This window comes from Delphinapterus leucas, chromosome 14 (genome assembly GCF_059928025.1).
Source record: "Delphinapterus leucas isolate spDelLeu-1000000601 "Yukka" chromosome 14, BTC_Dleu_Yukka2, whole genome shotgun sequence".
Taxonomy (NCBI): Eukaryota; Metazoa; Chordata; class Mammalia; order Artiodactyla; family Monodontidae; genus Delphinapterus; species Delphinapterus leucas.
Genome location: NC_143142.1, coordinates 26752457 through 27031224, shown reverse-complemented (window position 1 = coordinate 27031224; position 278768 = coordinate 26752457). Strand labels below are relative to the sequence as shown.

Here is a 278768-nt window from a genome sequence, read left to right as displayed (position 1 = left end):
GGGCCGGAAGAGGGAAGACGACTGACGGTCCCAGGGAGGATGCCTGCAGCTGAGGGCTCTCACCAAGCACTTGGGTCAGGATCAGTGACTGAGAGAGGCCCGAGCGCCCTTCTGAAACGCAAAGCCCACAGCAGAGGCTGGGTACCCCAAGCCAACCCTTCCCTCTGACCCCCAGGATGAAAGGCAGGGTGATGGCGGTCTGTGGGGGTGATGGGCAGCACAGCACCCACTAGAGAACAAACAAGCACCCTTCACCGGAGACTGGACACTGGTCTGACATAGAGAACCCTGACCAGTGCATTGTGGCCGGCTGGGCACCCGGCTCACGACCCATGTATGACAAGTTCTTAGCCAGGCCAACTTACCTGTGGGGGCAGCGGAGAGAGAACCCACCTCTGGGGGCTGTTCCCCAGGGCAGGCGACCGTCTGCAGGGTCTAGCCCACAGGCCCCCAGGCTCTCAAATGCAGCCGGCCGGGAGCCTGACGTTGACCTTTATTCTGTCCCGTTCATCAGCGTGCACGGCCCCGCATCAGACAGCAGCAGGGCTCTCCCTCTCCAGTGGGTGGTGATCTTGGGAGGGGCCACGCTCCGCTGAGTCCTCTCACCTGCAAACGCCAGGTGCCAGCGTTGGTTCAGGGGAAGCATCTCCTCACTTTAGCTTTGAACAAAACCAGAAAAGAGATTTCTCCACCCATGGTTTTCCCCCAGTCTGGATGGTGAAAGTGTGCAGTGGGGAGAGGGAGGCCTGAGAACCACAGTGGTCCCAAAGGGGTGGCCGGCGCCCACAGGGAAGACTAGTTCAACAGGGCAAACCACTGCCCATCACTCCTGCAGGCCTCCCAGGACAAGGGGGTGCTGGGTGCATTGGTGGCCCCCAAGCAGGGGAGCCCAGTGGCACAGCTGGGTCACCCAGAGGGAGATGTGCAGTGGGGAGTAAATGGTGTCCATCAGTGGTGGTGTCCAGGGCTGCCCTCAGGAGTGCATTCCTGAAGCTCTGTCCACGGAGCCTGCTGGCCACTCAGGCAGTGCTGCAAGTCTTCATGCCCGGGCACCAGGTGCCCCATGAGGCTCTGGAGGGCCCTGGCTCCAGAGCTCACCCTTCAGCAGCCTTGGTCACCACCTCCCTTCCTAGACCTGCCTCAAGGGAACAGTTCCTGTCGTCCAATTGCTAAGCTCTAGGTCACTTCCGCCTCCAGGACCAACACATCTGGGAAAAAAGTACAGCGCAGGGCAGGCATCAGGAAATGCCTGGCTGTGTCCTTGGAGATGTGGTGCCTCCTGGCAGCGATCGACACAAATACACTGGGTCAGGCACAGAAGGGGGACAAAACCTCGGCCACTTGCATTTCCCGTCCGTCTCGTGTCCAAGTCAGCAGCCTTGACTTTGACAGGGTGTCAGCTCTTCCTGCCTGGACTCAGGAAGGGAGGGATCAAAGGGTTCCTCTGGCCCCATCCCTGTTGTTGAGCTAATAGGTCCCTCACCACCTGGCCTGGGAAAAACGCTTCACAGGCAGGTTTCAAGATGACTCATGACCACTGTCATTGTGGCCCCGTCCAGGTCACTCCGTGGGGACACTCACAGCAAATAAAGTCAATAAACAGGGGAAAACGCAGGCCTGAGCCAGGGCCAGCCAGGGAAATGCTACAAGAGCAGAACTACCTGTTTTTGTCTTTCCGATAAGAGTCAGGGCTTCTCCCCTTCCTAGCCCCCAGCAGACAGTGTGCTGTCCTGCACGACCAAGACCGTTATACCAGCTTCCGTGGAAAAACACACAGGACAGGCACCGGCCTGAAAACAGGCCAGGGGTGCGGGCCCAAGTCCTAGAAAAGGGACAACCGCCAAGTGAGGAATTTAACAAGGCCGGATGCACACCTGGGGCCACAAGGTGGCAGTGGGGGAGGGGCGCTCTGGCCGGGCTGGGAGGGGCGGGGAGAGGACGCAGGGAGGCGTGGCCGGGAGGGGGCTGGGAGGAGGGGCTCGGAGCGTACCTCAGGGACCCCCCGCCCCGCCCAGGACCCGGCTGCAGGGAGACCCCGAGTCCCCGAGTCAGCCCGGACTCGCTCTCCCCGAGACACCCCGCGCGATGTGACTGGACGCAAAGAAATGGACACTCAGGCAGCTTCCAAAAGAGGCGAAACCGTTTATCAAGGCGGCGCCGGCGCGGTATCTACAGTTATCTACAAATATCTACAAGTATCTACACCGCCTGCAGACGGGTTCTCGGGTCGTCTACACTGCAACTGCCAGCCGGGCCGGGGGACGTCGCGGTCTCGCGGAGAACAATAAATATCACTTCCTTCCGGCGCGAACCGCGCACTTTGGCACTGGCTGTGCGAACCCGGGGCCCTCGGGGCCGAGGAGGGACCCGCGGTGGCCCTGGGGCCAGGGAACCAGGTCCTTGGACAGCTCTGGGGCTGGCGGACGGAGGCCCCACGGCTTGGAGGCCCGGGAAGGGGGCCTGCGGTGGCCCCGGGCTGGGTGGACCGGACTCCCAGGCGAACGCCCACATTATCTGGGGCAGTAGTCGTAAGAGCCGGGCGGCGCGGCCCCGGCCGATGAGTACATGCTGGCGGCAGCCGCCGCCGCCGCGGCGGCGGCGGCGGCGGCTGCGGGGCTCACGGCGGGGTGGTGGTGCGGATGCGCGTGCGGGTGCGCGTGCGCGTGGAACCCGTGGCCGCGCAGGCCCGGCAGCGGGTAGGGCGCTGGCCGGCTTTTGGCCCCGAGGTAGTGGTCGTAGGCGGTGGCCGGGTACTTGTAGGGGTGGTGGTGCAGCGGCTCCGACGCGCCGGGCGCCTCCAGGCGCAGCTCGGGGTGCGGGGGGCTGGGCCGGCCTCCGGGCGCGCCGGGCAGCGGGACGCCGGACCCGGGCAGCGCGGGGCTCAGCACCCGCGCCAGCAGCTGCGGCGGGTGCGCCGGGTCCCCGAGCACGGCCGGGCCGCCCGCGTCGCGCTCGAATTCTCGCCGGGCCTCGGCCGCGTCTGCGGGGAGGGCCGAGGGCTGAGTCGCGGAGAGGCCCGCGAGAACGCGCCTGCCCCCGCTCCGCGCCCCTGCCCAGCCCCGGGCCCTCCCCGGGGGCCCGCGCCCTCCACTGGGACGGCGGGCGGGGCGGGCAGGCGCAGCCGTCGGGCCGGGCGGGCGAGTGCGCGCTTGCCCGCCGCCGCGGCCGTTGTGCAACCGGCGCGCGAAGGCCGCGAGCGCCCCTGCGGCGCGGGCGAGGCCGGGCGCTGCCGTCTGCCCAGATCCCACGACCCCGGCCCTACCTTTCTCCGCGCCGTTGGGCTGTGTGGGGGAGGCCACGGGGTTCCGCGAGCGCGCAAAGGCGCTCATGAGCGGCAGTGCGCCGGGCCGATGGTTCCGGGGCCTGCGGGAGGGAGGTGGGCGGCGTGTCAGAGGGCGCCCGGCCAGGCGCCCGCGCGCTCGCCGTCTCCTCGGGGGACACTCACCAGTCCTCGGGGTCGCAGTCTCGGAAACCTTTGGCGAAAGGGTTACTGGCGATCTTGAGCTGGGTAATCTGCAGGGAAGCGGGCACTGAACACCCGGCTCCAGCCCCTGTTCTTGGGGCCACCGGACCTCGGTGGAGCGGAGGGGAGCGTTAGGAGAGCCCTCCCCCACTCAGGAAGGGCCGCTCTACTCTCCGCTGACCAGAAATGCCTGGCTCACAACTGCTCCCTCCCCCGCAGGGGTTGTGCCTCTCTCCTGGTGCAGGGGTGCTGGGGAGACCCCTTTCTCGCTAAGTAACCTGTCCTTTCCGTCCCAAGTGATTAGGATAGAGACCCTGCTCCCCCGGCTGGGATGGGAATGTAGTCACTTCCACCCCCCCACCCCGCTGTGGTCCAGAGTGGAGGGGCACCCTAGGAATCTGGGTAAACCGCGCATCAGGCCCCTGATGGGGAGTTTCCGGAATGGTTTGGAAAACAAACTTTCAGGCCACAGTGACAGTTCCCCCTTGAGAGGTCAACCTGATAGGAGGCTGGTCCGCCTGCAGCAGAGGGGAGGGGGCGGCCTGAGGCTCTGGGGGTGGGGCTCCATCGAGTGGGGTTTCCAGGAATGGAACCTTCTGTCCCCCAGGCAGCAACTGAAAATTGCACCCCTGCCCAGAAGTGTTGACCGAGCCACCCAGGGCCTCACCCGGTGGTTCTGGTAGGCAGTGACCGCAGTGAAGCGTGTCTCCTCAAACACAAAGGTTTTGAAGTTCTCCTCGGCGTATTTCTCGCTGTCTTTGCGCGGGTCCACGTAGACCACGTGGAAGCGTGGCTGGTATCTGTGCATGGAGTTGAGAATAATCTGGAAGAAAGGTGGTGAGGGCCGAGCTAGGAAACCAGCCAAGGTCCGGACGGGCAGTGAGCTTCCAGACAACTCGGCAGAACCCTGAGCTCCCAAAAGGAGGCTGGGCCGTGGGGCATCACCGCCTGGATTCCAAAGGCTGCTGCCCTCACCCCCCACCCCACACGGCCCCATCCTTTCCAGTTAAAAAGCCTCCAGCAAAACACAAGGAGTGGGGAGAGGGAAGCAGTGTGACCCACCAGTCCCCGAGCCCCTGACCGGAGGGCTAGCTCTCCTCGGCCTGTCCCTCATCCACACCCAAGCTGCCCAAGCTCTGCCTCTGGCTCCAGTCAGCAGGGACTCCCGAGGGCCTAATGGGGGACAGGGCGGTAGCCTGGGGGGGTCACTCACATGGCCATTGTCGTCCAGCAGGTTGTTAGTCAGCTTCAGCTTGTCGAAGGAGACGATTTGCTTCATCCACTGTGCCCCCTTGGCCGGTGAGTCGGGGTGGTAGTGTACACGGCCGGGTGTGGCGGGGTCTGCCTTCCCGGCCACCAGCCAGGATGAGCTGTGGAAGGCGTACCTGGGACGCCGGGGCAGGGGCCACAGCATGCTGGGGTGAGGGCCTTGCCGAGGGAACCCCGAAGGTGCCTCTGATGAGGTTCCCACAGGTGAACGGGGAGCTTTTCCAGGGGCAATGTGAGGAAAGAGAAACTCCCCATCCTGATACACAAGCGGCAGGAAGCGACCAGAGGGAGGAAGCCGGGCCCTGGCGCCACATTTCGCCGCATGCGGGTCGCTGCTCTGGGCCTCCTGTGTCGCCGGCGCGGCGGGAGCCCAGATTGGGCCACGCCGGCGGCCTAGGGCGCAGGGCGGACCAGGTTCTCTTTATTAATTGCTGTTAATTGTCCGGGCGGCCAGGCCCGCCCTGCATAATCTCTCCTGGCCACCCCACCTTTCCTGCCAGCTCTGGGGCCCAGCGTTCCCGGGGGGTGGGGGAAGGGACGGGTGCCGGCGCTCACCTCTCGGGAGAGGGGGACACGGAAAAGGCAGGGGCTGTGTGCAAGGAGCCAGACGGTGGGGGCCCAGCCTGCATGACCCCCTGGGGGCCACTCCCCAGAACTGCTGGGGGTGGGGCGTGTGGGTCTGGGGTCTGGCAGGAGTGGGGAGGGGCACCGGTCATTACTGTCCTGGGCCACCCACCCTCACCAGCCTGGCCAGGCAGGGACCCACCGCCCTCCAGGCCCGGCTGGGTGCTCACCGGTAGCGCTTGTCGTCCACGGGCACAAAGTCCATGAGAAGCATGTAGTCGGCCATGGGGTCCATGCCGAAGAGCTTCACTTGGAAGGTGGGGAACATGCGCCTGGGGGCGGTGGGACCTCAGTCACCTCAGGTGGGGGAGGGCAGGGCGACCCGCCTCCACCAGCCCAGGACATGGCCTCCCCGCCCGGCCGACCGCTGTGCTGGGTGGGGAGGCCCCTCATCGCATCTCCCCTCACTCATCTGCTTGACTAACCCGACCAAGCCCCTGCCCAGCCGAGGGCGAGTGGACGGCAGGACAGCCCCCTGCCCCCTTTTTAGAAACACAACAATGGCGAACTCAGTGCTCGAGCCAAGCCTCCACTCTTGAACATAGGCCTTTGGCTTCTTCCGCCAACTCTGCCCGTGTAGACCCAGCCTAGCAACTGCCGATCCAGCCGTCCCATCCCGAGCTAGCCTCAGCCGGCAGTAGCACCGGCCCCCGGGATCCTCGGCCCTCGGGCAGGCCTCCCCTGCTCGATCTAATCAACCGCCCTAAGCTCCCGGCTCAAACAAAGTGAAAGCGAGGCAGCCCGTGTGATTCTGAGGAGTCCCAGTCGCCCTTTTGGCTGGATCTGCGGCTGCTCCCCAGTCCCTCCAGTAAGGCCGAGCCTTGGAGTCCACAGTCCCGACTCTGAGGCCCTGCCTCCCACCCAGTGCTGGAGTCTCCCCACCTTCCTCGGGGACACACGCAAGTTCCCAAGACGCAGCTACTCAGGGCTGACTTCGCTTGTGTCCTTGGGGTCCCCTAACTATCCCCTCCCCGGGCTCCGACTCGGTGACTGACCCGGGCTCTGGAAAGGACATTCTGCGGCTCCTACCCTGGCCACTGGCCATGGGCCAGCCTTGCCCTGAGTGTGGGCCGCTGGGCCCTGGAGGACAGCATGAGGCCCCCACCTGCTGGTCCTGCAGCTTCCCCTCACAGGCAACTCCTTGCGGGCGGTGGGCAGAAAACAGATGCCAGCCCTCCTGGACAAGCCTGCCACGCCTGCCCTCGCCTCTGCAGGCCGAAGAGGGCTGCAGAATGCTGGCTTCTGGGGGGAGCCTGGCCCCGCCGAGGCCCTTGCTGGGCTGGACTGGGCCGGAGGCTGGGGCACAGTCCTCATGGGGTGGCGGGGGGAGGCCAAGTGCCCAGGCCAGCGGGAGAGCCTGGAGAAGACCCCTGATCTGGAGCTGGGCACAGGCCCCAGGCTCCCAGGGCGGACGCCGCGGCACGGAAAGAGAAACCACGAGCAGGCTCTGCAAACAGGCCCTGAGCTCCCGTTGGCTGTGTGGACCCAGAGCTGGTGTCTCCTGTGTACACTAGACACAGACCGGCACCCGCCTTTGTCTGCCGGTCAAATTGGTTGCATCGCAAAACTTGTTCCCCTTCTCTCTGGGCCCTTAAAACAAACACAGGCCAATTGAAGGCGGCGGCCCCAGCAGCAGAGCCAGGCCCCACCATCGCCCGAGACGTAGGCCTGAGAAGACTGGATAGCAATCTCCCCTGAAACACAGCACAGTTTTGAAGGGTCTTAACTCTCTCCTACAACGTTCCAGACCATTGCCCCATGGCCGGGCTGCGCCTCTATTTAGCCCGGATGGACTGAACTAGGGAACCAAAGAAGGCAGTTTCCTCTGAAAAGTTGGGATCCACTGGGATCTGCCAGTTGGTGAGGCCCCTGGGAGGGCCCGGCGAGCTGAGCCGGCCCCTGCTTCAGGCGCCGGCGTCCTGGGGCTGAGGGTGCACCCGGGCGGCCGCGCTCCTCCGCCGGCCCCTCCGCCCGCGCGCCAGGCGGCTGTCGCCGGAGCCGGGACCCGGGAGCGAAGGAGCCGGCCGCGCCCCCACCCCGCTTGCCGGCCCCGCTCGCGTGCGTCGGACCGAGGCGCGCGGCTAGGGAGGGGCGCCCTGACCTGCCGGCCTTGGTGACGATCATCTCGGTGCCCAGCTGGTTGAACTCGTCCCACAGTGCCTTCATCTCCAGCTGCACGCTCACGCTGGCCACCTTCGCGTTCTTCTTCACCGGCGCCTTGGCGGCGGCCGCGCAGCTGGCCCCGGGGCCCTCAGGCTCGGCAGCGGCGCTGGTGGCGGCCCCGGCGGCCGACGCGAACGGGTAGGCGTGCGGCGGGCCCGGGGCGCCGGGGGCGGCGGCGGCGCACGGCTCGTAGCGCGGCGGCGGGGGCTCGCGCGGGCCGTACGGGTCGGCGCCCGGCGACGCGGCGCCCGGGAAGCCCCCCGCCGCCCCCAGGCCGCTCAGGCTGCTGGCCGTGAAGGCTGCAACGTCGCAAAAGTGCGAGAGCTGCGTGAGCCACGGGCTGGACACCGCGGAGATCATGACCCGCGGGCCGCACCGCCCCGCCGAGGTGAGCGCTGCCCCGCGCCCCGGGCCGAGTGGCGGGCGCGCGCTGCGCTGCGCCCCGGGCCGCGCCGCCCCACGCCGCCGCCCGCGGAGCCGCCCCGCCCCGCCCCGCCCCGCGCCGCGCCCCCGCCCCCGCCGAGACAATGGCCTCCCCCAGCCCCCTCCCCGCCCCCGGCTCCTCCCGGCCCCCCGACCGCCCGGACCGGCTCCCCCGAGCGAGCACCCGCTGGCCGCCCCTCGCTCTGCCGCCCTCCCGCGTTGCACTTCTCTCTCCGGTCTCTTTGCAATTTGTTATTTCCTTACCTTTGTCTTCCTCGTTCAAGTCTCCCCTCCGCATCCTCTTTCCTCCTTCCACTATCTCTCTCGAGTCTCCTTATTTCTGCTTTATTTTCTGCCTCTTCCTCTTTTTCCTGCTAGCCCCTCAGCGCTTTGTCTTTCTTTTCAGTCTGCCTGTCCCCCTCCTTTCTGCGTGCGTCTCTCTGTTATTCATGGCTTTTAACTCTTTTTTTTTTTTTGAATAAAAACTGAACTCTTTCTCTTTTTCTTTTTTTATGACTCAACTTTCTTTCGTAAAATTTCCTCCACTTTCTTCTCTTTCGTTCTTGCCCTCTTCATTTCCTTTTCATCTTTCTTCTTTTGGGTTTTCTGCTTTCTCTCCTTTTCTCAATTTCTTTTTCTCTCGCTGCCCCCCGCCTTTTCCGTGTCCCCTGACAATCTCACGCTCCTCTCCTTTCCTCCCGCCTCTCTGAGCTCACGGCCCCTCTGCCACCGCCTTTCTCTGGTCCTTCTTTCCTGTCCTCCCAGCCTCCCCTCGCCCTCTTCTGCTCCTGTGTCTAGCTGCGTGCGGGTCTCTGCAGCGGGGTCCCCAGGCTGGAGGGTCCCCAGGCTGGACGGAGGCACAGAATTTGGGCAGGATGCCCCCCTTTCTCTCCACCATAGAGTCCAAGCTAGAAGCCTGGAACTCACCCCGCCAGAGCTCCCTCCACCCGCTCTTTGCCCGGATCCTGCCAACCCATTTTGCTTGGGCCCCACGGCAGCAGGGGCAGGGGATCTGGCGGGCGGGTCCATGTAGACGTAGCAGGAGGCTCACCTTCCATGTCCCTGGTGACGGTGCTGAAGTGCATCCCGGCCGGGGATCCCAGCAGCCTGCGAAGCTTCGCCGGGTCGGAGAACCCCGGTCCCAGGCGAGCGGTGTGCTCTGCGGCCTCTGCTGCAACCAGAGAGGCAATGCTGAACGCGCTGGCCCGGGGAGACAGCGGGCTCCGTGCGTCCATAGGCGCCCGGCGGCCTGACCGGCGCCGCCTCCGACTGCGTGCACCCGGCCCCACCGAGGCCGGCCCAGCCCTCGGGCCCCGGGGGCGGGGGCCTGCGGTGCCACTCACAGCCGCCGGCCCTGGGCCCAGGGGATTATGGTGTCACGGCCCCCCACTCTGGGCCGGTGGCAGCCGAGGGGCCCTGATGGGTTGAGAGCCCTGGGGGTGTGGGCCCTCCTGCTTTTCAAGGTCCAGGCCCCTTGCCTCTGCTCCCAGGGGCCTCCATGACCAGCACCCCTTGGACATCCCGCTGCTCCCCGAGGCCTGGGTTCCCTCTGTACAGCGAAGCCATCAGCTTCCCCAGCCCCCGAGGGGAGGTGGGGACGCTGGGAGCGCCCAGCCCCAGCCCGAAGCAGTGGGGCACCGGCCCTGCCCCTGTCCTCCCGCCTCCTCTTCCCCGGCTGCCCCTGCACCTGGGTGAGGAGAGGGCAGTCCGGGCTCCGGCACTGGCCACAGGCGGACAGCCCCAGGGCCACGGCGTCGTCCTTTCCTCGGTGCTCAGGGACAGGACCCAGCCCAGCAAGCGGCCCCCAGCCCTCTTCGGTCGGCTCACTGTCGTGGCTGGGGACCCTGAGCAGAGGGACGCCGCCCAGGCCAAGCAGCCCGGGAGCCCGAGCGTCACGCGCACCCGCGCGCACCACCCGCCTCTGGCCAGGACGCTTATACATCCGGAGGGTGGGCAGTGCCCGCTCCTCCGACCTCCCCGCGCACCGGCCGGGTGCAGGGAGGGCCGGGGGCGGGGCCTGGACTGGCCGAGGGAGCCGAGGACACGTCGGAGGAATTCAGGCCGCAGGCCGGGTCGTATGCTGCCCCTCGCTCACCACCCACCCCACAGCCAGCCTGCCCGCCTGGGAAGGCCCTACTGCCCAGTTGGGCCTTCAGGCCCAGGCATCCCAGACGCTAAGACCTGACTTGGCCTGTGCTTCTGCGCACCTACTGCCTCTGAGGCCTCTCTGCCCAGTTCAGGGCATCCATGGACTTCCAGTCCAGAGTCTCCCCAGCAGGGCGCCAGGCCTCCCTGCTGCCAGGATCCTCTCTGGCCCTGCACTGAGGCTCTGGCAGTCAGGCCTCCATTTCCAAGGCCTCTGTTGCTTTGCCTGCGCTTGCCTGGATGGGGGTGGGAAGCAGCAGCCTCTCTCAGGGCTCTTACAGTCCCAGGGCCTCAGATCCCAGGCTGGAGGGGATGCTGGCTCTGAGGCAGGAAGGCCCAGAAACTGGGGACCTGGGAGTGGGCTCCAGTGGGAAACGCCTGGCTCCCGGGCCTGAGGTCCAGGAAAGATACATGGCTGGAGTCAAGTCGGTGAGCATGTGGGCCCTGCTGTGTGACTGGGGTGGGTGCGTGTGACCTCAAGCACAGTGAGCCCCGCCCCACCCCCTAGGCTGGGGCTGCGGCTTTGTGGACCATGCCAGAAAAGGGAAACTGTTGCCAGGGTGTGCCCCCCACCCAGAGTGGCCACGTGGGGCTGTGACAGTGACAGTGATCTGTGGGGCCCAAGAGCAGGTCCAGGGAGTGGTGTGATGCGCCAGGCCTCCAGGACCCCAGGTGGAGATGCTCCTGGTGGAGGGAGAGCCCGGCTGGCAGGGGAGTTGGTGGGGGCAGGTCGTGGTGGTACTGCAGGAGGGGAGCCCGTGCTGAGGGTCTGCACCTAGAGAGGCGTGCAGAGCGGTCACCATGGGTACCTCTTGCTGGTGGTCTGCATCCAACCTGCAGGTGGGTGCGTGGGGTGTGTGTGGTTGTATGCCATCTGGGATGTGTGTTGTCCTGGCATGTGGGGGTGCCCGTGGTTGTGTCCTGTGCACCTGGGGAGCCTTCCTTGTATACCTGGGCGAACACCTGAAGACAGTGGGCAGGTGCCCAGTCTGAGGCAGACACCAATGTTGAGAAAGGAGAAATGAAAGTGAAAAACTCTGGGGCTTCTGGAGTCGCAGGGTCAGCCTCCTGGGACCCTGTCCTGAGGTCCCTGGCCCTCGGAGTCTGAGGTGGTAGACAGGAGATGGGGTCCTCCCAGCCCCTCATTAACCCCTTCATGCCTGAGCTGGGATCTGGGAGGCCACGCTAGGTGGGGAAAAGCGTGGGAGCAGAAAGGACGCTGTGGCATGGGCCAATGGGCCAATTCTGGTCGAGAGAGTGCTGGAGGAGGTCAGGGCCGCCCCGTACCGCTCCGCCTGGGACTGGCAACCCTGCTTCCCAGGCTGCAGCTACTCACCCGAGCAATTGCAGACCCCGAACCCCTCTGTCAACGCCCGGTCCCTGCTGGAATCCAACTGCAGGGGCCCAAAGAGGCCTGAACGCTGCGGAGTCACCGCCTCCCGCGCCTCCGGGGTGAGCTCCTCGGACCCTCCTCCGTCCCTCCCGGGGCGATCCGCCGCTCTCCTCACCGCCCGCCACCGCCCCACCCACAGTGCCCCCACCGCCCAGACAGAGCTCGCGCCCTCTGGTCCCGCCGACGCCCCGCACACCGTGTCCGCGCGCGCCGCTGCCTGCGGGAAGTCCTCATCCCTCACCTGGAGCGGCTGCGGTTCCATTCTGCCTCGCTCCCCCTGCCGGCTGCACCTCCGGGAGCGTGAGGTAGGAGGCCTGGCTGGGCGCCGGCCCGACCGGGCTGGAAGGGCTGGGCGCTGCCAGGGGTCGTGCGCTGCTCGGGCTCTGCCTCCTTAGGGCGCGGCGTGCCCCTCCACCTGGGACGTGGGCTGAAGACAAGACCCGCATTTCGCTGCGCCACTTGGCAGCGAAGGGGGAACTAGGATGAGGCCACTTTACAGGCCCTAAAACCGAGGCTCTGCTTTGACCGGCCTCCGCGAGGTATGGGGACCAGAAGTCTAGCTGAGGACAGGAGGCGGCAGGGGCGGGATGGAGCCGAGGCAGCCGCCCATCCTGGGTGCAGAACGGGCTGCAGCCTTTGCTTCTCTCTGCGGGCCCTGCGCTGGGTCCCACGAGGGCACTGGGATGCATCCCAGCGCTTCCCCTGGCACCTTGCGTTTGGAGGCTTACTCATCCCCCGCCCCAGCATCTTCAGAGTTTTGCCCGAAGCAAGTGCTGTTTCAGAGGTTTTCTCCCCAGCGCGCAGAAAGAGGCCCCTGGAGAGTCTGGCTGCACTGCTGCACCCAGCTCCGCCTCCCCGGAGCGCACGTGGCTTCCTCAGGGCAGCCCTCAAGACTGGAGCCCTCACAGCTTTGGGGGGGACCCCACTCCTCACTCTCCCGCCACCATAAAGGCACTTCGACAGCGCCATGCCCAGCACTCAGAATTCACTCTGGGCCTCTCTGTTCCCACCCTTGGAAGGACCTTCGCGCCCTTGTGCATCTCTAGTGGGCGCCAAGCCCACCGATTGTTGTGCTCAGGTGCTCCGCGAGACAAGGTGGGGCACCACCCGCTCCCCCAGCCTGGGTCTCCCGCTATCTGGGGCACAGGCGCACACAGATGAATCTGAGCGGTCGGCTGGAGGGTGTGAGTGCGCGGAGCACTGGGGACCCTGTCCCCCAGGAACTAGAGCACCGAGCGGGGCAGAGCCATCTCCTCCACCCGGGGTTCAGAAAGAGAGGGGCTGGGCTTTTCTTGACCCGGTTCATTCGTTTCAGGATTGATTCACCGGGAACTGCCTCCAGGGCCTGCCTAGACGGGCCTCGGTGCTCTCGCAGGCAGGCCCCGCACCGGGAGCGGCCTGCGCCCTGCCTTTCTGCCGCCAGCAGCCGCTCCTCCCCGGCCCCGCGGCCCGGGTGGCTGGGCCTCCGGGGGCCAGGCCTCGGCGGGAGGCGGGAGGGGGTGAACTTCGGTGGAGCCGGGAGAGGCGGGTGCGCAGGGCAGCTCCATTCTCCCTTCGCAGCTCCATTCCTCCTCTCCGCTCCCCGCCCATAGTGGGCGCCTCGCGCAGGACCTCGGCCCCTGGGTGCGTCTCATCTGCCTCCATCCAACAAAAGCGCTTGGCCCGCAATGCCGACAAATGGGGCTTTCTGGGTGGCCCGCTTGGGCGTGAATGGGCAGCGACCCTGAGCCCCCGAGGTGGGCGGGTGGGGCCGTTGTGGGGTGGACTCCCTCTCCTGGCCCCTGGCTGGGGAGCCAAAGAGGACTCATGGGCTCCACCCATGAGGCAGGGAGGAACGGGCGCTGTCCGCGCCGGTGGCTCTTGCGCGCCAAGCTCGTGGCCCCACTGGCTCCAGCGCGGTCTGCGCGATCTACCGTGGGTTTGCAGACCCTTGGGTGGTGCGGGGGCTGGGGGGGCGGTGCTGGGCTGGGACCAGGGCCTGTGGGAGCTGGTAGTGAGGCTGCATCCATCCCGGGCAGGGGTGGTTTCCCTGCCCCTACCCCGCTGGCCTGGTCTCTTGTGACACCGCCTGCAGGTTGAAGGAGGTGACTCCCTCTCCCCAGCCTGGGGGCTCCATACACCTGGACTAGCAGTGGCTCTGTTGGCCCCCTAACTGCTCCCAGGCCCTTCCCTCGGGGTGCCCCCAACTGAAGCACAAGTCCCTGCGAGCCCACCCAGGCCTCTTCCTTGGTGGTGGGCTCTTACCCCAAACTCTGGTGGGGGACCCTGTGCTGGGCCCTGAGCCCCAGGTGCATGTAGGGTTCATGTGTGGGGGACTGAGGACTGTGAGGAGGTGCCAGGCAGAACCCATGGAGTTCTTGGCAAAGGCTGGGGACCAGAAACAGCCTGGCATGTGCTCTTTGGTGGCTTGGAGAGGACTCTGGGTGGGTGAGCTGAGCCATGCCCAGGGAAGGGTCTGGTGCCCTCGCCCCTTCTGTGGCATCACCTGGGACTCTTCCAAGTCCCCAGTGCCACCTGCCTCCTGATCGAAGGGCCTGGACCCCGGGGGGCCAATGACTGCAGATTGAACAAAGGGCAACTGAGGGGGCGGACACGGACGCTGGAGGGTGTCACCTGAGGGGTGACAGAGAAAGCAGCACAGAGGCACACACTTCTGTGACACCAGCCCCTCAGAGCCAGGAGGGATGGGCCAGGGTCAGCACAGCCATGCACAGCTGGGTGCAGCCGCCCATCCGCCCTGGGCCTGGCTGTACTCCCCTCACTGAGGGTGCTGTCTTCTGGGCCCAGTGCCCAGGAGGACAGATGGGCGGAGACAGCGAGGGGATGGCCGGACCGGATGGGGCTGTCGGTCGGGCCTGGGTGATAGCACCCCCTGCCCCCCACAGGGCACCAGGGCCCCCTGCAGGCTGGAAGTTCCCACAGCTCTAGAACAAACAAACAGACGGCCCAACACACAGCCTGGCCCTGGGCCCCTCTCCAATTTCTCAGCCTGTTGATTTAGCTGCCCACTTGGTGGGAGGACCCAGCCACATGGGGAGCTGGCTGTCCATCTGTCTGTCCATCTACTGGCCACACTGGCCCCTCCACCCCAGGTGCTGTCAGGCAGAGGTGGGGCTCAGAGACCCAGGTGACCTAGATTTAGGCCGCCCACAGCTTCTGCTTTGTGGTCAGGACAGGGGGAGCCACACTCTCCAGGGAAAGGGATAGGCCCTCAAAGCCCCTGGGTGTGTTGGCTGAGGGTGAGAGGCCAGAAGCTGGACACCTGCAGACACTCTTCTCAGGTTCCTCTGGCTGGCAGGGGACACTGACTGGGTACAAACACAACTGTGAGCAAGGACACGAGTGTACATGCATGCACACACCACACACATACGTGAACGTACCCACAGACGTGTGTGCGCACACTCTTGTGTAGCACACCGTACACACGTGCACACGCACACACCACACGGGCAGAGTGCACATCCAGGCACATGCAGAACACATACACACGGGCTGAGTGCACATCCAGGCACGTGCAGAACACATACACACGGGCTGAGTGCACATCCAGGCACGTGCAGAACACATACACACGGGCTGAGTGCACATCCAGGCACGTGCAGAACACATACACAGATACGCACGCGCGTGCATGTGCACCCCCTACAGTGACCCCTGGAACAAGTCATCAATGTCGAGGACTCTCACCTCAGTAACTCAGGTGGTCCTCAGCCTTACTTGGCTTGGACAAGGTCCATGTGGAGCCTCAGGCACTGCACAATGAAGATCAAAATGTTTCAGTCTGCTCTTGTGGGATTATTTCCTGAAAGTGACACCCTCAAATGATGCCCCTGGAGGAAGGTCCAATGGCCAGGACGATGCCCTGGACGTTGGGGACAGGAAGAGTCTGCCATAACAGTTCACTCAGCGGGGACCCTTCTGGGAGGGTCAGTCTCCATGCTCAGGCCCCAGCCCTGAGTCGGGCTTGGTGGGTAAGATGAGCAAGGAAGCTCTGGGAAGACACGGGGGCAGGGCCAGAGGCATGAGCAATGACCACCAAGCTGGGGACTCCTGCACCTTTGTTAACGGGGCCTCGCCAGGGCAAGCTCCCCACAATCAAAGGATGTATCGTGTCTCCTCTTCAAGATACAGCAGTTGTAATAACTGAATATATCAGACTTGGAATTTCCATTAAATGCTTGATTCAGTTAGCAATTTAAATTCAAGTTGTCAGGCTTCCCTGGTGGCGCAGTGGTTGAGAATCCGCCTGCCAATGCAGGGGACACGGGTTCGAGCCCTGATCTGGGAAGATCCCACATGCCACGGAGCAACTAGGCCCGTGAGCCACAACTACTGAGCCTGCATGTCTGGAGCTTGTGCTCCGCAACAAGAGAGGCTGCGACAGTGAGAGACCCGCGCACCGCGATGAAGAGTGGCCCCCACTGGCCGCAAATAGAGAAAGCCCTCGCACAGAAACGAAGACCCAACACAGCCAAAAATAAATAAATAAATAAAAGATGCCTCTCTTTAGATATCTATTAAAAAAAAAAATTCAAGTTGTCCACGTTTTCGTTGTGACAGCCCAGCTTTCTCTTTGGAGAAGCTCCGGGTGGAAGTTGGTCTGAGGCAGTGGAGGGTTGGCTCTGTGCCCGAGCCCCTCTCCGTCCCCTCTGCTCCCTGGCGGAGCCCCCAGGGCCGCTGGGTCACCCCATTAGCCCAGAACCACCGAACTGGTGTCCAGAGCTTCTGCCCACTGCCCTCGGCAGGCCCACGTCCAGGACCCTGTGGGCAGATAGGAGGCCGAGGCCTGGGGAGACCAGGGGAGGCAGCAAGGTCCCTCCCCAGCTGCTCTGTCTGGACTCCCCTTCTAGGGGAGGAGCTGCTGGGAAGAAGGCGGGGACGACGTTTTGGAGGAGATGGGCCCTTCAGAGCAGGCAGAGCCAGGGCGGATGGTGTGGCCCAGACATCACAAGCTGAGCTAGGCGTAAGCCTCACCCTGCAGTGCTCTGTGTCCTCCCCAAGCCTCAATGTTTCTGTCTGAGAAATGGGGAGAGAGCTGGAAGCCCCACAGTGTGGATTAAGTGAACTCCCGTCAGCTCCTGAACGTGGCTCCTCAGCCAATGGCACAGTTGTCCCAGGCTCCTTGGGCCGCCCCCAGCCCAGCTGGTCCCCCAGGACTGTGGGTAGGGCAGCTGTTGTCTCTGTGCTCCTGTGGGGCCTTGGGACCTGGCGGGGATTCACGGAGGGGGGATGCTGGCCGTGCCCCCAGGAAGTCCAGTTGGGCCCGCTCTGCCTGGTTTCCCCGCCCAGCCCAGGTGTCCACATTGGCCTCTGTTTCCCATGTCCTCGAGCACAGCCCCGCCCCGCCCCAGCCAGACAAATCCCTTCCCTCCTCCTCGGCTCTGCTGAACCAGGTTGGAATTTCTCAAAAGCAAACAAACAGGCACGCTCAGGGTTGCGGTTTTAGGAGCTGAGATTCCTCCTGTCTGTCTGAGGCAGCGTCAGGCCCAGCCGGCTGCCCATGTCAGGCTGGACAGGGCCCTCGCCTGAGCCCCCGGGGCCCAGGCTCAGAGGCTGTCGTCCTGAAGCACGGGGCTGGCCTGGGTCCCTCTCGAGATCTTGTGAGGACTGCCGGAGGCTGCAGCACAGGCTGAGCGGAAAGGACCCCGGGCCTGGCAGGCAGGTTGCGGACAGGGATCGCTGTGGGGACAGCGGTGGCGCCAGGGCCACCAGGCAGGGCTGGTGGAGCCCAATGGGTGAGGACTGGAGGGCTCGGGGCTCAGAGCATCTATGCACCGGGGCGATCCCAGGCACAGAGGCAGGCAGCGAAGCCGTGTGGGAATGTGGGGGTGGGGAGGGGGGCAGGAGGGCACCTCAAGGGGCCTACGGGCTGGGAGGCAGGGCTGGGGCGAGGGGAGGGGCGGGAGGGGGCTCTCGCCAGGTGGTCTTAATCTCCTCAGTGAAATAGGAGTCCCGGCCGGCGGGGGAGGTGGGAGCCTGAGGAGCAGGAGACAGCTGCGGGGAGGGGGCGGCCTGGCGGCCCTGAGGCCCCTGCCCGCGGGCCCACTCCCCCAGTCCCTGGCCTGGACTTGCTTGGAGCTGGTTCTGACACCGAAGCCCCCCCACCCGACCCCTTCTGCCCACGTGGCCAAGAGGGTCCTGCTTGCATCCATGTAGGGGTGGACTGGCCCTTCCTGCTGTCTTCCCTGGCAGGGCAGGGGCTGGGTCAATCTCGCCTCTGCTGAAGCCCCCTCTTGGGTTCCCTGCACCCACTAAGCTGTCGGGGCCCCAAGGTGGTGCCAGTGGTGGGCAACCTGGGGACCAGGGCAGAGGGGAGGGACCTCCCAGATGGGGAAACTGAGGCCAAGAGGGGTGGGTGAAACTGGCCTTGGCCCCATGCTATGGGGCAGGAGGGAGGCCCTGTTCTGTTAAGTGGGGACTTGGCATCAGCTGTGCTGGGCAGACAGACAGACGGATGTGAGCTTTCACTGGTGCCCCAAAACCAACCCAGCCCCTCCCACCAGGGTGTTTGCCAGAACCCAACGCACTGGCCGCCTCATGCTGGGCGGCGTGTAGGTGGGCGCTGGGCTGTCTCAGGCCTGACTGAGAACAGCCAGGCCCTGGGGCCAATGGGAGCCCCCGAGGTGCCCAGTGGAGAAACCGAGGCAGCCCCGACAAAGCCAGCATGGCGCAGGGGCCCCGGACTTCTTTGGCCAGCCCCTCTGTAGAGCGCCTGCCTGCCCAGGTCCTGGACACGTGTCCCCTCCTTCCTGGCGCTGTGCCCTGGCTCTGCCCCCACCGACCAACACGCTGTCTTAGGACTGCCCGCCTCGTGCCTGCTGGGCCCTGCGCTCTGCTTTGCTGCTCCGCCTGGTCCTTCAGCCTGGGGGGTGGGGGGGTGGCATTTGATGGTCATGTCACTGTTCCCATCCAGGCCGGGCATGGGGGGCAGTGAGACCAGACACGGAGGTGACGCACAAGTGGGGCTAAGCCAGCCCTTGTGTGCTGGACCTGGGCTGGGACCCAGGAGTCACCCTGTGCCGGTGGGGAAGGTGGGCCTGGCTGCTGAGCCTTCCTCTCCCCAGAACCCTGCAACTCAGCACCCAGAGTCCCCTCAAGTGGCCTCGGACGTGGCTTCTCCTGGGTGCCTCGACCCTCTCTGCGTGCTCAGGACAGGACGCTATTAGTCACGCTCACCTTGGAGGGAATTTTTGCAGATTCTTTCCTAACATCTGCTAAGACCAGCCAGCGCCTTACTTCGGGGGAGACAGGAGGCAGTGATGCCCTGCAGACATGTGCAGGCTGCCTGGGCAGAGGGAGCAGCCAGGTATAAGGGAGGAATGCTCCGGAAGGAGACTGCTGCTCCCAGATGGAGAAGTGTCTGGATGGCAGGGCTGCCTTGGAGGAAGACTGAGGGGATGGGGTCTGGAGGGCATTTTCCTGACTCTGGCTTTTGGCTTCTAGCATTGCTTCCCAGACGAGGCCCTCCAGATAAAGCATGAGCCTGTTCTTCGCGAGACGCCTGCCCTGGAAGCCGGGCCCCACGCCGTGTGGCTCTGAGACTTGTGGCCTTTCGAGCCTGCTTTCCTCATCCACAAGTCCAGCGGGAGCCCAGGGCCGGGCAGTGAGGAGTGACCGTGTTATACATCGCAGATAAGGGCAGAGGTCCGAGGCTGCACTGGGGAAAGAAACGTCCCAGCTCGACTGCTGGAGCCTTGGGGGTTGCTGTGAGAAGAGATGGCTGACTGGGGCACCGAGCACCATGCCACTGTGTCGTCTGTGTGAATGTACTTCACCAGGCAGGGGTGGTCACTCTGTAGCTGAGGATGCTGCCCTGGGGTCCGGACACTGCCCTCTTGGTACGGCATGTCACTTCCTCCATTCTACACGCGCTGTCTCTTTTAATGTGGCCCCAAGTGTCCCTGGATCTGATCTTGAGGCTGGACATCTCCAAATAGGTGCCTAGAACCTTCCAGACCTCCTGGCAGCCCCACCCCCACCCCACCAATCGGTGTACGGCCTGAGCCCAGCCCCAGAGCAGCTCCCGGCAGCCAGTGTGGACATCCAGCATCAAGTATCTTGGATTTCTGACAAAGGGACCCCCCCATCTGGTGGCAGCTGACACCTGAGCCTACCCCACCCAGTGGCAAGGGCAGGGGTGAGTGACCTGGCTGGAGACAGCTGCCATGGGAACAGTCAGAAAATCCCAGTGTCACTTGCCCTGGTGCCAGAGGGAGACTGAGGCACAGGGCAGGGCAAGGCCTCGGGCACCTATGAGGGGCCCTGCCTGGCCAGGAATCCTACCACAGCCCAGCCTGACCCCGCCCTTGGTGGCCTCCACACCTCTGCTGTCCACCGCCCGCCCAGGCAGAAATAGCCATTTCCTCCGGCTCACGCCCCAGGGAGCAACACGGAGCTGGCAAAACAAACAGGCCGTTCCTCCCGTGGCCATGGCTGGTGATGGATGGCCAGAGGGGCAGGCCTTGCTGACGGACGACCGCCCATCATGTGTGGGCCAGGGGTGGGGGCCAGTGAGGCCTGCGACACAGCCACAGACGCACACTCATGAGCTGCGGTGCTGGCCTCACCCCACCCTGAGACCCTCCCAGGCCAGTCACTCCCCCCGCCTCAGTCTCCCCACCGACGCGGGCCCCCACTGTGGGCGGGGCACGAGCCAACGTATCTGAGGGTGGAGTCCTCCCTGGCCCCTCCAAGGTGCCCACCTGTCTCCCAGAGGGCTAGAACTCCCACCTCAGTCATCTGCACTCAGGGCCTGGCCGGACTGGGCACCTCCGAAGGCTCTATCAGCCCCTGGGCGTGCCAGGGGGCAGGTGTGGGGCCTGGTGCCGGCTCGGGAAGCCCACTCAGGGCAGGTGTGGCAGGCACACCGGAGTGTGGGGGAGGCGGGCAGTGGGCCCCGGGTCTCAGGGGGTGTAACAGGGCAGGGACCCAGGCACTGCCCCGGAGGGCCCGAGGTCTTCTACCCCAGTGGTCCGGGCTCCAGCCTCTACTGGCACCGTCTCTGTCTGCATCCGGGCAGGGATTGTCACCTCGTTGTACAGATGGGCAAACCAAGGCTCGTGGGAGTTCCAGCAGGAGGGAACACAGGCCGGGGCTGGGGTGGGCCCTGCTGGGCACTCCCGCCACACCCATCTGATGGCGACTCCTGCCAGGCAGGGCCGGGTGTGCCGACGGACTCACAGAGGCCGCGCTGACGTGCCTCCAGCCTGGGCAGCCCAGAGACCTTCTGGCACTGACTGCCGGCCACCTGCAGGGCCCGAGGGACACCCAGCTACCAGCCCAAAGCCTGCAGCAGCACGGGCCACCCAGCTGGTGGCCGGCTAGAGAGGAAGGGGCAGCTGGGGCCAGGCCTCTGACCCCCTGGCTGCCCAGCCCTACCGGGAGCACGTCTGGCCAAGAGGAAGCTTCTGAGACCCCCACTTCCTGAACCACAGAGCGGGCTGGGCTGGGGCCGCCCATTTCCCTCCAGAGCCCCCAGCCCTGCCCTCGATTCCTTCAACCCGGCCCCAAAGCCCCACAACCCCCAGCTGCGTGTTTCCTGGGGCGGAGGGTGGAGGGGAGTGGCCGGCAACTTGCCCTGATCTGGGGTCAGCAGGGCCAGGAAACCCCTTCAAGTAGGGTGTGAGGGGCCTGGGCGGAGAGGGAGGGCTGGGCCAAGGAGGGGCCTCCCCTGGAGATGAGGCTGCCCACGGAGCAGGGTTGTGACCTCTGCCATAGGACCCTTCAGATCCAGGCAAGCCCGCTGGTTCAAGGCCAGCCCTGTGGTGCCAGACGGGCCCACCTCTGCCATGGCCGGGGAGATGCTCTAAAGCATCTGTCAGCTTACAGGGCTGGGCCGGGGACTGCTGAGGTCACAGTCCACCGTGGAGGTGGGCTGTGGGGGCAGCAGGTAATGCCAGAGCTGGGGTGTCTGATGGGGGGTGTCTGTGGGCAGGGTGCCGCAGTCCCAGGTAGAGGCTCTCAGGCCCTCGGGTCTGGGGAGTCTGGCTCGTCCCTGCTGGCCCGGGTGAAGCTGGGATGGCCCTGCCCCTCCACGCTGCTGGGGGCAGGAAGTCTGGGTCTGGCCTGGGCTGGCAGAATTGGGGGCAGGACCAAGGCCCACAAGGGGCAGGAAGTAGCCCTGGGCTCCAGCAGGGATGGGGTGGCCTCCTAGGGGCCATTTCCTCCCTGGGAACATCCTGCCGGGCAGCAGGAGGGAAGAGGACTCAGTCCGGGGCGGCAGGAAGGACCTGGGGCTAGGCGTCCCCTCAGGCAGGGCCCTGGGAAGTCCCAGGAGGGAATGACCTCATGGACATCAGAGCCTCTGGAACTAAAAGGCCAGCTGGGCCTCTCCCACCCCTGACCTGGAGCTCCTGCCCGCCCCCCCCTGAGGCTGGACTCCCCGAGTTTCCAGCACCGCCAGCCTTACTCTCCCACAGCCGGGAGCTCCCACTGGAAACATGGCAGAGCCTGTGGCCCCAGCCTGTTCCCGGCTATGGACAGTGGGCTCGCAGGCAGCAACCTGCTCCTCAGAGCTCAGCCCGAGCCACCAGGCTGGGCCCAGGCAGGCAGCCCAGCCCAGCTGCCCTGCTCTGGGCCCCAGGAGGGGGTCAGCAGCCCGGTGACCACCTCCCCCCGACCCATGGCCTAAATATAACCTGAGCAGGCGCCTGGCCGGGAATAGAGACCTCTGTCAGTCCCCAGCAGGTGCTGGTGGGAGGAAGGTCAGCATGATTGGCAGGGATGCCGGCTGGGCGGGCAGCCAGACGTGGGTCATGTGAATGTCCGGTGGCGAGGCCTGGGGGCGGGGGGAGCAGCATGTCCTCACAGGACAGCTGGGTGCCCGTCCCGTCCTGCTCAGAGCCGACCTCTACCCTTTCCCCCACCCCACGTCTGAGGTGCTGCCAGGTCCCTGGGAAGGTTGGGCCCACCCAGCACCGCCTGGCCCTGCCCTGCCCTGCCCTGCACCTCTCTGCCTTGGGCACCTTCTGGCCTCCACAGCCTCTGCCTTGGGCTTGCGGCCCCACATGGTGACAGACCATCCATCCAGCCATGTGGGGTTAAGAGTGGATGCTCAGAGCACTGTCTGGCCCTGTCCAAAGTCTCTATGTCCCTTGCTCCTGCAGGATCCCCTGTGCCCTCCACCCTCAGGCCCCATCCTGCCCTGTGTTTGTTCTTCGGCCACCCGCCCAAAACCTTTCTTCTCCAGGCTGTTCTGAGCTTGATTCTGGAGTCCTCTCCAGACCTCACCTCCCGCCCCAGCCTCAAGCTTCTCCAGACTGACAGGTGAGGTCCGGCCCCACACCGCTGCGGTCAGGGCTCCCAGGGAGGAAGGTGGGGCTCAGCCAGGGACCTAGTCCATGGCCAGAGCCCAAGCCCAGAGTCCATGGTGCTCCCCTCAACCTCTCAGCTGCCTTCCCCAGCCCCTCAGGCTGAGTCCTAGGCCCCAGGCCCTGCCCTGGCCTGTGTCCTGAGCCCAGTGCCACATTCCTCCCTGCTGGGCGAGTCCTGGACACCCACCAGCCCACCCTTGGAGGTGGCTCTGCCCAGCTGGCCCCTCAACCATTCCCTTAAAGCACAAGCCTTGCCTCCCACTCCCTTCTGTAGGGAGGAGACTGTCAAATCAAGAATCTGGAGTATACTGGCTCACACCAAACAGTCTGGGGGAGAAGGATTCTTCCTCGTTCTCTGCTGGGGTCAGCCCAGTTGCTGGAATCCAAACCCACAGTTTCTCCCTCACTTGACTGAAGTCCCGTGCAAGGCCCTTGGGGCAGGAGTGGCAGGCATTGGCGGGAGGCCTGTCCGGAGCCTCTGCAGGGTCCAATGGTCTGGCCTGACCCACGGAGGAGGTGGGCGTGGAGGGGCAGGAGCTGGGTGAGAGGGGTGGAGGCTGATGAGATGGAGACACCCAGCTGCCCCTGGACCCCTTGGAATAAGCGGGCATTTGTGACACGGCCAGCACTGCACTCGTCATGGGACACGTCACGGTCCCAGAGGTCAGAATCCTGAACCTCGGGTTCTAGAAGGAAGTTTTGGGTCTGGGGACCCTCCATCTGAAAAGGACCTTGGGAAACTGGCGGTACCTGCCAGCCTGCCCTTCCCCTCTGCAGCCCCCGGCTGCGGTCTTCTGGCCCTGTTTGCACACCCCTAGTGACAAGAAGCTCACTCCTGGGGAGCCCACTGCGGCCAGGGCAGTGGGCTTTGCAGCTCTCAAGAGCCCGCCCCTGGAGAGACGAGTGGGGCCAGCGCAGGGGAGGCTGCCTGGGCAGCAGGAAGGGTGGGGAGGCAGGAGGGGCCGACTCAGGGGCATGGCACTCTGCATCTCCTAGGTGAACCCTCCACCCTGACCCTCAGTGCCCCAGGAGGGTGGGACCCGGCTCCATGGCCAGACCTGTGCTGGACGCTGGACGTGCTAGAGGCTGCAGCCTGAGCCTGCTTGTTTGTTCTCCATCTCGTTTTTCTGGTTTGGAGCCTGGGAGCCCAAGCAGGGCTAGGGGCCTGGGAATGTGGGTGGGGGAGGAGGGCGCCCTGGTAGGGTTGTGGCCAAGGGAAGGGATTGGGCCTGGGTGCGAGGCCATCCCTGTGCCCTGCCTCGCTGCCACCTCCTATCCATACCTGCCCTCACCTGCAGACAGGTGGGGGAACTCTACCCTGAGCCACTGGGGTCACCCCATGGGCATCCCGGAGGAGGCCTGGTCCTGTGCCCATCCGCCTCCACCCACTGGCCTGGCTGCAGGCCAGAGAGGGGACCCGGGGCCCAGCCTCCACGGGGCTTCTGTGGGCACAGGGTCAGGAGTGCAGGCAAGTTCCAGAAAACAGGGGGGTTTGGTTCTTGGCTCCCTCGGGAACAGTGGGCAATGGCTCGAGGCCCCAGAATGTGGAGCTCCCACTGGGGGCACCTCCCACCCACACGGCATCAGTCTCCCTTTGATTTAAAACTGGGTTCCTCTGCTTCCCCCGTGGGGGCCCTGGACCTCTCCACACCTCTGGAGGGGACTGATAGGGTCCCCCTCCTTCCTCCCGCCTCCCGGCCCCCCATGGCCTGCCTCTTGTCCCCACTCTAACCCTAAATGCCCAGAACACCCTGTCCTCTCCCAAATCCTGCCCGCCTGCTTCTCTCCCAGATACACGTGGAAACTGAGGCCCAAGGAATAGAAGGCAGTGCTGAGATGAAGCAGTGATGGGGGCGGGGGTTGGAGCTCTCCTGGGCTGCTGGTGGCAGCAGCCACAGGTGCTGGCTGTGACCACTGGGAGCCAGTGGCTTCCGGGCAGCCAGGATTCCTGGGAGGGGCTGCTCTACAGGCTTCAGTCCCGGTGGGCACAGCTCCCCAGCCCCACAGCCTGGCAGGGCTGTTAGGCAGGGGTCTGCCTGCAGACACTGGGGCCTGGTGAGCAGCTGGCTGCCCTTCCTCCAGGCAGCCCACCCTGATCTCCCTCCGAGCATTCAGGACACCCAGGGCTCATCACCCACTGACACCCACATCTCCATTTCAGAGCTGGGGAAACCAAGGCACGGTGACAGTGTGTCTGTTCTCACAGCAGGAATCCAGGCCTGGCAATGAGGGTGTCTTGTCCAGTGAGGTAAGGGAGCAGGGCCAGACCTGGGAATACCTGAGGGGGCTGGTGGGCTCCCAGGGGGCACCAGGCACAGAAATTCCTCTGTCAGGGGAGAGGAATTAGCAGCTGGGGATGGAGTTGGGTGTGTGTGTGACATTCTGGGGCTCAAGGTTCAGGCCCCTCTGGGTTTTTGAGGGTGCACAGGAGTTCGCCAGGGCAGAAGGGCCGTGGTCAGGTGGGGAGCCGGGGCTCAGGGTGAGCAGACAGCACCCAGGCCCTGGAGGCAGGGTGCTGGGATTCACAGTCAGGTCTGTCCTCCCACAGCTGCCCACAGTGCCGTCCCTCCTACAGGCCGAGACAAGAGGGCCTCAGGGGCCGTGGGGGAAGAAGTCCACGCAGCGGGGCTGGCTGTAGGCTCTCCATGTGGCCCTGGAAGGCCTGTCCCCTCTCTGGGCCTCGGTTTTCCCATCTGTGAAATGGTCGAAGGAGCCCAAGGAGGCTCTTGACCCTGATGGGCTCGCTGGCTTGGGGAGAGAGGTGTGGCCAAGCCCCATCTGCTGGGACCAGTCCAGGGACTCAGCACAGGTACTTTGAGGGCTAGGGGCCCGGCTGACTGGGGTCATGAGGATAACCCAGGAAGAATCCCCAGAACATCTGCCCCCACTCCCCACATTCCCAGCTGGGCCTGGGCTGGTCCAGCGTCTGGAACACTCCTTACAGAAGGGGCCCTATCCCTGTCCGCCCTAACAAGGCCCAAGCCTCCCTGCCCTGCACTGTCCGTCCACCCACCTGAGCCCTCCACCCATGATGCTTCAGCCCTTGAAGCCCTGGGAAACTCTCCCAAAGGAAGATGGCTCCACTGAGTCCAGGTAGGGCCTAGAGCCTGGGCCTTGCCCTGACCAGCTCTGCTGGGCCTGAGCCGAGCCTCAGGCCACTCTGTCATCCAGGCACTGGGGAGTTCCTTCTGGTGTTGAAGTTAAGAAACCCGGGCATGTTGCTTTTTCATCAAACCCGTTCCAGCCCATGGATCCCCACTCTCACACCTGCAACCCAGGCAGACATCACCAATCCATCCCAGATCTCCTGCTCCACGGACCAGGAAGCTTCGGGTTTCCCACCTGAGCTCCAGGTGGCTTCTGCCTGTGGGTCAGAGCAGCGCATGGACTTGCCCACCCTGATGGTGGCAGAGTGGGGCAGTTCGGTGGCATCCCTGGCTCCCGGGTCAGGGAAGGCCAGCCCTAGAGGGCTCAGGGCTTCTGATGGGCCTCTCAGAGTGCTGGAGGCCAGAGAGAGGGACCAGCAGAGTGGGGGTCAACACCAGGCCCCCCACCTCAGTCCTGAAGCTGGCCCTGGCTCTGGCCCCTTAAGGGGGCTCCTGCCTCATCGCCCCTCCTGCCACCAGAAATTGTGGCCCAGGGAGGGGCAGGATTGGTTTGTGGTCGGGGTGTCCTTTTCTCTGTGGCTGGCCCTCCCCCAATGAGGACCGGGCGGGCGCCTCAGCGCAGCTTGGGCTCCAGAAACATTTGCTTTAAGTCTTAAAATATCAGGTTCCTGGATCACGGGGCTTCCCAGGGGGCAGCCAGGCAGGCGGGAGGGATTCAGGAATAAGAGGATTCCCCCCAGCCTCACCCCAGCAGCCTCTGTGCCAGGCCCTCGGCCTCAGCTGAAGCCAACCGAGTGTCTGGGGGACAGCCAGCTGGGGGAACCCTCAGTGTGCCCACAGCAAACCCCACCTCTTTGGAGCCCGTCTACCTCCTCAGAACATTTAGGTGGGGGAGGGACGGGTCCTGGCAGCCTCAGGGTCCCCCTAGAGGGACAAGCTTGCTCCAGTAGGACCCGTGGAATCTTTTAGCCAAGGACGGTTCAGCTGGGAAACCAACGCCCAGGGAGCGAGCCTCTCCCTCTCAGCCGTGGAGTTGTGTGTCCACCCTGGCGTCCAGCCCTGGGGCAGGGGCAGGGCCACTAGGAAGGAGCCTTGAAAAGATGACAACACCAGGTTGGTGCTGGGCCCAGCATTCAAGTGGCTCCCAGGGACAGGGACACTTGCATGGGGTCCTGAAGGGTGAGTAGGAGTTTTAGGCTGGCCCTGGTCCTGGTAGTTAGGCTCCCTGGACAGAAGGACCAGACTGGAGTGTTCAGGCTGGGGCCAGGCTTGGGGAGTAGGATGGAAGGCCCTGGGGGTGGGCCCTGAGGGGCATGGAACACAGGCTCCAGCAGGTGGTCAGCCCAGGCTCCAGGTGAGGTGGAGGTGAGGTGCTCGGGTGATTCAGGCTTCGGGACCTGCTGCTTGGGGGACAGGGGAGCCCTCCTGGACGACTAGTACAGCATGAAGGTGGCTCCCTCCTACTTCTGCTGTCCCGGGGACCACCGCCTAGAAGAAGGCACAGGCCCCCCAGCCTGCCCACTCCCTCCCAGGCAGACCACCGGCCTTGGCCCGGGGGACCAGCCTCGGCGCAGAGCGGGAATTGGAGCCAGGCAGCAACAGCTGGCCCTGCTCGAGCATCCCCAGGGGCCGCCGCCTTCGTTCCCAGGCCCCCATCCCAGCCTGTTCCCAGGCTGCACCCCACCCCCCAAAACACACTGCTCGGGCTGTGGTCGGACGAGGCTGTGAGGGGACCACCGGCTGGGAAATCCTGCCTACCCCCAACTATGAGGGCACAGACGTGTCCTTGTGCCAGAAGGTGCGGGGGTGGGGGGGGAGAATTGGATGCCCCCGCAGGCCCCTCCTGGCCCGCCCCATCCTCTGCTCTTGTCCTTGGGCTCAGCGTCCCTGTGGGCAGACACACCCTCCAGATGAGTGGAAGGCCCCAGGGGGACGCACCAGGCAGAGGGGGCCATGTGAAAGGTGAGGCCCCCAGAGGCTCTCGGAGCAGCTGCACACAGGTCTGCGTGGGTGTAGACAGACACCATTTTGGTGGATGCAGTGGTACGCATGTCTCTGCTTGCCTCCCTGGGAGCTGGTCTTGGGGACCCCATGTTTCTGTCCTTACCCCCCAGCCATGTGCACGGCCTGGCCGCCAATTGCCATCTGAGACTGAGGCTGTGAACGGCCATAAGCCCTCAGCGCCCCCTCTCCGTCCCCACCCCCAGAGGACTCTGGCCACGGCCACACATCGGGGCTTTCGCCTCCCAGAAGGGCCACCTCTGAGCGTCTGGCCACCAGGCTGCCCGTCTGTTTGCAGGGCCTCCCGCACCCAGGCTGGGCCAAGCCTCCCATTTTATGGGGGGAAACCGAGGCTGTGGCAGAACCATGAGGGTGGAGGAGGAGTCCCATGGACATCAGCCATGGCTGCCAAGTGATGTGGAGAGATGGGGGAGAGGTGGGGGAGGGATCAGGGGTGGGGGGGACCAGGGCCGGACCCCCGAGATCCTCGCTGTCCATGCTGTCCGGTTTCATGGCCAGGGTCAGGGGAGGCAGGGCCAGAGCAGCTCCTCCCTCCCCCCAGCCCCAGGAACCGTGCCCCCAAGAGGCAGGGAGTTACAGCCCAGAGAGGATTAGGAGGTCGTTGGCGCCCCTGAAACCCAAGCCAGCAGCCAGCTCTGGGAATGGTCCTCTGACCCCTCTGCAGCCTCCAGGATCGCAGAGAAAATCCTCGAGGCCGAGTTAATACCAAGACCAATTTTTATTTCAACAAAGTTAATTCTCAACAATGTGATACTGAGGGAGAGGGATTTTCCTGCCTGGAGGGAGGGGGCAGGAGTCTTGATGCAGCGCCACCCTTCTCCCTCCCCACAGCTGTCCCCACCCAGGGCCGCCTGGAAGATGCAGCTCCTGGGGACAGAGCAGTTTAGGCTGCGCCTCTGGGATGGCCCCCAGCTCTGCTCCTGGGCCTGCAATGCCCTCCTCCACCCCACCCCCACCCCCACCCCACCCCCGGCCCTGAGATGGGTGGGGGCACCTCCAAGCGCCCCCTTCCCCTATCTCCTCACTGAGGGCAGGGTCCAACCCCTGTCTGTAACCTGGGCAGGGGGGCTCAGGAAGGCTCACTGGGAATGCAGGAGCCCGTGTCCCTGGGGTCGCACTGACCAAGTGGACCCCAAGCACATGTCCGGCTGCTTCCAAGGGCCTGGGCTGCGACGGCCCAGGGTGCCCCTATGGTTGTGGGGGGAGGAGCAGGCGCCCCTCACCTCTGCGCCCCCTCCAGAAGCCCAGAGAGGGGCGGAAGGGAGGGGCTGGGCCGAGGGGCTCGGCTCGACCTCACTGCCCCCCAGCCGAGCACGGGGCTGGACCCGGAAGCTGCCCTCCAGGGATAATCGATGGTCTGGGGGCCTCAGCGGCTGCGGGAGGGTCGGGAGACCTGTCAGAAATCCCTCCTGATGATGACCACATGCGCTGCCCGTCAGGCCAGGCGGCCAGGCCCCACCCCGGCTGCCCTGCCCCCTCCACAGGCCTCTCCACCTCCATCACCTTCACGCCAGGTGCCCACTGCTCCCCATTCCGTGGAGGGGAGAGACCTGATCAGGACGTGGCCTCTACACTGACCCGGCCAGTGTCCAGTACCCGCGGGCCCGGGGCAGAGGGTCGCCCTGGTGGGACACTCACTGGAGGACAGGGGTGTTCCCAGCAGAGGGACCAATGTCTGCAAAGGTTAGAGGTACGTCAGGGCTGCCAACGCTGGCCCCGGGTTTCACTCGGAGGATACTGCCCGAGGGCAGGGGTGGGGCCCCCGGGGCACCCTACGACAGGCCAAAGTCAAACCAGATGGGCTGGGGGCCCCGTGGGGCCGGCGGGCCATTCGTCACCGTTATCTGCCCCGCCGCCAAAATCACAAACACATTTTTAAGTGAAGGACTGGCTGCCACCGGCCTGTGGGCCCTGATGCCGCCCAGCTGTGGACACACTGGGTGGGGGTTGACGTTAAGGGAGGGTATGGAGAGGGGGCAGGGGGGCCAGCAAGCGGCCTGCCACCCCCGACATGCCCCCAAGGCTGCCCTGGAGGCTGAACCAACGCCAAACCCCCCAACCCCGGTCCATCTGCAGCCTCCCCTGCTCGGAGCACTCTGGAGCTGGGGTGCAGAGCCCAGGGAGCACCCCCAGCTATGCCCTGGTCACCCTTCCACCTGCCTTCTTCCCCAAGCCTTGGCATCATAGATTCACCCTCTGACCCACACACTGTGCGCCAGGGCTGCTTGGGGGACAGAGGGACACCGGGTGGAGAGGCGCCTTCTGCATGGGGATGGTGGCTCAATGGTCATTCCATGGGGTGAGGCTGGGGGCAAGACCAGAGCCAAAGACAGAAATAGGGATGAGTGATCAAGAGAGACAGAGACGGGAGTGTGAGCCTGTCACCAGAGACCCAGTCCGAGTGTCACCACAGGGCCAGCTGAGGCTCAGAGGCATGGCCCAGTCTCACTCTCGCTGTGGCCTGACTATTGCGCTCAGGTCTGTCCGCTGGCGCCTGCAGGTGAGGGTGGGGCTGGGCTGTGTCTGGCCATCTCTCTGGGAGCCGAACGCAGGTCCTGCCCGGCACCCTGGACCCCCGGGCAGGCCCACGGGGGTGGGGGGCGCCGGGAGAAATGGCCTGTGACGGGGGTGGGCGTCCCGGGCGGGAAAGCAAACAGTGTCAGCGGCTAATGAGCGGGAACCGGCCTGGGGCTGAGGGCCTGGGGAGGGGCAACGCCATCGCTCATCCTGACAGGCCGGCGGGTAGGGGGTGGGGGGCCGGGGACCAGAGGGGGGGCAAGCATGAGAGCCGACAGAGGGGCCCCTGGAGACCCGACCCCCTTCAGAGACAGACAGACGGACAGAGGGAAGGCAGCGGCCCCCATCCCCCGCTGTGGCCCAAGGGGACCTGACTGTTCCATCGTCTCTCCCATCTTCGGACCTGGCTGCCCCCCCAACGCGCAGACTGTGCTGGACAAAGGGCCCTGGGAGGGGGCTGCGCCTGGGACCCCCACATTGCATGCTGGGAAGCAGGAATCTGGGCCCTTCTCCTCACTCGGCCTCGGTTTCCCCATCTTTACAAGGAGGAAGAGGGCAGGGATGCTCTGGGCCCCCCGTCCTCAATTTCCACGCCTCCCCGCTCCCTGTAGGCAGCCCCAGCTGCCCTCAGGGTCCCCACCCTTCCAGACAATCCTCTCCGAACCTCGATGCCTCCAACAGGCCTAGTAGCAGTGGGTGGGCTGAGTCCACACAGAGGGAAGCAGCCCCTCCTGTCCCGCCTGGTTCATAGGTGGGAGGCGGAGGTGGGGCAGGTTAGAAGCCCCGACCCCAGCCCGCACCCAGGCAGAGCCCACCCAGCCTCTCAGCTGCCATCTGTCCCCTGACTTTGCAGGGCTTCTGAGCCGGCCAGACCTTGGGAGCACTCCTGAGTCCCTCCTGGTGGCCCCCACAATGGCCCGGCCAGCCTAGCAGCCCGTAAGTGCCTGCCTGTGGGGTGTTCGGGCCCCTGTCCCTCCTCAGCCAGGAGGGAGGGGCAGCCATAAATTCACACCGCCAGCCGCCCGCGGGATAAATGTGTCATCGGCTGCACGATTTACGAGCACACCCCTGGCCCGCGAGGCAGGGAAAACAAGCCTGTGTACACACGGCACGGCAGGCAGGGAGGGGCGGCGGCCGAGGGCACACAGGGGCACGGCCGGCCAGTGGGATGCGCGCCCGCGGGAGGTGTGAGGACGCGGACCCGCTCACCCAGGGAGGCAGCACCATCCAACTCCCATCCACACACGCACACTCACGCGTGAGGAGGTGGCCTGGCTGCTCAGAGACACGGCTTGCCACCCAGAGCACGCGAGGTTCTGTGCAGGGTCTCCCTCACCCCCAGACAGCCCACAAGGAGGGTCTTGGTGGAGGGGACCCGGGCCGCTGCACAGGAAGGACACAGGGCGAGCGAATTGGGAGGAGGCGGATCCGGAACAGGTATGGGGTGGTGACGCCTCACTTGTGCCTGGGGCCCACCTGCTCTGACTGTCTCGGAGGCCCAGGGGCGCCGCCTGTCCAGCCACTGAACACCCCAGACGCGGGCGCTAATGGAGTGAGGCTATAACTCAGGAGGACCCTTCATAGTCCTGCCGCCACACCTGAGGCCACCGTGCCCACTGCCCACCTTGTTTACCAGGACCCTGTGGGGTGGTGCCAGGCTCCGGTCTCCACTGGCATCAACCTCAGTTACCTGCCAGGACCAATCCAGGTACAGTATCCCAAGCCTGAGATGCAGGTGGGTCTGGGAGCCTCAGGGAGCACTTGGAGAGGACCTGGAGGGCCCAGGGCAGGTTGGGAGACTCAGGAAGGATTTAGGGAGGATTCAGTGGACTCACGACGGCATTGCTGAAGAGGTCTAGGGAACTTCACGGAGTCAAGGCTGCAGGTCAGCCTTAGCCGTTGATGCCCTTTCACTTGTCCATGGATGATCTGGGGACACAGTCATGCTCCAGTCACTCCTGCTGGCCTCGCCACAAGAGGCTCAGGAGTGTGGGCCCCAGGGATTCTGGTGGCAGTGGATCCTCAGCCCAGTGAGAAGGGTCTGACAGATGACCCAGAGGCCGCTGTGGCAGAGCCATGTCACCCCAAATAAGGAGAGGTGGCACTGACCCCCCCCCCCGCCAGAGGTTCCCACACCAGAGACCCACAGAGAAGAGACCTGCAGAGCAGAGGCCCCAGATGAGGGGTCTGCAGCAGAAAGACCCATAAAATAGGGACCTCCCCACCAGGGACTCACAAAGAAGTGTCTGCCCAGGTGAGGCATTTAGTGCCAGGAGACCCAGGGCTGCACAAACAGGTCTGCCCCACTTTTCTCATAAAGCCTCCTGAACTGCGCCTCTGTGCGATGCCCCTGGATGGCGGCATCCCCGGGCCCCTGCCTGCTCTAGGTCTGTCGCTGGTACACCTTTGGTGGGCACAGGGCAGGGGTGGGCGTGCCGGGACAGGCAGCTGCCAGGGGCCCTGCCCCTCCCAACCCTGCCCAGACAGAAGCCCTTTCCTCAGTACCGGCAGACGGGCTGGAATCCTTCAGGAGCGTCTTTAAGTAAACAAAGCACAGAGAAAAGCAAACTCCCCAACACAAACCACATCAAAATAGATTTCTACGTAGAAGCGAGGCCGCCCACAGGGAGCCCTTCAGAGGGAGGCCAAGGGCGTACAATTCCCAGGGTGATGCCCACACTGCCGGGACCCCCAGCTCCAGGCTGCAGCCTCCCTTTCAGGGGTGGGCATGCCAGGCCCATCCACACACCTGGGCAGAAATGGCTGCCATGGGAACCCTCTACTTCCCCTGGGGTCCGTATCCCCGCACCACGGGGGTCCATCAGGTAAAGCTTGAAGGATCCCCTTCCAGCTCCTCCCACCTCTGAGGGTTCCTGTGGGGATGGTCCCAGGGTCCTGTGTGATTGGCAGAGAGAGAAGCACCTGGGCTGGGGGGTGGGGGGCTCTGCTGGGTGGAGGTCTGGGGACCAAGGGACCTACACCCCAGCCCTCCCCCGTGCAGCCGGCAGCCTCCAGACAGGGGTGCACACGGGTGCACGGGTGGGAGAACAATTGGGAATGAATGAAGGATTGGACGGCGTCCCCCCTCCCCCAGCATGCTGGGGGGAGGGGGCCCTCGCACCCCCTCCCTCCCATGGGCTGAGCCCAGCGCACCTCCTGCCCCTGCATTCTCTGGATCCTCCCCTGTGAGGCGGCTCCTGGACATCTCCAGGAGGCCCTCCCATTCCCCACCTCCACACACCGGGTCAGTGCTTTTGACGTCCCAGGGCTCAGGGGGTTTGTTCTGAGGGTCAAGGGACCGTCCACATGACGAGGCCCTGGCCAGCCCCCAGGATACTCAGTGCCTTTCTCAGGCACAGAATTCCCAGCGCTCCGAAGATCTTTTGAGACGAGAAAGCCCCTGTCCTCGCCCCTACCACTCTTTGAGACAAGCCAGGAAAGGTGTCATGGTGGACGTTTGTGGGTTTCCCCATGTACAGGTGGCCTTATCTCTGCCACAGGGGTCCAGCGGGTTGTCTGCAGGACAGACGCCCAGGGCAGGGATTGCTGAGGCTGGTCCGGCTGGGATCGGGGTCTGGGCCCACCCTGCAGGTCCTGGGAGCATCCTGTGGGCTCTCTCAAGCCTCGCCTGACCCCAGGGAGTGCTCACACCTGTGGCGGGGGCCCACCTGGCCCATCTCTCAGCACCCTTTGTCCAGCTGGCCCTCAGCAGCTGGGGGTGGTGGTGACAGGAAAGCAGGATGGAAGAAGGGACAGATAGCATTTCCCCTGGGGCAGAGGGGAGGCCCTGGAGGCTTCACTGGGGAGGACCGCTGACCCCAGTTCCTGCAGGGCCAGCCCAGGGTCTCCTGATAGGACAGGACGTCTCCCTGCAGACGTTTCCTGTCTGCAGACAGAGAGAAGAGGGAGGATAGACTGCGCATCCAGTGTAGACAGCACTGGGTGTAGGCAGCTCTGGGTTTGTGACTGGGCTGCAGAAAGAGAGAGCTGGAGCAGGGAGATCCCCTAAGGACTGTTAAAGGAGTGGGGGGATACAGCTAGGGCCAGGCCCAGTCACCAGGGCCAGTGACCCCAAAGACCCCCCTCAACCTGGGAGGGAGGGCTTCCCGAGAGCCCCTTGCTGATTTATGGTCCTCCAGGGGGAGGGGAGTTATGGCTGCAAAGTCCTTGCTCCCTCCTCCTCTTCCTCCTTGTTGGGGGTTGGCAGGCTGGGTGGGGTGGCTCTCAGCTGGTTTCCAGATGGGCCTGGTGGAGGGGGTTCTGGGGGTGGAAGGTAAGGGGACCTGGAGGTGTCCTTGGGCGTCTGTAGCTGCCTTTGTCTCTGAGGTTGTCTCTGTCTCTAGGCCTGTCTCTGTCTGCCTCGGGCTCTGTCTCTGTCGCTCGAAGCCCCCCTTCTCCATGGCAGCACCGGTGGGTGGGGGTGGGAGCTGGTGATTTATCACCCGCTGCCTGTCCTCCATCGGAAACGCTGGGGGTGGGCGCAGACTCTGCGCTGAGCTATGGGCCCCCAGGGCCCCGCCACCCACGCCAGTGTTGTTGCTCCGTCTGGGCGGCGCGCCCACCCCCCATCATGGCCAGGGCTTGGCCCCCAGCCCTTCCCAGGGCCTCGTCCGCGTGGGCCCCTCGAGTCCAAGCCCAGCGAGCGGCCGGCCCCTCCGCAGGCAGGAGGCGCCCACTGGGGACCCGCACTTCGCCGCCAGGTTGGTCAGGAGGTGGCGGATCCCATGTCCCACTCCCTGGGCATCCGGGAGCCAGCCAGCCTCTCACGGTCCCCTCCACGCGGTCTCGCAGCCCCCGTCCGCCCGGTGCACACAGCAGGGACTCAATAAGTGTTTACGGAGCCAAAAAGCGGTGGAGGGCGGAGGGCTTACCTGGGCTGACCATCCCCCCAACTCCCCTCCGGCGGAAGAGGTCCCTTATCTTCCCTGCGACCGGCTGTCAGCGCGCGGCGGGGGCGGGGGTGGGGGCGTCCCCTCGTTCTCCCTCCCCGCCCCGCCCCCACGGCCGCGATCTGCGGACCCCGGGGCCCGCCCCCTCCAGCCTGGGCAGGTCCTGCTCTGAGCACCGCTCCCCGGCGAGCCTGGTGTCTCTGCGCCCTGCGCCCCTCCGCCCCGGGAGCCCTGCACAGGCTCTCCTGCAGGTCGCGAGCGCCCTCTGCTGCCGGGCTGGGGTCGCGCGCCCGGGGAGGACGAGACACAGGCATCAGCCCATTTCAGGGATGAAAACACCGAGGCTCCCCGCGCAGGTCAGGGTTTTGTCTAACTGCGCCGCCGTCTGGCCCTGCCGGGGCTCACTCTATGCAACCCCTCGGTCGTCGCTCACTAGCCAGGATGTGGTCTGAGCCCCGGGGCAGTCTTAGGGTCCTGCACCACCTGTCTGGGCAGGGCAGGGCCAGGACACGCCCTGCTGAGGACATGTTGAGTGGAGGCCTTGAATAGTTAGGACATAGAGCAGGAAAGTCATGCCTGCCTTGGGAAGGGCTTGGCCTTGATCTAAGGCTGGGGGTCCTGGGAGCCACACCACTGGCCACCCCCCTACCCCCCGGGAAGCTGGGGGGCCAGTCTGTGGTCAGAGGATCCTGGGGCTGCAGGGCAGGGGGCCCTGAATCAGCCAGCCTGGGGGCTGCAGGTATGAGGGGTTGGCAGAGCTTTGAGTGGACCCTGACCTGTTCCCATCTGGAAGGAGTCTGAGGCCCCAGAGGGGACCAGCCTATCAGTGGGGAAGGGACCCTGGGGCAGGTGTGTCATCCATGAGATGGAGGACAGTGCTGGAGGGAGGGGCACCATAGGCCCTGGAGCTGGGGGAGGGGTGTCCACTCCTCATTCAGGGTCCCTGAGCTGGGACTGTTCCAATTCCCCACACTCTGGAGGCTGAGGCCCCAGGGTTCGTGTGTGGAGGGTCAGCTTAGGGTCAGGATTGGGACTGGGGGCTCCAAGTAGGCTGGGCCAGGTCAGCCAGCGAGGCCAGGCCGGCATCCCCCTGTGGTCAGTACCTTGGCCGGAGCCCATCAAAATCATGGAGAACTGGCAAAAGGGAGGGGCAAGCCTGGAGAAACCATGTGGTTCCACTGCCCCGTTGTCCGAGTGGGAAGTTCTTCCTTAAGTCTGACCACACTGTGTTACCAGCCTTTTCCCTCTTTCAAAGAAGCTCCAGTCTTCTGCATCTCCTGGCCCTCGGGGCCCTCATGCCCACCCACTCAGCAGGACACTGGCCGTGGAGCTGGGCTCCTGCTCACCACTTCTCACAGCTCGTGCTGGGACCTTGTCCCATGGCCCAGGGGGGCCTCCTTCTCTTAGCTTGGGGTCACCTAGGACCCCAAGGCCACTTTCTCTGGGCCCTGCATTTGCCCCCTAAAGTCCTCAGTGAGGAGGAGAGTGGGTCCCAGGGGCCTGGTTTCAGCTCTGCTCCCAGTGCAGCCATGGAGAAAGCTCTGGGGCCCAGCAGGGAGACCCGCTTCTGGGATCTGGTTTCCTCCTCTAGAAAGTAGGGGTGACACCCGCTTCCTGCACCACATTGGGGCTGAATTTAGGGGGTGGCCTGTGGACCTTGCTCTGACAATGACTGTTACCTCTGACCCACACCAGGGGCTCTGGGACACTCCCTGGGGGAGGTAGGGTGGCAGTTTATTTGTACAAAAGGGGCCGCTGTCCCAGATGTGGTGATAAGGCTGGATGGACGGCCAGACAGTCAACTGCAGCCCACAATGGGCCGGATGCCATGCACCTGCCCACAAAGGAGGGGGTGGCTCCTGCCTCACGTCCCACCGGCAGCCCTGAGATAGCATCAGCCTGACCGGAGGGCCATCTGTCTTGTCCCACAAAGGCCAGGACAAAGGCCGTGTCAGTGGCAGCCTCCCCGACCCGGTCAGAGGAGCCGGGGGCCTTCCTGTGCCAGGCAGCTGGGGCTCAGGCCCGAGGCTCCTTCTCAGGGTCCTGTTTGGGGTGAACAGCAAGCAGCCTTCATTGTTCACAGGGCCAAACAGGTGGGGGCCACACCTAGGGCGGGAGCAGGACCCCAATAGTGGGAAATGCATCAGCCCCTCTTTGGGTCCGCCAGGCCCTCATTAGCAGCCTGAGCCTCACTGGGACACCCACAGAGGATTTCCAGGCCCTGGTGGCTCAGCCTGGATCCAGGGCTGGGACGGGGAGACAGGGACTGAGAAACAGTCAGAGGTGCTTTCCTGCAGGAGGCGGCGGCTAGGTGGAGGACACAATTCAGAGACCTGCAACCCCAGGTGCCTCCTCACCCCTGCAGGGAACTTTACGTGGACCCCAGCTCACAACGCTCGCTCCCTCCTCACCTGCCCTCCAGAACTTCTCTCTCAGATGCCCGGGAAGCATCTGCTGGGCCACCCGACCGCCCTCACCATCCCCAGTGCACCCCTGATACCCTGAAAGCTGCCTGTGTGGCGCAGTCACTGCCTTCAGGGAAACCTCACACCCTGGACTGTCCTCAGAGCCCCCTGGAAGACCCTCACTGCCTCCCGGAAACCGCCACTCTGAGCATCTGCTCTTTCTGGCAACTACACTTCCTGTGGGGTCCTCACCGTCCCCACACTGTCCTGTCCAGTGTCCTCACTGCTCCACAGCGTCCTCACTGTCCCCTCTGTCCTCACTCCCGCCAGTGCGGGCACTGTACTTCCAGCTCTTCTGTGCCTTCTCACTAGAACTTCTGGGAGAGTCGGTGGCAGGTGAGTTCACTCCTAGACCTTGCGCGCACCCCAGAAGGTGATTTTGAGTGTATGAACATGCGATGTGTCCCCTTGAATCATCCCCGGAGCTCTTTCTGGGTTTGAGGGGGGGATTCCGAGTCGCACGGTGCAGAGATAGGTCGGATGGAGAGCAGGGTTTATTCGCACTGGAGATGGCGTGGGGGGCTCGACTGGTCTGGGCAGCGGCTCGCCCCGGGCCCGCTTCGGCATCCAGGTCCAGGGGGTGCGAGCGTGTCGCCAGCGGTGCGCGCGCAGCAGTGGGGCCCCTGCGCGCGGCCGCGGTGGGGGGAGCGTCTGGGAGATCGTGTGGGCGGAGGATGCGGCCGGAGCGGGGGGCCGTCCGTGGGCCGGCCGCACGGCTCAGCGCCAGTCGCTCGGCTCGGGGGTCGCGGGCTCCTCCGCCAGCGGGGTAGTCAGCGGCCACCGGCGCGCGGCGCGGGCGCGCAGCCTCCGCAGGCGGCACAGCAGCAGCGCCAGCAGCAGCGCGTGCAGCAGCCCAAGGCAGAGTAGCAGGAGCTGCGCCGCTAGCGCCCCGCGGCAGAGCGCGCCAGGCGGGCAGGCGGCGCGCAGCTCCTCCTCCGCCAGGTAGGACAGCAGGCGGCCCCGTAGCGCGGGGGGCGCGGCGCAGCGCAGGTCGCGGTAGGGCTCGCGCTCCAGCCGGCCTGCCAGCCAGGCGCGCAGCGGCACCAGGTGGCAGTCGCAGCGCCAGGGGTTGGCGCCCAGGTGCACGACACGCAGCACCGGCAGCGCGTCCAGCAGCCCTGGTGGCAACGCCGTCAGGTTGTTGCCCGTCAGCACCAGTTCTGTCGTATCCGGCGGGAAGGCGGCCGGCAGCGAAGCCCACGTCAGCCCGCGGCGCCCGCAGTCCACGCGCGTCCCCGCGCAGCGACACGGGGCTGGGCAGCCAGCGGCCGGGCGGCCCGGCGGCGCGAGCAGCAGAAGCATTAGGCTCAGCGCCCCGCGCGGCCCTGGAAGGGAAGCGCCGCGGTGAGCCCGGCCCTTGGGGCTCCTGGGCGGGGTCCCGGGGCACCCGCGTGCCCCCCATCACCCGCGAGCCTCTCCACCCCGACAGCCCGGCACACTGGCTGGAAGTGCCCTCTAAGTCTGACCCAAACCTCTCCCGACTACAGCCCAGAGGACAGAGCACCTCCGCACCGGACTCTACTCAGGGAGCGGCCTGGCCCGGGCAGACCCCAGACTCACCGGAGCCCATGGCGAGAGGACAGCGGTCCAGCTAGCTCTGGAGCGCCAGGCAGCAGCCGCAGAACCGGGCGATAAAGCCGCCCCGCCCCTGCCAGTCCCCGGCGCACCCGCCGAACCGACCACAGCCCCGTCGCAAATAACCAGTAGGCCAAGCCGGCAGCGCAGATAGAGCACTATCGCCAGGCTGCCGGCCGACCCGGCTTCCGCCCCACTCGCTCCCAGGGGCGCACGGAGCACTCGGACACCCTCTTCGACGTTCACCAACATTGTTCTCCTGTCACCAGGACAGGACGCAGCATTCACAACTGAACAAACTGGAGAATGGGGCTTGGGGGCAGGGACCATGCGGGTGGAGGGATGGGGGACCAAGGGCTCAGGAACCCGGGGCAACAGTGCTGCTGCGGGGAACAGGCCTCCAGCGACCAACAGGGAAGGGTGGTCCAGGGATGGGGGTTGCCAGTTTGCCCACCACCCACTGCTCCTGGAGCCGGGCCATGGCCATGCGGGAGGGGCGTAGGCATTTACAAGCATCCCAGCCCCATTATTCCTCCCCAGCAGCCAACTGGCCTCCTAAGGTCTGGAAGGATCCTAATTGCTTCGGCTGTCCAACCTGCCCGCTGAGCTACCTGGTGAGTGGGTGAGGAGGTAAGAAGGACCTGGCCCACCTCAGCACAAAGTGAGGGCTCCCAAGTTCACTCTGCAGCACTGGGCAGGGAATAGGCCCAGGATCCTGCGGACCTGCTCCCCTATTCTGCCTTGGTTTACCCGCCCATCTGAGTAGGGCCTGGAATCTAAGTGCTGTGACCTTCTGGGTTGGGGGGAGATCTCAGAAGTCACCACCCAACTTAGCTCCTGCTCCCCCAAGGCCAGAGAGGGCTGGTTGTGGGGGCCATTGTCCAGGCCCCTTGGAAGCAGACACAAATGACGGGAGGGGCTGATGCTGAGAATAAATTAGGGCTGGCTGGGGGCTGCGACCCCGCGTCTCTGGGTCAGTTCAGGAACAGTAGGGAAAAGTCCAGGTCTGGGCCACTCTGGAATTGGGGCTGTGTCCAGGCCTGTTAGCGATCCAGATGAATCCGGTGTCGAGTCCAGGCCAGTCGGGGTCCAGGGGTGGGAAGGGCCAGCCTGGAAACTGGCAGTATATCCATGGAGAAGTGGGGCTGGGGCGGGGTCACTGGTCCTGCATTTGCTGCTTCATTTTCTGCAGCATCTCCTGCATGCGCCTTAGCTGGGGGCGGGGCAGGAACAACGGTGGGTGGGGTGAGAAGTGCGATGGGCCGGGCCTGGCCCTGTCCCCGCCCCCAGCCCCTGCTCCTCTCCTGCTGCCTACCAACCTCCTCATCCTTCATCCTGATGAGCTTCTCTGTCTCAGCATCGGGGGTTGGCAGTGGCAGGATGGGGATGGGGCTCTCCATGCGGCTGTCCTGTGTCAGTTTGCTGCAGGGTGGACACCGGGGATAAGCTGCTGGGGGCTGGGCTGACCCTCGATACGCTGTGGCTCCCACACCTCTGGGTGGGGGTCAGGGCAGGTCCGAGGGCGGGTGGGTCACGCACCTGGTCATCTGCTGGATGCAGTGCGCTCGGTAGTTCTCGTAGTGCACGTCGCACGTCACGTCCTTGAGGTCATGCATGTGTGTGCGGATGAGCATGTTGCGAAGCTTCACGAAGTCGCAGTGTGCCTGGTTCTCCACTGTGGGCAGGGGCGGGCGGTGGGTGAGGTGCCGGCCCAGGGGAGCCTTCCCACCCAAATGCTGTGCCCCAGGCCTCGACTCACCCTCCACGATCCCCCAGGGGTACAGACGCCCCCGGACCCGCTGCCCCTTGGCCTCCACCACCGTGTTGCTGCCGATAACAGCGAAGGGTGCGCTCTCCTGGGGGGGGCAGGTGCAAGGGCTCACTCCCAGTTAGCATGGGTGTGGGGTCAGTGGTGGGAGAGGGGCATGGGCACTAAGCGCCTGGCCCGCCCCTCCACAATGACCATCAACAACCTCTCCCCAAAGAGACCCTGTTGTCCCCACCTCTGGCCTCTCTGTTGCCAGCTGAAGCCAGAACTGGTGCAGCTTACACCTTAGGGCTTTTGCTGGGCCGTGCCCATCAGAGGTACCCCCCCCTCCTGATATCCCCATCACCAACAGCCACTCCATCTAGTGCCTCCCCATTCCTTTCCCAGGGCAGAGCCCATGCCTCCCGTTAGTGATACCCCTGCTGACTTCGGGGTGAAAGGTCCACCCTGCTCCTGGCTCGGTGGCCACCTGTCCCCAGCTTGGGCCTGCCATCACCACTCTAACCCCCGGGGCACTCAAAGCCACACCCCCTCCCCCCGGAGCTCAGAATTCTGGGAGGCAGGACATGCACAGGCCTGGGGCCATTGGACTAGGCCCTTCTGTGGGTGAAGCATGGCGAGGGGGCTGAGAGAAGGGCCAGGGTGGGGGCCTGGCCAGTGGCTGTGCCTTTAGATCCTGGCAAGCATTCCATGACCTATTAACTACATGGGGACCCAACTACACAAGCCAGCGGGGGACCTGGGCCGCCCTAGCCCCAGCCCCAGGTGAAGACTCTACGGCCTGGACGAAACACTCCTGCCCCCCAGGTCAGACCTGGGCCCGGGCCCTCCTCCCGACCTGGTGTAAAGTGGCCTCTGGGTCCCTTACCCCCAGTGCGCTGCAGCCTCACCTTCAGTTCCCGGTCCTGCTGCTTAAAGTCCTCGTCCTCGTCCGAGTCACACTCAGGAAACTGGTAAACGTGGATCCCAAACTTGTCTATCTCCTCCCGGATCTGCGGCAGGCAAGGGCCATCAGGTGAGGGGCTGGTGCCCTTGGCCCCACCAGAGTCCCGGCTGCGCCCCGCGGCCGCACAGGCTCACCCGCTCCTTCAGCTTCCGGATCTCACCGGGGATGAGACAGTCGGCTTTGGCAATGAGGGGCACGATGTTCACCTTCTCGTGCAGGGCTTTCATGAAGCCCACGTCCACTGGCCGCAGCCTGTGGAGAGCAGCCAGGGCGAGGGGCTCATGGGGTGGGGGTGGTGGGAGGGGGCGCCGCAGGGATGGGCAGGACCCGCACCCCTGGCCCGGGGTAGCCACCTACCCGTGCCCAAAAGGGGAAATGAAGTACAAGCAGCAGTGCACACGGTTGTCCTGGATGTTCTTGCGGTTGAGGCCGCTCTCGTCCCGGAAATACTGCTCAAACTGCTGGTCCACGTAGTCGGTGATGGGCTTCCAGCTGGGGGCAGGGGGCACATGAGGCCAGGCTGGTGGCTGGTGGCCAGGGGCCAGGGCAGACCGGGCAGGCCTTCCTCACCACTCAGAGTTGTTGACGGCGTCCCCGAAGCCTGGTGTGTCCACAATGGTGAGCTTCAGCTTGACCCCCTTCTCCTCAATGTCCACCGTGTGCTTCAGGATCTCGACCGTCTGGCTGATGCGCTCTGTGGCAAGGCGGGTGGGGGGACAGACCCTCACAGACCCTCTGTGACCCTCACTCCCACCCCGGGCAGCCCAGACCCTTGTTCTCATCCCTGGCTATGTGGCCCGGCGGTGATCTGGACCCTGAACGGGAGACCCATGCTTCGGGGACAGAGGAGCAGGGCTGGACCTGGAAGGAGCCCTTGGAGAGGTCACCCAGCAGGGGATGGTGGCAGCGCCAGGGCCGCGTGGGGCCCACTCACCCTCAGCACTGAGCAGCTTCCGTTCCTTGTACAAGTCAGTCAGGAAGAGGCTGTGGACCAGTGTGGACTTCCCCAGGCCCGACTCCCCTGCCCACAGGTGCAGTGAGGAAGTCGGGTCAGGTCCCAGGCCCCAGACAGAGCCTGGCTGCCAGTGCCCCACCCCACGCCCTGGAGGCCGGCCCACTCACCCGCCACCATGAGCGTGAAGTCGAAGCCCTTCTTCACAGACTTGCGGTGCACCTGATTGGGCAGTGTGGCGAAGCCCACGTACTGCTTGTCGATGTCCTGGCGGGGGCGGGCGGGTCAGGGGCATGCTGGGGTTCCTGGGGCAGCCCGGTGCCTTGGCCCCTACCCAGCTCAGGCCAGGGGGCAGCAGGGCAGGGTCCCCAGGGAGGGGGCATCTCAATGGCAGAAGTGGGTGAGGGCCTGTGGGCAAAGGCCCTGGAGGTGGAAGGCAGGTGGGGGTGGAGGGTGGAGGCGCCCGCGAGGGCTTCGCAGGGACCGAGATGGAGTCTGTGTGCGTGTGGAGGGGGGTGGCAGGCACAGCGGGCAAGGCGGTGTCCCCCCTTAGGTGGTGGGCAGAGGGCACCAGGACCCAGACCCCTCACACACGCCCAAGGCCCTCAGAGGCTGGAGAAGCCCCCACCTCAATACTCACCCCTCCCGAGTGTAAGGGGTGGGAGGCCCCGTCTGGCCCCGATCCAGCCGCGGGGGTGGCTGGCTGCTGCGACGGCGGAGCAGGGGCTATTTATAGACAGCGGCGCCCAGCCTCCCGCGGCCTCCGGCGCCCACCCCAGGACCCCGGCCCTGCGGCTCCCGTCGCATCCCCAGTCCGTGCGCTGGGGGCGGGCGCACAGCTGACCCACCTTCCGCTCCCCTCTCCACACACACCTTGAGCCGCCTCTGGGCCTGGGTCCGCGGCGACAGCAGCTGCTCCACCAGGCGGTCCTGGGGTGCCGCCAGCGAGTCCATCGCAGCGACCCCGGGACCTTGCCCGCTGCGCTGGGGCCCAGAGTGCGTCAGGCCCACCCGGCGTAGCTGTGCGCCAGGGGCTCGCGCGCTGTGCGGCCCCGAGGCCCTGTTCTCGCCCCCGGGTTACGGGTTACGGGTTACGGACGCGGGAAGCGAAGCCCGGAGGGGCGGCGCTCACGCGATGCCGGGACCCCGAGGCCACCAAGCCGCTCGCCGGCCCCAGGCGGGCCTGCCCCTGGCACAGGCGGGCCCTCGCGCCGGAGAGGAGCGCGCGGTCTCCGGGAGACAGTCGCCTGGAAATTGGGCCGCGCGGGCGGAGCCACGGAGCTGAGGAGGGCAGGGCCCAGCTCGGCGGGCTGGCGGGCGGCTGCGCGCGGAGCGGCGCGGCTCAGGCCGTCAGTCCAGCGACTGCACAGCCGGGTGGGCGGGGGACCGGGTCCACGGCCGGGTCTGCGCTGCCGCGTCCCGCCTGCCAGAGGGCGCCCGAGTACGCCCCCATCCACGCGTGCGCCCGCGGGAGCCCGCCCGGTCCCCCTACTCTCCCGCGGCGGTGTCACAGAGGCGCCCCCAGCTACCCACCGACGCACGGCCCGCCCCTCGCGTGTGTGCGCGTGTGTCTGGAGAATTCTTACCGCCGTGGCCGCCGAGAGAAGTTGGGAACCTGCGAGGGCAGAGCCCACCTCCCCGCCCAGGCCCGCGGAGGCTTACGTTGGGGGAAGGGAGCGATCAGAGCACTAGATGCCCAACCCCTACCCCCACCTCTGCAAACTTGGAAGCTGTGGCCAGTGCGTAGCTCCACAAACCCGCCGGCCAGCCCTGCGCTGCCACCTCTACCCCCAGACAGCCGCTGCCAGCAGAGGTAGGGGGTGCTGGAGTGAACCCTTCCCCCTAAGGGGGACACTCCCTCTGAGCTTCCACCCTGCTCTCACTTACAGGACTGGGCAACACAGGGCCTGTAGGGCTCCAGCCAGCTCAGCCCTCACACCTGTGAGGCCACTCCAGGGACCACAGGGGTCTCCTGAGCCCCCAAACCCTTCCTCACTGACCCTACCCGCAGGACCCACCAGAATCTGAACAAGCCAGCACCAGCCCGGTGGCAAGGGAGGCCTGCAAAGGAGCTGGGGATCCAAAGAGACGTGTCCCTGGACTGTGCGTCAGTGGGAACGGGAGGCCCCACAGTTCTCCCCCACCTAGGCCCTCCCTTCTTGGCTCCCCGCTTAAGGGGCCTCTGTCCCCCTGTCTAGGCTCATGCTGCTGCTGTGTGGCCTGGAGGCCGCTGGCACCTGGGGAGGAGGGGTGGGCCCGCTGCTGGGAACAGGGGAGCCTTTCATCCGAGAGGGGCGGGGAGCCACAGGCCCCAGCTCCCCAGCCCTGGCTCTGAGAAAGCCTCTGCGCTGGCCCCAGCCCTCCACCACGCGGACCTGCGAGGGGCCTTGGGGCTGAGTCCCACCCAGCCTCCACCCCCGGCTCCAATTTAGACATGGCCCCTCGGCCCACTTCCTGCCCAGACAGGCTGACATCTCAGGCCCAGGGCATCTCCAGGAGGACAGACAGAGCTGGCACCCCACAGCCTGGTGCCTGATGGGCTCGTTGTCCCCAGAAGGCCTCAGTTTCCCCATCGGTAAGGCACAGCCTCAGCGGAGGTCCGGGTCAGGGGGAAAAGACCAGCTCCCTGCCTGCCTGCCCCATCCCCTGACTTCGTCCAGATGGGGCCTGGGGATTCCCTGGGGGATCCCCAAGGAAGGGGCCCTTCTACTCCCTTTCTCTGGCCCCCGAGGCACAACAAATACTCCTCAGGACTTCCCGAGCCACAGACACTGCTGCGCCCACCTCCTCCCCACCTCCTCCTGGTGCCTGACACTCTCGAGGCATTTCCATTCTTAGAACCACCCCAGCTGCCAGAGCCAGTGAAGGCCCCACCACTGCTAGAGATGGGGTGGGAGTTGGAGGAGGGGGCACAGAGGACCACCAGAGCCCTCCCCAGTGTCTGAGATGGGTGCGCACAGAGGGGGCCCACAGAGCTCCCCTGCCCCCTTTCGCAGAGTGCAGACAGGCTGAGTCTCAGTAACAACAACCATGGAACAGCAAAGTTACTGCAGGCTTCCGGCTCCCCCAGACCCACGGGGAGCCTTCCCCAAACACCGGGCTCCCTGGCCCTGCTCCCAGGGAACCCCACACCCCACCCGCATAATGCTCTCTCCCTCTAGTCCTGGGAGCAGGGGACAGGTAAGGCTGGTCCTAGCTGAGCTCCAGGAGGGGTAGACAGGCCTGAAGGGGCTCGAGCCTCAGCAGGGGGGTCCCTGAGTGCCCACAGGCCCAGGAGAAGGGGGGCTGGTCTCCCAGGCCTTCCCTCTTTCTCTCCCTTGAACAATAGCTTGGTGGCAGTGTGTCCCTGCATCTCCTTCATTGTTTGACCCGCCATGATGGGGAGGCAGCTCTTGTCCCGGGCTCCCCAGGGAGCCCCTTGCTGGCAGGATGAGGTGGTCGTGGCCCCTCCCCGTGAGCCTCACCCATCCCAGGGTGGGGCGTATCCCTGCTAGGGGCCTGGCACTGGGCAGGAGTGACTCTCAGCCCCCACCCCACCTGCTGGGCCACTCCTGGCCCGCCTGCCGCACCTAGGCCAAGACTTCGGGTTCCACCCAGCATCCACCCAGGGTGTGAGCCCCCATCCCAGACGAGGGTTGCCAAGGCCACCCTGATGCCAGAGTTGGGCTCTTCTTTTCTGCCCTAAACATGGCTGAGCTCAAGCCAGAGAGGCCCCCAGCAGGGCTGCCCCAGAACCCCCAGCTCCCCCCGGTTACCCACCCCCCCAACGCCCTCTTGGGGTCTCCTAGCTGTTTAAACCTGGCCTCAGCTAGGTTCACAGCGAGTGCCCAGGCCAGCCTCCTGTCCGACCCTCTATTCCTGGAGGCTGGGGTCTAGGCCGGCCCTTTGAGAAATCAGTTTGTACCCTCTAGATCTGAAGACTGGTGCTGGGCACCGGGATGACTCAGACCAGGCCCTGGAGACTCCCAGTCTGGGGAAGAGGCCTGGCCACAGATCAGCCCACTCACATTGGTGTGTGCAGAGAGGAGGCATAAGATGCAGAGAAGTTGGGTGGGGTGGCCAGAGGTTCCCCTGTGGGGCTGCTCAGGGACTGGCCCTGGCTGGTGGACTCAAACCCCTCCCCCAGCCCGTGGCCTTTCAGGACCATGGCCTCACACAGGACCCCCAGCACACGGCCACGGGCCAGGTCAGCAAAGAGAGGCTGGTGCTGGACCAGTGGGAGAGGGGCACCCGGCCCATCCCCCATCCGGGGAGGAGCGCACGCCATGCCTCGAGGGTCAGGAGCCAGGCCCGGAGGCACTGCGGCCGCTCCTCCCCTCTGCAGCCCCGGGTTGGCGGCACTGCCCAGGCTGACAATCGGTTATCGGTTATCGCGACAGAGCAGGATGACGGCCGGCGGGGGCGGGGTCGCGTTGGGGCGCCGCGCGTTGGTGGCACAATGGGTGACAGCGGGCCAGGTGAGCGACGGCGCACACGTACCTGCTTGTCCTCTGCGGGGTCGGGTGGGGTCGGGGGTCGGGTCGGGGTCCGGGCCCGGGCCGGCGGGCGGGGGAAAGACCGAGACACACGGTGAGAGGCGTGCGGGCGGCGGGGACAAAGGAGTGCGCGCGCGCGCGCGGGCGGGCGCTGGGCTCACCTGGGGTCGCCAGCTTGCTCTTGTACCGCAGGCCTGTGCTCATGGTGGCCGCCGGGGGGACGTGCGCGCGGGCGGGGCGGCGACGAGCGGAGGCCGAGGCCGGGCTGCGGGGTGACCGGCCCCTCCGCGCCGCCGCCCGCCCCGCCCGCGCTCCCGCCAGCCAATCGGCGCCCGCCGCGCCCACGCGCGACCCGGCGCGGCCAGCGGGGGCGGGGACCCAGGCGCCCCTACAGACCCCGCGCCTGCTGCCTGGGGCGACGCCCTCGCCTCCAGCCGCCCGGACACCGCGAGACCCGCTCTGCGCCCACCCCCGCGGCCGCGCCCCCTGCCCACCTCCCCTCCCCGCTGCCGGGCCCCTGCCCACGTACCCCGCCCTCCACCCCGTCCCTGCCTACAACCCGGCCCCCTGCCCAGACCCGGGCTGACTCCTATGCCTTCGTGGGACCCCAGTCCAGGCCTGACCTCTGGCCATCCTTGGTGTGGCCCACCTGTAAAGCCTGCCCCTGGGGTCTCCCGCCTCATGCCACTTCCCGGCCCCCCGCCCCCGGCATGCTCTGCCCACTGAGGTCAGTGGATGCCCCTCCTCACCTCATCAGGATGGACGCCGGAGGCTTTTGCCTGGGGAGTCCTGCTCCTGGCCGTGGCAGGAAAGGTGATGGTCACTGTGCGGAAAGCTTGATGCGTGGCGGGGGACCAGCCCCAGCTCCTCTCCTGCAGCTGCTCGGTGCTGTGCGCGCAGCTCTGCAAGCCCACACACCTGGGCCGTTAGCCGGCCCCCTTTCCAGGATTACTGGTGGGGAATGAGCCGCCATCCTGGACAGGATGGGCCCAACCTGAGGCCTGCGCCCCCCATGCCCACCTCGGCACCCTCTGCTCTGCAGACCCAGAGGCAGACTGCTAGCACCCTGAGAAGGGTTGCAGGGGGCCCCCCAGGGCACTGTGAAGGTGGGGCAGGTCAGGGCCTGCACCCCACTTACAGATGGGAAGCTGAGGACTCACCAGCATGAGTGCCTCTTGTCTCTTCGGTCACTGCCACACTCCCAGGTGCCCTTGGCCTGGACCTCCCCGGAGTGCCCCCAGGAGGCACGTCTGGAGCTTTCAGTCCCGCAGAAAGTGACAGTTGGGCCAGTGGTCACCAGCTTCCCAGGTGAGGGAGGGTCCTGTGTGGGAGAAGGCCTGCTGCCCCCTCCACAGGCAGGAAGCCCCGTCCCTCCCTGCCCTCCTGCACCCCTTCCTCCCTCTGCTGGCCTGTGGGCTCCTCCACCTCTGAGCACCAGCACCAGGCAGAGTTGTTTCACCTCTAAGTGAAAAAGCCACGAGAGCAGCACCATCACTCTGCGAAATCCTGGGGCCAGGTTGAGCCTGTTTCCCTTTACCAGACTGTCGCCTGCTCCAGCACTGCGATGTGTGGGGACGGTCCACCGCCCCCACCCCTCACCCAGGCCTTGGGGCCAGATGTGTTTGGAATTCAGAATTTTTGTACATCTCATACATTACATGATACCTCATTGGACCCTGGGGCTGCACCCCGTAATCAGGCACATTAAGATTTTTGTACTGAGGGACTTCCCTGGTGGTCCAGTGGTTAAGACTCTGCACTTCCACTCCGTGCTGGTTTGATCCCCGGTTGGGGAACTAAGGTCCTGCATGCCGCTCTGCGTGGCCAAACGATATTAAAAAAAATTTTTTTTAAAGATTTTTGTACTGAAACACAACTGTTCACACGAACTTGAATAAATAAAGATCAGAGTAAATGTATATCAGTTCAAGGCTGGCTTTGCCACCAAGTTTTGAAAACCTTTGTTTCAGATCTTTAGGGAATTTGGAATTGTGGATAAGGGAATGGGGCCGGAGGGGACACTCTGAGTGCCAGGCAGGACTTCTGAGCCTTCATCAGCCCTGAGGGGCTCGGTGAGAACCCCGTCTCAGGGGACCTGGAGCTTTGCAAAATGGGTCAATCGGGCAGTGAAACGTGACAGTTCGACATTTAGCACAGACTGAGCCAGGCGAGCTTGTGCCTGTGGGGACATAGGAGGAGAGACAGGAGCCTGTCCCCAACAGGGCAGATGTGCCCCTGCAAAGTGCCCAACAGCACTGCCCTCCTTGGGTCGGGAAGGGCTCCAGGCAGCCCCCTGTCAGGGGGTTTGAACACGGCCTTGAGGGCACTGGACTGCAGGTCAAGGGCCTAGCTTGGCTAAATCACGGATTTTAAAACAATCCTGGAGATGGGACCAGAAAGGGTGAGGGGCACCACATAAACAGGGTCTTTTTCATTAAAGTAAGTATCCAAAGGAGTGTGTGCATAAGCGCAGTTGGGCTAGAGCCCAGCATCTCAGGCCTGGAGAACCAGCATGGAGCTGATGGAAAGAGGACGGGGAGCCGCTCCCGGAAGCAGACGTCAAGGGCAGGCCTGGGTCAGGCCTCCTGTGAAATCCCTGGGGGTGACTGTGGGCTGCTGGCCAGGAAAGGGGAGGGGCCCGCTTTGAGCCTTGGGGCTGTGGTCGCCTACCACTGTGAGTCCAGGGGACAGCCTGGATCCCACCACAGACACTGGGGCTGCCCCATCTAGTTGGAGACCTCAGGTGACAGCATCCATGGCTGGACAGGCAAAGTAAGAGCCTGGGCACTGGCCAGCGGATTCAGAGGACGCGTCTCCAGCTCTGCCAGGTGGGACGGCAAAGGGCCTTTTCTGGTTTCTTGAGCCTGGATGCTGCCAACTGACGGCCAAGTGAAACACTTACACATCCCCTGCCCATCAAAGGGCAAACCCTGGGGACGTGTGACTTTGGGAAGGAGCGTGGTAGGCGTGGCCCAGCCATTGCACTTCCCACTTCAGGGCTGTGGTTGGAGGAAAACCCAGCCTCCCTGGTGGGGTCTGAGCCTGCTCCCCCCACAGGAGCAGAAATGCTGGCTGTGGTACAGAGACAAGTAAGGAAGATGTTCCTGGGTGGGAAAAATGCTACTTTTTAATTCATAAGAAAAAGAAGTTAATGAGTGAAAAAATAAGCTACACCCAGAAAAATCTCTTCAACCAACGTGGGCTACAAATAGCTTGACGCTTTTCAGAAAAAAAACTCTTTTTAGTTAGGAAATTCTCAAGAGGCTACATTTAGCCAGCGCCGTATCTCTCTTTCCGTCAGCACAGGCTTGTGGGCATCTGTGGTCACACAGGACAGACAGGAGCTTGTGCCTCCATGTGAACCACGGAGACGGTTCACCGTGAAGTGAACACCATGGAGGTAAGCAGTTTGTCCAGGTGACACACGGGTGTCAGGTGGAGCAGGGGCCACTGGTGACAAAGCTCCAGAACAGTCCATCTGAGACCAAGGACGAGGGCAAAAGCTGAGCTGGACGCAGCTTTGTCATCGACACCCCCTCACGGGGGGCTGGAGGGAAGGGCCTGCGGGTCACGCCAGCCCGAGGAGGTCAAACCACCTCTTTGAAGAAAGGGCCATGACGGAAAGAGGAGAAACACACTGCCCTTCAGGGGGACAAAGAAGGACCTTAGTCAACTCAAAAGGGAGTTAATCCACTGACAGAAAACTTCCTGATTTGCAGTGACAACCTCGCCCCCATCACTACATCCAGACCTGCTCGGAGCCTCAGACCCCACGTGGCTGGGACTGCAGTCCTCGTGGTGACGGTGTGGGGCTTGAGTCAGACCTGCCCTTCCTGGGACGTGAGGCTCCCAAAACCAGGAGCCTGGAGACAGCCCTCCTGCTCCAACAGCCCTTGGAGAAGCCCCAGCAACGGGGAGGCCCACTCCCCCAGACAAGGCTCAAGGCTGTGATTCCCACAGCCCACCCCAACTGGCCCCAAGTTGGTCCCCTGGGTTGTTCCTGGGAATCTGTGGCCGGGTTTGGGACCAGTGTGCAGAGCAGGCCCAGGTCAAACTCAGTGTCAGTCCAAGAGGAGGACCTGCCGCTCTGGTCGATGGGAGGTGCTCTGCTCAGGGCCCCGCCCATGGTGAGCACCCACCATGATCTGCCCCCCACCCCCACCTGCTTGGCCAATTTCCACATCCAGCCCCGCCTGCCATGCTATCCTGGACACTGCCGTGCGGCGTCCACCTGCTTCTGGCTCAGGGACTGTCCCCTCTGAGGCCCCCGCTCCTCAGTGTGTGATGCTGGGGCCATGGGGGAGCCCAGGCCGGGGTCCTGGGGTCCTCCTCTTTCAGGGTAGCTCCTGGTGTGCAGGAAGGTGAGTCACCTTTCCCACCCCCAACTCCACAGGGGCGAGGGGGCAGGCACAGGGCGCTCTTCCGGCCTCCCACCTACACGGCCCTCTCTAGGCAGCCCTGCCACGTGCTGGGAGTGGGCATTGGTGGGCTGGTGCACAGACCAGGAAGCGGGGTTCAGAGCGCAGTGAGAGCAAACAGCTGAATGGGGACCTCAGAGCACAGACCTCGGCCCACAGAGGGATGTGACCTGTCCTGTCAAGCAGCCCCATTCACCCCTTCTGCCTTCCGACCCTGCCTTTGACCACTCACGGGCGCTGCTCCCTCACCCCAACCTCCCTAGTTCTGTTGCCCTGGCTCAGCCACCCGGGCACCTGGGCTCCCCTGCTTGCACCTTCTACCCCGCATTGGTGGGTGCGCCCCATGGCTCTGAGCCTCCGGTGCCCTCTGCCCAGACAGCCCTGCCCAGGGAGCCCTGGCGGCGGCTGCCTAGAACATGGGGTTGGGGGGAGACACGTGTATGTAGGGAGGGGCTGAGGAGAATGCTTTCCTTCATCTCTCGTTAGATCGGTGTAACGGGGTCACGACGAGTGAGTTCTCACCTCTGGTGGACGACAGGCCCATCCATCAAAGGGACATACAGTCCAGAGCAGCTGCCCAGCCAGGAGGGCATTGCCAGCCCTGCCACAGCGGCCCGTGTGCTGCAGGGGACAGAGCAGGGTTCCAAGGGGGCAGAGCCTTGGTCCACACCACGTTCCCCATTCACTGGGCAGCTGGACAGAGGGACAAAGGACGCCTGTGCTCGGCGGCAGTGGGCCAGCCGAGGGACCCAGAGCAGCAGTGGGCATCCCCTCCCCGGCAAGGGTCAGGGGGACTCCATCCACTGACGATGAGACATGGTCCCTAGGAGAGGATGCTCAGTTCCGTGTGACTCAGCAAGTTGGCGCTGCCTGACCGTGTGCCCCTGGCCCTCTGAAGGGATGCACGTGGGAGTGGCCGGGGGATGGCTAGGGCCTCCCCCACTGTATGCTGGACCTCTGACTGTCCTCGGTGCAGTTCTGGGCTTTCAAGAGTGGCAGAGGTGGAGATGGGAAATGGCGCTAACACGGAGATGCTCCCAGAGGTGCTCATGCATTTAAAAATCCCATGGGAGCACACACTTGCAAAAGGCAGTGCACAGTGACCCAGATCCCGAGGCAGCCAGCCAGGCGGCGCCCTACCCCGTGACCGCCTTTCTACCAGGGAAGGCCAAGTGTTGGGGTTCCAAAGGCTGGCTCCAGCTCCCCACGGCATCCCAGCCCCGTGTCTGCTGTCTGTCATGTGATCGTCAGGTCAGAGACAGGTCAGAAAATCCCTCGGGAGTCAACAGGATGGACTCAGCTGTGGGGGGGGCTCCAGCTCCCTCTGCCCAGGCACAGCAACCGCCCCAAGCACACGGGCAGCAGGCCCCGGCCACTCCAGGGAAGGGCAAGGATCCAGAGTTTCGGCTCATTCCCCTCCCCACCCCTTGTTCTGGCTGCAGGCCGCCAGGGGCTCCTCTGCAGAACTCTGCCCACCCGAGGCACACACTGCTGAGACCGTGGGGCTGCTCCAAGGCTGAGGGGAACCACAGCTGGGGTCCCCTCTATGTGGGGGAGCAGCAACAGGAGCCCCTGAGCCTCAAATCACCAGTGGCTCGGAATGGAGCGGGAGGCACCCACTCGGCTGCCAAGCCTGAACGCTTCCAGCCAGGATCCCATCAGGGCTGGGCGAGCACGTTCTGATCAAAGAAGCATCACCAGGGTGCATTTGGGAGCTGGACCTGGGGCCACCCAAAGGGACCATGAGGGAGAAAGGAGTCACGGGGCCTCACTCCCCTCCCTCAAGCTCTTGCCAAAGGCTCATCTTTGCAGCCATGACTCTTCACAAGTGCCCTTGGGTGCCAGCACCTTCTGGCGAGGGGAGTCCTGCCCCAGGCTGTCACCCCCCAGCTCTCAGGTGGGCCTGGTCTCCTAGGCAGGAGGTACCAGTGATGGCTGATCCTATCCTTCCAACAGGCGGAGGGCACCGGGTGGGCAGGACTGTGCCACTCGCCTGCCCCGCGGCTGCTGCCCTGCCCGGCTGCATCACACAGCAGCACAGGTAGGAGGGAGTGGGGGTTCCTCCCTCCTTCCCTGGGTTTCACACTGGGGGGCCAATAGGCCACAGGCCCCCATGAGATGCTGACCCAGGCCTGGAGAGAGGAGAGGCTGGGCATGAGGGCTGGAGCAGGGTAGGGGGGCCCCAGAAAAGCAGAGAAGGGTGAGGAGGGCATCGTGGGGCATTGCTGGGCTGGTCCCCCACTTGCATGCCACTGGGAGTGGGCCCAGCACACCGGGTTTGGGCCTGGCTGCCAAGACAGCCCTGAAGGCTCTGCCAGACCTCCTGCCCAGGGCCTGGGTCCATAGTTCCCACAAATGACCCGAGTCTAAGCAGGGGTCCAACCAGAGCCCCTCCGAGCCTTCGGATGCTGTGGCCCAGCTGTCCTGAGGTCTGGAGTGGGCCTGCGTCAGTTTCCCAGGGCCCAGCGGGACTGTTTTGGCTGCACCTAGTCCTCGAGGTTATTTTGAGAATGAAAAAGAGAGACCATCAACAACAAAAAGACAACTTAATTCAAAAAGGGCAAAGAACTTGAACTGATGTTTCTCCCAAGAGGAGCTGGCTGAGGATTCCTGAGACCCACCTCATCCCAGCCTCGCCACACCTGGTCCGCACGCCCAGCCCCACCATGGGCCGCCCTACACCCTGGACCTTGGGCCATCTTCAGAGAACCTTCTGGGTGCCATGATACCCTAACTGTCCCTGCTTCGACCACCCTGCCCACCTTTTTTTTTATGGCTCATGCTTTGGGGGTCAAATCTAAGAATTTGTTGCTTAGCCCTAAATCCTAAAGATTTTCTCTTTTTTTCCCTAAAATTTTAGCTTTACATTTTAAATTTAAGTCCATGATTTTATTTTGAGTTAATTTTTATATAAAGTGCAAAATTTAGGTTGAAGTTTTTGTTTGTGAACGTCCACTTGCTCCCACAACATTTGTTGCCTCCTTCCTTGATTGAATTGCTTTTGAACTTTTGTCAAAAATCACCTGGGCACGTGTAGCTATTTCTGGATACTCTACTCTGTTTCACTGGCTTAAGTGTCTATCTCTCTGCTACTACCATACAGTTTTAATAACTTTGGCTATAGAATATATATAAATACATAGAATGTAAAGAAATCAGGTAGACTGTTTCTTCTCACTTCAGCAAGGTTGCCAAATACAAGGTCAGCATACAAAAATCAATTGTGTTCCTATATACTAGAAATGGACACATGGAAACCAAAATTAGGGAATTCCCTGGCGGTCAGTGGTTAGGACTCCCTGCTCTCACTGCTGAGGACCCGGGTTCAATCCCTGGTTGGGGAACTAAGATCCCGCAAGCCTCATGGCGCAGCCAAAAAAAAAAAGAAAGAAACCAAAATTAAAAATAAAATTTTCCCATTTACAATCTTTCAAAAAAATGAGACAGGTGTAAATCTAACAAAACATGTATAGGATCTATATGCTGAGAACAGCAAAATGCAGACGAAAGAAATCAAAGAATATCTAAAGAAAAGGAGAGACGTACCATGTTCATGGATAGGAAGGCTCAACATTGTAAAGATGTTAGTTCTCCCCAAATTGATATATAGTTATTCCTATCAAATTCCTATATGTAAAAATATCAAAATCCCTGCATGATTTTTTGTAGATATGGACAAGGATGTTCTAAAATTTGTACGGAAAAGCAAAGGAACTAGAATAGCTAACATTGTTATTTTAACCCATTTAACAGATTGGTCACTCATTTCACTTTTTTGGTTTATTTTAAATTATTTTGTTGAAGTAAAATTTACATGCAATGAAATGCACAGATCTTAGTGCTCAGTTCATTGAATTTTGACAAATGTATAGACCTATATAACTGAAACCTCAATCAAGAACCATTGTCATTACCCCGTATAGTTTCCCATGCCCCTTCCCAGTCAATCCCACCACCACTATCAGCCCCTCAAGCCCCAAGCAACCACACATCTGCTTTCTGTCACCACAGATTAATTTTGCCTGTGTAGAACTTCAAATAAAGGGAATTATACAATATGTATTTTTAAAATCTGACTTTAACTCAGCATAATTATTTTGAGATTAATCCATGTTAATAAGTGTATCAATAGTTCATTATTTTTTTTACTGCTGAGTAATATTCTATTGTATAGATATACCACAATTTTTTATCCATTCACCACTGATGGACATTTGAGTTATTTCCAGTTTCTGGCTATTACAAATACAGCTGCTATGAGCATGCACGTACAAATCTTTGTTTGGACATATATTTCCTTTTCTCTTGGGTACATAATTAGGAGTAGAATGGCTGAATCATAGAGCTGAATTTTTTTTTTGAATGTTTAACTTTATAAGACGCTGTCAAACTGTTTCCAAAGGGGTTGTACCATTTTATTCCCACCAGCAGAGTATGAGAGTTCCAGTTGCTCTGCATCCTTGCCAACACTTATCAGTCTCTTATTTTAGCTATTCTAATCAGCACATAGTGGTCTCTCTCTGCACTTTTCATTTGTATCTCCCTGATGACTAATGATGCTGAGTGTCTCTTTGGTGCTTATTGGCCATTTGTATGTCTTCTTTTATAGAATGTTTATTCAAATCTTTTGCCCATGTTTAAATTGGATTGTTTTTTATAATTGATTTGCAGGAGTTCTTTATATATTCTGGGTATAAGTCCAATGCCAGGTATGTTCACTGCAAATATTTTCTCCCAGACAGTGGCTTGGTTTTCTTTCTTTCTTAAATTTTTTGGCCACACTGCACGGCCTGTGGGATCTTAGTTCCCCGACCAGGGATCAAACCCATGCCCCCTGCATTAGAAGCTTGGAGTCTTAACCACTGGACTGCCAGGGAAGTCCCAGTTTTCATTTTATTAATGATGTCTTTTAAGAAACAGATGTTTATAATTTTGATAAATTCCAATTTATGGATTTTTCATTTTCTATCTCAAGCTTCTTTTGGCCTCTCCAAGAAATCTTTGCCTACTTACTCCAAGGTCATGAGTATATTCTTTTCTGTTTTTCTATAAGCTTTATAGTTTCAGTGTTATATTTAGGACTGTGATCCATCGTGAATTAATTTTTGTGTATGGTGTTAGGTAGAGGTCATAATGCACCCCCACCCAAGTTTATCCAACAGTTCTAGCACCATTTGTTGAAAAAATTTAACTTTCTCCATTGAATTGCCATGACACCTTTGATGAAAATCAAGATTTTGGCTATCTTGTGGATCTCTTTTCTGGACCCTGTTCTGAAATGGTTATCTGTTGCTGCAAAACAATTCAAAACATAGTGACTTAAAACATCAATTTAGTCATTTTTTAATCTACCGTGGTTTCTATGGGTCAGAAATTCAGGAGGGCTCAGCTGGGTAGTTCGTGTGATTTCAGGCAGGGTCTAGAGCTGGAGCAGCTGTCTGGACGCCTCCCTTTCCATGAAGTCTTGGAGCTTCTTCCCATCTCTGCAGGGGGCTGGCCTGGCATCCCGCACGGTGGGGCCTCAAGTCCCCAGCCTTGGAAGTTGTGCAGCATCACTTGTGCTGTGACCCACTGTCAATGATATAGATAAGTTCCCTTACGTTCAAGGGGGCATCAAGGCTCCAGGAGAACGTGTGGGCTGGAAGACATGTCATGACTGTCTGGAAAATACAGTCTGTAAAATCTCATCTTTTTTGGCCAATGCTTTTTCTCTCTGTTCAGAGCCTGGATAATCAATATTGACCTGTCTCTGGGCCAGCGGTTGGGAGTGACCTGGATTGGGGGTGGGGAGACTCCCCCATCGAGGTGAGTTACCTTGAGGCCTGCAGGACGAGGGAGGGACAGAGGGGGGAGTGGCCATCCGAGGTGTGTGGTCAGACGTGGGGGTGGGGACCTGTGACCCCCATGTGCCTCTGAGACATCGTGCTGGGCGCCAGAGTCTGTATCCCATGGGGACGGGGACGGGTCCGGGGGCTGAGGACTGCTAAGGACTGGGTGGGTGACGGGGCTCAGGGACAGAGGAGGAGAGCCCGTGGCCACACTGCTCTGACTCAGAAAGAAAGCCCCACACAGGCGTGTTTGGGTTGGCCAGGGTTCCCGTGGAGGACGTCAGAGCTGAGAACAGCATCTCAGGCTCTGGGAACCGCTGAGTGAGGGGGTGCATTCCGTGCTGGCGGCCACGCCCCCGCCTGGCTGCCCAGGACAGGCCCAGTGCTGTCGGGCGGCTGGGGAGGGGGTACCGGCTGTGTTTGGGGGCTCTCTCCAAGGCGTTGACACCCCCATCCCCCGCCTCCTGGGCCCAGAGAATCTGAGACTGTCTCAGTGTTCTTCCTGCATTCACGGCCCCCTCCCCTTCCCAACTCACGGATCCAAGGAGACCCTTCAGACTCACTGTTGATGGGGGTCAAGTTGCATGACCCTCCCCAAAGACACCATGCTGCGTGCAGCAAACTCCTGGCATCTTGGGTCCAGTCCAGGATGGGGGAGATGGTCTGGGGACCACCGGCCCCACCTCTTCCAGCGGCCTCCTGGGCTCTGCCATCTTCCCCTCCCACTGCAGAGTCTTTGCTTGGCCAAGGGTCCCTCTCAGTTTTTGTTTTCATCTGCTTCAGTGCAGGCAGTGAGGCGACCTCGCCCTGGCTCGGGAGCCTGTGAAGGGGGCTGCAGACCAAGCTCAGCTCGGGGCTGCCCAGGGCCGGCTGTGTCCTCGTCCTGCTTACGGCAGCAGCAAGTGATACTCTCGGGGGCCCGCTCCGCTCCTGCCCGGCTTTCCCGTCTCACTTGTGGCGTCACCACCACCCACCAGTGCCTCAAATCTGAATCTCAAATCACACTGCTTCTCCCCTCCCCCTCCCTCCACATCCAGCGTGGATTCTGCTCCTGAAATGCATTCATGAAGCCTCACTTGGCTCTGTCAGCCCTGAAGCAGTGAGCTGGGGCTGCTGTAACAAGCACCACTGCCCCAGGGTTTAGACAGCAGGGATCTACTTCCCTGCAGTCTGGAGGCTGGAAGCCTGAGGCTGAGGAGGTGTTGTCGGGGACTGGCTCCTCCCAAGGCCTCTCTCCTTGGCGAGTACACACCGTAGTCTCCGTGTCCTCGTGTGTGTGTGCCGGTGTCCTGATCTCCTTTCTTATAAGGACACCAGTCCTGTTGGGTGACAGCCCCACCCAAGTGACCTCATTTTACCTTAATCACCTCTTGAAAGGCCCACCTTGGGAATTCCCTGGCGGTCCAGTGGTTAGGACTTTGCGTTCTCACTGCCGAAGGCCCGGGTTTAATCCCTGATCAGGGAACTAAGGTCCAACAAGCTGAGCGGCACGGCTGAAAAAAATTAAAAACTAAAAAAATAAAGGCCTATCTCCAAGTACAGTCACATTCCGAGGCACTGGGGTTAGGGCTTCAGCATATGAATTTGGGGGACACAGTTCGGCCCGTGATAGCACCCAGCGCCACCCTCGTCTGCATCACCACAGCGCAGGCCTTGGGTCTGGCCCACACTCACCCCTGCCCGCAGTGGGGGCCCTTTAGAACCATGGTTCAGGCCTTAGGCTCCACCCTTGCCGTGCACACAGCCCTGCAGGAGGAGCTGAGCCCCAGCTCCCACACCTGCCTCAGGTCCTCCTTCACCCCAGACTCAGCCAACAGGCCTCCTCGCCTCCCCTTAAACATACCAAGCTCGCCCCAGTCCCCTCGTCGTATGCCTATGTTTTTTTTAAATAATAACTTTATTGAGACAATTCATTACCTCACAATTCACCATCTAGTGTGCACCATTAAAAGGTTTCCAGGACGTTCCCAGGGCTGAGCAACAATCACCACAAGCACATTTAGAAGGCGTCCTATTGAGGCATAACTTGCCAGAAAACCCCCCCTTATAAAGGGTGCAATTCAGTGGATTTCAGTACATTCCAAAGCTGTGCATCAATCACTATTCTCCATCGCCCAAAAGAAACCCGTTAGCAGTTACTCCCCACCCCTCCCCCAGCCCCCGGGAATCCCTAATCTACTTTCTAGGTCTACGGATCTGCCCACCCTGGACATTTCCTATAAATGGAATCACATGATATGTGGCCCTTTGTGTCTGGCTTATTTCACTGAGCATCCACTCTCAAGGATCGTCCACGGGGCAGCCTGTGTCAGAACTTCATTCCATTGTGTGGATGGACCACACTTTGTGGTCCACCCGTCTGCTGATGGACACTTGGGTTGTCTCTACTCTTTGTCTATTATGAACAGGCTGGTACGAGCAGTCGGGATATGTCTTCGTGTGGACACACATTTTTGCCCCTCTGGGGTAAATGTCCAGCTGAGTGGAGTTACTGGACCCTAAGGTCACTCTGTTTCCCTGATCACCTGGATTTACTGTCCATCTCCTCCATCTAGGAGGAAGGAGGCATGAGGGCAGGGACTGTGTCCATTGTGTGTGGAATGAGGATTGGGCTGGCCCCAGGGAGAGGAGGGTGCCTGGGTGCACCTGGGCACACCTGGCACACCCCCTCAGCTCCCAGGGCCTCAGGCTGCTCCCTGCACGGGCTTTTGGCTCCTCCCCCCACTCCCCACTCCTTCACCTCTGAGTCTTGCCAGGAGCACCGTGAACACATGTGGTCTGTACATACGATGGAATATTGTGGGGCCTTAGGAGGAGGGACACTGTGACACAGGCTACAACGGGGATGAACCCTGAGGACATGATGCTCAGTGAAATAGCCAGACACAGAAGGACAAATACTGTGTGATTCCACTTACATGAGGTCCCTGGAGTCATCAGATTCACAGAGATAGAAAGTAGATGGTGGGTGCAGGGGCTGGGGGAGGGGGTAGTCAGTGTTTAATAGGTATAGAGTATCAGTGTGGGAAGATGGAAAGTTCTGGAGATGATGGTGGTGATGGTTGCACGACAATGTGAATGTACTTAATGCTCCTGAATGGTACACTTAAAAATGGTTAAGATGGTAAACTTTGTGTTATGTGTATTTTGCTGCAATTCTTAAATAATAAAAAATAGTTCAATGGGTATAAAGTTTCAGTTTTGCAGGATGATTAAGTTCTAGGACATGCTGTACGATGTCCCCATAGTTAACAAAACTGTAAAACATTTGTTAAGAGGGCAGATCTCATGATGTGTTGTTATAATAATAATAAAAAAAAACCCAGACAAACAGTTGCAGACCTGTGGGCGGAAAAGGCGGCCCAACAGAAAACGTGTTTATGCATGCACATCTGTGCTGGCACACGCATAAGGTGCCCCAGAGGGACACCGAGAAGCTGCCCATCAGTGGGCAACGGGAAGGGGTTCTCGACGTGGGAACTTTCATGTTCTGGAAGCTTGAATCCTGGGACTCAGTTAGGGTTAGGGTTAGGTTAGATCGCCTTTGGAGGCCAAACTGAGGAAGAGAGAGGGAGCCCAGGGACGAAGCCGCCCCACCCAGCTGAGGGGCGTTTGCTGGGCAGGGAGGAGCCAGTGGCCCTGCCCCAAACCGGCTCCTTGTGCAGACACAGCAGCCCTGCCCTGAGCCCCACTCTCGGTGAGAACCTGAAGGTCCCGTTCTGCAGCAAGCTGACTAATGGTGACGGGTGTCTGCAAACCCGGTCAGCTTGGGCTTTCTTCCCTCCTCTTCCTTCCTCGCACAGCCTCGCACAGAGGTCCAGCCGTGTGGTCGCCCCAGTGGCCAGACCAGAGTCTGGAATTCAGAGCAGGAGGCAGGCAGGAAGCACTTGGCCTTCCCACGGCAATGCTCAGGCCCAGAGCACAAACTCCCGGCCAAAAACCACGTCTGGGGCTCTGCTGGGCAGGAGTCTTACAGTGAAGGATCGTCCACGGCGGAAAGAGCGAAATGGAACAAACAGAAAAAGCCAGGGTTTGCAGAAAGGCAACTAAAGTTTGCTGCGTGTAAAGTCAGAGATATTAGCACAGACACAGCGTCCTAAAAAGAAAAACAGCCAATTTTGTTCAGAATTACATCCCAGCAGCCTAGGAAGCCAGGCATTCACCTAATTAGACAGCAATAATAAGGTATATTACTGGCTTCTATTTTTATTTTCACAGTTTGTCAAATTTCCTAAGAAGTTAACCTCAAAGCTGATTTGAGAATCAGAAGAAAATTCAATATTCAAATTAAGAAGTCATCTCACAGAATCTAGCAGATGAACAGACTTCCATTAGCAAAACGAGAGAGACAAATTTTCCTAGAACAAATTCCCAAACAAATAGAAATTTCTCATGCTTTCTCACCAAAATGCCAGCTGCCCCCAGTGCTTCCAAAAGACAGTTCCCTCTGGAGAATGAGAAAGTTCTCTGGGGAGAGAGGCACCAGCATTGAGTAGGCAGCCCCAGTGTGGAGAGGAATACGGCCCCGCCAGACACGCAAACACCCACTACACTCTCACAGTGATCACAGCGCAGGGTGCGCCCCAAGCAGACGGGCGGAAGGGACAGGATGGCACATCCCTGCGTGTCCACACGGCTGCTTGCGTGTCCACTCGGCCACTGAGCACTGGGATGTGGTGGTCCTGATGGAGAACAGCACACCCAGTCTTGTGAGCCAAAAAGGCAACCAATGCATTAATCATGTGTTTATACTGCCTGCACATTGAAGTCACATTTGGATATATTAAGTTAAACATATTAAAATTAGTCTCACCTGTTTCTCTTTATTTTTTTAACATGGCTCCTAGAAAATTTTAAATTATGCACGTGGCTTGCATTGATATAAAAGATTCAGGAACAGACCCAAGTTCAATTGGAGATTCAATATATAACATGGAGATTCAATATATAACAAAGTTGGGGGAAAGATGGGCTTCCTAAAAATAAATGACACTGGGACAGCTAGGAAGTCATTTAGAAACAGGTAAAATTAGATGCACACCTCACACTTTTACGGAAGGAAACTGCAATGGACCATATCAAAATTAACAAACGAAACCACACAGGAGCTAAACACTGAAATGTGGGTGAATTCCTTTGCAGGCGGGGTATGGGGACTCAAAACTCTACATACAATAAAAGAAAAGACACAAATTCGTGACATAAAATCGCATCCTGCCCATGCAAAAAGGGAGCATAAGAAATGAAAATGACGAGTGGGGAGGGCACATCTGGGAGTTATGTGCCAATATCCCAAACATATAAAGACTCTTAACAATCAAGGTGGGGAAACAGGAGAATGGGCAAAATACAGACCATGCCTAACACACAACGTAAAAATGGGCCAGAGGCCCAGGTTCACTCACACCCAGGAAGTGCCAAGCGGACACGCAGAGGTGGACAGCTCACGGCCAGAGGCTGCGGGGACAGGCAGGCCTCACACGCCTACAGGCCGGGGCTGCACACGGTGGGGGTGGAGGGGTCAGGAGGGATCTAACGAGATTGCATATCCCTTTCCGCTGGGATCTGCAACCCCACCTCTGGGAATGTGTCCTGAGGACACACCTCCGGCAATGGGGAGACGCGTGGACAGACATCCTCGTTACCGGGCATTGCAAGCATGGAACAATCTGGAACTGCAGAGCAGTAGCCCAGACGGAGGAGTGCCTCGAAGGCTCGGTTCTGGGGGATAAGATGTGCCAGCAAACCCTGGCTCCAGAAAAGAGAGGGGGAGGGGTCAGGGACAGAGCTTCCCTTCCCCGATGTAGCACGTGACACGCAAACCTGGAGAAGGGCAGGCTGAAGAGATGGCCGAGGGCAGGGCAGTGGCTGGAAACAGCACAAAGTCCCAGGTGCCAGAGCCGCTCATGTGGGGTTGCGGGGAGCTGCCCTGAAGAGGTCAAGGGCCCCACTGTAACTTGTTGAAAGAAACCAGGGTGGTTTTTTGGGGGTGGAAAGACCAGACCAGTGTCCTGGGGGAACAGTGTAGCGGGGTCAGCAGCCGTCCAGATCCCCAGGGAGATGCCTCACACCCAGTAGGCTGCAGACGGCCGGGGTCCTTGGGCTGTTAGGGAAGAAAGGGCGAGGGGCCAATGACAGAAGGAGGGCAGGAAGGAGGGCAAGATGCAGAGTGAGGACATGGAGGTGAAGCAACTCCCTGGGTTGCGCCATTCGAGCCCATCCTGCTGTGGTTTCCACACTCGCTGGCTGTGGCCACAAACTGAAAAGCAAACTGCAGCCTCAAGGGCGCTGTAGCTGTGATGCCCCACTCCTCCAACTCCCTTCGGACGACTGGTGGGGTGTCTGTCCACCGGCCCTTGCACAGGGCCCCTCTGGTGCACACCGTCCACCCAGCTGCAGGCAGGCAGGGTCTCCCTGTACAGGGCATGTTGGGAGCGCCAGCCTGGAGAGGCGGCTGGTGGCGAGGTGTGCAGACTGGGATGCAGAGAAGCACCTCCCAGCCCCCTCAGCAGGTCCCTGCCCCCGAAGGCCCCACTCCTCAGATGTGTGGAAAACTTGCTGTGCTGTAATGCATTTCTTTGGCAACTGTGACCCAAGAGGGAGCCAGGCCTACACTAAGAGCAGAAGATAACCGGGCTCTGGGATGGGGACCGGCAGTCAGCTGCCCAAGCAGCCCCTGTGCAAGGCGAGGACCCCCATGCCATGCCATCCCTCGGGTGCCCTGGTACCCTTCACCCAGCTCCTCCCAATGGTTACATCTTGCAGAACTGTGGTGACATCTCAACCCGGATGCTGACGTTGGCTCCATCGGGACAGAAGGCCGTACATCAACATAGGATCCCTGCTGTGGCCTTTTATAGCCACGTCCACTTCCCTCCAGTCCCCACACCCTCCCTACCTCCTGGCAACCACTAATCTGTTCTTCATTTTTATAATCTTTTTCATTTCAACAGTATATAAACGGAAATGGAATCGTATGCAGGCACACCTCGCTTTATTGCACTTGACAGATACGGCTTTTTTTTTTTTTTTGACAAATTGAAGGTTTGTGGCAACTCCGTGTAGAGCAAGCCTATTGGTGCTATTTTCCCAACAGTATTTGCTCACTTCTTGTCTTTGTGTCACATTTCGGTAATTCTCGCAATATTTCAAACTTTTTCATTATTATTATATTTGTGTGGTGATCTGTGGTCAGTGGAACTTTGAGGTTACTACTATGACTGCTGAAGGCTCGGATGATGGTTAGCACTTTTTAGCAATAAAGTATTTCTATCTTTATTTTAAAATATTTATTTATTTGGCTGCACTGGGTCTTAGTTGCGGTACACAGGATCTTTTAGTTGAGGCATGTGGGATCTAGTTCCCTGACAAGGGATCGAACCCAGTCTTCCTGCATTGGGAGCGTGGAGTCTTAACCACTGGACCACGAGGAAAGTCCCGCAATAAAGTATTTTTAAATTAAGGCATGTATGTTATCTTTTTGACATAATGTTATTGCACACTTAACAGTCTACAGTCCAGGGTAAACATAACTTTTATCTGCACTGGGAAACCAAAAATATGTGTGACTCACTTTATTGCAATATTCTCTTTATTTCAGTGGTCTGGAACCAAACCCTCAGTATCTCTGAGGTCTGCCTGTAGCATTCGACCTTTTAGGATTGGTGTTTTTCACTCAGCATAATTTTCTGGCGACTCATCCAGGTGGTTGTGTGTATCAATAACTCATTTCTTGTTTCTTCCATCAGTGTTGTACAGTTTTCTGTGTCCAAATTCTGTATCTGTTTTGTTAGACTTGCAACATTTTGTGAAGAATTTTTTAAAATTAATTAATTTATTTATTTATTTATTTTTGGCTGTGTTGGGTCTTTGCTGCTGCACGCAGGCTTTCTCTAGTTGCGGAGAGCAGGGGCTATTCTTTGTTTTGTGGTGTGCGGGTTTCTCATTGTGGTGGCTTCTCTTGTTGCAGAGCACGGGCTCTAGGTTCGTGGGCTTCAGCAGTTGTGGTGCATGGGCTCAGTAGTTGTGACTCGTGGGCTCTAGAGTGCACGCTCAGTAGTTGGGGCACACAGGCTTAGTTGCTCTGCGGTATGTGGGGTCTTCCCAGACCAGGGCTCAAACCCGTGTCCCCTGCATTGGCAGGTGGATTCTTAACCACTGCACCACCAGGGAAGTCCCTGTGAAAAATTTCAAATGATATGTATTTATTGTTAACGTACAGAAATACAATTAACTTTTGGAAAGTTTATATTATGTCCTGTGACCTTGCCAAACTCAAGTATTAGTTTTAGGAGGATTTTTATTTGTTTGTTTGTTTGTTTTTAGATTCCTTGGTATTTTCTATCTACAGTCAGGTCATCTGCAAGCAGGAGCAGTTTTATATCTTCCTTTCCTATCTGGATGCCTTTTATTTCCTTTTCTTGCCTCATTGCTCTGGCTGTTACTTCCAGCACTGTGCTGAATGAGTGGTGAGAGCAGACCCCCTTGTCTTATTCTTGACCTTGGAGGAAGAGCACTTAGTCTTTCACCATTAAGCATAATGCTAGCTGTAGGTATTGTGTAGATGCTCCTTATCAAGTTGAGGAGGTTTCTCCTTTATTTCTGTTTTTAGAATTTTTATCATTAATGAGTGTGGTATTTTGCCGAATGCTTTCTCTGCATCAGTTGCTATGATCATGTGATTCTTATTCTTTAGCCCATCAATAGGGTGGATTACTGTGATTGCTCAGTAAACATTGAACCAGCCTGGCATCCCAGGAATAAATCAGCCTTGGTTATGGTGTTTATAATTATCTTTATGCATCAATGAATTTTATTTGCTAATATTTTGTTAAGGATTAGTGTGCCTATATTTATGAGGGATAGTGTTCTGTGATTTTTTTTTTGTATTGCCTTTTTCTGGTTTTGAGAGCAGAGTAATTCAAACAGTATAAAACAAACTGGGCAGTGTTTCCTCCTCTTCTATTTTCTAGGAGAGATTGTATAGAAATGGTGTTAATTCTTCTTTAACAATTTTTTAGAATTCCTCATTGAAACTATATGGGCCTAGAGATTTCTTTTTGGGGAGTTTTAAAATTATGAATTAAATTTCCTTAATAGAGTTATTCAAATAATCTGTTTCATATTGGGCAAGCTGTGGTAGTTTGTGGTTTGTTTGTTTGTTTTAAGCGATTGGTTCATTTTACCTAAGTAGTCAAATTTATGTGCATACAGTTGTAATATTCCCTTATTATCCTTCTGATGTCTGCAGCATCCTAGAAATGTCCCGTTTCATTCCTGATATTGGCAATTTGTGTTATCCTTGTCAGTGCTGCTAGAGTTTTGTCAATTTTATTGATCTTTTCAAAGGATCAACTCTTTCTTCATTGATTTTCTCTATTATTTTTGTTTTCAGTTTCATTGATTTTGGCTCTTATTTTTATTAGTTTCATCCTTCTGCTTGTGTTGGGTTTACTTTGTTTTTCTTTTCCTAGCATACTGGGGTTTGAGCTTAGATTATGGATTTAAGACCTTCCCTCTTTTCTAACACATATATTTAGTGCTATAAATTTCTTTCAGCACTGTTTTATCTGTTTACAAGTTTTGACCTGCGGTATTTTATTTTCACTCAGTTCAATGTACTTTTTAAAATTTCCCTTGAGATCCTTTTTCTTTCCCCCCATAGATTATGTATAAGTGTGTTACTTGGTTTCCAAGTGTTTGGAGGTTTTCCTATTCTCTCTCTTATTGATATCTAGTTTGTATCCACTGTGGTTGGAGAATCTACTCTGCATGACTTCAAACTTTAGGAAATTGTTGAGGTTTGTCTTATGGCCCAGGATGTGGTCTATCTTGGTGTATGTTCCAAGGGCACTTGGAAAGAATGTGTATTCTGCTATTGTTGGGATAAAATGTTCACTAAATGTCAGTCAACTCCTGTTGGTTGATGGTGTTGCTGTTTCTTTTATTTCCTTGCTGATTTTTGGTCTAGTTCTTCTATCAATTGTTGACAGAAGAGTGTTGAAGTCTCTAATTGCAATTGTAGATTTGTCTATTTTTCCTTTTAGTTGTATCAGTTTTTCTTTTACATATTTTGTAGCTTTGTTGTTTGATGCATACACATTTAGGATTGCTATGTCTTCTTGGTGGATTGACCCTTTATTATTACATATTGTTAGTGTCTTTTCCTGGTAATTTTCTCTGCCTTGAAGTCTACTTCACCTGATGTAGCCCCGTATGCTTTCCTTTGATTAATATTTGTATAAAATAGATTGACATGAATTTCTTGTAGATAGCATAGAGCTGAGGCATGTTTTTAAATCCATCTGCCAATCTCTGTCTTTTCGTTCAGTTTCATTCAACAGTCTCGTTGTACCAAGAACTAACTTTGTGGTTCTTAGTATGATGAATGATTTTCTATTGAAGCCTGGGAATTATCATGTTATGAGACTCTGGATCTTAAAATTTTTCTGCTTTAGTTGTTTTATTTTAAAACAGCTTTCCTGAGGTATAACTGATATACAAGAAACTGCACACATTTAAAGTGTACAGTTTGATGAACAATCAAGGTAATAAACATATCCATCACCTCCAAAAGTGTCCTGCTCTTTGCCCAGTTTTGTCTTCTGACACTGCTCTGGAAGCTTGTGATGTCCAGGTTCCTCACACAGGCTCCACCGACACCCACAGCGAATCCTTTCCTCTACTCTGGGCAGGGCCCTGAGTCCCCATGGGGGTGGCCCCTGATTGCTGGGTGGCACAAGTCCTGGCTCCCACCTGGCCTCCTCTGACACCTCTCCCCACAGGGAGGGGTTGGGTGCCTATTACAGCTTCTTGGTGGGCTTGGGGGTTGTGCTGTGGCCTGTGCCATCGGCACATGCCTGAGAGGCCTCGGTGTGTTAGACACTGGACAATAGAAAACTACTTCTAGATCTGAGCTGAGTGTCCGCCAGGCCTGGGGCATGGTCCACCCAAGGGGCTCAGACCTGGGCTGGAACCAGAGGTTCCTTCTGGCTGCACTGCCCCCTGCCCCGCACCCCCAGGGCCTTAGGGCCGAGTGACCTCTAGAGCAGGTCCTGGGGGTGGAGGTATGTACTTCCCAGAAACCCTCCTCCAGGCTTCATTGACACACAGGGGACTCCAGCCCGTCTTAGAGACAAGCTGTCCAGTTGGCAGGACTCCAGATCACCCAGAACTCTCTCAGAACACCTGAGAGGGAGTTACACCTGAGAGGGTCTTGCTGGACATTCAGTCCAGTTGGGGCCCAGGGAGGGGCCACCCAACCCTCAGAGGCTGGCTGGGCTCAGGACCCCGACTGGCGCCAGACACCTGGGTGTCCTGTGACACCTTCTGGAGTCGAAGAAGGGCCCCCCTCAGCACCCTGCCTCCAGCCCACAGAGTGTGATGCAGGCTGAGGAAGCCCACCTCATCCGGGGACTCCTCTCCTTCACCCCCCAGCAGCCTCTGGGATGGTGCCGTAGCCAGAAGGCGGCAGGTCCAAGCATGGCCCAAGGTGGCTCAGATGACACCCCCCCCACCCCGCTGGTCGAGGTAAGTGCGCCTTTCAGGTTAAGAAAATACTCACATTCCTGTCCAAAGACAGACATAACTATCTACAAAACTATTGTGTCTGGGTTTAAATACGCTATCAATCGCTGATATTTGTAACTCAGTTAAAGGGATAAATCAAAGACCTGGAGATTTTCTTGTTCCCCAAAGACAGCCTAAGTGAGTAACTAGTGTGATGCTTCAACTGGGTTCTCTGTTCTGATAAAGTGCGTTATTACAATAAACGAATCTGGGCCAGTTGGTCTCGTCGACAGGCCTTCTGCTTGTGACCTACGTTCACCTCAGGGCTCCTGCTCCTCGTGAAGGTCAGGAATTGGACCTTGTGGAAGAGGTGTCAGAAGGACGTTTCTGGGAACCGTGACAGCCGTTCCAGGCGGGGCCGATGGCACCATGACCGCGTGTGGGTCCCAGGAGCGGGTGGGCCAGAGCAGGGCATGCGTGAGCCTGCTCCTGCCCACTGCTGTGGGCTCCACCCGTGACTGCTTTTATCTCCTTGGGGGTCCCACAACGGCCCAGGTCCTGCACAGCCAGTGGACACCTGCTGTTTAGCCCGAGACCCTGACCAACAGTCACCAGGTGTAGAGCAAATTCTTCAAAATCCAGCAAAGCTGAGCCAACTGTATCTGGGTCAAAGGAAAGGAGGCCTGGCCATCTAAGAAAGAGCCACATCGAACGGTCATGATGATTGTTCATTGTGACATGCTTCACGTGTGAAGCAATCCCTGGTCTCAGGGTTTACTGTGGAGCCGTCGCTGGGAATGTGAGCTTGGGTTCTAGAAGGAGGTGACACAGCCGCTGTCCCAGCAAATGGCCCAACGTCACAGGCGTCACAATCGTTTCAGAGCCATTTTGATTTGACACATGCATGACCAGTGGTGCAGGTCTGGATAAGCTGTGGTCCCAGAATAGAATGTCCTCCTTCCAGAGGTGACCAGGAGAACGGCCGGGAGAGGAACTGCTGAGGCCCTGCTGCCTACAGGCTGTGGGGAACTGAGAATCGAAACAGAAACATAAGGTCCCCGACTAGCAAACACGAACCTGCCCGACCAAGCACAGTGGGCACCCTGTGTAATGCCAGATGCTCTAAAATAAGCTGTTGCGATGGTCTCAATGTCCGTGTCCCCCAGATTCATGGGTGGAAATCCTACCCCCAAGGTGATGGTGTTGAGGGGTCTTTGAGGTGACCGGATCATCAGGGTGGGGCCCGCATGCCGGATTAGTGCTCTCATAAAGGGGACCCAAGAGCTCCCTCATCCTGTGTGAGGACACAGCGAGGAGGCACCAGCCATGGACCAGAAAGCGGTCCCCAACAGACACAAATTTCTGTCTGCTGTAGTCTGGGTGGCCTGTGGTATTCCGTTATGGCAGCTGGAATGGACAGATGGCCCTGGACAGACTGCCTGACGATGGCACCACATGAGCTGTGTGTTCTAGAGATGGTCACTCACTCTTCTAGCAAGCTCTGTACCCCCGCCACCAAGATGTCCCATAACTAACTCTAGCCCCAAACCCTGGAAGTCCCTCCCCCACCCCCAGAGCCGCCCTTCAGATCCCGAGGTGTGCAGGCTCCTCCTGCCTTGCTGACCAGAGATGGCCCCTGGTGGTCTCTGTCTGAGGGACATTGACGCTGGTGAGAGACAGAAGAAAAAACTGAGGAAACAGAGGAAACGTGGAGCAGCATACACAAAATGCAGCTCTGAGGAGCCATAACGAAAATACCAATCAGTTTGACTTCATAAATACTTAGACTTCTCTAAGACAAAAGACACCAAAATGAAAGTTACGAGAGAACTGGCGGGCCGGGAGAAAATGTTTGGAACACACATAACAGGCAAAGCGTTGGGAGCAGAGTCCATACAGAATCTTTCCTTTTCAGCAGGGCCTTCTGAAGAGACCACAGCCCCGACTGACACCTCGATGGCAGCTTTGTGAGAGACACTGAGCAGAGGCCCCAGTGAAGCTGCACCCGACCTGACCCGCAGACACTGTGCTGTTTAAGCCACTAAGTTTGTAGCGCTTTGTTACACAGCAGTAAATAACTAATACAACTTCCTTAGTGGGATCTCAGTTCCCCAACCAGGGGTTGAACGAGGGGCATGGCAGTGAAAGCCCAGAATCCTAACCACTAGGCCACCAGGGAATTCCCCACCTTCCTAACTTGATGACTCCTGACGTACCTCACTTTTGTTTTGCTTGTTCCCAACTAGAACCTGCAGTTAACTCACAAGGGGCCAGGAGGCCTCTACCTGCCCGCCTGGAACATGCCAGACGGCCTGGCCCCTTCTACTGTCCACTTTACTTTCACAGGTCGGGAGCAGGAGAAAGAAGTGACTATAGGGGGGCCAGTCTCTGTGGTTCTGTCCACGCCTCAGTTTGAAACCTAAACAAACAAGAACAGACATCCACTGAGTGACTTGGAGCTGCAGGGAAGGAGGCAGGGGGCAGGACGGGGCTGACTGTAGACTCCAGACACGCCAGCAACTTCAGGATGTTCCCACGATACTGGCTGCATTTGTTAAAAATACCTTCAATTCCAAAAATTACAAAGAGTGCAACCAATCCTGTTCATTCAAGCCAAGAAAAACACACCGAGTCAAACACACTGCGTGCCTGAGGGGGGTCTACCAAGAGGAGGAGCCTGCAGGTGCCCTGCAGGCCACGCGCCGCCCCTGCACCCACACAGCAAGCCCGGCTCCCCCCAACTTGGCTGCCTCCAGGGGCTTCTGGGAAGCCCCATGCCCTCTGCCCCCTCAACTCCAGTCCAAACAGGCTCTTTTATGCCGGCAGAGTCCTCACGGGGCACCAGGAACACCCTGGGCAGGGCCGGGTCCCTTGACCCCATACCCAGGGAAGAAACCAAATCGCTGGTCTCCCTTGGTGCTCCCCTGGGGTAGGGGGCCCGGTGGCTGCAGAATCCCGGGCAAAGGAAAGGGAATGTCCCAGGTGAGAAGGACACGGTGGACTGAGTGTGACTGTCACCTACAGCCTCTGGCCTGACCCTACAGACAGGAGATCCCGAGGCTGTCCAGGTGGCTGTGAGGCCCCAGGTGGTGCCTGGACCTGAATCAGGCCGCCATCCTCCGAGCGCCCGTGGTGCCCTCCCTCCACTGCCCACGGCCTCTGCTCCCGACCTGGCCGGTCTGTGTGCTCGGCGCTCCTCATCTCCTGCTCCCCCGCAGCAAGCCCAGGGGACAACAGCTCGAAGGAACACGTCCTGCAGGAAAGGGGCAGGGTCTCTGGAAGGAGAAACTTCCTCCTGGGCTGTCCTCGTGCCAGCCCACCCCCACGTTCAGGTCGGATCTCCTGGTGGTTTGCAGTGAAGGGTGCGCCTGCCAGTGACCGGAGGTGACTGTGCCCGAGAGCCTGGGTGAGGCTGCAGGGCTGCCGGCTGAGCGGGGTCAAGGAGCAGCCTGCCTGCCTGCGCCTGCTCTGTGCCTGGAACCACGGCAGCCGAGCCTGCGCTGTGACCCAGCCTCTCTGGGCTCACATTTACTTTTATTTTTTAAAATGTTTTAATAGACTTTATTTTTAGAACAGTTGAGGGTCACAGTACAATGGAGCAGGAAACACAGAGATTTCCCACGTCCCCGACCCCTCAACACACAGCTTCCCCCACTAGTGACATTTATTGTAGAGCAGGACATTGAGACAATTGACGCACCTACGCTGACATGTCTTCATCACCCAGTCCATGTCTGCATCAGGGGTCATGCTAGTACATGCTACAGGTTTGAACAAATATTTGATGATGTGTATCCACCATCATAGTGTCATACAGAGTAGTTTCCCTGCCCTAAAACCTTCCTGTGCTCTGCCTGTTCATCCCTCCCTCCCCCAGCCCCTGGCAACCACTGATCTTTTTACCGTCTCCATAGTTTTGCCTCTTCCAGAATGTCGTGCACTTGGAATCATACAGTCTGCAGCCTCCTCAGGTTGGCTCCTTTCTCTTGGCAATTTGCATTTAAGGTTCCGCTATGTCTTTTTATAGTTTGATAGCTCATTTCTTTTTAGTGCTGAATAATATTCCATTGTCTGAATGTACATGGTTTATTTATCCATTCACCTCCTGAAGGATGTCTTGGGTGCTTCCAAGTTTTGGCAATTATGTATAAAGCTGCTGTACACACCCCTGTGCAGGTGTTTGTGTGGACATAGTTTTCAACTCCTTTGAGTAAATAAATACCAAGAAGCGGGACTGTGGATCGTAGGGTAAGAGTGTGTCCAGTTGTGTCAGGCCCTGCCAGACTGTCCTCCTATGTGGCTGGGATATTGTCCATTCCCACCAGCCACGAATGAGAGCTCCTGTTGCTCCACACACATTTGCTTTTTAAAGCAACACTTATTATTTAAAAAAATATTTTTTAAATTTTATATTGAAGTATAGTTGATTCACAATGTTGTGTTAGTTTCATCACTTATTATTTTTTTAGTATAAAATGTCTTTGTAGAAAATTTGAAAACCTAAAGGAAAACATAAAGAATAAAATGAAAATCCCTAGTGATTCCCTGACCCTTCACCTGTTCATCAGATAAACGAGCATCTCCCTGGAGGGGTGTGTTCCAGGGCCACCCAGCAACCTGCCCGACCTGTCTTCACGTGGGGGAGGCTGCTGACTGACCAAACACCAAGCAGGTGCTCCCTACAAGCCGCTCTGCACGTTTAGGCAATAGGCCGTCCCACTACTGGCTGGTGCTGACAGATCCCAGCCCCATAGCCACACGCATCCTGCCAACCTGACTATAAATGCTGGCACAGCAATCTCCGGGATTCCGCCAGTCCCCTTCTGAGAGCAGTCTGGTGTTCCCAAGATGTGACCCCGTAGATGATCCAACAGTGAAACCCCGCTTCACAACTGGTCGCCAGCTCAGGCTGTCACTCCCGGCCACTGGACGAACAGCTGGGGCATTTGGGGTATGATTTTATGTTTGTATTCATCTTGATAATCTAAAGGGTTTCTAAATCTTATTATTCTATTTCATTTGTAAAAGGACAAGATTGTAATATCTGGCATTTTTGTTCAAAGAGAACAAAATAATTTAGAAGTAAGTGAGTTAAGTGGGAAAACACCTTCGAATGTGCACTTCCACTCAGCCACTTTTTTCATGGAAAGTCTTCATATAAATAGAGATATTTATCTATATGTGAGAAAATATTATCTGCAGATATGTGTATCTAACATCATCTATATCTATGAATGAGATAATATTGAATGGAACCCCATATACTCATCAGCTAATCGTTAAATTATTAACATTTTGTCATGTCTGCTTCATCTCTTTTTTTCCCTTTGCTAAAGTATTTTCCAGCATGGCCCAGACACATTTTACCCTTAAATATTCTGGGACACATTAAAAGGTGAAAATTTTTAAATATGATCACAATACCCTCCTCATATCTGACAATGTAAAAAACAGTGAAACACAATTCCTTTCAATCATCCAACATCAGCTCACACCGGCTTCTCCTCAAGGGTTCCCAGGACGCCCCTCTGCCTTGAGGTATAAGTATTTTGAAATCTGGACTCCATCTCGCTCTGAGACCAGGCCCCATCTCCTAACCCCTGAGCAGAGTGAAGGCCACAGAGTCAGACACCACCCCCGTGTGGCTCCTTCTGTCCCGGGAGAAGGGAAGGTGTGGGGAGAACTTTGCCCCACCAGGCACAAATATACTCCAGCAAACCTACCCATAACCAAAAAGACATTTATTTTACTTTGGAAGAGGAGTTTAAAAAAGAAACACAAATTATTTCAACCAAAGTGATTTTTTTTTTTTTTGCGGTACGCGGGCCTCTCACTGTTGTGGTCTCTCCCGTTGCGGAGCACAGGCTCCAGATGTGCAGGTCCAGCGGCCATGGCTCACGGGCCCAGCCGCTCTGCGGCATGTGGGATCCTCCCGGACCGGGACACGAACCCGTGTCCCCTGCATCGGCAGGCGGACTCTCAACCACTGTGCCACCAGGGAAGCCCCCAAAGTGATTTTTATGTTACCAATATCTTATCTATAAGGAAAATGGTCCATATCTACTCCTTAGAACCCTCACGCTCTGCAAGACACATTTCAAATGGGGCTCCCTGTAGAACAGGGTTCCCTCATGATTCCTCCAGTCAGCCAGATCTCTCTCTCTTTGGTTTGGATTTTCATTTTTTTTAAATGGCATGTAATTCATACATCATAAGATTCAAACATAAGATTCCTAAGTGTACAATTTATGGTTGTTAGCATATTTTAAAAGTTGTGCAACACCATGGGACTTCCCTGGTGGCACAGTGGATAAGAATCCGCCTGCCAGTGCAGGGGACACGGGTTCGATCCCTGGTCCGGGAAGATCCCACATGCCGTGGAGCAACTAAGCCCATGCGCCACAACTACTGAGCCCGCGCTCTAGAGCCCGTGAGCCGCAACTACTGAAGCCTGCGTGTCTAGAGCCCATGCTCCGCAACAAGAGAAGCCACCGCAATAAGAAGCCCGCACACCACAAGGAAAAGTAGCCCCTGCTCGCCGCAACTAGAGAAAGCCTGCATGCAGCAACGAAGACCCAATGCAGCCAAAAGTAAAAAAAAAAAAAAAAGTTATGCAACACCATAAACTATCTAATTCCAGAATTTTTTCATCACCTCTCAAAAAGCTCTGTAACCAGCTGTCACTCCCCATTCTCTCCTCCCCCAGCCCCTGGCAACTGCTAATCCACTTCCTGTCTCTGTAGCTTTGCCTACTCTGGACTTTTTGATGTAAACGGAAACACAATATGTGGCCTTTTGTGTCTGGTTTCTTCCAGTTCAGCATCATGTTCTCAAGCTTTATCCATGTTGCCACATGAATCAGGACTTCGTTCCTTTTTATGACTGAATAATATTTCATTGTGTGCCTATACAACACTTTGTTTATCCATATTTCTGTTGATGGACGTTTAGGTGGTTTCCATGTTTTTGGCTTTTGGGAATAGTGTTATGAACATTTGTGTACAAGTGTTTGTGTGGACACATGTTTTCAGTTCTCTTGGGTGTATGCCTAAGAGTGGAATGCTGGGTTTTAAGGTAACTCTGCATTTAACTTTTTGAGTAACTGTCAGATTGTTTTCCAGAGCAGCCGTGCTGCTTTACATTCTCACTAGCAATGTGTGAGGGTTCCAATTTCTCAACATTCTTGCCAATATTTATTATTGTGTATCTTTTTGATTAAAACCGTCCTAGTGGGTGTGAAACATCTCATGGTGGCTTTGATTTGCATTTTCCTGACAGCTAATGACGTTGAGCATCTTTTCATGTGTTTATTGACCATTTTTATATCTTCATTGGAGAAATGTCTATTCAAGTCCTCTGCCTGTGTTTGAAATGGGTTATCTGTCTTCTTATTGCGGAGTTGTAGAAGTTCTTTATATATTATGAATACAAATCCCTCAGGCCTGCATGATGAGATTTGGTTTCATCCTCTGAGCTGATGATCAGCTTTGCTCGTGGGCCTGTGGGCTCCCCGGCCGCACTCCAGCCTGAGAGCTACACGGGTGGGGAGCGGGCCCTCAGCAGCTGGGGTCTGGCTCCCGGCCGGCCCGGCTGGCAGGGTTGGGCGAGCCTCAGGTGTGTTTGGGGAGGTGGGCCAGGGAATGGGGGAAGGCCCTTCTGAGGTGCCCCTAACCAGCACCCAGAGCGGGGGTGGGGCAGTGTCCTCGGACACACTCGGGGGCACAGAGCAGCACTTGACCTGAGAGGGTCTGACGATCTGCTGCTCCAAAGACCCAGTGCCAAGTGGGACGTGGAGCAGCCCAGCCCCCCCGAGGACACGGGTCTGAGGTGAGGCACGCTGAAGATCCCAGACCCCTTGTGAGAAGGCGCCTACGCCTTCTCACTGAGCCCTCACGTGGTCGTCCCTGTGTGTGTCTGGGCCCTAATCTCCGCGTCTTATAAAGAACCTGCCATATCGGAACAGGGCCCACCCTGAGGACCTCATTCAACTCCAGTGCAGTCACACGCTGAGGTCCTGGGAGTCAGGACAGATGAATTTTCGGAGGACACAACACAGCCCATAACAACGTGACCTTCATCTCGTCCGCGCACAGCACCCGACACACAACACGCACAAACTCACGCGTGTAACAGAAACGGTGTGCGGTAACGATCACGCTGTGACCCCAGGAATCACCAACTTCCAAGGAGAAACTCCGCGCATCCCGCGCGCATATCACCACTAGAGGGCGGTGTGCGCTCGTGAACGGGGGCCAGGACCCTCCGCGTTCACTGAAGGGCCCAGGCCACCTTCATTTTTCTTTTTTTTTTTCAATTGAAGTATAGTTGATTTACAATGTGGTGTCAATCTCTGATGTACAGCAAAGTGACTCAGTTATACACATATAGACATTATTTTTTTTAAATATTCTTTTCCATTATGGTTTCTCACAGGATATTGAATATAGTTCCCTGTGTTACGCAGTAGGACCCTGTTGTTTATCCATCCTATATATAGTAGTTTGCATCTGCTAATCCCAAACTCCCAGTCCTTCTCTCCCCGCCCCTTGGCAACCACAAGCCTGTTCTCTATGTCTGTGAGTCTGTTTCTGTTCCATAGATAAGTTCATTTGTGTCGTATTTCAGATTCCACATATGGGTGATACCATATGGTATTTGTCTCTTTCTGACTTACTTCACTTAGTACGATCATCTCTAGGTCCATCCATGTTGCTGTGGATGGCATTATTTCATTATTTTTTTATGGCTAGCATTCCATTTTATATATGTACCACATCTTTATCCATTCATCCGTCGATGGACATTTAGGTTGTTTCCATGTCCTGGCTATTGTTAATAGTGCCACTATGAACATTAGGGTGCATGTATTTTTTTCAATTCAGAGGCGACCTTCTGAGTGTCCCTGTCCCTCTCCCTCTCCATGCCCTGTGACCTCACTGAAGGCACCTGCTGACCCAGCATCTCTGGAGCGGACCCGGGCACCTCCTGTCCTCAGCAAGGGGAGAGGTTCCTGCCATGCACATTCCCTGTGGGATGGTCCCCGTGTCCTGGAGGTGGATCACAGGTACTGACACAGCACAGATTCCAGAAAGACTCAGGGAAGAGTGATTCCAAGCAGCGGTGTCATCACTAGTAGCCCCGGCAGTCAGTCAGGAAGGGACCTCTGCCCCTTCTCTTGACCCTCCTGCCCCAGCCTGCAGCCACGCCTCCCCCTGACCCAGGACTCCCAATGCCGCCTCTCGTTCAGTGACCCTTAACTTTGTGCTGTGCAGTGCAATCAAGGTGGCCACTGCGGGTGGTGACCTGGGGGTCTGGGGAAGCTGTATGTAAGCCCAGTTTTCTCCAAGAGGCCGCCGTCTACCTGTGCTCTCAGGGGAGCAGGCTCCCATCACAGCATCTGGCTGGTTTCACAAACTGTTGCAAGGTCTGGGATTCAGGGCCCCCACGCACCCCCATCAGACTGGCCTCCGCCTCGAGAACTGGTGGGTCCACTGGCTGCAGGCGGGGTGCCAGTCCCCGTGAGCACACGGGGCCACCACACGTGCCGGGAGCCTGAGGGAAACTAAAGGGAAACTCTTGGCTATAATGACTCCGGATTTCAGCCAAGCCTACTCCAAGGGTAAAAACATAAATAAATAAAATGCTAACTTTCACAAAGGCAAGAGGCTTTCAGATTTCTAAAACACCCCTCTTTGCACCCATGCTCACGGCAGCATCATTCACACCAGCCAAAATGTGGAGGCAACCCGGGTGTCCACAGACAGAGGAACAGAGAAACACAGTGGGATCCACACAAAGGAATATTATCCAGCCTTGGAAAGGAAGGACATCCTGACACATGCCACTTGGATTGACCCTGAGGACAGTGCGCTAAGTGCCATGAGCACATCACAAGAGGAGGAGTCCTGCGTGATTCCACGTGTGTGAGAGGTCCCTGGAGGAGTCAGGTTCCCAGAGACACAAGTGGGACAGTGGGGGCCGGCACTGGGGAGGGAGACAGGGAGTCAGTGTCCAATGGGGACAGAGTGTCAGTTCGGGAGAATGAGAAAGTTCTGGAGGTGGATGGTGGGGATGGTCGCATAACGATGTGAATGTACTTAATGCCACTGAACCGTGCACTTTAAAATGGCTAAAACACTTAATTTTATGTTATGTATATTCTACCATAATAAAAAATGACAATGTCAGAAAGTCCCCCTCTTCGGGAGGTGCTCCATCAGAAAGGACCCTGAGGCCCTCGGCATGCTCCCCACCTGGTCCAGCTCTTCGCCCCTTTTCCTTCCCACCATCTGAACAGCACCCCACCTGCGAGGTGCCCACACATTTCAGCTCCAAGTGCGATGCTCTTGGACCCTCACCCTGGCTCAGCCTTCAAGGGCAGTGCCCCACCTGCTGTGCGGTCGTCAGGACCTCGGGCCGCAGGTCCATATGGTAAACGCTGTCCTGTGATCAGACCTGGCACAGCCTGCGCGCCGCAGGCCAGGCCCCCCAAACCCGCCACCAACCCCACCACTGGCACTGGCACTGGCACCGAGTGCGCGGAGGGGCTTTCACTCGAGGTGGATGCCGGCCTGGCCGCCAGGCTGGGGGATGCCTAGGGATCAGTACAGCTGAGCGTCCTGCCGACGCCCCGGGCGGGTTTCGGGGCTTCTCACACGAGAGGGTGGTAACAGGGCCGCACACTGTCACCCACAGAGCCCGGGCAACCGCAGGCAGGCAGCCCAGCACTGGGAACAAGCACAGGAGAGGAGAACAGCATTTAACTTGACAGAGATCTCAGTGATAAAAAGGCAAGTGGAACAATGGGGGGAAAGCCAGGACCAGGGGCGCAAGAATAATCCAACAGGGCTCTCAACCCAGCGCTTTCCTGAAGGGAAAAGAAACGCTAGGAAAACAAACTCTATTTCGTGGTGGCAACAATGAAACAATCTCGATTCTCCTGGGCTCCGTATTATTGGCCTCCAGAGGCTCTGTGTTTCTCAAGATTAGCCTTCCCTTGAGAAATGAGAAGAAAAGAAGAAATAGCAAATATTAGTTCCCCTCTCATGAGGTCACTCCTTGGAGCCGTCTTCTCCAGGGCCAGCTCTGCACAGTCCAGCGTGTGATCCTGGAGGCCAGACCCTCTCAAGTCAAGTGGGGGAAAGGCTGACAAAATACTCTTGAATTCCAGTGAAGCAAAACAGGAACGGTCCCCAGCCGTGCTTCCTCCCCAGCATCATTGCAGGAGCTCCTTGGGCTCAAAGAACGGAACCTGGGCACCCGCCCCCCACGTCGTGGGGCAGCAGGTGGGCCAGCAGGGCCAGCACTGATTTTCAGTCCTGATTAGTCATTGTGTGCAAGAGAGATATTTTCAGCTGAAATAATAGACAAGAGTTTCCCTAGAGAAAATATACACGCTCATTTTTTGGAACCACTTAACACAACCCTGTACCAAGTAAAGGTACATTTGGAACAACATGACACATTTCTCTACTTGGAAGAATGGCTGGTACAAATTGATGTCATCACAATGAAGATGAATGTGCCTGTTTTATGAGGCTCCCAGGCCACAGGTGAACGGCGAGCCATTGTTATCCAACTGGTTAATATTATTTTTACATAAATCAAGGTAACGCCTAACGACTGCCGAGCCTCTAAATCAACCCGCCTTTTCCTATTTGGAACATAAAGTTGGGCTGCAGCCAAGGGCTTCGGGAAACAGAGGGCTGCGAGCGGCATCTCAATGAGGATCATACTGTTCATGGCCGGATGTGGGCTCTCGGCTCTCAGCCACTTGCCCAAGTTACTAGCCAGCCTGGGAGAGCTTTGCGTGGACACTGCCAGTGACGCAGTGCTGCTGGGGTTAATGCCTACTTGGGCAGTGACGCTAGGAGAAAGGGGGTGGGAGGGGGCGCCGTGTCAAAGTGCCGCAGCCTCGGGCTGAAACAACAGTCATGTCTGAGATCAAGGTGTTGGTGGGAATAGTTCCTCCTGAGGCCTCTCTCCTGGGTGTGTAGATGCTGTCTTCTCGCTGTGTCCTCACGTGGTTGTCCCTCTGTGTGTCTGCGTCCATCATGTAAGAACACCAGTCATATTGGATTAGGACCCACCCCAGTGGCCTCGTTTTAACTTTAAAGGCCCATCTCCAAATGCAGTCCCATTCTGAGACACTGGAGGTTAGGACTTCAACACATGAATTTGGCAGCAGGGGGTGGGGTAACACAATTCAGCCCATAACCGGGGGCACAGGAAAACACTGGCATCTTTTTGCTGTTGTAAAAGAAGATGGAAAGGAATGGACAGTTCCCGACTCCCTGCTGTTCTTTCCACTCTGGCTCAGAAAGAGCAGCAGAGCAGGGAAGAGAAAGGAGGGTGACAGCAACAAGAAATTGAGTGAATTTTTTTTTTATTTTTTGCTACTCTATATTATTTTCCCTTATAAAAGAGGAATAGAATAAAATAGATAACTAATAAGGACGTACTGTATAGCACAGGGAACTCTACTCAATACTCTGTAATGACCTATATGGGAAAAGAATCTAAAAAGGAGTGGATAAAAATAAATAAATAAATAAAAAGGAGTGGATATATGTATAACTGATTCACTTTGCTGTACAGCTGGAACTAACACAACATTGTAAACCAACTATATCCCAATAAAAATTAAAAAGGGGGGGAATAGATATGATGAACATAATTGTAAAAGATACAGAAAAGCAGCAATAACAATTATCCTTATTTCTTTTAGATCTAGGGCTTTTTTGAGGTACAATTGACACACAACATTATATTAGTTTCAGGGTTGCAACATAATGATTGGATGGTTGTAAGTATTGTGGAATGATCACAGCAAGTCTAGTTAACATCTGTCATCATACGCTCTTATGGAATTTTTTTCCTTGTAAGGAGACCTTTTTTTTTTTTTTTTTTTTTTTTGCGGTACGTGGGCCTCTCACTGTTGTGGCCTCTCCCGTTGCAGAGCACAGGCTCTGGACGCGCAGGCTCAGCGGCCATGGCTCTCGGGCCCAGCCGCTCCGCGGCATGTGGGATCTTCCCAGACCGGGGCACGAACCCATGTCCCCTGCATCGGCAGGCAGACTCTCAACCACTGGGCCACCAGGGAAGCCCCAAGGAGACCTTTTAAGATCTACTCTCTTAGCAACTTTCAAATATGCAGCACGGTGTTATTAACTATAGCTGCCATGCAGTACACTCCATCCCCAGGACTTATTTATTTTATAACTAGCAGTTCGTACCTTTTCTCCCTCACCTGTTTCATATACCCGTCAGCAACCACCAATCTGTTCTCTGTATCTATGAGCTTGTTTTGTTTTTTTAGATTCCACGTATAAGTGGAATCATACGGCATTTGTCTTTCTATGTCTGACTTATTTCGCTTTAAATAATGCCATCAAGATCCATCCATATTGTCACAAGCGGCAAGATTTCACTTTTTCTTATGGCTGAATAATATTCATGTATATATATGAATATCATATGTGGAGCTTCCCTGGTGGCGCAGTGGTTAAGAATCCGCCTGCCAATGTAGGGGACACGGGTTTGATCCCTGGTCTGAGAAGATACCACGTGCTGCGGAGCAGCTAAGCCAGTGTGCCACAACTACTGAGCCTGCACGCTACAGCCCGCGAGTCACAACTACTGAAGCCTGCGCACCTACAGCCCGTGCTCCACAACAAGAGAAGCCACTGCAACAAGAAGAGTAGTCCCCGCTCGCCCCAACTAGAGGAAGCCTGCGCACAGCAACAAAGACCCAATGCTGCCAAAAATAAAAAACAAACAAATAAATAAATAATATATATATCATATGTATACTACATCTTCTTTACCCATTTATCCACTGATGGACACTTACATTGTTTTTACACTTTGGCTATTGTAAATAATGCTGCAACGAACATGGGGGTGCATGTATTTTTTTGAATTAGTGTTTTTGTTTTCTTTGGATAAATGTCCAGAAGTGGACTTGCTGGACCATATGGTAGTTCTATTTTTAGATTTTTGAGCAACCTCCATACTGTTCTCCATAGTGCCTGCAGCAGTTTACATTCCACCAACAGTGCACAGAGATTCCCTTTTCTCCACATCCTCACCAACACTTGTTATATGTGTTCTTTTTAAGGACAGCCATTCTGACAGGTGTGAGGTGATATCTCATTGTGGTTTTGATTTGCATTTCCCTGATGATTAGTGATGTTGAGCAACTTATCATGGGCATGTTGGCCACCTGTATGTCTTAGAACGAGGTTACGAACATTTATTTTCCTGGGAAATTATCCATTTTAATGAGATGTTCAAATGTATTAGCATATAGTCATGGGTCGCTGGCTTCCCTGGTGACGCAGTGGTTGAGAGTCCGCCTGCCGATGCAGGGGACACGGGTTCGTGCCCCGGTCTGGGAAGATCCCACATGCCGCGGAGCGGCTGGGCCTGTAAGCCATGGCCGCTGAGCCTGCGCATCCGGAGCCTGTGCTCCGCAACGGGAGAGGCCACAACAGTGAGAGGCCTGCGTACCGCAAAAATAAAAAAAGAAAACTCATGGGTCACACTCTCTTATTATTTAAAAATGTCTGCTGTATCACACCTGCCATCACCCCCTACTTTTCAACCTGGCAGTGAAGATCCTAGGCCATGTCAAAGGTCCGCTACAGGGTGTGAGAGTTAGAAAGGGACAGATAGGGGTAGACTCGTGTGGCAGGTGATGGCTGGTTGATTGTCAAAGGGAGTGAAAAATTTCCCAAGATCAATGTTCAAAATTCAATTGCATTCATACTGACCAGCACAAATTATTAGAAAATGTAGTTTTATAGAATCACAGACATAGAGAACAGACTGAAGGTTGCCAAGGGGGAGGGAGCTGGGGGAGGATGGAGTGGGAGGTTGGGGTTAGCAGATGTGAGCTTTTATAGACAGAATGGATAAAGAACAAGGTCCTACTGTACAGCACAGGGAACTATATTCAGTATCCTGTGATAAACCATAAAGGAAAATAACATTTAAAAAAAGAATGTGTGTGTATATGTATGTATAACAGAATCACTTTGCTGTGCACCAGTAATTCACACAACACTGTAAATCAACTATCTGCGATTAATTAATTAATTTAAAAGTAAAATTACTTAAAAAAAGAAAATGTAGCTTAAAAAAAATCCTTTACCATAGCAACCCATTTTAAAGGTACTTAAGGATAAATCTTAAAAACACTACCTAAGGCCTTTACAAATAAAATAATAAAATTTTACTGAAAACATAAACAGCCTAATAACATTAAAAAATAGCAAGACTCAATATTACAATCATGTTTGTTCTGCACAAATTTCTCTCTAAGTTCAAAGCAACTGCCATCAAAACCTCGATAGGATTTTCAGTGGGACTTCATAGGCTGATCCCAAAATGTGCAGTGAGAGAGCAAGCTGCCAAGAAGCGCCCAGCCTGTTCTAAAGAGCAAGGTGGGAGGTCCCCACCGGATGTAACGATGGACCCAGAAGCTGAAATCACTGGGAGCCACCCCAGCACAGGATGGACAAGTGGTCCAATGGTGAATGGAGTCTAGGGTCAGTGCCGAGGACGCCTAGAACGTGGCGGAGGGCCACCGGGCACTGTCGTCCGCAGGGGGAGAAGGGACTTTGGTTGACGTTCTGAGACAGTGGGCTACCCACGTGGGGAAAAACAGAACTGAATCTCCACCTCACAACTTACCCCAAAACACCTAATGCAAAACCTGACCCCCTGCAGAAGAAAACCCGGACGGCTATCTTTATAACTTTGGGCAGAAAAAAATACAACTTCTTAACTAAAACACCGAAAGTGCAAAGCAAGTTGATAAAGAAGTCTACACTCAACTTTAAAAGGTCTATATATTAAAAGACACCAAAAAGCAGTGAAGAGACAGGCCACAGCCTGAGAAAATATCTGCAGGGGACAGAGCCAACAAAGCACAGGACCCAGGCCAGCCAAAGAACCCTTGCAGACAAATAAGAAAAAGACCACAGTCCAACAGAAAAAAGGGGAAATGTGAACTGGCAATTCACAGGCTGGAAACGGAATGGCCAGTAAATACAGGAAAAGGCAGCTCTCACGCCTCCCGCTGGGAGGTGACCTGGAGCAGCCCTGGCTGGGCTGGGCAAGTCGTGTTTTAATGCAGACGTACCCTGTACCCTCGGGAACCTGTTGCCTGCCCCAGAGGGCTGAGTTGCTTCCCTAGACAGGCAGACAACTGGAATCTTCTGTCGGCCCGTCCGTAGGGAAAAGAGTGAACAGACGTGGCAGCCCAGCCCAGGGCTGGCATTCCTGTTGTCAACAGACAAAATTCAAATGAGTACAATTTAAAGATCTAATTAGTTTTATTCAATGATTCATGAATCATGCAGCACCCCACCTAGCAGACAGGAGCTCTGAGAGGCTGCACACAAGGCAAGACTTTTATAGGCAGAAGGCAGCAAGACAAGGAAGTTATACTTGGTCAGGAGCAGGTTGGCTGTTTCCGGGTCACTTTGCTTTAGGGGAGGGCGGGGGTCTCTCAGCCAGATGACCTCACCAGTGCTCATCAGGGGATCCCTGAGTGGCTGGCTTAAGATCCCATTTCTGGGAGAGCCAAGGGTGTGATGAAGTCAGATCTCAGTCTGGTGGTGTGGGCTGTGTTGTCTTGTTTTCAACCCTGTTGTGCTCTGAGAGGACCAGGCCCCCAGCAAGTGCCCCAGGAGCTGAGCGTCCAGCAGCCCCACCCTGAACATGAGGGGCTAACTCACTGTGGGGAAGGGGGTGCTGCAGAGGGAGAAGCAGGTGCAGACGTAGGTGCAGGCGCAGGTAGAGACAGACACATGGTCTACACCCAGGGGTACGTACCACGGAGGGGTATGAGCCCAGGAACCAGCAGCACAAACACACACAGGACAGTGACACAAAATTCAGGTCACACCTGATCACTCTGGGGGGGCTCTGGGATGCTGCCTGTGTTTGTAGTATTTTACTTCTTAAGCTGGATGGGGGACACACTATGTTTCTGAGATAAGCTTTTTATCTTCTGTTTTTCTTCTTTTTGCTCTGATCTACTTCATATAAATAATGACTAGAAAACCACAGTATGAGTGTGGGCCCCTGGAGCCCCAGGCTGACACGCAGCCCCGGGCAGGGCCTGTGAGGGGCAGGAGGTGGCCGGGGAGGGGCAATGGTGGGAGCTCATTTTTGAAGAGAGCATCGCTCTGTTGATTTTATCTTTTAAAAGCTGCCCAAGTTCATGCAGGATGAAGCAGGCTCCGAAGGCTGGCTACACAACCTGCACTCCTGAGCTGGACACTTAGACATGGTTCAGATGACACACTCACACCATGTACATTTCCCACAATTAAAAGAAAAGAAAAGAGGGGCTTCCCTGGTGGCACAGTGGTTGAGAGTCTGCCTGCTGATGCAGGGGACACGGGTTCGTGCCCCGGTCTGGGAAGATCCCACATGCAGCGGAGCGGCAGGGCCCGTGAGCCATGGCCGCTGAGCCTGCGCATCTGGAGCCTGTGCTCCGCAACAGGAGAGGCCACAACAGTGAGAGGCCTGCGTACCACAAAAAAAAAGAGAGAAGAAAAAAAGGCAGAGACCCCGAGTTTACAGCCCAGCTGGTTTGTCCTCTGCCTCCTGCCCTGTTTTCGTGTCTTCCCCGAATGTCAATTCACTGACCCGCCGCACACTGAGGTCTCCGAGGAGGCAGCGTGGCAGCTAGCCACCACGTGGAGACACGGGGACATGAGACACGGATGCTGTGAGTGCCGGGTGACAGGGGCAGCAGATGGCCAGCGAGAGGGACATACCACTCAGGACCTGGCACCACACAGACCGTGACCCTGGCCCTCCTGGGAGCTAGACCTGACCCCGACCCAACATCTTCCGAGAAAAGGAGCCAAAACACCAGCAAAATCGTCAAAGCCAGTGTTAGAAAAGCTAATTTTAGGGAAGAGAACTTAAGTGGAAACTTTGGTCTCTTCCCGCCCCAGCCATTGAAGGCCCTAGAAGCAGCTGAGGCTTAGAAGGACAGTTCTGGCCCCCAGGAGCTCCCCCTGCACACTGACCCCGGGAGCAGCCAGCACAGGGCTGACACACCACCCCATGCTGTCTCCGTGCTGTCCCGTGGTGCAGAGTGGCCACCTACCCAGCCCTTGCACACGCATCGCCTTGGATGTGGTGCATCCTGAGCTCCTGAGACTTAGCCGCCATCGGCGTGTGTCACAGATAAATCCTGCCCATCCTTTAGGTGTGACTTCCGCAGAAGGACCCTCCCCCATCTGGATGCGCCCCCCCCTTCCGTCAATATTGACATGATGTGTCATCCCCCACCCAAGGCGCTCTCATCACCTGGCCCATTGGGTTCTGTCTCCCAAGTGGCTGGCAGAAATAATTACAGATAAATGAAAAAGCGAGGCTCTGAAAGAGAGACTCGTGCACTGTCACTCAGCAAATCCTTGGGGAAGGTGAGGAGACCCAGCCACACGGGCACCGGGCTGGACACAGCTTTTCAGGAACCTACTGCCCATTAAGCCGACTGCACTGTTTTCCATGTTGAGCACATTCAGGGAAAGTGTTTTTGGCTCAAGGCTGCGGCCCTCACTTCGGGAACCTTCCCCCACGCTGCCCCGGAAGCACCTGGGCTGACATCACTCCCCTGTCACCGAGCAAGGACGGGGCATCCTGTACCTTGTCCTCCAAAAGCAAACAGAGAAACTCTGCTGCAAATAGCATCTCTCCACACTCCTGATGGCACCTCGTTCCAGGTGGGGAGAGGGCCTGGCCCCGTCGGGCACAAGGAGGCTGACTCGGTCCTGACAAGTGGGACCAGCCACTTGGAGATCAAGGAGGGGCCTCCTCTCCCCTAGTGACGCCGAAGTGTGGCCGGTGGGAGGGACTGACGGAAAAGGTTACTTTCCGGAAAGCGGAACTTTCCGGAGCTGGAAATGTTCTCTCTGAACAGTGGTTACCTGTCAGAACTCCCCTAGTGATTTCACTGGATGCAAATGATGCCTTATTTAAAAACAAAACTAAAACCACCACAAGCCTATTAAGATGGCTACTATTAAAAAAAAACAACAACAGAAAATAACAAGTGCTGGCTGGGATGTGGAGAAATTGGAACCCTGTGCACTGCTGGTGGGAATGAAAAATGGTGCAGCTGCTATGGAAAACAGTATGGCAGTTCCTCAAAAATTAAAAATAGAATTATCATATGAGCCAACAGTTCCACTTCTGAGTATAACCCCAAATAACTGAAAGCAGGGTCCTATGAACCCATGTTCATAGCAGCATTATTCACAATAGCTAAGAGGTGGAAGCAACCCAAGGGTCCATCTATGGATGAATAATGAAGCAAAATGTACCAACATAACAAGCAAAATAAACACACAGTGGAATATTACTCAGCCTGAAAGAGGAAGGAGATCCTGGCACCGGCTACAACACAGATGATCCTTGAGGACACAATGCTCAGCGAAATAAACCAGACCCAAAAGACAAATGTTGTGTGATTCCACTTATATGAGGTCCCTGGAGTCATCCTATTCATAGAGACAGAAAGTAGATGGTGGGGGCCAGGGGCTGGGGGGAGGGGAAGGGGGAGTCAGTGTTTGACGGGGACAGAGTGTCAGTTTGGGAAGATGAAAAAGTTCTGGAGATGATGGTGGTGATGGCTGCACAACAATGTGAACGTACTCTACGCCACTGAGCTGTGCACTTAAAAACGGCTAAAACAGTAACTTCAACGTTATGTGTATTTTACCGCAATAAAAAAATGGAAACAAACACATGAACAAAAGCCGAAAACTAAATAACGAAAAGCAGAGTGATGGCAAACAGATGTCTCTGAGCAGTACAGCCAGCTCAGCTGCCAGCAGCGGCCCCTGGGAACCGTGGTGCTCAAGTGTGTGGAACATTTTTGAAGAAAGGATACTTTAATGGACTAGTGTCCAGGCGGAGGGCCAGAGGAGCTGCAGCTTTGGATTTCTGGCTGGATCCTGTACAGTTTTGATGCATTAAGCAACCATTGCAACTTCTGATAATAATCTGACTTTCTTGTCTACTGAGGAGATAATTCTACAACTGACCTGGGCTCCCTGTAAATTAATAAATTTGCATCATGATGTTTTATTACATGTAAAATTTCAGACATTCTGAGCTTGAAAAAAATGAGTTTCCCGGTTTTCAAAGTTGTAGACTAGCAGACCCCAGACTTTACCCCCGACTTTAAGAGGAAACATTTAATAATTATTTTATGGTTGACTGTGAAATCTCTATGTCACATGAAAGGCACTCAGTAAACATCTGTCAGAGGGAAAAAATGATTAAGGCAATAAATTTTATGTTGAGTAATGTACCACAGTTTTTAAAAGACATACAGTGAGGGGGCAGAGGGTCTGTGCAAACCCACCCCCTCCTCATCCTCACTTTTCACCCAAAGGCTGAAGGGGGCAGAAGTCCCCTCTGCCCCGGCCCCTCCCTATGAGTCCACTTTCTGAGGAAGTGTCCGCCATGGCCCAGAGAGCTGACCACGTGAGACGCTACCACTGGCCCGAATCTCCGTCACCGCGGGCAGGAGGCCTCTCTGCCTGGATTGGGAAGGGCCAGACAGGAAGCGTTTCCAGCTCTGCAGACCACAGGTGTGGCGAGAGGACAGCCGTGTGTGACTGTGTCCCAGCATGGCTTTGTTACAGACCCTGATGTCGGAGTTTCATGTAATTTGCAGGGGTCGTGAAATCTCCTTTCAGTTTTTTCATGTAATGATGCAGCAGCCACTCTGAGCTCCGGAGCTGGGGGTCAGGTGGTTGGTGTCCGGCCTGCGGTGTCCCTCCCCACCCCTCCCCAGGGACCGGCCTGGGCAAAGTATGAAGCTACAGTGACATCAGCTTCAGAGGAAGCAGTGTGGACAAACGAGAGGCTGCAGGGCCAAGGGTCAGCGGCCATGCACGTGCAGCCTGGCCCCGCGCCCGGGCCTGGCGTTGTCACTCGGAGAGCAGCTGCCCCCAAACACACGAGAACTGGTTCATGTCCGTGTAGACCCGCAGTGGACCTTTGCCCTAGAAAATTAACCCAGAAATGGCACAAGCCAGCCGCTGTCCCCAGGAAGGAAAGCCACACTCGGCACACATGCTGGGCCTCTCGCAGGTGCGCACACAGACGGCCCCCCCACCCCCGTCCCGTAACGACGCCCAGTGACAAAGGCTCGGACACTCGGGTACCATCCCAGGCACGGGGCAGCCAGCCCTCCACCCCTCCTGCCTCCTCCGAGCACACCTGCCGCAGGGGCTCTGAACCCCAGACCACACCCATCGCCAAATGCAGCAGCATCTCCACTCGGACCCTTCTGGTCAGGATTCAGAAACACACCCTTGATCTAACTTCTCTGTGCCTGTTTTCTCACCTGCCAAATGGGAATGAAATATCTACGCCCCTCATGGGTCCTCATGGGGACTGGGACAAAGCCTGGGAGAGCCCCCCCCACCCCTGCCCCAGTCAAGGGTGCAGGTTAATCGGCTCTCCCTGCCCCTCCCGTGAGACAAAGGCCCCGAAGGATGAGAGCTGCGTGCAGCCAGCAGGCTTTGGGCCAGTGCCTGGCACCCAGGCGCTTCACCCATGCCACCCATGACTACTACAAAGAAGACTGGCGTCCGACAGACCCCCCTCCTTGGAAGGGGTACAGCTGTCCTTAGAGCTTCACCCAGGGCTGCCCAAGCCTCCTGGTCCTCCCGCAGCAGGAGGAATTCAGCCGGGCCACCAGGGACCCACTCTGCATCTGAACATGTTGCCTGAGATGGCGCCTGGGAGGCAGGGCCCCGCTGGAGCCCACTTCCTGGGTAACGGGAGGGAGCATGGGGGCGGGGGTTGGTGGGTAGGGGGCAGCGTTGCTGGGGGGGAAGATGGAAAATTGTGGGAGATGCAGCTGCACAATGTGTGAATGTGCTTAGTGCCGCTGCGCTGTACACTTAGAAGTGGTAGGAATTGTCAATTTTACGTTATATAAATTTTACCACAATAAAAAAAAAAGAAGAAAAAGTCAACATGGGGAAAAATATTACAAAAAGAGTGTCCAGGAGCACTTCCAAGGTCATACTTAGATTTTTGCTTCCTCAGCCAGGAAACATGTAACTTTGCATTTGATTTATTCTGTTCCCTTTTTATCAGCAGTTCCCAAGAAGTGAAAACAGGGAACTGGAGCTCTCACAGCCACAGGGAAAGATGGGTAGCTGACTGGAATGCCCAGCACCAGCCGCTTCCTGTAGGCCTGTCCACCAGGTCCTGTCACCACATGACAAGGGCATGGGAGCTGCAGCCTTTGCTCTGGGGCCTCTTGGCCTCTCCCCAGCTCAATCCCGAGTGGCGGGTGCCATGCGCGCCTGCTGATTCTGCACACCGGGGACTGGTGGCAGGAGACCCCCCCAGACCAGGATGCGGGGCTCCTCCCCGTGCCACATCCTGCACCCCAGGCCCTGACTGGCGTCTGGCCTCCCCAAGTGGCCCACAAGGCTCTCACACGTGCTCTTCCCACGTGTCCAGCAGGAGAGAGGACTTCTCCCACGGGTCCCACAGGCAGCGCGGTGGTTGTGCGGGTACAAACCTCCCTCTGTCCCTGGCATATCCTACCAACCAGCAGCAGAAAGCACGGATGCTGTCGTGGCTAGCGGGGGGTGGGGTGGGGGCACAGGGCAGCAGAGGCTGGACTGGAGGCTGAGCGGCCCTAGCAGAGCCTCAGGGAACTGTTTTTAAAAAAGTGAACTTGCTTCGGGAATCTAGGTGCCATAACATCTTTGTTGTAACAACCTGCGTGCCGGCATCTGCCCTGTGTGGCCCTGGGAACTCTGGATTCTGAAGCCCCCGTGCCCGTGGCCCCAGGAACGCAGCTCTGGGGAGAGGCCTGTCCGAAACAAACAGTTAATCTAGGTGGAGTTTCCTAAACCCCATGAACCTGCAAGAAAACCAAGTGATGAATAAGTGTTTACTTTTCTTTCCACTGCCCTTTGCAACAACCTGCCGTTTGCGATAAAGGTCTCAGAGAACGTTGAGCAGTGCTAGAGAAAACAGGAAAAACAAACTCTGAGTCTTTACATAAATATATATTCTAGCAAAATCTAAATTTAATCTATTAAGTAGCACAGGGCCAATCAAAAGATCACACAGAGCTCTCCGACCCCACTCACCCAGAAAACGGTATCTCGAAGCTGCGGCCCTTGATCCTGTACAATGCAGAGCTTTGAACTGTTTATGATATAACACAACAGACACACAATCACTCAAGAACAGTTATTCTGCCCTTTGAAGCCGCCTGCAGCTCAAGTATTACACAGGCAGGAAGCAGAAATCGGTGCTTTGATTTGTTTAAAATAAATTAAACACAACTGGCAACCATATTTCCTCTTATTCAGAGGAAGTTACAAAAGGTACAGAAGACCAAAAATACCAGGTTGACTTTGAAATGGGGAGCCAGTCTCTTCATCAGCAAAAAACCCCCAGTGCTGGCCCTTAGCACGCATTTGAAGGCCCTGCATGCACCGATTTTAAAGAGGTTACCGCTGTTCAAAATAACTTGGAAATAACTCTGAGTTTCTTTCGGGTCACAGAGTAAGTCATTCAAATAAATATGGCTCAACATTTTAGAATCAAGCCTTTCTTCCTTTCAAATTCAAACCTAGGCTTTGTCTTGTTCCTCAGTTACCCCGTCAGTGAAATGGGGACCACAGACCCTACTTGAGAGAGTGTGAGGGGAAGAGATGCAACGCTTAGGAAGCGTTCAGGGTAGCGCTGGGCACGTAGGAATCGCTCCAAACATGGGGTTTTTCAAAAAAGCCACTAGAGGGAAACATCCTGGCTGCTGACGTGATGAAGTCCCTTCCGTGTGGAGGGGAAGGTGACGGCGTTGTCTCCACGGTTTGGCCTGTGCTCCCCTCCCTCCACCGTTTTCCCTCTCAGTCACCAGGACCCAAATGGGCTCCCGGGACCCCTTTCCAACCTGGCCCCACTTGAGCGTTTGGGCGGCTACTCCCCATCGAGTAAACATCTGTGTCTGCCTCCGATCCCTCTCAAGACCCAGAACGCCACCCTGGCCTCCTCCATCTGCCCCCCATCCCAGCAGATCACAGCCCCCCATGCCTCCGCTTCCACCTGGAACTCAGTAACGCCAAAAACTGTGTCTTGGGTGCCCAAGCACCCTCCGGAGTTTCCTACCCTCTATCCTCTGACCAGCCCTTAGATATCCTACAAGGACTTCCAATCCCAAACAATCCGCTAAAGCAGCTTCACAGGGTCACAATCGATGGCGCACACCGTGTGGGGCTGTTTCTGGCTCTGCTCTGTCCCATCGGGCCACGCGTTCATCCTCCTCCAACACCACCCTGTCTTGGTGGCTGCAACTTTGCAGTCAGTCTTGGAACTCTGCGGATGGTGTGTGTCCTTATGCCACATTCTTCTCTGAAGTCTTGTGGATTCCAGCACCTTTGCCTTTCTGTGGGAACTTTATTTTATTTTATTTATTTTATTATACAGAAGGTTCTTATTAGTTATCCATTTTATATGTATTAGTGTATATATGTCCATCCCAATCACCCAATTCATCACACACACACCCCACACCCACCGCCGCTTCCCCCCTTGGTGTCCATACGTTTGTTCTCTACATCTGTGTCTCTATTTCTGCCCTGCAAACCGGTTCATCTGTACCATTTTTCTAGGTTCCACATATATGCGTCAGTATACGATATTTGTTTTTCTCTTTCTGACTTACTCCACTCTGTACGACAGTCTCTAGATCCATCCACATCTCTACAAATGACCCAATTTTGTTCCTTTTTATGGCTGAGTAATATTCCACCATGGGAACTTTAGAATCAGCTTGTTAATTTCTACAAAAAGGCCTGCTGGGATTTTGATTGGGACTGAGTTTAATCTCTACATCAATTTCGGGAGAACTGACATTTCAACGATACAGTAAGTCCCCTACATACGAATGAGTTCCGTTCTGAGAGTGCGTTCATAAGTTCAAATTGTTCGTAAGTCCCACAGAGTTAGTCTACATACCCAACTAACACAACCGGCTATATAGTACTGTACTGTAATAGGTTTATAATACTTTTCACACAAATAATACATAAAAACAAACACAAAAAATAAATAAAACATTTTTAATCTTATAGTACAGTCCTTTGAAAAGTACAGTAATACAGTACAACAGCTGGTATACAGGGGCTGGCATTGAGTGAACAGGCAAGAAGTGTTACTGATTGGAGGAGGGAGAGGAGGTGGGAGATGGTAGAGCTGCAGGATCCATCAGCAGGAGACAGAGGGCAAGCTGCAATTTCACTCACGCCTGACGCTGATGGAACGCACGTTTGCGTCTTTGAAAGTCTGCAACTTGAAGGTTCGTATATAGGGGACTTACTGTATCGACTATTTCAATCCACGGACACAATATCTATCTCCGATTATTTAGGAATTCTTTTCTTTCTTTCATTGGTGTTTTGGAGCTTTCAGCAAAAAGTCATTGCATGTATTTTGTAGGAATTATTCCTAGGTATTTCATGGTTTTTTTTGGTTCTATTGTGAATGGAAATGTTTAAAATTTCAATTTCCAACGGTTCTTTGCTAGTATATAGCTCTCTGGATCTATTGAGATGATCATAACATCTCCTTCTTGAGGAAAGCCATTTGATTGACTGTCAGATGTGCAAACACCCTTCTATTCCTGGGATAAACTCTATTGCCCGTGATGTATTATCCTTCTTATCCACAGCTGAGGATTTTCACATCACGGCCCATGCGGGACCTTGCTCCATTGTTATCCTTTCCTCTCTTTAGGCAGGCATTTAAGTGACTTGCAGGCTAGCGTGATCCTTTCGACACTTGCTTCTAAGCTTTGCTGGGGGCGGGGGGGTCGAATGTACCCTCACTCTAGTGCTCGTTTTCCCCACTGCGACCTAAGGGGGCCCTTCAGGGGTCTCTCCAGCATGGCTGGGGGTCAGCGAGAGCCACCCACTGCAGCTGAGCTCCTGGGATCTGCCCCCTGGCAGCTCCCTGGCAGCTGTTCTTGGCCTGGCTCCGCGGGGTCTCACACACACACACACACACACAGCTCAGTAATCCCCAAATGCTCAGGGATCCCTTTTCTCCAGGACCCCAGCTCTGTGCTGCCTGTTGTTCGATGTCTGAAGATAGTTAATTCATATATTTCGTCCAGGTTGCCAGCTGCTTAGGGCGGCAGAGTGCGTGCAACATGGTTACCCCATCCTGCTGCCAATTACTTGACCTTGACACGGTCCATCCCAGGACAGTCCAGCCAAGCACCTACGCTCAACCTGCCTCAGGAGGATGCCACCCCAGAGAGCCACGTGTCCAGCCCTGTTCGTGGCCCTCACCTACGGGGCTTGTGGCTCCAAAATGCTGCTGCCAGGGTTCTTGCTGGTGGCCCTCCCCAGAAGCTGGGTACGAGGGACGAAGGAGTGTGGCAACACCTGGTATAAAACTCTAGGCCTGACCCACCTGGAGAAGCTCAGAGGATAAATTATGAAAGAGGATTTTCAAAAATATTTGCAAATGAAGCAACTGACAAAGGATTAATCTCCAAAATTTATAAGCAGCTCATGCAGCTCAATAACAAAAAAACAAACAACCCAATCCAAAAATGGGCAGAAGACCTAAATAGACATTTCTCCAAAGAAGATATACAGATTGCCAACAAACACATGAAAGAATGCTCAACATCATTAATCATTAGAGAAATGCAAATCAAAACTACAATGAGATATCATCTCACACCAGTCAGAATGGCCATCATCAAAAAATCTAGAAACAATAAATACTGGAGAGTGTGTGGAGAAAAGGGAACACTCTTGCACTGCTGGTGGGAATGTGAATTGGTACAGCCACTATGGAGAACAGTATGGAGGTTCCTTAAAAAACTACAAATAGAACTACCATATGACCCAGCAATCCCACTACTAGGCATATACCCTGAGAAAACCATAACTCAAAAAGAGTCATGTACCAAAATGTTCATTGCAGCTCTATTTACAATAGCCTGGAGATGGAAACAACCTAAGTGTCCATCATTGGATGAATGGATAAAGAAGAAGTGGCACATATATACAATGGAATATTACTCAGCCATAAAAAGAAACGAAATTGAGCTATTTGTAATGAGGTGGATGGACCTAGAGTCTGTCATACAGAGTGAAGTAAGTCAGAAAGAGAAAGACAAATACCATATGCTAACACATATATATATGGAATTTTAAGAAAAAAAATGTCATGAAGAACCTAGGGGTAAGACAGGAATAAAGACACAGACCAACTAGAGAATGGACTTAAGGATATGGGGAGGGGGAAGGGTAAGCTGTGACAAAGCGAGAGAGTGGCATGGACATATATACACTACCAAACGTAAAATAGATAGCTAGTGGGAAGCAGCCGCATAGCACAGGGAGATCAGCTCCGTGCTTTGTGACCACCTAGAGGGGTGGGATAGGGAGGGTGGGAAGGAGGGAGATGCAAGAGGGAAGAGATATGGGAACATATGTATATGTATAAGTGTTTCACTTTGTCATAAAGCAGAAACTAACATACCATTGTAAAGCAATTATACTCCAATAAAGATGTTAAAAAAAAGAAAAAAGAAAGGATTTTCAATATATAAAACAGTAGACTCATTTCAGTGATTTGAATGTGATTGACTTGGGGGTTAATTTTAATTATACATTTAAACCTAAACCTATATTTTTTACAAACTGCACATAACCAAGAATAGCTAAATAAAATAAAATTCACGATGGTGAAAAATTAGGGAAAATTAATTGTTAATTATAGAGGAATGTCTAAATAAATTATATTAACCTAACAGATTATCATATGGCTATTAAAAATAATGTGACATGGAAAAATTTTTATGAGCTGAGCAGAAAGACCCTAAATTGTCCAAATATAATGATTACGACAAGGTAAAATATGCATTAGCATGAGAAAAGACTAGAAGAAAATCTGGGGGAATGAAAGCAACTATTGTGGTAGGATGGAGGGAATATGAGTGACATGATCTTCTTCCGTTTTTTTCAAATGTTGTTGTAATAAACCTTTAACGATTAAAAAGGAGGTTTTAGAAAAGCTACCTTAATGCCCAGTCATTGGTACCATTCAAACTTAACAAACAATAATAATAGGAAAGAACCAGGAAGTGACCCGCCCGCTCCCACAAGGGCGAGGGCAGAGCCTTTCCTGGCAGACTTCCTGTGTGCCCGGCAGGGTGAAGCCTGCATGGCCCATGGCCTCAGTGGAGCTGGAAAGGACAGCAGACGCATTAGGAATGAAGAGCAGCAAAAGTACGCATCACACCTCCACAACGCAACACACATATTTTCACCTTGTAAATGCCAATTTCGTTTTATGTATTTTTCTTCCAGTCTTATTGAGATATAATTGATACACAGCACTATATAAGTTTAAGGTGTACAGCATAGTGATCTGATTTACGTACATCATAAAATGATGACCACAATAGGTTTAGTGAACTGTAAATGTCAATTTATTTTTTAAAAAAATATTTATTCATTTATTTGGCTGTGCCAGGTCTTAGTTGCGGCATGTGGGATCTAGTTCCCTGACCAGGGATTGAACCCGGGCCCCCTGAATTGGGAGCAAGGAGTCTTAGCCACTGGACCACCAGGGAAGTCCCTGTGTCAGTTTTAAAAAAGCGAAAATCTGTACAGCTATGGACTTGGAAGTATAACATTTGAGGGCTTTCTACATCATAGGAACAGGCCACAAATCTTCACTTTGAACAAGCCTGTAGGGACAGCATTGACGATTGCGCGGTGGCACCTGGCAACGTACAGCATTCACTTTGGGCCAGGCTCTCGCTCAAGGGATCTTATTTTTTTTTAATTAATTAATTTTTGGCTGTGTTAGGTCTTTTTTGCTGCGCGTGGGCTTTCTCTAGTTGCGGCGAGCGGGGGCTACTCTTTGTTGTGGTGCGCGGGCTTCTCATTGTGGTCGCCTCTCTTATTGTGGAGCACGGGCTCTAGACACACGGGCCTCAGTAGTTGTGGCTCACAGGCTCTAGAGCGCAGGCTCAGTAGTTGTGGCGCACGGGCTCAGCTGCTCCGCGGCATGTGAGATCCTCCTGGACCAGGGCTCAAACCCATGTCCCCTGCATAGGCAGGTGGACTCTTAACCACTGCACCACCAGGGAAGTCTCTCACTCAAGGGATCTTGAGAGAATGTGCACATCCTGTGCCCACGGTCACTGAATTGCTGAAGGCAATCCTGAGGAAATCCAGCTGCGGGACCCCCACGCTCAGGTTGCAGTCAGGGGCCCTGCAGTGTCTTCATGGGCTTGTCTCACCATTAAGGTGACTACAGCAGGCTCTTTGCAAGCACCTGGCACGAAGCCACACACCCCATTGCGCTTCCTAAAGCACGTGTGCAAAGAGAAGGGCGGGAGTGGGGAGACCACTCCCAAGTCCTAGGGATGCATCACAGGATGTGTGCACTGGAGGCCTCTCCAGCCTCCGTGAGCCTCCCCTTCCTGTTCCATAAGATAAAGGGTTGCTGTGCTGCTCCTCTGTGCTACGTGGCCCCTTCCACGACACCCTCACCTCCCACCTGTGCACCGTGCACATAGGTCCATGCACATCTCAGGGGCCCATCCGACTCCGCCCCTGTCTCCAGCCACTGTCCAACTCTGCTGCCCTCCTACTTCAGCCTCTAGGAGCCCACAGAGACTCTGGGGGGAGGGGGTGTACACTGCAAAGTTTATAGATTTTAGACATATTGATCTTCAGTAATGGTGACAATGTAGATACCAAATGACACTTATTATTATAACATTCATAGTTGCCAGGGCATTTCTAAGTCACTTACATATACTTGTTCATTTAAATTACACAACCACCCTAAGAATGATAATACTATCATCACCTACATTTTAGAAATGAGGAAACTGAGGCACAGAGAGCTTAAATTGTCCCAAATTGTTGTTCAATATAGCAGAGGTTTTGGAGGAATCGGAACGCTTGTGCGTTGCTGGTCGGAATGTAGGATGGTTCAGCTGCTATGGCAGTTAGGCAGTTCCTCAAAAGGTCAAACTCAAGACTACACATGACCCAGCAACTCCACTCCTAGGTGTATACTCAAAAGAACTGAAAGCAAGAACTCTAATAGATGTTTGTACACTGATGTTCATATCAGTGATATTCACAATAGCCAAAGGGGGGAAACAACCCAAATGCCCTTCAACAGATGAATGGTTAACACAGTGTGGCATGTACATACAATGGAGTATTATTCAGCCATAAAAAGGAATGAAATTCTGACACATGTTATGACATGGATGAACCTTGAAAACATGCTTGAAATATGCCAGACATAATATTGTATGAGTCCACTTATATGAGGTACCTAAAATGGGCAAATTCATAGAGATAGAAAGTAGAACACAGGTTACCAGGGGTTCAGGAGAGGGGGAATGGGGAGTGATTGTTCAAAGGATACAGAGTTTCAGTCTGGGATGATGGAAGAATCCCAGAATGTATGTATCTTCTACTTCAGTTATTCTCCTTTCAGTAAGATCATTGTAGTAAGATCTTTTGAGTAAGATCATTCTGGTTTAAAGATTGGATTGGTGGGGGGAGGGTAGAACTAAAGAAAAATGGGTTTCTGAAGTAATGCAGGTGAGAAATGATTATTTGCTTAAAATGCTGGCTGAAGAGATCTATTCGAGAGATATCAGGGGATTAAAATTGACTGGACTTGGTGGTTATTGGATTTGAAAAAGGTATGGGAAGAGGAACCAAAAGTAATTCCCAGGTCAACCGGGTAGATGACTGTCCTGCTCACTGGTTTTATTACTCAGGAGCTTGGACACCCTCAGTCATCACTTTTCCAGGAGTTATTAGCAGGTAATGAGGAAACAGGTAATGATTTTAAAATATCACTTGAAGAAAGCTACTCAGCAATCGAATGGCATAACTTTCTGATGATCCAGCACCGTGGATAAGCCTGCATATTACAGCGCTGAGCAGAAGGTGCCAGACGAGAAATAGTGCACACCGAGCAACTCCACTTATACGAGACTCTAGAAGAGAAATCCGATCCCTAGTGACAGAAACATGGCCAGTGTTTCCTGGATCTGTGAACGAGCAGACTGAGGGAGACGGGGGCACAGGGAGACTTCCCGGATGACGGGAATGTTGTATATGTTGATGGTGGTTACGCTGACCAGTTCGCTTAAAAGAAAGTGCATTTTATTGTACGTAAATTGTACTTCAATACATTTTACTTTAAACATTCATAAAAATCAGACCTTTAGATAAATTCATCCTCTTCCCTTGAAGCAGGGATTATCCTAGAGAAGTTCGTGGACTTGAACTAATAACAAATCTGCTGTCACATGGATTTCTACTTTATGAACCTATCACTTAAAATGAGTTCAGAATTTTTAAAAAAAGCATGTATGCAGTTCTAAATCGGTGAGCTTTTCCTTACAACCCATTCACTAAAATAAGTACAATTTAATTCTTTGAAGTTATCCAGGATTTCATTTCTTGGATAACTCTTATCACACTGGGCACCAGTACACTAGAATTACTGCATTGCAGCTGACCACGTAAGGGGACAAATGTGACATCTTGCTTTGGAGGCAGGCAGCCTCTGCTTATATGAACATCCTTATGTTTAACCCTCATCTTCAAATGAATGGGACTTCAGCTGTGACTTCAGTGTGTTTAGGAAAGTGGGGGTGGGAGTGATAGAGGCTGGCCAGGGCCGCACAGCCCGTTGGTGGCAGTGCCAGGACAGCCACTGCCCCCGGGGCTGTGCTCGGCGGGTCACCTCAGGGAAGACTCACCATCACTGAGAGCACTGTCTTCAGACTTGACGTCTAGGGCTGCACTACCTGGTGCTTTGGTTTCTGTCCCACTCCACCCATCGCCAGGGGTAACTACGGGTCTTTACAGAGATGTTGTGTGCATTGAGTGATAGGCATATGTGTAAATAGATCCTTTAAAAATGGTAGCAGCCTGTATGCACCACTCTGCATCTTCAACAGCTCTCCATTCTTTCCACTGATATAAACTGTTATTTTAGAAAATACACAATAAGCACACTGCACATCCATTTTTTACTGCACATAGAGGATTTCTGAAAACCTTTCTATTTAGGTATCAGCTACATACAATAGAATACACTTGTTGGAAGTGAGTTCAATGAGTTTTGACAAATGTGTGTGCCTGTGTAGGTGCCCACTGTCACAATCAAGACAGAACACTCCCATCACAGGAAAAGTTCCCGTGTGATTCCTCCTGGCCAACCCCCTCGCCCCCCACATCAGGCCCCAGGGGACCACTGACCTGTTTTCTGTGACTCTAGATTTGTCCCTTCTAGAGTTTTATAGAAATAAAATCACGCAGTACGTACTCTTTTCCCCCTCGGCCACACGGCATGCGGGATCTTAATTGCCCCACCAGGGATTTAACCCGTGCCCCCTGCAATGGAAGCATGGAGTCTTAACCACTGGACCACCAGGGAAGTAACAGTACATACTTTTTTGATCTGACTTCATTCAGCACAACGTCCATGAGATCTGTCCATCACCATCAGGGTTTTCCTTTTTATTGCTGATATTGTCCCACTGCATGACTATACCACTTTTGCTTATCACATGTTGATGGACATTTAAGATGCTTTTGGGTTTTGGCTATTATTAAATAAAGCTGTTGTGAACATTGCTACATGAGTCTTAGCACGGATACACGTTTGTTTTTTTTTTAACTTTTTAAAAAAAATTATTTATTTTTGGCTGCGTTGGGTCTTTGTTGCTGCACGGGGGCTTTCTCTAGCTGCGGAGAGCAGGGGCTACTCTTTGTTGCGGTGCGCGGGCTTCTCATTGCGGTGGCTTCTCTTGTTGAGGAACACCGGCTCGAGGCACGCGGGCTTCAGTAGTTGTGGCTCGGGGGCTCTACAGCGCAGGCTCGGTAGTTGTGGCGCACGGGCTTAGTTGCTCCGCGGCATGTAGGATCTTCCCAGACCAGGGCTTGAACCCATGTCCCCTGCATTGGCAAGTGGATTCTTAACCCCTGTGCCACCAGGGAAGCCCCAGATACACATTTTCTATTGTGTATTATCTAGGAGTGGAATTGCTGTGTTGTAAAATAGTAAATGAATATCTAAGAGTAATAGAAACTGCCCAACTTTTCCAAACTTGTACCATTTTACATCCCCACCAGGAACGTATGAGGGTTCTAGTGCTCCATACCCTTGGCAATACTGGGTATTGTCAGTCTTTTAAATTTTGGTCATTCTGATGGGTGTCCAGTGGTATCTCATTATGACTTGAATTTGCATTACCCTTAAAACTAGAAATAATGAACATCTTTTCATGTACTCATTGGCCTTTTGTATATCTTCTGTGAAATGTCTGTGCAAATCTTTTCCCGGATTCTTTTGTTTTTAAGATTCATTTTTTTATTGAGGTAACATTGTTTTATAACATTATATAAGTTTCATGTATACAACTTTATATTTCTACTTCTGAATATCCTACACTATGCTCATAACCAAAAATTTAGTTCCCATTCATCACCATACAGCTGATCCCCTTTACCCATTTTGCCCGCCCCCTGACCCTACCCCTCTGGTAACCATGACTTTGTTCTTTGGATCTACATGTTTGTTTTTGTTTGGTTTGGTTTGGTTTGTTCATTTATTTGTTTGTTTTGCTTGTTTTTTATATTCCACATATGAGTGAAGTCATAGGGTATCTGTCTTTCTCCACCTGACTTATTTCACTTAGCATAATACCGTTAATACCAAGATCCATCTATGTTGCTGCAAATGGCAAGATTTCATCTCTTTTAATAGCTGAGTAGTATTTCATTGTGTGTATATATATATACATCTTTATCCATTCATCCGTTTATGGGCACTTAGGTTTTTTCCATATTTTTGCTACTGTAAATAATGCCTCTATGAACACAGGGGTGCATATATCTTTTTGAATTAGTGTTATTGTATTCTTTTTTTGCCCAATTCTTAATGAAGTTCTGTCTTCTGACTTTTATGAGCTCTTTATATATTCTGCATAAATGCCCTTTGTCAAATATATAGTCACATTTTTGAAGTTCAATTAATCAATTCCTTTTCTTTTATGTTTTATGATTTTTTTGTATCCTAAGAAATCTCCCAATGTGGCAAATATTTTCTTCCATGTCTTCTTCAAGTTTTATAGTTTTAGCTTTTATATTTAGGTTTATGACACACTTCAAGTTTTCATTTTCAAAATTGTTTTGACTTTTAAGTTATAAATTTCCCTCTAAACACTGCTTTAGCGTCATCCCACAAATTTTATTGTTATTTTTTCCATCATCATTTATTCAAAATAACTTCTAATTTACTTTGTGACTTCTTTACTTACGGGTTATTTGAAAATGTATAAATTGCCAAATATTTAGGGATTTTTCCAGATGTCTGTTACTGATTTCTAATTTAATTTTTGTTCTGTTCAGAGAACACTCTGTATGTCACTCAAGCTGTTTGATAGCATAGCTCAGGTATTCTGTATCGTTAGACTGGTTTTCTGCCTCCTGTTCTATCATTTACTGAGAGAGAAATGCTGACGTCTCTAACCACGGTGCGCATTTATCTATTCATTCTTTTAGTTGTTTCAGTTTTTGCTTCATGTATTTTGAAGGTCTATACTAGGTGCATATATATATATAGGATAATTATGTCTTTTTGATGATTTGACCCCCTTATCTGTAAGAAATATCCCTATCTCCAGTAACAGTCCTTGCTCTGAAATCTACTTTGTCAGATATTGATTTAGCCACTCAAGCATTCTCATAATTCATATTTGCATGATTTTATTCTATTACTTTATTTTTACCTGTTTTGTTGACTGAGACATGTTTTATTTTGAGCATCAGAAGCTGAAAGAGAAAAATTAATATGTCGTATTCAGAGCCACATTTTGCCATTCAGGACCATAATTTTTAACAAGAACTGACATTCCACTTAAGTTCTTAGATGTAGAGAGATATGAGGTCTACATTTCTCTCCATCACTCATGTAATAATCCACATTTAGTGATGTGGCAGAAAACAACTTGTACATAATGAGCATGTTTCTTCCTATCCCACTAGAACGTTAGCATTTCTCAAATCACCAATATTCATGGCTTTGACTATTACACTTTCTTATAAATATGCGCACCAACACTGATAGTAAATAAATAGTTATCAGATGGAGGTAGCTCTCTTCCTCTCCGTTTCAAAACAGCGACAGGAAATGAAAAAAGGGAAAACACCTCAGAGTTTGCAGGCTACTGACAGTGCTCCTGACCAGCACAGGAAGGAAGTGACAGTGGGGACACCTGTGCAGTTGTTCAGGCCAGGCTCTCCTTCTTCGGATGTCATGCAAATGGCATGCATGCACAGCCACGCGGAGCGGGTGACTGACAGCACAACAGGGATCATTCCGCTCGGGCCAGCAGATCATGGGCTCTAGCTGTTCATCTCTCCCTCCGCCTTTCCTTCTGAAGCCTCATTTTGGATACAAACTAAAATATGTACAGATGGCATGATATGATCTTTGTGGTTTGCTTCTAATTAATCTAGGGGTGGGGGCAAGGTGGGTGGGTGAAACAGGATGGGCGTTAATTGGGACCTGTTGGGGCTGGATCATGGGGGCCGGGTCACCATTCTATTTTTGCGTGTATTTGTATTTTTCTAGTACAAAGTTTTTTGTTTTTTTTTTTAAAGAACCTTCCTCCCTCCATTTTTTTGCCTTGGTATTCTCTAAACAAAAACAAAACAGTGATCATCTCAGCAGAAAGGACTCAACTCTACTCAAGCTGAACTAAGCCAGAAAACGTCTTACAAGTGAACTCTCTATACTAGTTCACTCGATGTGTGTTTATTGGGAAACTACGCTGCACCAAGTCCTCTTCTGTCACCAAGGAGCAGCAGGAGCAGGTACCCTGGGGGGAGGGTTGGGGGCACAGAGTGAGGGTGTGCCGTGGGGTCTGGGGCTCCGTGAGGCCACAGTGTGGCTGGGCTGGGCAACCTGCATCGGGAGACGTGGTCAGCGGCCTTCACACGGGCCTGGCTCACCACCAACCACATCCCAACCACGGTTCACCATTTCACTGAAGGATGAAGAGGGACCCCACACAATGGGGCCTTGGGGCTCCATCCCAAGCACAGGAATAACCTGGGCCAGGGCCCCTCCACAGCCTGGCAACCAACAGGTGCCGAGCTACCAGACTGAGGAAGCCAGCTATGCAGGAGGGGGCGGAGGCCAATTCCTGGGGCCCCTCTCCTCCTGAACTCCAGCAGGGTCAGCACTATCAGGTGCAAAAGGAGCCAGACAGCCCTCTTGGCCACAGGAACCCATGTTCATGCTAGAGGTACCCCCTCCTGATTCTTCCAGCAGGTACTGGGTGCCGCCTCACTGCCAGGCCCTGCCTGAGCTGGGAACCCAGAAAGCAGCATCTGGGCAGACACGGGGGAAGCGGGTGGGGAACAGGGCCCCTTCAGACCACAGGAACAGCCCATGTGAAGGCCTTGAGGCGGGAGCCTGCCTGGTGTGCCGGGCACCAAGGTGGCCAGTGGGACCAGGAGAGCGCAGGTTGCGCGGGGCCACAGCAGGGGTCTGAATAAAGAGCAACATGATCTGCAGAGTCATATCTCATCTCGAACACAACGGGAGAGAAAGTCCTCGGATGAAAGACCTGATTTTGCTCGTATTTCCCACAGGCTTCCCTAGCACGGTACCCGATGTGACAACTGCCAGGGAAGCAGGGTTCTCACCACGTTTGGGGGCCAATTACCAAAACTAAGGTGACTGGGGACTTCCAGCTACATTACACAGATTTCTCTGAGGTGTTAGGAAGAAAGTGCCTGAATTAAAATACTGTAATTCACCCTAAGATGTAAATGAATGAAAATGAATGCCAAAGCCCTCCAGAGAAGCCAAAGAAGATGCTTACTCACCAGGCATCTCACTGGTGAAATTTCCGGCAGAATGAATCTCAGGCCGTGCTTGGCATCTACGGGGCAGTGTGTCCAGCGTCCAGCACGGACACAGGAAGCAGAGCTCAGGCTCCAGGCCTCTCTAGATCACAGGATCCAGAGGCCCTGAGAAGCTCCCACCCCTGACCTCAGCTGTTCCTGCCCAGGTCCCATCTGACCCAGACCGGAGCTCCTGGGGTAGCTGCGGCCCATCAGGTCTTGTCCCAGATACCCCAGCCCCCCAGGACTCTGCTTACGGGCCCCACCAGGCAGGACAAACTCAGCCGTCACCGAGCTCCCACTTTGGATGTTTAGCAGCCTGGCCTCTGTTCACAACTTTAAAAACATTTAGAAAATTGTCGGATTCCATTGTTATGAAATGTCCAAAAAAGATAAATCAGTAGAGGCAGAAAGTAGATGAGTAGTTCCTAAGGGTTGGGGGAGGGGAGAGAAATGGGAATGACTGCTTAACGGTCCAGAGTTTATTTGGGGGTGATGAACATGTTCTACTTGATCGTGGTGATGGTTGCACAGCTCTGTGAGTATAATAAAAACATCTGAATTGTAGACTGTAGATGGATGAAGTGTACGGTATGTGAATTATACCTCAATAGAGCTGCTACCAAACAAAGAAAACAAGAAAGAAGAGATGGGAGAAGCAGACAGCCCCAAGAGCCAGGGCCAGGGAGGTCTGTGAGCCCTGCGAACTAGCTCTGGAGTATGAGGCAGGGGCCAGGGCAAGATTGGGGGCAGCTGGGCATAGGGCAGGTGGCCTGGACCCCCCCGGGGACTTCCAGCCTGGACTGTGGGGTGTTGGCAGGACCATGCGGTCAGGAGCCAGCTCTCCAAGATTCCGGTGATGGCCTGGGCCCCAGATCCCCCCCTCCCCTAACAAAACCAGAGAGCAGACACAGTAAGGAAAGTCAGCCCCACTCCTGCTGTGCCACCAACAAGCACAGCACACACACTAAGAACCTTCCAGTAAGGACTCGCACCTTCCTGAAATCAGGTGCCTGCATCTGTCATGAACGAATCACCCAGGGTCCACAGCTCTGAGGACTGGAAGAGCCCACACATTCTCGAAGACTGAGCTCTGCATTTTCCAGCTGAACATCTTTGTGGCCTGCTGGCAGCAGCTCTTTCCCCACCGGTCACCTGGGACACTGAACTGACGGTGCAACAGGGGCGAGGGGTCCCGGGATGCTCACTGGGATGGCCAGGGGAAGTGTGACCCAGGCGCGACACCCACCGTGGCATCATCCAAAGCTGCTGCAGAAGCAGAGACCCGGGCTCCATCCTCGGCGTGACCCCTGGGGAAGGTCACCTCACCCTGCAGGAGCACCGCAGGGAATGCTCTGGAGAGTGTCCCCAATCTGAAGGGGCCAAAAGCAGAGTTGTCAAGAACTTCACAGGAGAATGAGCAGGGCCTGGTGACACCTGACATGGGCACTGGGGTGACACGGACCAAGGGGAATTCTCAGACTGCTGTCTAAAGCTGGGTGCAACCTTGGACTCAAGTGCTAGCAGTTAATATCCACATCATATAAAGAACTGTCACAACTCAAGAAAGAAAAAGGAAAGCAACTCCAAAGAAAAATGGGCAAAAGAGAGTTTTCTGATGAAAACTGACTATAGCTAATAAACTTTAAAAGATGCTTAAATTTCCAAGTAATCAATAGAATCGATAAGACAAGCTTTATTCACCCAACAGATTAAGAAAAAAACTAAGAAAGGTGAAATCTAATGCTGGTGAAAGTGTGTGGGGGAAGCAGGCCCCCCTGGGGCAGCGGGACAGCATGTGTTAAACTCTGCAACGTGCGTACTCTGACCCATCGATTCCAGCTGGAGGCCTCCAGTCAGCTCCCAAATGCACAGCAACGAACACAGGCACTCAAGGACATTCACTGCAGCAGGAAATCTACGGACAACCCAAATGTCCTTCAGAAGAGGAACAATTAGATAAATTATTAAGTAAATTAAACAACGCAGCATCCACAGAATAAGATACTACACAGGTAGAAAAGACTAAGTCGAAGGAGTACGTTAACAATGGGCATCCAGAGGATGGGATTTTAGGAGAAGACTTTCAAATAACTTTGTGTTACGTTAAAATACAAAAAAATCAGAAAAAAGAAATTCAAAACAAACAGGTTGCTGAGTTGATGGTATGGACCCTTTTAGGTAAAATATAAAACCACGTCTCTCTGAGACAAACCTTTGTTCCCGCATCAGCCTGTAGCACAGACAGCTGGCCTCAGCTGCAAGTCGACTTCTGCCCCGGCCCCTCCACCCGCCCTCCAAGTGGCAGCCAAAACGGCAGCCTGAGGAGCCCCTCCATCCCAGGACCAAAGGCAATTCCTGAACAAGGCCTGGCAGCACACGCTGGCCTACCTCTCAGGAACCACCCCCCCCCAACCCCCTGGTCTCAGGTCCCTCTCTCCTCCCCCTCCCCACCCCCCAGCGCCCAGTTAACTCCTGGTCACGCATCAGCAATCCATTTGTGAAGCTCTTTCTGGCCCTTCCCTTCCCAGTTTCCATGGCTCAAGGTTTTCATAATACCCTGTGCTGTGCTTCAAAGAGCTCCTCTCTGTTTGAAATTCAGTATTTGTGTGACGTTACATTAATGTCTGTCCCCAGTTCTGAGTGCCGCGAAAGCACAGCATCGGTGCTGCACCCAAACTCCCGACAGCATCTGCAGCCAAGCTGGGCGCGGTGAGCACTGCGTGGATTAAACGCGTGCTTAAATACTATACCTGTTTTTAAACGTTTTTATTTTGGAATTTTCAGATATACACAAAAGCAGAGAGAAGAGTAGACTGTATGCCCACAAAGCGGTCATCCAGCTGCAATAACTCGGCCGCTGACATCTGTCTATCCACCCCCCACACCTTCTTCCTTCTTCTTGTTCTACTCAGGAAAGCTTCAGTACGTGCACGGATGCACTTTCGCACACACAAGCGCACGTATAGAGGAGCTCTGTGTAGATACTCAGGGGTCATGGGGTACCCAAAACACACAACGAGCCTTCGTCACAGCCACTGTGAGTGCCACCCAGGCCTGTCTGCTCTGGGTCCTGGAGGCTGAGGCTGGACCCTTGGAAGGGCAGCCCCGCAGCTCAGGTGGTAAAGTTATTTGGCCGCAAGCCGAGTATCTCCGAGCACAGCGCGCTGTCACACCCTTCCCGACCTGAACAAACACAAAGAGACGTACCCCATCGAGTCACCTACTTGGCTGAACTGTGCACCTGGTCACCCTCCGGGGAGCTTCCTTCGTGGGTATTTTTCTCCCCTACATAAAGCGCACCCACAGAGTAAACGGAGGCCGACGAAAACAGGAAAGCCCGATATTGCAGGGACTGAGGAGCCAAGGCCCCCAGAACACAGGGCTCAAACTCGAAACTCAGACCCCAGAGAAGACAAACGAGGCCACAGGCTCCGTGTCCACTTGCAAATTAAGAAATACAGTAGGGAGGGTAAACCACAGCTACCAGTAGGAGCTGCTAGCCCTTACAGGTCATGTAATGAAAAGGGACAAATATGTTTATCCTTAGCAGTCACAAGTCATTTCACAGCTGTGACTCTTGGCAGCCACTGCTGTGGAGGCAGCATGGGCTTATGGAACATCTCCATCACCAACTCAGGCAAAAGTCCCTATTCCCAAGGTGCACTGTCTGAAGGAAAAACAAGTTAAAGTAAAAAGATTTTTTTAATAGTCAATATTTAAAAACACATGAAAGGTGGCTGTTAAAAGCCCAATAATAAATTCAGAGATTTATTTGCGCCAGTGCCTTATCCAGATCACAGTGCTGCTTACACTGGACTCCCTCGGCCAGATACACTGAGCGGGAACGCTGCAGAGAAGCCCAGGTTGACAGGGTCTGTGGCCACACTGAACCAGCTCCCTCCTCCCCCAATTGCCACCAAGCCGCATCTCCACCGCCACCCCCCCACCCCTGAGACTGAGAGTGACAGGCACTCAGTACAAGATGGTAATGGGAGGAAGGTGGACCTCAGCCTTCCCAGATTAAGCCAGCATCTGAGAATCTCAGAGGTCTTTGCGTCACTGTGTCTTGTATTTCAGGAAAAAAATGAATTTAGAAAAGTCATCTTCTACGCAGATGCCAAATCATTTTCACAAGTGGCGAGTTTTCACTGCAGCACCATCCTCCTGAACCGAGCTACCTTGGGATGCCTCTCAGTTCCCTGGGCGTAGGCACCCCCCAGGCTGCAGAGCCTGCCCTCAACCTCTGGCCAATGCCCATTTCAGTAAACGGAGAAAACCCACCCCTGATTTAGCCTGAACAATAAGGGTAAAAGAAAGCATGCAAAGATGGGGTGTCAATGCTTAAAGTTAAAGATTTTGGCTATTGAGTTACTGCTGTTCCTAGTAAGATCCCAAAGACAAAGCAAATAAGGGACAATGAGGTCAGTGGTCAGGAGCTAAGCTTCTGGGCCCAAGATCTCGAGTCAAAAGCTGGTTCTGTCTCACTGACCAATGACCTTGGAGAGCAGTTACTCTACCTCACTCCAGCCTGTCAGTAAAAATGGTGATGATGATCACACCTAGCTCACGAGGATGTCGTGAAGATTGAGAGAGTACATACGAAGTACTATGTTTATGAAGCACTTGAGAAATATTAACAACTATTTATATTAGCCTTTGATGATTTTAAATTTGTTTTAAAAATGTGAATGAAAACACCAAGTTTACTTATAAACTAACTTAGGATAATTCATTATCGCTAATTCATTTAAAAAATTAATTTGTTATTTACATTGATCTGACTGGAGCTATGACATCTTTCTGGAACACAGCTCAGATAGTCAATAAAAGAAAAAGTTCCTCAGATAACTGTGCAGCCTCTGGCAAAATACCTATTCTCCTTAATCTTGCCTTAATCTTGTCAACTCTAAAACAGAATTAACAACGAGTCTACTCTGAAGAATGGTGAGGCCTTCCCTGGTGGAGCAGTGGTTAAGAATCCTCCTGCCAATGCAAGGGACACGGGTTCAAGTGTACTGTGGAGCAACTTAGCCTGCGAGCCACAACTACTGAGCCCGCGTGCCATAACTTCTGAAGCCCAAGCGCATAGAGCCCGTGCTCTGCAACAAGAGGAGCCACCGCAATGAGAAGCCCATTCACCGCAACCAAGAGTAGCCCCCGCTCGCCGCAACTAGAGAAAGCCCATGCGCAGCAATGAAGACCCAAAATAAATAAATTAATTTTAATAAAAAAAAGAATGGTGATGAGAATAAAAGTCCTTTCTCCCTCTCACGCACAGCAAATATATGATTCATTGAAAACATCTGCGGTGTATTGAGAGAAGGCAGGCCCCCTGCAGAGCTCCACAGGCCCAGGACCCTCCCAGGAGACCCCTAGGATCTTGGATCCACATGGCTAAACTCAAGAGTCAGCTCCTCCACGCACAGAAACGGAGGCACGCAGGTGATCACCAGGCTATTACACCATGGAAGAGCTTAGTGGCCCAGTCCCAAGCCTGTATTTTAAAGCTGGTCTTGCCAAGGCCATTCAGACACATACCCATGCTCAGTTTCCCTGCCACCAGCACGCTGTCACCAGGCGGCCTCCGTCTTGCCCTGCAACTGGAGAAATCCCACTCCATGCTCATCTGCCTCTTTTCTGGGAGCTGAATGTGGATGACAGCCAAACCTGCACCTCTGCTTGGGTGCTCTATTTTTAGCTTAACCTGTATTTCCTGTGTATTTCACACTGCAGCAGTTCAGCTGGATCCTGAGCATCTAGAACACTGGAAGGTGCTCAGTCTGACATTATGAGGTGGGTACTGCCACACCCATTTGCGTGTGAAGAGGCAAGCTTCCTAAGGTTAAGTGATCTGCCATTCTGCTTAGCTAGTAAACTATTAGGCATTTCCACTGGGATGTCCCCAGGGCCCAATGCACCATTCCCGCCATCCTCCACTTCCCAGCTCACTGCCCCCACGTCAGCTGTTTTCCTACACTCACCATGCCCACTCTGCTCCCCACCACCACTGCCCAGGTTGTTTCCACTTGTCACCAGCTCTTCCTGCAACAGCCTACAAGCTCCTTCCTTTACAGCTATTCACCAAGATGCCCCCAGCACAAGCCGCGCCAAGCCAAATCCAAACAAGCGCTCCTCTGCATAAGGCCCTGCAATGGCTCCCCACCCCCTAGAGAATAAAACTCAAGTTCAACCTCCCATTTCAGACTTCAGCACCTAGTTCTACTGCTTCTAGGGCTCTGAGCACATCCCAAATGGCCCGGCCTTCCTGCTGATGTGCCTTCTGTGCCTCAGATACCCACACTGCCTGGGAATTCTGGTTTCCCTGAAGCTCAGGTCTACCTCTTCCAGGAAGCTCTCCTTGCCCCCATCTCAGGCTCAGGTAGGAACACCTGTAATGCTCCACACTACATGGATAAAGATATAATCATCTCCTCTGTTCAACTACAAACACCTTGGGGGCAGAGTAGGTCTTTTCTTATCTTTATTGCTGAGTGCCTGGCACGAGGTCTGCACTCGTATACACTCAGATGTCCCAATGACTCAGTCCCCCTGATTTTCCAGACCCAGACGTCATCCTAGGCTCAGCTGTGATGGGGGCCCAGTGAAGCCTGTCTATTATCATCTCCAAAATCTCCCTGAAATTCTGCTTCTATCTGCATCTCCATGGCACTTCCAGGCTCAGGCCTCATCGCTGCCGGGACTATGAGATTGGCTTCCTTCCTCCAACATCCCCTATGTACAATTACACTTCCTATCTGCTTCCTGCCAGAGTTACACTACTGAAACACACATCTGACGTGAGTTCCAGGCCTAAGGACCCTCCGCAGAATTCCCGCCCGAAGGAGCTTTCAAGACCCTGCACATACTCTCCCCACATCCCCGTCCAGACCCACCTATTGCCTCCCACATGCCCAACGCTGGTCTGGAGGCCACTCCAATGCCCTGATGGGTGCACACCAAGCCCATCCCCAAGGCTCAGTTCGGAGGTCAGCCCCGGGTGAAACCTGCGCTGAACCACCTCCTCCACGCAGGACTCACGCCTGCCCCCACCCTGACCTCTACTGCGCCACCAACACCGCTCACAGCACCGCCAGGCCAGGGCCATTCCGGCCCTCGCCAACCCACAGGTGAGCCAGGCTGGGGCCTGGTTCGTCGGTTAGACGCTCACTCGCCGACAGTCGGTTGACCTGGCGCTAAGGCCGACGATGGTCAGCCTCAGGATCTCGAGAGCGGCGCTAGCCCCGCGCCGTGCAGGTGTCTCTCCCGCACCAGCCGCAGCAAGACTCACCACAGCCGCCCGCGCCTCTAGCTCCGCGGCGCCCCGCGAACATGCGCCGCCCGCTGCCTTGGACGATCCCCACGCACGCCCCACGCACGCCCCACGCACAGGCCGCGCATGTCACGCACGCTGCGCTCATGCGCAGCCCCCTCTCTGGCACATACCCGGGCCCTGCGGCGGTAGCGGCGTCAAGGCCGCTGAGGCGTGTCCCTCAGCCCCGGGCTCGCGGGTCCGGATCTCCTGCACCTCCCCCGCGGGGCGGCGCGGCGCCCCTGGTGGTGTGGACTCGAGCGCACCGTGAATTCTGGCCGCAACCACGGCTCCCTGAGGGCCCTGCGCGTGGCCTCCTCTGCGCTGTTTCTCGGCTGAGAAGGGTCTTGGTGGATCCTCACAGACATGTGGTGAGGTCAGTACGGGGCTGATTAGCTGTGGACTGGCTGGGGTGGGGGAGGGGGGCGGCCCTCTGCGAGCGTTTTGGTGTCATTATTACTGGTTTTATTACTGTGTGTAGCAGGATGTTCAGTGGGCCTTTTCCTGTTATCCTGCGATTTACGAGCCGGGCACAGAGGCAGCCAGAGGCATTCATTGGCCCGCCTGGGAAAGGCCCGGAGCCTGTCCCAGGGCTGCCGAGCACACCTGCTCTAAGGGGAGGTGGGAGGTGGGGGATGGCAGGAAGAGTCCATGTCTCACTGTGGTGGTGGAATTCACCAGAGAGTGTGAGTGTTACTTCGTAAATCATACCTCAGGAAACCTGGAGAAAATTAACTTTGAAAAACCCCATTAAGAAAATGAAGGGGGGGCTTCCCTGGTGGCGCAGTGGTTGAGAGTCCGCCTGCCGATGCAGGGGACACGGGTTTGTGCCCCAGTCCGGGAGGATCCCACATGCCGTGGAGCGGCTGGGCCCGTGAGCCATGGCCGTGAGCCTGCGCGTCCAGAGCCTGTGCTCCGCAACGGGAGAGGCCACAACAGTGAGAGGCTCGCGTACCGAAAAAAAAAAAAAAAGAAAGAAAATGAAGGGGGCTTCCCTGGTGGCGCAGTGGTTGAGAATCTTTCTGCCAATGCAGAGGACACGGGTTCGAGCCCTGGTCTGGGAAGGTCCCACATGCCGCGGAGCAACTAGGCCCGTGAGCCACACTACCGAGCCTGCGCGGCTGGAGCTTGTGCTCCGCAACAAGAGAGGCCGCGACAGTGAGAGGCCCGCGTACCGCGATGAAGAGTGGCCACCGCTCGCCGCAGCTAGAGAAAGCCCTCGCACAGAAACGAAGACCCAACACAGCCAAAAATAAATAAATTAATAAATAAAATTAAAAAAAAAAATGAAGGGCAGGCCACAGATTGGGAGGAAATCAAAACTCATACCTGATAAAGGACTTGTATCTCAAATACGTAAAGAACTCCCCCAATCCTGCAATGAATCTACAGAACAGATACTTCACCAGAAAAGGAAGGATGCTCCATCATCATCTGTCACTAGGGAGACACAAAGCCACAGCAAGCCGCCACTGGGCCACGCACATCCTCTCATCCTCTCAAATGGCCCAAATTAAGAAGACTGACAACAGTAAGTGTGGACGACAATGCAGAGCAACTGAAATTCTCATGCCTTGCTGGCACTGGACCTCCTCTGGACGTAATGGGTCCGTCCCTTGAGGTGCTTAGCCAAAGTACTTAGCCAAGTACTTTCCATTAAAGCAGAAGCATTTCTTACTTGTGATGAGTACCAGACAGGAAGATAGCTCTCCAGGGGAGTTTCAAGCCTGGAGCATGCATATTCAAGAGAGGCTAGGCATGATCATTATAATAAGGCAAAGGTTCCTCTAGGTTGCCAAAAACTGCAAGCAAGTAGGTAGGTGCCTGGTTGGTTGTTCACACTGTGGTATCTTGTTGACTGGAAGGCACTGTAACCTTTTTGGAACATCTGGTGTCTGGAAATTTCTGCAACTTAATCCTTAGTTTTTGCGAAACAAAGCACACTTTGGTTTAACCCCATCCTGTTCCTACAGAGCTATCACTCTGTGCCTGTTCCGTCTGCGTTAATTTTATCACCCACTTTTGCAGTCTTTGGGTTTAATTTCCCAAGGGCCAGCTACGGTAGGCAGAACTTTCATGGTGACCTCCAAAGATTCCTCTCCCCCAGCCATTCAGTCAAATGCTGCTCTTTGCATAGCTGTGAAAGCCTTTGCAGGTGGAATGAGGGTTATAATCATCTGACCTTAAATGAGACAACTCATCATGGATTACCTGGGTGGGCGCAGTAGAATTACATGAGCCCTTAGAAACACAGCAGAAGGTAGCTATCAGAGACCTGGTGGGAGGGACGAGGCAGACAGGGTCAGAGAGCCAAAGTGTGAGAAGTACTTGGCCTGCCATTTCGAGTTTTGAGGGAACAACGAGGCAGGGAATGCTGGCAGCCTCTGGAAACTGAGAATGACCTCTAGTTGACAGCCAGCAAGGAAACAGATCCCACTCCTGCAACTATGTTGGGGGAATTCCTTGGCGGTCCAGTCGTTAGGACTCCATACTTCCACTGCAGGGGGCAAGGGTTCGATCCCTGGTTGGGGAACTAAGATCCTGCAAGCCTCATGGCACGGCCAAAAAAAAACAAAAACAAACTATGTTGGAACTGAATTTTGCCAGCAACTCGAGTGAGTGTGGAAGCTTCCAGAAGAGAATGTTACCCTGCTCACACCTTGACTTTGGCCCTGTGAAACCTGACGTTGAGAACTAGCCACGCCTTTTGAGTGTCCACACTGTTTCCAAATGTCTGGTGTCTTCATCTGGACCTCCAATTATTATGATTCGTTTTATTGTGATACTTTTCTATTAATTTCACACATATCCCCTGCAGTTATAATAAGAGTTTACTTTATATACTGGAGGTTTGTGCGTATTTTCATTCTTTTGTTCAGCAAACATTTATTGGGGTTACCCAGGTGGCTCTTTGCTGGACCCTGATGTTATAAAGGTGAATAGTCATGTTCTTGTGGACTTAATGGGGGGGCAGAATAGTGTTTAAAAAAAAGAAAAAAATTCAACTGAGTAAATTTTAAAGATCTTATTGGCTTTATTCAATGATTCATGAACTGGGCAGCATCTCATCTAGCAAATAGAAAGGACCTCCAAAGAGCTGTACAAAATGAAAGTTTTATAGACAGAAGGAGGTGGGACAAGGAAGTTACTCTAGCAAAGAGCTGATTGTTTCAGGCAAGGTCACCTTCCTTTAGGGGAGTGTAGGGGCCTGTAGAGTGAATTACTTCACTAGTAATAACCAGTTAATTCCAGATTGATTGGCTTAAGATTCCATTTGTGGGAGAGGTTGACACTGTAATTAAGTTAGTTATTAAGTCTAGGTTTGGTGATGTGGGGCTTAGCACAGGTGACTCCATTTTGGGCCTGTTGTTCATTCTTTCCTTCCTTCCTTCCATCCAATTGGTCAAGAATCCCAACTCAGTCAACCGCCTGGTTAGATCTGACTCTGCTGCTCCATAGCCCTGTGGCATATCACAGTATTCTCTTTTCGTCTGGGTGTGTTGATGGCAAAGCCCAAGGGTTAGAGTCTGTGATATTGTGGTTTATAATAAGCAATAAGTATTTGATCTTCATCCCTGTTCCTGGCACCTAGCTTCTAAAACCCATGGAATTTCCTAAGTGATGATAGCAGTAAAAAAGTGTCTTTTGTTATGTTAATGAGGTGATTTGGGGGAAGCACACAAGGATGGGGGCTGGTTGCCCGCAAAGCCAACCAGGAGGCTAGAGGGTTGGAACTTTCAGTCCCACCCCCTCGCCTCCAACCTCCGGGGAGGGGAGAGGGGCTGGAGGATGAATGAATCAACCATGGCCAATGACTTAATTCAATCATGCCTCTAATGAAGCTTCCATAAAAACCCCGAAGGACAGGGTTCGGAGAGCTTCCAGGTTGGTGAACACTTGGAGGTTCGGGGAGAGTGGTGTGCCTGGAGAGGGCATGCATCCCTTCCCATACCTTGCCCTAACCATCTTTTTTATCTGGCTGTCTCTGATATATATACCCTTTAATAATAAATGGGTAACTAGTAAGTAAAATGTTTCTCTGAGTTCTGTGAGCTGCTCTAGCAAGTTAGTCAAACCCAAAAGGAGAGGTCGTGGGAACCTCTGATTTATAGCCAGTAGGTCAGAGGCACAGGTAACAATCTGGACTTACAATTGGCATCTGAAGTGGGGACAGTCTTGTGGAATTGAGCCCTCAACCTGTGGAATCTGATGCCGTCTCTAGGTAGATAGTGTCAGAATTGAGTTAAATTGTAGGACACCTAGCTGGTGGTGGAGAATCACTTGGTGGTGGGAAAAAACCCACACATCAGAATCGGGAACAAAATTGGAGAGTCATATATGTGCATCACTCTAAACCTTGCCTGGCACGTGGCAGGTGCCAGGTGAGTATGCTTGCTGCTGCTGTCATCATTACATCACAGGCTGGTCAATTCAGGTGGGTTTTGGCACTGTGCTGATGACACCTGGGACACACCTATCAGCCATTTGACAGGTAAGTAAAGAAGCTGAAGGTGGGAGATACAGACCCACACCTGGCCAAGAACTGTGGTGGAAGAGCCAGAGCTGGTTCTCACCACTCCTGACGCCAGGGGTGAGAGCAGAACTAGTGTTCGCCTTGTGGACTGGGACCTGGCGAGGGCCTCGAGGTGTTGATGCGGGGTTCCCTGGGCCTCCCAGAGCTCATTTCATGAGGCTGGTAGAGCAAGAGGCAACCTTGGCCTGAGTGGCGGCGCCTGTTAGAGGAAAACAGGGGTGCTCCCTGCCTTCCTGCATCCAAAGTTTGCCAGCCACCAGGCCCAGCTCGTGTGTGGTTTCTTTTTTCTTTTTTATTTTTTTTTTGCGGTACGCGGGCCTCTCACTGTTGTGGCCTCTTCCATTGCGGAGCACAGGCGCCGGGCGCGCAGGCTCAGCAGCCATGGCTCACGGGCCCAGCCGCTCCGCGGCATGTGGGATCTTCCCGGACCGGGGCACGAACCCATGTCCCCTGCATCAGCAGGCGGACTCTCAACCACTGTGCCACCAGGGAATCCTGTGTGGTTTCTTTTGAGCAGCCTCTCTGCTGCAGCGGCCCTCCATGATTTCTCACTATATTGTGAGAAACCCCCAAACACTAACTTCCCAGTTGGTCAGCCTGCTCATCAGAGTGCAGTGTCACCCTGGCTGGAGGTGTCAGAGGCTCTGGTCCTAGGCTCCCCTCGACCCCCTGCCATTGATCCCTCCCTCCCCACTCCTACTCCACGGAGAGGGGGAGTTTTTTTGACTTTTCTGTTTGGAGGCATGTCCCGTGCTGGTATAGGATGTTTGGGGAGGGAGAGACACCTCCCAAACGTCCTTGTGGAAAGGACAGCGAGTCTCTGGCTTTGGACGGGAGGACTTTGGGCTAGATAACCTTCACCCTGAAAACAGCCCTGCAGAGCCAGGGGGACCAGTGAGAGCCACAACCCTCTGCTGTCCAGGGACATGACTGTCATCACTCATACCTCTCCCAGAAGCAGCCATCCCCATTTGGCTTCCCAGCACATCCTGTCAGGTGGCCGCCTGCCCAGACCTCTGAAGCAGTTGGCTGGTGAGTCCACAGTGTAGGCTGAGCCAACTGCCCACAGCTAGCTTCCAAGCAAAGTTTGTTTTTGATTTTATGCTTATGTTTTTAAGCCCCAAAGACTACTGGTTCTGGGAAGGACTGGGTCACTATGTGACCTTGGGAAGATCCCTTGCAGCCCAGAGTGGCCAGGGCTCTATGACTCTAGGTTGCAGTTCCTGACTCCCTCATACTATAGCGTCCTCCTCATCTTGTTGGCACAGGCAACCGGACAGGTTGCCAGTGCCCACTTCTCTGGAGGGAGGTGGCAAGGGCATGGTCCAAGCTGAAGGAGAGGAGCCCCAGTCTGTAGTGCCCTTCCCAAGGTACCAGGCTGCATGGTGCAGCCGTAGCCCTTGGCCAAGGGATGGTAGGCAGGGCTGGGCTGGCCAAGGCCCTGAGGAGACAAGGTGGGGTTGTTGGCCAGTAGCCCCCTCCTACTGACTTCTCCATCGCTTTTGTTTGTCTGTTTGTTTTAATATATAAAGATAACATCTGTATTTGAGAAAAGAAAGTTCAAACTGTAAAGAAAAAAGTCAAAGTTGTCGTGTCCCACTCCAGCCCCTCCCTGGAGGTCGCCTCCCTTCACTGTTTGTTTCCAGTTCTTACTCTGGGTACCTCCATAACTCTAAAGCGTTCATCCCATGTCTTTTTTTTTTTGCCACACCTTGTGGCATGCGGGACCTTAGTTCCCTGACCAGGGATCAAGCCCGGGCCCCCTGCAGCGGAAGCGTGGAGTCTTACCCACTGGACCGCCAGGGAAGTCTCTCCCATGTCTTGATTTCTCAACTCTACCTGGTTTCTCTTGGCTCTCTTCTGTGAAAAATGTGAAATGAACACCATCTCTCCTCGCAACCTCCCAACTTGTTTATTACTTTGTTCATTGTTTGAGACTGGTGCTTCCAAAGGGGGGCCTCTAAGCACCTGCCTAAAATGCAGATCCCCAGGCCCCAGACATAAGTGTTGGGATTTGTGGTGGGATCTTGGAATATGCATTTATAATCATCACCTCTAGTTATTTCTTATGCACACTAAAGTTTGAGAATCACCATCCCAAAGCGTACCTTTATAACTAAGTAAATCTCTTGTCAGGATGCTTTTGTCTGCTCTGTCAGAAGCCCAACTAAGGAGTGATGTCAGCAAAAATGGAGGAGTAACAGCCATAAAAAGAAACAAAATTGAGTTATTTGTAGTGAGGTGGATGGACCTAGCGACTGTCGTACAGAGTTAAGTAAGTCAGACAGAAAGAGAAAAACAGATACCGTATGCTAACACATACATATGGAATCTAAGAAAAAAAAAAATGGTTCTGAAGAACCTAGGGGCAGGACAGGAATAAAGATGCAGATGTAGAGAATGGACTTGAGGACACTGGGAGGGGGAAGGGTAAGCTGAGACGAAGTGAGAGACTGACATGGACATACATATACTACAAAACATAAAATAGATAGCTAGTGGGAAGCAGCCGCATAGCACAGGGAGATCAGCTTGGTGTTTTGTGACCACCTAGGGTGGGGTAGGGAGGGTGGGAGGGAGACGCAAGAGGGAGGAGATATGGGGATATATGTACATGTTTGCTGATTCACTTTGTTATACAGCAGAAACTAACACACCATTGTAAAGCAATTATACTCCAATAAAGATGTTAAAAAAAAAAGTAAGAAAAAAAATGTGGAGTAAGAAACTTCACATTCCACCCTTCATAAAAACAATGAAAACATGAGCAAAAACTGACAGGATCAGTGTTTCTGGAACTTTGAAAATTAACCAAAGGCTTGCAGCAACCTGGGGAAAGCTTATTTAAAAAACAAAAACAAACAAACAAAAACAAAAACAAAAACAAAAATGGCTGATTCTCAATAAGAAGTAAAAGCTGAAATCTTCCCAAATTTGATGAATTTTGAGTTAGTAATAAAAAATTCAACAAAGAAAAACCCAGGACCAGATGGTTTCACTAGTGAATTCTATCAAAGATTTAAAGAATAATTAACATCCATCCTTCTCAAGCACTTACAAAAAATAGAAGAGGAGGGAACACTTATTATTTGTTTGTTTATTTATTTATTTATTGCTGCCCTGGGTCTTCGCTGCTGCACGTGGGCTCTCTCTAGTTGTGGTGAGCAGGGGCTACTCTTTGTTGCGGTGCATGGGCTTCTCATTGAACTGGCTTCTCTTGTTGTGGAGCACGGGCTCTAGGGCGCACGGCCTCAGTAGCTGTGGCTCTCGGGATCTAGAGCACAGGCTCAGTAGTTGTGGCGTATAGGCTTAGATGCTCCGCGGCATGTGGGATCTTCCCAAACCAGGGCTTGAACCCGTGTCCCCTGCGTTGGCAGGCGGATTCTTAACCACTGCACCACCAGGGAAGTCGGAGGAGGGAACACTTCTTAACTCATCCTACAAAGCCAGTGTTACCCTGATACCAAAGACAAAGACATCACAAGAAAAATACAGATAAATATCCCTTACGAATGTAGATGCAAAAATCTGCAATGAGATGCTAGTAAACTGAGTCCAGTATGATAAAAAAATCAACATAATAAGTGTTGGCGAGGATGTGGGGAAATTGAACCCTCATACATTGCTGGTGAGAATATAAAATGATGCAGTTGCTGTGGGAAAGTTTAGCAGTTCCTAAAAAGTTAAACATAGTATTACCATATGACCCAGCAATTCCACATTTAGGTACTCAAGAGAAATGAAACGATATGTCCACACAAAAACTTGTATACAAATGTTCATAGCAGCTTTATTCATAGTAACCAAAAAGTGTAAACAACCCAAATGTTCATCAGGTGATGAATGGATAAACAAAATGTGACCTATCCATACAACAGAATACTATTCAGTCATAAAAACGAGTGAAGTACTGACACAGGCTACAAAATGGATGAACCTAGAAAATGTTATGCAAAGTGGACGAAGCCAGACGCGAAAGGCCACGTATTGTATGATTCCATTGATGTGAAATGTCCAGAAAGGCACATTCATAGAGACAGAAAATAGGTTTGTTCCCAGGGCTTTGCTATTATTTCACATTGTCAAGGTTTCTAATGTTTGCCTTTGTTCTCTCATTAGCTGGCTTCCATCTGGGGTTTCCTGGTGACTGGCATGCGTTTTGGTCTTGGGCACACTGGTCTGCTGCTCCCAGGGGCTTGGCCCTGCGTGGGAGGGTGTGTGGGCAGTGGGGGTCCTGTTGAAGCCAGGCTGCTCTGTAGGATGCACGTGGGAGCTGCTGGCAGATGCTGTACCCACATCATCCAAACCTGAGTACTTTCTTTTAGCCTTTCTTAAAATACACACACATGTCTTTTTATTGTGAAAGATATCATTACATACAGCTTCACAAATGATTCTATAGCAAACATTCACATAGTCACCCCTAGGTATCGCCTCAGAAGCTCCATATATCCTTTCCACTCACCTCTCTCTAGAGATAAAGGTTATCCTCACTCTCATGGTAATCATTTCTTTGTTCTTTTTAGTTTTACCACCTATATATTTATTCCTGAACAATATGGTTTTACCTTGCCTACTTTTAACCATTATAGAAATGAAATCTGGTTTTCTGTCTCTTCATAACAAACACCCCAAACCTCAGTGGGCTGAAACAAGGGCCATTCTATTCTTCTTTCTCAAGTGCTGGGTTGCCTGAGCTCAGCGGGGTGGTTCCTGCTCAGGTCCTTGCACGCGGTCATGGGTGCTGGAGTCACATCGGGAGCTCCCTCCCTCCATCTCTGGTAGTTGATGCTGACTATTGGCTGCCACATGTACCCAGTGCATGTGGACACTTTTCCCTCTGGCTCATGGGATTATGCTCATTCAACTTTTTGAGGTAACGGCAAACTATTTCCTGCAGTGGTTGTACCAACGTGTACCCTTGTCAGGTGTGTGAGAGGTCTATTTCTTTGTCTCTATACCCTGACACCCCAGGGGCACCAGGAGGCCTTTAACTGACCCCGCTTGGGTTCTCTCCTGGCAGGACCTGCCTTTCTCCCCCCTCAGCTACTTGGAGGAGGGTTCGTGTTTTCAGAGGTGTCTTGAAGAGAGCTCCTGGGAATGGAGCTACCTCCTCATCTACCTCCTCCTGCCCCAGCCCGCCTCAGTGGGCCCTTTGGGGACAAAGTGGCACCCAGGGTGACAGCTGGAGGCTGCAGCCTCCTCCCCCAGCTGAGGCTCCTCGTCTGCACGCATGGTTGGCTTTTCCCTCAGCCCTGGTTGGTCCCAGTGTCTCACCCTATCTCCTTCTTCTCTTCCACAAACTCCTAAAAGCCTCTCAAAATTCCTGGCCCACTGATGACATTCTTTATTATTTCCGTATTGCCACGTGTTTATTAGCTCTCAAAGTCTTTACTGGTATGTGCAGTGGGACGCTCTGTAGGGGAGGGCGGGGGGGACGGGGATGGGCTCTGTCTGCTCCCTTGAATCCCAACCTCGGCCTAGCATCTCTGGCTCAGTTCCACCTTGCAGGCCCTGGCTTGTGGGCCCTCAGAACTCGGCATGTGGCAGGGATGGTCCCTTCCCCTGGGAATAGGAGGCTCTGGGTTCTGCTGAGCCTGTGGCCACCCAGCTGCAGGACCATACTTCACCCATCCTGGCAGCCAGACATGACCATGTGCCTGTTGGAATGGTGGCTTCTCTTACTTCTTAGCTCCATTCCCAGGAGCTCTCTTCAAGACACCAGCCAGCCAGAGCCCAGTTGCATGGGTCCTTCCTTGTCCTACTGTTGTCCTTCCATACCCCATGCCCTGCTGGTGTTTGTTACTGCTCTTGCCCATGGGCTCTTCTTTCCCAGAATGCCTGATCCCACTTTCGCCCTGGTGAACTCCTATCTTTCCTCTAGACCTATGTAAGGGGCAGCTCCTCTCCACAGCCTACAGCCTCCTGGGTAGGTGCTATGTCCCTCTGCTTGGCTCTTCTGCATCCCCATCCCTTGGTCTGTGGGGAATGAGAGCAGGAGGCACTGTCTGAGGCAACGTCCTTGTTGTTGTGGACATTTTTTGGGCCACCGTTTGCTGCAGGGATGCCCAGCTGGGACATTCCCAGCTCATGCGTATTCAGTGAAAGTGTGAAAAGAAGGGGGTGTCTGCAGGGGGCAACCAGGGCAGCTGAGGGGTAAATTCACAGGCTCCAGGCCCTGCCAGCCTCCTGGGAAGGGCTGTGGGCTCTGAGCACCTCCCTGTGTCTTTGGTGCGGTCAGCCTGGGCCTGGATGTTCAGCTCTGACCCACTCCTTGTTTGGACCAGTGCTGGCCTGGATGCCAACTCCTGAGGGCTTGACTAAGCCAGCGTGAGCTTGAGATAGGATCTGAGGACTGGCTCCTGGGAGCAGCAGGGGTGCCGGCCTATGTTCATGGCCGCTTCCTGCCCTTGGCTTTCCACCTAGCAAGCTGGGTGCCGCCACTGCCTGAGGAGGCAAGAGGTGGGGGCATCCTCTGGGGTGGGCCCTGCACACCAGTACTGAGTGTTTGAAATAACCGCAGGGCACCAATAACAATAGCATGGGAGCTGGCAGCAGGTGACAGGTTAAACATTCTAAGGTTTCAGTGTTGTGGGGAGAAGGGCAAAGATACTAACTTTAGAGGTTATTACTTTTAGAAGGTGACTGCCTAAATAGGTCCAGAAGGTATAATTTCTGAAAAGGTAAAAAGGAATTAAGAAAAAGACAAAAGTTAATCCAGCGACTTCCCTGGTGGCACAGTGGTTAAGAATCTGCCTGCCAGTGCAGGGGACACGGGTTTGAGCACTGGTCCAGGAAGATCCCACATACTGCAGAGCAACTAAGCCCATATGCCACAACTACTGAAGCCCGCGCACCTAGAGTCTGTACTCCGCGACAAGAGAAGCCACCGCGATGAGAAGCCCACACATTGCAACCACGAGTAAGTAGCCCTTGCTCGCCACAACTAGAGAAAGCCCGCACACAGCAGCGAAGACCCAATGCAGCCAAAAATAAATAGATAAATAAATTAATTAATTAAAAAGTTAATCCAAAAGAAAACGGAAAGGAAGGAGGAGAGTGGGCAGGGGGAGCTGGACATAGCTGTTACAAATAAATACAAGCATACTTGTAATCACAAAAAATGTAAAGGGACCAAACACTCTAGCTAAAAAGATTGTCACATTGTGTGAAAAATAACCCACGTTTCTGCAATTACAAGAAACCCTCCTAAAACAAAGAAACACAACATTGAAGGTCAAGGGAGAAGACTAACCAAGAGTGAACTTGTGGGTTATGTCAACGTCAGGTGCAGTACAGTTTAAGACAGAAAAGACCAAAGGTGGCTTGTGGGAAATACAAAAACAAAGCCAGGCTCTGGTAATATTCACAAGAAAAAGAGGAGGCACAAACAAAACACTAGGAAGGGAGATCTCACCACAGATGCCCCAGTAAGTGAACAGAAATATAAGAGGCTATTTATCAACCTCATGGCAACAAATTTGAAAACAGATGAAATGAGTAATTTCTTGGGAAAACAGTTTTCCAGAATGGAATCCAAAAGAAATTTTAAAAACCTGGATTGTCTTACAATTAAAGAAATGTAATCAGTGATTAAAAATCTGCCCCTCCCCTCACAAATGTTTTAAAAGCTTTGCAAGCATTATTTACAGTAGCCAAGACATGGAAGCAGCATAAATGTCAATCAACAGATGAATGAATAAAGAAGATGTGGTACCTAGATACACAATGGAATACTACTTAGCCATAAAAAAGGATGAAATAATGGCATTTGCAGAAACATGGATGGACCTAGATATTATCATACTAAGTGATGTAAGACAGAGGAAGACAAATACCATATGGTACCACTTATATGTGGTATCTAAAATACGATACAAATGAACTTATTCACAAAACAGAAACAGACTCACAGACATAGAAGACAAATTGATGGTTACCAAAGGGGAAAAGGGGTGGGGGAGGGATAAATTAGGAGTTTGGGATTAGTGGATACAAACTACTATACATAAACTAGATAAACAATGAGGTCCTACTATATAGCACAGGGAACTATATTGAATATCCTGTAATAAACCGTGGTGGAAAAAGAATATGAAAAAGATTATATACGTGTGTGTATCTAAATCACTTTGCTGTACACTAGCATTGTAAATCAACATTGTAAATCAACTATAATTCAACACAACATTGTGAATCAACTATAATTCAATTTTTAAAATGTTTTTAAACATGGAAAAAGAAATGAAAGGCTTTGCAAGCAAATTCTACCTTTCAAGAAACAGATGATTCCAATCTTGTACAAATTATTTTGGAGAATAGAAAAATAGGAAACTCGCACCTCATTTCTACAAGGCTGATATAACCTTGATATGCAAACTGAACAAGAGTAGAACAAGAATAAAATTACCAGTAAATCTCACTCATAAACACTGATGCAAACTGAATCCAATAATGGATCCAAAAGATAATTTCCCATGGCCAAGTTGGGTTTATCTCAAAAATGCATGATTGGGTTTCCCTGGTGGCGCAGTGGTTAAGAATCCTCCTGCCAATGCAGGGGACATGGGTTCGAGCCCTGGTCCAGGAAGATCCCACATGCCGGGGAGCAGCTAAGCCCGTGCGCCACAACTACTGAGTCTGTGCTCTAGAACCCACGAGCCACAACTACTGAAGCCTGCACGCCTAGAGCCCATGCTCCGCAAAAAGAGAAACCACCGCAATGAGAAGCCTGCGCACCGCAACAAAGAGTAGCTCCTGCTCGCCACAACTAGAGAAAGCCTGCATGCAGCAAAAAAGACCCAACACAGCCAAAAAAAAAAAAAAAAGCATGATTGGTGTAACATTATAAAATTACTTGAAGTAAATCACCATATTAACAGATTAAAAGAGAAAAACCACAGAATTATTTCAATAGATGTAGCCAAAAAAAAAAGTGATGAAATTAAACTTTCGTAATAAAAAATAAAAAACAAAAATAGGAATTGAAGCTAATAGAGTAAAGTACATCTACTAATATATAGTAGACAACATTAACAATGAAAGCATTCTCTGTGAGATCAGAAACTTTACATGATGCCCATGATGAAGGCTTCTATATGATGTGCTACTGGATATCCTAACCAGTGCAGTGAAATGAGAAAATGAAATAAAAATATGAAGAGTTAGAAAGAAAAACACAGACTCATTATTTACACATGATAATGATAATCTATGTGGAAACCCCAAAGGCATCTGCAAATAAACTATTAGAATTAGATAAGGTTGCTGGATTTAAAGCAAAATTCATTTGCATTTCTATACAATAGCAAAAATCAGTTAGAAAATGCAATTTTAAAAAGATTTAAAAATAGCAACAAAAATATAAAGAATCCAGGAATAAATCTAATAAAAGAACTGCAACCTGGTAATATAGTAAAAATAGTATCTGTGGCACTTCTTATGGGCCATTAATACTCTAGGCATTTTAATCCATGAGCAAATATTTTCTCCCAGTGTGTACCTTTTCATCCTTTAAAAAGTGTCTTTTACAAAGCAAAAATTAATTTTGATAAGGTTAAATTGATGGTTTTCTCCTTTTATGATCATGCTTTTGGTGCCATGTCTATGTCCTGAAGACTTTCTTCCAAGTTATCTTCTAAAAGTTCTATAGTTTTACATTTTACGTTTAAATCTAGGATTCATTTTGAGATTTTTTTTTAATGATGTGAGGTTTTGGTTGAGGTTGATGTTTTTTTCTATTGATATCTAATTGCTTTAGCGTATTTGTTGAAAAAATTATCCTTCCTCCATTGAGTTGTCTTTTTTGTGGTAAAATGTGCATCCCATAGAATTTAGCATTTCAGCCATTTTTACAATTCGGTGGCATTAAGTGTGTCATATTATTGTGCATCCATCACCACCATCCATCTTCAGAATATTTTCATTATCCCAAACTGAAACTCTGTACCCATTAAACAATAACTCCCCATCCCCTCCTCCTCCAGCCCCCTGGCACCCACTATTCTACTTTCTGTCTGTATGAATTTGACTACTCTAGGAACTTCATGTTAGTGGAATCATACAGTACTTGTGCTTTTGTGTCTGGCTTATTTCACTTAACATAATGTCTTCAAGGTTGATCCATGTTGTAGCATGTGTTAGAATTTGCTTCCTATTTAAGACTAATATTCCATTGTATGGATATACAACCTGTTTATCATTCATCCATCAGCGGATATTTGGGTTGTTTCCACCTTTTGGCTGTTGTGAATAATGCTGCTATGAATGTTGGTGTACAAATATCTGTTTCAGTCCCTGCTTTCAATTTTCTTTTGGGTCATTGACTTGCTTTTGCATGCTTGTCAAAAATCAGTTGTACTTGTGTGGGGCTGTTTCTGGGTTCTCAGCACCATTGAACAATGTCTCTGTCCCCTGTAAGCAGTATTAATATCTATATAAGTTTTAAAATCAGATAGTGTGATTCTTCCCACTTTATTCTTCTTTTTCAGAATTGTTTTAGCTATTCTAATTCCTTTTCCTCTCCATATACATTTCAGAATAATCTAGTTTATACCTATAAGAAATCTTCCTGGGATTTTGAAGGGAAGTGCATTATTCACTATACATTATTATAATGAATAATGAATAAGTGCATTATTCATTATTCTTTATCACATAACGTCTTCCAATCCATGAACATGGAATGCCTCTCCGTTTATTTAGATGTTTTTTGATTCCTTTCATCAGTGTTTTATAGTTTTCAGCATATAACTCCTGTACATATTTTGTTAGATTTACATCTAAGTATTTTGTTATGCTACATTGATTGATTTTTGCTTATTAAACTGATTTTGCATTCCTGGAATAAATCCCATTTGGTCATGTATTTTTTATATGTGTTGCTGGATTTGGTTTGCTAGTATATTGTTGAGTATTTTTGCATCTGTATTCACAGGCATTATTGGTTTTAGTTTTCTTGTGAAGTCTTTGTGTGACTTTGGATCAGGGCAGTTCTGGCCTCATAGAGTGAGTTAGGAAGTGTGCTGCCCTCTTCTATTTTTTTGTAAGAGTTTAAGATTGATTGGTATTAGTTTTTCTTTACTTTAAACATTTGGTATAGTTTACTAGCGAGGCCATCTGGTCCTGGACTTTTCTTTGTTGGAAATTTTAAAAATTACTAACTCAATCTCTTTACTTGTTATAGATCTATTCAGATTTATTTCTTCTTAAGTCACGTTTGGTAGTTTTTGTTTGTAGGAATTTGCCCATTTCATCTTGGTTATCTACTTTGTTGGCATACAATTGTTCATTGTATTCCCTTAAAATCACTTTTACTGTTAGTGAGATATTATTACCGATACCTCTTCTTTCATTTCTGATTTTAGTAACGGTTTTTAAGGTCAGTTTAGGTAAAAGCATGTTAATATTGTTGAGTTTTTAAAGAAGCAACTTTTACTTTCACTGATTTTGAGGGTTTTTTGTGGCTCAGGATATGGTCTATCTGGTATAGGTTCTCTGGGCACATGAAAAGAATGTGTATTCTGCTGCTGTTGGGTAGTGTTATATAAATTTTGATTAGATCCTGTTGTTTGATGGTGTTGTTGAGTTCTATCTTCTTGGTGATTTTTTGTCTATTTATTCTCTCAGTTGTTGAGAGAAGAGTGTTGAAGCCTCAACTATAATTGTCAATTTGTCTATTTCCGCATTCATTTTATGCGGTTTTGCTTCCCATATTTTGCAGCTCTGTCGCTTGGTGTGTACACATTTAGGATTGCTATGCCTTCTTGGTGGATTGGCCCTTTTATCATTATGTAGTCTCTGTCCCTGGTAATTTTCTTAATGAAGTGTACTTTATCTGATATTAATATAGCCACTGCTGTATTTATTTGATTAATGTTTGCATAGTATATCTTTTTCTATACTTTTGTTTTCAGTCTACATATGTCATTCGATTTGAACTGAGTTTCTTTTAAATAGCATATATTTGGGTAATTTTTTTGGTGCACTCTACCAACCTTTGTTGTTTAACTGCTGTATTTAGACCACTTACATTTAATGTAATTATTGATATGGTAAGGTTTAAGTCTGCCACTTTGTTTTCTGTGTATTCTCTTTCTCTCTGTTTCTCTGTTTACCTTTTCTTGCCTTCCTATGGCTTACTTGAACATCTTTCAGAGTTCTGTTTGAATTATCTATAGTGTTTTTGAGTGTATCTCTTTGTAAAGTTTTTAGTGGTTGCTCTAGGATTACACTTTATACAGATAACTCATCAAAGTCTACTGATGTCAACACTTTACCAGTTGGAATGAAGTATAGAAACCTTACCTCCCTTTATGTCCCATTACCCTTTCCTATTTATAATACAATTATCTTATATATTTCCTCTACACACCCTGAGAACCACTTTAGGCAGTGTAATCATTTTTGCTCCAACCATCAAACATAAGTTAGAAAACTCAAAAGGAGAAGGAAAGTCTCCTTCTTCTGTATTTACCAACATTTTGCTTGTCATATTCTTTCTTCCTTTTTGATGTCCAAAGATTCCTCCTTTTATCGTTTCCTTTCTGTTTAAATAACATCCTTTAGCCATTCTTTTAGGGTACATCTGCTGGTGACATTCTCTTAGTTTTCCTTCATCTGAGAATATATTTATTTCCACTTCATCCCTGAAGAATATATTCACTAGATACAGAATTCTGGGTTGACATTTTCTTTTCCTTCTAGTGCTTAAAAAAATGTGCTACATTCTCTGGTCTCCATGGTTTCTGATGAGAAATTCTGTCATTTGTTTTGTTTTTCCCCTATTGGTGAGATGTCCTTATTTTCTGGCTCCTTTCAGTATTTTTCTTTGTCTTTGGTTTTCAAAAGTTTAATTACAATGTGTCTTGGTGTGGATTTCTTAGGATTTATTCTGTTTGGGGTTCTGGCAACATCTTGAATCTGTATGTTTTTTCTTTTCTTCTTCCTAAACTTAGGAAATTTCCAGTTATTATTTCTTTGGGTACTTTTTTATCCCCAGCCTTTTTCTTCTCTTCTTTTGGTACTCCGATGACATAGATGTCAGACCTTTTGTTATGATCCCACATTTCCTGAAGTTCTGTTCTTTTTTTTTTTTTAATCTTGTTCAGATGGAATAATCCTATTGTCCTATCTTTAATTTTTTTTTTTTTTTTTTGCAGTACGTGGGCCTCTCACTGTTGTGGCCTCTCCCATTGCGGAGCACAGGCTCCGGACACGCAGGCTTAGCCGCCATGGCTCACGGGCCCAGCTGCTCTGCGGCATGTGGGATCCTCCCGGACCGGGGCACGAACCCGCGTCCCCTGCATCGGCAGGTGGACTCTCAACCACTGCGCCACCAGGGAAGCCCCCATCTTTAAATTTATTGATTCTTTCCTATGCCCTCCCCCGCTTTTTGCTCTTGAGCGAAACTCTATCTGCAGTTGGTCCTATTCATCTTGGTCAGAATCAGAAACTCTCTTTGGCATGAGGAGACAGAGAAGAAAACTATAAGAAATCATAACTTAATTTGTATTTTCTGGTTATAGAAGGACTTTTTGATGGCTAAAGATAAAGATTGAAATCTCATAGGGAAAACCTTAATAGATTTGAATACTCAAAAATTCAAACTTCTATAACATTTTGAAAAAAATTGTCAATAGGTTAAGTAGGAAACAGCAAAAAGTATATGCCATATATATGATAGCAAGTAATGTTTCTAACATATAAAGTGAGAAAACACCAAGGCTCTATGTGGATACATAGACAGTTCACCAAAGAGGAAATAAAAATGAGCAGTATTAATTGGAAAAAAACTTTAACTTCATTACTTGTGAAGAAATGCCAATTAAAGTAAGGTGCCATCTTCTACCTATCCAATTAGTAAACTTTAAAAACTGTGACTACCTAGAGCTAATGACAGGCAGTGAAAATGCGTACTCAGATAAGGCGTCTAAGGGACACACCCTCTAGGGTGTGAGCCAGAAATGCTACTTTGAGGAGTTTTTCCTGAGGAAATTACCCGAAATACCAAGGCTCATGAATAATGCCATTCATAGCAGCATTATTTATAATAGAAAATTATCATTTATGAAACTATGTCTTGAGGGATGGTTGCATAATTACCAGGATGATCATCACCGTAAATGTTAATCCAGCATCCACCTTGAGCCAGGAAGTGCTGTCCACTAAGCTCCTTGGCAGCCCTTTGATGTTGAGCCCATTACCATCCCCATTTTATGGAACCTTGGAACAGATTGCCTTGGTCACCACCCACTCTCAGGAGTCGGGGAGATAGGTGATTCCATCCTGGCTCTCCAGCTCCCAAGGCAGTTAGAAACAATGATAATCATGAGGGTGTTTTTTAACAGAGTAGGGACATGTTTACAATATGATGCTAAATGAAAGAGGATCCAGAATGACTCTACTGATTTTAAGTGAAAGTATAAAATTGTTGCAAAATGCAGCATGCAGAGAAGGACTGAATCTGTGAAGGGACGGGTGGGGGAGAGAAGGTGGACAGAGAGGCCACAGAGGCAGTGCAGGTATGAGGGGTGAAGGGTGCGGGGTCAGGGCTGCCTTGGGCTCCTGGGGCCACTATTGCCATTACACAGAGCCTTTGCTGGCCTCCAGGAGATCACACAGAGACCACCATCTGGTGCGATCCGTGAGGGCACAGGGGTCTACAAGACCCTGGGTTTCTTGTCAACCAGAGCCCTCTGCCCCCCACACTCCCCTACCCACTGGGGAAGGTTAAGCAACAGTGCCCTCCTGTTCTGCCAGCCAGCCAGTGGTGCCCGCTCTGAGGACCAAACTGACATCAGATGAGCTGTGAAGGTCAAGGGAGCCAGGGAGGCTGTCTCAGGAACCTGGAGGGCGCTCAGGAATGGCAGCAGAGGACTCAGGATTGATGACTGCCTCCCCTTCAACCTTGCAGTCTCCACCACGGAGGGCTTTGCATCAATGGTGGGACAAAGGCAAGGAGAGCCCAGTTCCCTCATCTGAACTGTGAACTCACCAGCTCTTTGTCAAAGGGCACTCTGGGCATCGGCACAGGCACCCATGCCCCTCCCACGCAGGGCGCCTTGGGCCCCAGGGCAGGCCTGGCGATGTTGGAGGAGCTGCCTCTGGGGCACCGGTTGCACCAAGAAAGGGCACAGGCAGTGCTCTGTGCTCAGAGGCTCCACAAACAGCTGCTACCCTGAGGAAAACATCCTTAACTATTTCAAAGCCAAAAGACAGAAGGGACATTATTTCTCACTTCCCCCATAATGAAATCCCTTAACTAGGAGCTTCCCAAACCCCAGTCCTCAGAAATCTGGAGCCTAAATTTAGATTGTCCCTGGAAGGTCACCGGATCACCGTGGTGCAGGGTCAGCTGGCAGCTGCTCAAGATAAACTGATTTCTGCCGACTCAGGCCTTTCCCCCACACAATTAATGAGATCCTGCCGCACTTCCCCTGGGAAAGCAGAACAATAGCAGCAGATGAGCAGGTGGCCTTGGGTGGCGTGCTGGCCCAAGAGCCCCTCGCCAGAAATCAGGGATCCACACCCTGCCCAGCCTGGACCCTTGGCCTGCAGGCCTGCAGGCCTGCGCCCACCACGTCACCCCAGACCCGCCGGTCTCCTCCTGCCCTTTCCCACCTCTGGGCTCTTGTGTGGAACTTCTTCCTGGTTTGGGGCTGAACTATCACCGCCTCAGAGAGGCCTTCATCACTTGGTGTCACTCTGCCGTCTCTTTCCCTCACAGCCAAGGGCATACCTGAAAGCCCTTCCCAGTCCCTGGTTGAGGGCAGGAGCCCACTGGGTGTTCTACCCGGACACGATGCTCCGAGTATAGTAGGTGGCCAGGAGACTCTAGAGAGTGGAAGGAAGGGCAGGCAAGTCTTCACGCCCCCGCAGGTCGGGGCTGGGCCTCTCTGTGGCAGCTCTGATTCAACTGCGGCCAGGCCTACAACCAACACAGTGGTGTCGGGGTAGAAATCAGATTGTGAGAGGTGGGGACTGAGGCCCTTCTGCCAAGTCCCCGAGATACTGTGCAGCTGTCCCCAAAGAGACGTGGACTCACAGGGGCTGCTCCAGGGTGCCAGGCCAGGATGGGCCCAAAGTGGCAGAGAGAGGGAGGCAGGTGGGCAGGCGAATGGGGAGAACCTTGTGCTGGCTGCAGCTCTGAGGTGCTGGAGGAGTGGCAGGTGGCCAGAGGTCAGCATGGGTCACAGGCAGCCCCCTGCCCAGGACAGATGCATGTAGACGGCCACTGTGCTGGGGCTCGTTCCTGGATACTGGTGGGATCAACCAGCGAGCAGACGGGCAGCTCCAGCTTGGGCCTCGAGAGCAAGGCTGAGGGATGGGAGCAGGAAGGCATCCAAGAGGAAGTGACCTTGGTAACACAACCTAGTAGATGCAGGCCCTGCCCAAGGGTTACATACTGCAAGCAGAAGAGGCGTGGGTGTAGACAGACCAGTCTGAGGGCCCAGAGGGAGGCAAGTCTGAATGGAACGTGGAGTATGCTGCTGGACTGGGCAGACCCAGTGCAGCTGGCCCATGTCACCTGGGCCGCTCCCGGGAGTCAGTGCTTCGTCCATGGGCAGTGCGAGCCACAGAGGGTTTCAGGCAGAGTGTGACCCAGGAGCAGGGCCTGCTGCGATGCCCAGCTGCCCTGAGGAGAACAGCCCCAGTGGCCAAGGGTGGGGCCTGGATGGCCTGAGGAGGCCACAGCAATCGACCTGGGAAGACAGCAGCGTGGAGTGTCATGGGGGGACCCTGGGCAAGGTCCTTGGACTTGGGCCACAGGGAAGCGGGATTGAAAGGGTGGGTGGGTGGTAGGGCTGGGCCCCCTGGAGTGGATGGGGGAGGGGACGTCCAGAAAGGTCTGCAACAGGAGGGAAGCAGCGAGTGAGGGGTGTCTGGGAGGAGGCAGTGGTCCTTGGAGCTCCATCTATGCAGGAAGTGAGGGGGCTGGGGTGAAAGAAGGGGTAAAATTGTCCTCCCCAATCCCACAGGGCCCAGCAAACTTGCCTTGGGTGCCTCCCTGTGCTGGACGACAGGGTATTATCTCAGCCACCTGAGGAGAAGGAACCAGGCCCAGGAAGGACCGATCTGTTGAGGCGCCCAGGCTTTGGCCAGCCTCAAAGGCAGGCCTTCTCTGGGGAGGCCCTGCTAGCAGTCAGGCACCTGGGACCTGAGGAAGGAGTGGGGGTCCTGGTAGCCCCACTCCAGGGCAGAATACAGACTTTGCTTTAGACAGAGGGGCTGACAGGGAGTGGGGAGGGGGGGGCTGCCAGAAAGGGACTAGTGCCCCTACCTGAGCCTCAGGGGGCCCCACTGTCCATCCCAGTGGGCCTTGGAGAAATGGCTGGGCCATTGTGCAGAAGAATGCCCGGAAATCCCTTGCCTCCCGCCTCCAGCGAGGATGGGGGCTCTTCCTCCCAGTCAGGAAACTCCATGTTGGCTTCCGGAGGGTGGCCTGGGGGCTGGGGTGCCAGGGTAGCACTGCAGCTGGTGGGAGGGCAGAGTACAGCCCCTGCGTTTCTCTCTCTGTCTCTTGTCTGAGGCCTGGAGCAGGGAGTAGGTGGCAGAGCCTGGGGCCACGGGCTGCTCCTGGGAGGATTGCCTGTATGCTGGGTCACTGGGGATTTACTGACGCGGTGTCGCCTCAGCTGGGCCTCAAAGGATGGGGGATGGGCAGCATCTCCGGAAGAGGAGCAGTCGGTGCAAAGGTTGGGAGGTATGGGAAGCCCCGGCAGCAGGGGCAGAGTGGAGGTCTCCGGAGGCCATGGGAAGGCCCCGTTCTTTCTGCTTCGTGCTGGAGCCGCAAGCCCCAGGGACGTGGTGGCGCTGGGCAGGGCCTTGGACGAAGCAGGAACCTCGGCCTGACCCGCACAGGCCTTCCTGGCTTCTCGGCCTGTGAGGGAGGCATTGTCAGCACTCGAAGGGCCACAGTGGTCGGGGTGCAGAGAAGGGGGCTGTGTTGGGCTTGGACTCCAGGGAGAGCTTCCTGGAGGAACAGGCCGAGCTGTGTTGGCTAACCCGGGGGCCCTCGGCGCAGTGGCTCCCGCCGACCGGGGCCAGGGAAGAGTGGAGCTGGCCTGGGAGGTAGGGACCAACTGGCTCGTTCGAGGATGTTTCGGGGAAATCGGTGCAGACCCAGGGTCATGCAGCTCCTGAAACGGCGAGGTGGGGGCGCACAGGGAGGTAGTTCGTGGAGCGTGGTCAGCTTGGAACGGGCTCTGCAGCGACCATGACAACAGCGGATGAGGGTCCGGGGCCGCCACCGGATGCCCCGCGGTTCCCCGCGCCGCCCGCCTCCCGCCGCCCGCCACCCGCTACCCCCACGCGCAGTTGTTTTCCTAACTCCTGCTGCCGGGGGCGCCTGCGATTGGCTGCGGGCGGATGGCCTGGGCGTGGATTGGCTGCTCAGGGCGGGGGGCTGGGCCCGCGGGTCATAGTCCGCCCCACGAACCTTCAAATGGGAAGCCCCCCTAGAGGCGCCAGCAGACCCGAGGCTGTGCTGTGGTGCCGCTGGGCCCGGGATCGGAGGGAGTAAGCTGTGCGCGCCCGGAGGCCCCGGGCCGTCGGGCGCCCGTCTTGTCTCCAGCCATGGGGTCGGCGGCGCTGGAGATTCTCGGCCTGGTGTTGTGCCTGGTGGGCTGGGTGGGCCTGATCCTGGCGTGCGGGCTGCCCATGTGGCAGGTGACCGCTTTCCTGGACCACAACATCGTGACGGCGCAGACCACCTGGAAGGGGCTGTGGATGTCGTGCGTGGTGCAGAGCACAGGGCACATGCAGTGCAAGGTGTACGACTCGGTGCTGGCGCTGAGCACAGAGGTGCAGGCGGCGCGGGCGCTCACCGTGGGCGCCGTGCTCCTGGCGCTTGTCGCGCTCTTCGTGACCCTGGCGGGCGCGCAGTGCACCACCTGCGTGGCCCCCGGCCCGGGTAAGGCACGCGTGGCCCTCACGGGCGGCGCGCTTTACGCGCTCTGCGGGCTGCTGGCACTCGTGCCGCTCTGCTGGTTCGCCAACATCGTGGTCCGGGAGTTCTACGACCCGACCGTGCCCATGTCGCAGAAGTACGAGCTGGGCGCCGCGCTTTACATCGGCTGGGCCGCCTCGGCGCTGCTCATGTGCGGCGGCGGCCTCGTGTGCTGCGGCGCCTGGGTCTGCGCCGGCCGCCCCGACTTCGGCTTCCCGGTCAAGTACTCGGCGCCGCGGCGGCCTACGGCCAGCGGCGACTACGACAAGAAGAACTATGTTTGAGTGCGCTTGCGCGGCAGGGCCGCCAGCGGGAGGACCGGCCAGGGGAGCCCCGGCCAGGGGAGCCCCGCATGGACGGCGGCCTCCGCGGCGCACAGGCTCTGCGGAACTCTGGGTCCTGCGCACGGACCGGACTCTGTCCGCAGCCCGTCCTCTCCGGCCTCCTAGCCGGTCCCGGGCTGCGCCCTGCCCCGCAAGGCGACGCGCACTTGGGAAGACTCGCTCTGTTTCTTTTTGTGTGCAGTGCTGGCTCCGACGTGGGTAGGGCGCGCGTTCCTTCGGCTGTGTGGGCACTGGACTGGAGATGCCGCTCCCTCTCTGACCGTCAGGGTCTTGGATGCCACCCACTCCCTAGTGGCTCCTGCTGATTCCAGAGGGGCAGACCGAGAGCCCAGGGGCCCCAGCCTCGGCTGCCGGAGGGACGTTTATAACTGGCCTTCACTCCATCCAGGCTGGCCTCCGGGTGGGGGCAAGAGACTTGGTCTGGACCTCCCTGTCTCACCCCTGCAGCTCGCCAGGCAAGGCTTACGGGCACCGGATCCTGGGTGTGGGGCCGGGGCCCTGCCCTCCTTCACAGCTTGGGGGGTTGGGATAAGAGTCCGCTTAGTAAATGGTTTGGATACCCTCCCACCTGTGTCCTGTTCTTTGTCCAGTCACCGCCTGTGCTTTGCAGCCCCCATTCATCCACCTACCCACCAAATTCTCCCCAAAAAGCTCCTGGGGGGACCTTCCAGGGCTGGCCTCTGGGATCCCGAAGGTCCCATGGCCATTTCTCAGGTCCCTCCTGCCATCTGGTCACCTTCCCGTTGGGTGGGAAACAGCCACAGCTCACTGCAACCCAGGGAGGTGAGATATGTAGTCAGAAGGGCCACTGCTGAGCCATAGAGCCTGGGGGTGGGGGTGGAGGTGGAGAGCAGGGGCTGTGATGCAGACCCCAGCAGAAGATGCAGGTTGACCCTAGCCAGTGTGTGTGGGTCTTGGGATGCAGGTAGGGCTAAGGGTGGGCTGCCAGGCTGCTGGCTTTGCCTAGAAGAGGCTGGTCCCCAGGCACCACCGGACGGGCGTTTTCCACCTGCCCTCCCAGGGTTTGGCCATCTCTGGGTTGCCTCACATGGCTAGACATCTATACAACACTGACTCCGTCCTTTCCGCCAATAGTGCAGTGGGAACAGGGGCAAATCCAGGATGTATGCTGGGCTCCAGCAGAGCTGGCTGCAGGTTGAGAAGCGCGTTGCCATGGGGAGGAGGCACCCGCGGCCAGCTGCCCAGATTCAGCTTCAGCCCCTCCATCCTAGCTCTCTGCACAGGGCCTGTGCCCATCTTGGTGGTCTGGCGGCCAGCCCAGACTTAGGCCAACCATCAGCACCTCTGTGTCAACCCCTGCTGAGAGCACCATGTGACCTTCCTCCTTTGGGTGGGATTCCTGGAGGGCAAAGCAGACCAGAGCTGTCACAGCCACCAAGAACTCATTGCTTCCAGGGCAGAAGAGAACAGTGGACAGGATCAGGGGCTGCTGGGAGAAGTTCCAAGCCCAGCCAGTGCGGAGGGCTTGGCAAATGCCCCCAAACTCCACCCTGAGGGCCATGTCCAGAAATGCATGGGCCGGGTCCAATGGCAAGGAGTCTCCCAGGCCTGGCCAGGTTCCTCATTGTAGGGAGGGGCAGAACCCAAGGACATAGGCTCAGGGCAGCTACTGTGAACATGGCCCTGAACCCCAGAACTTCTAGGGAGGCTGAACTATCTGGGGGCCTTAGCTCCCAACAGTGGGATGACTATAGAGGGATGGGCCCCATGGCACAGAGGTCCTTAGCCTTTATGGCAGCCCTGCCTGAGCCTAACCTAGAACAGCTCCCAAGTGAGCAAGTGTGTGATCCTGGAGCCTTGGCTCTTGGTGGGGTAGGAACAAAGGTCCTTCCACTTCTGCTCTAGCCACAGGGTCCAGGCAGTGTCGGGTACAGGGTATCTGGCCCAGGCGCAGGCCTAAGGCTGCCTCCTCCACAGCCCAGAGCTCTCTTGACTCCAGGGCCCCAGGCGTCAGCTGGGATTCTGAATGGTAGCTGCCCAGCCCTCAGCTTCTGCAGATGGCCAGGGTGGGCAGCTTGAGGGCCCTGGCGGGGCAGGCTGCTGTCCCCGACCCATGCTGGGAAGGGCAGGGGAAAACTCCACTGCCAGAGGTCAGGTGGGAGGAACAATGCAGTTCCAATGCAGCTGACCCCACTGCCCACTACCCCTCCCCAAGGCCCACCCTGAGACCTAGCCCCCCTAACCCATGTCCTCAGTTCCTGAACACGATTTCTGGGCTTTTCCCACCAACATAAGTGCTGCCCAAACCACTCTGCCACCTCTTGCCCATGGCCCCAGGTGCCACACCTAGGTGGCCATGGCCCTCCAGCCTGCCTGCTCCCCTGGCACCTGAGCTCTGTGCAGTGGTCACAGATGGCCTCAGCCACTTGTGTGAATGGCTCTCTCCTCGCCAAAGGACAGAAATGGCATCCTCCTTGCCTCCAGATCCCCTCAACCCTTGCAGGTGTCCTGGGGACAACTGGGAGGATGGGGCCAGCTGATCCCACGGCTTCCCTGACAGAGAACTCTTGCTGCTCCGAAGACTTTGGAGGTTGCTGAGGCCGGTCCAGCTTGGACCTTCTGTGATAGGACGTGGGCGAAGCTGACCCCGAGGCCCCTCAGCAAGCCCCTCCCTTCCTGAATTGGGGCCCCGCCCTTGCTATCCCTGCCTGACTCGCCTGGTGGTGTCTGCCATGTGCCCAGAGGTGGGGGTGCCTGGACAGGCAAGTGCTGAGGGTAAGATGATGGATGTGGAGGGTGGGCCTGGGAGGAGTACATGGTCAAGAGGGTGGACCTGAGATGCTGCCAAGGCCAGTGGACAGGAGGAAGTGGTGGGAGGGCGAACCAAGCCAGGTCCTGGCTGGCATCAAAGTGGTCAGTGGAGGTGCTGAGGGGCCTGGCCTCTGCCCACTGCTGTCCAGGGAGCCTGGAAGCTGCCCCCCATGCTGATTTCCTGCTGGGCATCGGGGTGCCCAGGGCACAGGATCAAGGTCCCTCTGGACATACAAGGCTCAGAGAACAACCAAGCCCTGGCCCTGTGACCAGAGCCAAGATTGGGGCACCAAACCTAAAATAATCATTTTATTCCATTAAAAACACTGTCCCTGCATCTAAAACTATGTCCATAACTTACAATCTAAATAAAAGCCAGTTAACATAAATAAGGAGAAGGAGGTCACTTCTGAGGAAATCAAACTCTGGAAAAGAGAAAAGAAAAAATAAATTTCAAACAATTCTGATGGTTCCCCAAATCAAACAAACTGTGCCCAGGCCTTCCCACTGCTGTGCTGAGCGGCTGCTTCTGAGCAGCCCCACCACTGACAGGTGGGGGGTAGCACCCGCCGTCCTGTCTGCTTGAGTACCTTAGGCCACACGGCTCCTGGCACCTCCTCCCCTTACAGACCCTGCCTGGCAGATTGTCCAGCCTTGGCACTGCCCCCAGCATGCTGCCCCTCACCCTCCCAGGCCGGCTCACCTGGTGCCGTCTTGGTGGCAGCTCGCACATGGCCCTGGGATCATCACCAAGCAGGCTGCAGGGAGGGGTCTGCCTCAGATGCCAGCCCCACTGCCTGAGACCCCCATTTGTAACCTTTGATTTAACCCTCCCCCCCCACAAAGGCCCTTGCTGAGGCCCAGCCCTTGAGACTCAAGGAGTGTCAGCCCCAGTTCAGATGAGGACACGGGGGCAGCCTGGTGAGGCTCCCCACAGACGTCACATAAGACCCAATCTGCCCCCAGAGCCCTGTGCCCCCCGAGAGAGGGGCTGGGGGAGGTCCCTGAGGCTCCTAGGCCAGTCTCAGCAGAGCCCACCAGGGCTCTCACACTCCCAGCTCACCAGGGACGGGGGATGGAGGAAGGACCCTGGGCCGGCAGGAGGGACCCCCCACACCGGAGCCTGGACGGGGCCCGTGTGACACAGCCGCGACTCCAGCCGGGGCTCAGGGAGATGCCGGGCAGGGCATCCGCTGTTGGGGGCCTGGGCTGAGAAGGGGTCACTAGACAGAGCAGGTCCCCGGCCCATTTCCCAAGGGCCCTTGAGAAAGAGATGGTGTGTGAGGCACAGGGGACAGTGCTGGCGGGAGCGTTGTGCTGCACTGTCACAGTGACAGTGCTGGCGGGAGCGTTGTGCTGCACTGTCACAGTGACAGCCACAGGCGTCCAGGCTCACACAGGGCCCATGATTTATAATTCCCCACTGAGCGGCTGCTACCAGCTTGGCCTTCTCAGAAGTCCAGCACATGAGAGCCCAGATAGACACCCTGTGGGCTCCAGCCCTGGGCCTGACGCTGGGGCAAGGGCAGCCCCCGTTCCCAGCCACACCCGGCGCCTTGTGATAAGAGGAGGGTAAACACAGCTCCTTCTGAAGGGATCCCAGGAGCTTAATGAAATTAGATCCCTCAAAGTGGCCCATTGTGGTCCTGCCACCAGCCTGGGGACAGGCGTCCCTGGGAACAGGCGCTGGACCCCATCTCCAGCCTCAAACCCAGGTAGAAGCCGGGCTTTGTGGCAGGGCCACGGGAACCCACCAGCACCCCTCCCCCATGACTCACCCTAGGACAGGAGGGACACGAGTGCGTCCAGGAACTTGCTGCGGTCCTCGGCTTTCAGCTCAATCACTGAAGTAATGAAAGGAAAACATCACTGGGACGGGAGGAGCAGGGACAGAGCTGGGGGAGGCCACCAAGTACCAAGTTGACTCCCGCTGCCCGGCGCCCCAGTGGCAACAACCCCCTACCACATTCCAAAGGCGCACTTGGCTCCCTGGTGGCCTGGGGTGCTCTGGATCATGAGGCCTATTTAACTGGCCTCGCTGGCTGCCCTGTCAGTGCAGCTGCGGCTGTGGTCTGTGGGCAGGACCCTCGGGGCAGCCAGGGGACCAGCGGTGACACTCTGAACACCACAGTCCTGGCAGAGAGGCCTCCCTCCTACCCGAGCGGTCAGGCAGGAGGCGGCCTTCCATCCTGTTCTGGCCAGTCTCTCAGCTTTGGTGTCCCTTCTGTAGAAGGGGACATGGTGCAAATTGACCCATCTCTCGGGGCCATCAGCCTCAGACAAGCACGGGGCCTCATCAGACAGGAAAAAACCAGCCAGCCTGGCCCTGCAAGCTGTGGGTACCTCAGGCCTCGACTTCCTCCACACCCCCTGCAAGCCGCCCACCCCTGGGGGAAGCCCAGCAGCTCCCGGCCCTCTAGTCTTCCCCATGTGGGAAGCCGGGGCATCCTGCAGGCTGGCCAGCACTGCCTGTCTGCAGTCTCAGGCATGAAACAGGAAGTGGGGGGCTGCTGCTGGAGGGGACCCCCCACCACGGAGCCACAGCCTGAGTGGGCCCGGCAGGAAGATGCCAGCTCTAGACTCCAGAGGCAATGGGGTGAAGGCGGGTCTCGGACTCAGAGACTGGTCCTCGTTAAGGCATCAGTGGTGATGTGAGAGGTCCTTTCTGAGAGGTGGGTGCTATGGGCTGAAGGTGCCCACCTTGCTATGGTGACAGCCTAACCCCGGCACCTCAGAACGTGAGTGTACCTGGCAGTGGGCTTTTACAGAGGTGATCAAGTCACATGAGGTCACTAGGGTGCGACCTGATTCGGTCTGACTGGTAACCTTATAGGAAGAGATCAGGACACAGACAAACAGAGGGTCGACCACGTGGAGACATAGGGAGACGACGGCATCTACATGCCTAGGGGAGAGGCCTTGGGAGGAACCAGCCCTGCTGACACTTGACCTTCCAGCCTCCAGAACAGTGAGAAATGCATTTCTGTTATTTCAACCCCCCACTCTGTGGTGCTTTATTACAGCAGCTGGGGCTCACTAACACAGGGGTAAAGTGCCACACATCTGAAGACCAGAAAGTAAATATGGCCAAACATGCCATGTTCCACACTGGCATCCGGTGGCCTACAGGTGTGGCCCCCCAAAGCCACCATGCGGCAACGTTAGGGCATAGTGGTGGCCAGACCCCCAAGCTCCTTGGTAAAGTGATCTCAGGGGCTGGATCCTAAGGCCAGAGCCAGGTATGCCTGTCAGGGCCCAGATGGGGTGCAGGGCCCGAGGCCAGAGGACTGCTGGCAGGGCACCCCCGGCACTTCCCTGGTTCCAAGGCCAGCACTGACCTTGAAAGGGCCTCAGTGCGGCAGACTCTTACCTGAGAGATCGAAATGGTTGTGCAGTGTCCGGGAGTTGGTGCCCTCCGCCGCCTTCTCAAACGCCCGGCCAAAAAAGCTGGGGACACACAGAGGTGCATTGGGGGCTGTCCCTGCAGTGGACCCTCCCCGCCAGGGACACACCAGACTCCTCACTGGCCACAGCCCCGAGGCCTCAGCCCACTCTCTGGACGGCCACTGCCTCTCACTACTGCTCCCATGTGAGCCCTTCTCAGCCCTCAGGTGGGCGTGTCCCCTGGTGCCCCCCCAGGCACCGTGCTGGCAGCTGGGGCAGGTGAGAGGCAGAGGTTCCGTGGAGCCGTGTGCGGATGGGGTCCTAGACACACACAGCAGGTGGGACCAGGGATGAGGGGCCCGCAGGGCGGTGGGGGAACAGGAGCTCCTCGGGGAGCAGCCTGGATGGAGCTGCCTCGAGGGAGGTTTGGTGGAGACAGCAGGAGTGTGGGGAAGGGGCTCCAGTGCCTGTTGTGGAGAGCAGAGGGCAGAAGGCGGGCAGAGGAGAGCGAGTGCTCCCAGCCTCCACGGCCGCCCTCACAGGAGACTGTGCGCGGCCACTGAGCTCACCACCAACCGGCCCAGCCATGCACAGGCTGGCAGCCCGAGTGAGGACACAGGCGGCTGCGGTGCTGCCTCGGGAACCCTGGCCGGCTCCCACCCATGTAACTTTGGATCTGAGACCCTCGAGGGAGCTTTGGAAGGCAGCCCGGCAGCAGGGAAGCACTTGTCTCAGAGACCATTGTCTCCCCACTCACGGCTCAATGACCTTTGCAGACGCAGAAGGTGGTCAAAGCTCACAGTGGCAGAGCTGGGACCGATCCAGACCCAGGGTAAGACCCAGACCTGATCCAGATTTTCAGTGCAAACTGTTTGCTTCTCAGAGGAGGGTTCAGGCCCAGGGAGGGCTGAGGGTTTCGCCGCGGCCGCAGGGCCACGCACCTCGCCGCCCATCCTGGGTGCGTCTGACCCCGGCCAGCCCTCCTCAGGGAGCTGGATGCCCTTGCCTGGAAGCTGGATGTCCACACACCTGCACCCCCCACCCCATGCTGGGGTGGGAGCTCCCAAGAGGCCTCAGGCTACTCACAGGGAGGAACCCAGGTTACCTGGAGCCCAGAGACGTGCCCTCACCGGTGAGCCCTGTGCACTGGTGTCTGTCCTGGGCTTTCAGCATGAGGCCCCAACTGCCCTGCCACCCTCAGGCTTGCCTGCCTGCTGCACCTCCCTGCACTCTGACCCCGCTCAGTGCATGCTTGATGCTGTCCCACCCTGCAGCCCACGTGTGTAAGCCCCACCACCCTGCTTCATGGTGGAAAAGGCCATCCCTGGCCTGGCATTGAGGCCGACCCCCCATAGCTCCAGGCCCCAGGACTCACTTCTTTCTGTCGGAGCTGTCGGTCTCTGGGGGGATGCCCACCATGGTTACAGTGCCCTGCTCCGCGCTCAGGGGGGCGGCCATCACCAAGGGCAGTAGCTTGCAGCGCCGGTTCTTCGTCTGCGGAGGGAAGTGCACCTCGGTCACAGTGCCCAGGAGCCCCAGTCCCTCGCTCCCCAAAAGCCTCCAGGGACTCCCTCTTCCCAGAGACACTCAAGTCCCCACGCAGCTTGCCCCCAGCCTCCTGTGCCCCTGGCTGTTCCCTCCCTCACCTCCTTTAGGTCCTAACACAGTTGTCACCTCCTCCAGGAGGCCCTCCCCAGCCACCCCCCCCCGCCCCTGCCCCGCCCCCGCCTCCGCTGAACATGAGCCCCAGCCCTGCATGCTCTGTGAGGCCCCACCCCGCCCCGCCACTTGTCCAAGTGACCTGGGTGGTGAGTGATGGCACGAGGGCTGGTGGGAAGTGGAGGGTTCAGGGCTCAGCGGAGGAACACAGCTCAGGAAAAGGGAGGCACCTGCCAGCCCCTGGCAGGTGAACAGCCCCCGCACCCCAAGGCCAGTGTCTGGCACCAGCCACTGCCCCCCAACCCCCGGCTGCTGTGTTTCCACCCTCACCGAGCACACGAAGGACTTCAGCAGGTGCTTGCTGAGCAGGCTCAGGGCAGCTGGCCTGGAGAACAGCACAACGTCTGGCGTGCCCTGCAGGGAGTGGGGGTAGGTGGTCAGGGGGCGGCCAGCAGGCGGGGCTGGGGACGTGTCTGTGGGGAGCTGACCTCCATGAGGGAGCAGTAGAGGAAGGGCCCCTGGGAAATGATGAGGTTGGTGCAGAGGCAGCTGGCGATGGTCTGCTGTGTGGCGCGCAGCTGCTGCTTGGCGAGCTCCAGGCCGCGATACAGCTTGTCCAGGTTCCCCCTGAAACATGGCAGGCGCACGGCTCCATCACTGGCCGCAGACTGGACACCTGGTTTCTGGGTCAGAGGGGCTGTGGAGCCAACAGTTCACTTCCCTCCCTCCCCAGCTCCCTTTCCAGTGAGACGAAGGAATAAAAAGTGTCTAAGCCCACAGCGATGGACAGGAGAGGTGCAGGGGGGTGGGTTCCTGCTGGCATCAGAAGACCAGAGACTGGAAGCCAGCAGAGGTGCCTCCTAGAAGGTGCTGCAGGGCTCTGACTGGAGAGGCTTGGGGGGCACTAGGGATCCCGCCACCAGACAGATGGATTTTTACCCTTCCCCCACACAAAGGAGGGTTCTATTCTGAACACATTAAAATGAGCCCTCTATGGAGAAGTCAGGTCTTCGAGCAAAGCCTCTGCACCCAGGAGGTAAGGGTCCCAAAGTGTCACATGGGCTTCCCACCCACCAAGATGAAGTGATGCCTTCCAGCCAGCAGGCTTGCCAGGCTTCCACAGCCTTCCCCACCCCCCCCAACCCCTTGAATGTGGAGGACCACCAGACATTTGAGAAATGCCTGTGGCCTGAAAAACCAGCCCTAGTGGAAACATAATTTGGAGACCAAAAGAAAGCTTAAAATGAAGTCTAGTTAGTATCTTCAGAGAGATTTGGGCAATACATTCGTAAACCAGGAACAGGATGCTATGAAAAATGATCAGAAACCAGGAAGTATTTGTGGAAAGTAAAATGGTTGCAACAAATAAAAAATTCACTCCAAGTCAAGAAAACCTTCCTTACCACAGATAAGACAAACACATGGAAAATATAAGGCAAAAATCAGAGACAGAGAATCATTCCAGGAAGTCTAGAAAGATTAAGAAACAGACATATGTGTGGGGGGAACAGTAAAGGCAGAGTATGAAAGCATTTCCTCAGACTAAAAGGGCTCACACAAAACCTCAGTCTAATTCATGAAACAAGATCCACCCCACACATCACTAGACATTCTGGAACACTGAGAATCAAATAAGATTCCGAAAGCTTCTGGTGGGGGTGAGGGTGCATTTACAGAGAAACAAAAACCAAAATGGCTCAGACTTCTCATCAACACCACTGGCTGCTGGGAGACAGGCAGCAACCCTGAATTCTGCACGAGCTAAACCAGCAATCAGATGAGGGCAGAAGATACTGTCAGATGTGCAAGAGCTCAGAATGTTTACCTCACATGTGCCCTTTCTTTAAAAGTTGCTTAAGAATTATGTTCTAGCAAAATGGGGGAGTAAAAAAAACAGATGAGGATCCCAAGATGTGCTGGGTCCACCCCAGCGGCACAGTCTGGGCCGCCAGTGGTGGCGGCGGGTGGCAGGACTAGGGAGCTGGAGCTGAGAACAGAGCCCCAGGCTCTCCTGGACAGAAGGGGCTCAGGGAATGAGAGCTGGGAAAACCGGATATGATAAAGGAGGCAATGAAGAGCTCCCAGGAAAACAAAGAGCTGAGCCAGAAAGGAATGGGATCACTGCACATTAGTGACTCTGGAATATTTTATTAGAGCAACCAAGTAACACTATTTATTGATCTTCATCTTTGAGAATCAACCTACAGCCAAAGATGAGACGACTCACATTCTGTCCTCTACCCCACTATTGTTAACCTTGAACATGCGAAAGTATTTTCACATCCTGGGAGGTATGGGGGAGGAGAAAACGAAGGATGCCAACACCCTTTTCTTACCAACTAGGGAGACAAGAGATGCTGGTGAAAGAACAAGACCGAAGTATGTTAAGGTTACAAAGGAGCTAAAAATAGTGGCACAACTGTACCAACAGGAGGGGAAGGCGCACAGAAATGGGATGAATGCTCTTTTGTCACAGCAGGAAGTCAGCAGACAATGGCTAAGACTGGCCCATCAATTCTGAGAGGAGGCGGAAACAGTCGGCAGTATAGTTTTTTGATTTCTCCATATTTCTAGGTAAAAACAGAGCAACTACATTACAAAACCAAAGACCTAGGACCCACATTTACAACACAAAGAATGCGGAACACCACAGACCCCAAAATATAGGCAGGTGGGAAGGGACCCTCAACTGGCTACCAGAAGTGTGGGAGGGAGCAGAGAAGCAGAGACCTAAGAAAGGTGAAACTCCAGGCAACTGGGGACAGTGGCCAAAACTTAAGATTTTTGCGCCACGCAAGAGAAGGTGAGTGTGAGGGCCATGGCAATCACCAGGGGGCTGGAGCAGGCTAGCTCCCCGTACCAGCCAGAGCTCCTTTCCACTCTGGGCCCCTTGCTGAGGAGAGACGGCTACAAGTGGAACTGAAACTGGGCAAGAGAAGGACAATTCAGAAAAGGAAGGCAAAGGCACTGATCAAACACGCTGGGATTGTCATGGAGGTTCTAGCCAGGCAATTAGTAAGAAAATGAAATAAAAGGCAGTTAGATTGGGAAAGAAGAAGTAAAACCATCTTCGTCTGCAGGTGACATGATCCTATATATAGAAAATCCTGAAGAATCCACTAAAAAACTGTCAGAACTAATAAACAAGTTCTGCAAGTTTGCAGGACAAGATCAGTATACAAAAATTGATTGTAGTTCTATGCAGTAGCAATGAGCAAACCAAAAATAAAATTAGTAAGTTGATTTACAATAGCATCAAGAAGAATAAAATATTTAGAAATAAATCTAATAAAAAGTGTACGGTTTATTTTCTGAACTATAAAACACTGCTGAAAGAAATTAAAGAGGATCTAAGTCTATGGAAAAACATCCATGTTCATGGATTAGAAGACTTAATATTGTTAATATGGCAACACTCCCCAAATTGACCTATAGATTCAATGCAATCTGACTTCTTTGCAGATATTAATAAACTAATCCTAAAATTCACGTGAAAATTCAAGGAACACAGCATAGCCGAAACCTGCTACAAAACTACAGTAATCAAAGCAGTGTGGTACTGGCATAAGGTTAGACACATGGATCAGTGGGAGAGAAGTGAGAATCCAGAAATAAATTCCCACATGTATGGTCAACTGATTTTCAACATGGGTGCCAAATTAATTCAATGGTAGAAGAAGTCTTTTCAACAAATGGTGCTAGAACAGTCAGATGCCCATATGCAAAATAATTAAGCTGATCCCTTCCTCACATCAGATACAAAAATTAACCTCAAGTGAATCATACACCTAATATAAAGGCTAAAACTATAAAACTCTTACAGAAAACAGAGGTGTAAATCTTTGTGACCTTGGATTAGATAATGGTTTCTTAGCTATGACACCAACAACAAAAGAAACAAAAGAAAAAACAGATAACCCAAACATCATCAAAATTAAAAATGTGCTTCAAAGAACATCAAGAAAGTAAAAAGACAACCCACAGGATGGGAGAAAATACTAGCACATCATGTATCTGTTGAGAGACATATTTAGAATATCCAAACAGTTCCTACAACTCAATCATTAAAAGACAACCCAATTTGGGCTTCCCAGGTGGCGCAGTGGTTGAGAGTCCGCCTGCTGATGCAGGGGACATGGGTTCGTGCCCCGGTCCAGGAAGATCCCGCATGCCGCCGAGCAGCTAGGCCCGTGAGCCATAGCCGCTGAGCCTGTGCGTCCGGAGCCTGTGTTCCGCAATGGGAGAGGCCACAACAGTGAGAGGCCCGCGTACCGCAAAAAAAAAAAAAAAAAAAAAAAAAAAAAAAAAAGACAACCCAATTTAAAGAGACAAAGGACATACATTTCTCTAAACAGGATATGCAAATGACCAATAAGCACATGAAAAACTGCTCAACATCATTAACCATTAGGGAAATGCAAATCAAGGCCACAGTGAGACCACGTCATACCCCTAGGATGGCTGCGATCAAAAAGTCAGACAGTGACACGTGTTGGTGAGGATATGGAGAAATTCAAACTCTCATACACTGCAGGTGGGGATGTACAATGGTGAAATCACGTTTTGGAAAACAGTCCAGCAGTTATACAAAAGGTGACACACAGAATCACCACATGAGCAGGCAATTCCACTCGCAGGTATATACCCAAGAGAGAGGAAAACATGTCCACACAAAAACTCACACGTGTGTTCACAACATCATTTTTCATCACCGTTAAAAGGTGGAAACTACCCAAATGTCCATCAACTGAAGATGGATAAATAAAATGTGGTTTATCCCTATGATAGAATATTATTTGCAATAAAAAGAAAGGAAATTCTGACACATGCTACAACACGGATAAAACTTGAGGACATTATTCTAAGCAGAAGAGGCCAGGCCGTAAAGGATCACTTAATGTCTGAGTCCATGGATATGAAATGTCCAGAATAGCAAATCTATGTATACAGAAAGTAGGTTATTGATTGCCAGGAGCTGGGGGAGATGGGAGATTTGGGAGGCGATGGCTGAGGGGAGCAGGGTTTCTTTTTGGAGCAATAAAAATGTCGTAAAATTAGATAGTGGTGATGTTTGCACAACCTTGTGAATATACTAAAAGCCATTAAATTGTACACTTACAATGGGTGAGCCATAGAGTATGTGAATAATAGCTCAGCAAATCTGTTTAAAAAAGTGTGCTTGGGAATGGACCAGGAAACCCCAGAAAGCAGGCGCCTCCATTTCTAACACTCTGAAGCTGGAAAAGCTGTGTGAACCATACCTCCCCCGAAAAAGTCAGGAAGACTAAACTCACAAAAAAATGAGCAACGATCAAATCCTCTCAGTTATCATCAGGAAAAAGAACAAGGAGGATAGTCTCCCTCTCAACAATGAAGGTTAACTAGAAAGACACACCCCCCAAAAGACCAAAACTGTAATATTCTATTTCAAAACAAGCTGAAAGACATTAAAAAAAATAGTACATCTCAGGAAGTGAGATAAGAAAAAATTAGAAGTAAAAGAAAAATAATTGAGAAATGAAAACTAAACTAGAAGAAACACAGGAATGAATAAACAATAATGCCTGAAGGGGTATGGGAGGTGAGAAAGAAGAAAAAATTTTAAATCAAAAAGAAAGAAGAAAAGGATTCCAAAGAACATGACACATACTGAAGACGGGCACGTGTCTCGTGCGCCCCCAGCTCAGGTGGACTGTGATCTGGATTCCTGCAAAGACACAGTCAACCCCATGCCTCGGGGCCCTGTGACCTGCCTCCCTGGCAGTGTGGGGCTGAGGGCCGAGTGGCCGGTGGGGATGGGGGCCCACGGCCACGCCCACTACCTGGAGAGACTGTCCAGAGCCTGGATGAAGTTATCCGTCCCAGAGCCGTCTTTCTCGGGGCTCTCCATTAGCGACATGGTGGCAAAGGCCACATCACTGGCCAGGAACTTATGCTTGAAGCCAAAATGGATGCTGAAAGTCTGGATGCGCATGTCCTTCATGCTGCAACGGGAGGAAGTGACACGGCTGTCGTTCTGCGCGTGGCCGGAGTGTCCTCGAGTTGGGGTGAGCTCTCACACAGGCCAGGCCACCACTAATGCTCCCTCCCCAGCCCCCAATGATGCTTGCAGCTAGCCATTCCAGTCAGAGAATGGACGGAGTCAGGAGGCCGACACACCAGCCTTCAACCAGGGTGCTGAGCACCCGGTACAAAGCTGTCAGCCCGTCAGGGCAGGGCAGGAGCTAGCTGTGTGCGTGTGTGTCGGGGGGTGGGTACAGGGATGTGGGTGTGGTCCTCTCCTGCCTGCGCCCCAGGGCGCCAGGAGCAGTCAGGCCCGTGTCCCTCCAGCAGCGTCAGAAGACCCAGTTGGGCAGAGCTTGCCTGAACCTGGCCCCAGTGGGCCCTTCCAGGGTCCAGTGATGGACAGTCCAGGTTGACCTCAAAGGTCTGCACCTCGGCCCCAGGATGTAAGGATTCTACACTTTTCAGGCCCCTTAAGTCCTAATTTTAACACAAAGAGAACTAAAAACTTCAGGGAAGGCTAGTCAGGTCACAATCATCTATGTGTTCTTGTTTTCTGCATTATTTTTAGAATGTGATTAAAGCTGAAACCTTGACAAAGCTTAATCCAGAGAAACATGTGTTTACCCAAATTTATTGGCAGACTCTTCAATCATCTCCCGCAAATTCTCCTTCAAGGAGACGTCCATGGACTGAAACTTCTGCTTCACCTGTTTCAGGGGGAGACTGGGAAGGAGGAGCACCGGTCACAGGAGGCGTGATGCCACAGCTGATGCCCCGGCCTGGCCTTCAGACCAGATTCTGGGATCGAGTGAGGAATGTGGGATAGAGCAGGAGTGGGGGCTTTCCCCCAGGGGAGGGGGGCCGTGGGGGACAGGCCTCGGCGCTCACTCACCCCACATCCGCGAGGAACTCCTGCAGCCGCTTCTGCCCGTGAAGAGACCAGAGCTTGAATCTGGCTGCGGTGTAGCACGTGTTACACAGGCTGTCGTGGAGGGACCAGTGCTGATAGAGCGCCAGGCGGAGGCTGGGCCCGCGGTCAAGGAGCTGTGGCTGCATAGTGACCCAGGCCCCCGCCCTGGGACCACCACCTGCATAACCAGTCAGCCCCCCCCGGGGACCTGGAGCTCTTCGATCTTAGTTTAACATGACCCAGACAGCTTGGGAGATGTGGACGCACAGCATTATCCGGGGGACCCTGTGGCCACACAGGACTTGGGAGGCCCCACTGGGCGTCGCCAGTTCAGGCTGGCCTCCCACCTGCTCCCCGCGGGCTCCACCTGCCTGGGCCTGTGCTGGGATCCCCTCAACAAAGCCTCATCCTCGCTCCACTCCTTGACAGGCTCTTCCTCACTCCTGGGGCCACAAGTGTGGCTAAGAGGATGGTCCTCACCCACGCCAAGGTTCTCTGGGCACACGGCGGCCTCTGTCCTCTGTGATGTCCCTCCTGCTGGTTGGGCCCTGGGGCCACTGTCCTCCCTGCCCACACCCCCGGCGCACCCCGGTCCCTGGATGTCACGTGTCAGGACCCAGCTCCTGGTGGTCGCCCCCTCCCGGAGCTTGGCTGCCCCACACCCGGCACCTCTTCCTAGACTTGTCGTGGGCACCCCCACCTGACCTGTCCAAGCCGTGTTCACTGGTCCCCAGCTGTCCCAGGGCAGGCACAGGCTGGCCCCACTCCTACCATCGCTCTACCCGCCACCAAAGCAGCGAGACCCCTGTCACAGCTGCCACAGCCTATCCCCCCCTTTCGGCAGCCCCGGGACATTCAAGCACCAGGAACCAGCTCCTCCACCTGCACCCGTCCATAGCTCCAGCCCCTCCCTGGAGCTCACCCCAGGACTTTTGCAAGGCCATGGGATTGCCCAGGCAGCCCTCCCTCTCCTGAGGGTAGCTGAGTCTCCCCTCTGACATGGCCTCACCAAGCCTGTCCTGAGCCCTGCGGCCGGCCCGTTGGCCCGGGTCGCCCCCTCGAGGCGCCACATCCTCCTCCTGAAGTGTCACTCTCTAATTGCATCTGCTTGCTGCTTCCCAGCCCGCTCGGCAGGAGTCTGCGAACCCTCTCAACTGCCTGAACCACCGTGGCCCCATGTGCACTTGCCTGTGTGCGCCCAGCACCCATGCACCCTGATACACGTGATGCTCCTGAACATGGCAAAGCCATGGACGAGCCAGGCAGGGCCCACGTCCAGGACTCCTGCTGCACCCACTGGGCCCTCTGCCCAGAGCCTCTCGTCCCGGGGACGCAGGGCTGAGCCGTGAGGATACTCGTACTCGAAGGAGATGCGCATGCAGTCGACAGAGAGCGCATGTTCCTCGTCCTCATGCCGGTGGTTGTGCCGGGACACGTGCCGCTGCAGGATGCCCACGTCGGTCACGTACTTCATCCTGGAAGACAGCAGGCAGCCTGGGGCCCCCTCCGCCCCTCCTGTCCAGGGCCCAGGACCCCTGCTGCCTCTGCAGGCATTCGAGGGCCAGGCTCTAGCCTCATCTGCCACCCCCGTGCAATCTCTCCTGGGCAGCAGCTGCCCCGTGTCATTTATTTGAGGCCCCCTAGGGTGGACACAGAGGGTGCCATGGCCCACCTGCCAGCCACGGTCAGTGGACAGACCCCATAGTGACAAGACGCCCAGCACAGGAAGTGTTGGCGAGGAGAGCGGGAGAAGGCAGACCCCATCCAGGTCCACTTGAGAGGCCACCCAGGCCAGCATGGTGTCCAGCGTTGTGCACCTGACACCATCAGCAACACAGGAGGGGAGCAGGCTAGGCCCAGGCCATGAGACTCGGGACCCTCCAGTGGGCAGGGTGGGAGGGGCAGCTACCGGGGCACAGGGGCCTCTGCAACCAGTGCAGCCGGAGGCTGTGCCAGGAGGCAGGCACGGGGCCCTTGGACGGGGTTACAGTTCCCACCTGATGGCACCAGAGCAGCAGGAATGAGAGGGGCACCGGCTCCCCCGCCCCTCCCAGGTGTCTACATCCTGGAGTTGGACAGACAGGAAGAGCGAAGCCCACCCACCAAAAGCAAAAAGGATTCGGGTCCACACCAGCCCTCCTTGCAGGCCTGTCCAGCCTTCCCCCAACCTTTGAGATCACGCCTGCCCACCCTGGCAGGCCTCAGGGCCCTGGCCCCTCCTCCCAGCCCTGTGTCCACTGGGCACAGGAGTCAACAGACAACATGAGAGCTGGGAGACCGGGCCCCTCCGCTCATCTCAGGCTCCACCTGCTGGGCCCCCGAGGTGGATGAAGCATCCACACAAGGCCACACATGACTGCACCAGAGGTCCAGTCCTGACAAGGACCCAGGCCCAAGGCAGCCCATCCTCAAAGGGCGCCGCAGGGACGCTGCCCCCAGCCCACCACTGCAAATCCGGCTGCGGTCGACCTCAGACAGCCCGGGGGAGCGCATCCTTACTGGGTGATCTTGTCTTGCACCCACTGGTCCGTTAGTCCAACAATGGCCCACCTGGAAGGAGAGGAATGGAGCCGTGAATGGGTGGGCAGCACTCACAGGCATGTCCTGCCAGCGTGGCCTGACCCAGACACTCCGCTGGACCAGTGGTCCCACCCTGCGGGTGAAGAGGTTCCAAGGCTCCCATTGCGGTGTCACCGCTGTGGGGCTCTCGGTTCCCAGCAGGGATGCCCTATGACAAGAGCGGCAGGCCCCACACCGCCTGTGTCCCGGCTCGCCTGGCCGCACGCCACCCTTGCCAGCTCAGGGCGACAGGGCACCTCTGGGCCTTGATGTGGCCAGTGCCTGGCCCTGCCCCGGCCGTCCTGAGGCTCTGACTCAGCACAGACCGTCACCTTGCAGAGGAGAAAACCAGGACCTAGAGCAGAATGCTGAGGGTGAAGCAGGCCAGACCCACACACTCCTCGCTAGACTCTGAGCCTTTAGTCCCCAAATCAACCCGCGTTCAGGAGCGCAGTGTGCCAAGCACCCCCGCCGGAAGCCCCAGCAGCAGGCTCAGAGGCAGGCCAGCGGCTACTCCTGTCCCAGAACTACCCCCCCGCCAGGGTTGCAAAGATGCCTGGCGACAGCAGCCTTGTTCAAACCTCACGCTCAAACTGATTTGGGCAGCAAGGCTGGGCGGGTCAGCTGGGAAGGGTGGAGAGGCCCAGGACCCTCCCTCAGACCCTCGGCACCCCATAACACTCCCCAGTCCCCCCAGGAGTCTGTGTGCAGCCGGGGGCCCCAGTCAGGAAGACGACCAGGGCCTGCACGTGTGCAGAAAGGGGCCGCACCCGGCACTCCCCTGGCAGTGGGGACCCGCCCTGGCTGTGAAGATGCAGCTGCTCACAGGAGGGCCTCACGCACCACAGCATGTCACTCAGGTCCTTGGACATCATCCACGCCAGGTCAAACATCACCATGGCCGACTGCAAGAGAGACAGGCTTAAGGTCGGGCAGCCGTGCTCACGGCAGGGTCAGGATCGTGCTGCCCGGGGCCCTGGGACCATGCGAGAAAGGTCTTTCCCACAGGGCTGTCTGTGGATGAAGTATCCAGCTCCCGTGAGCAGATGGGCTGGGTCCTGGCAGGAGATGGGAGGATCAGGGTCTGACCAGAAGACTCTAAAAATCCCGTTTGCCCTGAGACGTTGGGCTTCCTTCAACAGCGCCAAGGAGACTGGTTTCCGCGGGAATTTCCAGCATCTGAGGAGCCGGGCGTCCGTTCCTGCCCACACCACCCACCCCTCCTGCGGCTTAGGATCCTCCACTTGCCAGGGCAGAGAGATGATCCCACAAAGGGCAACGGGGCCTTGACCAGAAAAGGGGCTCTGGAGATCTGTGCTCAGGGTCCAAGGCCCCAAAGCCAAATTCTAAGGCTAAACACAGGATGCTTTACTGGAAACTTATTTTCTAGGGGTCCTCAAGGCCCTGAGCTCTGCTCAGTGATGCCAGAGTCGACACACTGGGTTTTCTGTACGAAACTCTTCCTATACATATATGCTGGTAGGCCTGTGTAAGTCCAGAGTTCTACCTTCTTGCACAGAGACTAACAGATCTGTTCTGCACTTTTTTTTTTTTGGCCACGCAGCATGCAGGATGTTTGTTCAAACCCAGACCCCTGGCAGTGACAGCGCCAAGTCCTAACCACTGGACAGCCAGGAAACTCCCTTGTTCTCTACTTTTGATCATGAACAGAAATAATAGCTGCTGTTCCTTGAGTACCTCTAGGTAAAAGGAACCGTCCCAACAACTGCCTCTGGAGTGAGGGCTGCTCTCTTCCTTTTACTGAGGAGGAGAGGCTCAGAGAAGCTGCATCCCCTGCCCAAGATCACAAAGAGGAAGCTGTGGGGCTGGAATTCATACCAGGCCTTCGTGGCTCTAAAATCTGTGCTCATTCCTCCTCCTGTTTTAGGACAGTGACCCCTAGAGTCCAAACGTGACCATGATCCCGCCTATCTGTACTTACCGATGTCCCATGATATTCGTACTGCTCGTAGTCAAAGAGTATGTCTCTTCTGTAATGACACAAAACGCGGGTCTTCAACAGGAAGCAGAACAGGAAGACAAATGTTGGGAAAAATGCTAAAACTGGACGGTACCCAAGAAACGCAACTGAAATAGTTTGTTTTCACTTATTGACTCTTCAAGGAGTGTAGACATACAATGGCTGGGAAGGGAGTAAACGGGCTCAAACCTCGTGTGGCTGCAGAATATGTGAAATGGCACAGCCCCAGAATCCCCCCCCAGGAAATGATCCCCAGAAGGGAATTCACGGAACAAGCAAGACAAGACGGGCTCTGCGTGCAGCCTATGTGTCACAGGAGGATGCTGGACTCAGCCTCCAGTTCACAAAGAAGGGGAACCGGCCAGTTGAGCACTGGGCAGTTGATAAAGGCTTTTGGAACCATCAGAACTATGATCCTATTAAGAGGAAAAATGCAAAATTAGGTGTGATTATGTAAAATGTGCACAAGTACAGATAACCCAGGAAAATCAACCCAAAGCCAGAATCTCTTCCTATTAGTGAAAGTGGGTTATATTCAGTTTTCTTTCCTTACACTTCCTGAAATGGTTTTACACTGTCCTTCCACGGGGGTTGGCTGGGGGCACAGCAGGACGGGGGCTGGGTACTCAGACCCTGCTAGACCTCCAAGGACTGTGTTTAGCAAGGAATTCCCAGCTCTAGAGCACTGCTCCACGGTTTGCCTCAAGCTAGAATAACCTCTCCAATGTTTTCATTTTAAAGCACTTCTGTTTTTTAATTTGCAACAGGAAGAGAAGGTATGTGTAACTTAGTTTCCTTTTCATACTTTTTTTCCTATGAAAAGTTTTACACAATTGCCATCTCTTGAATTTGTAAATAGAAGTATCTACATTTAGAAAACTATGAAAACAAAGGACCAGGGCCCTCACCGCTAATGGATGGCATGTGCTTGGGAGACCTTCAGGCCAGGCCCGGCCTTCGTGGGACCAGAGGGCGAGGCAGAGGGGCCCTGAGCTCCTCCCCAGTGCAGGGCCACCCGCTCAATCCTGCAGACACTGGCGCAGAGGCTCTAAACCGAACATGTGATCCTCAAATAGAAAAGAAAGGGGCATCGCTGACCCGCTATCCCGCTGCTGGACGCAGCCTCACCTCCGAGCCTCCCATTCTCTTCGCTTCCTCCTCTTCAAGGTTCGCTCCGCGATCTCCTGATCCACGACAAAGAGAACAAAGGGTTGAGCAAAGGAGCCAGGAACTCACCCCACAGCCGGAGAAGGTTCTGATCTGGCAGAAGGCACAGGGCACGAAGTCTGCTCCTGGGGAGGGAGGCGCTGAGGGGGCAGCTGGGCCCTCAGGCCCATCAGCACTGCGGGTGCGTGGATGTGGTTGGCTGCTGCCGCCCCACCCCCCACCCCGCCGGCACCTGCTCAGGCCACACCCCGAGTCCTTCATCCCAGCACCGAGCAATCCACCAAGAGCCCGCCACTGCCTCCTGCTGGCTTTCCCACCAGATTAAAAAGAGCTCACACTTCTACATCCAGACCCCACCGTTTCCAGCGACTATTCTGATCTCACAGGCACAACCTCATTCAGTTCCCACAACAAAGGCAAGGGGGTGGGGGGACGGCAGTTTTAAAAACTCGCTTCTGGAAAGATGGTGTACATGTATTTTTCTCTATACATTCATTAAATATACTTAGAAACCCCAATATCACATATTACAAAAAAAAAAGATTCTGAAAGGTGGAAAGGAAGGCTGACTAGCCAGGGATCCTGGGACCTGAGGGATGTCACAGCATGAGTTCCCTGGGTTTTCTTTTTTGTTCATACATCCCAGACTTGGAGCTGAAGAAGCCGGCCACTTGGAAACACCAACAGGTACGAAGAAAAAAATCCCCAACAAAAGCCAAAGAACCATGAAGGAACACCCTCGGAAGACAGGAAACTTTTAGAGGATAAGTGCTTGACTCCAGGTCCACCCCCTCCAGCCCAGCGCAGGCCACATGGAGCCCAGCCTCCCCCGATGAACACCTCCCATCTGTAACACCTCCTCCTTCTACCTGTGCACTCCCTACACCCTCGCCAGGGTAGAGTCAGAGGCCAGGCAGGGAGCCTGGAGCTTCCTTACCTAGTGGTAACGCGAGAAGCTGGGTCACTTGTAGATTGTTGGTTGGAATGTAAAATGGTACAGCCGCTCCGGGAAAGGTTGGCAGCTTCTTAAAAAACTGAACACACAACTACCACACAACCCAGCAAATGCACGCTTGGTCATTCATTCCAGGGAAAGGAAGACTCGTGTTCATACATACAAATCTGCACACAAATATTTATAGCAGCTCTATTCACAATAGCCAGAAACTGGAGACAGCCCAGGTGTCTGTCAGTGAGTAACTGGCTAAACTGAGGCCGGTCCACACCATGGAACATACTCAGTAACTAAAGGGAACCAACCTGATACACCCCAAGACCTGGCTGAACCTCCAGGGAATTATGCTGAGTGAAAAAGCCAATCCCCAAAGGTTATTTACTATATGATTCCATTTATATAATTCTTGAAAGGACAAAATTATAGAAATGAAGAAGAGTATAGTGGTGGCCAGGAGCTAAGGAGGGGGTGGGGGCAGGAGGGAAGTGGTGTGGCTATAAAAGGGCCACAGGAGGGGTCCCTGTGGTGACGGAAATGTCCTGTGTCTTGACTATTTCAGTGGTTGTAATGTTGTGCCATAGTGTTGCAATATGTCACCACTGGGGGAAACTGGGCAATGTATGTAAGTGATTTCAACTCATTTCTTACATCTGCATGTGAATCTACAATGATCTCAAAGTTCAAAGTTTAATTTAAAAAGGCAAGTCATGGTCCTGATGAGGGAACTTCTTGGGGATGATAGAACTGTTCTCTATTATGATGTGGTGGGGGTCACATGGCTTTATACATTTGTCAAATCTCATTGAACTGTACACCCGGTGAATTTTATTGAGTAGAAGTTATACCTTAGTAAAGTTGACTAACAAAACCCCCAGGGCCCAAGAATTCTTTGACCCTCCCCAGGACGCACAGTGGAGTCCTGTCCCCTCCCCTCGTGGCTGTGGAACTCCAAGGCTGATCAGGAGGGCTCAGACAGCTCAGTATCAAAAAAAAACAAACAATCCAATCAAAAAATGGGCAGAAGACCTAAATAGACATTTCTCCAAAGAAAACATACAGATGGCCAACAGGCACACGAAAAGATGCTCAACAGCACTAATCATCAGGGAAATGCAATTCAAAACCACAGTGAGATATCACCTCACAGCTGTCGGAATGGTTAGTATCAAAAAGACCACAAATAACACATGTTGTTAGGATGTGGAGAAAAGGTAACCCTCCAACACTGTCGTTGGGAACTAAGTTGGTGCAGCCACTATGGAGAACAGTATGGAGGTTCCTCAAAAACTAAAAATAGAGCTACCATATGACCCAACAACTCCACTCCTGGGCATATATCTGAAAAAAACAAAAACACTAATTCAAAAAGATACATGTACCCCAATGTTCATTGCAGCACTGTTTACAATACCCAAGACATGGAAGCAACTTCAGTGTCCGTCGACAGATGAATGAATAAAGAAGATGTGGTGTGTATATACAATAGAATACCACTCAGCCATAAAAAAAGAAAAAAATGGAATTCGGCCACTGTGACAACATAGATAGACCTTGAAGTATTATGCTAAGTGAACTGAGATGGAGAAAGATAAAACATAAAATAAAATACCATATTATTTCACTCACACATGGAATCTAACAAAACAAAATAAATGAACAAACAAAAATAAACTCATAGATACAGAGATTTGTTACCAGAGGGGAGGGGGCTTGGGGGGGGCGGAGGACATGGGTGAAGGGGATCAGGATCCAGCATATGGTGGTAGATGATAACTAGGCTCATGGTGGTGAGCACTTTGCAGTGTACACAGATGTTGGATTATAATGCTGTACACCTGGAACCTATATAATAAAAAGAAAGAGCTCTAAAAAATCAAAGATTAGAAGATAAAGACCAAAAGTTGGCTGGAAAATAGAACAGATAAAGAGCCAGGCAAGAGGAAAGAAATCTCAGAGTGGGTCTGAGAGGTCCCAATCGGATGACCCAAGACTCTAGAAATAGCAGGCAGGTGAGGAAGCAGGACACATCCTACAGATGGACAGTGTCCAGAACATCCCAAACATGGCCCTGAAGGGCTCCTCCCAAGGCTCTGGTCAGGCCAAGGATGAAGGGAGGACCCCAAACATTCCAGAGGCAAATCTCAGCCTGCACACCAAGGACCAGGGGCCAGAGGGCATTAGCTTCCTTACAACACCGAGCACTAGAATAATCTCATCCCTTGTGTGGGGGGAGCAGCGCCTCCCGCCTGTAATTCCACATCTCGCAGAAGCCACCAGTGCTGGATGCTACAGCTCAGAGAAGTCCAGAAACCTGCCTGAGGCCACACAGCCACGGGATGGCAGAGCACAGAGTTGGCACCCACACCTGCTGCCTCCCATCTCTGCCTGGGCCCACAGGCTCCGGGCTGACCCCTGACCTCAGGGAGTGGTCATTTCCTCAAGACCGTGTTGAGAGGCCCAAACCCACCTCCTCCACCCGTGTGCGCTTCTCAGAAGGCTCTGACCCCTCGTCACTTTCGTTTCCCGAATGTTCTTTATCCTCCTCTTCATCCCTAAAAATGTCGTCATAGGCGGGAACTTCAAGGTCATCATCTTGTTTAATGAGCAGTTTGATCTAAGATTAAAACAAAAAGCAATCAATCTCCTCTGTCATTCATGGAAAACTATCCATCACGTTTTCTCTCGCAGTCTTATTTCTCGATTGGCCACAGCGAGTCGCTGGAATCTGCATGCAATTCGGTGCATAGAAACTACAGGAATTTGAAAACTACCTACAGTCATTAAGTTTGGAAAAAAGCTTCCTCTTAGGCCACATACTCAGCCAACAAAACGAATGCCTTGTACCTCAGCCTTTGACAGAGGACACGGAGATCGGTGACCTTGAAGCGAGCAAAGCTCCTGTCTCTAAGAGGCCCTTCACGTGAGAGTTTCAGGGCTGATGCTTTGTTACTGTGGATGCATGCCCACTGCTGATGGGTCAAAGAGCATGTGTGACAGAGCCATGGCAGGCTCACAGCAGCCTCACACCACTGTCCTGCTGGTCCCCACACCACCCTGGATGGGCAGGGTGCATCCTAGCCCCATTTATAGGGGAGGTACCTCTGAGGTCCCCCAATATTCAATAAGGCTGGGCTGGCCTAAGCTTGGAGTGCAGACTCAGGGCAGGTTCTGGTCCCTACACCTTCCAGGACAAGCGAATTCCATACACACCCTCTGAGCACCTCCAAGGTTAGGTGCCATGTTTCTCATCAAAGATGGACAAGACCAGGTTCTGTCCTCAGGCTGCTCCAGCTCTTATAGGGGAGGTGGACATGGGCCTTGTCAAGAACACCAGGCATCACATTGTCCGCAGCATAAAAGGGAACAGACAGACAGACAGGAGAACTCAGGGGAGACGTGGGCCCCGAAGGCCGGCTTACCTGGGCATCGTTGTACACGTTCACAACATTGACTGGCCTGTGAGTGTCACACACGAAAAATACGGTGTCTTCATCGGGTTGAAGGATATCCAACAGGTCCACGTTAGCACCACAGTTTATGAGGATAAAATAGTGGAACTGAGAAAAGGACAGGGACCCTGTGAGTAAGCGCGTGGGGGAGGCTGTTTGTCTTCAGCATTAGGCCCGAGTCCTGCTGAGACACACGCAGCCCCTGACGCATGGCGAGGCGCTGACAGTGAGGGGCTCCAAACACGGCCACAGCTGGCCTGTGCAAGTGCTTTAACAACTCCATATACCATTTCATTTCCACCGCGACATTGTGAGGTGGGTTCCATGCCTGTCCTGGCTTCAACGAGGAGCAGGCAGAGGATGAGTGTGCCCGAGTCTCAGGCTTGGGGTCAAGAAGGTGATGTGGATGGACCAAGAGTTCAAATGCATAACCGGGTCTCTTCTGATCTGTCACTCTACTGTGACAAATTATCTTTCTGTGCTAGTAGCATGGCACAGGGTTAAATTTCTAGCAAGTCTTAGGTAGCCCACACTTAACAAGCACCTAAATATTAAGTTAACCCTTTAATTACATTCTATCACTATAGAAAACCCTTTCCTTATAAATATTGAACTGGCAGAGGTCCCTCTCATGATGACAGGAGCACCGGGTGAGGACTTATCTCTGCCAGACAGTCCTAGATGTGGCCAGAAACTCTAGGGACCCTCTTCCAGACTCCAGTCTCTCCCTGTGGGGCTGTGGGGTCTCAGATGTCCCATCTCTCATTATAGTTCCATGCAAAGGTGGGAGGAGGCCTGGCCTCTACTGCTTAAATTTCAAAAGGATACGGTATGTTCCTGAATTTCAAGCTGGAAACCTGGATACGTTTTCTTGGAGAGATAAATATGAAACAGTAGTCTAATGTAAAGTAATTTTTACAAGGCCATATAAAAAACAACCTGCCAAATTCCAAGCACCTTACGATGAAATGTATCTGCAATACAAGTTCAAAGTTAGAGGCTGTCCATATTCACTATCTCTATTTTGTTGTCAATTTTGTCTCCACAATTTGAGAGTAAGTCACCTGGACATATAGCTCACTTTTCTCTTCTGAAGAAAGTCGGTAGTTAGAAATACATGCAACCTATTGTATACATAGAAAGAATGCTCAGTGTTAAGAAGTTGTAATTGAGTAAAAAAAAGCCAAATATTCTCAAATGCATCTCTCATACCTGTTCTTTATGCTCAAGAAATGCAGTTTCAAGTTCTTGCCACCCAGAAACTGGAACCAGCGTATACTGCACGTGGTCACACTGGAACAAGGCCTGGAGAGAGATTTTCTTTCAAAACCTATTGCAGTTAGGATGTCTGCAATCTACCTTGAAATGCACTTAAAAAAAAAAAAAAGATGAGAGACAAACAACACGTGATAACCTAAGGTTAGTGAAATATTTATGTCAGCAAGTAGGTGATGGGGACATGAATGTCCACTGAATCATCTGGTCAACTTTGCTGAAAATCACCAAAAGAAAACTGAAAAGCTGATGGTTTTTCTATGTCTTCTGAGTAGTTCCTGACCCAAGGGCCTCTGACCAAAGCCCATGTAAACCTTGCACCATATTCAAAACCGAACCAACGATCTTCCCTAACAGGCTAAAGAATCGAGTATCTCCAGAATCACTTATGACACCACTGTGCCCTCAGCTGTCAGATTCCTCCGCTTCAAACCCCACACGTGAGAAGCCGCCACAGGTCTACGGGTCTCTCGAATGCAACCATTCTGTGCCCAGGTTGCTACAGAGATACTAACTAGTCTCCCTGCCTTTTACCTAGTTCTCCTCTAACCCACCCAACGCCGTCCCGCCAGGGAAGCAGCCTTCTTGAGTCCCCGCCCCAGGACGAGCTCTCGCCCGGGATGGGGTCCTCGCCCCGCTCCTCCCCCGCGCCCCCCGCCCGCCCAGCCCGCGGGCCTCACCTGAAGGATCTTGCAAGCGCACAGAGCGTCCACGTCCGAGGCCACGAAAAGAAGGACCCTCTGTCGGGGGAGAAACGGCTGAGCGCGGCGCCCCGAAGCCCGGCCCCTCCCACCCCACGGCCGCGGGCCCTTGTCCCTTCCCCCCAAGCCTCGGGGCCCAAAAAAGGCTTCACCTGGCTCTGGAGCACCTCGTAGAACTCCTTGCGGAAATCTGACACGAACATGGCTACCGCGGCGAGACACCACCCTAGCTCGCGCAGAAACCCCGCGAGCCCGGCGACGGTCAAGACTCCCGCCAAATCAGCGCTCTTCCGATTGGCCCGGGGTCCAACCAACAGGGACTCCGTTCCCAGCCTTTCCTCCTTTCTGATCGGTCCACGCTGGGGGCGGGCACTAGCGCTCCGCCATTTACGGCTGGAATAGTCCAGCCCGCCCCCAAAGAAGCGTCATCCACGGGCCGGACGCACTCGCGGTTGCGCAATTCAACTCTGACTCCGTTACCTACGCTCGGCGGACATCTTTACTTTGGGAAGAGAAGAATACTCCCCCCAACTGGGACCTGTAGGGAAAAGAAACCTTCTCGCCACAAATTAAATTCATGTATACGTCAGACAAGGGCGTCAGTTTAGGATTTCAATGGGCTCTCGGCCTAGTTCAAGGGCGGAAGTGTGGCTTACTTCCGCCCGAGTCCTCGATGGCCGCAGCAGAGGCCGGAAGGTCTGCGTGCCTTCTGGGTAGTGTAGGCAGTAAGGGGAGTGGGCCGCACCAAATTCGTCAGGAGGGGGACACTATCAAACTGTAATTTAAAATAATCACGTAAGGTGCTCTAGAGTGCACACGTTAGGAAGGGGTATCTGAGCGCTCACTCTCCGGGAATTTTGGACCCTCGCGCCTTTGCCTGGCTTTCATTCGCAGCAGCCTGCGCTCGCGCCCCCTCCCGGAAGTGCAGGTCCGGACTTCCGGTGGGCTCCGGGCGTCCGCGCGAGGCGGCGGCGGCGGCGGCGGCGGCGGCGGCGGCGGCGGCTCCCACCGTAACGTTCCCTGACGAAGCGCATCTGCGAGGCGGAGGCGTCCACCATGGTGAGCGGCCGGGCGGGCAGGGCGGGCCGGGGCCGGGGTCGGGGCCGGGTGGACGGACGTGGCGGCCGCAGAGGTGCCGAGTCACCGGCCTGAGCCCGCCGCCGCTCGGGACTGAACGCAGTCTTGCTTGTGTAGACCCGAGATGGCTTCCCGCGAACAAGCCCCGGATCGGCTGGGGGGCTGTAGCGGGGAGAGGAGAGCTCACGGGCCAGTCCCGCGAGCTCGGTCCTGCCGGCCTGCGGCCCCGCCCCGCCGCCCTGGGCACCGCGGCCCCGAGATCCCTCATCCTTTGGGCCCCGGCGGCGCCCCTGGAGGGAGGGTGGTGGCCGCCGCGTCGGCGCGAGAACCACGAGGTTTAGGGAGGCGCGTAGTGTAGGCCACGAACGCGGGCAGTGGGGACTTGAAGCCGGGTATGCCTGCAGAGCTGTGTCAGCACCGCGCCGGGCGCTGCCGGTGTCACAGGTTTATCGCATGCGAGTTTATCCTTAGTGTGTCAGTGTCGGGTCCCCTCTCTCTCCTCAGGGTTAGCCACCTAACAGCTGAACACCAGCCGTGCGCCGGGCAGTGTGCTGGCGCCGGGGCTGTAGAGGGAAGTGGGACCGGGGCGGGAGGTCAGGTCCGTGGGTGGATGCGGGGCAGGTTGGCACCCGGTGTTCAGTACTTTGTGTCCATTTTTCTCTTTCGTGTTGCAAAGAGAAGACAGGGCTTAGATGGGGGGGGGAATGTAGTGAGGAGGCCCCTACTCCTCTCCCTTCTTTTCGTCCAGAACGCTGCTTCTGGCCAAGATTTTGTCGAACAGAATTCTGGTTAAAAGGAGAGGCACGGGTGTGAAAACTACTTTGCTGGCGCTCCAGGGAGTGGAGAACCATTGGAGAGTTTAAGCAGGAGCTGCATCTGCATCTGTGGAAGACAGCTGGCTCAGCTTGCTGATTTTGGAATTGCTAGTAAACTGTCTCATCAGTACCTGATTTTTCCTCTACTTAGTGTACAGTTAGAATCAAGTCAGGAAATACTCGTCTGTTTAAAAGTTTTTTAGCTTGTAAAAAAACATGTACTATAAGTTTACCATTTATAAGTGTACAGTTTAGTGGTGTTAAGTATATTCACGTTGTTGTGTAATGGATGTCCGGAACTTTTTGGTCTTGAAAAACTGAAACTCTCTTCCCATTAAACAATTCCCCCTCCCCCTAGCCCCTGGCAACCACCATTCTTTTTGTCTCTGAACTTGACTAGTTACTCTAAGTATCTCATATAAGTGGAATCCTACAGTGTTTGTTCTTCTGTGTCTGTCTTATTTCACTGAGCATTATGTCCTGAGTTATTATTCCACTGAGTTCATCACCGTTGTAGCATGTGTTGGAATTTCCTTCCTTTTTAGGGCTGAACAATATTTCATTGTATGGATAGACATTTTCTTTATTCACTCATTTGTTGATGGGCATTTGGGTAGTTTCCAACTCTTGGCTATTGTGAAGAGCGCTGCTGTGAACCTGGGTGTACAAATATACCTTCAAGACCCTACTTCCAATTCTTTTGGGTATATATCCTATTGTGCAATTTTATATCCTTTCTTTTTGACACGTCACAGTAGTTGCAGTGCTTTGGGAAGACCCTAGATTGTTGGCAGCATGTGTTCTGAGCCTCATCATAACCTACAATGTAAGAGCTGGGATCTTACTTTTGTGATGGCACCATGTCTAGGCTTTACTTATGAAAGGCATGGAGGGAGTGCCATGGTGTGGCGCCACGTGAGAGCACTTTGGAGAGGTGCTAGCCCTGGCCCTGGGCAGAGCAGGGAAGTTTCCCAGAGCAAGGAAAGGGTGGTCCTGGAAGCCAGGGGAAGGGGGAGGGGTGCAGACCTGTGCACCTGCTCTTATCACTGTTCCCTGTTTTCTGCCTGCTCCCTCTCCTGGCTTCAGGTCTCTGCAGAGAAGTGCTTCCTGACCACCCACTTAAAACAGCGTTCCCAGGAGCTCTTGGTCCTTTACCCTCTCTTGTGCTCAGAATACTGACACACAGATGGTTTTCTGTTCTTATTTCCCTTGTCTTGAGTGTCAGCTCTGCCGGGGCAGAGGTTGTAGCTCTTTTGTTGGTGATGTTTACCTGGTGCTTGGAGACCAGAACCTGGCAGATAGTGGCACTCCTAAACGGGGTGAGGAGAGGAAAAGTGGTCCAGGCCAAGGGAGCAGCCCGGCAGGGTCGTGGCCGTCATAGGAGACCTGGGGGATGGGGGGCGGGGGGTGAAAGAGGTGAAGGACAGGCTTGCTGGGGGCAGTTTTATACTTTAGTAAGATGCACCGTCTGAAAATGGTGGGGAAGAGGTTGCCGGGACAGACTGGACGCACCAGCTGGCAGAAGCCGCTGTGAGGTGCGTCCTGCTCCCAGGAGGTGCTCACTGGGTGCAGGTTTGTCTTGCTCTTGAGCGTTGACACCCTGACCCACTCTAGCTGTTGACAGAAGAAACGTGCCTTCGTTCTGTGTTAACTGCAGCATCTCTTTCCTCCTTCCAGTTCTCCTTCAACATGTTTGACCACCCGATTCCCCGGGTCTTCCAGAACCGCTTCTCCACGCAGTACCGCTGCTTCTCCGTGTCCATGCTCGCGGGGCCTAATGACAGGTCAGATGTGGAGAAAGGAGGGAAGAGTATGTGCTGTTTTTATTTTGAATCGTAACCTTTCCTGCCCTAGGCCTGCAGTGCTCATAGTCCTTGGCAGCTCTCATTTTGCATGTGTGACGGAGGCTAGTTACCGTCAAGATGTCGTCAAGGTGTCCTGGCTAAGGGGTGCAGGGAGGGGTCCTAATTATGATTAGATTTATGGCTGATAGCCATTTGGTTTCACCAAATAAATTATAGCTAGTAAAACTTGTTGTGAACAATCATGAAATTCCAGCTGCCTCACAGGTATTGTTTAATACTTTCATTAAGCTATAACAGGAAGTGCACTTTGGCTTTTGTTCTATTGTTTTAATTTTTCATTTCTTAATATCTCCTAAATGTTCTTTCCACAGTAATTATGCCACCCTCAGCCCTCGACCAACTCAGTAAGTACTTTCTACCTGACTTGAGAACGGAGGTGATGTGAACGTGGGCGCTGGGACCAGGCACAGACCCCTCGCCGCCCAGGCAGAGGCATCTTTCGGCGAGGCTGGTTGGGAATTGTCCCTGGAGGGTGCTAGCTGGGCTGGGAGGCCAGGGCCAGTGGGTGCTCGGCTCTGGGTCCACTCCCCTGGCACCCCCACCCCACCCCGGGTCCTATTAGGACTAAAGGAAGGTGTGAGCACTGGTGCTCTTCACGCTGATGGGGCAGCCGATGCCCTTGGCTGGACACACTAAATTTTCCCCTAAAGGATGGTGGCAGCCCCCAAGAGGACGCCGCGCGCAGGTCTTTCATTTCCCCAAGCCTCTTGCCTCAGCTCCAGCCGCAGTTCTAACCCCTCTTCCCCAGGAGCTGCTCCCCTTGCCCCGTCACGCCTCTTACCAGGAGCAAGAAAGGCCCAGGGTTGGGAGATTGGCCATGTTTTTCCCCCTTTCCCCGACTCCCCACTCCCATGGGAGCAGCTCGGAGACCTCACACCCCTGGCCCCACTCCACCCGGACTAGGATGCCCAGACCATGGGCACAGTCATTGCCTTTTGAGACTTGGGGGTCTTTTTGGTGTGGGTTCTGAGGCAGGAGATGTGGTGGCTTCTGGGCCGGGAGGGTCCACGCTCTGTGTCGGGTGCACATTGGGCAGCTCGGTAAGGGCCCGGTGCCAGCTCTGGTGTGGCTCCAGCTTGGGCTCTGCACCTTGCCCAGCCTGACTCCAGGCTAGTGACTGGGCCTTTCTGGACCTTGGTGTCCTCACCTTTAAATGGGGGCATGACGCCATCTGTGGGGACTGCTCTGCGGCAGGAGTGCCTCCTGGATGGTACCTGTGGTGTGTGTGTAAACAGCCAGGGCCCTGTGGCACCAGGCAGGGGCAGGAGGTGGCCCTTAGCCAGCAGGGCCTAACTGACGGCAGCAGTGGCTGCACCCGCAGAGGGAGGCCTTTAGCTCTGCCAGAGTGTGGGTAGAGCAGGGGGCACAGCCCTCAGGCAGGCCCCTGTCGTCCCCTCTGTCGTCCCAGAGCGGGGAGCAGGGCCCTGAGAGTCTGCCTCATGGGTGGAGCTGACCCAGGACTAAGACCAGGTGTGTTGGCATGTGGGTATGAGAGGAGACTGGGGGATTGGGACAGTGGGGCTTAGTTCAGTGCTGTGCAGACCTCGTAAGTCATGGAAGGAGCTGTCCAGATGAGATCTCACGGGGAGTCCTGGTTTGTAAAAAGGGTCGCTGCTCAGGGCGGAGGAGGTGAGGGTGTGTGGAAGACTCGGACTCCCCAAGGCACTTCTCTAAATAAAAAAAATGCAGTTTGAAAACTACTGGACTGAGGAACATGGGGGTCTCTTCCAATGGCAAGAATCTCGGACCCTTGGTTGGAGCCTGATCAATCCATTCACCCTGACCCACCTCAGTCCACTCCACGGCTCCACAGCCGGGAGGTGCCCTGGTGACGGAGGGCCTGGCGTCCAGGCCCTTGGCCACCACTGCCAGTATCCCAGTCACCCTTGGTGATGGGGGGATAGCCTCCCACCCAGACTCATTATCCAATTTGCTTCCTCAAATTTTTCGGGAGATCCCAAATGGAGTCTACCGTACCTCCTGCCACTGAGTCAACTTTTGTTGCCACGTTTGCCTAAATCTACAGGCTAAAGTTGGTCTCAGTGGTCAAGCCCCAGACCTGGGCCAGCGGCCTAGGTTGACCCCCAGCATGGCCATTCCTGGGCTGTGTGACCCTAGGGCACGTTGCCAGACCTGTGTGCCTTAGTCCCCCATAGATAAAGGGGCGAGGACAGTACCCACCTCACTGTCCCGTGAAGGCTGAGCAAGGGCCTGGCACAAGGCAACACGGTCCTGTCGGTCTGTCCCGGACCGCTCCCCCAGGTTACTGACTCTCCTGGGTCCTCCTGCCTTGCAGCGCCAGCCCCTCCTTTCTGCGCCCCCTGCACTCCTGAGTCAGCAGGCCTCCAAGCCCACACATGGCCCCCACCTCAGGACCCCTGGCAGGAGGGGACACACTGGGTCCCTGCTGCAAGCCCACACTGCTGACCGGTCCTGCCCTCCTGCTCCCCCCCAACTGCTTGCACACCCGGTCCCTGTGCCCAGTCTCGCCTGTTTGCCAGCAGTTCCTGAACCAGCCTGGCTCCCCTCCCTCTATGCCTTTGCTTGGGCTGCTTTCTCTGCCTGGACTTCCTCCCCTGGAGGACATCCCCCAGCATCTATCCTGGCTGCGCTGCCTCCGGCCCCACCCTTCCCCGGCACGAGCATCTGGGCATGCTCTGGTCTTCTAACTGGAAACCTCTGAAGGAGGGATTTTGCTCAGCACCTGGTTGGCACTTAAACTGTTCGTGAATAAACGAACACGTCACTTTTTAAAAGTGGGATTTCCGACATTCAAAAGTATAAGCTGGTGCTGCGTTCCTGACTCAGCGAACGTTCCTGAGGTCTGGCAGGAGTGCGGGGTCTGCTGGGTGGTTAGACACCCAGGGGCTCAGTACCATGTAGGTCCCAGTGCCTGCTTGGGGAGGGAGGCACTTCCCCGGGGAGGGTCTGGGGACAGGGTTTCTCTCCCTGGAAGAAGCCGAGCCTCATGCCTTGCTCTTCTTTTCAGGCCGACTTAACATCACCTACCCCATGCTGTTCAAACTGACCAACAAGAACTCGGACCGCATGACGCACTGTGGCGTGCTGGAGTTTGTGGCTGATGAGGGCATCTGCTACCTCCCGCACTGGGTGAGTGGCCCCTGGCTGCCACGTGGGGTGGCAGGGACACCCTCCGCCTGTGCACAGTCCTGCCCCCGCAGCAGAGGGACGCGCCTCGCCGCAAACATCACATGCGGCTTGGACACGGTGTGCCCGGAGCTAGGGATGGCTGCTCACCTGGTGGCCTGGAACCCACAGCCATGCTGTTTTTAACTGCCATTTTCTGTGTCAGGCTTTTTTTAAAACCATGGAGCAGGAGTATTTTTCATGTGGTCTTGAGTACAGAGTTTTAGATTTTTATAAGTTTTCTCACCTCTTTAGTAGTTTGTCTGCCCAGTTCTGTTACTGTGTGTGTGTGTGTGTGTGTAGACACTTGTCTGTACCTGAGTCTGTCTAAAGCACTCAGCCTCATTGCCATGGGAATGAAGGCTCTCTGCACTTAGGCTAGTCCGATGCCATCCATGTCCAGAGGCAGGCGCGCCTGCACTGTAGGGTGGGGCCTGCAGCAGCCGGAAGTCTGCAGGGGCGGGGCTGGGGGGGCCCAGGCCCCACCACCCCCAGTGTGAGAGCCCCACGGCTGCCCTGCTCCATCCTGGGCCTGGACGTGTCCCTTTGACCTTAAGCACTGTCTTCTGTGACAGCTGGCCACAGTCAGTGTTGTAAGTACTTCGAAGGTGCCTGAGGGCCCTTGTCTTTAGAAGGTCTTATGCGGAAACCCAGTGTTCTAGAAGGTGTAGGGAGGAGGGTCTCCAGGCAAAGGCTGGCTTGGCTCTTTCCTTCCCTCCCCCCTCAGCCCAGCCCCCACTCTCCCAGCTCTGGCACGCTCAGCATTGGGAAACCCACAGAGGGGACTTTGTGTCCTTCTCTTCATACTCATTTATGTCGGGGTGCTCAGAGACCCCTCAGTCTGCGGGCAGAGTTGGGAACGCACCCCAAAGCCTCCCTGCCGCTAGGGAGATGCTCTGAAGAGCGTCCCATCTCTCCTGCACAGCCAAGGGTCCCCGCCGCAGCAATGGCTAACCTTCTAAAGGAGTGGCCTTAACTCATATTTTGAGATTAAATATGAATAGAAGTTTGAAGGTTCCTCCTCTCCTGCAGTGGTGACCTTGCCCTTGCCCATTTCCCCTGGGCCATTGTCCCTCCTGAGCCTGGGTCCTTCCTGAGTGCTAAGCCCAGCTGGTGTCCTGTGCTGCTTCCTTGACCACAGGGGAACTCTTAGTCACTCCTCAAAGCCCAGACCCAACCCGGTTCCCTGCTCACGTGCCCGCACCTCGCGTCACAGGCACCAGGCCTTGTCCCACTATCTGTGGAGCGCCATGGGTGGCTGAAGTGTTGGGCAGTGTAAGCTTCCCCAGGCCCCTCTGTGGCCCGTCCTTAGTGAAAGAGAAGGGGGGACACTGGGGGACACTGTTCCTGTAAGGCTTTTCCTCCAACCTGCAGATTTGGAGTTTGGCTGGACCCGTGTCCAGGCTCTCAGACCACTTTGGGCCAGAAAGCTAATTGGATCCTTTTGCCTGGAAACATCCCATCCCCGGGGAAGCCTCTGTAGGTAGCATGGAGCTGCCTGCCATCCTCTTCCTGGGCTGGCCTTGCAGCTCTTGCCAGGAGCAGGTGGTGCCTGGGATTTCCCAGCTGCTGCTGCAGAGCCGGCTCGAGGGTCTCCCAACCCCAGTGAGTGTTTGAGCAGGTGCTTTCTTTCTGTCAGCTGAGTGGCAGGCTCCATCCCACCCAGAACTCCAGGCAGCCCTGGTGGATGGGCAGGGAGCAGGCGTTGGTGGATGGACGAGGTCAGCTATGACCTGAAAGCCGTGGAACCTGGGTGGGTGCGTGGAGCTCCCCACGTGGCCCTTGCTAGCTGTGTACGTTTGAAGCTTTTTTTAAGAAGGTTTGAAATAAGAAAAGCAAAAAAACATTCCAGGATGCGCAGGGGTGCTCATTTCTCGGATCCCGAGCTTCAGGTCCTTGCTAGGTCCTGGCTCCCTGTGCCCCAGGACCTCGGGCCCATGTTTGTCTCTCTGTCTCATTTCTCATCCGACCTCTACCTGGTAGGGTGGCTCCACAGATGCTCAAGGCCTAGGCTGGAGCAGACACCCAAGGCCTAGGCTGTGGGCTGTCCCTGGCAAGGCCAGCCTGCCTGGGGCTGTCATCCTCCTGCCTCCAGTGTAGCCCAGCTGGCCCTGGGGCCTTGGGAGTCAGGTGAAGTTGCGGGAGTGGGGGTGGGGGGAGGTGTCCCTGTGGAAATGCTCCGGCCCTGGGAGGCCTAAAGCTGGTGGATGAGCCCGCACCTGGCACCCTTCCAGCAAGTGGTTTCTTCAGGCGTTCCCACTGTGGTGGCCCCGGCCGCACCCCTACTGCCTCCTGTCTTCTTCCCCTTCCAGATGATGCAGAACCTGCTGCTGGAGGAGGGGGGCCTGGTTCAGGTAGAGAGCGTCAACCTGCAGGTAGCCACGTACTCCAAGTTCCAGCCCCAGAGCCCCGACTTCCTGGACATCACCAACCCCAAGGCTGTGTATCCTTCTGAAGTGGAACGTGTTCCTCTGAGCTGGGGAGGGCTGTGCCAGCTGGTGGCGGGTGACAGTGAGCCCTTGGTTGGGTCTGTGCCTGCTTTGGGGACCACACACTTGTCGTGATTGACATTGTGACATGAGAACAATGGCGTGGGGCCAGCCCGTCTACATGGCTCAGGGGCCTCATGAGCATGCTGAGCTCTCTCTGGATGCTTCCCGGAGGGCAGGTGGAGCCCTTCTCTGGGTGGCCGATGACGCTGGCAAAAAGCCCAGTGTGTTCTGGTCGGAGGGCAGCTCGTCTGCCTCTCAGCTCCCCTGTGCTCAGGCATGGGGAGCCCTGTCTTAGTACGTTTTCTGTCTCTCAGCAGAGGAAAGCAAAGGCATCAGATCTTAGTGATTTTTTTGTGTGTTCTCTGAATGTAAGCCAGCCGTGTGTGTGGTCACTCCACCTATTTATTGTTAAAAAGGCATGCTTGTAAAAAACTCAGTTGAACAACACAGATTGTTTTTAATAAAAAAAAGCTACTTCCACCCTCTCCACCTGCACCCTGTCCCCAGCCAGAGCCAGGAGCACGCTGCTGCTGCTGGCCATGTCCCAGATGCCACTTGACTGTGTGGAGGCCTCCGCTGGCCGTGTCTGTGGACGGGCATGTCGAGCCCCCTGTGTTGGGCATACAGGGTACTGGGCGCTCTGCTCACAGCAGGTGTGGACGGTGCCCATGCCCGGGACTGGGGCCTGCCGGCCTCTGCACTGCAGCCCCTTGTATGTTCTCCGGTATGGAGTCCTTTTGCTTGTGCTGGAGCACACACATACCAGGTTGCTTTCAGAGACAGTGTCTCTTGGCACAGTTACTCGTGACTGCAGAGAAAGGGTGCCCCTTCCATGGGACGCGGTGCGCCAGGCTCTGCTCAGGGTCTGAGTCCAGGCAGTGCAGAGCTGGCTCCGCCCTCGGGCCCTGGGGGCCACGTCCAGCAGCTCAGGGTCACCAGGAGGAGTCGAGGGAAGGGCACCCCTGCAGCTGGCATTGCACACAGGGGGGCAAAGAGGGCGTGTACCCCAGACTCTTCACGAAGCTGCCAGCAGCCTGGGAGGCCCTTTGACAAAGAGAAGTGAATGTAGACACGGGCTCCTCTGCCCTCAGCTTCTCACCCAGGTGTGCTGCGTCTCAGTGGCACATCTGGAGCCATGTTTTGTGTTTGACCTTTGTATTTAAAACAATTCTGTAAATTGACGAGGATGACATGATTAAAATAATCCATTTGATTGGGCATTATTCCCTTGTCTGGGCATTTGGGTTACTCAGTTTTTAAGAACTTATTATTATTTACTATCATAAAAAGGGCTTACAGGCTACTTTTTGTTTAAAATTTTTATTATTAAATATTTTTATTTGAAACATACCACTAAATATGGGTTATCACCCAGAAGATAGAAACAACAAAAGTGTAAATGAAAACATCTTTGCTTTGGGGGACTTTTGAGGGGACTTATCTGTTTTTCAATTTTTTTTCCCCCCTGTGCTCCCATAGGATTTTTAAAATCAACTTGTTGAGGTGTAATTTACATGCAGTAAAACGTACACTTGAGCGAGTTTGACAGATGCATCCCCTGTGTATTCAGAGCTTGGCCGTCCTCCCAGAAGGGCCTTTGTGCCCCTTTATGCCCATCCTCAGCCAACCCTCAGCCCCAACAGCCTCGGCTGCCTCCCACCTCAGAAATCTGCCTTTCTCGGGGTTTGGCGGGGGTCTCACTGCTCTGTGGCTGGTTCTTCCCCAGAGTGAGGTTCACCCCATTACCGTGTGTTAGAGCTGCTACCTTCTCATTGCTGAGTAATGGCCACGTGTCTTTGAGCCCCAGCTGGGCACATGTTTGTCCGTTACACAGTGTGACCCAATCCTCTAAATGCCTTGTGGAAACTTGTTTCAGATTTGAGGGCTCCATTTTGCTATGTTACCTTGACAGTGTGTGTCTGCAGGTTAGAAAACGCATTGAGAAACTTTGCGTGTCTGACCACCGGGGATGTGATTGCCATCAACTACAATGAGAAGGTGAGTGTCTCAGCCTTTCAGATGCCGGGGCCCTCACAGCTGTGAACAGGAGCCTATGCGCTCTCTCTCTCACACACAGGATCAGACGCCAGTTACTCCCCGGTGTCATGTAGGGATCCATCGTGTTCTCTGACAGTTTCCTTCTGTTTGAAGCATCCGATACTAAGAATCCTACTGTTCAATTTTGTGGATTTTGAAACACACTTTTATATTTTTTGGTAAACTAATAATCTTGTTCCCTTTACCTTCGTGGGGACGTTTTAGGTATCGTCTAACTTAGCTGAATACGTAAACTTTTCTTTATTTATTTATTTTTTTTTGGCTTCATTGGGTCTTCATTGCTGGGCGCGGGCTTTCTCTAGTTGCGGCGAGCAGGGGCTACTCTTTGTTGCGGTGTGCTTGCTGCTCATTGTGGTGGCTTCTCTTGTTGCAGAGCATGGGCTTAGTTGCTCCGCGGCATGTGGGATCTTCCTGGACCAGGGCTCAAACTCGTGTCCCCTGCATTGACAGGCAGATTCTTAACCTCTGTGCCACCAGGGAATCCCAAGTTTCCTTGATTAATTACAGGCAGCCTTAATGTCATTGTTCTTAAAATATTAAGGCAGTAAAAAATGCTGAAACAAAAATTGATGATGAAAGATATCGTTGACCTTTTTGCACTGAAAGGGAAGGTGAGTTACTCAGGTATACATACAATTGAAATGCACGTCTGGGCTTCTGCTTTTGGAAGTACGGAAGACTAGACGCTCTGAAGGGCCCTTCTGAGAAGACTCAGCAGGCGTGTGCTGAGGGCAAATGACCACATCAGTGCATGGTGGAAGGTCTGGATCAAGGCATCCACATGAAACTGGGGCCCTTAAAGGGGCCAAAATAGATGCAGAGGTGGGTGCTGTCCTCATCCCAGGCTTTCTGAAAACAGCACCCCCAGTTTTGTTGAGCCCTCAGGGTTGCTATAGATTGAACCAGCAAACAGGAACTCCTTATAAGACCACCAGACACCCAAAGCAAAGACAGCAAAAGCAGATTTAGGCCTTTAAGAAATCACAATTGGGACCTTCAGGTGCAAAGATAAAATAACTGTGTAAAAAATGTTCAAAAAAATTTTTTAATGGAATCATAAAATTTAGCAAGCAGCAAAAGTCTATCCAAAATATCCAGGATTATTTGAAAAGCAGTCAGAGGGTTAAACAACAGCCAACAAAGGATTAGCGAAGGGGAAGTTGAATCTGCAGGAGTGACTTAGGTGTCTGCACAGAGAAGCACGGCAGCAACGTGAGCAGCTGAGGTTTGGGAGATCCTGAGAAAACCAAACGTGCCCAGTGAAAACCCCAGTGGGAGAGAACGGAGGGCAGAACTACTGTGAGGAGATGAGTGGAGTTGTTCCAGAATTGGCCTACAGCCCACGCTTACAGGGAGTTTAGTGTCCACCAGGCCGGGTAGTTACAGGTGCCAAGCACCAGACATGAAGAGATGAGCAGAGAAGATCCAGCACTTAGAGAAGAACAGCACATGGCAGGCCTGTCAATAGCAAACATTGCCTCCCCCCGCGGCCGAGGAGCTCCAGAGGCTGCAAGAAAGTAACTGTCGTCAAACCTTCTTTAAAGAATAGGGTAAAATCAAAATGTATTCAGATAAAATCTGAGAGAATTTATTTACCAGTGAAACTTCACAAGCATGTGCTTTAGGAATAAGCATTAGCCTAGAAGGAAAGAGTAAGGTGTGGGAAGAACCAGTAAACCAGCAAATGTGAGGTAAATTGTGGTAAACATTGCCATTTAAATCCATAACAGTGTTTAATAAATGCAGTTTAAAAGATGGCACCTGAAACACTGGAAAAGAATAAGTCTTGAGGGTTATTTAGAATTCAGGTGTTCTCTACACTTCAGTAAAGGTAAATCAGTAAAAATACATGTTGAATGTGTAAAAGCTTAAGATTACTGTTTTAGATACAGCATGACAGCACCTAGTATACCATAAATATCACAAAAATCCTTAGCCTTAACTGCGTGCAACATAGCCTAGTATTTCTACTGTACTGTGTTCCAGTATTTTTCTTTTCTAGTTCTGGTTGCAGCGTAGTTGGTTTTATGACTCACTAGTTAGCTGCGGCCTGCAGTTTGAAAATACGCTGACTGGTAAAGGTGACCACATGCCCAGGAGCCACAGACACGGATATTCATGCCGCCTTGTCCGTGGCAGCAGAACCACTGGACGCAGCCCGTGTTGTGTGGAGAGGTGGTGGGGCATCCACACAGCGACACACATTCATTTCTATTAGTCACTAGTGAGTAAACGTAAAGCCAGACGGGGGACATCAAGCCTTCTCACTGTACTTGGGGGACCATCTCCCTCATATTCAGTTTTTTCAATGGTGGGACTGTCCCAACCATTCATTATAAAAGCAAGACATACTCTAGGTAGAGAGAAAGAACCTAAAACAATGCAGGAAAAAGTCCATTCTGCCACCTTTAGTTCCTGTCCTTTTGACTTTGTGTGTGTTTTACATGCATGAGATCATCCTCGACACACAGCAGCATAACTGGTTTTCAGCATCTTTTCCTGAATGCTGGCTGCCTGGGATCCCACGTGAATACACCCCACTCATGTAACCATTCTAGTGATGGGCGTCTTCAGCCTACGCTGCCATGAGCAGTGCTGGAGCAGGCGTTCTTAGAGCACTTTCTCTTTCAGTATTTAGCTAGTTATTTACTTAGGGTTAATTCTTAGAAGTGAACTTTCCTGGGGTAAACACTGAATCTTTTGCAATTTGCTGCATAACTGCCTTGTCTGATTTGAATCGCTTATGAGAGGTGGTCAGCTAAGTGACAGGCATCAAGGCAGCCACCCACAGCTGCTTTTCCACAGCAAGAGGTGTGGCTGGGGAGGGTGTCGTGGAGGTGAATGACGTGTGTGTGCAGGAGCCGGGTAGGGGGCTGCAGCGACACATGTGATGGATGGGCCCAGTGCTGCCACAAAACTGACTGATTTCTCTCTCCCCAGATCTATGAGCTGCGGGTGATGGAGACTAAGCCTGACAGGGCTGTGTCCATCATCGAGTGTGACATGAACGTGAGTGGCCGCGGGAGGAAGGGCGGCTGGGGGCCCTAGGCAGGTGTCATGCAACCCCTGGGATTCTTTGGGGGAACGGGGAGGAAGATGGTGCCGGAACATTGTGAGGAGGCCGCTGACCTTGTGATTGGTGGCAGGGTTGCTGCTGGTTCTGAGATGGCTAGATCCATCAGCATCTCAGCCCTGCGAGGGGCTGAGTCTTCTCGGAGGCTGAGGAAGGTTGCTCAGCTCCGAGTAGTGGGCACAACAGCCCAGCGTGCTGGGTCTTCAGGGAAGGATGCCCAGCAGAAGGGTTCCGTTCCATCTGGGTCTGTTTAGAGGAGTGGTTGCCGGGGTCCAGGGCAGTGAGGTTGCCTGGAGGGAGAGGGTGTGGTTATGAAAGGGCAGCAGGAGGGGTCCCTGTGGTAATTGAACTGCTCAGGATCTTGACCCGGGGGTTGGGGGGAGGGGGTGCACTGACCTGCAGTGATGACAAATTGTGAGAACAAAACACAAACCCGCGTGTGCGTGTAAACTGGGGATGTCTGGACGAGGGCTGGGTTGTCTGCCGATGTTCTGCTGTGATTTTGTAAAACGTGACCATTGGGGAAATGGGCGGACTGTACAAGACCCCTTCTGTATCGGCTCCAACAACTGCACGTGGACCCACAGTTGTCCCAACTTAGAACAGAAAAGCCACGGAGGCTGAGTGTGGCCCTGTCTCATCATGCTTTCTTCTTGGGGACACAGGTGGACTTCGATGCTCCACTGGGCTACAAGGAGCCGGAGAGACAAGCCCAGCATGAGGAGGCAGCCGTAAGTCGCTCCTCCGCGTCCCTCCCGAGCTCTGCATAGCTCCCCACCGCCAGTATTGGTCTTTGGAGCGCATCCCAGTGTCTTGGCCTCCCGGCGGTGTTTGGCCTCCACTGGTACCGAGGCAGCCACGTTCTGCTTCCCTCCCAGCCCCGCTCCCGGGGCCCAGTGTGTACCAGCTGTTGGGGTGCGGGCACAGCAGGAGCAGTGAGGGAGCCCAAGGGAAGAGCTGGGGGCCCCACTGAGAAGCTCATCCCCATTTTTCTGTCCCTTCCAGGAAGGCGAAGCTGACCACAGCAGCTATGCTGGGGAGCTGGGCTTCCGCGTGAGTGCCGCCATGCAACTGTCTGTCCTCCTGCCATGTTTGTGACACCCTGGGAACCTCAGCTGGGAGCAGGCCTGGGGGACCCCGCACACGTGTACCCAGCGCCTTCTCAGTTTCCAAACCCTTTTCCATCCACTTTCTCCTGGATCCTCCCAACAACTGCCAGGCAGCCCCAACTTCTTTTAAAAATTTATAGCCTACCGGAGAGCTGAACTAGTACAACAGACACGTATACTCTTCACGTAGATTCACCAGATGTGATCACTCTTGCTTTCTCTCTAAGCCGTGTCCTGCACTGTTGGAAAGTCAGTTGCATGTTGACGCTCCGGCACTGCTGTCCTTCCTGGAAACGGAGAGGGGCCGGTGGGCATGGCTCAACCTACTGCCGGGAGGCAGGTCTGCAGAGCTGAGCCGTGGGCCCAGCTGGACCTGTCACCCCTCCTTGGCAGCTGGCGTCCGGGGGTTGAGGCAGGTGGAGGCACCGTCCTTGGGCCAGGAAGCTCCCCTCAGCTCCCGGCAACCCCCAGAGGGCGTGGGTGCTGCAGTCCCGAGGTGGTTCTCTCCTACCCTTGGGGCTTAGCTCATGGCCCCCCTGCCTGCTTGTCTAGGCCTTCTCCGGCTCCGGGAATAGACTGGACGGGAAGAAGAAGGGTGTAGAGCCCAGCCCCTCCCCAATCAAGCCCGGAGACATCAAGAGGTGGGTCTGCCCTGGCTCTGCTCCACCCGACCCAGGCCCCACACTGGGGCAGCCTCACTCAGCTCTGTGGGGGTGTGGGTGCCCCGCCGCCCTCCTCGGTGGGCTGGAACACAGCGTGGCAGAAGTGCTTCGGTGCCCCCCCATCATTGCCAGCCTTCTCCCCAAGACCCCCACAGTCCAGCCCCACCGGCCCCTGATTGGATCTCTCTCCTACTTCTGACCTTTCTGGTTCCGACTTAGTAATATGCCCATTTTCCTCCTTTGTGACTTCAAATAACTGATCCACTTCCCTCAGGAGGAGGCAGGAGCTGCCTCACTTAGTTGTATTTGTATTGTTTGGTCCAGGGACTCTCAGCAGAGTCCCTCCTCTGGTGGCCTGCATGGGTGTGGCAGGGATGATGAGATCTGTCCCCTGTTGACCATGTGAGAGCACACGGAGAATGCCAGAAACGGGTTTGCACGCAGCCTCTTAGGGAGTGAAGTGAGTTCAGTGCATGTGTAGCCCTTGCAGGGGGGCATGTGAGGCTGAAGGACACAGATGGTGAGGCCCTGAGCCTGCAGACCCTGCCCCAGCTGCCTTCCGTTCCCTCCTGGGGGGGTGCTAGGGGCCACCCGTGGGCTGGCCTGAGGCTGGGGGGTGGTGGGTACAGCCACGGACCAGATGGTCACAAATGGATTTTAGTCTCTTCTCCTCACACTAACGTTTCTTCTGCTCTGTCTTCTTTATAGAGGAATTCCCAACTATGAATTTAAACTTGGTAAGATCACGTTCATCAGAAATTCACGTCCACTGGTCAAAAAGGTTGAAGAGGTGAGTATGTTTCATGGGTCATGACAAGTTTCATTGGCTACTGGTGACTGAGGAGAGTCTTTCCATTCTGAATGAGGGTGTTTCTGTTATATTTTTCTCTGTTCTGGGGCCCCTCCTCTCCCCAGTGGTCCAACTGTCGAGACTGTGAGGGCTCTGGTGTCCCCTTGCGGCAGTGACCAGCAAGGTTTCAGCTCCCTGAGCCCTTGCTGGGTGTCAGGCCCCAGGCCATGTGCTATATACTGAAATATTTAATCCCCAGGACAGTCTCCTGGGGCAGCTGCTGTGATTGTTTGCATTTCCCAGGAGTGAGCCTGAGAGTGCATGAAGGTCAGGGGCAGAGCTCCTGGCCACTGCACGGCCATCTCAGTGCCTCCGCACTCCAGAAACGGCCTTCTGCGGCCTGGGGGGCAGGGAGGGGAGCTTCCGTCTTGTGGGCACTTCTCCCAGGTGCTGGAAACTTGCTCGAAAGACCTGGCACAGCCTGCCATTAGACCGCCCACGCTGGCAGCTGTAACTCTGTTGGTGGTTCTAGAACACCCCACCTAAAATCCTCGCTCTCCTGGTTGCTTTTCTCGATGCTCGGTCCCTCAGGGACCAAGAGGGGGTGGTTCAGAGACTCACAGCCCCTCTTGGCTTTAACGTTCCTCAAGTTGACACTGTGTTGGCACCTTTCCAGTCTCAGGAGCTGACGTGGTCCCCACCAGGCCTTTGCTTGCCCCCCAGCCTGTCTGCTGGCTCAGGCCTGTGTCCTTGGGCCCCCTCGTCCTTGATTGTTGCAGGGATGGGGAGGCTGGGGTGTCCGTGAATAGATGTCCAGGGAGAGATGTGTGACTGAGGTGGGCCTTCAGGTGCGCTCACGCTGCCTGTACTGGGGCACAGGTGACAAGGTGACGGTGACAATGAGGCAGAGTTCTGGGAGCCCCGGAGCAGGAGGCCAAGGGCACCTGACTTGATAGACCATGGAAAGCCATGTCCCGTCCCAAGCTGGCTGTGGGGCAGCCAGGGGGCAGGACCTGGGGTGAAGGTTGAGCATCTGTCCCAGAGCACTTGGCCTCACCCCCAGGAGAAGGGATGGCATCACAGAGTCCCCAGACAGCCCTCAGCACGGCGGTAACAGTCCGCCACGCTTGGCGTCCCCTCCCTACTTGGCTCCCACACACTGGCAGCGGGTGGGCTGGCTGCAGCTGGAGGAGCTTTCTCTGGCCAGTCGAGCCCAGGCAAGGCCCCAGCCTGCTCACCCCAGAGTGAAGGCCAGAGGCAGGTTTCCAGTACCAACACCCCAGTCATGGGAGATCAGAGACACCAGAGGGGCAAGAACCACCAGGGAAATAATTGCTCCAAACAGAGGGGCCCACGCCCCGTTGGCAGGTCAGAAGGGGCCACTGAGCATCCAGCGCAGTGGATGGAAACAACTCCAAATTGGGGCAAAGGAAAGACGCTAAAGTCTCCAGGAGGTGGAGATTCTACCACGGGTCACAAATGGCACCATCTTAGCCAGACACAAGCCAGGACATAGTGGAGCAGGGTCCTCAGAATTCTTTGCCCAATTATATGAGCTGAATTGTGTCCCCCAAATTCCTGTGTTGAAGCCCTAACCCCAGTACCTCAAAATGTGATTGTATTTGGAGATAAGGCCTTTACAGAAGTGTGTTAAAAGGAGGGCACTAAGATGGGCCACGTTCCCCTCTGAGGAGATGTGGACACAGAGGAAAGGCCTGAGGACACAGCGAGAAGGCAGCCCCTGCAGGCCCCGGAGAGGGGCCTCAGGAGAGACCACACTGCCGGCACCTGGATCTCTGGCTCCGAGCCTCCAGGCTGTGAGGAGGTGAATGTCTCCCCAGGCCCCCAGCTTGTGGTGATTTGGTCCGGTGGTCCCAGCAATCTAACACCAACCACCCTGTCAGTGAGCCGTATTAGAGGAGAGGTAGGTATTCTCAGTCCCTGAAGATCTCTTCACGCACCCTTTCTCAGGAAGCTACTGAAGACATACCCACTGAATAGAAGGAATAAGAAGTCAGAAAATCCAAAAAAAAAAAAAGAAGTCAGAAAGCCTTAGACCCAGGAAGCAAGGCATCCCCACAGCAATGTGCAGCCCTGGGGCAGCAGCCCATCCAGGTGTGACAGACCAAAGTTCCCAGAAGACACACCTTCCTCAAGCGGGTGAAGTGTTCACAAGAGAAAAAGCAGGCTCCGGTGTTGACAGGACAGACGGAGGGCGCTGATGGAAGGGAAGGCTGCCTGGCTCAGCCACGACTCACCTTTGCGTGGTCACCACCATGTGAACCTTGTATGGGCCCCACTGGAAACACCAGCTGCATTAGGCGTGGGCCGGGTGCGGGGGGAGGGTGTGCTGGGGAGCTCGGGATCCTCTTCCACAGACAACGCTTCCCCTGACTAGCAGCAAAGCTCGTGGAAAGATGCCTGCTGTTTTCGAGGGTTCAGAAAAAACAAGCCGTCTTTCTGCTGGTGGGAGGATAGTTTGGTAGAGTGAGAGCTGCTAAGTCACCATTTTAAAAAGCCTCAAAAATAAGAGCAGCCTTCTAACGAGGAGTTCAACCTCTAGGGAAAATCAAAGTTGTGTGTAGAGACATTCAGCTGCCTGCCAGGGCAGCTTGAATACTGCAGACTTGGAAGTAACAGCTGATGGCAGAACTGCCTGTCCACGGAATGGAATTAGAGGGAACGAGAGCAGCGCACTGCCTTGAGATTGGGGAATTAAGTAGGAAAATAGTTTATGTAAGCATATACAGAACAGTGACTGGAAATGTTCTTTGGCGTGGTTTTTCTTTTAGGAGGTGTATTTTGTATTTTTTACATTGAAAATGTAATACCTTTGCAAAAGGATATATACTCAACCTGAGAAAAAAGGCTATGGTAGACAGAGTTGTGATTCCATGGTTTTGTTTTCAATTCAGTAGATTATAACTTGCATTTCTATTTCAAAGACATTTCTTATTATGAATGTGGGAGTAAGGAAAATGGGCAGATGGTACATGAGTCAACAGAATAAAGCATTTCTTATTAAACTTCCAAGGAGTTTCTGAAAATGGTATTTTCTCTTCACACTCAGGATGAAGCTGGAGGCAGATTCGTCGCTTTCTCTGGAGAAGGACAGTCTCTGCGTAAAAAGGGAAGAAAGCCATAGGTTGGGACCGTTGGCTGATTGGAAAATAAAATAATTGCAACATGCTGGCTTTTAGTTACTGGCTCTGACAGGGACACTCTGTCACTTTAGGTCTGTTTAGAGTTACCTAAGAATTACCAGGTTTCACCTGCAAGTGGACAGCAGGACAGCAGTTTGTGTACGTGATTTGGGGAAAGAGGAGGCCGTCTCTGAGATCCCTTACTCACGCTCCTTGCTTTCAGCCCTCGGGGCATGCCCACAGCCTCAGCTGGAGCAGAGTTCCCTGATTCCTGCTAAAAACCAGTGAAGGGATTGAATTGCTCTAAGTTGTGGTGGTCTTTCTCTTTTTTTCATTTATCTTTTCTTTCTCCAGGTCATAGCTTAGCTGTTGCCTTTGACCTGGAAAAAAGTGGTTTAAACAGATAAGTGCTCTATAAATAGTGGTCATCCCATTACTCTGGCTGGAATTTAAGTATTTGAGGAAGGGTGTTTCCATTTTTATTTTACATATTGATTTTTTTCCCCCCAAGAAACCATTCCTCAGAAGGAAAACTCGACCTGAAAGCATTTCTAACTTTGATTTCATTTGGAAATAACTGGCTCCTTAATGAATCTGTTCTACTGTAAAACAACTTTGTGGTGAAGCACAAATGTGACTATTAGAATAAATGAAAGCTAAAGATACGTTCTTTCTCCTTTCCTACCCCCCACTCCCAGTTTTAATGTATTAAATTTTCCAAAGTTCTGCTGGCCTGTCTTTATTTTTTTTACTAGTATTAATTTAGTTTCAGGTCTTCAATTTCTATAATATGAGCTCTTTCGACATGTTAATTCAATTATTTTCCTCTCTTTGAAAACAATTCTAAATCAAGAATTTCAAATAAAAACAGGCAGTGACTAAAACCTGAATTGCCTCTAAGTGTTTGATCAGGTTCCAACATGGATTGACAGTTGGGCAGGAGGAAGGCCTGCTGGCAGGGGCCCCTCGTTCCACCCTGCCCTTAGGAAAGCGCTCCTCTGGGGGCTTCTGGGGAGCGTAGGGAGAAACGAGGCTCTCTGACCCCTGGGGTGGGGGTGGTCGGGCCCAGCAGGGGCTCCCCTTGTTCCTGTTGTAGGCCAAGGGGTCCATCTCTGGACATGGCTCCCCTCAACACTCAGGAGATGATCCCCTGCAAGACACCAGCCCAGGGTTCACCCGCATGTCCTCAGAGAATGAGCACCAAAGGTCATCATGATGACCAGGGCTGGGCCCTGTGGCCCAAACCCACACCCATGGCAATGGAAGTGGTTCTGGAAGGCATGGGCACTCTGTAACCTACCTGGCCCTCCACTTCAGGAGTCTTAGTCGCTGACAGAAGTAGACACCCTCCTTGGTGGGTGGGCAGCCTTGTTTGCGGATCACATTGGCTACCACATTCAATTACATGATGAATGTTACGTAGTGTGCTGGTCCTTGGTTTCTGTCTTCCCTGAGCCACACCCACAGTGTATACAAGGAAAGCACTCCCTGCTTGGGCCAGGGGTGGACCCTGCTGGTGGGTCTTCTGGTGACACGGTGGGGTGCCACTTGTAGGCCTGTACCCTGGCCTGCATCCTTCCTCTCAGGCAGCATCTTCTCCAAGCTTGGTCTGTGACCCAGCGTGGCAGGACTCCTAGTGAAATTGCAGCTGTCTGGCTTGACCCGGACTCACTCCTAGGGGGCCCAGCACCCGCCTTGCAGGGGCCCCAGGGCCAGTGGCTAGGCTAGCGGCAGTTGGAGAACCACTGCAGGGGTGTCGCAGGGCGGTCCTGCGGGCCCACCAGCCTCCTCCCCTTCGCTGTCATTGCCTCGTGCGCATCGCCCCATGGAGAAACGTTGTCTCCCTGCCTTAGTACAGCCTCGACCCTAACGCGACCTCCGGACGCCCACCCTTGGGTCCTGCTGTCCCCCAGGCCATACAGCCTCCGCGCCTCTGGCCAGCCTGCGCTGTGCCCGCGCCCGTGGGCCCCCGCTTCCTACCTGGGAGTCACCCCGCCCTCGAGGGGACACAGGCGCGACAAATGCAGCCGTAGGACTGGAGTGGCGACACTGATTCCGGTGCGTGCTGACGAAATGAACCGATCTTTGAGATTATGAAAATAAAGCTGCTGGAAAGAACCTGCCCGAGCCGAGTGGTTCCGTCAGAAACGGCCACTGGACGTGAATGTGCAGCCGGGCGCCCGCCGGCTCGAGGGGACGCCCAAGTCACCTCCGCCACACGGCTAGCCGGGCCTGGTGACCCTGGGGGCATGCCCGGCCCACACCGGCCTCGGCTCCGCCGCAGCCTCCAGGCCCCGCCCACACAGGCCTCCAGGCCCCGCCCTCCCTCGACTGTTATTGGCTGCCAACCCGGACGTCCTGTTCAGTGGCGCGTCTCAAGGAGCGGGGCGAGGAGTTAGTGGTGAGATCTCGGGGCTCATTAGTCCGTCCGCCCATCAGTCACGCGGCGGTCCGCGGGCTCAGGAGGCGGGTTAGGCAGTCCCGGGACATGGCGGAAGGTGGAGGCTGGCAGGTAAGTGCGGTGGGACCCGGGGACCCGCGGGGCCAGGTCGGGAGGACGGAGATCGGGTCCGTCCGTGCGGGACGGGCTGGCGCTCACCGGGTCCCCAGCTCACTCCCCCGTCCCCGCAGCCGCCGCGCCCGTGCGAGGCCTACCGCGCCGAGTGGGAGCTCTGCAGCAGCGCCGGCCACTTCCTGCGCCACTATTACGTCCACGGCGAGCGGCCGGCCTGCGAGCAGTGGCGGCGCGACCTGGACAGCTGCCGCGAGTGGGAGGAGCGCCGCAGCGCCGAGGCCCAGGTGACCCGACCCGGCGTGCCGAGCCCTGGAAGACCAGGAACCAGCCCGGGGGCACGAGACGCTGGGAGAAGGGGGCGGGCCTTAAAAAAGGGGTTCAGTTCCAGCCTCCACGTGTACTGGGGAGCGTGCTTTGATTTATATCCTTAAAAGGTCAGTCTGGCTGCCACGCTGAGAGAGGATATGGTGGAGGTGCTAGGGACCAGTAAGGAGGGGGTTGTGATCCATACATTCAGCAGACACTTACCACTTGGGACGCTCTTGGGGATCCAGGAGTGATGAGAACACAGCCCCTGTCCTCCCGACTCCTACATCCTAGTCTAGGATACAGCGGTGGCCTGGAGCTGATGGGGGTGTGGGTGTGTGTGGGGGTGGGATGGAGCGAAGCTGTGAGGGCGCAGTGTTCACGGAGCGTGCGGGGGAGGGAGCCAGCAGGACTGCCAAGTGTAAAAGAAAATGACAAGTCCGAGATCAGTGGAAAACAGGAGAGGTAGTTTGCAGCCTATATGGCAAGAGATTAATAACCTTTGTACATATATATATATATCTTTTAAAGATAGCTGTCACATATCTGTAAGAAAAATGGGAATTATTTCAGAATAGAAAAGTAGGCAAAGGGCACACAGAAGGAAAAGAAAAGAAAGCCAAATAGCCTGATATATATTTAAAATGACAGTAACTGGTTACTGCCCAGCGGAATGTCCATAGGGGTTTGGAGAGTCAGGGCACCTGGGCAGTGTTTGTGGAATGTCAGGTTTTCTGATTATCTAAATGTCAAATGCATACCTTTTGATCCCACAGTTTTACTCCTGGAAGTTTATCCTAGGGAGGTAATTGGGTAACAACTGAAAATTCAAAATGTCCATTGTGTCACCATTTGTAATAGTGCAAAGACTGAAAGTGACCTAAAGTCCAGTAATAGACATTTGACCAGATAACGTCTTCCCCACCACGGAGAAGTACACAGCCATTAAGAAAAATAGATAGTAACCTATCCCCCTGTGGAAAGGTGCTCGCAGTATGTCACTTAATGAGAAAAGCAGGACGTGCACCAGCAAGGAGAAGATTATTCCTTCTTTAGGGAAATGGGTGATAGCCCTGAAATGCGGGCCTCAGATGGAATTGGGGAAGCTGTGAACTTCACCCTGGGAGGGAGGTCTGCAGGGCTTTCATATTTACTTTGCATTTCTGATCGCTTTTTAACAAGAACAATACATTCCATTTGAGACAATAGAGCTTGAGTGAAAACAGATGGAAGAGGTGAAAACAGATGGAAGAGGTGAAATTCTACGTGTAAAGTGGCCAGCATAGCACCTGGCACCCCCTCAGGCCCCGTCATGGTTGTGACCTGCTGCCCTGGGTTTACTGGCCGGGGTGGTGGCACCCACTGTCGTGTGTGTGTGTGTGTCTGTGTGTGTCCGTGTCTGTCTGTCTGCCTGTCTCTGGCCTCTTCCCTCCTCTGGCCACTCTTACAGGCTCATCTCTCCTCCTGGCTCAGCCCCCAGCCCCTCTTATCTGGTGAATCTGATTAGGTCAACCGAAGGCATCAAGCCCTGGGGCCCAGGAGAATTAAAAATATCCTCAAAATGGTCATCTGCACAGTAGGTTTTTCACAGTAGCTTGGAGAATGATCTAGATGTGTGTGTAGTAACCACCCCCACCCCACCCCACCCTGCACTCACCAGGGCTTGCTGGGCTGCGTTTGTCATGTGTGTGGGTGGGCACTGAGAGGAGGGAGGTACAGGGCACCCGTGAGGCCACAGGTGACCGGGTCTCCTTTGCAGCAGTCCCTACGTGAGAGCGAGCAGGCGAGAGTCCGGGCTGCACGGAAGCACGGCCTGGTGTGGGCCCCCAGGCAGAGCCCCCCTGCAGACTGGCACCTCCCTCTGCCCCAGGACAACGACCGCTGACAGGCCCAAATAGTCCAGAAGGTCCCTGGGAGCTTCCGCCTGGCGTGGGACACAGAGTCCCCGTCTCCAGCCTCGCCTGCCCCACCACACTCAGAGCCAGTTCACTCAGCGTGCAGCTCCAGGAAGCCAGGCACCCCTGCGTGTCCCTTTGGGCGGCCAACGGGCAGGCCTGGGGACAGCAGCAAGGAGAGGCCGTCCCAAGGGCTGGGCTCCTCAGTCGAACACTCGAGGGGCAGCCCGGATCTGTGTGGATGCGCAGGTGGCCCCGTATGGCCCTGGTCTGGTGATGGCCACGCAGTGCTGGCCGCAGGTGTCCTCCCACCGCGGGCACTTCCTCTGCTCCTCTGTAGGCGCGGGCGGCGTCACCTCCTCGGCCCACAGCTCCAGGACACACAACCTTGTGTAAAGAGGGTTCCTAGACTCTTGGCTGAAGACACCCAAGCCCAACACATGGAATTTTGGTCTCCTTCCCTCAGAATTTCCCCTGGTCATTTTTTGAAAATGTGGAATATATCAAAAGACATTTCACAGGTTTGATTCCAAACAGAAGCTGAAAATTAAATCCACAGTTTAATTTTGAAAGGGTTAGATTTATAACCTGACGTTGTGCTGGCCAGTATTAGAATTTTGTATGCTTACACGCTTGTAGATGTTTTTAAAATATATGTGTTTGAACCAACGAGAACACTAGTTCTTTAGAGGTCTCTTTATTATGGGTGAAACGATTTAGCATCTGTGCCGTGTAACAGGCCCCAGCATGTGGTGCTGAGGGTCAGGCCTGCGGCATCTCAGTGCCTCCCTCACGATCTGGCCAGAGGTGGTGGTTCAACATCATTTTACTTATTCTTGGGGGCAAAATAATCCATCACTTCAGAAGGGCACACATTAAGAGAGTAAAATCTCCCATCATGTACGTTTGCTCTTGTGTGCCGCAAGTGTCCTTTGTGACTGTGTACCTGTGAGTGGTGGGGTGCGCACAAAGGACTCCCGCAGCAGAGGTGAGTATAAAGAAGACCCAGGGTCCCTGAGGAGGAGGAGGAGGAGGAGGAGGAGGGAGGCTGCTACAGCTCCACCTGTGTCCTTTCTGTGAAACCTAGGCAGGGAGGCTGTCAGCCGCTCCTGGTGGAGCCGCCCTCCTGCTGCTGCTGGGTTAGGGCCTTGGGTGCCTGTGGCCAGGTGCTGGCTCCATCAGGAGTCCCACAACTTCTTGGATGCTGAGCGAGCTCCACCGCAGATGATCGTCACCCTGGAAAATGTTCCTCTGTCCACCCATGTCCACCCCTCATGTCTCCACACCCTGGGACCACAGGCTTGAAACAGACAAGTGGCCTCAGTCCCGTTGAGTTCAGGAGACAGACGTGAACATTCAAACATCAGCTGTGAAGAAAATGGACAGTGACAAGGCAGAGCATCATCTTTCAAACTTTGGGGACAGAGCCCACAATGATAAGCCGTTTGCGTTGTGACCTGGTGCATCCTGTTACATGGCGCGCTGTCACTGAGCTGGGCTTCGCGGAGCAGCACCTGCCCCCACCCTGTGAGATACTGCTGCTGGGCCTGGCTCCATTACATGACGCCGTCAAAGGACGTAATTATAGGGATGCGGACGATTATGGGGCCGGAGGTCAGGGACATGGGGCAGCATCCTATAGTGCAGGACTGCAGGGGTGGCTGTGCTGTGACACGTGGACACACAGATGAGCACAGCCGCATCTGGGAGCCTGGACCTACTCTGGCTGCAGTCTATCTCTGGGCGCTGGCATGACTGGCCCTGTAAGATGTGACACTGGGGGGAGCCGGAGGAACCACACACAGCACCTCTCTGTTGATTTCCAGCCTCTTGTCAATCTATGATTACTTCCAAATAAAAGGTTAAAACAAAACAGCTGCCCATGACCCACTGACTTGATCATACAACCTCGTGGATGAAATCTGTAAGTTGGGAGGTGGGGGAGGCTCAGGGTCCCAAGGCTAGACCTGGAGGAGGCTGGAGGCTTTAGGCAGAGAAAGGGCCACATGCTGATGAGGTGGGGACGGGGTGTGATTTTCCAGGGTTGTGTAGCCAGGGCCCTCTAGGAAAATGGATAATCTGAATTCTTACTCAGGTGGAGTGTTCCGCTGGTTTGTTTGCACTAAGGTGGTGAAGAACCAAAGCCTTTCTGAGGTGGTGATGCAAGGGGTACAAGTGGACCTCTGCCTACACTGCACCCTCACTGTTGGACTGCATTATGTACCCCCAGTTCCTCCGGGGAAGGTCTAACCCCCTGCCGCTCTGAGACTATTTGAAGATGGATCTTTAAAGAGGTGCTTAATGTGAAATGGGGTTGCGTGGGTAGGCCCTAATCCAATGACTAGTGTCCTTATAAGAAATCAGGACACAGACACACAGAGGGATGATCACGTGGGTGCGCGAGATGGCTGTCTACACGCCAAGGAGAGAGGCCTTGGGAGAAACCAGCCCAGCCGACACCTGGATCTTGGACATCCAGCCTCCGGAACTGAGAGAAATAAATGTGAGTCGTTTCAGCTCCTTGGTCTGTGGTGTTTTGTTCTGGTGCCAGAGCTCACTCATATACTCCCTGCTCCAGACTAACAGCAGCCTCTGCCCGGCCAGGCGTCATACCCTCCTGGAGGACACATGGCCTCACGCAGTGGGGTCCCTGCCACTCGACACTCTTCTCAGCCTCCCCCATACCCCACAGCTTGAAACCCAGAGCCAGCCCTGCCTCTCCTCCAGGTGCAGGCAACACACAGCACAGCTGCATGTCCTTCACCTCCGTTCCTGGGGTCACTTTGTGCCTCTTGCTGGTGGCGTCTGCCTCACACAGTTGGAATCCTCCTTTTCACTGGAGAACAGTGGTCAGTGTTTTGACCTTCCTCTCCCCAGTACCAGGCCAAGAAGGGCAGCCTCCCCAACCCCCGTGCATGCTCAGGTGAATTAACTGTGACTCTGACCTAAGGCAAGACACTTGGTTAAATGCATTTATTCACAGCAGGCCTGAGCCTGGGGGTGCAGGCTCCCGACGGCAGCGTCCTGAGGGCAGCTGCCTGCAGCTCTATCTCTTGAACTCCATCTGTGTGTACACCTTGGTGATATCGTGGTACCTGCCTTCCGGGGGTTGGTAGTTGGCGATCGGCGGTGTGTAGTCTGGCCCTTGTCTCTCAAAGGGAAACAGACTGGGGTCCCGCTTGGTGGCCTCGGCATGGAGTTCTGGGGCCGTGAGCTTCAGCTCCTGCAGAGCTTCCTGCTGGGCCTCGAGCAGGGACGCAATGGCGCCCCTCTCCATCTCATGCTCACACTGCTTGTACAGTGCCCATTTCTTCAGAAGCAGGGCTCTCCGCTCGTTCTCTTCAAAGGGGAGTTCCATTGGCGGCCGCTGCCTGGGAACACAGAGCCAAGGGCATGAACCTGGGGGCGCCAAGCGACTGCACGGGACCTGAGTGTCCCCACTGCCAGACGCAGATGGAACTTAGGGACAAATTAAGGGACAGAATGTTGGATGTGGCAGCAGCGGCAACTGACACCTGGAACCACTGCCATTTTCTTTACGTGAAGAAAAGAAACAACAGTGCTCTCAGCAGATTGTGGCAGCACGTTCTCTGTGCCAAGCAGAGCCTGCTGGTGGGGAAACGTGGCTTTGGAGAAAAGTCAAATGGTGTTATGAAAACGGACACCAATATCCCAGGGAGTCAAAGCCTGTATCAGCCCTGGAGACCCAAAAAAGCACCTGCCTTGTCCCACTTACATGGCGAGGTACTACTTTATAAATGGTACACACTTCTGACAAGAAGGCAGCAATCCCACCAACCCCACAGACGACACATCCCAGCTCTGAGCATTTGCATCCTAGAGCAGGAGGCTAAGGGTTTCCTACCAGCAGGAAGGGGTAAGAGCTGCAGGCCCAGGGCCCCAGTCGTCAGTCACAGCTAAACTCCTCTGCAAGAGCAACACTCCAAACTTGCTCCAGCATCTGCCCTGAGCTTCCTTCCCACAGTCAGCCATTCAGGAGCAGCGCCCAGGAATGCTTTCTCCACCTCCCATGAGACAATCCAGGAGAAGAGGACTCAGAACAGGGCCAAGCCAGCCCAAGCCTATGACCCCTTCCCATTACAGGTGTGAAGTGCAGACAGAACTTCCTGAAGGTCACAGAACTCCTTTGCTCTGAAGACCTCAACCCTAGAGGGCCCGTACCTCGCTTTATTTAAGAACTTGACAGGCGTGATAAAATCCTCAATGGGAACGAGCTCCTGGCTCGCCTTTTCCAGTCGTCGGATCCTCTTTTTCAAGCGCTCCTTTGCTGCTTGGTCTTTTTTAGGGTCCACCTTCTTCTTTTGCAGAGGTTCTGCTCTAAAGGATAAAGCAAACACTAAACATTTTCCTCTTTGGCCTCGTGAACGTGTAGAGACATGGCACTAGGGAAAGTGCCTGCAAACTTGTACCGAGCTCTCCCGCAGGAAAGGACCGTGTGGGCCTGGCCTCCCATGCTGAGTGTGGCAGGGAGACGGCCTCCACGGGGGGTCCTTATGAGAACTGTGTGGGCATGGTCAACCCAGGAAGGCGTGGAAAAACTCCGTGGGGTGTCAGGGTATAAATTAAAGGGAAGTGCTCATCTTTAGTGAGGGGTTTCAGGTGGGCCTTGGGATAGCACTGAAAAGTGAAAATACCAAACTGATGAATTAGAAGCTCGTTACTCACATTATTTATTTATTAATTGAAGTATAGTTGATTTACAATGTATTAATTTCTGCTGTACAGTACAGTGACTCATTTATACATATATACATTTTTTTATATTCTTTTCCATTATGCTTTACCTCAGGATATAGAATATAGTTCCCTGTGCTACACTATAGGACCTTGTTGTTATCCGTTAGAAGCTCGTTACTCACATTTTAAATGGATTTGTGATTTATAAAAATGATTTGACTAAGAGAGACAGTATAATAAAAATAACTGGCAAGTTCCTGTTTATACTTTTTGAGATTTCTTAACAAATTTCCCTATCCTCGAGCACGGACAAAAGTCTGATTTACCCTCAGGAACACATCTCCTATGCTGATAAGTTACTATTCAGAACAACCGAATCTCTAGCATCAAGACTGAGTTTTATGAGTTAAGTCCCTAGAAAGTATTCAGGGTCCCAGGTGGAAAAAAGAATCCTCTCACCTCCCCCCACCTTTCCGGAGAGTAAGAAACGGAAGTGCTGTCTGTGCTCTTTAAAATTTTACACAAGAATCCCTTGAGAGCTAAGTAACTTTTCTTTAAACCACTTTTGCATTTAACTTTTGACCTCTGACTACAGATATAACAGTATTTCATACGAAAAGACATAAGGGCATCCATCTAAATTTAACTGAGAAACTTCGCAGACTGAATATCGAGCAACCTTGCTCGCTGGGTTCCCGTGCGCGAGCCCCCAGGCCGGGCCCGCGGCCGGGTTACCTCATGGGCACGAGTCCCCAGAACGACAGCAACGAAGCCCGCTGGTGCGCGTCCCTCGTCTGCGTCGGCCGCGCTCCCAGAAGCCTGGAAGAGACCGAGTGTGTATCAACGCCCGCTTCCCCGTTAAGGTCACTCACGAGCCCCGTAACTACGGGGTGAGACCGCCAAGGCCAGCAGGGAAGCTCTCAATCCGCGTCCCCGCGCACCCGCGTCCCGGCCCCTCCGCGCTCACCGGCTCGGCGGGCGCAGAGCCGCTCTCAGCGCCGCGGCCGCCATGCCTCCCGGTCGCCGACGGCCGCTTCCGGGCGCGCGCCCCTAGGCGGTCCGGCCCGCGGTGCGCCGCTCTCGGGTCCGACAGCCGCGCAGCCCCGCGCTCCCGCGTTCCGGCCGCCGCGTCTAGCCCTGCCTCCAACGTGGCCCCGCCCCGCGCCCGGCGCCTCGCACCTCGCGCCGATCAGGGGCTTCCTTCCCGCGGGCGCCGCTCCCTTGCCTCTCCCTGGCCGCTCGGCCTGCGCCCCGCGAGGGCCGAGACCAGCAGTGAGGCCGGCGGGGCCGAGGGGGCTAAGAGTCCGCGCACGAGAGGCGGCCTGGGCGTCCAGTAAACGCTCCGGCTCGTTCGCCGACGTCGGAGCCGGGCCGCGGTGCCTGCACCGGCGCGGCACGTGGCCTGCGCTCGCGGGCGACAAATGAACACGCGCTGGGGGCGGCGGAAGCCTGTTAATTAGTCGGCTCCGCACCGGCGGGCAGAGCGGCCAGGCCGTCTGCGCCGCCCGGCCCCGCCCGGCCGGGGCGCACCCCAGGTCCCGCTCGACCGTCCGCGCGCTCCCTGCCGGCCGGCCCCTCGCTCGCGGCCGTGCGGGGCGGACCCGAAGAGGAGCCGCCTTCCCGCCCGGCCGGCTGAGGAGCCGGGCGGCCCGTGAGCGCGGGGAGCGGTTTCCCGCCGGGGCTGTTTGGCAGGTGCGCGCCGTGACTTCCGGCGTTGCCCGGGAGCCGCCGGAGGAGGAGCGGCGCGGGGGATGCGGCTGTGGCGGCGGCGGCGGCGGCCGAGCGCGGGGGTCGGCGGCGGCGGCGGCGGCGGGGGTCGCGGGCCGACGATGGCGCGGCGGCGCTGAGGGCGGGAGGCGGGCGGCGGCTGGAGGGCGGGCGACGCGGGCGGCGGCGGCTCCATGGCCCGGGCGCGCTGAGGGACGCGGCTCTCGCCTCAGCCCGGCGGCGGCGGCGGCGGCGGCCGAACAATGAAGCTCCTGAAGCCGACCTGGGTCAACCACAATGGTGAGTGCTCGCGGGGGGCCGAGCCTGGAGACGGGCCGTGGTCTGGAGCCAGGTGGGAGCCGCGCGCAGGCCTGCCCGCCTCGTCTGACGCCGAGTGCCCGGTGCCCGCGCCGCGGGGCTGGCGGTTGCGGACTTTGTCCTCGCGCGAGGAGACCGGGAGCCGGGCACGTGCTCGGCCACGTCCGCCCTCGCCCCGGCCCTTGCTCCAAGCCCTCGGCCGCCCGCCCGTGGTCCGGGCAGGGTTAGCTGCCCGGCCCGGGGAGCGGCCCTGGGCGCCGGCCGGGATGTGCCAGGACGGTCCAGTGTGTGAAACTGGAGCGGAGTGGCCTTTCAGTAGCGGGGTGTAGACCTGGAATGGGCACGTCCTGCCATGCCAGAGGGGCTGGATCTGGTGACAGTGCTTTAGGTGGGGGACCGTGATTCTGGGCTGAGATCCCCCAGCCCGAGGAATTACGTTCACACTGAGCTGGAGCATGAGGGCGACTCGGATGGGGCCCACGGGGTACAGGTGTGTGCTCGGAGAGGGCCTGCCTTAGCTCTGGGGCAGCGGCCCTAAAGCACACCCAGGGAGCGGACTCATCCAGTCCTCTGGTAGGGAAGAGACTCTGGTACAGAGAAGCGCGGTAACCAGAAGTTTTGCTGTTGTTCTACCTGGTTCGCACACTTGCTGCAGGAGTTGGCCTTCGCCCCCTAGAAAGGTGAGGGGAGCGAGCCCCCATCCCCTACTGGTAGCAGTGAGCCCAGGGAGCAATACTCCAGCTGAGGGCCCGCAACCTGGATGGCCCGACTGCTGGTAGGCAAAGAGTCACCCTGATTCTGTCTTGTTCCTCATTTCTACTTTGCTGTGCGACTAGAGGGAGCTAGTTTTCTTTTAGAACAAGTTGGGTAGATGCTTTTGCCTTTCTTAAGTGTGTTGCTTTTTAGTTTTGAACTTGATCTCAGGATGCTTGCTTTCTATTGCTGCAGCCTTTCCATTTTCTAGCAGGACATCCTTCTCGTTTTTCAGGGCCCGGGTGAGGTCCCCTTTTCCTTTTGTTACCATTCCTCTTGAGTTACTCCACTAGACGCGCTCTGTCCCTGTGGGTGTACATTCCTTGTGCCCCTAGGGCGCAGACTGCCTCGCTCCCCTCTGCATTCCCTGCCACACTCAGCAGTGCCTTTCACGTAGAGGGTCTGCGATAAACGTTGGCTGAGCAGGTAAGAGAGCTGAGGTTGCCATAACTTACTAAGACAGCTGGGTTGACAGTATGTGAAAGCAAAAGCAGTGAACTCTGGTTTCATTTCTCCTGTGTTGGTCTCCAAGCGCATTACCTGACGTGTAGTGTGAGATCTTTCCCTGGAGAACTGGGCAAATGTTCAGTAATTATAAATTATGATGCTTGTGAATCAGGAAGGGAAAAGTTTTTACTATGAGCTAGTTTGCTGTGCAAGTGAAGTCTGAAGGAATTTTCATTTTGACACTGCCTAGATGAGGTTGTGTGTATTGTGTACCCTTCTCCAGCCTTCCTTCTACCATGTAATTTATAACTTAGTGATAAGCTCCTTTGTAGGACACAAGTTTTATGCTGTGTAGGCACAAGTAAGTCAGGATACTTAAGCTATTGTTTAGGCACAAACGAGGGAGAGTCTGCAGCCAGGCCGCAGCCAGTAGTCCCCGCCTGGCAGGGTGGGCTGAGCTGTGGGCCTGGGGCCTCTTGTTGCTGCAGCCTCTCCACTGTCCTCGAGTAGAACCTGATAGTATCTGCCCTGCCTTCTTTGTAGCGTGATTGTGGTGTTTGCTTGGGAAGGAAGACAAAGTGCTCCCCGAGATAATAGAAGAAATTGAGACTCTTTTAAACCTGTTCTTTGTCAGGTTTCCTTTCTCTTAAAATCTCCTGGAATCACCTGTCTCATTGAGTGTTCAGGACTGTCGGGTAAATTACTGCTCTCCTGAAGGACATACTGATGGTCTGGATCAGTACTGAGCTGTCCTTTAAAGACTGGTGAATAGGGGGAGCTGCTGGGGGCGAGCGCTGCTTAGCCAGGAGCCCAAGTGGTGGGTGGTGGCCAGTAAAGTCGAATGTGCTTTGGATTAAGGGACCCAAAAGACCGTGGTGGTTTGGAGAGAGCGTCACTGCACTTTCTGGCTTCCTGACTCTGCATTCAGTCTCCTGACTGATTATGCAGCGCGAACATACTTTTTCTGGGGTCTGAAAGCCTGAAGAGGGAGGGAGCAGAGAGCCCTGCGTTTTCCCTGAGGTGGCAGGATTCATCAAATAGTGTAAGCAGGCAAATTGAAAGCAGAGAGAGAAGTGTTTGTTGGGTGCAGGTGTGTTCTCAGTCTTCGTTTTCCTGGCTGATGATAGTAGTGAGACCTTTCCTCTAAGGGGTTTCTCAGTCTCAGCACTATTGACATTTTGGGCCACATAACTGTTGTGGAGACCAATCTGTGTTGTAGGATGTTAGCAGCATCCCTGGCCTCTGCCCTCCAGATGCCAGTAGCATCTTCACTCACACACACACACACAGAGTTGTGACAACAGAAACTGTCTCCAGACATTGCTCTCTGTTGGCCAGGTCACCCCCAGTTGAGAATCACTGTTCTAAGGTGATCGGTTAAATATTGAAGTCATGTCACAGTAATGAGCTTTGAGCATGGAATCAGACTGGATTCAAGATGTCATCATTTATTAGCTGTAGATTGTTGGGCTTGTGACTCCACTTTCTGGGCCTTGGTAAAGTTGAAGCTATGTGCCAGGCATTGTTCACACACACACATACACACACACACACACGCACACGTGTTTTACTCTGTGTTCTTGGATATGGCATTCCTTATGTATTTTATCTTAGGCTTGGCCAAAATAAGGTTTATTTCTAAGTTAGGTTATGACCATATATTTGTTAGAAACTGAAAGCAAATGGGTTTTTGGTTGTAGGAAAATGCAGTTTGTATGTTGAGAATCATTGAGATTCATGGTTCTTCCCATTGCAGGGCCTTTGTCCCTGAGAGTTTTTCTGGAATTCTTGTGGTGTTCATGCACAGCTCTTTAGTGAAGCCCATTCTAACCAGAAGGGCCAGGACTGAAAGGACACTCATTCTCCTTTGGTTTCTGGCAGTGTTGTAAAAAGGTGTATGGCAAATTTTCAATAATGGGATAATTTGTCAGTTAACTGCATTGCTTTATGGCATGTGTTTTTTCTCCTGTCCTATGATTGGATTCTTTTCCCTACCTCTTCTCATTCCACAAAGGATTTAAGACATTCTTCTGAGGCATGTCCTGCACCTGAGTGATAATGAATGTCAGTTTGAAGGGGAAACTCGAGGAAGGATGACCCAGTAATGAAGCTGGCCTGGGTGTGGAAAGGCTCTGCACAGCTGCTCTGAGAACAGGCCAGGAGGCATCCCGGTAGTGACGTTTTGTGACTGCCCTGGTCATTCAGGTAACCTGTGCAGTTGGCCCAGATCAGGGCTTCTCAAACAGGCCAGAGTCTGGAGACATTTTTGGTTTTCGCAGCTGGAGGGGGTGGAATGTGGGTGGAGGACAGGATGCCGCTGAACTAGAATGCTCTGCAGCCTCATGGATGCTCCTCTGCAACAGTCACCTGGCCCAACGTCCATAGCGCCGAGGCTGGGAAACTGCTCTAGGTGAGAGTACCTTTGTATCGTTATTTGGCCTTTTCATCCATCCGACTAGATTGTAAGCTTCTTGAGGACAAGGAATTTGCCTATTATTTTGGAGTCAGATAGTCCTGTTCTTGAGTCTCTGTGCTCTGCTGCTCACCAAAGTGTGTTACAGAAGGTTCTTTACGTCTCTTATCCTGGTCTGTTAAGTGAAGCGGGTAACAGCTGCTTTGGCTGCTGCCTGCTCACCTGCGAAGGCTCAGGAAATGCACACTCTCTTCACAGTGTCACACTGACTTAACACCTGAAGACAGTAAAGTGATTTTTAAAAATAACCAGAATACATCTGAAGAGGATTCGGAAGAAAACTGGGTGGGATTTTGCCTTAGATAATACACTTGTGGGATTTACACTGATTTATACACTGAACGTTGAACCTTTCTGGAGAGAAGTTCTGTGGGGATCAGAGGTAAAAAGACACTCCCTATGCACGGAAAACTGTGCCAGGTGGGAGAGGGGAACAGACCACATTCTAGAATGCAGGGCAGAGGGTAGCCTGGGGAGGAGGGCGTGGTCTGTGGGTGCCCTTGGACTGGGTCTGGACCACAGGAGGACTGTGAGGCAGAGGAGGTGCCACTGCTGTGGGAGCATCAGGAGTGGAGGCCCAGGGAGGGCTGGCGTGTGGAGCATGTTAGCACAGGGACTGCGCAGGTGATGGCAGGTGGGGCTGCAGGGCAGAGCCATGAGCACCTGCCTAGAAGCTTGGACTCCTTCTGGGGGTTGCGAGAGGGGAGCATGGGGCGTTTCTGAGGAGGCTGGATGTGGTTGGAAGGCCCCAGAGGAGCTGGTAGGCGTTCCCTGGGCCTAGGTGAGAGGTCCTGATGGAGGCAGGGAGGTCAGTGGTAGAGGTGCACACGGGGTAGAGGCAGGTAGCTGTGTAGATTGGAGACGCTCAGAGTTGATTTCTTTAGTATGCTGAGAACAGAGTAGAGTTGAGGGGCTAGGAAATGAGGTTTTCTTAAATATTTCTTTTAATTTAAGGAGTGGTTAAAAAGATGTTTTCACCTTATGAGTTGAATTGAAGTTACACAGCTGGGAGGGACCTCTGGGCAGTGCCTGGCCTTGGCCATTGAGGGGACCTGCTGCCTGCCTTGACCCCCCCTTTTCCCCAGAGGTACGAGGCTACCCTGTTCATCCAGGGTGTTTGCCTGTGGACTGCAGAGGTGTCTGGCTCATGAAACATGGGTCTGGAATGAGCCCTGGGGACCATACATTGATGCAAGCACATTTTATCCTGCCGAGACGAGCAGCAACACCTGGAGGCGGGAGCGGGCCATCGGTTCGTCCACGTCATTAAAGAGCAGGGAGGGCATGTCATGGACACTGGATGCCCACTCACTTCTTCCTTTCCATCAGAACCCCAGGGTTTTCCTCTTGTCTGCCCTCTTCTTCAGGGTCTTGATAGCCCTGAGCTGGAGTGTGGGTGAGTGCCCAGGCCTCGTTGGGGAACAGCCATGTGATGCCATTCTAGGCAGTAGGACTGGGAGGGGATGTCTGCTCAGGGTTTCTGGGGAATAATCAGGTAAGAAGAGATGCTTGAGAGGCCCATCTCTCTTCTCCTGGACTTCACTGCGTCTGTGTGTGGCAGCCAGCCTGTGACCCTGAGGACAGGGCTCGCACCGAGGATGACAGGAGGGAAAGGTGGAAGGAGTGGCTGCTTATGCCGCTATGAATGAACCTTGAAGTCAACCCTTCTCAGGACTTGTCACGTGACTTAGTAGGTTACCCTTGAAATTCTCTCTGACTTGCTGCAGAAAGAAAACATCCCTGACAGTACAGTTGGCAGATGGGAACTGAGTAAGTTTCTGTAAGGAGAAAAGGAGATGCAGGAGGGGAGCTTACTGAGGTGACAGAGGGCAGGCCTCATAAACGAGAGTGGTAGGTGGGTGAGTGCGGGAGAAAGCCCTGGGGTAGGGGTAGGGTGGGAGGAGTTTAAATAAGGTTCTTTGGGGAAGCCTGAGTGAGAAGGTAACATGTGAGCAGAGACCTCGTTGCAGGAAGCAGGCGGTGAGCTGGATGTGTGCCCAAGGGTATGTGTGCCCAAGACATACCTGGGGTGCTCTTGGACTCCCCACCTGCGGGGCGTGAGGGAAGCAGGGCTGGACAGGTAGGAGCTGGTCGGTAATGCAGGTACCACAGAAGCTGCAACTGGCCCTGCTGGGGGGCTGGCTGAGCCCTTCAGAGTTGTCCCGAATTGGGATGAAGGGCTCAGGCCTTTATACTCCCACATCCACAGTCATCAGGTGTAGGCTGTCCCTGCCAGGAGGCCTGATCTTGGTCAAAGCAGTTCTTCTGCTGAGGAGCTGTCACAGGCTGTAAACACTCCCACAGCTGGGGAGGTGGGGGGGCGTGTTTCAGTACTGGAGGGAGGGCACCTGGACAGGGCATCATGGCAACCTCCTAGGCCTGATGGAGGTGAGGAAGGCGGCCCTCTGTGGAAGGAGCATTTCAGGCAGCGAGAATGGCCAGAGCAAGCTTGCCTGGTGGGTCTGAGGAAGAGCAAGGATGTGGGAGCAACACTGGGAGGCATGAGCAGCAGGAGGTGAGGCCAAGTGAGCAGTGGACTGGCTGGAGGACCCACACGCACGGGCCCTCCATGCGGCTCGAGTAGAGGAGTCCCACACCTGGCGTGCTCTCAGATCTTGCTGGCCACTGCACTGGCACTCGGCCGGGCAGTGGGCATGGGGGCAAGGGCGGGAGCTGGAGGACCTGGGAAGAGGCTGTGGCAGTGATCCAGAGGTGGCCAGGGCAGTGGTGGTGCAGTGAGTGTGTGTGTGGTGGTGGGGGGTATACGTAAACACATACACACATGTTGGTGTTGAAGTGTAATTTACATAGTGAAATGCACAGACATGGTGAGTTTTGACAAACAGGTACACTGTAACCTGTTCCCCACTCAAGATACAGAATGTTTGCACCTCCCCAGAAAATTAGAGTTACAGTAGTGAATGTAGTCATCAGGTCAAATGTGGGGTGTGAGATGGGGGGGAAGGGGAGCCCGTGGAATCAGTAAGACTGTGAAGGAGCAGATGGGGAGGAGGAGCCAGGTTCAGTGACGCGGGGTGACAAGCCCGGCCCCGCGAGAGGCCTTCCCGAAGCGCCTGTATGCTGAGGGGCCTCAGCCTCCTCCTCCTGAAGCACCAGGGCTCTGAGCTGGAGCTGCTATTGAGGAACAGGACGGCTGCTTTGTTTTTGGCTGTGTCCATTGCCAATCTGATTGCTCTAGGGTACGTTAATGGTGTGTGAGGATCTGGATAATGGAGCACTTTGTGACTTTATGCTTGTAATGTGGAAAATGTAAAGTAATTTTTCTTATAAAAGTAATGCCTGTTCAATTTAGAAAAAGTTAGAAAATACAAAAAGGAGAACACATTGTTAAAACTTTTTAATATGGTCTTTCAGACCATTTGGAAAAAATAACTGGGTAACAGTGCTTTTTGAAAACACATTTTGTTTAGTGTGTATACCACATTATAAAGGTACCTGGGTTGTTCAAGATCTTAGCCAAATGCCCGATATCATAATAAATCCAGTGTTTTTATTGAGTAGCCTCCCTTCAGACAGCTGAAGTGTTACCATGCATTTTCCACTTAAATGATATTGTAGGGTTGTTATTTTTTTCTTTTTTTAATTGACGTACATTAATTAGTTTCAGGTGTACAACATAATGATTCAATATTTGTTCATATTGCAAAATGATCACCGCAATAAGTGAACATCTGTCACCTCACATAGTTAAAGAATTATTTTTTCCTGATGAGAACTTTTAAGATTTATTCTCTTAGCAACTTTCAAATATGCAATACAGTATTATTAACTACAGTGTTATTTTCTTAGTTGTGATTGTTGTTAAACACACTTTCTCCTCTATGGGAAAGTTCTTTTTTTTAAATTTTTTTTTTATTTTTGGCTGTGTTGGGTCTTCATTGCTGCGCTTGGGCTTTCTCTAGTTGCTGCGAGCAGGGGCTGCTCTTCGTTGTGGTGCACGAGCGTCTCATTGCGGTGGCTTCTCTTTTTTGCGGAGCACGGGCTCTAGGCGCGCGGGCTTAGTTGCTCCGTGGCATGTGGGATCTTCCCGGACCGGGGCTCGAACCTGTGTCCCCTGCATTGGCAGGCGGATTCTTAACCACTCCACCACCAGGGAAGCCTGGAAAGTTGTTCTTAACTGCTCTTAATTCTCTAATGGATCTAGATAAGGAGGGATGACTCTATTTATAGAAATTCATCTTGCAGATACCTTTTAAGGAATATCTCTGTTCTGTAAAATTAGAGGAGAAAAGAGTATGAAGAAACACCAAAGCTTTTTGTGTGTGTGTGTGTGTGTGTGTGATACGCGGGCCTCTCAGTGTTGTGGCCTCTCCCGTTGCGGAGCACAGGCTCCGGACGCGCAGGCTCAGCGGACATGGCTCACGGGCCTAGCCGCTCCGGGGCATGTGGGATCTTCCTGGACCGGGGCACGAACCCGTGTCCACTGCATCGGCAGGCGGACTCTCAACCACTGCGCCACCAGGGAAGCCCCAAAGCCTTCTTGATTGTGTGTTGGCAAATGCTGCAGGAGACGTGGGGAGGCCTGTAAATGATATACCTGCACTTTCTTCAACTCTAGTTCATGGCCCGCCCTCCCCCCTCCGCCCCCCGCAAAAAAAAAAACCACCCAACCCAACAACGGTTGCTCCAGCTTCCTTCCTGTGCTGTGTTTTGAATGTCTCAGGCACCTGACACCTGAGGTGTCCCTGCAGTTGTGCTGACTTAGGGAGACCAAGAAGTTGTGGTTGAAGCGGTGGAGGTCCTAGCTGCAGACGGCTCTGTGCAGCCAGGGCTCTGCTTCCCCTGCCCACCTTCCCAGGATTGGGATGCTAGTGACATGGAATGTGTGTTAGAACTGGGGGCCTCTGCCCAGCCTTTCACAACATCAAGTGTTTATGGAGTGCCTACTGTGTGTTGCTGCCCTGGGGAGACCCCGTGACTAAGCAGACAAAAGTGACTCAGCTCTCAGGCTTTACGTTCCGGTGGGCAGAGTAGACAGACGTGCAATAAAGGAAGCGACACCTACAGTACGTGGGAAAGTAGATCAGTGTTAGGGGGGTTGTTGTGCCAAGCTGGGTGGTCAGGGGAGGCCTCAGTGCAGGGAATGGAGGCAGGAGGGAAAGAGCCAGGGTGGGCGCTGGGTGGGAGTGGAGAGGAAGCGGGCGCTGGACTACCAGTGGGGGCAGGGGCTGGTCTGGAGTTGAGGCCGGAGAAGTCGCGAGTCGTGTGGCTGTTGTGAGGCCTTGACCGAGATGGCAGGTTTGGGCGGGAAGACCAGGAGCTGCTTGTGGCGATGTGAGGGCTAGAGGCCTGGCAGGCGGGCAGCTGGACAGAGGGGTTTCCTGCCCCGCAGAGAGCAGAGAGCTCAGGTGCAGGGTTCCCTCCAGAGAGATTGCTGGTTGTGGGACGTGCGCACTGTCACCTGCACGAGAAAAGCATCCGCTTCATGATGACAGCCACTGGTGTTTTGATGTTTACCTTTATCAGACACAGACATATATGCAGTTTTTAGAAAACAGGCTTCATGTGTACATATGCGCATTTATTCCTTATTGAGGTGGTTGTAGATTCCCACGCAGCTGAGATCCTCTGTACACTTTGCCCAGTTTCTCCCAGGGGTGACGTTTGGCAAAGCTGCAGTCTGATGTCACGATGATGTTGACAGACCCCACCTGCCTCACTCAGAGCCCACTCTTACTTGTAGCGTTCATCTGTGTGGGGTGGCTGCTGAGTCCCACACAGCTTTGCACCTGTGAGGGTTCATGTAAACACAGCAGTCAAGACCAAATGGTTCGAACACCTTTACAACCATACCCACCTCCCTCCCACGCCCCTCCAGCTTGTATACATATTTATGGTTTGCTTTGGTTTTGGTTAGCATTTTTTTAAGTTGTGACAAAGTAAACCATAACATAAAATTTACCATCTTAACCATCTTTTAAGTGTATAATTCAGTAGTGTTCTGTATGTTCACATTGTCGTGCAGCCAATCTCCACACACCTGTTCATCATGCAAAACTGAAACTCTGTCCCCATTAAGCAGTAACTCCCCAGTTCCCCCTCCCCCAGCCCCTGGCACCACCATCTACTTCCTGTCTCTATGAATTTGACTCCTCTAGGGACTTCATATAAGTGGAATCATACAGTATTTGTGCTTCTGTGACTGGCTTATGCAAATTAACATAATGTCTTCACAGTTCATCCATGTTGTAGCTTGTATCAGAATTTCTTTCCTTTTTATTGCTGAATAATATTCCATTGTGTGGACATACCACATTTTATTTATCCATCATCCATCGATGGACATGAGGTTACTTCCACCTCTTAGCTGTTGTGAATAAAGCTGCTATGAATGTGGGTGTACAAATATCTCTTCAAGACCCTGCTTTCAATTCCTTTGGGTGTAAACCCAGAAGTGGAATTGCTGGATCACAGGTAATTTTATTTTTAATTTTTTGAGGAACTGCCATACTGGTTTCCACAGCAGCTGCACCATTTTTCATTCCCACCAGCAGAGTACAGAGTTCCAATTTCTCCAAATACCCACCAGCACTTGTTATTTTTACTTTACTTTTCTTTTTTTGTTTTTTTGTATTGAGTTTTAGGAGTTCTCTATATATTCTGGACATTAATTCCTTATCTGATATGTAATTTGCCAGTATTTTCTGTGGGTTGCGTTTTTATCCTGTTGATAGTATCTTTTGATGGGCAAAAGTTTTCAAGAAATCCAGTTTGTCTATTTTTTCTCTTAATGCCTGTGCCTTTGTTATCATATCTAAAAAAATCATTGCCAAATCCAATGTTATGAAGCTTTTTCCCTATGTTTTGTTCTAAGAATTTTTATAGTGTTAGGTTCAACCTTTGGGTCTTTGATCCATTTTGAGTTAATTTTTGTAGATGGTGTTAGGTAAGGATCCAGTCTCATTCTTCTGCATGTGGATATTCAGTTTTCCTTGAACCACTTGTTGAAGAGACTGTCCTTTGCTGTATTGAATGGCCTTGGCAACCTTTTTGAAAATCTGTATTCTGTTTCATTGGTCTGTGTGTCTTCATGCCAGTAACACACTCTTTTGATTACTATAACTTTGTAGTAAAATTTTTTTTTTTTTTTTTTTGCGGTACACAGGCCTCTCACTGTTGTGGCCTCTCCCGTTGCGGAGCACAGGCTCTGGACGCGCAGGCTCAGTGGCCATGGCTCACGGGCCCAGCCGCTCTGCAGCATGTGGGATCTTCCTGGACCCGGGCACGAACCCGTGTCCCCTGCATCGGCAGGCGGACTCTCAACCACTGCACCATCAGGGAAGCCCCGTAGTAAATTTTGAAATCAGCCAAGTGTAAGACCTCCCACTTTGTTCTTTTTCAGAATTTGTTTGGCTATTTGGAGTCCCTTGAGATTCCATATGAATTTTAGGATGGGTTTTTCTGTTTTTGCCCCCCCCAAAAAAAAGTCATTGCAGTTCTGACAGGGATTGCATTAAATCTGTACAGCTTTGGATGTTACTGACATCTTAACAATATTAAGTCTTCGATTCATGAAGATGGGCTGTTTTTCCATTTATTTGTGTTTCTGTTGGTTGTCTCGGCACTGTTTTCTAGTTTTCACGTACAAGTCTTTGACCTTTGTTAAGTTTACTTCTAAGTATTTTTTTCTTTTTGATTCTATTTTAAATAGAATTGTTTTGTTTCTTTTGGATTTTCACTGTTAATGTGTAGAAATGCAGCTGATGTTTGTTGATTTTGTATCCTTCAGCTCTACTAAGTTTGTTTATTTTGTGGAATCTTTAGGGTTTTTTACACATAAGATCATGTCTTTTGCACCCACCTTATATTTTAATATTGTTTTGTAACTTCTTTTTCACTTAATAAATGTTTCAAACATTTTCCCATGTTTCACGTTTAATTACAAATTTACCAAAATTTGTTAGAACCAAGTATTATTGGGTCATATGGGCACAGCACACAGTGAATGGAGGCCTCGCCCTCCCCAAACTCCTTGCCAGCACGATGCACTAAGGGACTTCCAGTCAGTTCTGCCCCGTGAGCCGCCAGAGTGTAAAGGCCAGAGGCCCTCTGGCTGCATAGCAGGCAGCTGGCCTGTCTGCCCTCCGTGCTTCCTCCCACTTCTCCCCGCCAGCACTCCGCTCCTCTGGGAAGCTCCCTGAAGCCAGGAAGGAGGATTCTATCTGAGCGCCCTGGCTAAAACCCAGCTTCTGTAACTCACTCTTTTCTGCCCGATGACGAGCATCTGTACTGCAGTCCTCAGATCAGCACACACAGACAGGAGAGTGTGGAAGCGGGGAGCTCTGTGTGCGCTGAGGAAGGGTCCCCAAAGGTGTCAAGGAGGGGCCACCTGGAAGCAGAGCTGAGGAGAATGGGTTGGTGGGTGTCGGGGGAGAGAGTGCTGGGTGCTGACAGCTCTAAGGGTCCAGGGAGTGTGTTAATTTAACTTTTGTCTCTGTCTCTGTACAAAGAAGAGCTGAACACTGGAGGGGGTTGGGAGCTCATCTTTGTCCTTGTGCTGGGCCACATGGAAAGTTCTCGAACTAGTCCAGCCACAGCATCCCTTCCCTCAGCTCCACTGCCAAGAGCCCTTTAGAAAAAGGAGGACATGTGAGCCACTGCTGTCCTTGGGGCTGGAAGGTCCACTGCCTTAGCGGGTGAAAAGTCAGCACCATGCCGGTGGCCTCCTGCAGGTCCACTTTTGTGTGTCCCTGGGGTGCATCACTGCAAGAGGAGACAGTTATGCCAGCCACGCCCCTCACCGGGGTGCACCCTGATCTCAGAAACAGACGTGAGACTTAGGCCTCAGAAGCATGTGACTCGGCATCTTAATCCGTCTTGCAAGGTGCTGGTCAGGGTGACTGTGGCCTCCCCATTTTGTAGATTAGGAAACTGCAGAGGAAGATGAAGTAACTTACTCGAGGCTGTGGAGCTGGTGAGCAGCAGGACTGAGGATCCAACCCGTGGGCGCTTACTGCCCAAGCCCAGGCCTGTTCCCACCCCCCATTTCTGCCATCCCACTGCCCTCCAGCTTAGCAATTCCCTCTCCGTCTGAACAGCTAATGCCCTCGCCCCAGAGTGGCAGTTGGGAAGGTCTGCACTCCTTGGTGGCACCCTGCCTATCTGTCTGGCTCCCTCCCCACTCTGCCCATGCTGCACTGCACAGTGGCAGGTCGGACCCATTCTTGATTCCATGCCACGTCCCCTCGGCTTGGGGGTCCCCTCACCCACTCTTTCACTGACTTCTCAACCTTGGGGACTTGGGGCAGTTGTGATTTCTGCAGGAAGACCCCAAGATGAGTTAGGTGGCTCCCCACCCGTGCAGACCTCTGTCACTGGACTTAGCTGTGAGGTTCATGTTGTCTACGTTCTGGCGCTCCCTGGGCAGGGCCAGGCTTCTGTATCTTTACTTTCTGTCTGCTTAGCCCAGTGTCAGCTCCTAGGATGGGCTGTGATTGGTACCTGTGCAGTGGAGCCCTTGGGCTCTGTGTGTTCTTGGGGGGTCAGGCTGGCCCGTGACTTGTAGGCAAGTGACTTTGATGCACTCCAGGAGGGAATACAGACTTCAGGAGCTAACCAGCACCCCGGGGGCCGGTGGATGCTCCTCACTGGTGGCCACTTAAGACTGATGCTGGCTGAGCTGGAACTTTCTTGGTTAAGATGATAAATGGTCAGCTTGGGTTGGCTTAAGCAGAACAGTGAATGAACTGGCATCTTGGGTTATCTCGTGTATAACAAACCACCCCCAAACTTGCTGGCTTAAAACAACAGCTTTATTATCGTTTGTGATGCTGCTCTTGGCAGGGCTCGGTGGGGCCAGCTCATCCCAGCTCCTCACGGGCTCTGCTGGGGCAGCTTGAGCAGCCCGGGGCTGGAACAGCTCACCAGGGGCCCCGGGGCCTGGCCTTGAGGCCCACTTCTCACTCCGTGTGGCCAGCTGGGGCCTCCTCTCAGCAGGATGGTCTCAGCGGGGTTGGACTTCTTACATGGCAGCAGGCTCTCTCCAGAGGGCAGATGTTGAATGAAGCTTCCTTACAAGCCCGCCACACATTCTGTTAGTTAAAGACTGGTCCAGGGCCAGCCCAAATTCAGGGGGCAGGGTGCACACAGGCTCAAAGAGCCGAGGAGTCCAGGGCGATGCTCGGAGCAGCAGGCCCGGTCCTGCACGCTCATGCTTACACTCTCGCCCACCTTCCCTCTGGCTCGCTAGCCCTCATTTCTCCCCTCTGGGCTTTGCGGGGATGGGTTCCCCCCAGGCAGGTAGTTTACTCCTTGGGCTTTGGGGCCAGATACCTGGCCTCTACCAGGCAGCTGTGTGGCCTTGGGCAACTTTCCAGACCTCTCTGCATGCTTCCGTTTCCCCCTTGTGGTGAAATGAGTGAGGGAAGGCCCTGGGCCATGCTGCCTGCTGGTTTGAGAAAAGCCCGGGAGCAGTGGGGGGCCGGGGAGCAGCGGGGCTGGCCCTGGAAAGGCAGCGCCCCTCGGACGGACCCCCGCGTGGCCCTGGCCCTGGAGGAAGGCACGGCCGGGTCGCAGCCCCTGCCCCTGGAGACACCTGCTCTTCTGAGTTTCACGAGGCCTTAGCGGTGCCAGCTGCTCCCTGTCCCCTGGCGTCCAGCAGGGCCCCACCAGGTCTTGGCGCTGGGTGGCTGGGCCCATGGCCCCGCTCGTCCTTTCTCTTTCTCACAGCGCAGGTGGCAGGAAACCACCTTCACAACGGCTTCCCTCCAGCCACTCAGCCTGTGGGGAAAGGGTGGCACATTCCCAGCAGCGCATGTGGGACTCTGGTGTCATTGGTGGCAACCACTTGGCCCAGGAGGGCGCAGGCGTCCCCGCCTGCCTGAGTGTGGGCCCTTCAGGTCCTCTCCCCCGTGCTCTCTGCACCTGCCTTCCTGGGCCCCCCAGGGGATGGTTTCTGGGCTCTTTTCTTGAAGGTTAAGGGGGGACTGTTAGGGTCTGGCCTACAGAGGAAGAGCTCTGGCGGGCTGGCTGCTCTGCGCTGGAGAGAGTGCGGCTGTGTCGGGGCTCGTCCCACGTACCCCGGGAACAAGTGCTCACAGTGGCCTGGGACTGAGTTTCCTGTGTGCGGGGGATGGCTTTGAACACACTGCGTGTGCTCAAGACTGGTCGGCAGCTGCTGGGCTGAACTTGACCTGTCACTGTAGAGCTCTGGCTCAGGGACCGGGGCCTGTTGTAGAGGCTTTGCTGTTGGAGTGACTGCCCTGCTACTGGAGACGCAGTAGGGCGTTTGCATTTGGTGCCTCTGCTTGCTGATAGCCCTGCACCGCTGCTTCCCCCAGGACCACATAATGACCAATAGAGGGAGGGGGCACTTCCCTGGTCTTGTGGAAGCTCACTCTCAGCTTGACAGTGGGAGTGGGCCCTCCAGAAGAAGGTGGGGTGAGCTGGGTGCCGCCTGGGGCCACGCTGGCCTTTTGGTCCCAGCACTTGATCTTCCGTGCTCTCATGGGAGCCCTGGCAGGACTTTCAGCTCTCAAGCAGCCACCGCTGGCCCTGCCCAACCCGCACTTGCTGCCACGTGATTCCAGAGCTCGTGACCCTCATGCTAGTGTCCGTGCCACCACCTCTTGGGTGACAGAGAGAGCATCCTCAACTAAGAGACCCCTTGGCAACAGCCCTTTGTATCAACGACCACTGTTGTCAAGTGTCTTATTTGTCCCTGAGCAAATATTTCTGAGCCACCTTCCCAAGGCCCAGGCCAGAAGCTGAAGGAGGCCAGGGAGCTGGACAAACACCCACCGGGCACAGGCATAGTCTGCTGTGGCGCCTTTGCCAGCCAGGTCTGCCCAGCTGGCTATCCAGCTTCATGGGCCCCTGGTGGGGGACTGGGCCCGTGTTGTACCACAGCCCTTCCCCCGCAGGGACTGACTGTCTGATTGACCACACCGTGGGGCCATCCCTGGAGGCTCAGCTGGAGGAGACATTGAGAAGGCGACTCTCCATGGACGTCAATGCAGCAAGAACACACGGGGTGGGGGGGGCTTTTGGAAGCAGGGTCACGACAAGGGAGGCGGTGCCTATGCTTTGCAGCCACTGGTCCTGCGTAGCTGTCAGATGGCCAGGCAGAAGAGCCAGGCTACCTGTGTCCCAGCTGCAGCCAAGTACAAATCCCTGGGATGGGGAGATGGCTGAGGTGCAGCCCCTGTGACTCAGGGCTCTTGTCCCCAGTAGCTCGTGGTCTTTCCAAACATGCACACCTGGCAGGTGGCGGGCTTTCATCCGGTGGACCTCAGTGTAAGTGCCGGGGTCTGCGGGCTCAGTCCCGCAGTGACAGGATGCTTTGTCCCACTTTCAGACTTTAAGCTATTCGATGTCCCTTGGAGAGTCTTTTAACTCACAGGTGATTTATTGGTAGCCTGTTTTTTTTTCCCTAGGAGCAGTGATTAGGGACGTTACATGAAAAACCAATATTTTAAATGTTTGAGCTTGCTGCTATTTTCCAATGAATAAAAGCCAAGAGAGATGTTATGTGTTTTTTTTCTTTGTTCCCAGGCAAGCCAATTTTTTCAGTTGATATTCACCCTGACGGGACCAAGTTCGCAACTGGAGGACAAGGTATGTTCACAGGTAGTGGAGGGAGCACTCACAGCCCTGCGCCTCACCCCATGTCTCCTGATGCCCAGGAGCTGGGAGGAGGGAGAGGGCCTGCTGCTTATCAGCATGGATGTGCTAGGTCACATCTAAGCCCTTTGTGGCTCTGGCATACTCCCTGTAACTGCTTTGGCAGCAGATTCCTGCTGACTAGGTTCATATTACAATCAGTCTGCATCCCCACCTTACTGAGCACGGGGAGTGGCCGGTGGTCCTGTGGACAAAGCCCCAGCCCCAGAGGCAAGGTCTCTGGTAGCTTTTGCTCACCTTGAAAAAGGGAGGAGGTGGCTAAATTATGAAGTTAGTCATGTAGTCATGAAGCTTATTTTTCTGGGTTCAAAAGAATTCAACTGTGTCACTCAGGAGCTCTGGACTTAGCTGGGGGGCCGGAGTTTTGTCCTTGTCCACGAGAGGGGGCGCACCTTCCCGCCCGACTTGGCACAGTGAGGTCTTGGGAGCTGTTGAGGAAATATTTTTACCTACTGGCCAAGAGGCCATTTCAAGTGTGCTTTATGGTAATTCTGACATGTCCATTTCTAGGCACTTACTAGTTTTTGCCTTCTGTAACAGAAAGTTAGTGAGAGGTTGCCCTTTTTTAGTTATCAGTAATGGAAAACATTACTAAAATGCATAGATGTATATATTTTTAGCAGAGTACTACTTCTGCTTATGACCACAGGAACCTCAAATGCCCTCTTTTAGTTGACCTCCCATCTGTAGGTGATGGCAAAGGGCAGGTAAGATGGTAACGATCCTTTCCCTGTGTTGAGGGCACATTTCAGGCTTGGTTCTCAAAAGTGCCCAGTCAGCTGTGGAAACAGCAGTGGACCCCAAGCAGCACCTAGAGGGGAGGGGAGGTTGCGGGGGTGCCTGTGCACAGCCTCTTTGGGTTCCATATGAGGGGTCTGGGTTCTGGGTGGGCACAAGGACCTCCTAGGGGCCCCTGGTGGACCTGTGTTAGAGACCAGGCCAGAGTTCAGTGCAGACCCAGGCAGGCCTCAGCCTCCTACTGAGCCCACTGCCTCCAGTCCCCAGCGGCACTTGTTTTTGTTCACCTTCCCTGTGACACATAATAGTAACTCAGATCCCGCTGATCTATCAGCCCTGACTCCTGACAGCTAGGTGAGGGCGGGTCACAGGCTCCTATTGCCACTCCTGACACATTGAGTTGTTTCTGCTCCTTCGTTCCAGGACAGGATTCTGGGAAGGTTGTAATCTGGAATATGTCTCCAGTCCTCCAGGAGGATGACGAGAAGGATGAAAATGTCCCCAAGATGCTTTGCCAGATGGACAATCACTTAGGTATTACAGGGTGGCCCTTTGCAGGCTTTGCGTGTTGGCACAGTGCCCAAGGTTAGCACGTGTGTTTGTAATTAGAGAGATAAGGCCCGTGCGGCGGTAGCTCCCCTCGGCCTGCTGTCTGAAGGCACAGATGTTGGCTGCACACCTGGGTGAGTTATTCAGCAGAAGACTCGGCCTGCCCACAGAACCGTCTTTGGACAGTCTGCAGGTACCTCTGGTGATTTCCTGCTCATGAGTCGTTACTGCCTGATTCCATGGGGCTTTGGGGCCAGCGACCTGGAAGCAGTAGGGTTCCGGGGAAGGGTGCACGAAAGACAGCTCACCAAATGTCTCAGATGGCCGCCGTGTCACTTGGGGCCCTTTGCCAGGCCCTTGTGGCCACTGGACAGTGTTGTAGTTTCCTTTCCTGCTGTAGTGCCTTAGTTTCCTGCCCTTGAGCATCAGGCTCTGGTTTCCAACCTAGCTGCCCACTGAGATGCTCCACTATCAGTTATGCCCCCTCCCTGTGTGCTATGTGTTCCTGCTCTCCTGACACGCCCCTTGGCGTCCTCCACCCCAGAACACAAGGTGCCCGCAGGCCACGTGTGGACCACATCTTGGATAATGTCCCTTCTGCTGTGGGGCTCCAGAGGCTCTTGACCCATCAAGGCCAACAGGGATTTCTCCTGGCCTTAGTTTATAAGTGCAGGACCAGTCTACCTGCAGTGTTGACAAGTTTGGAAAAAGAGCTGGTAGGTGGCTTGAAGTCAGAGTTTTATGCTCTACCAAGCTGCTCCCCTGAAAGTTCTGGGAAAGGCATCTTGGCCTTTTTAGTATATGCCCTCATTTTGAGAATTATCCCTACTCAGAAATACATCTCATCATTCGACAGCCCTGAGATTTAGTTACTTACCAGTTTTCATGGAAAGAAGCCTTCTCCTATTGACTGTTTGATTAAGCACTAATGCTTCTCAGATGACGTAGCGTTTCCCCTCCAGACTCTGCTCTGGTATTTGTTCTTACAGCACAAGTAGGTTGGTGCGTGAACTGAATTGTTCTTCCGGGGCTCTCACACAGTAGGTACCTTGAGTAGATCAGATAGATTAGATTTTGTAAACCCTCTGCATCTTGCCAAACTGCACAAAGCAAATGAGCATGGCGACTGGATTTTCATCACCCTATTTTTTTTTCTTCCCAGCATGTGTGAACTGTGTGCGGTGGTCAAACAGTGGGATGTATTTAGCTTCTGGGGGAGATGACAAACTGATTATGGTGTGGAAGCGGGCTACGTAAGCATCATTTTCTTTACTTCACATTTTATTTTTAGAAGCTTCTTTGCTGGTCTTTATCACAGTCGCTTTCCCCACCCTGGCACTGAGGTCTCCAGAGCTCTGACTCGATGAGTACCAGGAAGCACATGTAGGCGGGGGCAGCCGGGGCCTGACCAGGGCGGTGGGTGGCCACCTACCTGCCTGTGGACCTGCTCAGCACTCCTCACAGGGCTGTAGGGTTTCACCTGAAAAAGAAGGGCTCATCCCTTCCAGGGCTGACATTGATGGCTTCATTTGTTTTGTCCCTCAAGTGAAATTTCCTAACACACAAGGTGCTCTGATGGGATCTGGGGTGGGGGATCCAGAGCGTGCCCTCTTGCCATTCACCTCGTTCTCTGTCAGCTTTACCTGGGGCTCCCAGGAGCCCCACCTTCCCCGAAAGCCCCTGCCCTGCACCCACAATGAACTGACCATCTCCTGGAGTCTCCTAGGGTGGGTCCTGGGCCTTTGGGGCCAGCCAGGCTGGGGACCAGACCCCACCCTCCTGCTCAGCCAGAGTGTCCCCAAGGCTGTGGCTTGGCGAGCAGAGGCGCACTGTCTCCCTCAGCCCAGCCAGCTGCCTCCGTGAGCCCTTCCTGTAGGTTTGAAAGAATTCTACAGGAGCTAAGGGTGTTAACAGAGCCTCTGGGGGTCCGAGGTGTTGATGCCATGTCTGCAGGGCTCCGTGATTGCTCAAGGCCCAGGAGTGAGCACCCCAGTTCCAGTGCTTTCCCTGCCCCAGTATTCAGGCAGAGGCGTTCAAGTCCTTACAGGAGGGCTTGAAAAATAGTGTTGCTTCTGCTGCTTTAGCCAACATAAATAACGTATTTAGTATACAGTTTGGAAAATTGAAGAGAAAAAATCATAATCCCACCATCTAAAGGAAGCCACAGTTAATATTTTTGTATTTTTCACGTGTGTCCTTCTGGTCCATTTTCCAGCATAGGTGATGTATGGTATCGTGTTGTATATGACATTCTGGGACCTGTTGCCTTCACTTAATTCTATCCCATGGACATTTTCCCAAGATTGGTGTAGGCCGTGTAGCGTTCCATCCGGTGAACAGATCATAATTTGCCCAGTCAGCCCCCATTGTTCACCCTTTTGGCACTCGCCAGCCGCTGTCTGTCTGCTTTGTCTCTGCGATGCCCGGAAGTCCCCGGGTGCCCTTCTGACTCCTCTCTCACACAGGTACATCGGCCCCAGCACCGTGTTCGGCTCCAGTGGCAAGCTTGCCAACGTGGAGCAGTGGCGATGTGTCTCCATCCTGCGGAGTCACTCAGGCGGTGAGTGGGCTGCCCATGGGGTGGGCACCCCGGTGGTGGCCGAGAGCAGCAGCGGCACCTCCACGGCCCCTGTGGACTGTGGGTCCTTAGAGCAGCCCTGTGTCTGGGCCACCCCTCCCCTCCCCGCTGCCTGCCTCCAGCTGCGTCAGTGTCCCCACTCCTGCCCTCATGGGCTGTATGTTTATATCTTTAATGTAGAACTCCCCACGTTCCGCTGTTTATCCTGGGAACTGAGTCACTACCTCCATCAGTGGATCGCTAAGTCCGTAAGCGCACTTTCTTTATTCCACAGAAACCCGCACACGGGGGCCCACTGGAAAGCTTTTTACTTGACTTTGAGAGTGTTTGCAAAGTGTTTTAAATAGGCTTGGTATGGAAAGAAACTCATTTTTCAGATTTGGACTGAAGTTGACAGCACTTGGTCAGATGCCAGGGAATACCAGAGTCAGTGCAATTCAGTCTTCCTCAGAGGACCTGCGATCTAGCCGGGAATAGCTGGGAGGGTGTGCCAGGCAGGGGCCAGCAGAAGCCAGAAAGGCTTGGTGCCAGTGGTGAGCTGGCAGCATGTAACCCCGCTGGATGTGTACTGCACGGCAGCAAGCGGCACGGGGTGGGGCTGGCTAAGTGTGTGAGGGCAGATCATGGAAGGTTTGCGCTCCTGCTAATGAGGGTGCCCTTTGTCGTGGAGGCCTGAGAGGGGGATCATCTGACAGCCCTGTGGAAAAGAAGGCGGTTTCAGGGGTTCAGATGAAAACTGCAAGGGCCCAAACTAGGCCTGTGATCATTGAGAGAGAGGAAGAGACTGACCTGGGGACTTTGAAGGGCTGAGCAAAGGGAGGCATGAGGGAGACCCCTAGCTGGGTGCCTGGGGAGCCAGCGGTATCCTCTGCTGAGACCATACGACCATGGGTTTATGGGGCCGGATGCCAGTTCAGTGCAGGATGTGCTGGGTTTGGGGGGGTAGGAGTGGGGGATGTCCCGAGCTGGTTGGAATTGAGCCTGCCACTCGGGGGCTGGGGGGCCGGAGATGGGGCAGGAGAGAATCAGCTATGGTCCATTGCAGTCTGTGCTCAACACCCACTCTGCAGACGACACTTTAAAGGTGAACAGACCCACCTCTTAGAGACCACAGATTGAGTCCACATCTTTGAAAGCTGATAGTGTAACATTGTGTTATCTTTGATAACAGTAAAAATGTGTAACTTACCCTAACTTGCTGGCAGGTGCTCACAGTGGAGTCTAGTTGGGCTTCTCTGGAACTTGGACAAGGTATCCATGAGGTTATCCAAGTGGGGTGGGGCCTGAGTGACGACTTTCATGGGACCCCTAACCTGAGACTTGGACTGAGCCATAACCTCGCCCTCCCTCCTGGCCCACCACCCCAGGGCTCTCCTCGACCAGACAGGTAGGGGTGCCCACCTTCAGTGGGGATACCTGCCACTCCTTTTGCAGTGGTCCTGGTAGCACCATCAATTGCTAATAAAAATAGTTTTTTTAAATGGCCATAGAAAGCTGTTTTCCTACCATGATAGAGCCCTGTGTCTTTTAAACCACACGCACATGTTATAGTTCACAGTTGAGCCTTGTTCCCGTTGATACTGAGAAAAGACAAACATGGGTGCTATCACCGCATTTGTTATTTTGGAATTTCTGCAGTACAGTTAAGCAGAATCAGAAGAAGGTAGACAGGGAGTTCCCTGGCGGTCCAGTGGTTAGGACTCGGCACTCTTACTGCCAGGGCCCAGGTTGAATCCCTGGTCAGGGAACAAGGATCCCACAAGCCATGTGGCGTGGCCAAAAAAAGAGAGAAAAGAAAAAGAAGTAGGTTGACAAACTGGAAAACAATAGAAAAATGAGATGATATGAGGAATAAAGCTTTTAGGACTTACAAAGCATTGAAAAGCACTTCAGACTAATAAAAATAAGTCATTGAATTGGCCTCATATAAGAAGATTTTTAATTATCTGTCTTTCACTAGTCATAGCCAATTGGAATATCTAATGATAGAAAGAGATAAGTGCAGTTTTACTCAGATTCCCAAGGAGGGTCTCACTGAGAAGGTGGCATCCAGGGGTTGAGCAGATGGCGATGAGGGGACAACCGTGTGGACCTGCAGAGAGCTATCCAGGTGGAGGGAGCAACTGGGGCAGCAGATGGAGTGTAGACGTGGGCTTAGGACCAGGGCGGGGGAGAGTGCAGAGGGGAGGGGGCCGGGAGGGGCTCTCGTCTGAGTGAGACAGAGCAGTGTGGAGGCCTGGGCAGCAGTATGGAGCCCATATGGTGGGGGGCCGAGGCCGCACTGGGGAGACCAGTGATGTGATCTAGGTGAGAGCCTGTCGGGGGCTGTGGGTCGTCATGGTGGAAGTCAGGGCAGGTGGTCACACAGACTCCCTGGAGTGGGAAGTGAGGTGAGGCCCCAGAGGAGGTGTGACGGCTTCCCAGACTGTGGCCTGAGCAGCGGGAGGGATGCAGGTTCCTCACTTGAGGTGGGAGGGGGTGTGGAGGCGAGTGGACATTGTTGAGTCCGCAGTGCCTGGCAGCAGGGTGAGTGGACCTGCGGGCTGGCTGTTGGGGGGTGAGCCTGGAGCACAGGGGAGGAGCCTGGGGTGCGGCTGAGCCGGGGAGCCAGTGAAGGTGGTGGAGAGAACGTTTGAAGGAGGCAAGAGCAAGCAGTGTGCCCCACGTTGCCTCACGGTCGAGTGAGCACCGAGGATCGGCCGCTGGACTGGATGGCATGGAAGCCGCCGGTGGCCTTGGCAAGCGTGGCTCCTGTTGGTGAAGCCGGGTAAAGGCCTAATTGGCGGGCGCTCAGGAAAGACCAGGGGAGAGAGCTGGACGGAACCCAGCTGGTCTTGTCAGGCGCCTGCAAAGAAAGACAGCAGAAGAGCTGAGGGGAGGATGGACTCCAGGCCCGATGAGGAGACGGAAGGGCTATAGCAGCTGGAAGACCCATCGGAGAGTGAGCGGGGGACGTGGCGGTGGGGAGGGGGGCAGTAAGACCAGGGAGGGGTCGCAGTGCTCTGTCAGGGAGGGTCTCTGGGCATGACTGTGGGAACGATGGCTGAGGCCAGAAGCCAAGGTCATTGGAGTAGGTGGAGGACTTTAAGGGTGTTAGAAAAATCATCCTCTTGGAATCACCAAGAATGATGCTGGAGTGATGACGGGAATGACAGTGACCAGAAACTTACATCTTCAAGGACAGGGAGGGTCTCAGGTGTATGTAGAGCTGTGGCGAGAAGGAAAGGGCGTTGTATGGTCTGAAGACAGAAGCTCCAAAACTGGGGTTTGGGGAGGAAGTCATGTCACATGTGTGGATTTACTGCAGAACTCAGCAGTGACTCCAAAGGGTGTCTGGAAGGATGACTCAGGACGTGGGAGAATTCATTCAAACAAAGTTAACAACATTGAAGGAGGCTACAGTGCTCCTGACAGCTTGGTGTGCTGTGAAGGCGGCACCTACGACCGATAACAGAAGGCAAGATTCATTCCCCACACATGACGGGGTAACCAGCCATTCAGCAGTTCGTGGGTGAAAGGAAGGTAATGTAGAGCCTTAGCTAAAGACAGCATGATAAATTCCAGGTATTAAAGAAACGTTCTAAATAAAGCAAGAGAAAACGGAATTGAATATTTATTAGACCTCCAGCAGAGGGAATATTTTTTCAAAGTTAACAAGCAATAAGAGAAATCATTTTTAAAAATACAACAAAGGAGAATAACTGACTTTACTACATAAACCTTCTACAGCATAGGAAGGTAAACTGATGGAATTTGCAGCTAAGGTCTGTATTGTCCATAGTCCATGGAAATTGCTAAGAAAACCGGTCTCCTTTCTGGAGTCCCAGGTGAGCATGTCTCTGCTCTAGGACTCAGGAAGCACAGGGGGGTCTGTGGTTTGCACGGCTGTCCCCCAATCCCACCCACACTCTGAGCCCCAGAAGAGGTTCCTGTGCCTCCTTTAGCAGACACTGCGTTCTCGTTAGACCCGCCAGCACAAATCACCTCCCAACAGATGGGGTAGGAACAGAGGAGTCCCTGAAGACAGCTTCAGACACACCAATGTGTACAGTCTTCATTTTGCGAATTAAAGTGGAACTTCAAACATAAAAATGTACTCAATAAGTTAGAAGAAAAAAATCATAATCCTCAAGCTAAAAAGGGACTTTTGAAAAGGACATTCTGCTAGTAGAAATGTGAAGAATCCAGACTCATGAAAATGCCCAGGTGCTCCGCCCAGGTTCCCACGGTGCGGCATCCGTCTCAAACAAATGCCCCGGGGTGTGCAGAATGACGTGGGCACGTGTGCTCGTGGGCATGAGGAACTGGAACCTGGTCCAAGTCCACTGCTGAGTTAGGTCTGTTCCGGGTCTCGAGTGCCCTCAGCCACGCAACGCGGAGCAGGACAGCGGGGCCCGGGCTCGTGCTCAGCACTGGCGCACACACGGGAGATCACGGTGCTGCCCGCGTGGGCGGTCTTGTCGAGCTGACTCTGAAGATTTAAATCATCCTGTGAGCAAAGGACTAGATGGCTCCTGACTGGCTGCTCTCTCTGTTCACCTCACCAGCCATCCCTCCGCACTCCCGGTGCCGCACCAGGCACTGAGGTTGGAGAAACCAGGGAGACCTTGGCTGTCACGCCGCGCTCTGATGAGGCCGGGTTAGGGTTGGAGAAGGCGGCTCAGCCGGCCCGAGGGCTGCAGACCCAGCCATGCAGTGGCACGAGTGCCACACTCTTGGCCAGGCCCTCAGTGCTTTGTCAGAAGGGAGTCGGGTGGGGCCATTAGATGCTTCAGATCTTAGGACTGATTGCAGAACCTTAGTGGGAAAGTTCTTCAGGTTGGTTTGGAAAAGTCTAGTTATGATGGTCCCAGGTCAAGTCTCCTCAGGTGTGAGAACGCCAGGGGGCTGCTGACTGGCCAGCTGGCAGGGTGGAGCTGCGCCGTGTCCATATCCACCACCAGGTAAGAGACTCACCATTGGCCATTGTCTTCCAGATGTGATGGACGTAGCGTGGTCCCCCCATGACGCCTGGCTGGCCTCGTGCAGTGTGGACAACACCGTGGTCATCTGGAACGCAGTGAAGTTCCCAGGTCCGCACCTGTGCCTGGGCGGCCTTTCCATGGGGCTGCCCGGCGGTGTCTGGAACGGGTGGGCTGGGTCTCCTCGGCTGGTGGCAGCCAGCCTGTCTTGTCAGTAACTCAGGTCTTCTTTATCAATCACATTTAAGGTTTAAAGAGAAGTTTACATTAAAGAAAAATAATAGTAACCAAGTGCCAGCATGGGTGTCCCTGCTGCAGACTGTGCGGATGGACCCCTGGCACTGGGACCCCAGCCAGCTGCCCTTGAGGGTGCGCCCTCCCACTCCAGGCTCTGGCCTCAGCCCAGTAGCCGTCTCCTCTGTGATGCCCTCGAGCATGAGCAGGCTATTAGATCGTTTTGCAGATCAGTTTTTCTGTTAACGTGTTTGAAGTCCCTACCGATGGCAGAGCCTGGGATGGCACTGCGGTTTGCAGCCAGTGAGATGCTTCTAGTCCCTCCCTGGTGACAGGAGCGTGTTCTTCTCATAGGCTCAGGTCCCGGTCACTTGCTCTCTTCATAAGCTTCAACCGTGTTTGGGGACTCGGCCCAGCCACCGTGGCTGGGGTGTCATTCAGCTTACAGCTCTCTGGGGTCCAAGCTCCCTCCCCTTTGTCCTCAGTGATGACGAGCAGAGGACTCACTCAGCGCAGGGCCCGGTCTCCCAGGGAGGGGCACATCGGGAGGGCTCGGATGGGCACGGGCTCCTGTCTGGAAAGGAAATCATGGGCAGGGCTGCGGCTGCCGGCAAGGTGAGGCGGCGCATTTCAGCTCTGGCCCTGGCTGCCTGCCCCTCTGAGGGCATGTGCAGCCTCAACCCATACATGTCAGCTTGGCTGGAGGGAAATGGGTGGTGCCCACCTCCTGGGTGAGAACAGACTCTTCTGCTTGTGCCCAGGGGTGGGGCTGACCAGGGCAACTCCTGAAGCCCCTTCTGTTGGCCGGCCGACCCGTGGCCCGTTTCTAGACAGAGTCACTGTTTTCCCCTTGGTGATGCCTTTCCAACCTCACTTATTTGTCCTCACAGAAATCCTAGCTACTCTGAGAGGCCATTCTGGCCTGGTGAAGGGCCTGACTTGGGACCCTGTTGGTAAATACATTGCCTCTCAAGCCGACGACCGCAGCCTGAAGGTGTGGAGGACGCTGGACTGGCAGTTAGAGACCAGCATCACCAAGCCTTTCGATGAGGTAAGAGGCCTGGCAGGTCCCCCACTCCCGCCCCCTGCCTCCCACACGGAGCAGGAGCTGCCTGGGGTCCAGACGTGGTCGGGGAGCCCAGAGTCAGGTGATGAAAATCGTTCACTTCTCAGAAGCTATTAAACATCCACCTTTGTAGTGAAAAGGCTTGTAGGTGTTAAAGCTGAAGAGTTTACAGCACGCTGCCCCTTGGGGTGTGGGGGACGTAGAGGGTGGAGGAGGCTCTTGTGTCTTCCTGAGGGCGCTGGGCCGTGCTTGCTGACCTTCGCTCTGCAGGCCAGCCGGCTCCTGTGGAAGGCGTTAACAGTCCAGTTTGCAAAGCATCTGGAGCTTGGACTGCACTGGCTTGTGTAGTATTTTACCATCTCTTCCCTCATTTGAGTTCTGATTTCACGTGGGACCAGAGCTCAAGGTCGCCACTATTCAGTGGACATTTCTTGAGTGCCTCCTGTGTGTACGGCTGTCCTGAGTACAGGAAATGAACGTGGATTGAGATGGAGTTATCCAGAGTGGGCAGAAATGGCTGGGGGTAGGTGGTGGTCACGTCAGAGAGGGCTTCTTGGAGGAAGGGACCTGAGTACGAAGTTTTGCAGGAAGAATAGACACCTGCCCACTGGTCAGGGCTGGCTGTGGAGAAAAGTGGGTATCACATGTTCAGCTGTCCCCCAACCCACAGAAGTTCCTGAACTGGATCCATGAGCCTGGTCCTTACCTCACTTAGTTCTGCCCTCCTTGGCAGCCACCTAGTGTGAGAGGACATGGGCTGCAGGCCTTGTGGAGAGCCACTGGGCTCCTGGGGCGGCTGCGGGGGGTGGGGGGCGCGGGCAGGACAGGAATGTTTGGAATCCTGCAGGAGCTGGCAGCACTCTTCAGCCTCTGGGGGGGCTGTCCTGCCTTGGCTTGGACCTGGCTGGCAGTGGAGGCAGGTGTGTCCCCATGCTGCGCTCGGGCCCTGCCCTGTCCTGCCTTCCCCAAGGGCTGCGCAGCCTGGATCTTAACCCCTAAGCCTTTCTGACTGCCCTGGACTGACCTTGACCTTCAGGGGCTGGCTTTTAGCCAATGTCATCTCACTTTGCAGGAGGCATGGTGTGAAGAGGTGCCCTGCCTCTGCCTGGGTCAGGGGAACAGTGCCTTTCTCTTGTGCCATTTATGGTTTCTATGGACTTTACAAACCTCTTCTCCTTGGCTGGTGGCGTCACCAGGCTTTGGGCGAGGAGACAGGATCCAGAGAGCAGGTGGGGCCTGGTGGTCACTGTCTGCAGTGCAGAGAGAGGCTTGTGACCAGGCTTCCGAGGGTCAGCAGTGCTCTTTCTCTGCAGCAACACGTGGTCTGCAAACCTCCTGTGGGGTTCCCCAGTGCTGGGTAGGAGAAGGGGTCTGTGGTCAGATAGATTTGGCCCAGATAGGGTTGACAGTGGAAAGAGGTGGCCGTCCAGCCGTCCCCTCAGCCTGTGCCGCCGTGCAGTGGGGGAGGGTAGAATGGCGCCCCTACCGGTCTCCTGACGGCCCCGCTGTCAGCTCACCCAGAGAGACTGGAGTCAAGCTGGCCGTGTAGCCAGCAGCTTGGGCGTGCTCCACCATCGTGCATTTGTACATCAGAGCTCAGTTTGATTCCTGGGGCCAATTTTGGTCACAGAGTTGGCCTTGGGCTCCTTTCAAGCACAGACGTTTCTTGCAGTGTGGAGGGACGACCCACGTGTTGCGGCTCAGCTGGTCCCCTGACGGGCACTACCTGGTGTCTGCCCACGCCATGAACAACTCCGGCCCCACCGCCCAGATCATCGAACGGGAGGGCTGGAAGACCAACATGGACTTTGTCGGGCACCGGAAAGCTGTGACTGTCGTGGTGAGTCCACTTGGCCTCAGGTTGGCCGGCCATCAGCGCCGCCCTAAGTGGGACCCTCAGAACCTGGGCAGTGCTGTGCTCCCCCGTCCTGGGTCATGTGTTGGACTGAGATGGTGGCCTCTGAGATTCAGCACACGTTAGGTTCTTGTTTCATTTTAAATACTTAATGTTTCAATATTTTAAACTAGTTATACAAAATAGAATACATACCCATGTGCTTTATTGGCAAATGGACGTGATGAATATGAAGTTAATATTTTATTTAATGTGATGAATGTCACCAGAACCAGACTTTGATTAGGACACGTGTCATCCTCGGCACAAGGCCTGCTGGGTAGCTGTGAAAGCGCAATGACGCGTGCCGGTGCCCGGGGCTGGGGGACGCCTGCTGGGCTGGGATCCTGGTATGTCTCATATTTGGCGTAGGGTGTGTGCTTAATGCTTGATTAATTACTAATTAACCCTTGTTACTTGGTTTTAGAAATTCAACCCAAAAATCTTCAAGAAGAAGCAGAAGAACGGGAGCTCTGCAAAGCCCAGTTGCCCATACTGCTGCTGTGCTGTTGGCAGCAAGGACCGCTCGCTCTCTGTCTGGGTGAGCCCTACTGTGAGCTCGCTGCTCTGCGGGGAGGGGGTGCCTGAAAGAGGAGAGACCCCCCACTTCTGGTGGTGCTCAGTGAGTGTTTCTGCCCTGAACCTGGGCCTGGCCAGGAGAGGCCACCCTGCCACCCAGCCAGAGCAGCTCTTGTGTCCAGACCCAGATCATACCTTCAGTAGCCAGGGCCACAGCTGGCATATTGTGTTGGCTTTCCTTTAAAAGAACTTTGTGTAGATATAGAACCTCCATAGTGGATCTACCTGAAGTACACAGCTCAGTGCATCTGTCGTCAGGCGTGTTTACTTCCGTGTAACTATTGCCCTGGAACGCTCCCTGCCCCTTCCCTGTCAGGACCCTGCCCGCAGCGCCCCCTCAGCCAGGGCAGCAGCACTAAGGATGTCTGTCACATGGATGAGCTTTGCCTGTTTCTGGACTTTATATGAATGGAGTCATGCAGTGTTTACTTTTTTGCATCTTGTGTTCTTTTCACTTGGCGTAAAGTGGTTGAGCTTTGTGTGTGTTGCGTTAACAATAGTTTATTCCTTATCATTGATTTCCCCATAAGCAGTGTGGATTTGAAGTTGTAGATTTGGAGGTTATCCTTTGGCTGCATTTAGGACAGTTGCTTCTCACAGAGCAATCCTGTGACCCCATTTCAGACCCTGGACCTCGTGCGTCCTAGGCGGTTCAGGCGCATTCTTCTGGGCTCGCCTGGGCCTGGGCTCCATCCCTGGTACTTGGACCAAAACATCACTGACGGGTCAGGTGTTGACAGAGGTCCCAGGTTTCTGGGGGGTCTGTAGGCATGTCTGTGGAAGGAAGGCCAGGCTGGTTCTCTTTGGGGAGTAGAACTAGGATGGGGCAAGGTTCTCATGGGTTCCAGGTGCTCAGATTCCAGTCCCAACCTCAGGACTAGGGCTGTCTTAGCGCCTCCTGCCCTCAAGGCATGTTCCTACCCCAGCCCGCCACCCAGGGCCTCAGGACCAGTGGGCAGGACAGGCAGGCCCTGTGTGTGAGAGCTATGCCTGCTGCTGCTGTGGGAGTGTGGACATGTGCTCAGCCATGTGAGGGGACCAGATGACCCACATGCACGTGGGGAAGGCAGCGGGTACGGTCCCCAGACATAGGTTTTCACAGGATGTTGATGACACACTCATTCTGCATTAAATGAAAAAGCAGGCAACCGTGTGCCTTACTTTAAAGAATAAAATATTTGTCCAAGACGGAAGAGAGGAAGAGTGTTAATAGTGGCTACCCTGGGGCCTGGGTCAGGGCAGCATGAACCTGTGTGGTGCGTGGCACTGATCACATGGAGCCTTGGATATGTGTATGCACCTGAACGTGAGCCTTGAGAAGGGGTGCTAGGTTCTCTCTGAGGCTGTTTTCCTGTCCTGGGACCTGCCTTTGCTGCTGCATTCCCTGCCCAGGCCTTGGCATCGCATCCCTGTTCAGTAGGCCTTCTAGAACCCCCTCCTCCATTGCTGGTCTTGTGTGTATACAGCTGTCTGCCCTGCCAGGCCCGAAGGGGCAGACCCCATGCTGGCACACGTGTCTTTGGCAGGCGTGGGTTCCAGAGTCTCCGTGGTGGCTGTCTGAGTAGAGCTGAAGACACCCTACGTGTCAGCACAGCTCAGACCAAGCCTTCTGGGTCTGGTGGCGGCAGCTGAGCAGAGTGGACACAGAGGGCCTCATTCATTCATTAACCTTTGCCGCCCTTTCCTTCCAGCTCACGTGTCTAAAACGGCCTTTGGTTGTCATCCATGAGCTGTTTGACAAATCCATCATGGACATTTCCTGGTAAGATGGATTCTCGATTCGAGGCTTGGTCTAGGAAAGGAGGAGCCACATGTTGGAGCTCAAGGCCTCCTGGGTGTGATTAGGGTTGGGCAGCCAGGATCCCAGGTGTCGCAGCCAGGACAGACCCCAGGGTGCTGTGCTCCTGGCCCTACTGGAAACCCCTGCTCAGACAGACTGGTGTTCGTCTGGGAAGGAGAGTGCATGATCCTGGTTGCACTTGGCTCTGTCGCTGCGTGAATCAGAGTAGTGCGGCTGTGGAAGCCGCTTGTTTCATGCTTCTCAGCGACCTCATTTAAATGTGCACTCCCTCGCAGTTGTTTTTTAATGGTTTCAAAAATGAGCTAAATGAACATGAAACTCTTACAAAGCACAGGGTGAGAGATACTCTGTACTTGTGCTGAGAACTAAAGGGCCCAGAGCTCTGTAGAATGGGAATGTCGCCCCGACCTCCGCCTCCCCATGAGCGCGTGGGGGCCTCTCCCGAGACTTTGCCTCCCCCGGGCCACTCCGTGGCGGGCGAGCACTGCAGGGCTTGTGCCTGGCTGCTGATGGCCATCTTTTCCAGGACTCTGAACGGGCTGGGCATCCTGGTGTGCTCCATGGACGGCTCTGTGGCGTTCCTGGATTTCTCCCAGGACGAGCTCGGAGACCCCCTGAGCGAGGAAGAGAAGGTAGGAGCACGGCCACGGCGGCTCTGAGGGACCTCCTCCTGTGACCTACACAGACACATTGTTTCCTGAAGCATTCCTGGTCCTTTGCCTCTTGTATATTATAATCCTTGTCTTCTCTACAAGAGAGATTTAATTTAAAATGAACCTCTATTCATGTCAGAAATCCATTCTGTTGGGTTGGCCAAAAAATCCCTTTGGGTTTTTCCATAACATCTTGCGGAAAATAGAATTGAGTAAACCCGGGCATCTCCTCTTGAGCTGATAGCCACCCTGGGAGGTGTTCACGCTGGGAGAGTGGGAGTGGCTGCCAGGGCTGCTCACGTCCCTTCTCCATTGTCCTTCGCTAACGTACTGGCCTCGGGTCAGCAGTTACAACAATGTTAGCAGTCCTTTCCTAGCACTTACTGTGTGCCAGAACCAGGGCCACGTTTCTTCCCTTAAATTACACAAAACCCCTCCAGGCAGGACTGGTCCTGTTTCACTGAGAATAGCATGTGACCCTGAGGTCTGAGAGTGGAAGCATGAGCCCATCCGCAGCCTTGGGGCCAGGCCTCCTCTCCGCCATGCTCTGCCCAGGACAGGGTGGCCAGCGCTCATCCTCAGGGACTTGGTGACAGGCACTACTTTCCCTGCCTCAGACTAGGAGCCTGCCTTCCCGCAAGTGGGTCCACACCAGTATGTGGGGGCAAGAGGCTCCGAGAGCCCAGGGCAGGCGGCAGCTCTCCCCTCAGGGTGCCATTGCTGCTGGGAGACCCCTCTTAGGCTTCTTTGGGGACCCCCACTACAATGTTACCCCTTGGGCTTCAGAGTTGGCCTCGCTCACCACAATGGACTGGCCTGGCGCCCACGGTCACTTTTCAGTGGGGGGACAAGTGTGTCCGCAGCCCCAGCTCTTCCCTCCACCAGTCACTGTCGTCAGGTGACCTCCCCTCTCCTTAGAGAGTCGTAACCCGTCTTGGATGCAGGCAGGGCCCCTGCATTTGAGGAACAGTAGGGCCGAACTCCGAATCCTGCCTTGAGATTCCAGGGGTGCCGGGGAGGGAGTTTTGGCCACAGGCAGGCACTCCAGGTCCTACGGAGTGGGCCCCAAAGCTGCCGGCCCAGTATCCTTCCTGTGAGGCAGGTGTCCTACTGACCTCTGCTTTGGTCGTTAGCACACCATGTGCAAGTCTGCTCCTTGTCACACTGGCCACTCCAGTGTGCTGGGGCCACCGTCCCTGCCCTCACACAGCCTGGCTTGTGGCACAGGGCTGCCGAGACCAGGGAAGGTGGGGCCGGCCCTGCTCGGAAGGGTCAGGACGTGTTGGGGGCAATGCGGGCAGAGAAGGGTTCCCCTAGGCCTGCGTGCCAGGCCTTTCCTTGCTCTCAGGGGCTCTGTTAGCTGCCCCATGGCGACCTCCAGCCACGTGGAGCAGATGGCTGCAGCTGGAGCAGGGAAAGCAGCTCTGGGTTTCAGTGTCTGATTCCCAAGAAGCGTTTGGGGTCCTTGGAGTGATTTAATAGCCTTACATTAGTAATTTGAATGTCATAATTTCAGTTCAGCAAATGTTTGTTGCTGTTTGTTCTGCACCAGACCTGCTGTAGGTGTTTTCCTGAGGGTTACACATCTACTTTCATCCCTGAAGGCTGTAAACATCGAGGGAGGGTACAAGGCCTCTCCTGAGTCATCTAAACAGGCAAACAGGGTGGGAGGTTTCAAGAGAGCCAGCATCCAGGGCTCCGGGACCCTGCCCAGGGGTCTCTCGCTCTGAGCCGGGGGCCAGCACGCAGCTTGCCCACTGGTGGGCAGTGTCCCGGCCAGTTTGTTGCACTTCCCTCTCTCTGCCTTCTCTAGAGCCGCATCCATCAGTCCACCTACGGCAAAAGTTTGGCCATCATGACCGAGACCCAGCTGTCCACCGCCGTCATCGAGAACCCTGAGATGCTCAAGTACCAGCGGAGGCAGCAGCAGCAGCAGCTGGACCAGAAGGGCTCTGCGGCCAGAGAGACGGGCTCCACTACCTCGGTTGCTGGCGTCGTCAACGGGGAGAGTCTGGAGGACATCAGGAAGGTGAGGGCTGGGCCCAGCGGCACTGAGGACACAGGCACGTGCCCAGGGGCGGCACAAGGCCAGGAGGGCAAGAGGCCATCTAAACAGTGCACAGACATGGGCAGGGAGCTGGGAGCCAGCAGGGGGCCACTCGGCCTTGTTGCCCTTGTCTGCGTGTGGCAGCAGTGGGGCCCAGGGCACCTTATCAAAGGCCCCGCCCCAAGGAGATCCAGAGGAGAGCTTCCTTTGGGGGAACTTCAAACCTCACCTCTAGCCTTTCTAGGAGATTCTAGATACTGAGAACAGTGGGTTTCAGGCTCTGCCCTCAAGAGACATCTGTTGACTCCCCCTTCTTCCTCTGGAAGCCCATGTTTCCCTGGGGGGTCGGGGTGGAGATGGGAAGGGAACAGGACAGATGTTGGCAGCTAAAACCCTCTCTGGGAGCTTGTGCAGGGTGTCACACTCCCCAGGTGGTTCAGACACAGTGTGTGACAAACCCTGGGCTTCATTGAAAGAAAGTTTGAAATTGTGGCATAGAGACAGGGGTCTCATCTGTTAGCTCCCTTGTTTAGCCCCATGGCTGCTGGGTGCATGTGGCTGGCCAGGCATGTGCTCACCGCTCCGGGAACCTGGCCAGGTGGGAATTGGAGATAGAAAGGAAGATGTTGGAGCTGGTTCACCTGGGAGTGTCTGTCTTTGATGCCTTACTGTCGAGCACACACCCTGATAAAAACGCTTATTCTTTGATGAGTGGCTTAGTTTAGTTGTATCTGAAAGGCCACAGAGGAGTTAGATACATTTCATTAGAAGTCTTATTTGTTGGTATTTGGAGATTCAGAAATGTTTCCATTCCTTTATGTCTCTCTACTTTGCCAGAATCTTTTAAAGAAACAAGTTGAGACTCGGACGGCAGATGGTCGGAGGAGAATCACGCCTCTCTGCATAGCACAGCTGGACACCGGGTACTCGTTCACTCACCGAGCTTTCTGTGGCCTTCTCTGGGAGGTCTTCCTCTCTCCTTTCGCCAGGTAGCACTATCATAACCAGGACTTCACAGGCTCTTGGGCCAGCCTCACCCACAGAGTCTGGAAGTGAGTTGATTCCAGCTTCCCAGCATCCTCAAAGCCTTGCGCTACTGCAGAGCCCTGTGCACACCTGATGGTGGTGCAGGCGGGTGGGGAGGCTGGCCCTGCTTTGTTGAAGATACCAGGGAGAGAAAAGTCAGACTGATTTTTTTTTTTCTGTTTCTCTTTCCACTTTTATAGCCTTCTCTTTCTGATTAAGAAAGGAATATGTACACATTGTAGAAAACAGTAAAAGCACAAAGATACGATCACTGTTAGCGTTTTGGTGTCCGTATCTCCTCTTTGTTCCTGTATCTTGACCTTGCATCCATTTTAATAACTCTCTGAAGCATTGGTTTGCTGACGGTCCAGGTGCCCTGCCTGTGAACGCACCATGATTTACTTAACCAGCCCCTTAACTGTGGACGTGTAGTTTGTACAGTGTTTTGTGATTGTAAATGAATCTCTGAGCACACCTGTGACTGTTCCCTCAGGACACTTCCCAGAAGTGGACTTGCTGGGTGAGGGGTAGATTTCCCTGATGGAGCAGAGAGGGACAGTGGATTCAGCTGGATTTGTCCTTGTCTTGGCATCTGTCATCAGGCTTGCTTTTGTATTGGTCATTCTCCCCAAAGTGAGGTATGTTGATTCAAAGGATGATAAGGCCCCATGTGAGAGGAATAGGCCGAACATCAAGATGACTTACTCTTTTCAGCGTGTCTACTCAGGGCACCACACACAGTAGTCCTCTGCATTTCCCACTAGTTCCTCCATGAGCTGTTCCAAATCTTCCCTGAAGTCTGCAGAGACCTTCAGTCACGTGATGTGCTGATGGCCTCCTCATGTCAGGTGTGCAAGTGCCAAGGACCTGGAGGGAAGTGACCTGACCAGGTAGAGCCAAAACCAACTTCCAGACTCCTCCCATAGAGTGGTTTTCCCTTGATCAAACCTTTTTCCCATTATGAACCTATGCAGAGAATGCCACCTGCCCACCTTTATTAGGACCAAGTGAAACCAAGTATGTGACAGTGCTTGAACATTTCAGAGCTTATGAGAATGAGGCTTGTAGAGGTGGTAGAAGTGGTGGTGGCACTTTTGTTCTGTGGATCCTTCCAGGTCTCACCTGGTGAGGAGGCAGAGGTGGTAGATGACTTCCTGCCTGGCCTTGAGCCAGCTTTCTGCCATGGGGCACATATTTCTGGCACTAGAACTTGATTCTTTTTTCCTCTTGATTCCCATGTCAAAACAAGTAGCAATGGAAGAGGTAATTATTAGCTTATCTAATCAAGAAAGAAAAGAGAAGTTGCACATATTTAAAATAGACATAAATGGGAAATAATCAAAGATGAAGAATAAATCAAAAGGGTGAAAGACATCTTTGCTGAACTCTGCAAATAAATTTGAAAGTGAATTATTTGGGGGAAAACAAAAATTACCAAAATTGAAGAAAATCTGTATAGATGAATTATTATAGAAGAAATAGAGGACACTGTCAAACAGTTAACCTATCAAAGGCCACCAGAGTAAGACGGCTTGACAGGAAAATTCTAACAGACTTTTAAAGAACAGCTCATTCTAATACTATTTAAAATATTCTAGTGCTTTGAAAAGAAGGAAAGCTTGCAAAATCTTTTTTTTTAATGAACACAATATTGAAATTTCATAATCAAAATGTGACAAAGATATAATAAATTTCTGATCAATCTTATTTCCAAATGTCAATGCAAAATCCTAAATAAAATCATAACAAACAGAACGTTACATGTGTTAAAATGCTAATACACTATAAACAAGTAAAATTTATTTCAGGAAAGCGAGATGCTTCAAATGATTTGGGGAAACTTAATTTACTCCTACATGTCAGTAGATCAAAATAAATAAATTATATGATCATCTCTGTAGGTGCTTAAGAGGCATTTTTATTAAACCCAACATCATTGTTATTTAAAACTCAGTTAAATGGGAACAGATAGATGTTTGTTAAACTTGTTAAACTATCTTATTTCAAATTAAATTTAAGAATTGAACACATGTCTACACCTGTGACTGTAATTTAACATTGTTCTAGAGATCCCAGCTCCTATGGTTAGTTAAGAGAAAGAAGAAATTAGAAAGGAGGTGGTAAATGTGTCATTAGTCAAAGATGGTATAATCTGCAAGAGAATCAACTGGAAAAACCACCATAGACAGTAAAAGAAGACAGTGAGATGACTGGGTGCAACATAGCAAGATCAATTAGCACCAGTTACCTTTAGAAGATGCAAAGGAAGAAATCACTTTCACAAATGTAGTACCTAGAATGTAACAAGAAATGGAGATCTTTATGAAGAAAAAATTTTAAACTCTACTGAGATACCTAAAAGAAAATTCACAGAAATGCATACCATTTATTAGATAGGATGTCTCGGTATCATAAAGATGACAAATCTCCCTCAGCCTATAAATGTAACATGAGCCAATACAAATAACCATAGGAGTTTTCAGCATCAGACAGCTGATTCTGAAATTCTGTGAAAAAGTGCATAGGAGTAGCTAAAATATTTCTGGAAAAGATTAATCAGGAAAGACTAGCCCCACTAGAAATTAAATCTTACAAGCTATAGTAATTAAAATAGTGAGGTACTGACACATGAATAGAACAGTGGAATACAATAGAAAACTCAGAAATAGACTCAAATATTTATGAGAACTTTAAAGGTAATATTTTGCATCTGTGATGAATCATTACCTAATTCAATAAATGAAGTGAGGAAGTGATATTCTCTAGAAACAAAATTGAAGCCCTACAAGAATATGCAATGGAGAAAAGACAGTTTCTTCAGCAAGTGGTGTTGAGAAAGCTACACAGCCGCATGTAAATCAATGAAATTAGAACACTGCCTCACACCATATACAAAAATAACTCAAAATGGCTTAAAGACTTAAATATAAAACATGACACCATAAACTCCTAGAAGAGAACATAGGCAAAAATTCTCTGAGATAAATCGTACCAATGTTTTCTTCAGTCAGTCTTCCAAGGCAATAGAAATAAACACAAGGGCTTCCCTGGTGGTGCAGTGGTTAAGAATCTGCCTGCCAATGCAAGGGACACGGGTTTGAGCCCTGGCCCAGGAAGATCCCACATGCCCCAGAGCAACTAAACCCATGTGCCACAACTACTGAGCCTGAGCTCTAGAGCCTGCAAGTGACAACTGCTGAGCCCATGTGCCACAACTACTGAAGCCTGCGCACCTAGAACCCGTGCTCCGCAACAAGAGAAGCCCACGCACCACAACGAAGAGCAACCCCCACTCACTGCAACTAGAGAAAGCCCGCACACAGCAACGAAGACCCAACACAGCCAAAAATAAAAAATAAATTTATTTTTAAAAAGAAATAAAAACAAAAATAGATAAACGGAACCTAATCAAACTTACAAGCTTTTGTACAGCAAAGGAAATCAGGAACAAAATGAAAAGACAGCCTACAAACTGGGAGAAAATATTTGCAAATGATGTGACCGACAAGGGCTTAATTTCAAAAATACAGAAACAGCTTATACAACTCAATAATAAAAAAACAACCCAATCGTGGGCTTCCCTGGTGGCGCAGTGGTTGAGAGTCCACCCGCTGATGCAGGGGACATGGGTTCGTACCCCGGTCCGGGCAGATCCCACATGCCACAGGGCGGCTGGGCCTGTCAGCCATGGCCGCTGGGACTGTGCATCCGGAGCCTGTGCTCCGCAACAGGAGAGGCCACAACAACAACAACAACAACAAAAAAAAAAACCCAATCGAAAAATGGGCAGAAGACCTAAACAGACATTTCTCCAAAGAAAACATACAGATGGCCAACAGAGACATGAAAGGATGCTCAACACCACTAATTATTAGAGAAATGCAAATCAAAACTACAGTGAAGAACCACCTCGCACTGGTCAGGATGGCCATGATTAAAAAGTCTACAAGTAACAAATGCTGGAAAGGGAGAAAAGTGAACCCTCCTACACTGCTGATGGGAATGTAAATTGGTGCAGCCACTATGGAGAATAGTATGGAGGTTCTTCAAAAAACTAAAGTAGAGTTGCCATGTGATCCACCAATCCCACTCCTGGGCATATATCTGGAGAAAGCAATAGTTCAAAAAGATAAATACACCCCAGTATTCATAGCACACTATTCACAATAGCTGAGACATGGAAACAACCTAAATGTCCATCGACAGATGAATGGATAATGAGGATGTGGTTTATATACAATGGAATATTACTCAGCCATAAAAAAGAATGAAATAATGTCATTTGCAGGTACACGGATGGACCTAGCGATGGTCGTACTAAGTAAAGTAAGTCAGAAAGAGAAAGACAAATACCATATGATATCACTTATATGTGGAATCTAAAATATGACACAAATGAACCTATCTACAAAACAGAAATAGATGCACAGAAATAGAGAGCGGACTTGTGGTTGCCAGCGGGGAGGTGGTGGGGGAGGGATGGATTGGGAGTTTGGGATTAGCAGATGCAAACTATTATATATAGGATGGATAAACAACAAGGTCCTACTGTGTAGCACAGGGAACTGTATTCAGAATCCTATGATAAACCGTAATGGAAGAGAATTTGTGTGTGTGTGTGTGTGTGTGTGTGTGTGTGTGTGTGTGTGCAACTGAATCACCTTGCTGTACAGCAGAAATTAACACAACATTGTAAATCAACTATACTTCAATAAAATAAATTTAAAAAAACATTTGGAGCCCTATCTCACGCATTAAAATTTTGCACAGCTCAGAAATTTTTGCAGAGAACATTCTGAACATCTCAGAGATTTTTTTTAATGTTTAACTTTTTTATTATTTAAAATTTTAGAATATTCCATAGAAGAATACTTTCATAATCTCAGAGGTAAAAAAAGTCTTCAAAACACAACATCCTAGGGAAAATATTTCCTGTCCATATAGGAATTTTTGAATATGTAAATAGGTCTTACAATCAATAATAAAGACCAATAACCAAATAGAACCATGGATGACAGATATGAACAAACAGCTCCCAAAAAAGGGAAATCAGATGTTTCTAGATGAAAAAATTTCAACCTTGCATCAAAATAATGGCAAATTAAAATTGTAGTAAGATACTATTTTTCATCTCTCAGATTATCAGGTATCAAGAAGTTGGTAAAGGGCTTCCCTGGTGGCACAGTGATTGAGAGTCCTCCTGCTGATGCAGGGGACACGGGTTCGTGCCCCGGTCCGGGAAGATCCCACATGCCGCGGAGCAGCTAGGCCCGTGAACCATGGCCGCTGAGCCTGCGCGTCTGGAGCCTGTGCTCCGCAACGGGAGAGGCCACAACAGTGAGAGGCCTGCGTACCGCAAAAAAAAAAAAAAAGTTGATAAAACCGTTGATGAGGGTTTGGGGAAATAGGTACCCACGCACGGCTTGTGAGGTGAACCTCAAAGCAGGACCCTTGAGAACTATTTATCCAAAATCATCGATGAACATTCCATTTGCTGCTGCAGTTCCTTCTAGGAATTTATCCCACGTAACGTATGAAACAAGTGGGATGACAGTTACAACAGCAGGCGTCTCTGTGTGTGCCCCGTGTCATGCGCTACAGGAAGTACGTTAGTCCAGACAGCAGCCTCGTGGGGAGGGTCCTGTCATCTCTTTTGCAGACATGGTGGCTGAGGTGCCCAAGGCCTCAGAGCCTGTGCATGGCTGAGCCATGATACCCAGGGCCCTCAGCCGGCACACTGCAGTGTTTGTTACAGAAACACCGGGAAACCGTCCAGCTGTTCCTCACAAGAGGCTGGTTGGGTAAACCATGGCACGTCCACGCTGCCCATAATGAAAGGGAGGCCCACTCTGTGCACTGTGTTTCCCCAGCCCCAAGACACATTTGCACGTGGTAACACCTCTTGAGATCAGAGTGCATCTTATCAGTGACACCTGACAGTTATAATCAGTCACAGTTTTTTTCTTTCTTAGTGGTTTATAAAGTACCAGTTCATCTTAGATCTAATTAAATGTCGTGTATGGAGTGATTTTAATTTCCTTTTTACTTTTCTGTAACTTGCATAGAAATTCTGCCACGAAAATACATCGCCATTGGACCCAGAAAAAAATTTGCTTAGGATGTGTAAGCACTCAACATGGTGCTCGACGTCCAAGGCTGACTTTTCTCCTTCTCGACAACAGGGACTTCTCCACGGCCTTCTTCAACAGCATCCCGCTCTCGGGTTCCCTGGCAGGCACCATGCTCACCTCTCACAGCAGCCCGCAGCTGCTGCCGCTGGACTCCAACACCCCCGTCCCCTTCGGCACCTCGAAGCCTTCCACAGAGCCTGTGGCGGCGACCGGCACCAGGCCTGCGGGTGATTCTGTCAGTAAGGACAGGTGAGTAGGTGCCAAGCTTGGTCCTGTACCTGGGCAAGTGCGGTTTGGACAGTTCCAGGGACACTTCGTGCCCTCTTCAGTAAAGAAAAGAGGCAGGTGCTTGGTTTCAGATGAGGGCCTGCTCAGAAGGGAGCCTTGATCAGGAGAGTCTGATGATTAGGGCCCTGAGGACTTCATGTCCTGCGGGAAGATGCAGTCCCAGGATGGGAATACTAAGGGTGGCAACTGGCCCGTGACACGTCACCTGTCACGGGGCCAGCCCACCTTCGGCCGGCCTGCTCATGTGCCACGGCACAGACTCCCCTTACACTCAGAATACATTTGCTCGGGGAGCCCATTGTCTTCACTGGCCATCACCTGGAAACCAAACTAGAAGTCTGAAAGGACCAGAGGAGCATGACTAAGAGCCAGGAGCCATTTGCCCAGCGCCTGCTCTGAGTGACAAGCTGTGCCAGGCCCGACGTCTGCAGGGGTTGATTGGTGGGTCCTCATCTCCAGGGAGGATCTAGGCTTGTAGGGGAAGAGGTAGCCACAGGGGTGCAGGGCTGATCCTCTGAGGGCCTTGGCAGGCAGGTCTCAGGAAGGCTTCTCAATTAGGCTGAGCCAGGGGATGGGGCTGGGGAGTAGGGGCAACAGCGAGAGCAGAGGCCTGGAGCCTGAAGAGTGGTGGGCGAGGGGAGGAAGGCTGGCTTCTCCCTGGAGTGGACACACAGGCGCTGGGACTTGCACCTTAGGAAACGACCAGCAGTGGGGCCCAAGTTTAGCTGCTGCACTGGCACACAACTGACACTGTCAACGTGACCCTCCATCACCAGGGACAGGGCCGTGCATTATCACAGCTCCTGCCTCTGGTGTCATGGCTGTGGAGGCATGCGCCAGACTTCGAGTGTCCCCTCTCCCTTGAGGGAAGAGAAGGGTATGGAGCAGCAAGACCAGTCAGGAAGCAGAGCATTGGGAGGAAGGGTGTCTGGGGAAGGACAGAACGCCAGGTTTGCAAAATGTTCAGTAGTTGGCCGTGCAGGTCCCAGGAGAGGAGGGGAGGGTCATACAGGTGCCTGCGGGCATCTGGCCTGGGGTCCAGCGGCGGGGAGGGCAGTTAGCCCGGATGTGGGCAGAGGAGGCCCCATGGCTTTGACCCAGCGTGTGGGATGTGCTGGGACAACGGAGCTGGCAAGCTCCAGCCTGAGCTCCCTTTCCTCTGTGGAGTCAGAGACACAGGGAGCACTTGGAGGAGAGCATAAAGGGTGTGTGATTGTCCCTGTGAGACCGTGGTCAGAGCTGGTGGTCAGAGCAGGTTGGGTGGAGCTGCTGTATTCAGGTTATGGAGACAGAGCTCTATGGTGAGGAAAAGGGGGTTGTAGGAACCGCTGTTGAGGCCTCATGTTATCCCCAGAAGCTCTGAGAACACTAAAGTGGTACGGGTGTGAGTGCGTTTGCTCACAGTCTTCTCAGAAAGCCAAACTCCCAGAACTTTAATATGTGAAGGTATTAAAGAAAGTTGGCAATAGTCGATTACGTCTTGAAATTATTTATGGAAGTTTGATATTTGTGCCCCATTCACTTGGCTCCAAGCCCCACAAATCCCGGACTCCCGGATCCTCAGTGGGTTGTGCTGATGTGGCCTTCCGTCTCCACCCCACCCCCAGCGTGAATGCGGCCTCTGCTCCCGCTGCACCGTCCCCCTCCATCCTCACAACCCCGTCCAAGATCGAACCTATGAAAGCGTTCGACTCCCGATTCACGGAGCGCTCCAAAGCCACGCCGGGGGCTCCTGCCTTGGCCGGTTTGACCCTGACAGCTATGGAAAGGTAGGTGGTGGCTGTATGGGGCCCCAGAGATGGGGAGGGTACAGACTTGGGCCAGCCATGCCATGTCCGCCTTCCTGTGAGGGTGCAGACTCCTGTCCCTTTGTATTCAGGAGCCACCACTCTGAGGAGAAAGGTGTGGCTGCTTCACGGAGCCATGGGGTGGGGGTGGGGGACCAAAGGGCAGAGGCACGAGGGCTGGTGGGTGCAGAGGCTGTGCTGAGATGGTCAGAGGGTGGAAGGCTCTGGTCCTGGCCTCTGCTCAGACTCTGACCAGGAGGTCGGGAGCTGAAATTAAAGTGATGGAGGGGAGGCCTCTGTGAGGTCCAACGGGCTTCTGAGCCCCTGCAGCATGTCCTCTGCACCTTCCTGAGTACAGGCAGCAGTCATGGCAGGGGGGGGCAGGAGTCCTCCTGAGGAGCCACACTGAGTGTTTCAGCCTCTGCTATTGACACAGAGCTTCTCTGCCTCCTGGGAGGGCCTCCTGCCGAGCCTGCTGTGGCACGGAGCTCACTGCCTGGTCCAGCAAGTCGAAGGCTGGGAGAGTCTGAGGGGGGGCCGGGCCACCTTCCTCCACACGGGCCAGGGCCTTGAGTGCCAACCTGGAGCTGTGACCCACTGCAAGGTGATTGGGCTCAGCATTACCATCAGCCACATCAGGGACGTGGGCCAGAGCCTCTTGCAGGAACCTCATGGCCAGAAGGTGCCCAGTGGAGGGAGCATCTGGGACGAGACCTGTCCTTGCCATGGACGGTGTCTTCGAGCTAAAGCCACACTGTACTGTCCCCGGGGCTTCACCCATGTTCTCGAAACTGCTTGTCTGAGTGGGATTCGTCCTTGGAGAATAAGCCCCAGAAGCCAGCATGGGACAGCTGTCCCTTCAGGTCAGCGGTGACTTTGGCGTGTGGTCTGCAGTGTGGTCGCGTCTGTTTTATACAGGTGTTTCATGTGATCTTTTTACCCAGCAATTTTTCTGCCCAGCAGTATAGAGGATCTGAAACCTCCTTGCTGCTAAACATTCTGAAATGCTGGATGAAACGTAACATGTCCCTAAAGTATGTGACTAGTTCACAAGAAAGTAAGTGAAGTCCCTAGGAGCCAAAATCTAAGAGTGAACAAAACAACCAGAGCAGTGGGTGTTAGGCCAGGAGGTTACTGGCCTGGTGAACAAGGACCTTGAGTTTTAATGGCCACACAGATTTGAGACAGGGCCTTAGGCCTGAACCACGTAGGGATTGGAACCTAAGACACTAGCATGAAGTCAAGCTGCTTAAAAAAGTGTACCTCCAGTGAGAGGGGGACTAGAAGAAACCTGACTGACAGCATAGGAACATGGCCAGAGCCTGAATGTCTCAGCCTGCCCTCTGAGTTAGGAAAACAGTCTTCCCCTGAGGCTGTGTCACCACAGGCCTGCCCTCAAGTGGATTGGAGGTCACTTTAACACTACCTCTGTCATCTGGAAATCACCAAGCCAAGAACTGGACACAAAAGAAGATTCTAGTCTAATTGACACCCCAGAGGCACTTGGCAAAGCAAATATAAATCCATCCTGACCCCAGGGGGTACTGTGTTCCCACTAAAGAAACACTGCCTGAGATGACTCAGAATCCAAAGGAACAAAGCCCGTGAAGAAACCCTGATCATCCACGGGTATCAGGAGCAGAAGGTGTAGACCTCTGTACCTCTGATGGTAGATTGTCAGATGGTGGCTGTAAAATAAACACGCGTTAAGATGGTCAAAGACAAGAAAGATAAAGAAAACGTGAGGAAAGATTCGTATACTATCCCATGTATAAAAATTAACTCAAAATGGATTGAAGAACTAAATGTAAGAGTTAAACTGTAAAACTCTTAGAAGAAAACATAGATGTGACCTTGGATTAGAAAACTGTTTCTTAGATGTGACACCTAAAACACAAGCAACTAAAGAAAAAATAGAAAAATTGGGCATCATCAAAACTTAAAACTTTTGTGCTTCAAAGAGCACTGTCAGCAGAATGGAAGGACAACCTACTAAATGGGAGAAAATATTTGCAAATCACATCTGAGTGAAGAGCTCTTATAGCTCAACAGTAAAAAGAGTAATAACCCAGTTTTTAAATGGACAAAGGATTTAAATAGACATTTCTCCAAAGAAGATACACAAACAACCATAAGCACATAAAAAGACATTCAACATCATTAGTCATCAGAGAAATGCAAACCAAAACTACAGTGAACTACCACTTTGCACCCACTAGGATCCGTGATCAGAAAGTCAGATAATAAGAAGTGTTAGTGAGGATGGGGAGAAATCAGGACCCTCGTAGATTCTGGTGGGATTGTAAAATGGTTCAGCTGGTTTAGAGGACAATCTGGCGTTTCCATAAATGGTTAAAATAGAGTTACTGTCTGAGCCAGCAATCCCACACCTAGGTAGATACCCAAGAGAATTGAAAACGTATTCATGTAAAAACTTGTACACAAAAGTTCATATCAGGGGACTTCCCTGGTGGTCCAGTGGTTAAGAATCCACCTTCCAATGCAGGGGACATGGGTTTGATCCCTTGTCGGGCAACTAAGATCCCACATGCTGCAGGGCAACTAAGCCTGAGTGCCGCAGTTAGAGAGCCCATTTGCCGCAAATACTGAGCCTGCACACCACAACTAGAGAGAAGCCTGCATGCTGCAATGAAAGATCCACATGCCACAATGAAGCCCCAATACAGCCAAAAAAAAAAGTTCATATCCGTATTATTCATAATAGCAAAAGAGTGGAAATATCCCAAATGTCCGTCAATTGATGAATGGATTTTTAAAATGTGGTACATCCATACAATATATCAATAATCTTATTTGGCAATAAAAAGGAATGGAATGCTTATACATGCCACAACAGGGAAAAACCTTGACAACGTTATGCTAAGTGAAAGAAGCCAGTCACAAAGGACCACATGTTATATGATTCCATTTATATTTAATTCCGGAATAGGCAAATCTATGGAGACAGAAAGTAGATTAGTGGTTGCCGGGGCAGGATGGGGTGAGTGCTGATGGATACAAAGTTTCTTTTGGGGATTATGAAAGTGCTCAAGGCTTAGCGGTGATGATTGATGGCCTTATGAATATACTAAAAACTACTGAATTCTATACTTTAAAATGGTGACTTTTATAGTATGTGAATTATAGCTCAGTAAGAAATAATACACCATCAAAAAGACCAAATAGATTTGGAAATGAACCCAAAAATACTTTTGGAAAAGAAAAATAATAATCATTGCAATTGAAGAGTCAGCGGAGGGAATTCTCTGGCGGTCCAGTGGTTAGGACTCAGTACTTTTACTGCCAGGGGCCCAGGTTTCAATACCTGGTCGGGGAACTAAGATCCTGCAAGCCACGCGTCCAAAAAAAAAAACCTCAGTGGGCATATTTGACAGCAGAGGAGGCCCAGCTGAGGAGCGCATTTGATCTGAGGAAATGGCCTGGGTGCTGCAGAGGTGGAGCCCAAGGAGGAGTGTCTGGAGGGCAGAGGGTAGGGTCTGCGTGCACCTAACGAGTTCCCCAAAGAGGGCGGGCTGTGGGGCATTGGTCAAGAGGGAGTGGCCGATGTTTCATAGGCTTAAGCAAGTATTGAAATCTCAGTTTTGGAAATGGAGTGAGCTCTGAATAGCCAGAATAAAACACAATCTCCACCTTAGTGAAACCACAGGGCACCATAGCTAGTAATTCCTTCCGTTCACTGAGGGAAGATGTTCACCTTGTAGGTCTCCATGGCCCTTATCCTTGTCAGTTCCTAGCTCTCAGGGAGTGCAGACCCTGCTTTGAGAAGTGCAGAGGCTACCCCTTGAATCAGGCTGCTAGAGGGCAAAGTCTTGATGCATGACCTGGGCCCGATGCCACCAGGGATTGTCCCTCAGTAGCTGTGTTACCCACATCTCATAAGGCCTTTCAGCCACACATACAGCTCCAGCCGGAACTATAGAATAAGGGCTCATCAAGTTTGCCATTCTCAGCTTCTCCCTTGAAAAGGCAGTGAATAAATAAAAGAATCAAAAACCCAAAAAAATAAGAAAGTGGCAGTGAGTGAGTATTCACTTAGGGCCAAGCTTCCTGCTTCTGAGGCAGCAGGAGGGTCTGGTATCAGGCACAGTAAGTTCACCTCCTGAACATCCCTCTTGCTTCAGCTGTTTATCCCTCCCTCTGTCCTCCCCGAATACCTGAAAACCACTGATCTTTTTACTGTCTCTACAGTTTTGCCTTTCCTAGAATGTCATATAATTGGAAACATACTGTACCTAGCCTTTTCAAATGGGTGTCTTTTACTTAGTAATATCCATTTAAGGTTCTTCCATGCATTTTCATGGTTTGATAGCTTATTTCTTATTATTAACAGATCTTGTCCCATTGTATGGATGCACATAGTTTGTATGTACCACAGTTTAAGCATTCCCCCATTGAAGGACATCATGGTTTCTTCCAATTTTTGGCAATTATATATAGATGATGTATTAAAAACTGCTGTCAGTACTCACGTATAGGTTTTTGTGTGAATATGTTTTCATCTCCACTGGGCAGATACCTAGGAGTGCAATTGCTGGTTGGTATGGTAAGACTAGGTTTAGCTTTGTAAGAAACTGCCAGACTGTCTTCCAAAATGACTGCAGTCCCACCAACAGTGAATGTGTTCATTTGATCCACATCCTTGTTGGCGTTTGGTATCATCAATTTTCTGGGTTTTAGCCGTTCTAATAAGTGTTTAGTGGTATCTTGTTTTAATTTTCAATTGCTGAATGACATATGATGCTGAACATCTTTTTATACACTTATCAGCCATCTCATCTTTGGTGAGTGCCTGTTCAGATCTTTGTTCATTTTTTTAAATTGGTTCTTTTTTTTTAAAATTTATTTATTTGTTTTATTTATTTATTTTGGCTGTGTTGGGTCTTCGTTGCTGCGCGTGGGCTTTCTCTAATTGCGGCAAGCGGGGGCCACTCTTCATTGCAGTGCGCGGGCTTCTCATTGCGGTGGCCTCTCTTAGCTGCAGAGCACAGGCTCCAGGCGCGTGGGCTTCAGCAGTTGCAGCACGTGGGCTCAGTAGTTGTGGCTCACGGCTCCAGAGCACAGGCTCAGTAGTTGTGGCGCACAGGCCTAGCTGCTCCACAGCATGTGGCATCCTCCCGGACCGGGGATCGAACCCGTGTTCCCTGAACTGGCAGGTGGATTCTCAACCACTGTGCCACCGGGGAAGCCCTAATTGGTTATTTCTTACTGCTGAATTTCAAGAATTCTTTGTATATTTTAGATACAAGTCTTTTTTCAGGTAATGTGATTCACAGATATTTTCTCCCAGTCTTTGATTTGGCTTTCCATTCTCTTGACAGTGTCTTTCTCAGAGCAGAAATTTTTAATGTTAATGAAGTCCAACACATTAGATTTTTTTTTTTTTCTGTCATGGATCATGCTTTTGGTGTTGTATCAAAAACTCATTGCCAGGGCTTCCCTGGTGGCGCAGTGGTTGAGAGTCCGCCTGCCGATGCAGGGGACACGGGTTCGTGCCCCGGTCCAGGAAGATCCCACATGCCGCGGGGTGGCTGGGCCCGTGAGCCATGGCTGCTGAGCCTGCGCGTCTGGAGCCTGTGCTCCACAACGGGGGAGGCCACAACAGTAAGAGACCCGCGTACCACAAAAAAAAAACAAAAAAAAACTCATTGCCAAACCCAAGCTCACCTAGACTTCCTACTATGTTTTCTTCTGAGTTCTCATTTTATAGTGTTGCATTTTACACTTAGATCTATGATCCGTTTTGAGTTAATGTTTGTGAAAGATGTACGGTCTGTGTCTAGATTTAGTATTTGCATGTGGACGTCCATTTGTGCCAGCACCATTTGTTGAAAGATTATTCTATGTCTTTGCCTTTATCAAAGATCAATTGACTACATTTGTTTAGATCTATTTTGGGGTCTTTTCCTTTTCATATAAACTTTAGAATAAGTTTGTTGATACTATAGTATAAGTTCCTGGGATTTTTATTGGGATTCCATTGAATCTCTAGATCAAGTTAGGAAAAGTTGACATCTTAACAATATTGAGTCTTCCTATTCATGAACATAAAATATCTCAGTTTATTTAGATCTTTGATTTCTTTCATCAGAGTATTGTTTCCTTCATAGGATTTATACATATTTTGTTATATTTCTATCAAATTATTGCTCTTTTGGCACCAGTATAAGTGGTATTGTGTTTAGAATTTCAAATACCACTTGTTCATTGCTGGTATATAGAAAAGCAATTGACTTTTGTATGTTAACCTTGTATCTTGCAACCTTGGTATAATTGCTTATTAGTTACAGATTTTGTTGTTGATTCTTTGGAATTTTCTACAATGACACAGTGTCATCACTGATGTTTTTATTCACTGAACACAGTTTTATTCTTCCTTCCCAATCTTTATATCTTTTATTTCCTTCTCTTGTCATACTGCATTAGCTAAGACTTCCAGTACAATGTTAACAGTAAGGTTTTTTTAGGGTTATTCTTTATCAAGTTAAGTTCTCTATTTCTAGTTTGCTAAGTTTTTATCATTAATAGATGTTTGGTTTTGTCATATGCTTTTTCTGCATCAGTTGATATGGTCATAATGCTCTTCTTTAGTGTTGTTGGATGTGGTGGGTTACATTAATTGATTTTTGAATGTTGAATCAGTATGCCTACCTGGAATAAATCCCATTTGGTCATGGTGTATAATTCGTTTTATACATTGTTGGATTCAATTTGCTAATATTTTGTTGAGGATTTTTGAATCTTTGTTCATGAGAGATATTGGTCTGTAGTTCTTCTTTCTTGTAATCTGGTTTGGATATTAGGGTAATGCTGGCCTCATAGGAGTTACGATTTATTTCCTCTACTTCTGTTTTCTGGAACAGATTGTGGAGAATTGGTATAATTTCTTTCTTAAATGTTTGATAGAATTCACCAGTAAAACTGTCTGGGTCTGGTGCTTTCTTTCTTGGAAGATTATTAATTGTTGGTTAATTTCTTTAATAGATACAGCTCTATTCAGATTATTTTTCCTTGTGTGAGTTTTGTGGATTTTTTTTTTCAAAGAACTGGCCCATTTTAACTAACATCAAATATATGGGTATAAAGTCGTTCATAATATTCCTTTATGATCCTTTTAATGTCCATGGATGGGATCAGTAGTGAGGGCCCCCTTTCGTTTCTTTCTTTTTTTATTGATATGTATTTGATTTACAATATTGTGTTAGTCTCACACAATATATTTTGTGTAGCAAAATCATTCAGCTATATATTTTTCAGATTATTTTCCATTATAGGTTATTACAAGATATTGAATATGGATCTTTGTGCTATACAGTAAATCCTTGTTGCTTACCTCCTCTTTCATTTCTTTATTTTTATATAAATTATTATTTTTTTTTTTTTTGGCTGCATTGGGTCTTTGTTGCTGCACGCGGGCTTTCTCTAGTTGCAGAGAGCGGGGGCTACTCTTTGTTGAGGTGCGCAGGCTTCTCATTGCGGTGGTTTCTCATTGTGGAGCACGGGCTCTAGAGCACAGGCTCAGTAGTTGTGCGCAGGCTTAGTTGCTCCGCGGCATGTGGAATCTTCCTGGACCAGGGCTTGAACCTGTGTCCCGGCATTGGCAGGCGGATTCTTAACCACTGCACCACGAGGGAAGTCCCTCCCCTTTCATTTCTGATATTAGTAATTTGTGTCTTCTCTCTCCTTTTCTGATTAGCCTCACTATAAGTTTATCAATTTTATTGATCTTTTCAAAGAACTGGCTTTTTATTTCATTGATTTTTCTCTGTTTTCCCTTTTCAGTTTCATTGATTTATGCTCTAATTTTTACTATTTACTTTATTCTGCTTGCTTTACATTATTTTGCTTATTCTTGCATTAATATTATTTTTATTTATTATTATTTAATATTATTTTATTTTTTATTATTTTTATTATTAATTTTCTACTGCTTGCTCATCTTTTTCTAGTTCCTAAAGGTGAAGTTATTTCAGGTCTTTCTTTTTTTCTAATTTATGCATTCTCTGCAATAAGTTTCCCTCTAAGCACTGGTTTCACTGTATCCCATAAAGTCTGACATTGTGTTTTCATTTTCATTTAATTCCATATTTTAAAATTTCTTTTGAGACTTTTTCTCTGATCCATGTGTTATTTAGAAATGTTGTTTAATCGTGAAAGATGTGTGTTTTCTGACTTTGTTATTGATGTCTACTTTAATTCTGTTGTGGTCTTGAAGCACACTTTGTATGATTTCTGTTCTTTTATATTTGTTAGAGTATATTTTATGACCCAGAATATGGTCTATACTAGTGAATATTCCATGTGATCTTGAGAATAATGTATATTCTGCTATTGATAAATGAAGTATTTTATAAATGTCAATTAAATACAATGAATGATGGTACTGTTCAATTAATTATGTCCTCATTGATTTTCTCTCTCCTGGATCTGTTGATTACTGATAGAGGTATATGGAAATCTCCAGCTATAATAGTGGACTTGTCTAGTTCTTCTTCCAGTTCTATCAGTTTTTCCACATGTATTTTGACACACTCTGTTGTTAGATGTATGCATATTAAGGATTGCTATGTCTTCTTGGAAAATCGACCCTCTTATCATCATATAATGCCTGTCTTTATTCTTGATAATTTTCCTTACTCTGATGACTGCTTTGTCTGAGATTAATACAGCTACTCCAGCTTTCTTTTAATTAGTGTTAGTGTGGCATGTCCTTCTCCATCCCTTTTTTTAAAGAGTAGACTTATTTTTTTTGAACAGTTTAAGGTTCACAGCAAAATTGTACAGAAAGTACAGAGAGTTTTCATATACCCCTCTGCCTTAACTATTGACATCCCACATCTGAGTGATACATTGGTTACAACCAGTAAAACTACACAGACACATCATTATCACCCAAAGTCTATAGTTTACATTAAGTGTTCACCTTTGGTGTTGTGCATCCTGTGGGTTTGGACAGTGTATAAGGACATTTATCTACCACCATAATGGTATCATACAAAATAGTTTCACTGACCTAACAATCCTCTGCACTCTGCCTGTTCCTCCCTCTCTCCTCCCAACCGCTGGCAATAACTGATATTTTTTTTTTACTATTTCCATAGTTTTTTGTTTTCCAGAATGTCATATAGTTAGAACCAGCCTTTACTTTTAATTTATGTGTCTTTATATTTAAGCTGAGTTTCTTGTAGACAACATATACTTGGGTTTTCTTTTTCATTATTTTTGTCAGTTTCTTTTAATTGGTATATTTGGAATATTTATATTTAAAGTGATTATTGATATAGTGAATTAATATCTACCATATTCTTAACGATTTTGGTCTCCCCCTTTTTCTTCTGCCTTCTCTGGTTTTAATTGAGCATGTTTTTGGTATGATTCCATTTTCTCTCTCTTATATTATCTCTTAGCATTATCTAAGAATATCTTAGATAGTAAGATAATGTATCTCTTCCATTGTCTCTCTTAGCATGTCAACTGTACCGCTTTTTAAATTTTTTTTTAGTGGTTGCCCTACAGTTTGAAATAAACATTTATAACTAAATACACTTTCAAATAATGTTATAGTGCTGAAGGGTAGTGCAGGTGCCTGTTAACAAAGTATTCCCAATTCTTTCTTTCCAAGACATATAACATTGCTACTGTTTATTTATTTCACTTATCATCCAATACATTGTTGCTGTTACTAGTTTGAACAAAGTTATCTTTCACTTGTATATGTGTGTGTGTGTGTGTGTGTGTGTGTGTGTGTGGCCTGTGGGATTTTAGTTCCCCGACCAGGGATTTTTTTTATAATATGATTATGTTCTATTTTTTATTTCTTATTTAGAGAATGTGATTTGTTCTTTTTTTAAACTAATTAATTAATTTTGGCTGCACTGGGTCTTTGTTACGGCACTCGGGCTTCTCTAGTTGCAGCGCTTGAGTTCTAGAGCTCACGGGCTCAGTAGTTGTGGCACACGTGCTTATTGTGGTATGTGGGACCTTAGTTCCCCAACCAGGGATCAAACCCAGGCCCCCTGCATTTGGAGCAAAGAGTCCTAACCACTGGACTGCCAGAGAATTCCCAAAAAGTTATCTTTTAATTAAGAATAAGACAAATAAAAATTCTTACAGTACTTATTCTTTCTCTAGCACTTTCTTCATGCAGATCTAAGTTTGTGACGTGTATCATTTTCCTTCTCTCTGAAGAACTTCTTTTAACATTTCTTGCAAGGCAGTTCTGCTGGCAACACATTTCCTCTAGTGTCTTTTTGTTGTTTTTGTCTGAGAAAACCTTTATTTCTCTTTCATTTTTGAGATATAATTTCAGTGGATACAGAATTCTAGGTTGGTGGGTTTGTTTTTAACACCTTATATGTTTCACTTCAGTCAGTTTTTGCTTGAATGGTTTCTGAAGAGAGGTCTGTTGTAATCTTTATTCTGTCCCTTATTAGCTGAAGTGTATTTTTCCCTCTGCTTCTCTCAAGAGTTTCTGTTTGTCTTTGGTTTGCTGCAGTTTATGTTATGTGTAGGTAGGTGTGGATTTTTTGGTATTTATTCTACTTAGTGTTCTCTGAGCAGCTGAGATCTGTGGTTTGGTATCTTTCATTAATTTTGAAAAAGTCTTAGCTATTATTATTATTAAATTCTCTTTGCTTATATGATCCATCTGTTCTTGTGTGTAGTCCTGATTTTTCCATTAGAGCCCTTAACATATTAATAAGTTATTTAAAAATCCTGGCCTCATAATTCCAAAATTGCTGCCATGTCTGACTCTGGCTCTGATCCTGCTTCATCTCGAGACTGTTTCATTTTGGGTTTTTGTTTGATTTTGTTTTGTTTTGCCTTTTATCGTGTCTTGTAATTTTTGTTGAAACCTGGACATAATGTACTAAGTAATAGGAACTGGGGGTAAAAGATCTTTAATGTGAGGTTTTGTTTACCTGGTAAGAATTAGGTCTTATTTACTGTCTCCTGAAGCTGCAGGTGTTAGAGGCTTCCATTTCTTCTGGTGTCTTTGCTTTTCTCTCCCTGTTTTCCTTGAGTTTCCCTAGAAACTCCTTGTTAAATGGAGTCTGTGTCTTGCAGTTCTCTTAGTTGTGATCTAGTGTTCTTATTACACAGGGGCCCTGTTGATTTTGTGAGGTATTGGGGAGGAGAAGCACTCTCTAGTCTCATGATTGTCTCCTGTGTTGTTGTTGGGCCAGAGTCCCTGGCCTATGACCTTCAAGAGAGTTTCTTAGTGCGTGTGGAGGCGGGCTAGGCTGGAGTTGGTTGATTGCCCTGCCCCCAGGTCACATCATACTCAGTAAAGTAGTTTTCCTTGGGGGAAGGCTTTTGTTAAGGAGAACAGGACTCTGGGTATGTTTCAGAGTGGTTGCTTTCCCCTTCCTCAGCCCAAAGCATATGGAAGGAGCCCTCCATTCCTGATCTCCACCCATGACAACTGGTGGAGCTCCTGGAGATAAAACTAACGCAAGTGTGGGTGCCCTCCTCCCCCCCTGGTGGGGGCTCCAGGCGGTTTTATGTCTTTGCCTTGTCTCCAGTTGTCAGGGCAGCTGTTTCTCTGGTGGGTCTAAGAAGAGTTGTTGGTATACAGGTTTTCAGTTTTCCTCTTATTTTAAGAGTGAGAATGACGACTCCCAAGCTGTTTGCATCTTAGAGCAGAAACCAGAAGTCCTCTCCTACTTTTTTAATTTGTTAACTTTTGGGGATGAGTATGGATTTTATTGATTATCATGAAACTAGTAGTCCTGTGGAAAAGCCACGGGTGTCTGTGTTTGTGCAGGTTGAAAGAGCAGAGCCTTGTGAAGGAGCTGCGGCCCCGGGATGTCCTGGAGAGCAGCAGTGACAGCGACGAGAAGGTCCCTGTGGCCAAGCCCTCCTCACTCTCCAAGCGGAAGCTGGAGCTCGAGGTGGAAACGGTGGAGAAGAAGAAGAAAGGGCGGCCTCGGAAGGACTCGCGGCTCTTGCCCATGTCCCTGTCTGTGCAGGTGAGGCTGGCGGGCTGGTGCTGCCCCCGGCCCACCTCCTGAGCTCGGTGTGGGGGCCTGCATATGCCCTGGGGAAGAAGGGGGGCCCCGCGTGCCTCATCGGTGTGGGAACAGCTGGCGTGGACACGTATACCTCCAGAACTGCCCCGACCCACCCAGAGTCCTTGAGCCCCTCCCTGGGGTCAGCTGCCTCGTCTCTGCAGTAGGGGTCTCTGTAGCGTTCATCTGCCCTCACAGAAGGTGGAAACACCCAGGTAGTAGGCCCAGCCTCACCTCTGGTGATTCACCTTTACCTGGCACTGCCCTCCAGTGCCGGGCAGGGCTCAGGGACATCTCTGCTCTTGCAGTCCCCAGCTGCCCTGACCGCAGAGAAGGACGCCGTGTGTTTGTCTGTCCCAGCAGCTGCGCTGAAGCTGCCCATGCCGGGCCCCCAGAGAGCCTTCACCCTGCAGGTGAGCAGACCTCCGCCTCCCTCCCTCCTGAGCCTGCACATTCTTTTTGTCCGCCTGCCCACCCCCACCCCCTGGGGGCTGTAAACCCTGAATTGTCACAGACTTTTGGGGCTGCTTTCAAGTGGCTCTCCATCACCTTCTGGGGGAAGTTGTGGCTGAGCAGAGCAGCCACCCAATCTTAACAAGAAGGCTGGCCTCTTCTCTGGGACCTCTCACTTCCCGAGCCCCCACGCCTCTCCTCCATGGCTTTACCCTCCATCTTCTGGGTGCCCAGCTCCTTCAAGACCTGTCCCAGGTGTTCCTTTTCCTGGAAGCCTCCTCGATCTCCACTCTTGGCCGTGGGCTCAGCCCATGGGACCGTGTGGCACTGGTCTGTCTCTTGACCAGCCTGCTGGCCTGTCCACTTCCCAGTGCCCAGCGTGGGGTCATCATCAGGGCCTTTCAAGGTCTCGAGTGGAATCTTCTAACTACGGGCTTGTTCAAAACACAGATCTACAGCAAGTAGTCCTTTATCCCCAGAGGCCCTCTGGCCGCTCAGCCCAGCACCCGTACCAGGCCTTGCACACACCGTCATCTCCCACCCTCTATACCTTAGCTCAGGTTCATGTCCTCGGGAAACCGTTTAGAACCCCACATGCAGGTGGGCTGCACGCTGCCCCAGCCTGGGCTGCACGCTGCCCTAGCCCAGGCTGCCCCTCAGGGCTGCCAGGGGGCAGGTGGACCGGTCCTTCTGGGTCTAAGGGTGGGGTCCCCTGGTTGTTCTTGCACAAATCCCCCTCCCAAACTCAGCCGGCCCCCCCTCACCCCAGGGCCTTCCTTGCGGAGTGCTGTGTGGGGCTGTTCTTGGTTTCTGGGGGCCCAGCCCCCAGCCACAGCCAACCCTCCACCCCAGCTCACCCACTGTGTGGCCACACAAGTACGAACCGCTCACCTAGGTCCCATGTGGGGTATCTGCCTGTCTGCTCCCCAGACACAAAACACGAGGCTGAGCCCGTGTGGAGCTGGTGCTGAACTGCACACGTCTCCCCACGCTTTTCTGGCGACCCTCCTGTCAGTGACACTGGACTCCAGTGTGCATGCCAAGGTGCACTGCCAAGGAGCTGGAGGGCCTAAGGGCTTTCCAGACCTTTCCCCCAAGTGCCGACACAGCCTCTGTTCTGGCCAAATCTGACAGTATTTGAAGATCCTTCAGTTAGGAGTCAGGAGACCCATGTCCCCCCGAGCGGGCTGGGGTCCTTCTGTGCCGTACTCTCTTGGCCGGTTGCTTGCCTTCTCTGCATCCTCCCTTGTGAGAGGAGGTGGTGGGATCTGGAGGCTTTGAGGTCTTTAGCTGTGACACCAATTCTCTGCTCCACTGCACAGAGGACAAGGTGGACACCAGCTCCTGGGACTTGCCCTGCCCTGGGTGCTGCACGTTGGGACCTCTGGCCCCCTGTCCTGCCCTGTGACCACCCCCACCCCCAGCCTGCTGTTGGCTGGCAGCTCTGTTCCACCCTTGCGTGTCGTTCCCTCTGTCCGTGGCCCACGTCTGAGGCCACTGCTGCTGAAAACGTTCTGTTTGCTTCTCTCCCCCAGGTGAGCTCCGACCCCTCCATGTACATCGAGGTGGAGAACGAGGTGACGGCCGTGGGGGGCATAAAGCTGAGCCGCCTGAAGTGCAGCCGGGAAGGGAAGGAGTGGGAGACGGTGCTCACCAGCCGGATCCTCACCGCTGCCGGCAGCTGGTAAGAGCAGGGGTCTCCACCCCACCGGCATTTAACGTAAAGCAAGACCCCGCACTGCGCTGTGGGGGACTGGGCTGTCCTGGGAGGTGGCCTGTCTGAGGGAGGCCTACACCTAGCCTCGCTCGGGACTGAGCTGGTGCCTGAGTCATCCGAGTTCCTGGGGCACCCCATGAAGGTGGCACCATCACCCCCGTGTTACAGGAGAGGAAACTGAGTCCTGGAGGGTCACCTAAGCCCCCTGGGCGTTTTAGTCAGATTCCTGAAGTCTCCATTTCCAGGCCGAGCTCTGCCTGCCTCTCTCTGACCTTGGCTGGCCTTTTCTCTGGACCCCAGGTTTTCATCCAAGGAAGCCAGCATGGACTTCTGACTGTCCTCAGAGTCCCAAGGCCAGCCCTTTCCAGATCTGCCCTTTTGGGGGAGACCTGAATTCGGTGGTCAGTCACCCAGTGTCTTTCCACCACCCCTGGAGGTGGCCCCGCACATGCTCCATCTGGAAAGAGGACCCGGGGACGTATGGCCCCAGTCGGGATTGTGTGCTCAGTACCCCTACGAGGGTCTTACAAAGCTTTCAGCTTAGATTTGGTCGTTTTCATTAGGCCCGGAATCCTTTATCATGAGGCTGCATGTGAAACACTCTCACCAATGTCTGTGACCCTGGCCCTGAGCGAGCCAGGTGCTGGGCCTGGACGGAACCACCGTTCTGTTCCTCCCTCCGTCCCCTGGGGCTCCCCCTTCGTCCCTGGTCCCAAGGCAGTTGGCACGCCCCAGCTGGGGGCCAGGTGTGTCAGCACAGCCTCCCCATGTGACCTAGAGGCTGCTGGAGAGTCCGGCCAAGCGGCCAGCCAGGCCCCAGCCCAGCGTGCAAACCTGCCCCCGGCACCGCAGCTCCAGAGGTTCGGCATCCCTGGCAGCGGGCTTGCTGCAGGTGCACCCTGACCACAGGGACGAGCAGACAGAACACAGGGACCCACAGCCTCTTCCTTGGCTGACCTCGCTGTGAGCTGGCTGCCCGTGTGGACCATAGGCACCGGCTGGCGGCCCAGAAGTGATTTGGAGCAGGGTTCCAGTGGGCTGCTGGGCTGGACCTTGCTGTGCTGGCTGCACGCCTACTCCCACTGCCTGGGGTCTGAGGCTCTGGCCTCGCTCTAGGCTTGCTCTCACCCCAGGAGACCCCACTAGGAAGGCAGAGCCTGCTTGTGCCGGGCAGAGCCAAGGGGCCTAGTGGGTGCTCAGAGGAGAGACACGAGACTGCGCCGATACACTCGTGGTGAAGCCTTCCTCGCTCAGGGAGCGACATGTCTCTCCCACCCCGGTCTCGAAGGCCTTCTGAGCACAGCTGGGCGCCCCCTGTGAGAGATGCACCCTGTCGTCCCCACACTCCCCCCGGCCTGTCTGGGCAGAGGCCTCCCAGGGCCCCTCTGGCTGGTCTCAGCTACGAGTCTGTCGGGGGGGGCGCTCTGCAGCTGCTCCCGAGCAGTGAGGTCTGCTTCCTGGCTCACTGTCAGGGCCGCTGGTCCTCGGGCATGTGCTCCCTGGGGGCAGTTCCGTGTGAACCCAGAAAAGCCTGAGCCACCACATGGGGGAGAGGACTCCATCTCCAGGCAGAGGTCTCCAGTAGGCACCATCAGCTCTGCCGCCCACCTGGCTCTGTCCCTGCATCTCGGGGCCACCAGAGCTCCCAGCCCCCCTGATGCCAGCCCCCTGCTCCCCCAGTGACGTGGTGTGTGTCGCCTGTGAAAAGCGGATGCTGTCCGTGTTCTCCACCTGTGGTCGACGCCTCCTCCCTCCCATCCTGCTGCCATCCCCGATCTCCACCCTGCACTGCACTGGCTCCTACGTCATGGCCCTCACCGCCACAGCCACGCTGTCCGTCTGGTGAGAGGCAGGGCGGGAGCGGCTGTGCGGGTGCCCCTTGCTTCAGGGAGGGTCGCCCCCACCCCCCACCCCGGCACACAGGCCCTCGGGCCTGGCTGGAGGGTGAGCTGCTCCTCTCTCCCCCAGGGATGTGCACAGGCAGATAGTGGTGGTGAAGGAAGAGTCCCTACACTCCATCTTGGCAGGTGAGCCTGGCCGGGGGCCGCCCCATCCCTAGGGTGGGATTGGGGGCGGGCAGCTCAAGTCCAGGTCTGGCACAAAGGGCTCTGCTCAACTGAGATGGAGAGCAGGCTCTGGGGTCCCTTCTGCATGGCTAGAGCTGCGGGAGCCATGGCGCCCGCTGACGGGAATACGCTGGAACCCCTTCTTGGTGTCTCCCTAGGAAGTGACATGACGGTGTCACAGATCTTGCTGACGCAGCATGGAATCCCCGTGATGAACCTGTCGGACGGGAAGGCCTACTGCTTCAACCCATCACTGTCTGCGTGGTAAGCACGCCGCCCTGAGCCCTGCCCCATGGAGGGTCCATCTGAGCCAGAACCCAGCACAGCCAGCAAGGGCCCCGCCTGGCCCGCTTCTCCTGGGAGTCTGGCCAGAGTGGAGGCCACAGTGCAGCCCCCATCCCTGCCGGCCCCCTGCCTCTCTGCCCTCAGACCCGTGCACAGGGACGCTGTCCTTCCCCTCCACTGTTCCCCGGGGGTCACTTTGTCTGGAGCAGACATTTGAACTTTTATGGTTGTTGATGAGTAGTTCCAGCCTGGCCTCCGTAGGTGCCGTCAGCTTCACGGCAGCCTCATCCAGCCCTGCTGTTTTTGTAGCTTAGTCGGAGCCAAGGGACACTTCCAACTGGCTTGGTGCATTAGTGGGGCTGCACTGTCACTCACCACGTGTGAGGTCTGTACCTTTGCTCTGTCCATTTTGGAGTCCTTTTCTATATTTGTAAAACCTGTTTTTTTTTTTTCTGCCGCGCTGCATGTCTCACGGATCTTAGTTCCCCAACTAGGGATCGAACCTGGGCCCCCTGCATAGGAAGCATGGAGTCCTAAGCAGGGAAGTACCTGTAAAACTTCTTTGTACATCAGAGATCTTAACCCAGAGTTAGGAAGGGTGTACCTCGTGTACCAGCCAGTCAGAAGTTTTCTCTTGCCTGCACCTTGCTCCTTCAGGCCCAAGTGTGCCACCATCCAGCCTGTCTCTGTTAAGGGTTGCCGGACACAAGTTTATCCTCAGACTGAGATCTCTTTCTTGAGTTAAAAAAAAAAAAAGCAGCAACCCTCAAAATCCCCACTCCCTGCTCCTCCAAATTGGAAAATATCGTGTATTGTATGTGATTAGTATAATAATGGAAACAAGCTGGTTATTTGAGAAGGGAAATGTGGACTCTGTAGGCACCAGGCTGTTTTTAAATTGTGTGAAGGGTCCAGAGAATGTGAGGTGCTGATGCCTGGGATGCTGTGTGAGCTCTGGGAGGCTGGACGCTGGGAATCCTCAGCTGCTTCCGAGGGCCGCAGCACATGGGCTCCCAGACAGACTAGCATCCCAGGCATACTCGCCCCCTGCCCCCAGGACCTAAGACCCAGGGCCAGAGTGTCCGAGTAAGGAGGCCCCACATGGGCATACAGGGACCTCGGCTCCCTCAGTGCCCCTTGCCGCCTGCCTCTGCTGGGCCTCCTGGTTTCCCTGAGTTCTGCTCCTGCCTTTGCCTCCCCAGGAACCTGGTTTCTGACAAACAGGACTCCCTGGCCCAGTGTGCAGACTTCAGGAGCAGCCTGCCACCCCAGGACGCCATGCTGTGCTCGGGACCCTTAGCCATAGTCCAGGGCCGCGCCTCCACGTAGGTGACCCGGGTGCAGGGGAGGCATCCGGCTGGCTGTGTGGACGTGGTCCCTCCGAGGCCTGCCTTCTGACTGCCTGAGCCCAGCGGCACTCACAGGGCTGGGCTGGGGCTGCCGAGGGCTGGGAGCCACAGTGAGCACTGTCTCAGGGTGCAGGGTCACAGCTCTGTCACTTCAAGACCTGGGCGGCAGTCTGAGGGGCTGCGGGTCATGGATCCCCATGTTGGGCTGCACTTTGGGTGGGGGCCTGGGCTGCTGGCCTGTCCCCTCAGGGGCTAGATGGGAGGTGCAGAACAGCAGTACCTGGGGGCGGTTGGGCCGCCGTGGAGTCTGATATCTGCCCCTCCCCACCCCAGCAGCTCGGGGAGGCAGGCAGCCCGGCTCTTCTCCGTGCCTCACATGGTGCAGCAGGAGACCACCCTGGCCTACCTGGAGAGCCAGGTCGCTGCAGCGCTCACCCTGCGCTCCAGCCACGAGTACCGCCACTGGCTCCTCCTCTACGTGCGATACCTCGTGAACGAAGGTGAGCTTCCCGGTGGTCCTTCTGTCCTCCCGGGCCCCACTCAGTCCCTGTCCCAACGGGACCCTCCCGAGGGCCCGAGTGTCAGGGCCCAGGTGCAGCAGCCTGGGCTCTGTCCTGCCTCCCGGCTTCCCGTGGTCGCCCCCTGGGGCCCTGCCCTCCCGCTCCCAAGTCAGTGAGGTGGGCAGCTCAGCAGGTGTCCCGCCCCACCACGGGCTGAACCGAGCAGCCCCTGAGGCCACAAGGATTGGCGGCAGGAGGGTGTGGGGGCAGAGGACTCACAGACACAGGCTCAGCTCCCCCTGACCTCGTTGCCCCCTCAGAGCATCGGTGGGCCTGTACCTCTCCTTCTCCTGCCTGGAAGGGCCAGCTTGCTGTCCAGCACCTCCCCTCGGCCCTCCAGCCCAGCTTTCCCCACCAGGGCTCTTACACGCATGTCCCCGTCCCAGGATCCCCCTCCTCGCCCCGCCCCGCTCCTCGTGTGGGTCAGCAGACAGCAGGGTGTTGGAAGACGTGACCTCCCACAGCCTCTTGACTCCCTGTGAGGCAGGCGTGGGCTCCGGCCTTGCCAGCTTCCCTCCGCTTGAGCTTGGCCTCCAGGGCCGTGGCCTGGGGATGGCCCTCCCCAGTTCTCCCTGTGTCACCACACGGCCTGGGCCTGGTCACGGAGCCGGCACCCCCACACCCTCTCCTGCCTTTCTTGCTTTGCTTTCAACTCCTCCCCTGTTTTGTTCATGATTTAGAGAAAACAAATTACGGAAAAGACAGAAAAACTTGCCCGACCTCTACGGGTATAACTCGCAGAATTCGCCCGTCACGTTGCCAGACCCGTCCCCCACAGATCCCAGGGATGAGTTCAGTATGGACTCATCCCACCCAGACTTAATAAACACTCGGTGTTCCTGCAACCTCGTGCCTCTGCCGGGCACTCAGGTCACGTGTGGCCTCACCCCCGTACCCCCGGAAAGCCTGCCTCCGGCTCCTCTCTGGTTTCCTCCATCCTGGGTTTCAATTCACTGGGGCTGCCCCTGTAGGGGACACCTCACCTCCACCACTTGCTTCTCTTTCTCCATCTTCACGCACGTATGGCCCAGGGCCCGCACACAACTCCCCTACCCTCTCTGTCCCTCCTTCCTCCCCGCGGGGAGGAGGACTCGAGCTTCACAGGGACACCAGCTCTCCTCTAAGCATCCTCAGGTTCCACCCTCATCACTGGCTGATTTCCTCCATTCCCTGTGGCCTCGGCTGCCCCCGATTCTGCCTCCAGCGTGGCTGGCGCTCCCCGCGGCTGTGCCGTAGCCCCAACTCCTCCTCCGTCTCCTCCGCCCAAATTCATTCCCACGCCCATCTTCTGCCGAAGGACACCACCTGACCCTGCGCGTCTGCCCCCACCTCCTCTCCAGTAGGCCCCCTCAGCCCACTCCCCTCCTCCCACAGCCCCCACATTCTCCACCTCCTTGGGGGGTCTGTCCCAGAGCTTCCACGTCTCGTTTTCCCTGGCCCAGCACACAGCGGCCACTGCGTGTGTTTCCCGGGATTGGGGGGGTGAGTCAGAGCCTCTCGCTATGGCCTCTGAGCGCTGAACTGAGACAAGGAGGCAACAAAGTGAGTGTTTGTTCTTTCTGCTTTGATGTACACAACAACTTAGCCTGTTCTTGACTTTATTTCTTTTTTTAATGTGTTCCTATTTCTGTTTTGTTTTGTTTTTTGTTTTCTGTAATTAGGGTTTGAATACCGACTCCGAGAAATATGCAAGGACTTACTGGGGCCTGTTCACTCCTCCACTGGAAGCCAATGGGAGTCAACAGTAGTGGTAAGTGCCACTTTCCTTTTTGCCACAAGAAATCTCTCCTGAAAAGTAAAGGTGGAAATTGAAAAGTAAGCCAAAATGCTGTGAAATTCTTCCCTGTTACACTCTTCCAGCACACTGCCGGCATCAGAGAGAGGGCGAGTTGCCAGCCCACCCACCCTGGCAGGAGCCCTTGGCATCAGGGGCTGAGGGAGCGTCCACTCAGCCACATGCCTGTGCTGGGAAAGCTGCCTGCCGGGGGCTGTGGATTTGTTAGTAGTGAGGCTCATAGTCCGGTCAGGAGGCAGACGTGAGCGAGTAAGCAGTTCAGTCAACAGAGCAATGACGGATGTGCCTGGGAGAATGCGGCGGGGAGACCTCGGAAGAGGACTTTCAGGATGAAACCCCAGGACAGGAATGAGCCTGCTCTGTGGAGACCGGGGAATGTGCTGGTAGAGGTGACAGAAGTGCAGAGGGCTTGGCCCATGGAGGCCGCTGTGGTTGGAACATCGTTGGCAGAGGAGAGGGTGTGACGTGAGTCCAGAGAGGGCAGGAGGTGGATCCCTGGGACCTTGTGAGGAGCTGGGGTTTAGTCTAGGGCAGCGGGAGCCGGCAGAGGAGTTGGCGCTGATGTAGCAGAGCAATCAGGACAAGGCAGACCTGGCAGTAGCTGAAGACAACTTGGATCCATGTGGCAGCCACAGAGAAGGGAGAGGAAGCAGATTCAAGATGTATTTTGGAGGCAAAACCTACAAGACTGGGCGGGTGGGTGGTTGGATGTGGAGCAGGTGAGGGAAAGAGAATAATGAACATAATGAAATTGCACAGATGAGACTGTGGCTCACACAAGTGGGTAGAGTGCATTGATCGACTTGGGCAAGGAAGAGGTTGACGGGGAACTGGGGGCACGGTTCACTCCACTGCTTCACTCAGCCGTTGGGCAGCTGCTGGTGGAGCCCCACTCTGGCCAGGTGTAGCTCGGCAGCCGGCTGCAGCGAGCAAGGCTCAGGGGCCCCGCCTTCATGGGGACAGAGGCAGATTGGAGACAAATGAGCAAGTACATGTAATGTGTTGACGGGGATGGGTCCTGTGAACACCAATGAAGAGGGCAGGGGTGCGGAGTGCTGATGGGGTGCTGTTTTACATCCAGTGATCGAGGAAGCACTGACTGATTGATAGAGATCAGAGGAGGTAAGGGAGGAAGCCCCGCAGATATCTGGGGGAAGAACATCCAGGCAGAGGGAACAGTGAGGACAAAGGCCCTGAGGTATGAGGGCTCGAGTGTAAAAGGAGCAGCTGAGCAGAGGTGATGGGAGGGTAAAAGAGGTGAAAGATTGGAGGGTTAGTCCTGGGAGGACTCTGGAGGTCTTGGTGTGTACTTGGCCTCCATTTTTTATTTTGTTGCTGTAGATGTTAATTTAGTTGGTTACTAGAATCCTAAATTCAAAATCAGTTCTCTTTAATTTTGAAGATGTTGTGCCACAGACTTTTAGCATTTGCTGCTGTTGCTAAAACTGCCGCCAGTCCGATTTCCATTGCTTTGTAAGTTCTTTCGGGATCCTGCCTTGGTGCTTTCAAGTCTCACAAAGCTCTCGGTCTATGTCTTTCATTCATTCTGTGGACTTTACTTAGAGGCTGTCTTTGGTTATAGCTTCCCTTTCGTTTCCCTCATCATCAGAGAGATAGCATGTCCTCCCTTCTTAAAATCTGCTCCATCATTTTTTATAGTTCTAATTCTCCTTGAAATTTTCATTTTAGTCTTTTGAGCACAGTAAGCTTAGTTATTTTATTTTAAAATTGCATGTCTGATAGTCCTAGTATCAGGAGCCCTTGTGGGTCTGTCTCTATTGCCTATAAATGTTTCTACTGGTTCTCGTTCACGTTATCTTATCTGCTCAAGTGCCTGGTTATTTTCAGCTGTCTGCTGGACATGGTATTTGAAAAATTGCTTGTAGAAATGGCTTGAGCCTCAGGTGATGTGGCTTTTGCACAGGGCATTTTATTTGCTTTGGTGCCAGCTCTTAAGGCACCCGCTCTGCAGGGTCTCAACCCGGTCGGGATGGAGGTTTTCCGGGCTGCCTGGGGACTTCTCAGAGCTGGTCACTGGCTGGTGCAGGGGCTGGTTTCCTTCCAGTTTACCCTTATTCTAGGGTCGGGTCATCCCTTGGGGATACCAGCACAAAGAAGAGGTGGTTTACCAGGGACCCCCACTTTTCATGGGCCTTAGGCCCCTGCTTTGGTCCCCCGGGCTCTCAACTCTGACAGAAGCCCACTCAGCCTCTTCCTGATCAGTACATGTTCCCAAGGCCAAGGTGTCCCTCTGAATTCCTGCCTTCCCCCACCCCGGCTCAGTCCTTCACCCCAGCACATTAGCTCCTGGAGTTCTGCTTCTGCTTAACCAGCTTTGTCCCCTGTCCTCAACAGGAAGGGTGTTCGGAATTACCTGCAGTAGTCGAGCTGTTTCCCAGCACATCTCACCTCTGGGGAAGCCTGACAGGCCATCTGCTTACGGGGTGGGGGAGCACGTGTCTGACAAAGCCCTACCCTTGGCCGGGTTGTGGGGCCTCACTCTGTGCCCAACTGCCACTCTGGGGGCCTGAGCCCAAGACGTTAGCCAGAGCTCTACATAGAGGTTCTCTGTCTCAGCCTGAAGGTGGGCACTCTAGGCCAAGGTGGGGTGGGGAGCACAGGCAGGCCACCGGTTACCAGCCATGCACCCTCCTCTCCCCCTCCTTCCTGCTGTTCTTGCTGACCCCAAGCTTTGTCCAGGAGAGCCTGTGGCTCCCTTCCCAGGAGCACCATCAGTGCAATGCTACCTGCTTTTTACCTCCGCCAACTGCCTAAAACCACTGGTCTGCTCGGGGTCCCAGTATCCATGACAAATGCTTTCAACTGCAGGTAAATGATACCCTGTCTAGTGGTGGCTGAAGTAGTTTTATTCTGTCCTCCAAAACAAGTCCTTTGGAGTTAAGTGGAGGTCTGTATCTCTGTGATTCTGTTGGCCTCTCCCTCATGTCATAAGATGGCTTTCATGTCCAATTGAAGGAAGGAAGACAGAAGGAAGCCAGTACCAGTAGCATCCACCCTCTTAAAAGGAAAGCCAGCCCATGCTTCACAGCAGCCAGCAGACCACTTGGGCACCCCCACTGGGAGGGAGGCCAGGAAGGCAAGCTGTGAAGAGTATGGCAGGGAAGTCTTGGAGCAGGTCTGGACAGAGCCAACTCCTGCTGTCTGCCACATCCCCTTCTGGCCTCAGCGCTCTTCTGAATTTATGCCTTTTTTTTTTTTAATACATCTTTATTGGAGTATAATTGCTTCACAATACTGTGTTAGTTTGTGTTGTACAACAAAGTGAATCAGCTATATGTATACATATATCCCCATATCCCCTCCCTCTTGAGCCTCCCTCCCACCCTCCCGATCCCATCCCTCTAGGTGGTCACAAAGCACCAAACTGATCTCCCTGTGCTATGCCGCTGCTTCCCACTAGCTATCTGTTTTACATTTGGCAGTGTGTATATGACGATGCTAGTCTCACTTCGCCCCAGCTTCCCCTCCCCGCCCTGTGTCCTCAAGTCCATTCTCTATGTCTGCATCTTTATTCCTGCCCTGCCACTACGTTCATCAGTACCATTTTTTTTTTTTTAGATTCCATATATATGTGTTAGCGTACAGTATTTGTTTTTCTCTTTCTGACTTACTTCACTCTGTAGGACAGACTCTAGGTCCATCCACCTCACTACAAATAACTCAATTTCATTTCTTTTTATGGCTGAGTAATATTCCATTGTATATATGTGCCACATCTTCGTTATCCATTCATCTGTCAGTGGGCATTTAGGTTGCTTCCATGTCCTGGCTATTGTAAATAGTGTTGCAATGAACATTGTGGTACATGTCTCTTTTTGAATTATGGTTTTCTCAGGGTATATGCCCAGTAGTGGGATTGCAGGGTCATATGGAAGTTCTATGTTTAGTTTTTTAAGGAAACTCCATACTGTTCTCCATAGTAGCTGTATCAATTTACATTCCCACCAATGGTGCAGGAGGGTTCCCTTTTCACCATACCCTTTCCAGCATTTATTGTTTCTAGATTTTTTGATAATGGCCATTCTGACTGGCATTGAGGTGATACCTCATTGTAGTTTTGATTTGCATTTCACTAATAATTAAGTGATGTTGAGCATCTTTTCATGTGCCTCTTGGCCATCTGTATGTCTTCTTTGGTGAAATGTCTATTTAGGTCTTCCATCCATTTTTTTTTTTAATGTATTTTATTTTTGGCTGCATTGGGTCTTCATTGCTGCGCACGGGCTTTTTGTAGTTGCGGTCATCGGGGGCTACTCTTTGTTGCAGTGCGCAGGCTTCTCAGTGTAGTGACTTCTCTCATTGCAGAGCACAGGCTGTAGGCACGTGGGCTTCAGTAATTGTAGCACATAGGCTCAGTAGTTGTGGCGCACGGGCTTAGTTGCTCCGCAGCATGTAGGATCTTCCTGGACCAGGGCTCGAACCCGTGTCCCCTGCATTGGCAGGCGGATTCTTAACCACTGTGCCACCGGGGAAGCCCTTCTGCCCATTTTTTAATTGGGTTGTTTGTTTTTTTGATATTGAGCTCCTTACTATCTCTTCATCTTGATATGGGGAGCAGAGGGGGTGAATTGAGTATGAGCCCTCTGCCTTCTTGTTGAGTTTCTTTGTGAACACTCTCATGGTGAGAATTGGCCATTCAAATGAAACTGGTCCTCAGGATGGCTGGGAAATGGAGCTGGGGATGGAGCGTGCTGCCAACGAGCAATGCTGACTCTAGATTTAAGAGCCACTTGTATTTCCTGTTGAAACATGTTGGTGTCATTTGTTTTTCTTTTTGGTTTGTAGGAATTCTTTATATTTTGGGAAACTTTGTGATATGAGCTGCCAGCGCATCTCAGGGGACCCCCACAATCCAGGTCTCTTTCCCTCAAAGATCACGGCTCAGTGTGTACAGGAGGGAGACAGTAAGCAGAGGGTTGGGCACTAAGCAGCCGTCCTTCAGGTGCGTGCGTGGCTGCCGGCCTCTGAATCCCCAGCCGGACCCTGCTCTTGGGAAGCCTCCGTCTGCCAGCGTCTTCATTGTAGGACCTGTGACACTGACCTGAGAAGTGGTGATGAGCTGTGTCCAGGCTGGTGCCTGAAACACAGCACCATCCATTTCTGAGAGCCCAGGCTGGGAGGTGGTACTGGTGGCTATTGGTATTGATACCAGCCACACCAGCCTTCCAGCCAGAGGGCACATCCTCTGTCTGGTAGTTTGCCCCTGGTGCCACAGGCAGACAGAATGTTTTGCTTTGCTTATAGCAGTTTATTTCATTCCCTTTCATTTTTTTAAATAGCGCTTTTCAGGTTTTTTTATTTTAAATTTATTTTGAATGATAATGTAGCCACATACTTCAAAAATTAAAAGGTACAGTAGTTTTGAAATAAGTTTTGAAATCAGGAAGTACGAGACTGCACATCATCTTTTTCAAGATTCATATGGCTATTTGGGGTCCCTTGGGATTCCATAAGAATTGTAGGATGGATTTTTCTATTTCTGTGAAAAATGCCGGTAGGATATTGATAGGGAGTGCATTAAATCTATAGATTGCTTTTGGTATTATTGACATCTTAACCATCTTAATAAGTCTTCCAGTCCATGAACATGGGATGTCTTTCCATTTATTTATATCTTCTTTAATTTCCTTCAGCAACATTTTGTAGTTTTCACTATACTAGTCTTTCGCCTCCTTGGTTAAGTTTATTCCTAAGTATTTTGTTCTTTTGGAGCTTATTGCAAATGGAATTGTTTTCTTAATTTCTTTTCCAGATTGTTGGTTGTCAGTATATAAAAATGCAGCTAATTTTTGTGTGTTGATTTCATATTCTGCACACTTGCTGTATTCATTTATTAGTTCTAACGGGTTTTTTTGCGGAATCTTTAGGGTTTTCTACATATAAGATTATGTTGTCTGCAAACAAATAAGTTTACTTCTTCCTTTCAAGTTTGAGTGTCTTTTATTTCGTTTTCTTGCCTCATTGTTCTGGCTAGGACTTTTTAGTATTATGTTGAATAGAAGTGAAAGTGGGGCATCCTTGCCTTGTTCCTGACCTTAGAGCAAAAGCTTTAAGTCTTTTAACACTGAGTATGATGCTAGCTGTGGGCTTTTCGTATATGGCCTTAATTTTACTGAGATAGTTTCCTTCTATTACCAGTTTTTAGTAGTGAAGGAGTGTTGAATTTTGTCAAATGCTTTTTCTGCATCAATTGAGATGATCTTCTGGGATTTTTTTTTTCTTCATTCTATTAATGTGGTATATTACATTGATTGATTTTAGTTTCTTAAACCACCCTTGCATTCCAAGAGTAAATCACACTTAGTCATAGTATATAATCCTTTCCATTTGCTGTTAAATTCTGTTCGCTAGTACCAGTACCGGTACCAGTCTGCAGCCTGTTAAGAACCAGGTCGCACAGCAGGAGATGAGTGGTGGGCAAGCGAGTGAAGCTTCATCTGCTGCTCCGCATCGCTCACATTACTTCCTGAATCATCGCTCGCATTACCACCTGAACCATCCCCCCATCACTCCCATTACCACCTGAACCGTTTCTTGCATTACCACCTGAACCATCCCCCCATTACTCCCATTACCACCTGAACCGTTGCTTGCATTACCACCTGAACCATCCTCCCATCACTCCCATTACCTCCTGAACCGTTGCTTGCATTACCCCCTGAACCATCGCCCCCATCATTTGCATTACCGCCTGAACCATCGCTCACACTACTGCCTGAACCATCCTCCCCATCACTCCCATTACCTTCCTGAACCATTGCTTGCATTGCCTCCTGAACCATCACTCCCATCACTCCCATCACTCCCATTACCACCTGAACCATCCCCCCATCACTTGCATTACCACCTGAACCATCTCCTGCATCACTTGCATTACCGCCTGAACCATCCCCCCATCACTCGCATTACTTCCTGAACCATTGCTCGCACTACCGCCTGAACCATCTCCCACCTCCAACCCCCAGCCCGTGGAAAAATTGTCTTCCACGAAACCGGTCCCTGGTGCCAAAAAGGTTGGGGACCACTGCACTAGTATTTTGTTCAGGACTCATCAGTGTTCACAAGGGACATTGGACTATTTTCTTTCCTTGTAGTGTCTTTGTCTGGCTTTCATGTCAGGATAATGCTGGTCTCATACAATGAATCTAAACATGTTCTCTTCTCTTCAGTTTTTTGAAAGAGTATGTGGAGGATTGTTGTTCATTCTTCTTTAAATTTTTGGTAAAATTCACCAGTGAAGCCATCTGGTCAGTCCTGGGCTTTTCTTTGTTGGGAGGTTTTTGATTACTGATTCAGTCTCCTTGTTACTTATAGGTCTGTTCACATTTGCTATTTCTTCATGATTCAGTCTTGGTAAGCTGTGTATTTCTAGGAAGTTGTCCATTTTATCTAGGTCATCCGATTTGTTGGTGTACAGTTGTTCATAGTATTCTCTTATTTATACTCCTTTTATTTTTGTGGCATCAGTTGCAATGTCCCTATTTCACTTCTGATTTTCATTATTTGAGTCTTCTGTTTTTCTTAGTCCATGTAGCTAAATGCTTGTCAATTTTGATGATCTTTTCAAGGAATTCATTTTTGGTTTTATTATTTTCTCTATAGTTTTTCTGTTCTCCATTTTACTTATTTTCTGATATGTATGATTTTCTTCTGCTTGTTGGGTTTAGTTTGCTTTTATTTTTCTAGTTTTGTTAAATGCAGTGTTCTGTTATTGATTTGATTTGTGAATCTTTCTTTGTAGATTCTTATAGCTATAAATTTCTCTCTAGCCAGTGCTTTTGCTGCATTCCAGTATGTTGTGTTTTCATTTTCATTTGTCCCTAGATATTTTAAAATTTCCCTTGTAATTTCTTCTTTGAATCATTGATTGTTTAACAGTGTGTTAATTTCCACATATTTGTGTGTGTTCCAGTTTTTCTTCTGCTGTTGATTTCTAGTTTCATTCCATTGTGATTGGAAAAGACACTTTTATGATTCAGTCTTTTTAAGCTTATTGAGACTTGTTTTGGTCTGTCCTGGTGAGTGTTACACGTGCACTTGAGAAAAATGTATATTCTGCTCTTGTTGTGTGGAGTGTTCTGCATATGTGTGCTTTAGGTCCAGTTGGTCTATACTGCTTTTCAGGTCCTCTATTTCTTATTGATCTTCTGTCTGGTTGTTCTATCCATTATTGAAAATAGGATATCGAAGTCTTCTGCAAATTGTAGGACTGTCTTATTTCTCCTTTCAGTTCAGATAGTGTTTGCACCATGTGTTTAGGAACTCTGATGTTTGGTGGGTATATGTTTATAACTGTTACATCTTCTTGGTCAATTGACCCTTTTATCATTATGCAGTGTCCTGTGTCTTATAACAATTTTTGACATAAAGTCTATTTTGTCTGTTATTAGTATAGCCATCTCTTTTCTATTTTGCTTATTATTTACATGGGATATCTTTTTGATTCTTTCACTTTCAACCTGTGTATATCCTCCTTTAGATCTAAGTGAGTTCCTTGTAAGCAGCATATAGTTGGATCCTGTTCTTTTATCCATTTTTTGATTAAGGAGTTTAATCCATTTTCAACTTGTGCTGTATTTCCACTTATGCTATACAAGACTGCTTTTAAATTTTTTAATTTCCCTAAAAGTTTCACTCCTGCTTCTTCCCACAACCTTAGACATTCTGTTGTATTCTACCTGTATCTCTTGACCCCAGGTTCCCAGGGGTCTGCAGTTCCCCTGCTGCTTTCACACGCCACAGTGCTCACCACTGCCTTTTGCAGCCTCCATCCTGATATCTATACTATGCTACTGTTCCCATCAGTACTCTCCATTCATTTAGGTTTTCTTTAATGCCTTCCAGTAAGGTTTTTTAATTTTCAGCACATAGGCCATACGCATCATTTTTAGAATTATTCTTAGATATTTTATAATTGTGAGTATTCTAAGTGATAAGTTGTTTTATGTTTCCTGATTATTCATTGCTGCTGTACATATGCATTTGACTTTGGTATATTAATCACCAGCCATCTTTCTACACATTTCTATTATTTTTATTAATTTGTCCATTAATTGTTTTGCATTTTCTATGTGGTTTAAACAATGAAGTCATCTCAAATAATCTTTTTATTTCCTATTTTCCAGTTCTGAGTTTTCTAACATTAAATTCTCCTTGATTTCCAGGATAAACCCTACTTGGTCATGAGTTGCCATCTTTTTTTTTTTTTTGGCCACGCAGCACAGCCAAAAAAAAACACTTTATTGTGAATCTTGGTATGTCTTCCTTTGTAGGTAATATGTTCTTGTACTTTCGAAATTTTCAGAAATTTTCTGTCTTTTATATCTGAAAATTCTGTATATTTCATTCTAATGTGTCTGGTTATCAGTTTTCCCATATATTACTTGATCAGCACTCAGTGGAGCCTTTCAACCTAAGGCCATTCGTTGTTTAATTATGTGAAATATACCCATATTATTTCTTTAAATATTTCCTTCTCTCTTCTTTCTCTGTCTCCTGTGGGATCCATTATGTGGATATTGGGCCTACCTGCTGCGCTCACCTGCCTTTGTAGGCAATGGTACAGTTTCTCCTCTTACAGTTTCCCCTCTGCCTGCCTCCCTGCTGAGTGTGGGCTGCTCCTCTATCTGACCTCACTCTGACTTGGTCTTCAGCAGTGTCCAGTCTCCTGCGAATCCCATCTCCTTCAACCACTGTGTTGCTCAAACTTGGTATCTACACTTGGTTCTTTTCTATAATTCATCATCTTGTTACCACACTTGTTTTAACATATTGGCCCTTCTCTTCCAGTGGTCAGTGCTGTCAGTTGGTGGTTTTCCCTTTGCAGCAGCCATGCTCCTCAAGGGTCTGTGCGGTGGAGACCCTGCATGGCAGTGCATGTTGCAGGAGGGCCCAGGCAGACATGGTGCCACCCAGGGTGGAGGAGGCATAGGCAAGAGCTGAGGACAGAGACTCCAGAACTGTAAAACCAAGGCCAGTCACTGTCACCCAGGCACCTCCTCGCCCCTGGCCTTGACCTCACGTCCCTGGAACACATCCACATAAGGGAGTGGCCCCTCCAGGATAGCCGTCTGCCTGGCCCTCTGCCCTGGTAGCCTTACTTGCATTCTGCTCTGGAAGGTCAGGCTACTCTGGCCACTAACCAGTGCAATCAGAGGCCAGCGGTGACTGTGCCAGCAGACTTAGGGGACACGGAAGAGCAGAACCTACCTGGTACCCACCCTTGAACTATGTCCCTCCCTGGGCCCTGCCACTCCACCCCATGTGCCCAAGCTCAGCTTTTTAGCTGTCCCAGGCCTCCCAGCATACAGAGAAATTGTTCTCATCCATCTATGGTTTCTCCAGGGGGTGCCCATGGGGCAGATGGGCACAAGGGTCTTTGTTGGGCCAGGGAAACCCCCACAGTCTAGCTCTCCTCACTGTCAGTTGCACTCAGCTGTCACTCCTGTATCCGCAGGGTCTGCGGAAGAGGGACCTGCTGAAGGAGCTGCTGCCAGTCATCGGGCAGAACCTCCGCTTCCAGCGCCTCTTCACCGAGTGTCAGGAACAGCTCGACATCTTGAGGGACAAGTAGCCTGCCCAGCCGCAGCAAGGGCAGGGCCACACTCTCGCCACTGAGGACACACAGGTCGGCCTCTTATCTCGCTGGGCTACAGGATGAGGAGACACTGGCAGGAGGTGGGCTGTCCTGCACCAGTACCGGCTCAGCCCCTGGGCACACTTCCCCTGTGTCCTGGGCCTGTTTCTCCCTCAGGGGGAGCAGCTCTGCCCGCAACTCGTTCCTCCCTCCAGGACCCCAGTGCGGAGCTGGAGCTCTGCCCAACTGCCCTGGGGCCAGTGAGGCAGCCCAGGCCTGCCGTCTCCAGCACGGTCCCCAGATGGACACTAGCCTTGCTACTGTAGGCGCCATGCTGCTCCAGCTATGACGAATGAGCCATTTGTGAAAGAGAGAACCCTGAGACGTTAGCGTATTATGCAGTCAGTAGACTGACCTGAGACCTATGTAAAAAGAAAGCCTATTCCAACACATGGACTATTTTTGTACTAGAATTTGCTAACTTGTAATATGGAATTTTCCTTTTGGCCAATAATCAGGATTTCCCTATAAGTCACTTGGACATTGGTCACTTGTAGGAAATTTAAACTCTAATTATGACAGCTACATTGAAAAATAATTGTACTGAAATTAACTTGTCTATCTTCATTTAGTTTTAATTTTTAAATGTTTGTAAAAAGAGACTTTTGGGGGGGATGGGGCAGAGAGGGTGGGCGATTTCTTTTGTAAGTGTAAAATAAATGAACACGCATTGGATACCAAATGGTCCTGACTTCCCCTGCCTTTTCCTTCTAACTTCCACCTCCCTCCCCTGCACTGTGAATCCCTCGCCTTTGATGTCATCTGCTCCCCCGGCCCCTTCATGCAAAAAGTCATTTCACAGCATGGAGTCACTTTCCTGGTCGTGCAGCATCTCAGGCTGAGCTGGGCGAGCGGGCTGGCCACCGTGCACCTGTCTTCTCCCAAGCCAGGTGGAGAGGTCCTTGGTTCTGCAGGTGCTGTGCTCTGGGTCTCTGACTGTGCTGGGCACCAAGGAAATCATGTAAGGAAATCCATAAATACAGACTTGAGTTTTCTGAAGAATTATCTGGAAGCTGGGATTTTCTTAGAAAGTGGTCCCGATGCTGACCCACAGGAGAAGAGACAGCCAGAATCAGAATCCTCAAGCCTGGTGAGGGCCAAGCACCTTCTCCCCAGGGTCCTGGACCTCCTCGGCACCTCCCTGCCAGGTGGCCATCCCATTGCCTGTCTCACTCAGAAGTCACGTGGCTGCATGAGAACCAGGCACACCTGCATGCCCGACAGAGCCAGCACACACACTGCATCTGGGCATGGACACCCAGAAGCCAGGCTACAAGTGTGAGCTTTTCGCTGAGGAATGAGCCAGAGATGCTGCACAGGCATTGAGAACTCTGGAGCCCCAGGATGCACGCAGCCTCGGAACTGACAGGCCTGCCTGGGATCCAAACCACGAAAAACGTGGGCCTCACTTTTCAGCTGTCAAAGGGAGGTGAGGTTAAGAAAACGTGCATGGTTGTGAGGACCAACTGGGATCACAGAGGCAAAGTCATGGCACTGAGCACATGTTCCCGTGAATAAAACTTTGACAATCAAGTGTTTTTATACACTACTATTTGGACAGGAGAGGAGACAAGCAGCAGAAAGACTGGTTGGAAACTTCTGGTTCCAGCCAAGATGGATTGACAGGGACCAAATTGACCCTTCTGCCTGAAACAACCAAAGGAACCAGTCAAAATACATGAAACAATGGTCTCAAGGCACTGGATATCAGAAAACAAAGGACAGTGATCCCTGGGAGATGGAAAGCAAAGAAGATGAGCCCTGTGACTGCCCCAGCTTCCTACCTGGAGAGAGAGTTTCCAGGCTGCAGCAAAGGGAGGGGAAGCTGAGGTAGAGCCCAGCAGGATACTTGAGTTGAAGACATGAAGCTGAGAGCCCAGGAAGACCAAGGCAGCTAGAGTTTTCAGGACAGAATCCCAGAGAGGAGGGAGCTCCATGGAGAGAGAACCCTGGAGCTCAGCAGAGGGAGTGCCTTTGCATATTCAGCTGCATACTGATCAGTGCTTGTGTGAGGAGGAAATGGCTGAGGCCAGGCAAAGAACCATCTGAAAGGATTAGGGTGACAATTGTCTAGTTGTCACCCAGGGCTGGGAATAGTGCCTCTTCCTACCAACAGGATTAGAAAAACTCATAACTCACAGGCTTGGGATAGAAGAGTTGCTCAGGAAGCCTTGCCTCAGTTTTGGAGAATAATTAGAGCACTGCTCCAGATCCATCTAACAGAAAATAAAGCAAGACCCAAAAGGATCAAATTGTTTCCAAGTAATTAATTACATTGCAAACCAAAGTTCCAGAGAATTTATAAGCATACAGAGGTACCCAGCATCCAACCAGGTAAAGTTTACAGTGTCTGGCATCCACACCAGGCATACAAAGAAGCAGGAACACAATGCAAAATGAGAATAAGCAATCTTACTGATCAGTCAAAACTGGCCCAGAAGTTACACAGATATTAGAATTAGCAGAGAAGGACATTAAAACGGTCATTATAACACTATTCCTTATGTTCAAAAAAGTTAAGTGGAGACATAGAAGACCGTAACAAGGAAGTTGCAATCAAGCTTCTAGAGATGAAAACCTGTAACATGGAGATGAAAAATGTGTGGAATAGGATTAATGACAGATTGGACATTGCAGAAAAGATAAGTGAACTTGAAGGCAGAGCAATAAAAATGCTCCAAAACAGACAATCCAAAGGAGGAAAGAACAGAAAAGAGCATCAGTAAGTCATGGGACAACGTCAGATAGCCTAATACACAGGTAACTGAAGTCCTCAAAGGAAAGGAGAGAGAAGGTGGTGATAAGAAAAAATATTTGAATAAATAACGGCCAAAAACTTGCCCCACCCTTCCTGCTGTCCCTTGTGTCCCTACAGGCAACCTCTGTGCCACTGTGCCCTCATCCCTACCATAATGCCATGCCTGCTGACCTCCCTACGCCTGTCCACTGATGCTCCACACCTTCCCACTACCTCTGCCTGCTGAACTTGTTTGCACGCAGAGCACTGGGTGTATTTTCCTGGGCTGTATTTCCCTGCCTCTCTCCAAGTTCTGACCTGATCCCCTTAGGCCCCTCCCAGCTTCAGCCTCCAGATCACCTGTGAGAGGAGTCAGAGCCCTTTACACATTAGGCTGATGCTGTGGGAGGTTGTATATACCTGCAGCAGGTACACTGAGGAGATAAGGCAAAGCATAAGATAAGATAAGGCATAAGATAAGAGATAAGATAAGGCATCGTCTCTTTCCATGTTAAATCTATTATTCCTGTTCTCTCACATATATGGCAAATATTTTCTCAGTTCATCTTTAAATTTTATTTGTGTGTTAATTTAAGCTTTTAATTTTTGTGAAATTTAATTTTTCTTTTTTTTAATATAATTTTTTTTTAATATTTATTTATTTGGCTGCTCCGGATCTTAGTTGCAGCTCATGGGATCTTCGTTGTTATGTGCAGGATCTTTGTTGTGGCATGTGGGATCTTTTAGTTGCGGCATGCAGGATCTAGTTCCCTGACCAGGAATCAAACCCTGGCCCCCTGCATTGGGAACACGGAGTCTTAATTGCTGGACCACCAGGGAAGTCCCTAATTTTTGTTCTTTTGTAACTTATTTTTTTAACCTTAGGACACTTCACCAGATACATGGATGGCAATTAAAATAAGCACAAAAAAAGATGTTCAATGTCACCAGTCATTTAGAAAATGCAAATTAAAACCACAGTGATATAACAGCACATACCTATTAGAATGTCATAAAGTTAAGAATATATATAAAATACTGAGTATTGAGGATGTGGAGCAACTGGAGCTTTCATGTATTGCCAACAGGAAGGCACAATAGTATAGCCACCTTAAATAGTTTGACAGTTCCTTGCAAAGTTAAACATACAGTCATCAGAGGACCCAGGTATTCCACTCTTAGGTTTTTGTTTTTGTTTTGTTTTTAAAGATACATTAACATTTTTCATCACAAGGATATCTCATGTTTCCCTTTTAAAAAAAAAACAGCTTTACTGAGATAAAATTCTCATAACATGTAACTCACCTATTTAAAATGTACAATTCAGTGGTTTTTAGGATAGTCACACATATGTGCAACCATCACCAGTTACTATTAGAATATTTTCATCACCTCAAAAAGAAACCTCATGCCCTTTATCATGCTCCATACCCCCATCCCTACCATCCCTAAGCAACCACCAGTCTACTTTCTGTCTCTATAGGCTTGCCTATTCCAGTATTTCATACAAATGGAATCATAGACTGTGGTATTTTGTGACTGGCTTCTTCTATAGCGTAATGTTTACAAGATTCAATCATATATCTGTACTTCACTCCTTTTTATGGTCAAATAATATTTAATTGTATGGGTATACCTCATTTTGCTTCTCCAGTCATCCACTGATAGACATGTGGGTTGTTTCCAGTTTTGGTGATTATGCATAATGCTGCTCTAAACATCTGTGAACAAGTTGTTGTGTGGACATGTTTTCATTTCTCATGGTTATATATATGTAGAAGTAGAATTAGTAGGTAATAATGTGACTGTAATTGTTTGAGGAATTGCTGTACTGCCTTCCAAGTGACTGCACCATTTTACATTCATACCAGCAGTGTATGAGGATTCTGATTTCTCCACATTCTCACCAACAATTCTTTTTTTTTTTTTTTTGGCCACGCCGCACGGCTTGTGGGATCTTAGCTCCCCAGCCAGGGATCAAAGCCAGGTGCCCAGCAGTGGAAATGTAGAGTCCTAATCACTGGACCGCCAGGGAATTCCCTCACCAACAATTCTTATTGTCTGATTTTTTTTATTATAGTCATCTGAATGGGTGGGGGGTTTTTTTTCTCTTTTTTTTTTAACATCTTTATTGGAGTATAATTGCTTTACAATGTTGTGTTACTTTCTGCTGTATAACAAGGTGAATCAGCTGTACGTATACATATATCCCCATATCCCCTCCCTCTTGCGTCTCCCTCCCACCCTCCCTATCCCACCCTTCTAGGTGGTCACAAAGCACCCAGCTGATCTCCCTGTTCTATGGGGCTGCTTCCCACTAGCTAACTATTTTACATTTGATAGTGTATATATGTCAATGCCACTCTCTCACCTAGTCCCAGCTTACCCTTCCGCCTGAGTGGGTGGTTTTGATTTGCATTTCTCTAGTGACAAAACATGTTGAGCATTTTTTAATGTGTTTATTGGCCATTTGAATATCTTATTTGGAGAAATGTCTATTCCGATCCTTTGCTAACTTTTAAATTGGGTTATTTGTCTTTATTATTGAGTTGTGGGAGTTTTTTATACATTCTACATGCAAATTCCTTATCAGATATATGGTTTACAAATACTTCCTCCCATTCTGTATATTTACTTTCTTGATAGTGTCTTTGAAGCATAGAAGTTTTCAGTTTTGATGAAGTCCATCTATTTTTCTTTTGTTGCTTGCGCTTCTCTGGTCTCATCTAAGAAACCATCGCCAAATCCAAGACCATGCAAATTTACTCCTATGTTTTCTACTAAGAGTTTTTTTTTTTTAATGAATATGTTGAAGTCCTAACTCTTAATTAATTTATTTATTTTTGCTGTGTTACGTCTTTGTTTCTGTGCAAGGGCTTTCTCTAGTTGTGGCAAGCGGGGGCCACTCTTCATCGCGGTGCGCAGGCCTCTCACTATCACGGCCTCCTTTGTTGCGGAGCACAGGCTCCAGACGCGCAGGCTCAGTAGTTGTGGCTCACGGGCTAGTTGCTCCACGGCATGTGGGATCCTCCCAGACCAGGGCTTGAACCTGTGTCCCCTGCATTAGCAGGCAGATTCTCAACCATTGTGCCACCAGGGAAGCCCTCTACTAAGAGTTTTATAGTTTAAACTCTTACATTCAGAACTTTGATCCATTTTGAGTAAATACTTGTATATGGTGTGAGGTAAGAATCCAACTTCACTATTCTGTTTGAGGCTATCCAATGTCCCATCATTTATGAAAAGTTTGTTCTTTCCCCCATTGAATGGTCTTGCCACCCATGTTGAGAATCAGTTGATCATAGACACACGGGGTGTTTCTGGACTCAGTTCTATTCCATTGATCTATATGTCTTTTCTTATGCCAATATCACACTGTCTTGATTAATGTTGTTTTACAGTAAGTTTTGAGATCAGGAAGTGTGACTCCTCCAACTTAATTGTTCTATTTCAAGATATTTTTTTGCTATTCTGGAGCCTTTTGAGTTTCCATATTAATTTTAGAATCAGCTTGTCAATTTCTGCAAAGAAGAAAGCTGCAATTCTGATAGGGATTACAATGAATCTGTAGATCAGTTTGGGGAAGGCCATCTTAAAATATCTTCCAGTTGATGAATACAAACAGATTACCATTTATTTAGGTCTTTAATTTCTTTCAGTAATGTTTTATAGTTTCTGGTATATAAATTTTACAGTTCTTTTATAAAAATTTTCTATGTAATTCTTTTTAATGCCATTATAAATGGAAGTGTTTTTAAAATTTCACTTTCAGATTGTTCACTACAAGTGTATAGAAATACAATTGATTTCTGTATATTACTCTTGTATTCTGCAACCTTGCTAAATTCATTCATTAGTGTTAATAACTTTTACTGGGATCCTTAGGATTTTCTATATATAAGGTCATGACATCTGTGAATATAGTTTTACTTCTTTTCCTACCTAGATGCCTTTTATTTCTTTTTCTTGCCTAATTGCTCTGGCCAGACCCTCCACCTAGTACAACATTGAATAGAAGTGGCAAGAGTGGACATCCTTGTTTTGTCACTGATCTTAGGGGGGAAGCATCCAGTCTCTCATCATTAAGTATTATACTAATTCTGTTTTTCTTATAGATGCCCTTCATCAGATTGAAGAAGTTCCCTTCTAATGCTAATTAATTTATTTTGTATATTGAACCATCCTTGGTTCAAGATAAATCCCACCTGGTAATGGTATAAAATTTGTTTATGTGTCACTGTGTTTTTGAGGATTTTTGTGTCCATAGTCATAAGATAGTTTCGCAGTTTATTTGTGAGGTCTTTTCTGATTTTGGTGTCAGGGTGTTGCAAAATGAATGAATAAGTTGGGAAGTATCCCCTCCTCATCTGTTTCATTGAAGAATTTGTAAAGAATTAGTAATGATTTGTTTAATGTTTGGTAGAATTCAGCAGTAAAGCCCTATGGGCTAGTGCTGTTTTTGTAGGTGGTTGTTTTATTACTAATTCTATCTTTCTGTTTCTTATAGGTCTATTTGTACTGTCTATTTCTACTTCAATCAGTTAGAATAGTTCATCTTTCTAGAAATTTGTTCATCTAAGTTATCCAATTAATTGGCATATAATTGTTCATAATATTCCTTTATAATCCTTTTTATTCCTGTAAAGTTAGTAGTGTCCCCTCTTTCATTTCTGATTCTTATAATCTGAGTTTTCTCTCTTGTGTTCTTGGTCAATATAGCTAAATGTTCAACGATTTCGTTGATCTTTACAGAAAACCAGCTTTTGGTTTCCTTTATTTTCTCTATTGCTTCCCTATTCCTTATTTCATAAATTTATGCTCTAATCTTTATTACTTTCTTTCTTCTGCTTGCTTTAGGTTTAGTTTACTCCTCTTTTTCCAGTGTCTTAAGATGGAACGTTATGTGATTAAAGCTATAAAATTTCCCTCTAAGCACTGCCTTAGGAGGATCCTACGAGTTTTGGTATGTCGTGTTCTGGTTTTAATTCATCTCAAATTATTTTCTAATTTATCTTTTGATTTCTTCTTTGACTCATTGGTCTTCTAGAGTGTGCTGTTTAATTTCCACATATCTGTGAATTTCCCAATTTTATTATGTTATGGATGTAACTTTATTCCATTGTAGTCAAAACACACTTTGTATTGTTTCTATCCTTTAGATTTACTGAGGTTTGTTTTATGGCTTATGCCAGAAGTGTTCCATATACACTTGAGAAGAACATATAGTCTATTGTTAAGTGCAGACATGTTGCTCTTTTACAGCCACACCACTTCCCTTTCACCCCATGATCTCCTTAACTCATAGCAACCACTAATCTGTTCTCTACATCTGCAATTTTTCATTTCAGGAATGTAAAATAAAAGGAATCATTCTGTATGTAATCTATTGGTATTGGCCTTTTTCACTCAGGATAATTGGAGATGAATTCAAATTGTTTTATGTATCAGTACTTCGTTCCTTTCTATTACTGAATACTATTTCATGGTTTTGCTACATAGTTTATTTAACCATTCACCTGTTGAAGGACATCAATCAGGCTGATTCCAGTTTTTGGCTATTACAATTAAAGCTGCTATTAAAGTTTTTATATAAATATAAATCTTTGTTTTTCTGAGATAAATGCCCAAGAGGACAATTGCATGATACAGTAGATGCAGGTGTAATTTTTTCCTTTCTTTTTTTTTGGCCATGCTCTGCTGCACAGTTTGCAGGATCTTAGTTCCCCGACCTGGGATTGAACCCAGGCCACGGCAGTGAAAGTGCTGAGTCCTAACCACTAGACCACCAGGGAACTCCCTGTAATTTTTCAGTAATCTGAGAAAGGCAATTCAATGAAGAAAGAATAGTCTTTTCAGCAAATGCTGCTGGAAGCACTGGACATCCACATGCAAAAAAAGAAAAAAGGATCTAGACTTTTTTAATGCTGCTCTAAGAGAGCTTTAAGAGAATGAAAAGACAAGACTCAGTCTCAGAGAAAGTATCTGCAAATTATTTATCTGATAAAGGACTTCAATGCAATATATACAAACTCTTTAAAGATCTCTAAAATTTCAGCAATAGGAAGACAAGCAACACAATTAAGAAATGGACAAAGATCTGTACAGATACCTCACCAAAGAAGATATACAGATGGCTATAAGTATGTAAAAAGATGCTCAACATCATATTTCAATAGGGAATCTAAAATTCAAAAAACAATGAAATACTACTATATACCTATTAAATTGGCTAAAATCCAAAAATCTGACACCACCAAATGCTCGTGAGGATGTGGAACAATAGGAACTCTCATTCAGTGCTGGTGGGAATGCAAAATGGTACAGCCATTTTGGAAGATAGTTCTGGTAGTTTCTGACAAGATTAAACATAGCCTTACATATGATTGAACAATTGCACTCCTAGGTATTTACCCAAATGAGTTTAAAACTTATATTCATTCAAAAACCTACACATGAATGTTTTAGTAGCTTTATTTATAGTTGCCAAAGACTGAAACAACCAAGATGTCCTTCAGTAGGTGAATGAGCAAACTGTTGTACATCTGTGTGTTGGAATATTGTTCATCAAGAA

General features: G+C 53.0%; 9 protein-coding genes and 1 long non-coding RNA gene across 30 annotated transcripts; 4 read left to right on the top strand and 6 right to left on the bottom strand.

Annotated features, from left to right (window-relative positions):
- Window positions 1–2083: 2083 nt before the first annotated feature.
- TBX1 (T-box transcription factor 1) lies at window positions 2084–9379 on the bottom strand. Of its 3 annotated transcripts, XM_089894849.1 has the most exons (8): window positions 8994–9379; window positions 7458–7818; window positions 5527–5628; window positions 4677–4848; window positions 4131–4286; window positions 3446–3513; window positions 3263–3363; window positions 2408–2980 (listed from the first exon to the last, which is right to left on the bottom strand). In XM_089894849.1, exons 1-8 carry the CDS (start codon window positions 9175–9177, stop codon window positions 2511–2513), a joined length of 1614 nt encoding a protein of 537 aa, XP_089750975.1. In that variant the 5' UTR covers window positions 9178–9379; the 3' UTR covers window positions 2408–2510. The 3 variants fall into 3 exon arrangements, with proteins under 3 accessions (XP_089750974.1, XP_089750975.1, XP_030620119.2); XM_030764259.2 differs by lacking the exon at window positions 8994–9379 and having other exon boundaries at window positions 7458–7974; XM_089894848.1 differs by lacking the exons at window positions 3446–3513; window positions 8994–9379 and having other exon boundaries at window positions 2084–2980; window positions 7458–7977.
- A 19526-nt stretch (window positions 9380–28905) lies between these two features.
- Window positions 28906–39530, bottom strand: GP1BB (glycoprotein Ib platelet subunit beta). Its single transcript, XM_089894847.1, has one exon. The coding sequence runs from the start codon at window positions 39095–39097 to the stop codon at window positions 38513–38515; it is 585 nt and encodes a 194-aa protein (XP_089750973.1). The 5' UTR covers window positions 39098–39530; the 3' UTR covers window positions 28906–38512.
- Window positions 39531–39604: 74 nt separating this feature from the next.
- On the bottom strand, window positions 39605–47786 carry SEPTIN5 (septin 5). Of its 3 annotated transcripts, none has more exons than XM_022551295.3 (12): window positions 47673–47786; window positions 47516–47526; window positions 43207–43303; window positions 43019–43105; window positions 42655–42778; window positions 42442–42576; window positions 42219–42336; window positions 42029–42130; window positions 41130–41226; window positions 40910–41045; window positions 40690–40792; window positions 39605–40583 (listed from the first exon to the last, which is right to left on the bottom strand). In XM_022551295.3, the coding sequence occupies exons 1-12, from the start codon at window positions 47713–47715 to the stop codon at window positions 40527–40529; spliced, it is 1110 nt and encodes a 369-aa protein (XP_022407003.1). In that variant the 5' UTR covers window positions 47716–47786; the 3' UTR covers window positions 39605–40526. The 3 variants fall into 3 exon arrangements, with proteins under 3 accessions (XP_022407003.1, XP_022407001.1, XP_022407002.1); XM_022551293.3 differs by lacking the exons at window positions 47516–47526; window positions 47673–47786 and adding exons at window positions 43677–43742; window positions 43910–46764; XM_022551294.3 differs by lacking the exons at window positions 47516–47526; window positions 47673–47786 and adding an exon at window positions 43910–46763.
- Window positions 47787–73830: 26044 nt separating this feature from the next.
- Window positions 73831–137978, top strand: CLDN5 (claudin 5). 6 transcript variants are annotated; one of them, XR_016387574.1, is made up of 3 exons: window positions 73831–74216; window positions 105025–105237; window positions 111194–119453. XR_016387574.1 is itself a non-coding variant. In XM_089894844.1 (2 exons), exon 2 carries the CDS (start codon window positions 136698–136700, stop codon window positions 137352–137354), a length of 657 nt encoding a protein of 218 aa, XP_089750970.1. In that variant the 5' UTR covers window positions 73834–74216; window positions 131282–136697; the 3' UTR covers window positions 137355–137978. The 6 variants fall into 6 exon arrangements, 1 of the variants encoding a protein (XP_089750970.1); XR_016387572.1 differs by lacking the exon at window positions 105025–105237; XR_016387573.1 differs by lacking the exons at window positions 105025–105237; window positions 111194–119453 and adding an exon at window positions 95457–105018.
- Window positions 137979–140480: 2502 nt separating this feature from the next.
- On the bottom strand, window positions 140481–165231 carry CDC45 (cell division cycle 45). Of its 3 annotated transcripts, XM_089894842.1 has the most exons (21): window positions 164385–165230; window positions 164212–164271; window positions 163469–163561; window positions 162227–162364; window positions 161275–161421; window positions 157814–157869; window positions 156647–156695; window positions 155548–155609; window positions 154645–154695; window positions 153501–153620; window positions 152128–152259; window positions 151860–151958; window positions 151052–151213; window positions 150880–150936; window positions 145718–145856; window positions 145560–145643; window positions 144946–145064; window positions 143557–143633; window positions 141965–142030; window positions 140890–140944; window positions 140481–140611 (listed from the first exon to the last, which is right to left on the bottom strand). In XM_089894842.1, exons 1-19 carry the CDS (start codon window positions 164433–164435, stop codon window positions 141966–141968), a joined length of 1761 nt encoding a protein of 586 aa, XP_089750968.1. In that variant the 5' UTR covers window positions 164436–165230; the 3' UTR covers window positions 140481–140611; window positions 140890–140944; window position 141965. The 3 variants fall into 3 exon arrangements, with proteins under 3 accessions (XP_089750968.1, XP_089750969.1, XP_022406990.1); XM_089894843.1 differs by lacking the exon at window positions 140890–140944 and having other exon boundaries at window positions 164385–165231; XM_022551282.3 differs by lacking the exon at window positions 150880–150936 and having other exon boundaries at window positions 164385–164684.
- Window positions 165163–184509, top strand: UFD1 (ubiquitin recognition factor in ER associated degradation 1). The gene is made up of 12 exons (XM_022551284.3): window positions 165163–165291; window positions 167802–167934; window positions 168301–168333; window positions 170979–171100; window positions 173449–173579; window positions 175554–175626; window positions 178627–178695; window positions 179425–179490; window positions 179765–179812; window positions 180421–180509; window positions 181239–181320; window positions 184391–184509. The coding sequence occupies exons 1-12, from the start codon at window positions 165289–165291 to the stop codon at window positions 184463–184465; spliced, it is 924 nt and encodes a 307-aa protein (XP_022406992.1). The 5' UTR covers window positions 165163–165288; the 3' UTR covers window positions 184466–184509.
- On the bottom strand, window positions 178686–187328 carry LOC111162958 (uncharacterized). Its single transcript, XR_002641647.3, has 3 exons — window positions 186444–187328; window positions 183579–184438; window positions 178686–180155 (listed from the first exon to the last, which is right to left on the bottom strand). It is a non-coding gene; the product is annotated as an uncharacterized LOC111162958 (long non-coding RNA).
- C14H22orf39 (chromosome 14 C22orf39 homolog) lies at window positions 186842–191052 on the top strand. 4 transcript variants are annotated; one of them, XM_022551289.3, is made up of 3 exons: window positions 186842–186975; window positions 187095–187262; window positions 189047–191052. In XM_022551289.3, the coding sequence occupies exons 1-3, from the start codon at window positions 186952–186954 to the stop codon at window positions 189167–189169; spliced, it is 315 nt and encodes a 104-aa protein (XP_022406997.1). In that variant the 5' UTR covers window positions 186842–186951; the 3' UTR covers window positions 189170–191052. The 4 variants fall into 4 exon arrangements, with proteins under 4 accessions (XP_022406997.1, XP_022406996.1, XP_022406995.1 ...); XM_022551288.3 differs by having other exon boundaries at window positions 189044–191052; XM_022551287.3 differs by having other exon boundaries at window positions 187095–187412; window positions 189047–189157.
- A 1085-nt stretch (window positions 191053–192137) lies between these two features.
- On the bottom strand, window positions 192138–195795 carry MRPL40 (mitochondrial ribosomal protein L40). 3 transcript variants are annotated; one of them, XM_089894846.1, is made up of 4 exons: window positions 195494–195795; window positions 194613–194696; window positions 193362–193517; window positions 192138–192550 (listed from the first exon to the last, which is right to left on the bottom strand). In XM_089894846.1, the coding sequence occupies exons 1-4, from the start codon at window positions 195778–195780 to the stop codon at window positions 192226–192228; spliced, it is 852 nt and encodes a 283-aa protein (XP_089750972.1). In that variant the 5' UTR covers window positions 195781–195795; the 3' UTR covers window positions 192138–192225. The 3 variants fall into 3 exon arrangements, with proteins under 3 accessions (XP_089750972.1, XP_089750971.1, XP_022406993.1); XM_089894845.1 differs by lacking the exon at window positions 195494–195795 and adding an exon at window positions 195057–195441; XM_022551285.3 differs by lacking the exon at window positions 195494–195795 and adding an exon at window positions 194845–195034.
- HIRA (histone cell cycle regulator) lies at window positions 195055–274975 on the top strand. Of its 5 annotated transcripts, none has more exons than XM_022551274.3 (25): window positions 195057–195884; window positions 212089–212151; window positions 213379–213489; window positions 214667–214757; window positions 215970–216064; window positions 221059–221154; window positions 222168–222328; window positions 224016–224183; window positions 224665–224778; window positions 226508–226578; window positions 227144–227249; window positions 229084–229299; window positions 230155–230240; window positions 236526–236723; window positions 238370–238531; window positions 250335–250539; window positions 250887–250991; window positions 252567–252715; window positions 254429–254590; window positions 254717–254775; window positions 254973–255078; window positions 256302–256424; window positions 256782–256948; window positions 258670–258758; window positions 269281–274975. In XM_022551274.3, the coding sequence occupies exons 1-25, from the start codon at window positions 195848–195850 to the stop codon at window positions 269395–269397; spliced, it is 3057 nt and encodes a 1018-aa protein (XP_022406982.1). In that variant the 5' UTR covers window positions 195057–195847; the 3' UTR covers window positions 269398–274975. The 5 variants fall into 5 exon arrangements, with proteins under 5 accessions (XP_089750967.1, XP_022406982.1, XP_022406983.1 ...); XM_022551275.3 differs by having other exon boundaries at window positions 195058–195884; window positions 256785–256948; XM_089894841.1 differs by lacking the exons at window positions 258670–258758; window positions 269281–274975 and adding an exon at window positions 257689–258625 and having other exon boundaries at window positions 195055–195884.
- Window positions 274976–278768: the final 3793 nt, after the last annotated feature.

Bases quoted from the DNA above. Each gene is read 5' to 3' on its own strand.
- SEPTIN5 (XM_022551293.3), bottom strand. From the start codon at position 43,990: ATGGACTCGCTGGCGGCACCCCAGGACCGCCTGGTGGAGCAGCTGCTG. The intron at 42,577-42,654 runs GTGAGGAAGGCC...CCCTGCCCCCAG, and splicing joins GCCGTCAACAACTCTGAGTG to CTGGAAGCCCATCACCGACT. The intron at 40,584-40,689 runs GTTGGTAGGCAG...CCCCGCCCCCAG, and splicing joins TCAGGATGAAGGATGAGGAG to CTAAGGCGCATGCAGGAGAT.
- MRPL40 (XM_089894846.1), bottom strand. From the start codon at position 195,780: ATGGAGCCGCCGCCGCCCGCGTCGCCCGCCCTCCAGCCGCCGCCCGCC. The intron at 194,697-195,493 runs GCGGCTCCTCTT...GGTCTCTTCCAG, and splicing joins TCAGCCGGCCGGGCGGGAAG to GCTTCTGGGAGCGCGGCCGA. The intron at 192,551-193,361 runs GTACGGGCCCTC...CTGTGTTCCCAG, and splicing joins AAGTTCTTAAATAAAGCGAG to GCAGCGGCCGCCAATGGAAC.
- CDC45 (XM_089894843.1), bottom strand. From the start codon at position 164,435: ATGTTCGTGTCAGATTTCCGCAAGGAGTTCTACGAGGTGCTCCAGAGC. The intron at 151,214-151,859 runs GTAAACACATGT...CTCCCGTTGCAG, and splicing joins GAGTCTGCCAATAAATTTGG to CATGAAGGACATGCGCATCC. The intron at 150,937-151,051 runs GTAGTGGGCGTG...GTGTCTTTGCAG, and splicing joins GCTCTGGACAGTCTCTCCAG to GAATCCAGATCACAGTCCAC.
- TBX1 (XM_089894848.1), bottom strand. From the start codon at position 7,879: ATGATCTCCGCGGTGTCCAGCCCGTGGCTCACGCAGCTCTCGCACTTT. The intron at 4,849-5,526 runs GTGAGCACCCAG...CCGGCGTCCCAG, and splicing joins GTGGACGACAAGCGCTACCG to GTACGCCTTCCACAGCTCAT. The intron at 2,981-3,262 runs GTAGGGCCGGGG...CCCTCCCCGCAG, and splicing joins GCCCAACGGCGCGGAGAAAG to ACGCGGCCGAGGCCCGGCGA.
- HIRA (XM_022551274.3), top strand. From the start codon at position 195,848: ATGAAGCTCCTGAAGCCGACCTGGGTCAACCACAATG. The intron at 255,079-256,301 runs GTAAGCACGCCG...TTGCCTCCCCAG, and splicing joins AACCCATCACTGTCTGCGTG to GAACCTGGTTTCTGACAAAC. The intron at 256,425-256,781 runs GTAGGTGACCCG...TCCCCACCCCAG, and splicing joins GTCCAGGGCCGCGCCTCCAC to CAGCTCGGGGAGGCAGGCAG.
- GP1BB (XM_089894847.1), bottom strand. From the start codon at position 39,097: ATGCTTCTGCTGCTCGCGCCGCCGGGCCGCCCGGCCGCTGGCTGCCCA.
- UFD1 (XM_022551284.3), top strand. The intron at 167,935-168,300 runs GTATGTGCTGTT...TTCTTTCCACAG, and splicing joins TGTGGAGAAAGGAGGGAAGA to TAATTATGCCACCCTCAGCC. The intron at 179,491-179,764 runs GTAAGTCGCTCC...TGTCCCTTCCAG, and splicing joins CCCAGCATGAGGAGGCAGCC to GAAGGCGAAGCTGACCACAG.
- C14H22orf39 (XM_022551287.3), top strand. From the start codon at position 186,952: ATGGCGGAAGGTGGAGGCTGGCAG. The intron at 186,976-187,094 runs GTAAGTGCGGTG...CCGTCCCCGCAG, and splicing joins CGGAAGGTGGAGGCTGGCAG to CCGCCGCGCCCGTGCGAGGC.
- CLDN5 (XM_089894844.1), top strand. From the start codon at position 136,698: ATGGGGTCGGCGGCGCTGGAGATTCTCGGCCTGGTGTTGTGCCTGGTG.